Here is a 260534-nt window from a genome sequence, read left to right as displayed (position 1 = left end):
CCCGTCAGTCTCCTCTTCTCCAAACTATAGAGACCCAGCTCCCTCAGTCTTTCCTCATAAGGGAGATGCTCCACTCCCTTAATCATCTTCGTTGCCCTGCGCTGGACTCTCTCCAGCAGCTCCCTGTCCTTCTTGAACTGAGGGGCCCAGAACTGGACACAATATTTCAGATGCGGTGTCACCAGGGCAGAGTAGAGGGGAAGGAGGACCTCTCTCGACCTACTAACCACCGCCCTTCTAATACACCCCAGGATGCCATTGGCCTTCTTAGCCACAAGGGCACAGTGTTGGCTCATGGTCATCCTGTCGTCCACTAGGACCCCCAGGTCCCTCTCCCCTACACTGCTCTCTAACAGGTCGTTCCCCAACCTATACTGGAACCTGGGGTTGTTCCTGCCCAGATGCAGGACTCTACACTTTCCCTTGTTCTATTTCATCAAGTTACGCCCTGCCCAACTCTCCAGCCTGTCCAGGTCTCGCTGGATGGCAGCACAGCCTTCTGTGGCATGCAAGAGAATGTGAATATAAATGGTTATGAATACACTGGGTTTGGGAGAGACAGGTGGAAGCCTTTTATCAGACAAACAAGAACACTTCTCAAACATAGTTTTGACCACAAAGACTTAAATGGAGACAAAACAGTTTTAGGAAGAAGCTTAAAAACTTCAAGAAACCTTTATGACTTGGTAAGGGATGAGCCCTTCTTAAATGCCTGTATTCATGTATGTATGAGAGAAGACATCCAGCTTGAAAACCGTGTGCTTGGACACAAGGTGTATGCATTCTTGAATGTAATGGTTTAGGTGTGCATTTTCTCAAATATTCAAATGAGCCCCAGATCAACCAGGATTTCTATTGCATTTGGTATTCTGCTGACAGAGAACAAAAAGCAGGGCATCTGGATACACAGGCAAAGGGGAATGGGGAAAGAGAGGAGACACTTTGTGGTGCTTATATTGCTGTTTAGTGCTATATAGTATCACTGGCAGTTCTTCACCTCATATCCTGGCCATGGTGTGAAGGAATCAGCTGAGAGATCCCAGTGTCAAGGACCCAGAGCTGAATGCCAAATCCTTAGAAGTCAGTGTGTGAGTAAAAACAGCAAGACTGGATTTGAGACTACTAATCCCAAACTTTAACAATGAATCTGATAAAGGCAGTTATCTCACTACATATGAATCTCACTACAGTGAATTAAAAACAATCTTCAGTTTTATATCTACCTGGTACAAGTGCCAAACAAGTATTACTACTAATACACAGAAGCACAGCCTGACTTGCTATTAAGTGGGGTCTGGCTACTAGCCACAGTAGAATCATAGAATAGTTAGGGTTGGAAAGGACCTTAAGATCATCAAGTTCCAACCCCCCTGCCATGGGCAAGGACAGCTCACACTAAACCACGGCACCCAAGGCTTCGTCCAACCTGGCCTTGAACACTGCCAGGGATGGAGCATTCACAACCTCCCTGGGCAACCCCTTCCAGTTCCTCACCACCCTCACAAGAAAGAATTTCTTTGTTTTATCCAATCTAAACTTCCCCTGTTTAAGTTTGAACCTGTTACCCCTTGTCCTGTCACTACAGTCCCTAATGAAGAGTCCCTCCCCAGCATCCCTATAGAAGCTTTCATGTATACACTAGCTGAGGTCAGCTCCAGCAAAAATTTGCCAGAGAAAAGTCTGTGGCCTTAGCTGATCAGAAAAGTGTGTGTTTAGAAAAAGAAAAGAAATATGGCTCCCATAAGGGTTATATTCATGCAGACTGAGGGCAACTGTATAATATGCTGTAGATTGCAAACTGAAATTGCTTAAATCAATTAAGTAAAATGGGTAATTTCTCTAGCACTGTAAATTTTTGGTGTGTATAGAAGTGCAGAAGACAGGTTTTACCTTTCGTGTTACTTTGTCTTTCTCTAAATTCTAAATTAATCTTTGTGTACTCTCTGCTTAGTGAAAACACTTTCTGCCCAGTTCACCCTGTGCATTGTTAGTGAGTAGTGTCATTTGAATCCGTTACTATAAGTCATATTAAAAAAAACAACTAATTACAATTTTCTTGACCCAGTTTGAAAACTGTAGTAGCAAAATACACAGCCCAAGGCAGTAACTCTAAAAGGTGTGTGTTGGTTAGTTTTGTTTCAGTATGTCATGAACAACTACGTATAGTGACTCTAGTAGTTGTATTTCCAAGCCACTGCAGCATTCATCATTTCTGCCACAGTACTGGCCACTTTGCTGCAGAAAAAGTAACATCTGGAATGTCTGAATGTACCTAATCTTCCTCTGAGGATTAGTCCCATGAAGAATCATTACATAATATTGCTATCAGTCATCACACAGATGTTGTGACTTTTATAGATGTGAACTCCTAAGTTTGAATGTACAGAAGTTGTGGTTCACTGCAAAATTTCCATTTGACCAAAGGCACATTTCCACTATGGTACTTAACATGGGTTTTTTTTCCCCAAAGATCAAGCTCTGTAAATTGACAGAATCTTTTAAAGCAATTATTAAGAATCTGAGAAAGAATGAAAACAAATATAATACTTACAGCAGGAGGAATGAAAAGCATTCTAGAAAATTGACATCCAACTATTGACTGAATTTCAATACTGCATAACATCTATTACGACTCATATGGCACTTTGGTCTGTTTGTTGAGACAGCAAGAACCACCACCCTAAAGAGAAATGTAACCCCTCATGAATTGGTCAGGCCCTACTGAAAAAAAAAGTCCAAGAGAAAAGAACTTTAAGGCAAAAATGTGCTTGAACAGCGAAAGGGAGACAGCTTCATGAGAAGCAAACGTAGGTCTACTTGCCAAAGAAAAGCCAGTACAAGGAGAAAAAATAAAACACAAGGCAAAAGTAATAGATCCCATAGGGAATTAGACTCGAGGGCTGCTGAGAAAATGCTAAGGCAATCACAAAAATGAAAAGATTCAGCTGGTTGTGCTTACAACTTGAATGTTTCCTAAGAATTGAATTTCTTCTTTAAAGTGCTTGCATTATTTTCACACCCATGCAGACATGGGAGGGAAGGCTAGCCTCAAACCATCTCCCATTAAAATCCCACAGAGCTTTTTTGGCAATTGAGATTTAATATGTTTTAGGTAAGGCTCTAAATGCTGAATCATCATCATACAGGCTTGATTTAGGGCTTTATTTGGTTTGGGTTTTTAGTATTAATTCAGCATAAGCAGGTCTGGTGAAGGGCTGTTTTATGGATTAATTCACAGCCAAGAAAAGACTTAAACATCTTAGAGAAAAAGCAGATGTGTGAGTCTAGCTTTGCTTGTAGAGTACCAGGTGACAGGGTAGATATGAGGAGAGCTATTACTCCTTGCTTAAGTCATTCTTTTGCTGACAGTCAGAAGGTTAAAAAGTGAAATATGCTATTGTGCCTTCTCTACAGAATGTTTTGCAGAAGGAACATGAAAGATCTTCCCAGGTCTTTTAGACTGCTGGAACTATAATATTTTCAGGCTTATCACTCACAAATATGAGTAATTACAATTATGATGCACTTAAAAGCAATGTAGCTTTCAGAGTAACAGTTGCTGCAACTCAAAAAGTCACCAAGGCTAGCTGCTTTTTGCACATGTACAAACTATAGTCATCCTAATTTTTCCATCTGTTTCTTGTTTGTCGTAGAAAAGCAGATAACTCCAGGGTTTCTGACAGTATTCGGAAATGCTCTAAAAGCCACCAGCTACACCAGCTTAAATGTACTTTACGGAAAATGGGACTAGAATTTGACAAGGTCATTGATCATTTGAACCAACTTTCAGATCAATGTCAAATATCATTAAAGCATCAACTAGGACTGTAGAAACAGCAGTCCTGTCACCATGACCCCAGGCCAGTACCAGTCACCGAAGTAAGCCCATGTTCCACACCATGCAGCCAACTCAACTATTCTTCTGTTGTTGTTGTTTTCCCCATAAGTTTTTATATAGGTTTATGTGGTTTATGTAGTTCTATGTAGTTGTGTTTTTTTCTCAACATGTTGTCAAGGAAACCTTACTTTCTTGTAGCTTAGTATCCAGCTCTTGATTGCTACAGACACAAAACAATTTAGGATTTTGAACTGATTGATATACTTTCCCACCTCTTAGAATGCTCTTAATTCTATACGCTGGATAGAGTGGAAGGAAAACCTGGTTCTTGAAGATTCAGTCCTTCCAAAATGCCTGTGGGAAATCTGCCAATTAACACTTCTATGTATTAATTTTATTAAATTATTTTACATTTTTTATTTTATAATCTGTATAAATATTTTTACATTCTATCCACTGAAAAATAGCCGTATAATTTTACTGGTATCCTATTAACTTACCTCTATCACGATTCCTCTCATTTTATTGTCTTTGAACAATGTTGAGTTCCTCTTCTTTTGGATTATGTGAGAGTTGCCTGATAAATTTTAGTAATTAAGTTAAAGTTGCACATTCCGTGTATCCCTTTCTTTCTTGATCTTACCTAATATTTACACAGTTCTTCACTGGGAAAAAAAGTACTCTATGTATAATTTATACAGAATTTATGATGCACTCCAGGGAACAGCTGCTCTTCAGTGCCCAGGTGTGCGGTAGTAGTGCCCACTCTGCCCGTGGTTAGCTTCCTGTGGAGCACACTACTCACACCCCCATGGCAAAGCACTAGGTCGGTCTCAGGGTTGGCACCTATTGATTATGTCTCGTCCGTGCTGCCTGACAAGTTCTTTAAGTATGCTGTATAAAACACTCACCTGCTCCGTGCATGCCACACAGGTGTCCTGGTTCTTATCACAGGCTTGAGCATGCCATTCGAATTTTCACCCGCATGAAGATGATCAGTGAAACATACAGAATGGCTCACACTACTGAATAACTTCAATATAAAGGTGGGAACTGGTTGTGTGAAAAGAGTACTTGTGGCTTCCTGTCAGAGTGAAGTATATGATTGCACTGGACTTGTATTTCAGTTGTATATCATGGTAAAAGGTATTTCTGTCATTCTCTCCTTTGGGTTTCATGGAGCTATGCTTCTATCTGTTGTCAAGGAAACACCAATTTTTTTTCCCCCCCTTGCTCATTAATGTCTGCATTTTCGTTTCCATAGCTACAAAGCAACCTGTGTTTTAAAATAGCAGTAATTGGATTACCGTGGCTTTTTGTATTTTATTGACACCACTAATGGCTCCCATTTTCAAAAGCAGACACCAAAAGTGTATCAGCAGTTTTTCAGCTATTAACATTTGTTATCTCTTTGTCCTGAAATACTGGGTACATGCTAAGAAAAGTCTTCAGCATCCAAACACTCACTTCACCCAGCCTCAAGACTCTGTAAATGGGACTCAAAGTTATTTAGTTCTTGACAGGAATGGGCAAGCTGCTGTTGGATTTAAATGCAATTTTCTGCCCATGCTAATAAGTTATATGCAAAACTGTGGAGATTTCACCTGTTTGTTCTTCTGTTACAAGTTAGTAAAGATTCCTTAAATAACTGCAATCAAATGTGACAGTTAACTTTTAATTGTAGGTTTCCCAGACCATGCTTTGCTTCTGAAGTACCAGGTGATAGGGTGGTAATGAAGAAAGCTCCAATTACTCTGGGCTGAATGAGCATCTCATTGGCACAAGCTGTATTTCCAAGCACCTGTTCCACAATGCCTTCATCTTGGCACAAAATATGAGCTGAAATTACTGAAAATAGTCTGCTTTTCAGTTGTATTAGTTTTAATTTCTGATGGGCACCTGCAAATAAATGCAGAGGTTCTGTTGTGGATCTGGGGGGTGTTAACCCCAACATCCATTATGAATAATCTGGGAGAATTTTTACAGCCAGGTATCTAGCCAACTCAGGATACAGGAACATGGAAAAAGCACAAAGAATTGAGAGCACCAGTGGTGCTAAAAACTGGTATTACTTAGCAGGGGCATAACTCATGTTTTCTTAAGAGAAAAACTGAAACTCCTAGACAGGCTGTTCCACGTGTCTGTCTGTATGCAACACTCCTACCATGCTGAAATTGTTACTATGCTGTCTTTTAACACTTCTAATTTATTTGCTACAATGTACTTGCCTATTTGAAGTCTCTACAAAGCACCATAAATCCATATTCTGTACTTCTAGCCTTCCTTTTTGGTATCTCCCTTTCCTCCTGCCCCCAGCATGGCTTGTCCCACACTCCCTAATTAGGAGTCACCCCTGTTGTGGCTGTGCCTGGCCAAGCAGCAGGGTTTCTGCACTCTGTCTGCTGAGCCCCAGTCAGCAGACACATACTAGTCCCACAGTCTAACTTGATTAAAATTAACCCACAGTTTAAAATGTTGCAAGAGGACAGAAAGAATGACTGGATATCACCTGTTTTTTAGAAATACAAGCTAAAGAGAGTCACCAGCCTAAAAAGTCTAGATATAATAAAATAGTGACAAGGGTTAGACACAGATAAGTATAAACAAGGAAATCCCTTTAATTTAAATATTAGTTCCTACTTTTCCTAAGGACTTTCTGTGCATCCTTGAGGCTTAAACATTATATTACCATAGAAACAGTATCCTGTGTCATTGTGGACCTTACTGTAGCTTGTGCTGTTATGGAAACAGTCATCTGAACAGCTGTCCTCATGTTATATATTTCAGTTATTGTGTTTGTAAAGATCCATTTCTAGACTATCCTTTCAGGATTCATTTTAATAAAAACTAATTCTCTAAAGTATTTAACAATTTTATAAACACCTTAAGGCTGCTCTAAACTAAAAATACAACATTAGAACAGAATTTATATTAAGATTACAGTGTCCTTTCAGTAATTACCTTTCCAAATCTCTGGCATCTGCAGAGGTTTGGGGGCAAAGATGGTCTGTCCTCCCCAGCAATCATTAGTAAAACTATTTCAGGGAAACAAATTTTTTTAAGCCACGTGTTCTGGGCAAGGACTCCTTTGCATGCCTGAGTGGAAATACGAAGGCACTGTGAGGAACTGGGGCTTAGTTGGTTGAACTGGGAACTGGGAATTCTGAAACTGTAATTCAAGGTGAACCATTCTTCCATCTTGCAAAAACCATCTAATATCTTGAAAAAGATACATGTGAGTTGGAAGCTCTACTCCCACTATTTTGTTCCTGGGAATTGAGTCCTTCGCTGATCCTAGAGCTTTGTGAAAGTCTCCTCAACATTTTCACATTTGTAACATCTGAGATACTACAACTTACTTATTTCACAAGAGTTCTGTGGGCATAAGTGTTTCTTTATTTTCTTGAGTAAAGCCATTGCAGAATCTGTGACAGAATAACAAGGTTTTGAGTTAGTGGTCATTTATCACTTAACTTGTCAGATGTAAATAGCTTCCTGACTAATTATATTGACTATGCCACATAGTTGCTACCATTTAAGATTGTAAATGCACACTATCTTTTTTTATTTCCTAATAAAAACATTCTACACCAAGGAGGTTACATCCCACCTCTATATTCCTATACAGAATACTGGTTATTACGGCTTGCAATGGGAGCATTTCCTAACACTGAAAAGATAACTAGAGAGAGCATTTTAACATGTATAAAGAAAACATCCAAATATCACGAATTCACTGATAAAATTCAAATACCTCCACTGAGCTTCAGGGAAGCAGGAAAACAAAAACTACTCGGAAACATGTCAGTTTTGAAACACAGCTAATTTCCCCTCATAAGGCCAGTGATGCAGTGATACCTCAGCTCTTACCATCATTTAAATGGAGTAATGTTTTTATCATGTCCTCCTAATTTAGCCTTCAGTTTGACTCGTTAGGCACTTTCTCTTTCCTAAACCAAACTACTGTGTTCTTGAAGTTAGCTTAAAAAACATTAAAATTAGCCCATCGAATCTCCACCCCCAAAAAGGGGGGCCACAAACGTGACTGTGTGCAGTCTGAGAGCACAGCCACCGGAGCAAGGAGCTCTTGGGCCTCGTGCAGCTTGTAGGCCAGCTCTAAACCCGCATGCAAACTGTCCGTGCAAAACTTGTTGGCATTCCACTGCTGGGACATGTAACAGGACAATTAAGAAGTCAACACAGAATTTTTCTTTTTCCTTCACAATACTTACAGGGTGTGCATGTTATGTGTCATAATTTATTTTGTTGTTCTGTTCACTACTGCCATAGAGAAGAGTTTGTTATCTGGATGGTTACCTGTGAAAGACTCCATCTTCGCAGCCGTGGTATTCCCCCTTGGCTTAGTCAGTAATCTCCATGAACTGTCAGAGCTCTTGGTGCTTTCTCATATTATTTCTGAGAAGACAGAATAAAATGAGTTGCTCAATTTAACTACCCAAGCTGACAGGTATGATTCCATCTTGTTCATCTCCCTAAATTGTGATTGTTCCAGTGAGGCTAATACTGTTCTCCTTCTCTCCATTTATAGCCACGTTTTTCAGAAAACAGATTTTCTGATCTTTATTTTTCAGTATTTCAGGTTTTTGGAATGCACACCCGTTTCTTAGATTCCCTAACAGGCTACAGCAAAATACAGTAATTAAAAAGCAGGCGACATACCATACTGTCAATATAGGCCTTAAAAAATCCCAAGACTATAAGCAGATGAGGTAGGAATTACTTTTTGAAGGAAGTCTTTTCTAAGTGAGCACAGAAAGGATTCAACATCTGAGGTTTGCCTAAGTCTGCGTTCTGCAGACATTTTTTTTCATGTTTTTCATCCTCGCAGTTATTGAAATAATCAGATGAATATGGAACTAAAAAGAATATTCACCATCCCTTTTCTAAAGAAGGGTCTTTCTTACAGGTAGATGTTGTTAACTTTTGTTTAAATCCATGCAAATTCCTTGTATGAGTGTCCAGATGGTTTTGAAAGTACTCCTCTAATTTTATCAGCGAGAATTAAGATCTATATGACACACCGAAATACACATTTATAAAAGGAAGACTGATTTTGGAGTAACTAAATTAAATTCAATTAGTTTTAGTTGCTTGTGCTCCTGGGTTGTCTCCCAGTTCTGTGTTTAATGACGCTTAATGCAGGTTTTTATTAATATCATATTTTTACTTAGAACTTGCCTTGCCTGCTGCTTTCATTACTAATGTATCTGGCAGCGTCAGTCCCTGTTGGAGTCCATATGCTCAGGGGAGTAGTCAGCTGTTCAGACAATATTTGTTTTTTCTGTTCCTATGATACTGTACATTTGGGAGCCCTTTACTTGCAAGATACAAGGTATGAATATCTTGTTTAAAAAGAAAAGTTGCTGTAGCTGCTTATACTCTTTATCTTACTTTTTTATAGAGCTTGATTTCTAATAATTACTGGTTTACAGTATTTTATGCATTTCAGAGAGCTGCTGTAAGTTTGGAGGTTGTCACCTGTAGAAAGTGTATATAAAACCAATTCTTATGTCTGAGCTTGGAAGCCATACATTGACACAAGCCAAGAAGGTCAAACTCCAGTTTTGCCATCACTAACCTGCTGGAAAAACAATGCATATCCTATTGAATTAGTGCAGCAGAACTGATAGAAATATTATTTACTTGTGCAGCAACTTGAAGTAGTTCTTAAATTACTCAAGTTTAGAGAAAAAAATAGAGGCAGCTACTAAGAAAGTGCTTTAATGTACACTGTGCAAGGACTAGATATGAAAAATTACATTTTAGATGGTTGTTTTGTGAGAAGACAAGTAACTTTTAAAATTACTTTATGCAAATATTTATTCCTTTTCTAAATATTTCAAACTTCAGTTTGTGGCTGTCAACGTTTTAGACTCTATACACACAGAACAAAGAATATATCAGTGGATGCAGCAGTGTGTATATCCTGAAGAGATGGATGGCATTAATCCAATATGGCTTAATCATCCTATGGAAAGTGCTTTGAATTTAACATTTTGTTCATTTTTGCATATTGTTTATTCCTTTAATTATTGCTTTTGCTGAAACACTAAGCTGCAGACAGCTTAGTATATACAGCTTAGTTTCAGTACTGCAGTAAGTACAGGCATCATGATGATGAAAAAGCTTTTGTCTCCCAAAGTGCTAACTAATGATTACTAATTAATTAGCGATGCACAAATTAATAACAACGAGGATGGGGAAGGCCTAGAAGAGTCCAAGTTTCTGTGCCTAAGAATCGTCGTGTGCACTGAACACTTTCCATCCTTGATACAGAGTACCAGCAATAGCATGGAGAAAACCAAGTGTACGATTTTACAGGTATACTGTGTGCACAGGTAGGAGTTAGGGCTGTGCTGACATTAACTTGGTATTCCTGATGAAGTGCAACACTTCTGTGTGTACCAGACTTGTACAAGCATGTTGAATGTGTTTGACTTTGGATCAGGACAGTTCTAGAGAATGTAGTGGAGTTCTTTTCAAGACTCCCAAGACTGGAAATATCCCCACATATTCCTTTGGGTTTGTTTAAGTGCTATGTAATATTTCACACTTAAGTATTTTACAAGAATCCATAACCTGTAGTAACTGTCAGACAGCAATTACAGTACACAGCAGATTCACACATTTTATCTAGCTGGACTCTGCCCCTTGACTTTCATCACACCATCTCAATGTCTTTGATTTTATGGAATCTGTTTATTAGTTGAAAATGTTTATTACAGATTACCATGAAACAAAATACTTTTGTCCCAACTGTGCATGAAGAGTATTCCATTACTTTATTTATGTAGAAGATATTTGCATTATGCTTCCATCTTAAACTCTCCTATGAAATTAGTTATTTTTTGAATTTGTTTTTTATCGTTTATGCCTTAGGTTGGATGAAATACTCTTGAAAACCTTCAGAAGACTACTTGGAAAAGATACTGTTTTCAGTGAAGCTACAAGCAGGAAACTACCACTGGCCTGGTAAGATATCAAAACTTTTAAACCCTTGGAGTGCCTTGTACTTCATCCCTAGAAGGGAAAGGGCCACTCTCCGGTGTGATTTTTCACTTTTGAGCTAGCTGTTTCTCTCTGGATTGTCAGTTCTACCCAAACACCACAATATCTTCTCAGCTTGGAGCTTGGAATTCCTGCTGTCAAGGCCAGCTGAGAAGGTTAGGACTGAGCCTTAATTGCTGCTGCTATTAAAGATCCAAGGCCTGTAGTCCCAGAGATGAAAGGTCTTGTGCTCTTGATTGCTGAGACTGGGTCCTCCCCCTTCAAAAGAGGTGTTAAATACAATCCCAGTACTAAAGACAGCATAAGTAGACTTAAATCCAGGATCTAAGTTTTCTCAGGCCCACAAAATTTTGAACAAGACTGGTTTAATGGCTTGCTTTCATCATAGCTCTGTAGTCAGCCATTGACAGAGGTAAGCTAAAGGTGTCTCGAGAGTATTTGCTTATAATTGATCTGATAATTGTCTCTGTGATAGTTAAGGTGTCAGCACTGATGACTAAGTAGCCACTTTCATGCAGTAGTCTGTGCATGAAGAAGTCTCAACTTTTGTTTCCAGGTTGCAATTTCTCTAAAGCATGTCACAAGATAGCTGATGGAATCCAAGATTTCTGAAACAGGGAGTTTTATATAAATTTTGAATAAAAGAGCAGTATTTGAAGACCATGGGTTATGTTTGTGTCTTAACATGTAATATGTCACAACCATGACCTGTCATCACTGGTTCTTCAAGAACTGCATTATAAATTTGCATTCAATGAATGTTTGACAGCATTTGTGTTTTATAAGAAATGTTGTCATCTTTAGATTTAAACAAGAATCAGAGGTAGTGAAGAAGCATGATTATTTCCAAACAACACAAACACAATTTCAATGTACTTTAAAATATATGGTTTTGTCTTTAATTGTGCTGTTACTGTGCTTGCTCATGAGTTGTGGGTGATAACATGTGATTATCATCTGCCTACTTGATCACATGCACATTTGTGATGCTTGCGGGAGAAAACATTATCTGGCTGGTAACTGTCATATTATGCAGAGTTTAGGAGACTGTTTCCCAGACAACAGAATAGTCATATTGCATCCATGAACTGTACGCCATTGTGCATCTGCACTGAACTCAAACACCAAGTGGCAGCTGCTGCTCCCACTAATGACACAGACAAGATGGAACTGTTTGTATAGTCATAATCAAATCAAACTACCTGAGCTATGGAAGTCAAGGAAATTGCACAATTTCATAAAAAATCATTTAAAAAAATTAAAATTCATGGTTCTAATGAGTCATGCAGCACATATATTGTCACAAATTTTGAGTCAGGTTTTAAATTGAAACCAAATCACTCAGTCACCAAAAGCCATTTAAGGACTCTGTAGCTGCCTGCTTAAGAGTTCTGCTGCAAACCATAAATAAAGCGCACTCATGTAATGTGGTATGAATATGTTAAACAAACCACCACAGACAGCAGGAGGAAGACCTAACCTTAGAGTAGCCAGTATGCTAATGCTGAGGCAATGGGAGGGCCAGCTGGGTGTGACTGCGTGCATACTGAGTTTTTACATTTTGTATGTTGTCAGGTGGGAGAGAAAGCTGATAAGAAAAACAATTATTTGCATTCATCTTATATAAACAATATTAGAGACTGGTTGGTGTAGACGGTGTTAGACAGTATGTTTCACAACCGCAGTAGGTGTGTCACGTGCTTGATAAGGAAGGTACTTGGCCAGTTTTGCATTTGAGGCAACAGTACTCTGAAGGTGTGCAGCCTTAGGTCTCTTAGAACGTTTTCTGGCAGAATAAAATAAAAGGGATCTGAAAATCAAATGTTGGCTCCATGGCTACTTCCAGATCATTCTATTAAATGCATTTTTTTAATATGCCCTAACTTAAACTAAATCTTCTAAAGCAAAGATAATGTCTGGGTTTGAATTTTCTTTTTTGGGGAGAGGGGATGTTGGTGAGGTGGTTTGGTTTGGTTTGGTTTGGTTTGGTTTTCCAGGGTGTGGTGGGTATTTGGGGAAGGGAGAGACATTAACTGCTAGGGAACAAAAAACTCAATCTCTCTGATGGTCTCAGCTTCAACAAGCTCTAATTTTTACCCCTTCTAGGTTTCCGGATGCAAATTTACAGGTGTAGACAGCAAAGGCCTGTGATTTGTGTATGCAACTCTTTGTGTAGATAGTTAGCAAAGCAAATGTGCTAGTGTGTAAAAATTGACAAAGGAAGTGTGTGTGACTTACTTCTAAGCTTGGCCTTTTCTGTAGGGCAGGCACCTATCCAAAGTTCAGGCAGTTGTTGTAGGCAGAGAGGTCTGTTGTTGACAGAGAGATCTGCAGCCTTGAGAGAAAGGCATGCTGTTGTTCTGTCCATTTGCTGTCACTGCCATGGAGAGATCCTTTGACTCTCAGCAAAACATGACCAGACCACAGTTGCTAAAACTGTCCAGTGTTGAAGTAATTTATGCAACCTGGTAAGTCAAGTTGATGAGTTAGTAATTTGACTGCTTTATTGAGTAAGTGGAAGCACCAGTACGGAGAGACCTCCTTCCCACAAAAACATCTCAGGTGGCTTTCAAAAGATCATGTAATACTTCAAAACTCAGAAATTACTTGGGGAGCCAGACTGTTTTAAATGTGCCTGAGAAGGAAATGAGCAGCATTTTGAAACAAGAAATACATTTGTACTAGTATTGTTAAGAAATTACATCTTTTCTGTTTTTTTTTCAGCTCCCTGTATCACCATAATAGAGAGCATCAGCACTTTTTGACTATGGCCTTTGTACAACAGCTGTGCATGCATACAAATATATGAAACTTTTAAGTGGTAGAAAAATAATATATATTAAGAAATTGCAGGAAGAATCCTTTTATGCAATCAATATTGGAAAACAAATTCTGGATCTGCATATAAGTCTGTGGGAAAGGGTTAGTGCCTTACTGGTTTTAGTCTTAAGAAGGAACTATATGTCCCCTTTTTATGACACAAAAAATAGAATATGGCATCTGAGGATGAATAATTCTTACTATACACTCTGCCTTTTGTGTCATCTTTTTTCCCCCAAAAGACAAGAAAAGCTGCCTGAGACAAATTTGTATGTTGTGCTTTGCACTCACTGCATTTCATTGCTGCAGTAAGACATGTACGTGAGCAGTAGCACATACATCAGATTGTACATGTCTGGGTTCAGTATTGCCTCATGATCAATTGACTTCTCTGTCCTTTATTTCCATTCCATAGGTTTACATATTATTTAATTTTCTGCATAAAAAAAAACCTTCTGGCACGGCAAACATGTTTTGAATCAGTATCACAGGATTCCTGCTGCCTGTATTTCACTTGTCCTTGCGATGAAGACAAATGTGGAAGGTGATCATACAACAATGCTGCAAGATTGTTGTTTATATACAGGTTATCTGAAAACTCCTGGGTTTTTCCAGTCCTTTGGGAAGGCACTGGCAGAAGCAATACGTTTTTGGACGCATGTGTTTATTATTCATTGCAGGCTACCTATGTCAGAGATCACATTGCCAGTGACAGTTCTTTTTATCCTTTCGCTAGCAGGGCATCAAGTACATGCTGGATGGGAAGCCTGTGGTGTAAAATACTGTGGTGAGTATGTGCAGGGCTACTTAGGTGATACTTTTAGAAATGATTTAAACTAATCTAAGATGATACTGTTGTCAAACTGTATGTGGCCATAGGTTCCTGTCTCACTAGTTTGCTGCTGCTGCAGTCATGCAGCTGAGCAGCCAGTAACAGCAGTAAACTGGCCCAGGAGTAAGTCAGGTTTTTCGTAGGTTTATGTTTTTGCCAAACTAACCAGGCTTAACTAGAGGACACAGAAGGGACCTTTTTATTATTATTTGGGGATGTTTCATTGCTTTTATGTTGATTTTTCATTAATATTTTTGAAATATTGGAAAAATAAAAGTACTGATTGTATCTTTCAGATTTGTTCCCAGCAGGGAATTTCTGTCTGGAGCACATTTTAGATTGGAAGCAGTGGAATAATTTATTTCTGCAGAAAAATACACTCTGGATTTAGGGGTGGGCAGCCCCTTGAGAGTAGTTGCTGCTGGGACGCAGAATCAGAGTAGGGATCTTGGGCTTTCTCACATGGCAAAGCTCAGAGGTGTGGAAACCTCGTGGTGGGTTAGTTTATGAGACGGTAAATCCGAGCCCTTTCTCTCTGATGGAATAATTTTCTCGCCTTCGCGTGGAGAACCTCATGGAAATCTAGCCCCCTCTTGTGGTTTTTCCAAACAGAGGGTGTGAATCGATTCGAACTTGGTTCCAAGAACAGATATACCTGCATCTTTTCTCTGAAAGTTGATATGGTTATTGGTATTAGTCCCAGGATATAAAATTATAATCTTTAATTTTTTTATTTGCTTTTCACATGCAACTTCACAGCCATTTTCACCAGAACATAGGGGAAAGGCATTTGTTGGCTATTTCTGTAATCTCACTTTTCTTCAAATTGAGGGAGGAAGAGTCCTAAATACTGAAGGATAAAGACTCTCCTGATTGACTGAGAAAGTACAGAAACAAACACAGGCATTTGGTTGTCTTACACTGATCTGTGGTTTATTTTGGGTTGAACCAACATGGATGATACTAACAAATACCAAGTCAGTGTTTGTTAGTGGATGAAGAACAAATGCACTGACCTTCTAACACTGTTGAATGTGTGAACCCAAGCTGTGATTCCAGAAGGCATTCCAGGGAGTCCACAGCACTGGCTTACCCAGCCCTGACCCCTTGTTCTTCACCTCAGGCCTCATTTGCAATACCAGCATGGTCGTTGGATGATTCTTCAGTTCCATTTATGGTTCACTATGCAGAAAACAGAAATTCAGCTGCACTGTTCCCTTACAGCACTTCTCCTGGCCATGTGAACTGCTGTTCCAGAGCAACATGAGCAGCAGATCGAGAATAGGAGTCACTGACCTCAGAAGGCACCTGCTCCAGCCAGCTTAACCAGCTTTGGCAGAAGTTGAGAAATCAGCTGTATAGAGCCTAGTCTGACCCTGCAGATACCTTGACTGAGGCAGGTAGCTTTAAGACAGTACAGAGCTCACTGTCCCTTCCCTCTGCCCTGGGTCAAATGATGAGTCCAGACCTCAGGTGCAGCAAGGAATGTGAGACTGTATCAGTTATGAAGAAGGAAGGTTAAAGGCTGTGGAGTGGGAGACCATCTTGCTGAAGCAGTGAGAAGCATCTGTAAGGACTCAACATCAGCAGTGGAACTGCTAATGCCATGCACAGGAAAAAACTGGTAAAGAATGCTGGTTACTTAGATAAAACCACATCTTCCGTGCAAAAGAGGGAATATTTTTATTCCATCTGTGTTTTTCTGAAGAGAGAGTGCTCCATCCCTGGCAGTATACAAGGCCAGGTTGGACAAGAGCCTTGGGTGAGTGACATGGTCCCATGGGCAGGGAAGCCTCGCACTAGACCATGTTCCCCAAGGCTTTGTCCAACCTGGCCTTGCACACTGCCACTTCTTTGGGCAACCTGTTCCAGTGTCTCACCACCCTCACAGGAAAGAACTGCTTCCTTATATCTGACCTCCTCTGGACTTGCTTGAATAGGTCCATGTCCGTCTTGTGCTGAGGATACCAGAACTGCACACAGTGCTCCAAGTGGGGTCTCACAAGAGCAGAGGGGAAAAGATAATACAATCTTCTAGTATTTAATTCTTGGTCATAAAAATGAACACTGTATTCTCTAGATGCAACATGACCAACGTAAAGAATTCTAATATTTAAGATGTGCAACTTTTTCCTCTGCAGTTACAAATGAGAATTTTATTTCCCTAAAGTCTGGGTTTATTTTAAAAGTCAGGTTTATAAGTAGTTTGGCCCTTGGTATCACTCAAATACAGAAACTCACTTAAATACAACTTCTGTTAAAATAAACTGAATTTTATCTGAGCAAGAACTTTGGAGATCTAGCTCCTAATCTGCACCATATGTTGGCATGTTTCCTTCTTGGAGATGTCATTTTGCTTTGCTTCCAGCAGTTAACATTTCTTTTACAGATAAAAAAAAACCCTGATGAGAGACTACAGATAGCCTAAGGGATAGGGGATGGGTATCTGCTGAACTGCCAATGTCTATTTGAGGGTCACCATCTTCCACAACTATGTATTGCATTCTGAGACCTTGCAAAATGCTTAGCATTATTAACATCCTTTGCAAAATTCTCCAGTTGCAAAAATCACTCAGTGGGTATTAAGACTAAAATGTATTTAGAAGTGTCTTGCAGTCTTCCAGAAATGACTTTGTACAAGATGATGGATGACTAGTATGTTCACAATGCTTAGGGATAGTGCTGTGAGGTGGAAGAGTCTTTCCATAAAGTAAGATCAAGATAGGTTTCTCCAGCAAACACTCTCTTAGTCCTCGCTTAAGTATCTGCTGCTGACTGCATCTGGTAGTTTATCATTAAATAGTATCTTCTCTGTATAATGGCTTCTGTATTGGATGTTCAGTGCAAACAGGAATGCACAGGAATGAATATTCATTGAATCTGAGCTTTTCCACAGACTGGGCAGGATTTCTGGCATGGCAGAAAGATGACAGAAATCTCCCTGTGTGTAGTAACCTGTTTCTGGGAAATTTCTATTTGAACCTTTTCCAGTGACGCCGTTGTTGTGTAGTTACGAGTACCTACTAGTCACTCACTCTTTGAGAATGGTGAGCATGCAAGGCTGTCCTGCTGCCTCCCTGTTTGAACATGCAATTTCTACACTACTCAAGGCACTTTCAGTATTGTTATCTTGAGAATTTTAAACGAAAATGCTTGATGATGAGCCACAAACTGCATACGGGTTGGTCTGTAGTTGTGGCTGGTTTCCTACTGCTTTATTGATCTTGTAAATCGCTTCTCGTTTATTCCAAGAATGAGTAAAATGGCTCACAACAGTTGGTTGAAACCCTTCCATTCTGGAATAGCCTGCACGTTACAGACCATCCAAAAGAGCGAAGAGGCTGTTTTGTAAGTGTTGGTTATAAAACAACTTCCAGGCAGCGCGCTTACAAAACGAGTTGGCTAAGGACTCCAGTAAGCCGCCCCGGGCGGGGCACTGCTGACCGCTCTCGGTCCGCGCCTTTGCTCTCCGTCCAGCACAGCCCCGTTGTACCCCCGATGCTCGCCATGATCCCCGCGCCTCGGCGCGTAACGGCTCATCCCGAAAACAGCCCGCGGCTCCTGGCAGCCCGAGCGAGCATAAAACGTGCCTGAATTCCCGCTTCAACCGAGCACGCGCTGCAGGAGCTAGCGGGACACGTTCCTGGATCGTGCGCGCTCTGAAGCGCGGGCACCACCCCGCGCCCCAAACCCGGCTCCTACCCGCGAGCCTCGGCCCCGCCTCCGCACCCTGACACGCAGCCCCGCGCAGGCGCACTCGGTGCGGCCGGGCCTCCCGACCGAGAGCCCTCTGCCTGACTTTCACTCGCCACGTGACTCCTGACGCCAGGGCTGCGCCGCGCGACGATTGGATGCCAGCGTTCCGCGCCCAAAGGCGCTGCTGTGTCTCGTTGCCGACCGCGCAGGCGCAGCAGCCGCCGGTGGCAGTGCTGGGCCCTGTGGGTACCGGGCCGGCGGGGTGTGAGGGGAGCGCGGTAGCGGCGCCCCCAGGTCCTTGCCCCCGTCGCCGCCCGGTGCCCGCCGCCATGAAGATCTGGACCTCGGAGCATGTTTTCGAGTGAGTGCGGGGCGGGGGAAGGCACGAGGGGAGCAGTAGCGCTGGGCTCAGGGATGGCGGCCGCTCCTCGCGGGGGCCAGGGGCTGAGGGGGCTTCCCGGCCTGCAGGCCGTCTGGCCCGGCCCGGTGCAGCGGCCCTGCGCCCGCCGTCGTGATCGCTCGCCTCACTTGACCTTCCCCCTGCGCGTCCTTGCGCCGCGGGGTCACTCGCCGCGGGGAACCGCTCGCCGGTGTCGAGGCACAACTCCGAGGCATGTGGCCGCGGTGGGCAGAGCACCAAGCCTGCTGCCAGGCGGGGGGCGCGGCTGGGGCGCAGTTAAGCTACCAGAACGCGGGCACCGCTGCCGACTTGGCGGGGGCCTGCCGTTAGCCGGGGGCTTCTGGAGAGGCGTAGCCTGTGAGGCTGTGGAAACCGTTTCCCTCTGAACCGGGAGGCGTACCTACTGTGTCGGCCGTGGTGAAGGTCGGCTTTGTGCTGCCCTTGCGTCCGGGTGTAAGCCTGACCGAAGTGTTAGGAGTCCATTCGTGTTGTTGGGGCGCCAGTGCCCCAGAACACCTCTGCCGAAAAATAATCCGAAGAAATTACTTGTTGGAGGAAAGTAACATTAATAAATTGCTCCAGTGTTCCTGAAGCCTCATAAAAGTTGCATTCTTTCAGCATTATGTCACAGGGAAAACATTCATACTGAATTAGAAGCCACAAGGTAGTTGAGCTCAGGAGTCCTGATGAATCAGGTGTGTTGTATGTGACCTTCTATGTACCTCTACCCAACCTGCAAAATGGGTGTTTTCCTTTAGGGAAGGGTATTTGTGGGGTTGAGAACTGGAAATTGAACTGCTTTAAAAATACCGTTTGATTGATGTGCTCATTTTTACTACAAATCCCATTTAAAAAAAAGGTGTACAACTCTGTCTTGGTTCTGGTTTGGCAGCCACCCCTGGGAAACTGTGACAACGGCTGCCATGCAGAAGTACCCAAATCCCATGAACCCCAGCGTGGTCGGTGTCGACGTGCTGGACAGACATGTCGATCCTAGCGGGAAGCTGCACAGCTACCGGCTCCTCAGTACGGAATGGGGAATACCTTCCATTGTGAAATCGGTATGTGTCTTGTCACAGAGCTTGGGAAGTATGCCAGAGGGTGAGGGAAGCTTGTGAGTCAGGTGTTGTAATAGATGCGTATAATTTTATAACTGTAATGGTTTGAAAAGATAAGCGTCTTTTCTGAGGAAAGCTCAGCAGCAGTACACACAGGGACTTCCTCATAGCAAAAGATTGCCCAAGCCTTAGATTGCTTCCATCTTGAAAATTGTATCTACCTCAACTGAATAATTTTTTTAAGCGAAACTGTAATTCTGATGTCTCAGTGTTTGATACTTCTGTCTTTAAAGGCACTAAAAAATATCAGCTGGTTTGTGTGATAAATGCTGTATATGTTTGCCTGCCTTCTAGCTTATCGGCACATGCAGAACAAAGACCTATGTGCAGGAGCACTCTGTTGTTGACCCGGTGAAAAAAACAATGGAGCTTAAATCCAGCAATGTAAGTAGCTGTGTTTGTGCAACTGAAAGAGACTGCAGATTATAATACCTTGTAAATTGGAAAAGGAAATTAATCTTGAAAATGACCTGAAAATTGCACTAGAACAATACAAGTTAAAGGTTTATGTAACGTTTCATAGTGGACCAGTTCTGCTTTGCAGAAAGGTGCTAATGGCTTTTTGGAACTTGTCAGGAAGGAAGAATCTGAACATGCTGATGAGCAGGACAGGAGTAGTTTTGGGGGAAGAGAAGCGTCAAGAAAAGGAACTTCTAAAAGCCATTTGGTGTGCACTGTCACCGTTTCCTAATTTTTCTCTTTGTACTGCCCAGTCCCACTGTTGAAATGTTATAAATGGGGTAGTTATAATGGTAAATGTCACAGAAACTTAAGGAAACGGACCCAGATCAGCAACTGCTGAACTTGGATTTTTCAACCTAGAGAAATCTCAACCCAAATATTTGCAGGGAAAGTACAATGTTTAATCTGACATAGAAGCGTAGTTTTGACTCTGCAGGTTTATTTCCTACTTTTGTTTAATATTTTTATCAAGGGGTAATCTTGTTTTGTATTTTGCAGATTTCATTTACAAATCTAGTGTCAGTAGATGAAAGGCTTGTCTATAAACCACACCCTCATGACCCATACAAGTAAGTATGTCTGTGTTCTGACATTGCCCAGAAGTAGTACAGAGTCTGACTTTGAAAATTTCCATGGTTTCCCTTCAACAGGAGATGAGGTTTACACCTTGTCTCGAAAAGAATTAAGTGGACTGCCATTCTCTCTGGTGACACTGTTTCTGCAGAGCACTGGTGGGACACTCAGTGTCACACTATGATGGAGCCCAGTTCAGATCAGCTCTTCGGGTGTTGTCTTGTGTCCTGTCAGTAACTTGAGTTTGTATTCTGCTTCAGTTATGATGCCCTATTCCTGATCTCCTTATCTACCTGAGCACAAAACGTGCACTAGAAGGCACATCTATCTCCCTGTAGTGTATAGTTTTTGAGGTTTGGGTTTTGGTGTTTAGTTTGTTGGTTGGTTTGGGGTTGTTTTTTTGGGGCAAAATTAGAGCTTTCTGAGTCTGTATTGCTGGAATTACTGATAATTCTGAAGGATCTTTCCAGAGATTCTAACATAAGAGGGTTTTTTTCTTTCTTGGTCAGAAGTGTTAAATCCCTGTTGTTGAAGGGGATGTTTTAATGCTGTTTTCCCAATATACCTTCACTCCAAATCTGCTGTTTTCACTCTTCCAGCTGCTAAAGATGCATGAAGGGACACTTCCACTTTGTGGAGACTCATGGATTTTATTTTATGAATAGAAGCATAAATCATAGAATGGGTTGGAAGGGACCTTAAAGCTCATCCAGTTCCAACCCCCTGCCATTAGACCAGGGTGCTCCAAGCCCCATCCAGCCTGGCCTTGAACACTGCCAGAAATGGGACAGCCACGGCTTCTCTGAGCAACCTGTGCCAAGGTCTCACCACCATCACAGGGAAAATCTTCTTTCTAATATCTAATCTAAATCTACCCTCTAATAAAGCATTTGTACAATGTGGAAATGGGTTATGTTTCTGGGGAAGTTCTGTGTTACACAGCAAAGCTGATAAGGGAATGTTTGTTGGGAAGGAGTGAGTTTCTTTCAGCAATGCATTATTTTTTAAGCTACTCAGAATAATTCTTTTTCTTGCTGTGTTTCAGAACCATGTTGACACAAGAAGCAATAATATCAGTAAAAGGTGTAAGTCTTAGCAGTTACTTAGAAGGGCTAATGGCAAACACAATTTCTTCCAATGCTAATAAAGTAAGTATGATCCTTGTGTATAATGTGTGACCACTTGCTAAAGGACAAAGGGGAAAAAAAATTCTGTTTTACTTTTTGGCTTTGACAGCAGCCTTGGGAAGGGCCCGCACAGTTCTGCTGTCTTTACTGTAGAGACTGGATGCTCAGCTTGCTGAACTTCCTCATTTTTATTTTTTTTCCTCTTGTGAATGAAGATAATAAATTATTATTGGCAAAGCTCCCTGACTCTTCACTGGAAAAAAACATCTCCACTCAACAGGTCTGGCACTGTCACGCTTTTGCTGCCCTCCTGATGGCATCCATTAGTTTTTTGTTATTGAAAAAGACAGATCTGAAGTAGCTGTGCGGAGTAATGAAGTGGTGTTTTAGTTGAGGGTTCTGTAGGAATCCAGAGATGTCTTGAGTTCAGCCTCAAGAATGATAAAACAATCTGGATAAAAACTTTCGTGACTCATAATGTGAGCAGTGCTCACATAAGGAATTTTTTTCATGGAATGTAAGGCAGGATGTGTTTCTGCAGTACTCCAGTTATTTAAGTAAAAAGTACCACAGAGGCCTGTATTTCTGTACCTTTCCTTTGGTTTCCAACTATTGTGTCTAGTCGTTTTCAGCAAGACAGGGTGGAACCTGTTTATTTACTAAGATTTATACGCTGATAAATTTTTCTTTAATTGTAGGGCCGTGAAGCGTTGGAATGGGTAATTAATAGGCTGAACGCAGAGATTGAAGAGTTTGCAGCTTCAGCAAGAGGAACCATGAGGAATTCAATGGCAGCAGCAGCATTTGTAGAGAAATGACAGTAAATATACCTGTATTACTAAGGAGGTTTAACAATCTGAAGCTTCTCTCCAAGCCTAAATACATGTATCCTTTGTTATTTAAAGGCATACCTGTGTATTAGGCAGGTTTTAAATTTAATTTTGAGGAAAAACTGCATTCTTACTAAGGAGATTGATGGCAAAGCCCAGGTAATATATTGGTTCAGCTGAACCAGGTTTTGGTTAGAGATGACGAAATAATTTCAAGTGTAGTTCCTTACATGAACACTAACTTGTAATGTTCTCAGATATGAAATAGTCTCGTTTGGTGATGAGGCTGCGTATGGTGGAGAAGACTGCATGTTAGGTTAACTTCTGTGGAATTTTTATGTGTGTGTATAACTTATGGACTACCTCTTTTGGGACCAAGCCCAAAATTAAGCAGAATGGTTTGTTCCATCATTGTTCTCTTTGTTAATTCTCTATAGTTGTGTGATACAACTTGGTTTAATAGAAAGTTTATTACTTGATGCTTGAAATACGGAAGAATGTATAAAATATCTTTTGAGCTTTTTAACTTGACTGGTTGAGATAACATGGTACTCAAATTTGTTTTGCAGTCAATATGGGTAAAACACACAAAGTGTCTCTTATCTGTTAAGATCTAAATTCTATTCTGAAGTGCGACATTAGTGAGCTGGGTGTGCCATAACTGAAAATAAAATCCAATTTGAAACTCCTGTAGTAAATATCTCCATTTCTAAAAGCCTGCTAACTACAGAGGTACAATATGCATAAAATCTTGCAAGCTGCTAGGATGTCTAAGAATAGTAGGTGTTCATTTCAGAATTTCAAAGAAACACTTAAAGATCTGAAAAATCTTTGTAAATTTGGCTAAAAAGATACCTGAACATAAAAGTAAGTAATATTAATGAATTTTAACAGCATACTTGTTAATTTGGTCATGCTCCAAAAATAACCTTAAATCAACTAAATATTGTATTGTCCTTTAAAGTGGTTTTTAAGTTCCAGAAGTTCCTTCTGAACTAATTTGCTCATGATACAAGGCTCTTTAAATGAAAACTGTGAGAATATGGTGTTCTACAGTTTGTGTTTGTTTCTTGGTACTCATTGTAGATTCTTGGTACTGTCACCAGTCACGAGCTGTGGGAACGTAAAGGTCAGACCCTGACATCCTCACATAGTACACCAGCCTGCCTGGTAGTCCTGTTGACTCCATTAGGTGCCATCTGTCCCATGAGGATTCTTCAGTGTGAGGGGAAAACAGAAGGACACAGCCCTGAACAAGTTGATGCTTGTTAGTTTGGTGCCAGAGGCTCTTCCTAGAATTTTGATTCTAAGCTTACAAGTGATTTCAAGACTCTCTTAGTCTTTAAAAACTGTAATGTCATCTGTCCAGTATATTTTATGTTGCATACCATTTCTGTTATCAAAATTCTCTATTGAATAGTGTCTGCTATATAGAGAACCAGAGATTATTTTAAGTTGTAAACACACAAGAACATTCTTCTGTAAGATTTGTGTAGGGGGAAGAAAACAGGTCTGGGGGTGTATGCAGAAATATAACTTTTTAAAATATAACTATTCTAAATATTTTTCTAAAAAGAAATGGTTTGAGACTCTTACTAAATTGAAATCACTAAGCTTTGCCATGCTTTTATAGGAGATTATTGCAACTGAAACAGCATTTTAATTTAAAAGGTATACATAAAACTTCTGCAAAACTGTACCATCATTTCTGATAAAAATACAGTGCTTGAAACTCATCTGAAATGTTTGTTTAGCCATTAGCACTACTTAGTAGTTTTCTTTTCCTGATTTTTCCACACTAAGGACTGCATAGTATGAAGTCACAGTTTGCCTTTGCACTGAACAAAAAAACAACTTACTGTTTAATCATTGCAAGCATTCAACATCTTGAAAGATCATTGTTTTATTCTATTTTATTTATATGCCTGCATTCTCAGTCTGCCAGAGTATGTGGCGGTTTTTAAATAAAACTTTATCTGAATTCTGGCTAGCTCTGAAACTTTCTGTTTGTTTTTATAACTACGAGGTGAGTACTCTAAGATGGGGGGGGGGGGGGGGAGGGGAATAAATACTCTGGAGTTAGTAGCTGCTCTTTGAAATTCATATCCTAAAATGCACATTTATAGCTGCTGTGCTTTTTTTTTTACTTCTTAGTAACTGCAAATCTGACACATTAACCAGTGACCAGACTGCAGTTTGCTAGATCCTGTGGAATGACTGACAGTCTGCTTGGACTGAGATTGGTAATGCTCACTATTGTTAAGTGCAGAAGAGAACAAAATGTTTCGGTCTGTATTGTCATGTAATGGCTGGGTGTGTTCACCTCAAAGTCTCACAGTAAGAGATTTCAGGTGAAGTAGCTTTGCTTGATAGGGAGTGGACAACTGTGCACAGCAGTTACAATGTATATGGAAAGGGAAGTAAGATGCCTGCCCTGGCCTCAGCACTCATATCTATGTATGCATGTAGATATGCAGGTGGTTTCTTTGCTGGCCACTTCAAGTCGTATGTTACCTGTGGATCAATGTCACAGTGCTCTGCAGGGCTGTGTCATGGCTGACAATGCTCTGATGAACGCAGCATGTCACACATGAATGCACTGGCATTGCAAAAAGTGCAGCCTGAGGTAGTGTGGAGAAACTGGGGGTTCTGGTGGTTAGAAGGAATGGAGGAGGTGGGTAAGAGAAAGGAGTTATGGCTGGAGGGACAAAACTTAAAAGGACCACCAAGAAAGAAAACAGGAGAAGGAGGGGCAGAGGTGGAACAAATGTGAACAGATTGGTGGTAGTCTCTGGTGGATTTGCTACCTGCTGCAGCTTGACTAAATGGATTGTTTCAACTTACCTGCTTTTAAATCACTTAAAAGTTTGAACTTCTGCAAATCACTGAGAAATAGAACAGAAGTGAGAAAGTGAGAAGTCTTAAATATTCTCCAGGCCATTTAGCTTTTAGAGCCAAAGCTAAATGGCTTGGAGAATATTTAAGATGGCACCATTAAATCTTTTGTTCCCACTGCTCACCTTCTGAAGTTTGCAGTAATCGTTTGGGTAACTTTCTCATGATCCTGCCAGGAGGAGGAACATACTACAAGTTTCCAAAGAATTGGTCTAAAGCAAGTTGTATCTAGAAATGCTATTACAATTGATCTAAAATCACAAGTTTAGATTGCAGTACCTGGAAGTTTGAAGTATTGGCAAGCTTAATGCCCTCTTTTTTTTTGTGACTGAACACTGGCATCACCTGCTGGTTCTGCTGGAAACACTGTGCTCTCCAATTGTCAAATGTTTGTATGGACGTTGCCACATGCCTATAGAAAGGTTCTTAAGTCTTTATCTAAAAGTTGAAAAAAGAAATGCAAAAATGATTTTTCCTCAGGTTTGATATAACAATTGGCCATACCAGTGCTGGGATTTTGGTGTTAACTTAGTAAATTACACTTCTTGATTTAAACAGGTTCAAGATGGCTCAAGCAGCAGTATAATGTTTAACTTGTTTTATAGTAACTGCAAGGCATTCTAGGAACATGTCTATTGGGCTTAAAATTTTTTTGATCTCTGTGTGTGTCTAGTTTCCAAGGATCCATCTGCACTAAAACGTGTTGAAGACTTGTGTTTGTGCACCTAGCAAGGTTTGTTAGCTACTACTGTGTTCTGCAAGGTACTGCTTTTGATAGTCTAAAATGATGAAAGCTGCTACCGTGGAAGAAAAAAACCCCTGAATTTACTGTGAACTGAAACAACTTGTGTCTGTATGAACACTAAAATAATACCACTGTCTTCAGTCAGCAATAAAAACTAAGTACTTTTTAAAAGGCTTAATTTAACTGAGAAATCTTTCTTCTTGCTGACAGTGGCTGTCGGCACCTACCCAGTGACAGCAGTTAACTATAAATGTCAACCAGTTTTTTTGTTTGGAAAACACAGAAAATACTTTAACCACATTTCCTACAACTGCTGATCTTTCTGTTGCAGTCTATACTTGCAGTTAAACTGTACAGTCTAGTGTATTTCCAATAAATGTTATGTACAGTAAACCTCAGCACCCATTGTCAAAGCCCTGTGGCACAGTTCAGAGGAAAGATCAGCATCCTGCTGAGGTTCATGTTTATAGAAGACCTGAAGAGTTCTGATAAAGAGAGCTTGTGTGAAAGCACTGAGTGGTTTTAGCATCCTTCTATTTCTCAGTGAAACATGTTTTTTGACTTGCACTAAACATGGTAGTTTCTCAAGTAATTTGATAGCTTTGCTTTGTATGTTGCCATAGAATTGTGTTATTCTAAAAGTGAGGGTACATGTTACAGCTAAGCTTAACTAATTGCTTACCTTCAATTAAAGGAAACAGTCCTATGTGTGTCTGCCTGCCTCCTTCCTGGCTGTGCCGTTCTACTTCTTCCTCTGCACTGAAGGTAGTGGTCTTCACACCCTTTGTTGAGCCAGAAAATGAACAGGAGAAGAGGTATCATCTTTAGGCAGCCAGCAGCAAGGTGAGAGGCACTGTAAGAGCAGAAATGGAGGATCTCATCTGTAGGGAGCTATCAGGTGGGCTGAAATTATGTTTTCTCTGCAATATGTATTACAATAATTTCATATTGCATCTACTAGAAAGTGTTTACAGCATTGAATAATGTAATTAAACAGTAAAAATTACAGTTCTGTAAAACAGTAACATTGGTAAGTTAAAGTCTTTCTTCTCGGACAAGTTCAGCACAAGGTGGCTTTTTTACATTTTTTCGTTCTCTAGAAAAGTTTGGCAGTACTTTAATCAAAATGTTTAAAAACTGAAATAGTTTATATATTATCAAACTGAATATATTGACTAGAATATAATAAAATGAACAATATATGTAGCAAATATTTTCCTAAGTCATGTACCGAATCTTTTTTACATCAGATTAAATCAAACAATTGCCCCTGCTGTGAACTTTAATATTCCTAGAGCCTGTTCGACTTTGTGGGCACCCTGGTAAGGAATCTGTTTTATATTATGGCATGTAGCATCCTTTGGATGAGTTCTTCTTAATAGTTTTTTGGGGACTAAGTAGATATTATTTACCTATGAGATAACTGTGCTGGTTTATCTAGATTTAAACTTATTTACATACAGCAGCTGCAGCATAATTTAGTAGGCATGTTGTGAAGCTGGGACTAAGGAAGTGTGTACCAGAACCCGCACTTGAAATTTCTTTATATTTTACAGTTGTGTCATGCTCCAAATGATCTAACTGAAGTACTAGGAGCACATAGCCTGATGCTCTATACAGTTTTATTTTCTCTATAATTGCCAGGTTTGAGAGACATTTCAGCAAGCTATGCCATTTCCTTGCTTTTCCTGCTTAAGAATAGAAAGAACAAAGCAGGCTGCTACTGCACAGGTGATATTTTTCCCTGTCAGCAGAGTGAGATGCACTAATGGCCCTTATTTACCAAGGTTCCTAAGTCTCCTTTGTCTTTCAAAGAAGCATAAGCACCTGTGAGACTTACAAATTTCTGAAAACAGGCTCCAGCTGTTGGTGTCACCTTGGGGGGGTTAAAACCTTTACTCAATATTATCATCAGCTGTGGACAGTGTTTTACATTATTATGCTATTTTGTCAGAACAACATTCATAAAGCTAACAAAAGTTACTAAACACATTAAAATAGAGCATAATGCACAAGATTCTTGAAACATAGGCCTACCTGAGTTCTGCTCTGCAGATCTTGGGTCCCTCCAGGGACTATTTTATGCCTGATTTTGTAGAATGGACAGCTGGGAACTTGGATGACACTGCAAAATTATTTTTACTTTTAATGCAGGTGTCCGAAAGTTAGAAATTAATGTCTTCATCTGCTTCATCAATGAACCTTGAAAATGTTGTCCTGCAATAAGAAACATCACAGAACTGCAATTTAAGATGAGCGCTAATTTCGGCATGTTTTCTGCTGGTGCTCTGTGCAGTGTTGTACTTAGACGAGAGGAGATTTAACAGGAGATGACCCGTATTGTCATCAGCATGGCATGATTTCCAGTAGCTGTGAAACAGATTAGGGTCATCAGCAGAGAGAGCAGCAGAGCTTTACCAGCACAGCCCAATATGGCTTACACAGGCAGAGAAAGGAGATAAATCCACAGCTATCAAAGGTAGGAAGCATTACTACTGACCTCTACATTTTATACAATAGTGACTGTAATTCCATGTTTCTTGATAGCATTGTTTCACAGGAAAATGGGCAATAACTTTGCACATTTTAAATTAAGGCAGAAGAAATACAGGGAAGAGATGATGGAATTTCCACTCTGTTGGAAATCATGTTGATGCTGGCTTTTTCTTCTATTGCCATATGCCTTCTGTATAATCTGTTGTTCTCCTTACAATGCACTTGAGAAATTTAGGATTGAAGTCAGTCACAAAATCATAGTGTTATACAGCAAGGGATATTTTTTAAGGGGTTACTTATTTTCATTGTTTTAAGAATATAGGGCAGTAAGCAGACTTGTTTCATCACAAATTATACATGTTAAGAAAAATTAGCTTTTGCCTTTTGATCTATAAACATTGTACTCTTGATAGAATTACAGTCATGTTGCATGAGCTCTAAAGATACAGATGTGTTATGAATAAATAGTAACTGTATTCAGGAATTTGGGATTTCATCATTGGTACATAAACAGCTTTATTTTTTTTCAGCCTGGTAGATTTTGTGTTATGCTAAATCCCCATAGTTTTAGTATATGCATAGGAAGACGCTATTTCTGTCAGGCAGACACCTGCTTCAGTTAAGAGGTGATCTCAGTGGGAGTTCCACCCATGGTGATTATGTTAAATCCATTATATATGCATCTGGACATCAGTTGTGTAATAACATGGGCAAAGCCTGGGTGCATTCACCTAAGAAGCTGCAGCCTCCTGTATCTTTCAAGTGTATCTTTAACTTTCTTGGTCCATAAAATACTGTTGTAATGACTTTCTGAAAAATTTCTATGTGTATTGCTGTGCCTACGTCTGGAAAGGCAAGAGCAGGTTTCAACTACTGTGCTCCATAGCAGTCTTGAGACGAAAGAAGGCAGCTGTAGGATCAGCCTCTTGATCTACTCACACTATAATTAGATGCACCTTTATGAACTGAAATATAAGCTGTTCTGTTCCCTTTTTATTTAGATGTCTGCCTTCTATCAGAATCTCTTGAGGATATTTTCATTAAATCATTCAAACCACAAATAAAAAAAAAAAATCTGTTAGAAGTACAAAGTAGAAGTATTAAGATAAGACCTCTTTTTCTCTGAAAAACAAGTAGAATTACTGTTGCTGAAATGTGTATTTTGTAGTCACGGAATCAGTTTAGCATACTGCTGGCTTCACAAAAGACATCTTGCACATGCTGCAGAGAAAAATATGGGTTTATTTGCCATTTTTGTTAGAATCATCAGGAAGAGTCATTGTATGATTCTATGCTTCTGTACTGAAGTCTGTGAGCTCTTATTACTAGGGGGTTTCTGTATCAAAAGAGAAACTGCTAAGAGACATAAAGATGAAAGACTGTATGCTTAGTTATTTTCAAAAGTAGTATTATTTACGTTCATTATGTCTTTCTGGCTTGTTTTGGCATGTTATTAGAGAACTTTAGTTTAAAATACTTCTGATTTAACACCAGTCATTTTGTGGATTTATTTGGCTTTTCAGTGTCATCTCTTCAATCTACCTGGACCTACTTGGTCTCAATTTTTTGGCCTCCCTGGACCCCTCCAGTGTCAAGACTTCAGCCTCCTTGGAACTCTTTAAAATCCCCTTTTCAGATTCTTTGGATTTATCCAGTCTGAGCTCTTCATCCTCTGTGGACTTCTCCAGTCTCACTTCATCTTCTCTGGACCTTTCAAGTCTCACATCTTCAGCCTCTTCAGAGTTCTCTAGTACCTCCTCTTCAGTCTCCTTAGAGATCTCCAGTCTCACCTCTTCAGACTCCTGGGAGCACTCTAGTTTCACCTCTTCAATTTCATTGGACTTATCAAGTCTCACTTCATCAGGATCTCTGGATCACTCTGGTGACAGTTCTTTAGCCTCCTTAGACCTCTCAAGTCTCACCTCTTCACCCTCCCCAGATTTCTCTAGTCCTGCTTCTTCACGCTCTCTAGACCTCTCCAGTGTCAGTTCTTCATCCTCCCCAGATATTTCCAGTCACAACTCCTCGGCTTCCTTGGACTCCTATACAATCCCTCCACCCTCACTAGGTGTCTCAGAGCACAGCTCTTCAAGCTCTTCAGACTCACTAGATCTCACCAATTTTAACTATTTTATGTTTCAAGGCTCCTCTGAATTATCTTCATCAACCTCTGAGGATGTTTCTAATCTCATTCCTACACCCTTTCTGGATGTTTCCAATCTCACCTTTCAGGATGCTTCTTCCCTCACTTCGTCAGTTTCTTTGGACATTTCTAATCTCACATCTTTAGTTCCCCCAGACCTATCCACTCCCACATTTCTGGATGTTGCTAATCGTACCGCTTCGACTTCTCTTGATCTCTGCATCTAACCCTCTTGACATGTCCCTTCTCACTGCAACCTCCCTGTATCCGTTATGTGCTCTTTCCTAAATTCTGTCTCTCAAAAGTTCTTATCTGAGGAAAATTTAGGGTTTTACAAAGATATCCTCACATCTAAACAGAACTGGGCATGAAAACAGATCATACAGATCTACAATGGTGCCTTGTTCACAGCTGCATAAACATCAAAATGAATTCTGGAATTTTTGTAGAGCACGATTTCTGTCACTAATTTCATTTCTATTCTGTCTCACCATGGTACCTCTCCCAGAGGTTTAATGTTTTTAATTCATGCTGAATAGCAGCCTTCCAGTAACTGAAGGGGTGCTATAGGGATGCTGGGAATGGACTATTCATTAGGGACTGTAGTGACAGGACAAGGGGTAATGGGTTAAAACTTAGATAGGGGAAGTTTAGATTGGATGTAAGGAAGAAATTCTTTACTGTAAGGGTGGTGAGGCACTGGAATGGGTTGCCCAGGGAAGTTGTGAATGCTCCATCCCTGGTGGTTTTCAAGGACAGGTTGGACAGAGCCTTGGGTGGCATGGTTTAGTGTGAGGTGTCCTTGCCCATGGCAGGGGGGTTGGAACTGGATGATCTTAGGGTCCTTTCCAACCTTAACTATTCCACGATTCTATGAATTTTTATCTGTCAAGACCACGAAATAGCGAATAGAGCTACATGTGCAAACAGTTACATCCAACTTGTATGTCTCCCATTACGGATTTAAACCTGAGAACGTTGCACAGAATCGCAGGCAGAGGCATTTCACATGGAGGTACAGAGAGAGATGTGGTGGGAGAAGAAAACGGGGGGAAAAGAGCAGGTAAGAGAAGGAGTAGGGAGAGGAACCAAAGAAGTTGTGGGGCAGGAACAGAGGGACACATAGGTGGAAAAAGGTGTCCAACTCTGCTAGCGTAACTTTTCTGTCAAGGTATATTTGTGGCCTGGGCTGCCCATGAGGTTTAAAATAATCTTATTGATAACTATTTTATCTATCAAAACATTGGACATTAGCATTAAAATAGTGTATGTCTCTAACATGCACTTTATCAATAAATGAAAGTACTGCAGTTATTTGTGTTGTATGCAATGTGGAGCACTGTGATGAGTGGTGTTCCTCAGGAGTCGGTATTGCAACTGGTGCTCTGCCACTCACAAGGACCTTGACAGGCTTGTGAGGTGGGGACCTTATGAAGTTCAGCAAGGTCAAGTGCAAGGTCCTGCACCTGGGTTGGGGGCAATCCCCCAAGCACAAAGACAGGCTGGGTGGAGAACTGATTCAGAGCAGGAGGACTTGGGGGTACTGGTTGATGACAAGCTCCCCATGACCTGTCAGTGTGTGCTTGCAGCCCAGAATCCCTCCATGTGCTGGCTGCACCCCCAGAGGGTGAGCAGCCAGCCAACAGCTGCTGTGCTCTGGAGAGACGCTCCCTGCAGTCCTGATCCATCTCTGGGGCAGCAGCACAAGAGGGATGTGGAGCTGTTGGAGCGAGGCCAGAGGAGGCCACGGAGATGCTCCGAGGGCTGGAACATTTCAGGTGTGGGCACAAAAAATCCCATGCGAAGGCATCGTGTCTGACAGGACAAACCTCTGAACAGGTTGGCCACACACAGACCAGAGCTCCCAACTGAAGAGTCTGTTTATAACTCACTGTCTCCACATGCTTGCAAAACTTTTTCTTCTTTAGTCTTATTTAGAAAAAGCTAAGACCTTATGGCACAGAGGGGTAATAACTTTCTTAGCTGGAAAAAAATACACACTTTTAACCACTTGCTTGGATTCTTAGAACAGGACTACTCAGGAATGAGTTAATATGTAACATAAGTGCTATGTAACTACCCATTAGCCTCACTGAGGAGCCGGGTCCTAATTTCTGCTCTCCAGTGAACTAATGTGTGCTGTGTTCCTGGCGAATTACCTGCTCTGAATCACGAAGACCTCACACACCCGCACGGTTTTGGACGGCACGACCCAGCTGACCACGTTTGAAAGCCAAGCTGAGACCTTCCCCAGCCGGGAAGGGCCCAAACCTTTCCCAAACGGTTTGTACCGGAGAAAACCCGCCCGTGCCGCGCAGCACTGACCGCTCCTCATGCGCACGGACACCGTCCCCGGCGGGCGGCGGGGCGGGGCGGCGCGGCTCAGAAGGAAGAGCGGGGAGTCATGGTTCAGCCTTCTGATTGGTCGCTGCTGGAGGAGAGCGTTTCTGACTGGAGAAGCGACTGAGTAGATGCGGTTGGTCAGATTCCCTGAGGTAACTCGGATTCCGATTGGTGAAAGGTCACTCCTGGTTGTTGATTGGCTAGAGAGCAGCGCTGCGGCCTTTCCTCTTCCGGCGGGCGCTGACCTTGCCCGGGAGCGGAGCGGAGCGGGGCGGGCGGGTTGCGGTGTGTGTGAGCGGCCGCCGGCAGCGATGGTGGCGTACTGGCGGCAGGCCGGGCTCAGGTACCCGCGCCGCGGCAGCCGGGCTTCTCTCATGACTTCTTTCCTCCCGGGGGGGGGGGGGGGGGGGGGGGGTTTGGTTCTCACCGTCGTTTTCTGTCCCCTCTTCTCTCCTGTTTTAGTTACATCCGGTTTTCCCAGATCTGCGCCCAAGTTGTGAGAGCGGCGATGAAGCCTCAGTACAAAGCGGAGGCAGAGAGGGCGGCAGTGGCCACGGTGAAAACCGTGAAGCCCAAGAAGGAGTAAGCTGTAAGTCAGGTGAGCGGGCCGGGTGCTGCGCTGCAGCTCCTGTGCAGGTGTCCCAGCGTGGGCTGCGGTCATGGCGGTAACTGCGGTAACATGCTGTATGTGGAAGACCAGCGCTGATCTCCGTGCAGACTGCTGGCTGGCTTAGCACTAACGTGTGCGGGTGCATGCAGCCAGACTGTGTATTGGAGGGGAAACCGCTTCGTCTCATTAGTTCAATAAAGTGATGTTCTATTCACCAGCATCTGCTTTGAACGACTTTGGTTTGGTCAGAGTTGTTAGAGAATTAGCACAGAACTGCTGGGTTTCTATAATAACACTCAGAGGTTTCCTGTCTCTTCGCTAAGGCAACAGCCAGCCTCCCTGAACTGCTGCTTCTTCGAACCAGCAGATTTATCTGTATAAGGGTTATCTACTGCATGTGAAAGATAGATGCTTTACCTTTATTTGTGACACTGCATACATCATGAGCAGATGAAATCTCTTACAGCTTTTATTATTCTTGGTCTGAGATTAAACATTACTGCCTTTTGTTTGAATCATACCTTGTGCGTCTGCTTGAATGTAGTAACTTGTATTTTAAATCTCTTATAGGAACTGATGTGTGGTGAATACTCCAGCACCAAATGGCAAAGCTGTGGACAAGCTCAAGTCTCTGCAATATAATGTCATCACATTAATTGTAAAACAACTTGCCTCTATATACACATCATCATGCTAATAAATGTAATGTCTGTTAAACAAATGCACGTGTGGGAAGTGGTGCTCTTCTTAAAACTAAGTGGTCCGTTTTGCAGAGACATTCATCTTTCACTTGTATTAAAATAATGTTTGTATCACAGTCTGCTATTTCGTAGCAACATGTGTTTAAGGCGCATCTCTTGCTGGATTTCAGGGCAATATTTCAAGTACATAAATAAGAGATTTAATCCTTGTTTAAAACGTTTCTGCCTACTTCAATGATTATAACTTCAGAAAAAAGTGTTCTTTGCTAAAACCTATTTCAACAGGGAATATAGGCATATAATTGCAATAATTAGAAATACCTCTGCTGGTTCCTGCTGGAAGTGCTGTGTACTTGGCTTTAAAATTCTCTGTCATCGTGGTGTTCAAATTCCACTTGTGCTTAGAACAATACAAAATTGGTGAAAATCAGTTTGGTGCAGCTAAAGGTTATGGCTAAACCCTCAGCATAAGAAGGATGTGGAGCTGCTGGAGGAAGTCCAGCCATGGAGATGCTGCGAGGGCTGGGTCAGCCTGGAGAAGAGAAGGCTCCTTAAGGGGAGACCTCAGAGCAGCTCCAGTGCCTAAAGGGGCTCCAGGAAACCTGGAGAGGGGCTTTGGACAAGGGCCTGTAGGGACAGGACAAGGGGGAACGGCTTTAAACTGACAGAGGGAAGACTTGGATTACACATAAAGCAGAAGAAGCTCTTCCCTGTGAGGGTGCTGAAGTGCTGGCACAGGGTGCCCAGAAAAGCTGTGCCTGCCCCGTCCCTGGCAGTGTTCAAGGCCAGGTTGGATGGGGCTTAGACCAACCTGCTCTAGGGGAAGGTGCCCCTGCCCGTGGGACTGCTGTTGTCTCAAACAGGAGGAATGATGTTCTTAACAGTATAATAAACTCTAAGAGTACAAAAAACCACCCAATTCAATTTCCTCATGCTACAAGAATAAGCTGATTTTTGTCTATGAAATGTTTCAAGTATTAATGTATTTTATGGAATAATATATAATTTTTATTTTAAAGAATATTATAAATACATTGTAAAGTAAATGGCTGTGAATGGCAAGAAACTTTTTCTCTGAAGTTAAGATAGGCATTTGATTCAGTGATTGCTGTTGAACTTAGACCTAACTAGCTGCAAACCATTCTTTCCACTTTGTAGTACTGATGATAGGAAGAAAATTCACAGTAGTTTAGTTAATACATGAGAAAAAAACCAAACCAGACCAAGACATTTACACAGTGTCCTTAACACTGTATGCTAATAATTAATAAATCTATAGTTTGAAATAGAAACAAACCACACAAGGATAATGGATACAAGCTCTGCAATAATATAAGCAAGCCAGCAATGTGATAGAACTATTAAAGTACTTTTAAAAAAGTGAGACTGTGCATAATCAGTTTTTTGCCCTGTGTTGTTTCCTCTCTTCTCCTGCAACTTAAGGAACTGCACTTTTCTGCAGAGCTACATCAGTCTGTGGAGTGTGTAATAAAAGAGGCAGTGCTGCCTTTGCAGGCCAGACAGGTGTGTGCATGGTCCTGAAACAGTAACAAGGTCACAAACAAAACAGGGACTGTTTACCTAAGAATAAATACATTTGATGAGTTGGTAGCGTATTTTGCTGTTGCTTATGATCCTGGTATATATTTATACACAGGCACAGAGGCTGTATATTACATTCAGTATCAGCAATAATCTTCAAAAGGTGAATACATTCACTAGAAAGGCTGTTAGGAGACAACTTGTCTTAGCAGTGGATCTTTTTTGAGAGCAAGTCAGTGTCAACAGGACACTCTCACAGGAGATTGAAGCACAGCTGCCCTTAATTTCAACAGCACTGTATTGTAATAATGGATATATTTTGGCCAGATGCAGAGAATTCTTCAGAAAGGTGTTATTTTTGGTCTGCAGGTGATGGTTATTGCTTTTTTTTTTTTAGTGAGTGTCAACAGGCTTATTTGGAGACTGTTTTGATATTGCCATTGTTTTTACTGAGCTTCCTTTTCGGGGCTGGCTTCTGCTTCTACCTCTTCATATTCCTCAACATCTGCAGTGGCATCCTGGTACTGTTGGTACTCGGACACAAGGTCATTGGTATTACCTTCTGCTTCTGAAAACTCCATCTCATCCATGCCTTCACCTGTGTACCAATGGAGAAATGCTTTTCTTCTGAACATAGCCGAGAACTGTTCTGAAACCCTGATGAAGAGCTCCTGAATGGCTGTGTTATTGCCAATAAAGGTAGCCGCCATCTTCAGGCCTCGTGGTGGTATGTCACACACAGCCACTTTGACATTATTAGGGATCCACTCCACAAAGTAGGAACTATTCTTGGTCTGGACAGCCAACAACTGCTCATCCACTTCCTTGGTAGACATTCGGCCTCTGAAGATGCATGCCACCGTCAAGTAACGTCCACGACGAGGGTCGCAGGCTGCCATCATGTTACGTGCATCAAACATTTGTTGAGTAAGCTCTGGCACTGAGAGGGCTCGGTACTGTTGGCTGCCTCGAGCTGTCAGTGGAGCAAAGCCTGGCATAAAGAAATGCAGTCGAGGAAAGGGCACCATGTTAACAGCCAGCTTCCTCAGATCTGCATTCAGCTGACCAGGAAAACGGAGTGAAGTTGTGACACCACTCATTGTTAGGGACACTAAGTGGTTGAGGTCACCGTAGGTGGGATTGGTGAGCTTTAAAGTTCTAAAACATATATCATATAGAGCTTCATTGTCAATGCAAAAGGTTTCATCTGTATTCTCGATTAGTTGGTGGATGGAGAGGATGGCATTATATGGCTCTACGACTGTGTCAGATACTTTGGGTGAAGGAACAACACTGAAAGTGTTCATAATCCTGTCAGGATATTCTTCTCTGATTTTGTTGATGAGGAGCGTGCCCATACCTGAGCCTGTGCCACCACCAAGTGAATGGATGAGCTGGAATCCCTGAAGGCAATCACAGCTCTCACACTCATTCCTGACCACATCCATGACATTTTCAATCAGTTCAGCGCCTTCTGTGTAGTGGCCCTTAGCCCAGTTGTTCCCAGCACCTGAATTACCTGTGAACAGAAAGAACAGCCACAAAGTTGGGAGTTAAAAGGCCATTCTGGGACAGCTGACTCCAGTTACTTTGCTAACAGCAGGCTGTACATACCATGAATAAAATTGTCAGGTCGAAAGAGTGGGCCTATTTTGCTGGACCGTACACTGTCCATCGTACCAGGTTCCAGGTCCACCAAGATAGAACGGGGCACATATTTATGGGCTAGGACAGAAGTAAACGAATGTGAACAATTACTATTAAAAGCCAAAGAGACAAGCTTATGACCTGCTTTGAAAACTCCAATCCCCCTACAGTGATTTGGGGAATGTATCTTTTAATTACTTATTTTAACCTCCATGTTGGCTCTGCAAATTGCTCTGCCAGCACCCAGTGCCGAGCACTTACAGTAAGCCTCATTGAAGTAGACGTTAATTCGCTCAAGCTGCAGTGATGCACCCCCATAGTAGTTTCCAGCGATGTCAATCCCATGTTCATCACTTATCACCTCCCAGAACTGAAAAAGGAAACAGGTTCAACACATTTACAAAGATTTACTCTTTCTTCAGCACAACATGCTCAGCACCAGATCTACTGTGCTCATGCCCGACTGCACACACAGTGAGAATTTTGCCTGAAATGGGGCATGTTTTGCCATTTACTCATTAGATCAGAGTGGGGATCCTCATCTCCCCCCTCCACAAATAAATTCAAGGCAATAGTTTAGTATGCTGCTTAGCTGTTACCCATGTACTAATAGGTGGAGGCCCTCAGTTTTGTCCCTTTATAGTAAAGGAAAATTGGTATTAGTTTAAATAACACAGGTACTAGTCGGTATAAGCTTAACATAAAAGCTGCGACGGTGGACTGGGGAGATGCACAAGTGTCACGGCAAAGCTGGCTCAGCCAAATTTGTGTGCTAGCAATGCCTTCCACAAACAGATGTTGGTCCTGAGTGTCCTATCTTGACATTCACCTGGATGTCTTGTACTTGGGCTCTTATCTAGGCGGCAGCCACAGCAGTGTTACTGTGACACACCCACCCACTTATAATGACCAGGCTGGTTTAATGTTAAAGGTCTCCTGGGTTAGCATCCAGTCTTGGTTTGGGTGTACAAATACACTCCTGCCAGCACATGCATGCTGTAGTGGTGTGTGCATGTGTACTTTTCTTACAGGTGTTATTACACGTAAGTGATTCCCAGGTCAAAGCCAACACTACCACACTGGCTGCATTCTAACGGTCTCGGTCTAACATGACATTCCCTGGCCATCCACAGCTTCATGCTCCAATAAAAGGAATTAAGGTGAGATTTGTGGGAGAAAGAAATGGAGGAAGAGTACAACGGAACAATCTTTCAGCTAATGTGTGTCTTCAAAGACTTCCTGGCCCCAAATTAACCCAGATACCCTTTGGTTTTTGACAACTTATCAACTAAAAAGAGGGCTATCATGCAGCAAAAAGCAGCGAGGTTTGGTTGGGTTTTTTCTCCGAGCACACAAACTCCGCCATGAGTGACTTCTCCCAAGTAACAAGCATGACAGTGTTTGAACTACACAAAAGTACTCCAAACGACATCACAAAAAGAGCCTCGCACAGGTGGCCAGTTCGGCAGGAATCCTTCACTGCACTTTCTGCCACTCTCAGAAAAACCTAGTTGGTCACTGATAGCACAGGTCATTCTGCTGGTTACTACCGTCCCATATTAATGATCACAGTGTGGCAGAGTTACTGCTGTATGGATAAACTAAAGCGCTGTCATCACAACTTTGCAGGCCTGGAATCACTTGCTCTCCCATTTGTCCCAGTATTTCACAGACTAGATTAGTGCCCCTGGAAATACAAGTCTCAGCAGGAATTCACTTACAATCACCATGACATAGTTACTGCAGGTGTTTTACTCTTTGACAGTCTTAACCTTTGCATAAGGAACAAGCCCATCTTAAGACTTTCATATCAAAATATTCACATTCGCTGCTAATGTGCCATGCATCTTACCACTGAGGTAGCAAATTGTTCCCCCTGAAAGTCCCCATCTAGTAACAACATTTGACCTGCTACCACTGGGAGCCCTTACTACTAATGACCAATACTGAAAAGAGATCTTACCTTGGATCCAATTTGGTTTCCACACTGGCCAATCTGAAGATGCACAATTTCACGCATTTTGTGTGGCTTAGAACCTTGGTGGCTACAACCCAACAGGTTTTGTGGTTGCAGTCCCCAGCACAAGCCCTCTCTGCTGCTCTATCAGCTACACCCAGCACAGTCTGCCCCAAGGGGCCTTTTTATACTAGTGGGACTGTCACGCAGCCAGCAAGGGGAGTAGCCAGCACCTCAGGCTGCTACGAGTAGGCAAAGTGCCTATTTACTGCCTGTGTACAGGGTACAAGAGCACAGGTACATGACTGAGTGGCTTGGAAAATTGTCACACGCACCCCCCCTTACAGTTAATTCTAGTTCTCTGAGCAGCAGACAGTGTGGTTCATTATTCTATCCTGTATTTGTGGTTCATTATTCTATACGTAATCTATATACAAATACGTATGCATATATAGAGGTTGTAGCCAAAAATGAGTGACCTTAGTTTATTAAGTACATGCGCTTCTGCCACATAATTGACGTTTTAACATCAAATGAGTCATAGAGGACAAGATCCATAATAAAACCCATACCAACTTTTGAGCAGTAGCCCTCTATAATCACCACATTCAATACACTGCCAGGCAAGCTCACAGTTCATAAATAAAGCATTATTGCCAGTGCCTAGCTGCATAAAGGATGGGCTAAGGATCAGTAACAGAAAAAAAAACCTTGTAAAACTGCACTCTCAATGATGTACATTTATTAAAACATTTAATAAGAATCCAGCAACTTCAGACAATCAAAAATCTGACTCATCTTCTTATTAACTTGCCCAGATGGTCTCTCCCCCCACCCCCAGTTTTCCTCTCTTCCTTTCCTGCCATTAAGAAATACAGCATTTCTTATCTTTCTTATTTTCTTATATCTGAGGTGCAGTATTTCAGAACTTGCCAGGAAAATGCTAGAGGTGGAAATGCAGTTCTACTGAAGTTAACTGTTATGTTCACTGCATTAAAGGGAATTATGTGAGGCTGAGCAAAACATGACACAGTCATGTTGCCTGCTGATAACAGGACTAGTATCACTGAGCAACAGAAACCCAGAATGGACTGTCCTCTGGAAGCTTATAGGAGTTTTTTTATGTGTTAGACAGCTTTCCTTTTAAGGACAGGAAAAGGAACTATAATTAGGAAAGCACCTTAAGTTATTTTGCATTAAAAGATGACAGTGGAAGGACTTGACTCATTGACAGTATGGGTTGCTAGAGATAAGGAATCTCTGAGCTTCCATATTGTTTCAAAAGAAAAATCAGCCTATTCCAGACTTCCCCACCACAGCTGACTTCCACTTCCTTCACCAGGCAACAGAGGAACAGGCAACTGCTCCTAAGACAAAGTTTAGCACCAGAAGTGCACCACACAAAAGTAGTTAGCAAACATTCTGCCATCCTCTGCCGACAGCTTGGGAGCCGTCTTCAGGAGGGAACAAGAAAAGCAAGACCTTACACTCAGGTCAAATTAGTCTGTTTCCTTAAAACACAACAGTGTTCTCATTTGTAAAACCCAGAATTCTCTAAACAGTTTAGTTTACTCAGGAAAACAAGCAGTGATGTTCCATTGCCACCCTGTAGATATTTTCTACAATGGCAACGGGTATCTTCTAGAGTTTTGTAAGACAAAATTCTGGAAAGGTTATTTGGACGTTTACTTTGAAAGTAAATTTTATCTTACTCATGCACATTCATATTTGTTTTCACCACCTATGCTTAGCTAAAAGTGCAATTCTAAGTTGTACATTCAATCGCTGCATTCTGACACTAAATATATACCACATAAAATATGCAATGCATCAATTTACAGTAGCCACAACTTATGAAGAAGATGCTCATTCACTGTCCAAAAACAACTGGCAAACAATTTCATCAATAACTATTCTCACTGAGAGCATGTCACAAGCAAAACAAACAAAAAAGGGGAAGTAAAAGAAATGTACAATCACGTTACATTGGTTTTTCTCTTGCTGCAAATAGCTCCTTGGAATCATGTGCCTCCTCTGCAGCACTTCCTTACAGAGTCTTAAAAATGATGGCACGTGACAAAGCACCTGAGGGGCTTTGAAGCCGAAGTGGGTTTGTGCCTCTCCCCTCTCCTCCCCAGCCGTGTCTCTGTGAACCCCGTCGCTCTTTACACCAAACCTGGTACACGAGATGCCTGGTTCGCAGTAGATTTGGTTTCAGGCCTGTCCTCAGCTCTGAGAAACCTCAAGCCTGTTAACTGCCCAGTGTGGTCCCCAGGCACAGCCATGGGACATGTGCTGGTGCAGATTAGCCGTGTGAGCGTCACCAGAGAGAGGGGACGGTGTGGCAGGGCTGGCATCGGGGGACTTTTGGCATTGGGGTGATTAGGAGCAGCCTGGCACTGGGCACAGCTATTACCAGCCTGGCTGCAGGGTCTGTTATCAGCTGCCCACTGCTTCCATTGCCTTCAGAGAGAGCCCTAGATACTAAAGCCCTGACTATGGGGGTAAGCCAAGACCAGAAAAGGCCAGTTGCAGTTTTTTTGTTACTGGGTTTTTTTGTTTCTCTTGTTCTTGCTTGGTTGTTTTTTTTTTTTAATTAATGCCATCACAGTATCCACTAGCAACAAATACACACGTGCAGGGAGGAATATGTGATGTTTTGTTTTTAATATGGCTTCTTGGGAGGACATGGCTTTTCACAGTAGTGGAAAAGACTGTTGAAAGAAAGCCTATTCAATTTGAGATTAGCCTGGCTCCAGACCACCAGATAATTTGATCTATGGACGGCTACCAGATGAGCTGATGTTAGTCTCAACTGATCTGGACTAGCTATATGATCCTTAAAGATGTTACCAAAAAATGTTGCATTCAACAGGCAATAAAGACTGTCAACTTCATCTTTTCGTTTTGGTTAGTAAGAAAAACTATTTAAAGACTACCTCCTGGTGGCAGGTGATACAAGGGAAGTAAGGCAGGACTGCCCATGTAAGTTATCATCAGCGTAATGAGCCCGCACAGTTAAACAAATCAATCAGTTTTGGTACAGTTGGAGTAGACAACAAAGGAGTTCATTACCTTCCTCATACTGCAGATATATGACCCAGCAAGAACCTGGGGCTTGCAGCATGTGAATTCATCTGCCAGGTGATAAATACCCTTACTTGGGACCTACTGCCACAGCAGTTACCAGAGAGTTTGGATCATTTGATGCATTACCAAAGGGGTCAACTGCACAGCAGCAGGCTCAGCTCTTGCTCTGCTGTTCCTTTTGCTGCGTTGGTGCCCAGTTTCTCTATTCATAAGGCAGAGCTAATAAACCTCATGCCTTTTACAAAACGTGCTGAGAGTTAAGGCAGAAAAGCTGCAAGGGAAGAAGTGGTTGTGGTTCACTAAACCTGTTCTACCGAACACGAAACCTCTAGCCCATAGATGGGAAAGCAGAAACTGGTAGTCCACTCGCACTAATTAAACCTTCTGCAGGAAAATTAGAGAACTATTTCTACTCCTGACTAAACCTTGAGGTAGATAATAAGGAATCTTCAAATGTCCTGAAGTCTAAATAACAAAGAATTGGACACAATTTCTCTGTCAACTGCACCATAAAAGGGCTTGAGAAATTCAAACTTAGGGTTAGCAGAACAACCCCTATCCAAACAAGAAAGCAGCCCTCCTGCTCCCTGCACTCACAGTCACTGGGTGCAGCCTTACACAATGCTGATGTGTGAGGACAAAGGTAAAGAAAGAAACCCATAAGCAGTCACACTGGGTCTGCAGCTGTTCCCATAAACAGGGCTCCTTGTCACAACCCGTGCTCACAGCAGCGCAATGGTTTAATAGCTCCCCCCCGCCTTTCTCCTTGGGGGGGTGGGGTGGGGAGGAATGGGGTGTATGTGATCAAAATTGTTTTTCTGAGCGAACACAAGTGATCTCAGGTCTGCGTTCATTCCCTGTCGCTTAAGAAACTAATCAGATACCCTTAGGAAGGATTTGACAATCTTCAGCTTCCCCCACACATAAGCTGACACTGGAACAGGCTGCCCAGGGCAGGGCTGGAGTCACCGTCCCTGCAAGTGCTCACACACGGCGCAGACGAGGCCCTCAGTGCCATGGGTCAGTGGTGGCCTCGGCAGTGCTGGCAATGGTTGGACTGGATGGGCTTTAAGCTCTTTCCCAGCCCGGTTGAATCTACGGCAACCTCCAGGTACGGACCCGCGGGAGCCCCGCAGATGAACGCCGCCTGCCCAGCCCCGCCCACCGGGACCTCCCCGCGCCCTTAAATCCCGGCTCCGGGCCGCGCCGTCAGGGAAGGCGTTACCGGACCCAGCATGGTGGCGATGTGCCGGTACCCCGCGGCCCTCCTCCTCGTGCTGCTCTGGGGCTGCCTCTGCCCCCTTGCCCACGCCGGCCTCTACTTCAGGGAAGGGCAGCACTGCTACAAGCCGGCCCCGCGCAGGTCGCCTGGGCTGAGGTGAGGTTCGGCCCCGCCCCGCCGCCCCGTCCCGCAGGGGCTGCGGACACCCCCGGCTCCCCCCGAGCGGCGCCGCGGTTTGGAGCTGCGAAAGGCGCTAAGCGGCCGCAGCGCCCGCCTGCTCGGCGGCTCTGCGAGCCCGGCGCCGGCCGGGAGGGACTCGGGGTTGCGGGGGGGGGGGTGGGTGGTGGTGGGCTCCGTCCGGTCGCCATCGCCCGAGGGGGTTCGGGAGGGTTCCCCGGGCTGCCGTTGACCCGCGGGGCTCCGGGAGGGAGGTCCCAGGGGTACGGGGGCACGGCGGGGCGCAGAGGTGGTCACGGGACCGGTCACACTGTCCGCTGTCACGTGACGGCGCCGGCCACCGGCGGCCCTGTTACGAAACTCCCTCACGTGTGCCCATTGGAATCCCGGTCACGGGAACCCCGCGCTCCAGCTCCTCTCCCCCCCCAGGACCTACCCCCGGCCGTACGAGTACCTGGACATCTCCGCGCTCCCCAGGAGCTGGGACTGGAGGAACGTCAACGGCGTCAACTACGCCAGCACCACTCGGAACCAGCACATCCCGCAGTACTGCGGGTCCTGCTGGGCACACGGCAGCACCAGCGCTCTAGCAGGTAGGCAGCAAAGACCACGGCTGTGGATACACTGCAACAGCGGGAGTTCCCAAGCAGAAGGTCGGGAGGTTTGGCTTGGATAGAGAAAAAAAGGCTGAAACTCTGCACAAGGAATGCGCTTGTGGCTCCTGCTATGCTGCTGTTCAGGGCGAGGAGCAAAAAGTGGGTTTTCTGCCCGTCACCCAGTGATGGGTGCAGCAGACACAAAAGCATGTATCACATCTCCTTCCCTTTTTTGGTTCCTACGCCTAGAGCAGCAAGGGGCTACTCCAGCAATGCCTGGGTATGAGGAAACAAATGAAGCTGCCTCTCCTGGGAAGGGCCCACAGGGCATTTGCTTCATGAGCGCCATCATTCAGATGAACTGACTCCCACAGTGTGCAGGAACATCTGTTTCAGCAGATTCTATCAGCCTTTTCTTGGGGAAAGGGAAGTAGGGAGTTGTTTCAGTTAAATATTTTCTCTAGAGAGAACACATAATGATTTGCATGCACAGTTGTGCTGCAGAAATACTGTCTGCACAGGGCAGGTTGTAAAAGGATTAACTGTGAAGGAGAAACAGAAGGAACTGTGCAGAACTGGAAAGACAACATAGGTGTAAGCAAACAACAGGAATCATGAAGGATCTGTTCTTAAGCACTACAAGAATAGACACGTATGAAATCCTGAAAGTACTAGGACAGATAAAATACAGCACCTTAATTATATAACTTAATTGTATAGGTAGGCATGCCAGTATGCGCATTTTTCTAAGTATAAAAGGCTGATTGAAAAGAAAAAAAAACCAGGGTATTTTTTTCTTAACTGCTGTGAACAGTTAAAGCATTCGTTCCTGTTCTTGTTGCTGGAAGACTAGGCTGCCATTAACACCTCCCAGTCCTGTCAAATAGAGTTGAATGTTGTTAGTACTAATAGCTAAAAGTACTACAGTGCTATCAGTTAAGACTGCTAATGTGCTGCGAGAAGCGGTTTATAAATACTCATGGGGGAGCTTCTCTGGCAGGTAAGCTAGTTGTATCTGCTAGTAAGCTAGCTGTTTCTGACAAAGTAAGACAGCCAAGTGGCACTGCTTGTCTGGGATGGTAGGGTTGATGTAAGAGTGAAGATCTACTTATGAAAGTTGTCCTTGCCTTAAGTTTTTAAAGACCTGTCTCTCAGATCCTGGGCTGCATGGGCTCAGGTCTGCCTACATGAGTTCATGTACAAAAGGCTAGTGAGACGATGTGCTTGTCAAAGCCAGGAAATGGATCTGGAAGGTTTCAGAAGCTGTGACTTAAAGAGGTCTAGGGCACTTCAGGGCTTTAAACAAATCTAGCTCATCTGTGTATATTGAATTTTAATGGAAAATACTTCCCATGGAAACCCCCAGTAACAGCTCAGCCTGCTGGTGTGAGCTGGGTCATGCTGTGTGCCTCACTGTTGACAGTAGAGGCTTTTACAACACAAGTACTGCTGCCTGCAAACAGTTACAGTTCAGTGGATTTTTAACACTAGTTCCAATGTGTAGCCACTCATATATTTTGCTAACAAAATACAATTTCTTATCCTTACAGACCGAATCAACATTAAGAGAAAAGGAGCATGGCCTTCTGCCTATCTCTCTGTTCAGAATGTGATTGACTGTGCTGATGCAGGATCCTGTGAAGGTGGAGACCACACAGGTGTTTGGAAGTATGCCCATGACCATGGCATTCCAGATGAGACCTGCAACAACTACCAAGCTAAGGATCAAAGTATGATGCCTATTTGCTCTGCTGTAAGGCTTCATCCCAGGCTTAGCAGAGCTTAACATTAAAAAAAAAACCTATAGTTTCTTGGGTTTTCAGCATACTGGTTCCTGCCTTTTGGTGTACTACTTCCTGTTTGATTGACAGGTTTATCCTTACAGGCCTTTCTGTGTGTGTCTTTAGCCAGACAGCATAGCATTAAATCATGCTCTGACAAGTTAGCACAGCTAAATTGTTTTAACCTAATCTCTCAAATCAGTGATACACTATCTCAAATGTATTAAAATATTTACAAGTGTCACCTCAAGCTAAACAAAGGAAAAAATGTAACCTGTTTGGTCATGTGTGACTGGAATAGTTTCTCTATCTATAGAGATGCACATCTGAAACATTCCCTCCCCAGAGCGCTTAGGCCTAAGAAGTAAAGCAATTGTAACTAGTAATTGTAGAGACTTTAAATGTAGTTTCCATAAATTCTTTTCACTGGAGTACATATTAGTAATTACTCTAATATCTGCCTCAAATAAGTTCAGAAAGAAAAAGCTTAGTATCATATCATAATTAATTCACTTGAAGAAAAGCATTCTCTTGCAGTGATGATCTTGCTTTTGTTTTGTAGAGTGTAAGAAATTTAATCAGTGTGGCACTTGTGTCACTTTTGGAGAGTGCCATGTCATAAAGAACTATACTCTCTGGAAAGTTGCTGACTACGGGTCTGTCAATGGAAGAGAAAAGATGAAGGCAGAAATCTATACTAATGGACCAATCAGGTAAAATACATCTTGAATGGTAAAAATACTTATCCACTAGTGATACTGTGATTGAAATACTTGAAACTCAATCCAATGTCTGAAGTGTAGTTCTCCACTCTGGCTTATGTTAGCAGCTCTGCATTAACATGCAGGGCTTCAGCTTGTTTGTAGATAAATTGAGCCCTAAAGTGAAAATATAAGAAAATCAATTGGTTTTAGCCAGGCCCCTGCCTGATCACCTTTATATAAAAATTTGCTTCCTCTGTTTCATTACAGCTGTGGCATAATGGCTACGGAGAAGCTGGATGCTTACAGTGGAGGACTTTATACAGAGTACAACCCCTCAGCTGTGGTGAATCACATTGTATCTGTGGCTGGCTGGGGTGTAGAAAATGGAACAGAATACTGGATTGTTCGTAACTCCTGGGGTGAACCCTGGGTAAGGAAACATGGGAACAAACATGCTTACAAATTATTTTAGGGGAAAGGTGGGGTTGCAGACAGGAAGCTTCAAAGCTAGCCTGTGGGTAGGAAAAGTAGAAGTTTCTTTAATATGAAGCATAACTAATCTGAAGACAAGGCTATTCAGAAAAGCTACTCAAGTTATGTCGGCTCGATCCCAAATGCTACCTTCTTTCATGGGCATGCAGCTCCTGTTATGGGCAACTCTAAGTTACTGTTGTAGGCAAAAATTAAGTCCTGGAATAGATGGGGAGGAGGGGAGGGTATAAATTCACCTAAGCAGATTGCCCCTGTGAACCTAGTGTTATACTTCATCTTAATTCCTAGATTCACTAATCATTCATATCTGGAAGGCAGAACAGACACTGTCTAATTAACAATGTGAATTAATTCTTTACAGGGTGAAAGAGGGTGGCTGAGAATTGTGACAAGCGCATATAAAGATGGAAGAGGAGCAGAATACAATCTTGCTATTGAAGAGGACTGTGCATACGGAGATGCTGTACTTCCTTGATTCTATAGCGTACATCTTTCTGTTTAGAAACCACTTTAGAAGCTTCCCAGCACAACCTTTTTCTGTTTAAAGGACAGCAGTCTAAAATTCCTTCACAATTCAAGACCATCAGGCAGTTCTGCAAAATCAGCCCAGACAGCAACACAAAATGTCTTCAAAGTAAAATATACACAGAGCTGCCTTCAGGTATCTCCAACTTAAAAGCCTTTTACCCATGAGAAAAGTGTTCTGTGTTGATGCACAGTATTGAAATCATACTGACTTCAGTACAGAAACTAAATATCTGTTTAATTACAAATTATGTAGGCATACTGGGAAGGAAAAAGTATACTCAATATTTGGGTCTAGAGCTTATATTAAATTCTCTGACAGTATTGAGCAAATATCTCACAAATCATGGTGCTCACAAGGCTAAGTCTGGCCATGACATGTTAAAAACCTAAATCCCCTGTCGCTTCCTTGGCCTCATGGTGAAACAGTGGTGTTGGAAATCTCATGTAATGCAGTTACATTTATGCAACCAGAATGATTTATCAGGAATTACTTTGCTCAAAACCCAATTACTTACTTGTGTCCTTGCTCAAATTCTGTGCTTTAATATGTGATTGGCTGTGCCCTTTTTCTCCTAAAGGGGCAAAGCTTAAATTGCCACAGCCCATTACTCTCTTAATTTGAAGGTTTCCAATTCTCTTCCTTCACACTTAGCCAGTTACCAAGTGGCAAATGAGTGTAATATCAAATGTTACTAAGTGGCATTAATTGCGTTTAATAAATGGACTTTTTCTTACACAACTATAGCTGTATTGTAAGACCTTACTAATGCATAAATTTGGTTGTACTTAAGAAGTAAGCTCATGGGGTAGCTTACTGAGGATGGCACTGCTTTTACTGGACTTTTTCTTGTGAAATGGCTGGTTAACAGCACAGTATACAGCAACTAAAATGGTTCAAACAGTTCAGCTTAATCTTCAGTGTGCATAAATGTAGTGGAATGTAAGATACAAGTTTCAGGGAAGCATCCAATTTCAACAAGACAGAAAAGATAAATTCAGATGTAGAATACCACTTCTAAATGTCAATCTTCAAAGCCTAATATAAATGAAAACAACCTGTGAATTATGTCTCACTCAAACCTGTAAGTTACAGCTTTGTAATGGTGCAGAGGAGGGGGAAAAAATGTCTTCCCCAAAACTGTATCTATCTGCTGCCTCTCAGTTGGTAGTTTCTGCAACTAACCTTACCTTTCTTCCACAGCTAAACCAAAGAAGTCTGCTGCTAATGACAAAATAAGTTTGGTAGAGTCATGAAGATCAATAAAAGCATAAGATTGCTAGTATCTAGGATGGAATTGAGGAGATTGTGCTGTTCGGATCATTTAAGTTTCAAATAGCACAGCTTTTAGTATTGTGACAATGAGCATGTTTTAGACCAGATGCTTTAGGCCATATTCCAGTAGGCTGGTGTTTCTGGTTGGAAAACTGGAAGATGCACTCCTTTTTTGTAAGAAAGGAGAAGTAAGTTAATCTAAAACTGGCTGCTGTCTCAAGAAGTATCGTGGTAGCTTAAGTGTTCCCGTGCATGAATCACAACACAGAAGAACAAGGTGATTTCCTCCTTACATTTACGTGCAGCTGGACTTAAAGTTCCCATGTCTTTTTAGAAAGCAGGTTCTTCAGAGAACAGATGTGCTTGGAAAAAAGCACAGTGGGCTTGTCTACACCCCTCACTTTTAAGCAAACGAACAGTATTTACCTGTAGAAAGAAAATCCAGCCCAATAAAAAGTGGCCTTAATAAAACTTCGAGAGAAAGCTCTGGAAAAGAAAAACCCCTTTATTTAAAGGTAAATTATAATCTTGGGTGTATCCCTGCACTGTCTGGCATCTACCAGGACAGAGTAGAGATAAGTACAAAAAACAAGCCACAAGAAGCAATTATGACATTTCTGCACACATTCACGTTGCTGGACAGCAGCAGAATGGTAATGAAACTTACCAGTAACATTGAAGCATCTATTTAACAAAAAATAGATTCTGAAAGATAACGCACTCACATCTACGGTTCATCTGTTTGTTAATACAAAACTAACCTGGATTGTTACAAACCCATAGCAGGAAATACATAGGATTTTTTTAGAACGCTAAATAATGCAAAGGTGAGAAAGAGCTAATCACACTAATTCCTTCTATACAACTTACAACATAAAAGCCTAGAGCATTCAAGATCCAGTCTTCAGGGAACTATCTGCAAAGCATTTCCCCATTCTTCAGGTTTTGTATTTTACACAAAGAATCAGTGACAAATTCTCCAAGCAACCAAAATAACATTCTTTGAAATAAATGTTTTTCTCCTGCTATTCCCTTCAGAATATTCAGATTTCCACTGATGTGTGTAATAACAGAAAAACCTTCAGTATTATTCCATTTTCCAAAGTACGTTAACAGACCTCTGATATGAAGCTCAAGGTCACCATGCAAGTCAATCAATCAAATGCCCTTCAGCCCTTTCTCCCTTGGTTTGGGTTTGTGGGTTTTTTTTGTTTGCTTTGAGGGGTTTTTTTTTGCTGCTTTGCTGCCCAGTTACAGAGCCTTTCTGGTGCAGAGTATGGTAAAGCAGTGATAGTGTGCTCTGTGTTCTTCGTGTTTTCCACTGCTTAGTTTATCATAATAAAGTTAGATTTGCAATGAGCTTAAAAGAGAAAAAGAAAAGATAAAAACGATTCAGTACACTAGTTTGAGTTATTTGTTTGCATGCAGACTTCTCAATTATGTAAATAGGATTTTAGGGCCTGGACAGATGTTTTTCTTTTAGGATTGGAATGTATCATATGTCAGACTACTTGCCTTAGTACAGTTCTAGTTCTCAAAAAGCAGTATTTGTCTCAAAGTTCCTCACTACTACCGAGAGATTCTTGATTATAGGAAAATTGCTAAACACAGGCCCTTAAAAGGGAAATTATCTGTGAAAATATCTGGCAGGCATTCCTATTTTTAGCAATCCTCCCTCTAAACATTATTTGCAAGTTAGAACAAACAGAAAAGGAAGCAAGCATGCAAGGAATAAATATTACTTACCTATAAATTCAGTCACAGGGTCATGTTCACCTTCTGTTTTAATAGTGCCTGCAATACTTTCATTCTCCAAGATTGGAAGAAAAAGCTGTACAAAGTCCGAGGTATATGGAGGAGCAATCACATCAAGTACCTGAAGCAGCAGACAAAAATGGATTATTCTTACAGTTAGAGGGGTAGTAAGTGCAATATTTAATTCACAATACTAGCCTTGGAAGCATACAAGTAGCTGCACATAAAGCTTCTAATTACGTATTCTTCTGGTACTCTATCCGCTACCTTTCAGAAGTCAGCAGTCAGTAGGCCTCAGTCACATCCCAATGAATACTGATATTACATATATCACTCAGAATCTAATCTCGTATCTTGCTGATACTAAAGTTTATTTATATATGTTAGTAAATGCATTTTTGCTACTGACCTCTGTAACAAAGTATCTGATGAGAGAGATATCTGTATCTAGCTTCTCCAGGCATCTGCGGATATAGCTGACAACAGGTAGGACATATCCACGGCTGAGTAAGTGCACCATTCTATCCAAGAGAGTCTTCTTCAATTCCAGCTGATGGTATGGGGAGGTAAGAACCAACAGATTAGAACTTCTTCTCAAAAGCGTGCATTTTTTATTGCTCATTCTTACTGATTCTCTATCTGCTTTGTTAGATTTAAACCATGACTATATTCCTAAATTACACTCTTAAAACTGCTGTGACAGCAAAGCTATTATCTTGAATAAGCGTAACTAATATGATAATCACCTGCTCCATTACATCAAGCTGTGAATGCTCTGTTTCAAAGAGCTTGACAAGAAGTTGTAGAACTTGGGGATGAAGTAGCTGATGGCACGTACTGATCTGCAAACAAGACAGGAGAGTTAAATCCTCAGAACTTCAATTTTAAAACCAGTGCAGCAGTCTTTATTAGAAAGGTTTACACTGATGTTCATGCAGATGTAAACCCTTTCATTTCTTTCTTTGATGCCCAAGTTTTCCTGTCATAAATAATGCTCAGCTGACAAAACCAAGTAATTGACTCTGAACAGAGATTAATCTCTATGTTTAATGACTTACTGCAAATGTTATGCAGTGAACTGTCAAAACTGTTCTTACTCTCCAACAAGGCTTTATATACACTTTTACCTCATCCAATAACGCCAGATGAACTGGAGTGTGATCAGTCTGCAGCTGGAAGTATCGTGGTTCTGACACTGTCCAATCTACCCACTTTAATACACCCATTGCCACGACTGGGAACCTGCAAAGAAAAGAGATCGCTTTAGCACAGGAGCATAAAACAAAACAAATAACCCAACTACAGAAAGACCCCAAAACAAAACCCCCTGTAAATTAAAAATTATAGAATCCTCTTTCAGTATATTCTAATGGTTGCTAGAATTACAGTTTAAGTTACAGGAGAACTCACAAAACTCATAAAGTTGTGCTTGAGAAGTTGCCAGCACACCAAGTAGTTTTTCCACAAAAAAGGGGGGGAAGGGGAAATTATATAGCCTGGAGGAAAATTCTTGCTACAAAGACACTCCCTGCTAAGCACAAAATGCAAAACATAGGCAACAAAATTTATGTATACTCCTAGTTTGCTCCAGTTTATTCAGTAGCTATTTCATACTTTTAAGAGGAGAAAAAGAACACCGCAAAGACATCTATTGCTAGGAAAGTTTTACTGGGAAGACAAAGTAACCTGTCATCTTTTTCCAGTGGCAGAGAAAAGCGTGTTCTGTGACGCAAGGATGACAAGTTGTCGGTGAAAGCCAGAGCTTGTGTCCTCATGAGACTCATAACAGTCAGATGCACAATTCTGAAAGCTGCTTTCAGACCACATCTTCACATATTCTGCAATGAGGATGTTCTCAGAGTAGCCTACAAAAGCATTTCCCTTCAGCAGTACCCTAACCTCGCCTAAGAATACTTTCCTTCCAACAACTAAAGCTTGGGACCAGTATTTCTGCTCACCTGATGCACTGATAGAGAGTGCTCAGTTCTGCAACCAACTCTGACGCTCCTTTGTTCTCATTGCAACACAGATTGTGAACAGTTTCAATGGCTTTTGAAGTTGACTTCAGTTCATCCTTGTTTATACTGACTCTCTTATTCTGAAAAATTCCAAAGTTTGAATGCAAGAGTTGAGAATATCGAAGATAACTCTGGTTATTTGAGGAAAGGAACTGTGATTAGCCTGAGATGACATTATGTTTCTCAAAATTTAGATTCAAATCCAAGTTTCAGAAGAACTAATTATCAGTGAACTGAAGCACAAGGATGGTTGCTTTATTTAATTCCCTTTAGATTACCTTATCCACTTCATAGAATTGAATTCCACTTCCTCTGAAAAAGTACATACAGTCCAGTAATACAAAACTGCTACTGACTGGTAAACTCTGGGGGGAGGTGAGGGAAATGAACACAAATACTCAGTGCACTCAGACTTTTATAGTACTATTTGGTCATCAGTATCTACATTTTATAGTCATTTCAGTTGAAGCCAGAAACATTTCCTATTAAAATAAGTAAATCAAGCATAATACATTATCTTTAATTGAGCAACTTCACAACCATACATGTTCTTCAGCACAGTCAGGCCACTGCAAGTAGTACTATTCACAGAACTGAATATTACCTTCTTCCACATCTCTACTACGCTAGCTGCATATGCCAGTATGTGAATATATTTATGTTTGTGATCCTGGTTGATCTTGGCACCTGGCTTAAACAATGACTGCATGAAGAGATCCAGAAAGGCAGGTACTCGAATCTGTGAAGGAAATTAATGTTTTATTAGAGCCTGAGAATTATAAGAGGTGACTAAAAATACAGGTTTTGCATCTGATATACCTTGCACAGAAAGAGATATAATGCACTGCCCCTTGAGAGTGGGTCAGACAGTTTTATGAAGAGACCCAAACTTTTGACAGAAAGGAGGGGGGGGAAATGGGAAAAAAGTTAAAAAGCAGGGTAGGAATAGAAAGAAAAACCAGATTTACAAACTACATTGCTAAAGTTTGCTACCAGAGCCCACATCAGAGGGAGCCAGTGAGAAGAGTGAAATGTCCATTTAAGTCTTCTTATAATAAATTGCAAACTGGGTGGGTTTTTTCATTATTTTTTTATTAGTAGTAGCTAATTTATTCCTTGCCATCTTTATCTCCTAATTGAAAATCTCTTTAATTAATCTATGAAAAAAGACAAATTGGAATGATTAAAAAAAAAAAGCCAAAACCCAAGCTATCAAGAAGCTAATGCAAAATAGAGTACAAGCAGTAGTTTCACATTTAGACATCAAAGTTATAGAGGGATGAGCCTGAGTACTAACTTCTATTTTGTGTTGCTACAACACTTAGCACAAACAAGCCTCATCTTTCTGACTGCTACTGTAGTAGAAGAATAGTTCAGAGGTTGTAAGAAGATAGCTACTGACCAGTTCCACTGGAGGTGGGTCCATGCTTGTAAACATTTTGAACAGGACAGTGATGTCTGCTGGATTCAGAGCTCCTTTGGACAACATAGCACCAAGAGCCTGACATGCTCGAGGATAGGAGGCTGCAGTACCCAATGCTAAAGTGATCTGACTGGCATCATGGCCTCTAGAAGAGCAAACATACACAGCAACTTATTTTCATAATTCAGACATTTTCATTCTAGCCTCACTGAGTCAACAGGGCACATCTTATGGAATGTAATGACTTAAGGAAGAACCCCTTATCCTGGGTAATCACAGAAGAAAGATACATATTTTTTAATAGACAGAATCTTCAATTCTTTGCTCTTCTGATTTCAAGGCTCCTAGTACAGGACACTGAACTTTTCTGTTCTTTCGCAAATTAAAGCTTGGTACAGGAGCTGTTACGTTGCAGCTAAGAATTCTCCTTTTGCTGGTAAAAGGTGTCCTGAGTTCAGCTGTTCCGTAACAGTTTCATTTCTCCTTCTCAGTAGCTGGTGCAGTGCTGCATTTCAGCTATAGTCTCACAGCAATGCTGATAATACACCAATGTTTTGGCTGTTGCTAAGTAATGTTTACCCTGATCAAGGACTTTTCATTCTCTCATATGCTCTGCCAGGGGCACAAGAAGCCAGGACAGAGCAGAGGCAGCACATCTGACCCAAATTGCCAAAGGGGTATTACGTACCACAGCACATCATGCCCAGTATATAAACTGAGGGGAGTTACCTGGAAAGGCCAGATCACTGCTGGGGTCAGACTGGGTATCAGTCAGTGGGTGGTACACAATACAGAGCAACTGTATTGTGCATTATTTGTGTTTATTTTGTTTCGGGCTTTTTTCCCCTTCCCTTTTTAGTTTTGTATTCTCTCCCCTTGTTATTTCTCTTATCATTATTAGTGGTAGTAATAGTGCTTTTGTATTATACCTTAATTACTGGACTGTTCTTCTGTCAACCAGTGGGATTTACATTCTTTTGATTCTCCTCCCCATCCTTACAGGAGGGGGGGGAAGAAAGGTGGAGGGGTGAGCAAGCAGCTGCATGGCTCTGAGTTACCAGCTGGGCTTAAACCACAACAAAAGGTAATCAAAGATGAGCAAAACACAACAATTTACAAATCCTGGTGACTTATATTTCACTTATATATAACTCCTACTTACTTCTCATGAGCATACCGCTGAACCTCCTGAGCAATCCGCCTGACAGCTGACCCTCCTTGCTCTTCTTGAGCCAATATGGACATCATAGATTGAGCAAAAAGGTAAGTGTGTTCTCCATGGCATACCATCTTCTGTTAGAGCACACATCAAAAATTTTATCAAACAACAGGGAACATGCAAGTATGCTGCTGGACTTACACTGCCACAATAGCAAAGATTTCAATGAAAACTACTAATCTAAAGAAAAGAAAATTAAAAAAAAACAACAAACCCCACAACAAAAAAAAAAAAAAAACAAAAAACAAAGCAATCAAAACCCTACACAAAAAACTAACCACAATCCCCAAAACCCAACAGCCAAGAAAAATGTACAGAACAGCACAGTATCACTATACACTGATGCCATGGAAGAAGAAATGGCTAAATTAAGAACTTTGTTTCTTAAATACCATGATTGAGAGGAACTTCTCTCCTAGGTACACTCAGTACTTTCTCTGCAATATTTAAAAAGAGAACTACAAAGGCATCCAAAAGTCATTATGCAATTTCACTACAGAGAACGTAAGCTGAATTGATTCACATGGCAACTTTCAGAGTGATGTGGATCATAAAAAGAATTATTTTCATTTCCCAGAGGACTGACCAGACTGATCTTTAGATCTTGTGTTAAATGTGGAAGACAATAGTTCTATCTTCACCTTTTACAAACCATTTAATAAATATGAGAAATGTTGCATAAGCTACCCAAGTAATTCTTGGCCACAAAATGATCAAAAAGCATAGATTTCTTTGGGTTATTTTTAAACTCATATATAACTTCCCTTCACAAGATTTCTGAAGACTCGATGTTAAGATTCTCTACAATCCCACAATGATCTGTATATCCTAACCAGAAAATACCATCTTCTTCCTGCATAAAAGGGAAAAAAAAAAGAACAACCAATCCCCCTCAAGTCCCAAAACACTTACAGCAAATTCAGGGAGGTTTTTTTCTAGGTTTTCTTCTCCTCCATCTAAAATTGTTGCCAGAGATGTACGCAGGACTCTGGAAAATACTTCTAGTTGCTGACATGCTGTTGAAACACTGGTTATTTCCCCTTGATATCCAGCATCAGATATAAGCTATAAAACCAAAAACATCACAGAAAACTTGTATTATTTGCATTTATATTTCAGATATCCTAACAAGTCTAGAAGAACACGCAGAATTGTAAGATTTGCCTCTGCATACACTTGGTGGAATTCATGTTTGTCTTTCACTACAGAAAAGGAAATAAAGAAAGATGTAGCAAAAAATGTAAATCATAATGACACAAAAATATATTTCAGAACACAGCAAGATAGAACATTCTTTCCCTGTCACAGGAACATACCAAGCTGACTGAAATGTCATACTGCACCAGAAATCCAGAATTCTCAGATAACACATCACAGGGAAAAAATAAACTGGGAAACTACACTTACTACTTGCAACCTGTAACACAATTCCTCCTATCAATGTGTCCTTGCACTGTTCCGACATTTGAATAAGCAGTATTAGCAGGAATACATAAGACATACAGGTAGGATCAGAGACGATATTTGATGCCAGAACAATCAGCCATTTATGGATATTCTCATTTATCAGACTTGAGTATAGTACCTTCACAGTAAAATTAAGCATTAAACAGTCAGGGTGGGCTTCTGCCAACTTGTAGAAGAGATCTCTCCACGTAGTATGTGCTATCATTTGCTCAAGCCAGGCTGGAGTCTGAAAGATTAGAGCAATAAACAGAAATGTAAGAATTTCTAGTTGCCAAGGTCATTAAAAGCAAACCTTTTACCTTTCAGGGAGTCCTGCAAGTTGTTGTACAGAACTTTATTACAAAGGAGGATGCCTCTGAAGTTTCTACGTTCTCTAGGCCTCTAAAGACTTCAGTGAGACACAGCTGGTTTTCTGAAACCAGTTGTTTCTTTATCAAGGAGCTCTGAAGATATGACTTTCCTTCCCCCACCATCCACTACTCCATCAGACGAAGGCAAATGTGTAGGATTCACTCATGTAGAGACAGCAACACGGATACAATGCACACCTCTCCTTCCTCTGTAAAGATGGAATCTGCTTTCCGAGGGTCAAAATGCTTAATAAGTAAGCTCTTTAAATGGTTTTCTACAGTCTCCTGAACTTGCAGTGGCTCAACACCTGTACAGAAGGAAGAAAAACCCTTAGCAGATGCAATCCAATCAAACATGGCAGCAACACCTTAAGTATTTCAATGAGAACAGAAACTACTCAGAAATTTATCAACACAGAGAGGAGCGCCATCAGTTCTACTGTCAAGCCACACTGATACAGACAGATTCAGGTCCTTGATCTTTTTTCCTAAATGCAGACTGTTTAGGATCACAGGCAGGTCACACTAGTCCTTCTCTCTTGCTCTCTTCATCAGTCATGCAACCAGCTATGTCAGTCATTTCACAAGACTGTTACTGGGCATGTCACCAAAATGCACGTATCTTAAACACAAAAGCGATCAAAAGGATGGTGCACAACTCACCTTATACAGACTAAAGCCCACCCTTTCAGTATGTTTGCTACCAGTACCTTTGATAGTATACAATAAAAGAATACACAAAGTTGCAGTAAGCAGTTCTACAATTCCAAGATCGGGGCATAATAATTCTGCTAATTTGTAAATGAAAGTTTATACTAGGCTGCTGAAGAATTCAAAAGCAGACGGTAATACAGAATTCTTAAGAAAATACAGGCATCTGTATGATAGCTTTCCACCTAACCATTCATCTACTGAAAGCTATAGTAACTAGCAAGAGGGTAGTTGTTCAGTTATTTATATTGTACTCCTAGAAACAATGAAATATTGGTAAGACCATCTACACAACAGTACCTGTAACTGTAAAAACAAAATATAGTTTATGGAGCTGCTTGAACTGTATTACCCTTTATCATAGTTTGTGAGCATTTCAAAGTGTTTCTCAACAGATTATTTATTCTCTGTATAGAATAAGCGTATTATAAAGAATTTAGTCATACACACATACAGGATGTCAAGTTCACAATAATCCACTTCTTGAGTATGATCAAATTTGCCACCGATTCAAATATTTCTGACAGAATGAAGACCCAAATTATAGTGTATCAATCACTTATCAATCATACCTGTCTGAATGAGCCACTCTGCCAGCAAATTTACAGTCTGTGCCACTGCAGTGTAGTTTTCAGAGAGGAGCTGGATAACGTTCTCTGGAGAACCTCCTGCTTGGAAATACCTGATGAAAGGATTACAAAAGAACTAGTTGAGTGTCATATTAAAAATCAAACCCAACTGAACTCTAAATAAAGGAAAAACAATAGCATTATTTATGAGCTTTCACACAAACTTCCATACAAAGTGACCACACCACTGTAACACACACAACGTGCATTTTAACACATATAAGGTTACACTCACCTCTTTAACGTGTTAAATATAGACGGCTCCATTATATAGTCAGGGGTTGAAAATTTCTTCAGGCATTCTTGCTGGACTTCGGCATCATCTTCCCCCTCCCCATCCTCATCGTCTTGCTGTTTGCAAGCACAGGCAAGTCAGGCACCTCTCTTGTCCTGTTTCCCCCTATAATCCCATCTTTAGACTACTTTTGCCCACAGAAACTCACACACCTCAGCTCACCCTAGGAAGCGACCTCCTCCACACAAAACCAAGACTTTTCAACAGAGAAGGCACAAAACCAACCAGTTGTTTTCCTCCTTTATAACGCTCTCAAGCCCCAGGCCCCAACACAGGAGACTTCCCCACCAGCCTCTACACTCAGCGCTCATCACCTCAGGTCTGATCCCCACACGCGGCTTCCCCCACCCGCAGAGGGAGAATGCCCGGGAGCTCCTCCGGAACCCACTCGACGCCCCAAAAAGTCCCCGCTTTCCAGAGCGGCCCCGGAGGTGAGCGCTCCCCCTCACAGGCCGCTCCAGGCCCGACACCGAGCTGCCGACTCCCGCAGGGCGGGCAACCCAAGGCGCGCCGCCTCAAAGACGCCCGCAAACCCTCACCGTCCCTCCGTCTGCCTCGTTCCCCCACTCTGCCGCGCTCCCTTCGAAGTAATCAGCGTCCTCCATGGCTCCTCCCGCCCCGGGCCGAAAGAGCCGCAGCGACTGCCGGAACCAGGCCGCCACCGCCCCGCAGGGAGGAGCGTCGCGGAATGGCGGGCGCCGGGAGGGCGGAGCCGCCGCTACCGCAGGGCCGGGCGGGGCGGAACGGAGGAGGGGGAGAAGGGTGGGATGCGGCCAGCGGCAGCAGCCGGAGGGGCACCGCGGGGGTTGCTGTGCCGCGGAGCGTGTCTCGGCCCGGCGGGGCTGACAGGAGCCGGCGGCGCGGCCGTTACCGCAGAGCTCAGCGCTGCCGGAGGTGAGGCCCTTGGCTGATGAATGACGGCTGAAAGGCGTCGTGAAGGACTGCTGGTAAACGTGGAACACGGAGTGTGAAAGCGGTGGCGGTGGTTCTGGATGCAGCTGAGTCACGTTGTTTTCCTTGCGCTTCCTGGAGCATGAAGAGGATATTGAACAGCAGCAGCAAGTTGATAGTAGTGATCAAATGTTATGGTGGAATTAAAAAAAAACCCTATCAAATAGGAATAAAAGAACAGGAAAGGTAACTTTGGTAGAATGGAAGTGGGAAGATTATTTGGGTTTGATTTTAGTGGTAAAGTTTTGTGACCAAGCACTGGTGTAACTCTGTGTACCCAAAACTTGCTGGAGAATAGCATTAAATAACATTACTGCCTTTTCTCATTGCAAACAATTTGGGGGGGGTGGGGAGACGGGACATTACTTTTAGCTTAAGACAAAATCCTGAAGACTTTAATGTGAAAAAAACATCTTAATAAACCAACTGTACTCCCTATAAATAACACTAGTGGCGTTAGTTACCCATTTCATTTCTGGACAGAAGAGTGTGCTATGTGAGCCCATCTCTCTGTTCCTGAGGCTCTTAGGAAGTCTGTAACCATACAGGGCAGATTATTTCTGTTCCCCTATGCGTGCAGGTAGATCCCCAAAGCAGTAGTTGTGCTAACCTCAAGACCTTAGTACAGACCATCCTGGGGGTGCTGCAGAGTCCCAGAGGAGATGGGTTCAGCTCTGGTGCTGACTGAAGGCAACGGGCCAAGAGGGCACCCAGCAACACAAGGACCTAAGAAGTTACAGATGGATTAAGAAGGGATAAGTCTAAAGCGAAAACTGATCATACGATCTGACCCTGGGCAAGGAGACAGGCATTACCGAAATGGAGACCATGTGAGACAAACAGAGTCCCTTTGTCTCTCTTCAGATCCACTCCCGTTCCCCAATTGTATGAATGTAAGAAAGGGGAGGGTGAGGGATGTTCTGGGATTTGGAGGGCAGCTAACAGCATTGCTGATTAATTATTTAAGAAGTCCTTTATTCTCATTCAGTTTCTAACTGAAAAACAGTAAAAAGAAATTACATATTCTTCCATGCAGTCCATTAAATTGCATGGTAGGAAAAGCCAAAAAGCCCTGTTCAGAAATAAGCTGTCGTAGGTATGGTCACTGTCTTAGTTAAAGGGCTTACTGTATTCAAGATTTCAGCACAGAAAATACAGACAACCCCCTGAACTGCAGCAGAGCGCAAGTTGTGCTGTTGTGTGCTGCCCTGCAGTGGTGAAGCAACCCTTCCTGAAACATTTCTTCAGCATTTTTGTGAGCCCAGGGTAATGTTCTTTTTGCTCTGTCAACAGAAAGGAAAAGTTTCAGAACAGAAGGCAAGATTGAAACAGAGGCACAACAGACACATTCTCTACCTGTGCTAATGATTGCTCAATTGCCTGCAGTCCGGAAGGCAGTCAGGTAACATTTCAATGCTTATGGAAGCACTGGCCGTTTTTTAAGAGGAAAGAACTGGAGTGGAGTGACAGGCTGAGGCTGGAGGCCAATGGAAATATCCTTGACAAAAAGGTTTTGACAATTTCCATCGCCTAGATGTGAGAAAACAATAGTGTACTCGGAAGAGACACTGAGATTAACCAGTCAGATTATTTTCCTAAGAAATATTTTTAAACTTAAATCAGAACATATTTTTAAAATATTTTAAAATAGTAGAAGGTATTTTCCCAAGAAAATACTGGACCTAAATTCAATATAAAACTGTAAATTCTTTTGTCTTTACATATGTGTATCTCTTATTTTGATTGCAGTAACAGATTTTGGGTTTGGTTTTTTTTTTAATATATAAGGAAAGAACAACACTGAAAGCATTTACTTTCAACTTTCCTTGATGTCGTGGTTTAAACCCAGTCAGGTAACTTGTTCACTCACTCCCAGTGAGTGGTGCCGAGCTGACAACAATCAAGGTCCGTGTTCGTCTCCCCCCCCTCCCTGCACCGGGGCTCTCCCCTTCCCCGCTCCCGGAGGAACGGGGAGGAGGATCGAGAGAGTGCAACTCCCACGGGTTGAGACAAGAACAGTCCAGCAACAAATCACCACCGCTACTATCAGCTAAAACAATGATAAGGGAAAATAACAAGGGAAGAGAATACGATACCACCGGCCAAGAAAACGAGTTCCACCCGGAAGCCCCTGTCCTTCCGGGTAACTCCCAGTTACCCCCCACCCCGGGCATGACGTGCTGTGGTATGGAATACCTCCCCGGCTAGCCTGGGTCAGGCGCCCCGTCTCTGCCTCCTCACAGCTTCCCCTCCTCCCTGGCAGAGCATGAGCCTCACAGAGTCCTTGGTCAAGGTAAACATCACTTAGCAACAACCGAAAACATCGGCTTCACCAACGCTGCTCTCAAACTAGAAGTCAAAACACAGCACTGCACCAGTTAACACAAAGGAAAAACATGACTGCTACTGCTGAACCCAGGACATTATCCACCCCTTATTCCATACCATTCACGTCGTGCTCAGATCCCACATTTTCAATACACCATCGCTCTCCCACATATATACATCCATATACATACAGACCAAGAGGAAAAAAAATCATTTTCTTAGTGCATGGACCAATCCCTATAATGCTGCCGAGTCCATTCGGTCCATGATGTTCCAAGTTCATTCTCTGTTGGGATGATGGCTGGAAGGAAGTCAGGGCCAGTCGCTGGTGACCTGGAGACATCTAGTTGATGGGCTATAAAAGCATTACACAGCAGGCAACAGTATACAATTGAGTTCACTGGCTGTTTTCCCCTAAAATCAAATCCCCTTGAGGTATACATCGGACTTCCCCATCTTCCCGCATTACCCACCAAGTATATCCAGGTCCCTGAGCAAAAGCAATCCCACGAGTGGGTTTGCCTTTACCTGAAGCAGGAATAACCCAGACTGTCTTCCCCAGCAAATTCTTCATATGCACCACAGGAACTTTGTCCCCCTCTACAATATGTAAAAGTTCTGACTGGGCTGGGCCAGCCCTGTTGGCAGATCCTCTGGTGTTGACCAACCAGGTGGCCTTTGGTAAATGTGTATCCCAATGCTTGAAAGTTCCCCCACCCATCGCTCTCAGTGTAGTTTTTAACAGCCCATTGTACCGTTCGATTTTCCCAGAGGCTGGTGCATGGTAGGGGATGTGATATACCCACTCAATGCCATGCTCTTTGGCCCAAATATCTATAAGGTTATTCCGGAAATGAGTCCCATTGTCTGATTCAATTCTCTCTGGGGTGCCGTGTCGCCACAAAATCTGTTTCTCAAGTCCCAGGATAGTGTTCCGGGCAGTGGCATGGGGCACAGCGTATGTTTCCAGCCACCCGGTGGTTGCTTCCACCATGGTAAGCACATGGCGCTTGCCTTGGCGGGTTGGTGGCAGTGTGATATAGTCAATCTGCCAGGCCTCCCCATATTTATACTTCAACCATCGTCCTCCATACCAAAGAGGCTTTAACCGCTTGGCTTGTTTAATTGCAGCACATGTTTCACACTCATGAATAACCTGGGCAATAGTGTCCATTGTTAAGTCCACCCCTCGGTCACGGGCCCATCTGTATGTTGCATCTCTGCCCTGATGGCCTGAAGTGTCATGGGCCCACCGGGCCAGAAATAATTCACCTTTATGTTGCCAATCTAAGTCCATCTGAGCCACTTCAATCTTAGCCGCTTTATCCACTTGTTGGTTGTTCTGGTGTTCCTCAGTGGCCCGACTCTTGGGTACATGGGCATCTACATGACGTACCTTCACCACCAGGTTCTGCACCCGGGCAGCAATATCTTTCCACAGTGCAGCAGCCCAGATGGGTTTACCTCTGCGTTGCCAGTTGCTCTGCTTCCATTGCTTCAACCACCCCCACAGGGCATTTGCCACCATCCATGAGTCAGTATAGAGATAAAGTACTGGCCACTTTTCTCGTTCAGCAATGTCCAGGGCCAGCTGGATGGCTTTCACCTCGGCAAATTGACTCGATTCACCCTCTCCTTCAGCAGTTTCTGCAACTTGTCGTCCAGGACTCCATACAGCTGCCTTCCATCTCCGATGCTTTCCCACAATACGGCAAGAGCCATCAGTAAACAAGGCATACTGCTTTTCACTTTCTGACAGTTTATTATATGGTGGGGCCTCTTCAGCACGCACCACCTCCTCCTCTGGTGACATTCCGAAATCTTTGCCCTCTGGCCAGTCCATGATGACTTCTAGAATGCCTGGACGACTGGGATTTCCTATTCGAGTTCGTTGTGTAATTAGTGCAGCCCATTTACTCCATGTAGCATCAGTTGCATGATGTGTAGAGGAGACCCTGCCTTTGAACATCCAGCCCAGCACGGGCAGCCGGGGTGCCAGGAGGAGCTGTGCTTCAGTGCCAATCACTTCCGAAGCAGCTCGAACCCCTTCATAGGCTGCCAGTATCTCTTTCTCAGTTGGGGTATAGCTGGCCTCAGATCCTTTGTATCCCCGACTCCAAAAGCCGAGGGGTCGACCTCGAGTCTCCCCTGGAGCTTTCTGCCAGAGGCTCCAGGTAGGACCGTTCTCCCCAGCTGCAGTGTACAGCACATTTTTTACATCTGGCCCGGTCCGAACAGGTCCAAGGGCTACTGCATGAACTATCTCGCGTTTAATTTGCTCAAAGGCTTGTTGCTGCTCAGGGCCCCATTTAAAATCATTCTTCTTCCGGGTCACATGATAGAGAGGGCTTACAATCGAACTCTAATTTGGGATGTGCATTCTCAAATGTAAATGGTCTGGGGGGACGACTAGGAGGGTAAAAGGATGTCTCCTTCACAGGTTGAGCACCTGAGAAGGAGAAAAAAGATGTGTAATTGCTAAGCACCTCCATCATATACCTCCCAAAGTATAAAGGTGGTGACCACACTGGGAACATAAACCAGATCAGTTTCATGATCAACGATTCTATTGTATTACAAGTCATTACCATAAAGTACAATGGGATAAAAACCTTAGCCCAAGCCCCACACTTGAAAAACACTAATACAGCCAATACCGGATGGACGTAAGATATGGTATACTGAAACTGTGAGATCAAGAGGAAAAACCTTGAGAGCCAATAAATCAGCATTGTGACGAGTGACTATCAATCCAGTCAGATCTGTTCTTATCTCAACCCCTTCGAGCCCCACGTTGGGCGCCAAAAAAGAACTGTCGTGGTTTAAACCCAGTCAGGTAACTTGTTCACTCACTCCCAGTGAGTGGTGCCGAGCTGACAACAATCAAGGTCCGTGTTCGTCTCCCCCTTCTCCCTGCACCGGGGCTCTCCCCTTCCCCGCTCCCGGAGGAACGGGGAGGAGGATCGAGAGAGTGCAACTCCCACGGGTTGAGACAAGAACAGTCCAGCAACAAATCACCACCGCTACTATCAGCTAAAACAATGATAAGGGAAAATAACAAGGGAAGAGAATACGATACCACCGGCCAAGAAAACGAGTTCCACCCGGAAGCCCCTGTCCTTCCGGGTAACTCCCAGTTACCCCCCACCCCGGGCATGACGTGCTGTGGTATGGAATACCTCCCCGGCTAGCCCGGGTCAGGCGCCCCGTCTCTGCCTCCTCACAGCTTCCCCTCCTCCCTGGCAGAGCATGAGCCTCACAGAGTCCTTGGTCAAGGTAAACATCACTTAGCAACAACCGAAAACATCGGCTTCACCAACGCTGCTCTCAAACTAGAAGTCAAAACACAGCACTGCACCAGTTAACACAAAGGAAAAACATGACTGCTACTGCTGAACCCAGGACACTTGAGGAGAAAACTAGGAACCTGTAACAGAGCCAGACATTTGATGAATAACCCTTTGCAGAAGAATTGTAATATCCAAGCTCTCCCCACTTCAGGTCAATAAACAAAAGGCAATGTCAGATCAAACCCAACAGTTTCAAGGTATCATTTAAACTGTGATGAAAAACTAAATGTATCAGAAATTGATTTTGCAAACTAAACTTCTACAACTTTGAATGGATACAATGTTGGTGTCTTCTTGGGTTTATCTGTCTTCTCAAATATGGATTTTTTTTTACAAAGTTTCAGTAAAATCTTTGTAAATAAAAGCACTTAGATTTGCACGAATGTCCCTGAAATAGCTCATTATCCAGCAGATGACTGCAAGTTTTTCCCTACATGCGTATTTGACTACAGTTTGTGTGTAAAATATTCTTGATTCTTCAATTATCATTGAAGGAGATTTTTGATGAGCGTATTAAAGATAAAATTTTGAGGCCAATAAATATAACATGAAGGCCAGCCCAAGTCTCTGCTGCATGCTTTGGAGGACCAGTAAAGGCATCCTGGAAAGTAGATGCATGAAGAAGAGCCAGATCTACAGAAATGTGGAACAGAAATTAAGGTTGGTTTCATAAAGGAGTAAAGAATAAGTATCAAATGCTCAAGTTTCAATTCCACCCACCTACCAAAATTTGTTGCTTCATTTTTGAGAACATTTCTTAACAACTGCTTCAAGTTTTCCTACCTAAAGAAGGGCTCAATATAATACAGCTGTTGACCCAACTTCACGTGGTTCCTTCCAGGAATTAAAGAAAAATTCCAAACAGAAGAGCCGACTTCAACAAAACTGTTTTCCTTTTATTTCATGCCTTTTTTTAGTAATACCCACCTTGACATTCTCTGTATGCTAACTATCTCTGCTCCTCTCCCTCTACACATTCTTTTAGCATCAGTTTTGTATTTTGTAATCATTAGCCCTTTACCAATCAGCCAATACATTCAACTAGAGAGAAGGTTGCTAACTTTTGAGTAGGAAATTACAGCAGCATCAAGTTAGGCTAACGAGTTTTGGCTGAAGAATTCTTCCTTCTCAAGCAGAACCTCAAGAGTAAGCATTTTCGTTTGAGATTCGCAGCTACTGGTAACAGTTATTCCAGACATTAAACACCATGATACTTTCCCAGGTAATTGAGAAGCATTCTGAGACAAAACAAGGTGGGTTTTAGGCTGCCAACATAATGTCATTCTAGGCTCCTTCAAACACCAGCTTCAAAGTTGGAATTGTATTCACATACTGTGGATTGCTTGAAAGCACAGCCTCACAATGCCACAAGTACTTTTCAAGATGAACAAGTGGAAACTTTTCTTGCTTCAAAGCAAATTCCCATTGATTTGCATAATGATCACTGAACTTAGGCTTCACTGAAGTGCCTCCCAGTTTTATAATGTATGTAGTAAGTGCATTTTTTGTGGTTCCTTAGTTGGAGATATCCTGGACTTTTAGGTAATTTTTCTGTCCTTGAAAATTTATATAAGGATCCTGAACTGGGTCACTTACCTGGGAAATGAAGAATTTCCCCTGTAAATGTATTTCTCAGTGTCCAAGGTGATGGATTTAGGACTTTTGTTTACCTAGCTTTCCCTAATTCCTCTGAACTTTCAGCAAGGTGGTCTTCTTTCACAGCTGCTCTGTTCTCTCTGATCAACCATATACGTTTTCAGAGTATGTGGCCTGGGGGATGAGGACATGACAAACCTGAAGCCAAAGGTAGTAGGTTTTGGGCCATAATGTTGGAAAGAACAATTGCTTGTAAGCTCCCTGGTTTTAAAACACAAATAAGGTGAAACAAGTGCTGTTGCTCATGGCAGCACTGGACTTCAACTGCCTTATACAGATGGACCTTTGTAGCCCAGCAGAGTTTTGTCCTGTGGGAAACGGAACTCAACGTTAGCACGAAAAAGTTCATGAAATCTGTTACTTCATTTTGGGTGTTGTGCCTTCAAGCAAAAAGAGAGCAGAGATTAAAAATGCTGAGGTACATAAGAATCATCACACACACACTTCAGGAAGGACATGCTGTCTCTTATAGCTCTAGCTTAAAACAAGTTTAAAATACCTTTCATTAACGCTTTCAGGTCTTACTATTTGGTTCTACCGCCCAACCTCTTCATTTCCCTTTTTTATGGAAGCTCTTCTGATCCAAACTGATAATGAAGTGAAAAAGGACTAGAACAGGCTCCCTTTCCAAGCAGCTTTAGTCACAAGCTTGCCATGGCAATTCATAACCCTTACAGAGCAGCTCCTTTCCCTTCCCAATCTCTGCTGGATCACTAGCATGTTCATTGCAAGAATGACGCAATTCCAAAGTCTTATCAAATACCAGAAAACTACAAATAGAAACACTGTACTTCACTATTAATAATTCACATAAAATTCACAGCATAAAAACATTAGTCTGCGTAACAGAAGAGCAGAACTGAGAGATTTCCCAACATTACTACCACTGTCCTAAGCTTGTTCTTCCTCCAGACTTTAGTATATTAAAAAAACAAAAAGGAAAGCATTAGCCAACTCATTTAATAAAACAACTGGGTAAATTAAAGAGATACATTCACATTTTAATTTTGAAATTGCTTACATTTGTCTACTGGCACCCCAGCCTTAGAAAGCATGTTATGTTACATAAAAAACCCTAATGTCAGCATCTTCTCCCTCAAAAATGTACCATTCTCTGTATTTGGGACAATATCTAGAGGCTTTATTTTGTCCTGTCATTAAGATTTTTCAGGCAGACTTCCTAAATGAAAAGAATTAGGAAAACCTGTAAATTCTGGTTTGGTGGTGTGGGGTTGTTTTTGTTGTTTTTCTTAAAATTATCTAGCGCGTATTTGGTCAGTTACCCCTTGCTGCAGAGGTATCAGTGAGCACTTGCTGTCGTTAACCTAAAGAACTCCCTATTTTTTTTTCCACAGAACCAGGCTATACTTATAGGACCCAAAAGTTAGACAAAACCCCTACCTTATTATTTTTGTTTAATGCAGAAAGAATTTAGTTTCCCTTCCCACCTCCCAGGCTACTTTTCCAAGTAGACCTGTGCTTTAAACTGCACCCATTTTGCTCAACTCAGTCCATTAAAAGTAGACAGGGTAAAAAGACGTTTTAACTTTTAATAGAATTGGGGTTGAAAACAATTATGAAGCCAGTACTTGTGGCTGAAGTTTTGGCACTCTCTGCAATATAGTAGAAATACTCTAAAGCAGTTTACTACCTCGTAACTGAAACACACCCACTCACAGTATTTAAGCAAACTGGTTACAACCAGGATTAAAATAGGTTCGCTCTTGGAATTTCTGTCTCGGCAGTCATCAGAGAAGTTTTTCAGCGTAACAGCTTTCATCAGCAGAGGTTCAGAAATCCCTTTTGTAGCTTATTTTCGTTTGCAAAGACACTTCAAAGGTTGTCATAGAACAAAGACTTTTTCCCAATGGATGGATTTTCAGGAATACCAAGCTGAGGAAGAAGGGTACAGTTTTGGGACTGGACTGCAAACAGATGTTTGCTTGTAAATAATTTGATTTCTATACAAACTCAACATGTATTTTAAGGATGATGACCTGTTCTTGTGTGAGATTTCCTCTGATAGTAATCTATGGCCCATATCCTGTTTCTTACAGTCAGCAGGAATTTTATCATCTTCTTCCATGGAAGAGGTCTTTTGAGTGCCAGCATTGTTAGAAATACACATAGCATACTAGATACAGGTGGGTAAAGAAGAGAACTTACTCTCTTCCAGAATAAGTTACTAATTTTATAACTTAAAACAACTTCATCAATCCTAGACATTTGTATAGCACCAACCACCAACAGTATTATCACTAAGGCACTGGACTGGTACTCGGCTGTCACGTGTCTACCTCCAAATCTGTGGTCAGTTTCCCATGTAATCACATTTATATCTTTTGTTTTTCCTGGTACATGATTTTTGACATTGCAAACTAGGATATAAAGACAAAACATTCCACATCATTTACAGGAATATCGCGCCATGACTAATTACAAGGTGCTCAGATTCTAAAGTGATGAACATTAATATTTCTGTGCATAGATTTACTGCTGTAAGAAAATTATCCTGCAGGTATCAATTATGTGCAACACACTGGACCAGAATGAGCTTCAGTTCGTCTGGAGTTACTGACATACTCCAAGTTAAATCCTATCCTTGATGCCACAATTCAAAATAGTTTTTATAGATATATGAAGATAAGCCCTCAGGGCTCTTGTCTCTGACACCTGACCCAGCATGCTTTCATATGCTTTAGCATCAAAGTCTGCTCCAGCCAACTTAACAGAGCTCCAGCTTCAGCCTCTATGAGAGCAGGTTTTGATGCTTTCAGAGGCAGCTGAATCTTTTTTTTAGTCTGTAGTGGCTTTACTTCTCCACATGATTAAAAACCCACAACCCTTCAGGAGCTATCACTGTTCCGCTGCACCACACTGGCTGCCAAGTATGTTTACTAATGTAAAAACTGCTAGTTCTTGGGTTGAAATAAGTTACTGCAAATGCACAGTAGCTGATTTTTAAACCACAACATCTCTACAATTTATTATTATTTTTACAAAATACCCAAAGTGATCAGACCATATTGTAGGTTACTGGCTTGTCAAAGGTTATGTTTTAAAATCAAAACCATTTCTGACTTACAGAAGTGCCAAAAACAATCTTGAACCAGGTTTGTTTGTTGGTTTTGTTGTTAGTTTTTGTTTTGCTTTTTTAAACCAACCCCCATCCAACAAAACAGTTGTATAACTTAAAACAGAAACAAGAGTTTGTGTTGGAAACGGTTTAAAAACCAACCCACCAAATTCATGCTTGAGCAGAAGCCTTGTATGGCAAAGATTTAGCTTGGGGCAATTTAGTGCCAAGATATAGACCCTCTATGGGTTTACAATGGAAATACTGACACAACCTCAACTATAGTGATGCAAATGTGCCCTAAAACACTGTATTTGCTTTTATTAATAAAAGTGGTAGTGTTTACATTTGCAGGTATCTTACACTTCAGCATCACGATGAATACTGAGTAGAATGAGTTAAGTTTTGGCTGTAAGGTCAGAAGTTTCCAAACAGATGAATGAGACAGAAGTGAAAGTCCTCAATCATGAAAACAAGAAGTTCAAATAAATAAATAAAACAAAACTAGGAAATATGGGTAAGCATTAGGTTGGAATGGTTCAATTAACTGCAAATTATGGCCACTAAATTAGAGACAGAAGAAAACACAGTTACTTATTAAATAGCAAGCATTAAAGCTTTATGGTTTTGTATTAAAAAAAAAAAAAGCTGTTAAAAATAAGACTTGCATTTACCAGGCCACCAAACTGCATGGACTAATAAAGAGACTAACAAAGGCAATACTGAGACATTAAGACACACACACTCCGTACTTGTGCAACTCAACCATATTCAAAACAATTGCCTTTTCCCTCATTTAAGGAAAAAAAAAAAAAAAGCATCCCCTAAACATTTCTGTTCATATAAAGCTGTAGGTCTCTTTACACTGCTCCTGGCTCACACAGCTCACTGCAGTATGGATTCTTCTCGCTATCAGAGGAAGAAGCTTATGTTTTCATTCCTGTTTTTTTAAATGGAGGTGCTTTGTTTCTCTCAGCTGAGAGGACATTCCTCACAGCACTGCAGGCTTTCCCACTTACAAATGTGGTGTTTACACCAACTCCTCTGAGGCTTAAAAAGATAAGGGTTGGCACTAAATTAAAGATTTTGGCTCCCGTAACTAAAATTAAGGCTCACAATGAATTTCCTTTCCCCTACACGTGTCCCATTTTTACCCAGTGGAAACACCAGCCCTTACCCTACAGGCACTGGATACATTCTTAAATTGTAGGGGGCTATTTTCTGTCATGTTCTCCTACAGGTCTGCGAAGTTCATGTGGCAACTGCCTAAACCTGTGAACAGGAAAGATCCTTTTTGAAAGATGAGTAGCAACCGCAGCTAGATTTTTTTTAGATGATTTAGTATCATTACCACCAGTAATCTGAATTGAGAGAGGTGGGACAGGAACTCCATCATGTCCCTGCTCTTTTAGTGACAAGGGACCAGGTGATTCATTTTAATTCAAAGTTTAGCCACAAAAGCAACAAAACCTCACAATTAGAAACAGTTGCAGTTCTTAGTATTAAAAAGGCATCTGATACCTGAAACATATCTAGCTGCACAGATATCACTGACCACAACCTCACCTTAATTTAAACTGGACCTCTTCCCCAAAAAGGAAGTTCACACAGTCTCTTGGGGGGAGGGAAGCTAGTGTGAAAGGCAGAGAGGCAACTATTTTGGTGGTTTTGTTTTGCTTCTTTTGTTTTCCTTTTAAAGTCACTGCAGTTAAGATCCAGATCAGTTTAGGGGTGAAAATGAAGGAGGAACAGGGGTGTTTTGAGTAATATAAGCTAACACTGTTCTAGATGTGTTATTACAGCTGTAATTTCTGACTGTACAAATTGTACACGTAGGTTTAGACACATGAAAAAGTAACACACTCACAGAGACATAAAACACCTAGGTATAAAATATAAAGCAGTGTAGTAGTTACTAAAATTACATGCTCTCTTATTGCTACAGTGATTTTTGCTCTTTTTCTTTTTACTGTACCACATGTTGTTCTAAGCATATAATTTGCATAAATTATTCAAGTTTAAGAAAAATCCACACATCTTGACTTTAAGCTACTTATATAGTTAATATAAAACAAAAAGGTTCTAAAGTATCTCTTTATTAAAAGAGAAATAAAAATGTCACTTGAAACTGGAATTCAGTGGCCAAATCCAAGGGCAGTGCACACCTTGTCATGCCAGTAGCAGTCAGCTCACACAGTGTGAGCAGAGGTTGCTGGGGTACATGGCCCAGCCTAGAGATGGTCACCAGACCTGCATGATGCCCTATGTGTCTGTTATTGTTCTGGTTTTGTCTTTAGTAAAAAAAAAAAAAAAAAAAAAAAAGGACTATGAATGACCAAAGACTAACATTTATAATTTGTAGCAAATTTTGGTTTATGTAGAAACAAGCCATGGTTTGCATTTGGATAGAGATTTAAATGAATTAAAGCTAAAAATTAAAAAGCATGATGCTGCAACATCTGGTCACTTGTTGAAGACCTCACTTTTAAAGTGGTTAAGTTCGCACAATTTGTACTTTTTTCTTTTTTTTTTTCCTTTTTTTCTTTTTTTTTCCTTTTTTTTTTTTAACTAAACGGTATTTTTCCTTCTTTTATAAACCAGAAAAACTAAACTACAGATAAATTTTCCCTACCTTGAGCTAATGCTGCAGATAGGGTTGACAAAGCTGTACAGCGCAATCAAACATACTTACATCTTAGCTCATTGTACAGGTACAGCCATAATCAAGGCACAAAGATCTTCTACAAGTTATTTTCAATAAAGTTGTACAAAATAATACATTTTACAGTCTGTACAAGAATAATAATCCAGCAGTAAAATAAAAAATGAGGGGAGGGAAGAAGAAAAAGAAGGGAAAAACTGTGAGGACTACAGTCCAGATAATGATTTTTATAGCAGACGGGATCATCAGTGGACAAACTGAAAACAGTGGGTGGTTAACTCTTTCTGCAATCACAGGCCATACGCAGTTCAATTCATAAATGTCCATGGTTGTCTTTAGACCACCAAGACTGGTTTTAAAAATACCCTTGTGAAAGGTAGCAGTTGGTTTTTGCACTGTCTAGGTCTGTTGTAGAATTGTCAGTATTTCCGTTCAAAGCCACATTACAGTCAGAGAACCAAACTCAAGTGTCTGTCTTCAAACTTGGTCTGTGACTTGGCACCTTCTTTAGTCTGATGCAGTGAATGATACAAAGTGGAGATCAAGGGTTACATGATTATGCCCACAACAGTGCTAAATTACCTATTTTTCTCTCCCCAATTTTTGTTTTACATTTCAAATTTTTATCACCAATTCTCTCAGGTGCTCCACATTCAGGACTTTTCATTAATTAGTTTTTATTTCCTTTTTTTAATTATTTTTTTTCCTTTTTTGTTAATAACAGTGTTAGGGAATCCTCATGGAAATGGCCTTTTAAGTGTTAGGGGCCATCTCAAACTGTCCGAGGGGTACAGAAGCAAGCTTAGAAGTGCTGCTATTGTCCAGCAAGGAGAAAAAGTTGAGGGATGCAAATCAATGGGAGATTCAAACAGTTCTCTTCCACCCTATGTGGGCAAGGGTGGGTTTCTTCTTTCTTTTTTTTTTTTTTTTTAATAAGGAATAAGGAGTCCAAAACACAGAAAAAAGTGCTCTCCATCACAACAACTCGTATTGGCGAAGGTGCATGCGCTGAATAATGTCCCGACAGTCATTGAAAACCCTCCGGATGTTCTCTGTATCCACTGCACATGTGAAGTGAGGATAGCAATAGTGCCTTCCATCTCCACTTGCTGTGCTGATTCTCTGTTAAAAGAAGAGAGAGATATTGGGTTAAAATAAAACTGACTGGGGAAAACTCCCATCTTCTCAAAACTCAGGTGAATTCATTAAGGTGAATAGACTCAACATGTATGCGGATTGCATTTTCAAAGGGTGCAACTAAGGGCCAAAATGCCCACAATTTTTCATTCTCTCACCTAAAACATCAAATTTAAAATTATCAGAATTATACGTTGAGAAGGTCACTGCACACCAGAGAATTTCAGAACTGACCGAGAACTTGAATTGGCCGGATTAATAACAGCAGGACTTCACTCATCATTCTATTTAGGGCTTATTAATTCTCACAATTCTTTTGCTATTTAATTACTAATGTACAAAGAGCAGCTAACAAAGAGCAGTAAAACTCTTAAATGTGTTTTATGCAGTGTGGATGTTAAATCTAAACACCAAAAGTGGCAGCATTTTGCAATAGTAGAAGGTGTGTAAGACCTTATATTTGAGAAGAATCATGTAAGAAATACTGAAAGAAAGGAAATACTTACAAGAAACTCATCTCTAATAAAATACTTGGCCCTTGTAACTCTGGGATCCTCACCAGGCTCTGGTGTTGCTGATTAATAATAAAATAAGTATCTCATTAAAACAGATGTTTTTTGGTGATAGCACCTAAAAATCATAACTTGTTCTGTTTTCTGCTCACATACAATAGAAATATCATTTGCAAAACTGACCATGAGACAATCCATAAAATGTTATTCAAAACAGCAAGATTTCAGAACAAAGGCATATTATGGTGGCCATAGGACAAGGCATTCGGCAGGTGAGAGAAATGACCACAGGTATGAGCAGGGGGAGTCTAGAGGATGTATTAGTGACAAGCTGTACCGTGGTCTACGCCAGCCAAGTAACAGGATTTAGGCATGATGATTAATATATTAAATGTATAAAAGTCAAGATTCTCTCATTATTAATACCTAAAATTTAACATTAGTTTGGCTGAAAGACAATGACGATTATATCTATTTAGGAGTTTTCAAACTCTTAGCTGAAAAACATTACAAATGTGATGAACAAGGAAACTGCCAATAAAAATCTTACCATCATCTGGTGTAGTGTAGCGAGCAAATTCTGGAAAGTAGTCTTCAATTTTAGATTTCCCTGCCAAAACTTTCTCTGCTAGCAAATCCTGTTTATTCAGGAAAAGAATTACTGAAATGGTCCGTAGCCACCTGTAGAAAATGGAAACAAAACACTCTGAGAAGGCATAGGTAGGATCACATTGCAAAAAGAAACTTAATTCAGTTTTGGAGACAACGGTTGTATGACACACTATAATAGTTCTCAAAGGTTCCTTTTATATCTGAATCCCTGTGGTGTAATTCCAGGTGTACATACCCTCTAACGTGGGCAATGGAAGTTGCCCACTTCCTGCTGCTGATCCAAACACATTGAATTTTTAGTGTGCTACTCTATCAGTGCTTTAATTACAGCCTCAATATGGCAACTACCAATTTGTAACTCTCCAGAGTTTTCTTCAATCAGGTGAGTCTATCAGCCATTAATGTAACAGGGAGGCAGCTGTGACTGAACCTGAGCTCTGACTGCGCTGTGAAAAGCACATAACAGAGGCTGTGTTGTGGCTGTGGGCTAACTTTGGTGGGTAGCAAAGCACCACACAGCAGCTCACCTTCCCCCTCAGCAGGACAGAGGAAGAGGAGAGGAAGAATAAAGCAAGAATATTGGGGGTCAAGATAAAAAATATAATAATAATTGTTTAATAAGTGAAGGGTAAGTAGAAGAGAGAACAAAGGAAACCAAATCAAACCAAGGATACAAAGGCAATCGCTCACCACCTCCTGTGGGTCAACCAATGCCCAGCAAGGTGGGTAACCCTCCTGAACCCCCTTGTTACCCTTTGATTGCAAGCACGATGTCATATGGTACAGAATACCTCTTTGATTTGCTTGGGTCATCTGCCTGTTCCCAACCTACTGCACACCCCCGGTCTATCACTGAGCAGGGGCAGAGTGAGAAACTGAGAAGGCCTTGAAGCTCCGCAAACACTGTTGAGCGACAGCTACAACATTAGTGTGCTACCAGTACTGTTCCAGTCCAAATCTAAACCACAGCACCCTATGCACTGCCACAAAGAGTATTAACTCTATCCTAACCAGTACACAAGTCTTGATTATTGTATATGACAGGATTACTAATTTATTTGATACAAACAATGGAACTTCAATTCACAGACCTGTTGTTCCAGATACTCTTGAAGAGGTTTAGTGCTTCTTGAAGCCGATTGGTCTGATTGTCCTCTCGTATAACCATGTTGTAGCTACTGCTCGCCACCACAAATATGATAGCAGTCACATCTGAATCGAGAAATACCCATCAGTTATTTCTTCAGAAGAAATATCCAGGAATCCCAAAGTTCAGTAAAAAGCAGCCAGATTTTCAGCTTCATGAGAAGAACAGGCTGAAATGCTATTACTGACAGCACTGCAAGCACCAGAAATACAAAAAGAAACTGCAGAAACCATTAAAGACAGGAGAAGCAGGCCACAGAACAGGAGCTGACAGGATGGCAGGAAATGTAGAAAGGAAAGGAACAGAAGCAAGAGAGAGAAACTGAAGAAAGCTAAGAGAGAAATTTAAAGAAGGTTTAAAAGCTGTAAAATCTAGAAAGCAACTCTAAGCTATTGAGATTGGACAGGGAGGCCCTTGCGGGAAGACATCAGAACAAACAGCACGTTTGATCTGTGTGAATAGTAATAATAATAGATTACTGTGTATTCATGGTTTATCATTCTAGTTCTCCTACACTGTACTATTCTGGCTTAGAGACCCTATCTCTTTCCTGGGAGATATTCCCATATCACAGAATCCAGATCTCTGGTTCTGTATGGCTGTGCTGCTCCAGACCCCTTATGGTGACTTCCAAGCTCATCTCAGCATCAGCAGAAGAGATGAGTCGGATCATGGGGGAATGGGAAAAGGAAGGAGCAGAGGTAAATCCCAAACAAATCTGTTATTAACGGCACAGAAGAAAATACTGCACAGTAGTTTCACACATATGTAAAGTATTCAGGTGATACTGTGACAATGACCGTAGCAAAAGACGATGAATTCTAAGTTGCATTCTATTCTGTAAGATCTCATTTCTACAAAAAGACGAGACTTTTAGCATAGCTTCAGAGTTTGTCCAGACAACAAAGACAAAAATATTTTCACCAGCTTTCACTTTCACACAGTGAGAAAATGAAGATTGGGAATTCAAATTTTGCAGAGAATTATTTTATAAAACAAACACAAATTCTAATCATACCATTAAAACACTGGATCCATTTTCGGCGTTCATCTCGTTGCCCTCCGACATCGAACATACTAAGAAAGAAAAACAAACTCAGTCAGAACACATTGTGTGTTTGGATCTTCTTCCCCCTCAAATGCAAACAGGAAACCTAACAAATTTTAGGACTTCCATGTCACAGAAGCTAAAAGGAATCAAGGATTATGAGATCCTGAACAGGTTAACAGTCCCCCAGCTTGCTCACCCAGAGTGTTCCTCACAACACATACTTATGTTTACTTTCACCAACACATACACCTGAAGTAAGAAACTCTTGTCCATGTACACTGCAGATTTGTTTTCACCCTTAAAATCTAAGACATTAAATAAGGTCCTACAAAAAAAATCATTTGCTGGAACAAGTATTACAGATCTACAGTCAATGAAACCAGACTAAAACTCATCAGTTTTTATTCAGGTCAAGCAATCCTTCTAAGCTGGGACAGTAAAGAGAACATGCATTTTCTGTTACTTGGATATGTACAAAGATTTCGGTCAAATACGTTACTATACACACCAGCAATGAATCAAACACTCATGCATTAGTAAAAACAGATTTAAAACATTTTGTTCTTTGATATTTGAAATAAAAGCAGAAGATTGCACATCAATTTGCATTTCTTTTGAAAGCCAAACAACTAAATAAAAAAAAACATAAATTACTTGCTCTCTATTAAACATCCACTTGAGAAATACAGAAATCTCAATGACTATATGGGAGACTGTCCCCTGATTTACCCTGGCACTGTCTGCATTGTAGTAAAAGGAAAAAAAAAGAATACTTACTGAAAATTTACTTTATCCACCTGAAACTTCGTTTCAAAAATTCCTGACGTCAGAACTCTGCATCTGAGAAGATCCTAGGGAAAAAAGGGAAAGTCACTGATTCGACACAGACAAAACTGATGCTTGGTTTGAAGTTTTGTAACTGAAGATTAGTTGCTCCAAATTTCATTTATAATAAACTGTATTTCTGATATCTTTTTTTTTTGAAAATAGTGGAATTATCTCCACGACAAGAAAGCCTCATTTATGAGAACCCTCTGCTTTTTAAAGGGTGAATGATTAATTTATTCTTGAACAACTTTAAAGGATACAAACTGCTCTCTCCTCACCAATACTGTCTGTGAAAGTCCTGGGACATGAATGGTTTTTGGTTCTTTATCCTGTGAAAATACACTACATGCTTAACTGCATTATTTATGGGCAGAAAGTTAGGAATATACATGTGGGTTTGGATTAGGGATTTCATCCTAAAAAGATCCTCAGATTACCTGTAACCAAATGAAAACTACAACTTCTACTCTGATAAAAATTAAGTTTTTCTAACAAGGTTATTTATACAAAATCTGGTGTCAGTGGGAGCCAGTGGGGCTGAGAAGATCCCAACCAACTTTGCATCATACAAAGTTCATGATGGTTATTCAGCAAGGAACAAAACATTATAAATTACTCCTGCAAATGGATATTTGAGTTTCAGTCACAGAAGCATGATGGGAGTCTTGAATCTAGGCACATTTTCATTTAATAAACATGATCTCCATCCAAATGATACTGTAATTTTTACTGGAATACTAAATAGGCACAGTACATGGTAGTACCTGTATTAGTACCACAAATGGCAATTAGAAAATCTGTATGATCCTCAAAGACAGATAAGTTGTGTAACTTCTTAATGAAACTTTCCTTACCTGGTCAGACGGTGTATACTCATTTTGTTTGACTATGTCAATCTTGTCTAGGAAACTAGGGAAAGAAAGGGTCACTTTTAATTCTCAAAATAGACAACGTTTTAGTAGCTGACAGCTTCCCAGATAAAATTTGTTGTATTTTAATGCATCAGATTCACAAAATGCTAACATACTGAAACTGCTCAACAGTCAAGCACTGGTATTTAAACCATGCACTTCCCAGCACCACCCAGCAGAGGGCCAAGTCCACAGTTTTATTAACCAGGTCTGGAAATCTCGTTCCAGCCCCTCCTGCTCGGCTCCCTCCATTAACAAACATACAAGTAGTTTAATTTTTGTAATATATAAATTGTACAACACAATCTGCTCCTGCTAACAGTAAAGCAATGACTCACCTTGCCTACATGCTATTTTCCTGAAAGTTAGATGAGTATTTGTAAAGAATTATTGTCCATATAATTCTTTCAGTAAATGAAATTCCCAAACCAATTTCATAACAAGTTCAGTTAAGTGAGAGGGAATACTGATATTTTCTGTTCATAGTTGGTACCCGTTTTTACTAGCAGTAGTAGGCAAAATGGGTATAAAAAGATATATCTTATTCAAATTCATTAGGCATTAGCTAAAGAGAATACCCTGGAGTCTTTAAAAGATTCTTACCAATTAATTGTAACCTACTAATTATCCTTGACTTCAACTCCAAGAGTAAAAATCTCAAGAAAGCAATCTGTTACCTCTGTTCTATGGTGGTGTTTCTGTGACACTAAAGACAGAGCAAACCCAGCAGCTCCAGGATGCAGATTTAATGCTGTCCACCCCCCAACCATACTGCCCAACACTCAGTATACAGCAAGGGAGCCCCAGGCTCTGACACCTTCCACTGCACTACTATTAGGAGATCTAGCAGTGCTCCTACAGGTAACTTTATCCCTAACAGTAATGATTAATTACAGTCTTAAACCCAATATCCTTGCTTTTAAGCGTTTCCTTTTAAATTCTTCACATGAACTCTTTTTTTTTTTTTTTTTTTTTTTTTATGAAGCAGAAATCACAAAGCTGGGTTTTCCCTTCTGATCCCTACATACACGTAGATATGCTGGAAGAGCATTACCTACGCTTGCAGGCAACAATTTGAAGTGGGGGGGGAGGGATAGCTAGCCATGTCCAAGATTCACAAATCAGAAAGCAAACTCCCATTAAAATCGGGAAGGCTCTCAGCCCTCAGCTTCAGCCCATACTCTTCAACTGACTTCCTAAAATACCTAATGAAGAGCAGAGGAAGAAGGAAAAACAGTTGTATAGCTCAGTGTCCTTCTCACCAAGACCTAGAAGACCTTCTTGTTTCAGAGACAAAATGAAAAGTAATTGTTGTTTAAACCGAGCTACAGAATTTTCAACACACAAAAATGTATCATAGTAAACGTGCTGCTAAAAACGTGATACAAAGTGTAAAGACCAATTTCCATCATGACAAGTGACCAAGAGACAGAAAATGATAAATCTGGTGAAAAATTGTGGTTGCAATGTTTCCTCATCTCTCCCAGGCTGTGAAGAAATTTTATTTCTCTTTTGTTTTTTAATCCAAAGGTAAAGAAGTAAAGCTCTGTTCAGTACGCAGAGGATGTTAAACATGTAACAACCATGGATTCCAACCACTATGAGTGTTTCCGTATTATATTCTCCCCTAAGACTGTGGTTTCAGAATCATGTGGCAATTTCACGAGTTGGAGGATGCTTAAAAACTGTCCCGAACATAACATGTTCATAAAGGATACTATAATGAACCAGCATTTCCGTACTTACTGATCTAAGGAGAGTATTTTATGCAGAGGTTTCCACAAAAGGTGGCTTGTTTTAAAGTATTAGTTTTAAAATTTGGGTTTGTTTTTCAACACTCTGCTAATCAGCTTAATGGATTTTGGAAACAGACAATTAGAAACTAACAACAAGATATTGCTAAAACCTGGAACTGAAAGTACAAAACCTCTTACTGTTGTTTATGCAGACTATTTTTAGGCCTATGATTTCCTTGAAAAACATCAGCCACATAGGAGCAGCAGTACTGTACTTGAGATGAATTCCAATAGCAATGCTCATGCCAGGTAAAACAAGTTCGAATGGAATAAACATTTCTTCTTCCCCCCAAAACAAGTTCCAACATTCAGGAACATCTGATACTCGTAACAATACTCGTTCAAGAAGGAAGTCTTTCACTGTGTGATAGGTCCCAGAAAACCTGCCCTGCTTCCAGTGGCATTTTAGGGAAAATGGAGCAAAGCAATACGCTGAATGCAGAGCTCCTCTGCATGTGCCTTTGCATGAAGGTCTGCTCTAGCAGCTTTAGAGAGGGCTAACAACATTAAAAACCAGTTTGATTTTTTTGCTCATAGAAGAGGGATTATTTCAGTTGGTCAACTGAAAAATACATGTGCTGTAAGGAGAAAGGAGTGGCAGAAAGGAGTGGCAGAAATTTGATCTAGTCTGATACACCTAAAATAAGGAGCAACAGTGGGAGCCTGAGAGTTCAGCAAAGACCAATTCACTATGTTCAGAGACTTCCAAGTCAGTGTTAATCAAGATCAAATCATTTCTCCAGTAAATTAAAGTAACAGTCAAGTCAGATGAGAACAAAGCCTAATTCAAAATAAAACCAAATTTACCATCATTAATTTCTATTTTTAATTCTTGTTCTGCTCTACCCAAAACACAAGTGAGGCCACTTCAGAACTGCTTTGTGTGCTGAATTCTCTGCTGTTATACATTGTTCTAAGCCTCCTGGAGATATGCCCACCTACGATGGCAGCTCCCTTTCTTTTGCAGGGAGAAAGAAAAGTGACCTTGGTGAAATAACTGTCAAACCACGAAACTGAATTTTACTCTGTGAGCAAGTCCCCCACCAAGTCACAATGTCAGGGGTTTCTCCTGTAAATTTTTCCCAGAGACTAGATGGGAAAGCTGTTTTCCAGAAAGCAAATCATGCATTCAGCATCGCTGCCAATTCTCACTTCAGGCCAGATTCTGGACATGACTAAATAACGGACCAGTTATTGCTCTGCAGAATGCTGTCACTTAAAGGCACTTCTGCCTGTGTTATAATAAAACATTGATACTGCTGTGACACATTAAAAAAAAAACAACACAAAGACTTTACAGCTTTAAGTCATTTGCAGTCAGCAACACTGGGGAAGGAGTATCTCTAGGGCAGCAGCAGACACGGCACCAAGATACTAAATGAAAGGTATTAATAAAAATTAAAATAGGAATTAATAAAAGCAATATGAAATTAAAAAACGCACTTTATTTTGGGCTCCCTTCCTTCAGCTTGGGGAAGGAAAAAAACACGTGTGAAATATTTTAAACAGATTCTTGTAAACAGTGAAGTTTCTTTAAGGGGTGCACGTAGGAGGCTGACTTCATACAGAGAGATACACAGAAGCTTGCCTTAGCTCCTGCAGGTCAAAGTAATTAAGTCATACACGTATTCCCAATTCTTTCCAAATTTTTAATAAGCCTATTATGTCAAAACTATGCTCCAATTTTCAGATCAAGATATATGCCAGCTACTGATTCATTCTGAAGTTCCTTCATACAGGGAAAGCTGTTAATCCCTGTGGGGGGGGAACTTCCTGAATGAACAATGCTGCTGCCGGACTAAGAGCTGCAGCCTGCACTCATTTTTCCCCACTGGAAAGGTATAGAACACTTTAAATCTTCCACCTCAAGAAACAACACGACTTCACCGACTTGGAAAGAACAGGGAGGGGGAAATCACACTGCCTCTCCTTGACAGTCTTTTCAATAAACACTAGCTTGAAGGTTTACTCTCTGTGATCTGACAAAATGGTTGGCAGGCAAGAATTATTATTTCTTTTTTGCTTTGTGAAGAAGAGCTTTTGTTTTCAGACCAGAACAACCCTGGAAAGGTCTCTTCAAACTGACAACACCTATATTTGAAGAGCTTCATTTGCATCACAATTTTTTTTGTCAAGTCGTAACCTGTATTTGTATACAAAACGTTTCTCTTAGAAGACAAACTGAGATCCCGTTTTTCATGTCAGTAAAATCAAAAATTCAAAATTTCAATCCCAACCAAATACAAAGTTTGTTCATAACTTTATAACCCCCAGCAGTAGTACTGGAGCTCTGTAGTAGTGAAGTTTCTTGCCTTTGAGAGCCTCACGGTATTCTACAGACAGTAAATCACGCTCACAACTCCTGCTTGCCTTCGTTCATGCTGCATTTCCTGCCTCTGTCTTCCCGTCCTGAACTGCACACCTTACATTAACCCTGTTTTAAAGGTAGGCACACAGGGAGTAAGTTAATTGCCCAGAGTCCCCTGAGTCAGTGGAAATGGAATTTTCATTTCCTGAGTCATGTGTTTTTATCAAGATATTACTAAGAATCAACCGGAATATTACCAAGAATTATCAAGACTTTGCTAAGAATTAAAGCTGGATTTACCCCAATCACTGAGAAGACAGTCTTTACAGTTCAAGTTTCTATACCCAAAAAGAAATTAATATTTGTTTATTGATCTAAGGACTAAACTGTGCAAATGCCCAGCAGATTTTTATGAAGTTACCTATGCCCTATGAAGGCTAAAAACTAACTCAAAGCGCTGGAAAGTAGTTTTAAGCTGAAATTTAATTCAACATTAATGGTGTTTATAAACAAGAGTGTATTCTTTATTTCTCAGAACAGATCATGCTTTACTTCTACTTTACTCCCGCTGCCATAATCCGTCGTTATTCAGCAACAACTTTCTAAAAGCTAAATGGTTAACTACTTGATAAATTCTGTCTTTAGCTATGTTGCCTGTGCTGAAGCCGGAGTCACAGGGGTAGTACAAAGATATACTATTCCTTTTAAAAGGGAATATTAATACATCACGGTAAGAAATACATCACATATATACTGTAACTTCAACACAGTTTAAAAACATGTTAACACGTAAGAACTTTCAAGACCCTGAAAAGACAGGTTTGTTACAACGTCTAACCCACAGCTTCCCACGCAGCGTCCACACACAGACACTGACTCAGGGCACAGGGGTTATTTCCAGTTGGAAGCACATACGGATACACTGCCCATCCCTCGGGTCTACCTCCTTCTGCTCTTCTTGGGAGCAAGCGGGATATTCAGGGGGTGGGGGAAATCCTATTCCTTAAACTGGTGATAAAGATTTCTTTTACATTTCAGCCAGTTTATTTTGCAAGAGAAGCAGAAAAGCAGGCAAAGTTAGAGGAACGATGCAAATAAAATAAGCAAACATTCAATCTGTTAGTATTTATTGTACCTTGCAAACACAGACAGTATATGAAGCCAAAGCTGTCATGTTTTTCCTTAAAAATTAAAATTGAGACATTAATACTTTTTTTGTTTGTTTCTTTTTCAAGGTATACCGATATTTCCTATGACTTGCAAAGGTGGAGTTTTTAGTGTTAAGGTGCTCACAGGAGAAATGCTCCAAACAAGTTACCAGATGATGAAAAAGACTGAGAAAGACACAGGTCTTTTTTTCCCTCTAGACAAAACTCGATAAGGAGAGAGGGGAAAAAGGAAAAAAAAAAATATCCATCAAAACCTTTGCAATTAACTACTTCACAAGGAAAAATAAGGAAAAAAAATCCCAAGTGTTTAGGGACAGGCATGTAGGGACAGTACTGTAACAAACAGCATTGGTATAATTACGAGAGCACTATATTGCATGTAAAACAGCTTACATACGGTGTTCCTGTAATGAAGATTTGCATGTCAGTCCTCAGGCATAAGGACCCCACTCAAAACCAGATTTGTATTGGAAATGAAGTTCAAAATGTAGTATAAGACTTGAACAGGAGTAAACTAAACGACTTTAGAAAGCTTTCCCAAGAAGCTGCAGAGCATTTCTTTATTCCCAATCTCAAGGTTATTATGATTTCCTTATCAAAGCAGCAAGTCACACAAAGACTTAAACCCAGTCTAAAGCTCAGAATTTAATTATAGCTTGCATTAATGCATACATCTCCCAGAAAAGTGATTTTGAGAGCGGCCCCAGCTGTAATTACGGAAGAACCTCGCGGCATTCCAGCCACTTGGAGGCGGAGGGGCACCATGGGTCTAATTTTGAAGCAAATAATGAGAAAGCTGAAAAGTATGACTCCATATATTTGGAATCATCTTGTGGTAATCAAGGTTACAGTTCCTTATATGGTGTGGAGAGCATGAAGCACACATGAAAAATAGAGTATTAAAACTATGGGTTATGAAGAACTGCAACTATTGTGAAAACCCCCTAACCATACCCCAGCGAGCAGGCAGCAAAGACTCTGTGCTGCCTTGAAATACAAACCTTGCCCTAAAAACAGGGCTGGTTACACACCCGGCTTCCTACACTGACTAATTAAAAAAGTGCAATCCGCCAGGAGGCATGAATGAATTTGAGACAAACCCAGCAGAAGGCAAACCCTCCCTTCCGAAACTGCTACTGAGCGAGAGCAGAAATGGGGAAAAGGTAGGAGAAAAAGAAAAATCTATTTAAAGACGTTGTAGTTGTCTCTCTCTGTTTTTTTTTCCCCTCTGCCTGTCTAAAGTTAGTCTGGCTTAGAGGATGCACTAACTTTCCCAATCAGTTTTACATTACAGCACAAGTCCAGAAATAGCTCCCAGCCGCCTTGGCCTCTAGCACGGTTGCCATGACAATGGAACCACAGTGCTATAAATAGCTCATCGGCACCAAATCTTGTGAGACACATCTGGAATGGGGCCAGCCCAGCCCCGGCCTGACAAACAAAAATAGGCACAGGCCGTTTCAAAGGCTGGAAAGGTACAATGGGGCTCGGCCTGCGGGGAGCGGCGGGCGGGGGACAGCCTGTGCTGCTTGTTAGCACGAGATTTATTCGATAGGAGATCGGGAGAAGGAGAAAAGTTACTTTATTGCGCGCTCAACAGTCAGTCTTTCTTATAAAGCCCCTTTATTCTTTCTTTCTTCCCTGGTAGTCTGCAGCAAAACCATACCCCTTTTGAAACTGTAACAATGCAGCGTTTTGCCCAGGAGACCAGTAAAATAAGGAAAAACAGAAGAAGAGAGGTCTTCAGAACTTCCCCCTCTAACTATTTCTGTGTGTTTTTGGCTCAAGCGTGTTCACGCGCTCCAGCGAGTCTGACGGGCATCCTGGAGGGGATCCTGCATGGACTGGAGCGCTTTGCTCCGGTTAAAGTCATTCACAGGCTGCTCAGTGCCTGATACAGACATGGTCGCCCAAAGCCTCTGTCAGGCTGCAGCGAGCTGCTCTCCTCCTCAGCCTCACTACCGTCCCTTTGGACCCTCACCAGGGACAAAACCTCAGCCGTGCACTACGCTGAGGTTCCAAACAGCCTGTGTCTGCAGCTCAGGCCAGACCCGAGCCATGCTTTCAGAGGTGGAAGGCAGCATCAGTAGTCACGGCATAACCCAGCCCACTTTCCAACAGCTCTGCCTGACAAAACCGCCTTTTGAGCAAGTATTTTCTTGCACTTAGTGGGTGAGAAAACGTATTTTTAGCACAGACTCTTGATCAACCCATTCAATTACATCCAAATTATCTGTGTGGGAACAGAATGTTATGTCAAAAATGTTATTCAGTGTATTTGTCAATATTACCCAACAGAAGACATTTGTATAATCAGGAGTTTCAATATTTTCTACAGCGTATGAAAGCAACAGCTCAGGAATCAGACTGAAGTTGTAAGACTTTGCTATTTCAGAGACACTGGAAACAGCGTGATACAACACAGTGGACACCGCTCCCAAAACATAAAATCATAGTTGCTCTATCAGAAACCAATAGAGACTACAGATGGTAATCAAAGAACTGCAACAAGCATTAAGCCACAGTAAAATATATTCTGTATGCCATAAAAGCATCGAGCACATGCTCCACACAAACTGCACCATCAGCCCACAGGATTCCTTTAGGTCCCTACATGGATATTTTAATTTCTAAAAATTGTAGAGTAACTTCCACCCAGCCTTAACGCTGTGTGTAAGCTTCCCTCCCCTTCCCCCTTCCTTTCACCACATCCAGTCTGCTCAATTGCCATCCTGAACTGTGCACGTTTCAGGAAACAGCAGTCTTCACCCAAGTATTTTGGAAAATGTACTTTATAGCGTGTAATGCAGCCCAATTTAGGAGTTGTTGTTCTGTATAAAGACACTCCAAGTTAGTGTAAGAGCCTACAATCTACTGCAAGTTTTCATTTAAATTATATTTAAAAAAAATCCTATATATGTGATTTTTTTCTCCCTTAAGAAAGCAATGAATAAATTATTATGGGATAGCCCTTTCTGGCTCATATAATGCACAAATTTTACTGTTTTGTCTGGGAGAAAGATAAGGGGGAGAGGGCTTCAGAGCAGAAGACACTGCAGAGTCACCCAAAATCTGGCCAAATACTCCAGTCCTTCACTGGAAGAGCCCCCCCGAAGCCCCAGGGCTCCTGCCAGTTTCCCACTACCATTAGCTCTTCACTGTTACTAGATGCTCCTCCTCCAGTGATGGCTTTGGAGCGATGCCTCCCCCAGGCACATTTGTGCTCCTTTAGGCTTCCCGCTGACCGGGGGCACATGTTATCCCACAGCCACCGGCCTGTGACTGTATTCAATCACCCGTCTTCAAATGCAACCCACATACCACACAGCTCCCCCACGGATAACTGACCCAAACCCCCGAGGCTGCTCCAGATGCCTTCACTCCTCCTTTGTGAACTTGTACAAAGGTATTTTCACACTTGCAAGTACCAAAACAGACCGGTTAAAAACAACTCGCTACCGCATGCCTCCGAGGCTCGCCCCGCCACACAAACCTGCATGTGTCAAATAACTTCGGAACAGCCCCTCACCCCACCCCAGAAAATTACTTCCCCATGCCAGGAGGAAACATAAAGCTGATCCAAATCCAGGGTTGGGTACAGCAATGAAAGGTAACGGTATGGATGAGATCACTACGTCGTGATCCTATTCCCGGGCAAGCCCAGGGCGGGACGTGGTGTGAGTGAGTGGGGAGAATTTGGCACAATCCCTATTAACTTCTTTTGTCTTAAAAGTCGGCTGCAAAGGAAGCCAAAAACCAGGAAAAAAATGAAGCACTTAAATGCTAATGTAACAAAATTTCTCACCTTGTCTTGCTACTGCCCTACTTCTCCAGCTTTCTGTCCTATTAGTGGGCCAAACACACTGGAGTCTCAGATCCAACTAATGATCCTGTCTCTTGCAACACACTATCAACTATTTGCTACGGGATGTTTTCTCTTCTCTACATTTAAAAAAGATCTGTTTGCCTGCATTTTTCCTTATCCCTTTGAACAAATCAGTATTTAAAATAAAACAAGAAGTGAACTGATCAGAAATCCAAATGGTTTCAATCTCCTGTGACGCTCTAAGGCTGTCATCCTGAAGACTCAAACTTCCAGGTACTCCATAGAGTTTGACATCTTTTGCAGTTATCTCAGCAAGAGCTCTGCACACTAAAGACTACGATTTTTAATTTTACACAAGGAATGAAAAGTTCCATTCTAAAAACTTGATTGTAAGAAAAATAACAAGTTGTTTCCATGGTCTTTGCTACCTATAAAGCCATCAAGCTGGACTAGTGAGAATTCAAGTACGACTGATGATGAACTCTCCCAACCCTGCTCCCCCATATTCTTAATGTATTTTTTTCAGTTCCCGTTTTCTGGAAGGTAGAAAAAGGTCTGTATCTATGAACAAGGTCAGGGATTTTTATGTTGCAAGATGGTTTTTTTTTAATAGTAAGCTGAAGTCATAGACTTCAGACAGCAGAAGAAATCAACCACATCACTGACTGCATCACTCCCATGCTCTGTGAGGCCTGAACTTGGAGGGGAAGCTCTAGATTTAATAGTTTTTCAAAGTCTATGTAAATCAACAAGGTGCAAGTGGGATCTTCTCAGCCAGGTGCTAGATTAGCTGCTGCTAACTTGGTCTAAGGAGCCTGTTTAAGCAGTTATTTAGGCAAAAATCCATATAAGTAATTTTTAATGGAGTTTAAGACTGTCTCTATAGAATATAAATTTGTTTGAATCCCCCAACATCTCTGAATGCAAATAAGCAAATGAATGCTTGTCTTCAGTTTCAGGTATCACTAATATGGCAACACCCTATATGTGCTTTATAACTGTATGTCCCTGACCGTAGGCTGCTCTGAGCAATTAAAGCAGGTGAACCTAATGGGATATCCTTTCATTGTGTTTCAACAAAGTATTTATATGAACCTTGTCCTCATGGTCTTTAGCTCCCTCCAGTGCCATCAAATCAGTAGAATTGCTTTTGGTTGATAAAGACCATCATGCCCACATAATTTTCAAATAGCATCATTCTGAAAAAATTAGGGACATCACTAATAAATAAAATAAAAATTAGGTTAATCATTTGAAATGTCAATAAAAGCAATGTCATTCTGTTAATGCCTGGAACCAAGCACCACACCCAGGAAATATAAAAGTGAAAAAAAAAAAAAAACAACCCAAGAAAATAAAGGAGAGACAACCAAAGAGCTGCATCTGAAGTAGGAATAAAACTGTACTGGTTTGACAGTCACAAAATGCTTTGTAAGCATTTTTACTGGTATTTGCACTATGCCTTCCAGATGATAAAAAGAATTAATGAACTAATACTTCGTGCTTGTTTCCATGATTTGAAGAAACAGCCATCTGCAAAAACGGGCAAATAAAGGCTTGGAGAGTTCCCACATTTTGCAGCTCGTGTGTGTCTTATATAACCTAAACCCCAAACATGGAGAATGCAGAACCAGGCACTTCCCCAGCTGTGATCGGAAAAACAGGCAACATCATTTTTAAGAGGAATTTTAGGGATGGAGGTAGGTGGAGCTGACGTGACCTCACGTGACAGAAAAGGAATTCTGATCCCAGGACTGAGTTTCCGCAGGAACTAGGGAAGCTCAGCGAAGAAACCAGGCCCCAGATGAGCCCAAAACAATGGGAGGACAAACGGCTGCTAAGTTTTGAGCAGGGTGGTTGGGTGGACTTTGCTCTCGTATCTAAATACGCTTGTACAGACAAACAGCTCACATGTCTTCAGCACGTAAGAATGCAAATCGAATGCTGGAATTTCACCTCGTAAGGCACCATCCCAACTGAGATTTTTGTTCAGCATTTTAGGAAATTGGACTTTTTTTGCAAAAAGGCAGGAATTTTGACTGTTATCCTGCTCACAGGAAGCTCAAACATTCCATTTCTCCTACACCAGCATCACACATGGGGCTTGCTGCAGGCACTCAGGGCCAGAACAGCAGTCAGTGCCTTCCCAGGACGACCTGTCAATACCTGTCCGCAGCTTAAACAACTCTTAGCAGCAGCTCATGTTTCAGGCTTTGCTTTTCTCAGAGGCTGCTGCTTCTCCCCCCTCCACCTTTGTTTTTTGTAATGTTCTTTTTCCAACTTGGGAAAACAACTCCAGGCCTCTGTAAAAGGAGGCACAGAACCTGGCACCGGTATTACAACCATCTGTAGATGTAGCACACCTCTTGTTCTAGAGTGAGTTACAATATAAAGTTATTCTTCTTTTTCTTGAAAACATTTGCTTATCATTAGTACCAGACTTAAAAAGAATTATTTTAACACAAGCAAATGGTAGGGAGCTACAGTAGCAATTTTATACTATTAATTTTGACATTCATCTTTGGTTACTGTGAAAAGCATCATCTGCAAGTATCTGTTTCTGTGTTCTGCCACACAATTAAATGAAGAAGTCAAATTTAAGTGCTTGTCTCTCCCTGGTACACATTACATTCAGGCAAATAAAAGGAGAAAGAAATCAAGCTTGAAGCCAAATTCAAAGGCAAACAATAAAGGTCAACATACTACTTCTGTGGGAAAGCCGTTCACAGGGAGTGACCATGTTCCTGAAAAAGTGCAGCCCTCTCTTACTCTCATAGAAGTTTAACACATGGAACAAAAAGAACTGTCAGTCATTTGGCTTCATGACTTTGCCTTTGATTAGATTTTCACTACTCTCCTTTAAAGGAAAATCTAATGTAGACCCTCCACCTTCACTTACCCCCGTGCCGTTTGTGATAACATCAATACATACTCATTGACCACAGAATAGTTCCCAAGCCTGCATTTGGATATTTAGTGCTTTTAAGCACTAAATTAAATTGACACAATTCTAACAAACTCCTCACAGAATACAGTGGCTTTACAAAGGCTCACAAACAGCACTATCCGAACAAGGGACAAAATACGCCATTTTAGAATCTTTGACTAACTCGACTCAACTTACCCTACAGCAGAATTTTAATCATTATAAAAATATGAACTCCTTTAAATCTCATCTTTCAGAAGAGAAGACTAGCTGTAAAAGATCTTTAAAATACTATTTAAAGCTCTAATCATTCAGATGTCTGTAAACCAGGATCTACTTCATATTTCCAAAACATATTTTAGCATTTGCAAAAATGTATTTTTCAACATAGATTTTCCTAAGCTGCATCCTTTTAAGATTAAAGTAACAGAGAATTTAGAGCGAAGCATGTACAGGAAAAGTAAAATCCCTGACAAGGCACAACCTCAGCCTGTTTCCTCTCTGCGCCAAGAGTCACATCTGCTGGTTTCAGCTTGGAGAGGTTTTCCATGGCAGTTCCCTGACTCACAGACAAGCAGTCAGGTGCTGCAAAACATGGAACCTATGTAGAGCTGGAGTAAGTATGCATGCAGTAAGATGTGTGTGGGTGATGGACATGCAAGTGTGAGGAAGAGCTGCTGGGCAAGTACACAGGAAAAAGGAGGCAAGGTTAAATCTTGAAAGGACTTTTAAAATCCCTTATTCTCTAACTAGCTTAAGACAATGTTACAATGGGGAAGCAATGATGCAGCTTCTTCAGGTGAAATTAGTTCTTTTAAACTAGCTTTACAGCCACTGCTTATTACAGTCATATGAATTGTTGTAATTGCCTAAACAATTACAAATATATTATTCACAGAACATAATTATTTCAGCTTTGTAACTTTAAACCCCCTCAACAGTAGAATGGATAGCTTTAGCTTGAAATGGAAGCTTATACTCATGAGACTAGAAGGGTTCAGGAGGCAGGAAAGGCGACACGCGCACCGCCCTTGCAGTGTTAGCATCCTCACTGCTCTCCTTATTGGCAGCCTTTACACAAAGGCCAAGGACTGAGAAAGCCTGAGCAGGGAGTCTTCTCCCACAGCCCCATCCTTCTCTTCTGACGTGAGTCTCTGTGCTCCCAGGCTGTGCCAGAGTCTTGACCACAAACTACCCCTCCACGGAGGCTGAAGAGACCCTCTGCGCTAAGGTGTAACTGTGTGAAACTCTGCTGAAGTTAAATTACTGCCACGTTCTCTGGAAAACTTCACTTTAGACCTCCTTTCCTCAGGGATGCGGGGAAGGAGAAAGGAGAAACACCTATTCTAGCCATTATGGTTGTGAAGCAAGTACAAAATGGTGCGATAAGCTCTATCTACGCAGGTAGCACGAAACAAACACACTGAAAGGTGGAAAAGAATTTCCTCTCTGCAGGCATTAATTGTGAGCCCCCAGTGATGATGGCTTACACTTTTCTATTTTGTAACACTGAAAAGAAAATATCACAGAGCTATGAATAACAACGCATTTCTGCACCACGAGTGGGTGGACTCCCTGCCCCCACACACTCAATCACAGCTGGGCACCAGGAATCCGAGGGAAAGCAAAGCCAAGCTGAGAAGCCCAAGGTGTGCATTCAAGTTCCAGAAAATTCCCAGATTTCACTGGATGACTAAAAGCCCTCAGATTCCCGTAGAAGACACACACATCTTGCCCATCTCTTTGTCTGCAGGGGGCAGTGTCTCATGTTTGCATTTTAAATGGCTGAAACACTAAACCTGAATTATTTATTAACAGATTAAAAATCTCCTCTTCTACATGAGAGGAACATTTAAACAGTCTCAGGAAGAGAATTGAACTAAACCAGACACTAAAACTCATGAGTAGAACTGGTGCACTGGGAAAGATTAGAAGCAGTCTGAGAAGGTACTTATCTTCCCCAAATGTAGTGCATATTCCCACATCAACACATGCTAAGGGGGTTATGAACCCAGATGGTGCTTTGGCTGCCCTTAAAAGCTGCACTTAATATCTAAGTCTATTATTTTGCACAAAGACATAAACCTAGCAACCCTCTTACAAAGTCTGACTGCAAAGAAGCACCAAAGGATGTACAGCCCCCTTCAGTGTTGCAGTCTTGGTTTAAGTATGTGCCTGAAACTTTGTGGGCATCTGACACTCACAGCCACAGATCTGATAATAAATGTGCAATTCCAAGCTGTGCTAGGTAGCGGAGGTATGCAGCAGCCTCAGCAGAACAATCATGACCCAGCTGTAGCCTGAACTCGCTCACCTATTGCTCTGATACCTGTAACTAGCAACTATGCCATTTGAGAGTGCTGAAGACAATTCCAGGATTTCCATTTGTTCTGCATTACTATAATTAGAGCTTCCAGATCTTGGTTTACACTAAGAATAGCAGCGAAGACTGCAAGGTGGAAGAACCTCAGATCAGATGGATCAGACAGGGAGAAAGCCTGGAAAGCTCCACGGCTCTGGTGAATTGGAGGTGTGTTCTTACATTACTTACACCTATCAGGTGCTTATACATACACAGTCTATAAACATTATGACCAGATGTGAAACACAGCTTTTATCACACTGCAGTATTTTAACCTCACTTCCTCTTCTCAGCAGCAAATTATTAGATTCACCACAAAAAGAGCGCTTAAGCACAGTACTATGCAACTACTAAATATAGCCATCCTCTGTTTTCTTCCACATTTCCCAGCCCAAGACATTTCTGCAGCATTCTGAATGCACTCAGTGCCCTGTATTGATTGCGATGCTGAAAGCCAGTGACAGGTGCAGAGCTCTCAGTATGGCACTTTTCCCTCACCCCATCCCACCCATGTTTAGATCATATAGTTTCAGCTTGTAAAACTACCGTTATCATCTTTGTGTAAATGCACAGGCACAGGAAGTCCAAGGAACAGACTCCCAACAAGCAGATGAGAGAATGAAAAAGGATCCAAGTTGCTAATAAACTGTGCAAGAATTATACACGGCATCTAACTACTGGTTTTAAGGGAGCATCACTGGAGTACTTCTACAGGTAAGTGCAGCCTTAATTTTAATTAGAAAAGAAAAATGCCCTCCTTTGAATGAACCCACTACCATTTCAGAGACCTACGTTTTATTAACGTGTCTAATGTTTTTCTGTTTCCTTTCTTAAAAGGAATAGCATGGGGAAGAGGGGAAAAGAAAAAGGCTGATCCAGTTTGCATTCAGGCACTGACTTTCCTGACTGTGGCTCCAAACACCAAGCTTTTAAAAAATCACCAAACAAAACACCTGGCCATCCCAGGCTCACGTTGCTCTGCAGCAGGACCTCCTCCTTTTACTTACATTCATTTGTATCAGTGTCAGCAGCAGATATTTACTGGAGTTATGGTCAAAAGGTATCCAAATGGAGGAAAAAAAACCTTCAAATAATACCACAACTGAAAAATGCAACTTTTCTAACGTATTACTGATTTCTAAGTAAGCATGCAGGGGAAACTGCCATACACTGACGTAGCCATAGTTGTGTCTAACTCTGTAGAGTAAAAATCTGTCTCAGTTTTCTGCATATCTAGCATTAATCCGTTACAATGCTTTGTGGTATGGATGTTAAGAATAAATATGAAACACTTCAGAATTTAAAAGATACACTATTTAAATGTGGATACAACAACCCAATTCACCCTGTAACCCATGTATGTATAAAAGCAGCATACGCTTGTACGGATTCTGGTAATTACAGAGTTTTGTTTCAAAAAACCATCATGTTCATACAATATAAACATGGCAATTGTCACTATCTCACAATCTACACTGTGATTTCAATTATGCACAACAAAGGGACTGCTCATGAGAACTGAACGGAGAGGGTAAATTGCATCCCTCATAATAACAGTAACAAACCTGCGCTCATTAGCCTTTATTTGTTTTTTTTTAAAAGGTATTTGTTGAATTCTCACAAACACCTCTTAGAGACTGGCGAAAAAAGAAAACTGCACTGGGTGCGGCATTCATCTTTCACTTGTGAGGCTTGTCTTGAGGGAAATCAGTTTCATATTCTTGAGAGCCACGTGACTTTATCAGAAAACCACAGCGCACAATTCTGGCATAATTAGCAGGACCTTCTTAAACACAGCCCAGAAGAAAGCTCTGAGGGAAACAAACACATTTCACATCATTAGGGAAAGTCAGAACTGAAGTGGAGGTGCCAGCCTCTGTACAGAACAGCAGAAATCCTACCTATTTTTAGTTCACAATTCCAATAAGAAAACAGCTGGGAGTCTAATGAAATTATCTTGGTGACAAATTTAATGGACTGAACACTGAAGTTACTATTTTTAAATAAAGTTCCTAATTATCTTTCAAAACAAGAAGCAATTAAGCAGCAGTGGAGCTACGGCTTCCAAAGCGTCTGCTAAGGCTTGGCTCCAATCAGACTGAAACTGGGAAATGGCTCAACACCTTCCTGATCCTAAAAACTGGTTGAGGGCCAGGCTCAGGGTTTGGTTGGGTTTCTTTTTTTCCTTCTTAGTTTAAAGAAAGCAGCTCTGCTTTGACCTGTCCAGTCCTGCCTTGCCCTGTTTTTCCCTGCCTTTTCCCAATCACCCTCCTTATGAGCTGGGAATGCCTTCGCGCAGCTGAACAATTCACAACCCGCCTTGTGCGAGGAGAAGGTGGAGAGGAAAACAGAGCTCGGAATGTCTGAAGAGAGCTGGAGAAAACGATAAATGGTAATAAACTGCTTGGATCTTGGAGTAGTTCAGCTCTGCGGAGAAGAGGTGGACAGTGAAGTATGCCAGAGGTGACAGCGAAGGGTCAAGGATCTAACCTAGCAATGAGCACTGGAAGAGCACAGAGGAACTCACAACACAGAGCATATCAACATCTGCGAATTTTCTGAACAAATCACAATAAAGTGAGGTATAAACTGACATGTTCTTCTCCAAACAGCTCTTTAAAACTACACATTTTAATTACTGGTTCTCTTGATAACACACTGTGACAACAGCATATTATACTTGTAACCTCACCTAAAACTATTCTACACTTCATGTATACTATATGCCTTGGTTTTGAAACAAACTTTTAACAACAGAGGCACAGAATTAACATTGAAAACACACAGATAACGTACTAGTATCTACATTTTAATGTGACATATCAGGATACTAGAGTCTGGAATACCTATTTGGGCAATATTACATCTATGCTGGCAAGACAAGAGAAGATCTTAAACCCATCTTCTCACCCCTTCTACAAAAACACTTAATTGTGTCAAGATTCTTGATGACTTTGCAATACTTCTTTACCTTTTTACCATGACACATTGAACAACATCACCCTTCACTCATCTGATTTCATTTAAAACCTCACACTATCCAAAATAATCCAAGTGTTTTTGCAGATGTGAGCTTTTACACTCCTCTTGAAGAAGAGCCATAACACAACACCAATTTACGAATGGGAAAACTAAGTTTTCACTCAAATCTGGCCTTTGGTAACAATGTATTTGGATCCTAAAGCAGCTCAGTGCTGTGAAAGAGAGTTCTCTAGCAAAAGGGAGAAGAGAAGCCATTCAGGCTGAACCAAGAGAAGAACTGAGACTGTACACCTTAACTGTAAAATCTGTTCTTTGTGGCACACTGACAGGTAGAGCTAATGAAAAGACCAAAATAAAATAGCTATCAGTAGACTTGAGCACGACTGGGTCACTCTTGAAATTCAATCTGATGAAGGAACATCCAGAGAGCAGCCCCTCTCTCTATGAGGCTACGTAGGAAGACTGCTTTGCCAGATACAAAGCTCCAAGATGCCTAACCTTTTCACACTGTCCCTAATTTTATAACCTCATAAACAAGCAAGTAAAAATCCAACTGAGATGGATTATGTCCAAAGTGGTGGACAGTGTGTTCCAGACATGGTCTGCAGCAACTCTGCATTACCAACATTGGCAATATATGAACAAAATTGCCAAAATAACACAATTCACGAGGATTTTGTGTGTACACTGCTATTTTAATTTATTTCTAAAAATAACTTAGGCTTCGAAGGGTTTGTTTGGTTTTAATTGTAAAAACACCAATCTTTCAGCAAAGATCAGGCAGCACTACCCAGCTGCCTGAACCGGGCTGGATGTGGCTCCCACCAGCAACGGGCTCCATCGGCATTCCCTCCTCCAGGACCCAGCTCCTTCCCTCCCCCAGCTACAACAGCCTTCCTAAAAATAGCCCTCTGCTCTGTTCTACTCCGGCTGCAGTTTACATAAGCCCATTGGGGGAAGGGGAACCTTGCAGAGTACCCAAGGCACTTCACAGCCTTCACAAAACATTTACTGGGCAGCCAACACATTTTAAGTGTAAATTACCATCCAGACACTGAAAACCCTGACTTGCATAATGAACACACTATAGTTTAGCTTTATTGGTGGATAGCCTTCTCTAAGACTTCATTAGTGTACCACAATACAAATATAGTTAACACAGAATTATATTTAACTACAACAACTGATTTTAACACATTTCAGCTACAAAATCAGTATTCTACAGAGTAATCAGCTGAAAAACGGTATTTCAATCACAAAACCTATCAACGACATCCTGCCTGCAAAATTACTCTTAATCACATGTAAAATTAGCCAATAACTTCTTTCAGTTTATTTAGGACTTAGTCACATACTATAAAAAGTACTTGAAGAGCTTCAGTTTGATAAACTTGTTCACCTAATATAAGCTTAATCTATTTCTTCATTTTCAGCCTGCCTCTCCTGAAGTATGGATTTTATGACCATGTTCTCTGCATGCAAGCACATGGTCTCAATAAACTTTCAAGCCTGCTGGTAAATTTATACCAAATGTATAGCAGATATCTTTGTCACAGGGGTCTCTCAAAACGAGTAACTTCAGCAATACCTGTGAATGCAGGCAAGCACCCAGATAAAAGTAATTTAAATGTAAAGTCCCCCGTGAAGGAAAGGATTCCGTGTCTCATTAAACAGTGGAGTTCATACAGGAGGAAAAGGAAGGAGAAAATGTGCATCGAGTACTCCCTTTCCCTGAGACCGGCAGTGATGTATTTGCAGTGTTTTCAGCCCAGAGAATAATCGGGAATCGAACCTGGCGCTTTCACACTGTACCAGCAAATGTACTGGCCTCATTTCATCCTTGTAGCAGAAATTTTCTGTTGCCTCCTATCTTTTGCAACACTATTACTTTTAATTCCTTTTTTAAAGCAAGTCTTTAATGAGGTTTTACAGTATCTTTACACGTCTTAGTCTGATAAAGCATTCTCCTAATTGTCATCTTCTAATCTTGAAATGTTCCTTTTCTGCAGCAATACAGCATGAGTTATAAGAGCTCTCATAAAAAAACCACTAAACAACAAAAGAACAACCCATGTTCCAAACGCTGTTGTGCTTGCTGACAGTGAACATCAGCAACAGCAGATCCTAAGGTCAGGGCAACAACTTCCAGCAGCTGCTCACCCACCAAGGTGAGGAATCTGCAAAATCCTAAAAGAAATCCTAAAAATACCAGTCCCACCAGCTCCACATCTGCCTGGGCAGCCGTTCCAACAAGCCTTTTCCTGCTGGAGCAGCATCTACTGGGGCTTCCCGGCAGCAGCCAGACCCGAGGGGTCCCCTTTCACAAACACCCTGCAGCCAGCCCAGCATTGCCCCCACATTGGCTGCCTCCTACCCCCAGTTCCAGCCAGGGAACACCAGCCCAGCTGTTACACAGGTAATGCAATAGGGATTCAGATGGAGCTGTACTCTTTCTCCTTTCTTCAAGCACTTATTTATAGAGTGCCCTGTGTTTTGCACCTGCAGGTCTTCCTCCCGCAGGAGGGATTCCTAGTGGAGACTACTCCAACCTGTCTGCAGATCTTTTACTCCACGTGTTTCTGTATCATATTGAAATGTTGCTTTGAATCACAGCTCAGAACAAACCTCATTGAGGGCTTTTTCCGTTTGCATAAAGGGAGGCTGCAGAAGCATGGCAAGAAAGGGTGAGTGAAAAATCAATCCTCAGAACTAATACAAGTTTTAACAGTCGCTTTGACTGCTTCGGAACTCTTGGCATCTATGGATTTTACACCACTATACTAATCCAAGAGCAGTATTCCATTAACCCTGACACTAACAATACAAGATGTTGTTTGCTCTGTTTTTTTTTTAATAAAGTTACGGGAATTTTACAGTAAAACTGAGCACATTTTTAAAATGAAGGTCTAGTACAGCCTATGTACATGACAACCTCACAGTGTACATGAACATAACTCTTATTTTAACTTCTCATCCTAATTCACTGTAATACACAGACTGCTATCTGTCTTCACAAACCCCAGAGGATTTAAGGATTACTGTGTACACAATAATCTACTATTTCACTGGTCCAAATTTACTCAAAGTATATGTATTTTTTTTTCTTTGAGAACTGAGATTACAGAAGTTTCATCTGCAGCAGAGTTATTTTTAGAGTGAATTTGTTGCAGTTTCCCTACCACAAAAAAAGTATATTCTGTGTCTAGTGAAAGGGCAATACTACCTGCAAGATCCATATACATGAACATAAGCCAAAGTATCTTGAACTTGCAGGAATTACAGAGTTCTACCATTCTGACTTTCTGGACGTGTCAAACCTCGTCAAATGCTGGGCCTGTCTTGCAGTATGCACCAAGTGTGTGTTTACCAGCTTTGCACCAGTAGCCTGACAGGGTGTTTACTACAATAGTGAGGTTCCCTCACTCCAGGAATGTGTGGCATCACTTGAAGGATGAAGGCTGCTTGGCAGAACACCAAGGAAACTATGCAATCAGCGATATTTGTGAAACCTGTTGTTAATGAATTAACTCACAGTAGGAGAAACTCCATCTACTTTAAGAGAGGTCCTATAGGAATGAATCCAGGCTGATTTTTTCTTGATCTTTACGATCATGAAAGAAAAATACAGCAGTGTAGTAATGCTATGTTAGCAGCTGCATTTAATGATCTTGTGTAACAATGATATATACCGATTTCTTGAATAAATTATTTGGTGTCGGGTCTCTAACAGCACTGATTAGTCACTCCAAAATGGATTACGCATTGAGTCAGGGCTTTCAATGCGTACTTGAAATCTTGTACACTAATATATTAGTTGTTTGAAAAATATTGGTAATTTAATTATATGGAGAATTATTTATGACGTCTCAAAACTTCACAAATAATCAGCTAGAATAATCAACCAAAACCGTCAACCCTACACATCTCCTCGATTAAAAGCTGGAAACACTGTACTGCAAAGTGGCAACTCTCCAACTGTTTTGCACAGCTAACCCCAGGTAAATTTAGCTTTAGGTACACAAAATCAGAGTTACATGCAGAACAAGCACCCTGCCAGTGTAGTTCACTACTTCTTATCCTATTACAAACTTATATCTATCTACAGAGCAAGAGACCAATACGACATTCACAGCATCTGCTCCAAAAGTCTCAGTGGACAAAAGATACTTTTTCATGTATTTCTAGCACATTCTTTCACACTATTGGTTAATGCCACAACAAAACCTTTGAGAATGGGAAAAGGAAACAGTGGGAAGGAGTGGGAAATGTGCTGCCACTAAAATGCAGAAATCGGTAAAAGTTTAATTAACAGAAGATTTTGGCTTAACATTTCATCTCCTGCTGTACTGCATTTCAAATCTTCCCCTTCACCCACAAAGAAATTCCACTGCATTTGAATGTGAAGTTTGCAGAGAACAGTGCCACAAAAAAAAGAAGCAGAAGCATGGACAGGTATCAGAAATATGCTGACTGAGAAGTCCAGATACTACTGAACCAAGCAGACTTGAAAGCAATTACAAAAATACACATTTGGCATTTGCTTCAAAAAAAAGCTTATTTTACTTCTTCTTTTTGACACAGAAATCTGTGTGTTTGACATAGGGCTCCTGCACATCTTGTCATTAATCTGCATTATTCGTTCATTAAAATGTTCAAAATCCTTTGGTGATGCAAGCATAATGTTCTGTATCAAGCAGCACGGTTTGCCATTTTTACCTCTAGTAACAAGGAATCTGTTTTTCTCTTCAGTGAATTATTTTTAACTCTGTTTTAATTAAGGGTATGGGTATAGGCAAGCCATCGAGAAACTGGGCTACAAAACAACTCTGCAGAATTCTGAACTGTAGCCAAATACTTTTAGTACAGAGTTATCTTATGAAGCTGTCTCATTCTTTGGTTTATACAGCAGTAGTTACTCATACATTCACATTCTTCGATAACATCAACTTTGGTTTTAAAGCTGCCTATTAAAGTAAAATATTAGCTAAAAGCTACATCCTGAGCAAACTACCGAGTTCAACACAGTACTCTTCACCAGCTAATTAAAATGTCAATATGCGCGTTATTTATGCCGGCCTTCGTGACACTGTCATGATGTGCTTTTGCCAATTCAAAATGAAACTTCTCTGTCAGAGGAAAACAGCAATCTACTGAACAAATCATGTGGTTGTCTACTTAAGATCACAGAGGAAATTCACCATTTTATGGACAGATGTCATTTAAGTAAAATGTTAACACTCGTGCCAAAGTTTCAGAAATATTCCTGAGCAAGCCCCTGCCTAACCTGAGCAGATTTTGTGCTGTGAATGTTACTGAAGCAAAGAAATAGCTGTTGCATGAGCGAATGTAACAATGAGCATCCATTTCCACCAAATGAGGCACCAACGAACACTTGCACTAGGGTTAATCCTTAATTCTTGCAGGCATTAGCAAGTGACAGACAAACTAAAAGGCAAAGTGCGACTATCTGGATGCAGGACTGGGTCAAGAAACTGGGGAAGAAGTTCCAACCCAGCTTCTTCATGCTCTCCAGATCTGGTCAGCCCTGCCTCCAGCTGGAGGCAAATCCCTAATACTTATACCTAGACACAGTAAGGAAGTTGCATCTGCATTCAAAGGCCAGAAAGGAACTGACACATTAACAGATGTGTGGAACAAAGGAGAAATAAAAGCAGCAAATGAATGAAGGCAATGGGTGCAGGGAGGTTATAAGTGGCAGAGTGAGCAGAAGTGAAGGCAGAAATTGGATTCCTGGAGCAAACAGTTAAACCCTTTCACAGTAATTCAGACTGATGTTCTGGGCATTGCACAGACCTCAAAAGCCTGTGGTATGACTTCTTAAATTATTCACATTTTGGACTTGTAAAGGTCCTTCTGCCATTATGGCTCATCACCTTCAGTATTTTCACTTACAGGGGCTCCTAATTCATAAGACTCAAGCAAGCTATTCCAGGACACCTTTTCTTTTATCTTGCTTCATATTGGCATGTAATTTATTTTGAAGACAGAGAAGTTTATCTGGGGTTAAGTATAGCTTGAAATTAGGAATTTATGATTAGCTGTGACAACAGTGGGAACATGTGTTGGATTCATAATCCATTTATTGGCTAAATTTAGGTAATCTGGTTTTCACAGCACTTGCCAGCAGGCACATCCCTGCTATTCACAGTCAGCAAGAAAGGGCAGACACATGGAGTAGTTAGGTATAATTCAGCTACTTAGATATTTGGGCTCATTTTATTGGTAGTGACTTCCCTAAAGTCATGCAAAGACAGGAGTTAGTGTGTTTCCCATTATCTCCAGCAACCTACTCCTGCACCCATTACACCACTGGATTGCAGAGAAAATATAACATGGGCTGTATTTTTTATTTTTTTAATAGAAATTTAACCTTGTTTGTAGCATGATCTGTTTCCTCAGGCTGAAGAAGAGTAGGGAAAAGACCCTAATTCAGCTAAGTGCTCTGGAATAAAGTAAGGTGGGCTTTTTATAATCAAGATGAAAGATTAGAAGTCGGATGTTCTAAGCCTATTTCTTGGCTTGCAGCAAGGAATACAGCAGTATTCCTATTGCCACACAGCAGTAGGCAAGCTCAGCCGTTTTAGATCAGCAAAAGGGGGCATGAATATTATTCTTCCTCATGGGAATGTTTAACAATATAATTGTTAATGTCCGTAAGAAGCTCATGTATGCCAGGAACATAGGCCAGGGAAAATTCCTGTCCTGTTGAATGTGAGACATAGCTTGCAGAGCTGGAGGAGAGAAGAGTAACTGCTCTGCCAAAATTACATCGAGTGGAAAGTAAAAAGAAAAAAAAGTCATAAATAATATGAATAAGAAACGGGACTAACAGTAACACCCCTGATAAATCAGCCACTATTTAAAAAGGTGAGACTTTCAGCAAACACACACTTTACTGCATGTTCCATGAAGGGAACTTTGTCATGAACTGAAATCAACATAGAAGAAAATCATTAAGTGCTCAGATCAGGGCTCTTAATTGCTCTCTACAAGTCAGCCAACCCAGAAATAAAACACACCATAAACCTTAATAAAAATATAAAGAATTTACAAGCCATAACAAATTAGAAATTAAGAAAACAGTGCATCCACATCTGCTGATCCTTTAGCAGCCCTGCACAGCAACTGGCTAATAGCTGCACTCCCCCCTTTTCTTTGATAAGTGTTTTAAAAACAAACACCTTAAAAAGTACTTCTCATAAAACTCCTCTGGAGCAGCCTGGCACAGTTTTAAGCTATCAGAGTGGCTCTGCTAGGGCTGAAGGCTGAGAAACACGACTCTGCACCTACACCAGCGACCTCCCCATGCTTTCTCCTTCCCCGAAATGGCAGGCAGCAGAAGAGCCGTCGCGGCCAGCGGCAGGAAATAGCGTGAGAATGGGCTCCCTCGTGCTACTTCCAGCCCTTCCTGATATCCGAGGGTGTGAAATGGGTTGCAAAGACTGTCTCTCACACTATTTCCTTTTCCACCCCAGCTGAAACCAGGAAGCACCAGCTAGGAGATATACACAGCAAGCACAGCGTAACATAAAGCACAGAATCAGACTGATGGCCAGGGCTGTAACTAAAGCAAGAATTCAGGGATTGTGGGCACAGCCCAGCGTTAGCAAATCTAGAGAAAGCACTAGGATGCTCATGTAACCCAGGCTTTGCTTTTGATTTACTACATAGCTAATCCAAAGGCTATTAACATCAAAGCAATTTTCTTCAGGATGTTCACAGAATTTGGGTCAGACTTTACAGGATGGTGCAGGCATCCTCCATGCCCCTGTGCCACAAACAGCACATCTGCATGGGAGAGAGCCTGCTTACTCTTAACTACTCTGCTGTGTATTTGTGAGCCTTCAAGAAAAGAGCTGCCCAAATGCAAACTGAGGTAGAAGTATTAGCAACAACAGCACTTCAAAGAGATTATGTTTGTTTATATTTGACAGAAGGATATATGTGACAAACAGGTCTTGGCACATTACAGTGGAAATGGCTCCTATGTTTTAAGTAATATATTCTAAATAAAATACAACCCTGTGCCTTCAGGGAAGACATACAAAGGATGGCAAATCATTTATTTATCACCATTCAGGGTATTCTATATTCTAGACCTTTCTGCGTTGTTCTCTTTATTATTGGCCAAGAGCAGTATCACAAGGCAGCTTCAGTACATTCATTCTCTTGTGCATACATCCCCACAAGATACAAGGGCAATAATATTTGGTCTTCTCAAAGACGATGCTCCTTCCTTACAGCTAAAATACATTCTTCTCAGAAAGAACCTGGTAACAACCCTGCAGACCATATAGCTCTAAAAGAAGAATTGAAACTAACTACTTAGTAAGTCCAGAGAAGAAAAGGGAAACAGTCTCCCCTCCTTTCTCTGCCTCTCAAGACTCTAAAATACGCCTAGGCAGGAAGTACAGTAAAGCTCATGATGAGCAGAGGCAGCTACTCTTTCAAAATGAACAGGGTTCCTCCAAAGTGCCATTTTCATTTAGCCAGTGAGCATGAGGGGAAAGGGCAGGATACCAGAAGGGCTCTCCAGCAGCTGAGGTTACTGGGCGGGCCTCCCAGCTTCACACCTCCAAAGATCACCACTGCAATTCCATGGAAAGCCAGGAGCGTACCTGTCGCTTTGGTCTTTTCTGAGCCAATGCAACCAGGAACTTGACGGAGCAGCAGCAATAGCGCATATTAATGTCATTTTTTTTACAGGGAGGCACTGAAAAACTGTAGTGAGTCAGCAGGAAGTATTGCAGTATTTAAAGTTACTGCTCAGGAGCAGGTGAAAAATGCCATTTCCAGACATTAAACAGCTACGTTCGAGTTAGCTAGATACAAGATATTTGGTTGAGAATCAGACTGGTTCCCACTTTCCAGGGAAAGGACAAGCAGCAAGAAGCAGCCTTCTCCTTGCCCCAAGCTCATCTAGGAGAGCTCCTGATTCACCAATTAGCTCCCTTCTTTCCTCAACACAAATCTGCACGCATTTACGTCCCCGCCTGCCCAACATCTTCCTTCCCAAGGTGATCCACCATCCTGCAGCTATGCCATGCAGTCTGTAACCTGAAGAGACCTCCGGTCAGAGTACAGCTAAGCTGCCCTACACAGAGAATCAGGTTTTATCCATGAAAAGCAGAACTGTAAAAGCAGTGGTGTCCAACAGAAGGGAACCAGGTAAGTCCTCAAGGCCTCCTCTCACTGCCACCATCACGCCATTAACAAGAGATGGAAATAAGAGGAAGGAAGGGACTTGTGCCAGTTCCCAGAAGCCAGCAGGCGGGATGCCGGGGGCTGCTGCCGGGAACAGCTGCCACACAAGCAGACCATGAGCCCTGCAATGTGCCCGCTCCCTGAGGACAGGAGACCCAGGCCAGCCTCTGAACCCACAGAGATCCTTGAAGAAGCTCTGCACACATTTCATGTTGGTTTGGCAGGAACAGAAAGGAATTTTAGTTTGATATTAACTTTTCAGAAAGCCAAACAGAGCCCTGTGAGATACACACACTCCTCACTCTTCCCTGCTCAAAGACAGGCAAAACTCATTATTAAGCATTCAGCACAACTGCCTTGAAAAGCTTCCTACACAAAACCGTGCCACTTCCAATAGTGGGAAAACCTTCCTCTTTAAAAATGCAGGAAGAGCCTGCACCAAGACAAGCTTTAAGCAATTCACACTTTGAAAAATGACATTTAAGGAAAAAAAAAATCTGAAAATTTACAAATAACTACAGAAAGTTAATTTCTGTTAACAGGAAACATTATTTAGGGTTTTAAAGCAGTCCACCAAACAAAGTATCAATATGTAACAATTCATTCAACTTTAAAGGAGGGATTTTTGGAAGCTGGTTTCATCATGAAAGAGAAAAGCCACTTTCCCACCTTCATTTTAAGTCCCCCTTTCTTGTTTTAAAGAGGGACTTCAAAAGGGGAAGGTGTTTAGAACCCAAGACCATTCTCTGCAAAAACTGACAACTCCAACAGCTTGCACAGCTTTCTCTTTTAACTTCTATGAGCCTTATGTGACAGTAGCTTGCACATTCAAATTGAAAGCACCCACTTGATAAATCTCAGCTACATTTTATATTTGCTACATTCTTTTCTTTCGAGTGTGCTCACCAGTTTAATTTCAAGGTATCAATCCTGTCAGATTTCATGCAGTAATTTTCATCAGGTCCCGTGAAAATGGAACACCACAAAAACAAGTTCAGAATTTCAAAGTGATGTTAACCTCCAAGCAAGTATTTTGCCCTTAAAAACTTCTTACTTTGCAGATCGTGTTATTAAAAACAATGCCACTGCATGATCAAAGATGCCAGAAAGGACAAGAACTACCAAAGCTAACAACTAGAAAGCTTCTTTTGTAAGAAAATAATGTCATATACTTTACAATCAAATTGAATAAATATTAGAATGATGAAATATTTTTAGAAGGAGACAGCAATGGTTACCTTAGTTAAAATATCTAATTTGTCAGCAATATACAAGGTTTCATTTTGGCTCAGCAGCTCATGATGTAGAATTACGTGTTCCACTAGATGGAGCAGGACAGTAAACCCATCTTGAAGGCCACCCCTGGCTGCTGACCCATGAAAAAGTCAATGTCCAGCCATCAGGGATGGTAAGAATTTTAGCTTTCTTCTGTGCATTCAGGGCAGAACGAAATTTGCTTCTCTTCCAAAAAAGGGCAACACAAAACCCCCTTTGTGCTTAACAATTTACTTCTTCCCATCAGAGAAGCTGACTATTAACAAACACTAATCAGAAACAAACAGATAACCAAACCCTATGAGAAACAAAGCTAGGTTTTCCCCATTTCTACCAGCTTTACACTAGAAAGAAAAAATGTTCTGGATAGTTGAAGGGAATGAAAATCTTGCCGGGTTTTTTCTGTAGCAACCGAAGCTGCAAAACGATCCATGCCAAATGATCAAACATTAGTCACCTAATGCAAAAGACATCGCTACACATCAAACAAATTCACAGTAGAAACAATGGCTAAACTTCAAAGAGGCTCCTAAAGACCTGGAGCTGTGCAAGTCATAGTAAAATTATCTCCCTGGTCTCTTTTCAAACACAGCTAATTGTTGATTTAGCTTTCAGTCTACCTAAACAAACAACACAAAAAGAACCTTACAAATTTTATCAGATGTTCTTTAAGGCAGTAGTAAACAAACTGCCTTTGTCCATCAGCACGTGAAATAAGAAACCTGCGTTTCTTTGACCATTAAATCTTATTTCATCTTCTCCAAAAGAAGCAGAGAGAGTATAAACTAATACAGAACACTGAAGTCCTGCAATTCTTGTGTATATACAACAAAAAAAAAATACCAGGAATGGTCACAATTACCACAAACATATTCCCATTAAAAAAATATGAACCATAATATACAGCTGTATGTGGTAAATAACTGCAAACATGCAGAAGCCTCTTATGTTAATACAAATTATCACAGTGGTACAAAGAGTAGAAGAGAATCTTTCTCAGATACGTGCATCAAGGCACACAAGCAGAAGTCTTGGTGACTGATCACAGGCTGCTGCCTATGATTCTTACTGCCATCTCTTAGTTTTCAGATAAATAAACTGCACTAAAACAAAAGCTACAAACATGGGCATGAGGAGGAAACCTGGTCTTTGAGACAGTACTATTGCCTACTGCATTAAGGTGCCAGCCTTTATTAAGACCATTTGATAGCACCTGCAAAGTTTTCAATAGAGATGGCTATTGTGTAACTGAACACCAGTTTTTCTTACCTCTTTGAATAGCCGATTACCAAGAATTCACTATGTAGCATGCACTCCTTTTCCAAGGTAAGGAAGAGTAAGCAACGAAACCATCCAAATCACTGTCATTGAATGTTTTCAATAAAAGAATTTGGATATAGCAGTCAATATAGAGCAGAATAGAAACAATACTTACTACTGTGCACAATCAATCAGTTGATACTCATTAGATCTCTCATAGCAGGCTCTCACACCTTCGTCTTGCCAAAGGGTTTTTGTATGTTCGTAAAACTCCTGAAAGAGTAAGAAGAGCATTAGCAAAACGGATTATATATGAAGAGAACTGGCAAATGGTACCCTATCGTTTCCACTGCAGTGAGTGATAAATGGTAGCATTATTTAACAAAAAACATTTTTCAGAACCTGACTACAAGTTCAGTTGGCTTTCTCAGTTGTTTTGACTTGAATGTTTCGTAACACAAAAAACTGCTTCTCAATCATTCTGAGGAATTGAGAACATTCTGACTGAGACCAAATGGATATTGAGGGAAGGTTAATTTTTCATTAGTGACAATTCTGTTGGTATTTTTAATAACCAATACTATTTGGTAACTTTTGCCCTTTAACTCTTGATTCCACTGAATGTTATATTTATTTAGCCGCCAAGATTGTTTTTTTCCTTCAACAAAACACTACTTCTCAGTAATTCTTACATAATGGTAGTAAATGATGATTAGGTTTACTTGACTTAGCAAGTTAGTGAGGACCTTCAGGGACTGTACAGACATCTGCATCTTACTTAACTCTCTATGACTTAACTCTATTTGCAGAATTTATTATTCTATAGTGTAAAAGGATATTGAACTCCTGAAGAAATACAGTGACACAGAGCTACATCATGTATTAACTATATCAACGTTAAAAATTGCAAGCCAGTGTACAAAAGCAGATAACCAAAAATGCAATGCTTCCATTTTCTTGAACTGAAACACAAATATAAAACACAACCAGAAGCCTGTCCTCTTCCTGCACATAGAAAAAATTATGAAGTTCCAATTTGCTTGTAGCTCTGGTTCCAACAGGGGCAAGTGCCATCTGTAATTGTATTTTTGGATATTGGTCTAAGAACTTTGAACAGACTCAGAGAGAAAAGCAGCAGCCTAGTGACTTCAATACACCACTACTGTGGGGGTACTGCTTTTATCAATGACCATGGACTTTTTCTGGCTACCTCACAGAGCTTTTCAAGCTTTTTGGACTAAATACTTTCATTCTGAATTTAAGTGGCTCAGGTAGCTCACTCTGTATAAGCATTTTGCATTGAGGACAGCACAACACCTCTGAAATAGTTGCTGTACATATTCTGATTCCCCCCACCTTTTCTTTACAGTAGAAATATTTTAAAAGAAAAAAATAATGGATTATTTTAAATAGTTATTTTACTGCTTCAAGGTTCCTCCATTAACTTAGCTTTGGAATCTCTCCCTCTTTTGGGGTATTAGTCCCTTGCATTCTTTTATTATCAGCTTAGTCCAAAGAAAGGGCTCACATCCAATGTGACTCCCAACGTTTCACTTGAAAGTATATTTTTAAAAGATTCACCTTCCTAACAGAATGCTAATTAACACCTGAACAGTACCAGAACAGTAGATGCTTTAAACAGCATCTTAAAATTGCATTATGGCAGCTTAAAGTAAATTTAGTGACGCACATCTTCAAACCATCCTCTTTTTGGCAGGTATAAGATGCATATGGGATTGCATGACCATACAGTTGTGAATAGCCATGATGGAAAGAGCCTATCAAATGTAAATTTGATCTTGCTTTTATTGCTGTTGGATATCGACTAGCTGAACTTAACATAAAAACGATAGTAAAAGTACACTAGTACAATTTTGTTCTAATTTCTTTTAAAGAGATTATAAAGTTTATGTATAGTACTAGATGTATCTTTTCCATTTGTTCCCTGGTTTTATGAACTGTTCATGAACAAAAAGACAAGGTAAAATTCTTTCAGAAGTAGATACGAAGATTTTACTTGGTTTTTACTCCTTAGAGATTGTACAACCATTTCCTATTAAAGGAAATAAAAGGTGGCTCAAAACCTTAATTCCAGTCCTCAGTTTTCTTTCTCCCACTGCTGGAATTCTGTTCATTGGATCCTTTAATTTTGAACGTTTCCAATTTTTTGGCAGCTGGGGGACTGTCAATTACTGATAATCTTCAAGTACATGACAGCACAGTGAGGAAAGTATCTCACCAAAGCAAAAAGCAGGAGGAAGAGAAAGTAAAGGAGAGAAGGGGAATTATCTGGGTCTCCCTGTATTTGAGCCAAACTCATTTTGGGGTAGGTTTATGTATTTGGTTTTGAAAGTAACATTAGTCTGGTACAGAACATCTTATGACTCACTCAACTTATCACTACAAACTGGGAAATTGAAAACTTGAATCATCAACTGTAAGAGATTTTGCTGAAACAGCAGCTGATTCACATGGACACACACCATTTACATTTTCCATCTAATGAAGGAAGATAACTTACAGCAGACTTCAGATAGTTAATTGAACTATTTGACAGAGATATGGTTCTAAAATAGACATCTACTTCAAACTGGGGTCAGCATCTGCCAAGCCAATTATCTCCAAATTACCCCCAAATACCCGCTTCATCCTGCATTACAGTGGGGAAACAACTAAGCACAGGCAAGTCTGCAGAAGATGCAATAAACCAGACAGATTCTTCATCACCTATGAATGAACATCTGAATTAAAAAGAGGCAGTGTCTTACTGAAAAAAGGGGATAAAAATCACAGCATAGTAAAAGTGCCACATAAATGTGACACGAAAGTTCTTCCTTACTATTGTTTTGCACTACAGCTATGACATTCTAATAGAAAACTGATAGAAAACAATTATTTCAACCAATTTATGAACTCCATCATACGTTGTGAAGAAACATTTGCAATAGTTTTTGCAATCAAGACTCTTAAAATGGGATGAGAAGAAAATCCAGTTCCTGGCCCTACCATAAATACATTGGAAATAAAAAGCCTAGGATTTAGTTTAATAGAACAGTTACAAATTGTTCTGAAGAGTCCTCCCTGTGTTTTAAGGGCAGTTTTTAACTTCTAAGAAAATACATGGATTACAGTAATGGAATAACAATCAGTATTTGTGCCTTGTTAGGCCAAAACAGCAATAAAATACTTAATGCTGGCTTTATGTGTATGATGATAATCTGAACTCTAACCAGCAATACTTACGCAATCGTTTCAATAGGGTTATTAACCATCCATGTGGGCTGCAAAAAGAATTTAAGTCCACATTCTTTGAACTTTTTATTGTCATTTCAAAATCAGTATCTAACACAAGTAATGAGTAATTATTACATTAAGACACAGTGAAGTTTTTTCTGAAGGTATTTTTTGTGTTCATTTAGGGTTTTTTGTTGTTTGTTTCTGGTTTTCTTTTAAAACTGAACTACGTGACTTGTGAAAGACAAATACAAAGGCCTTTTATTAATAAATAACCTTTTGTCTTTAGGCCACATCAAATATATCATCATGCATTTTGGGATTAATGATGACCCAGCCTATACAACTGCAAACCACAACTAGAAACATTGGAACCAGGCTTACAGAGTTCTACTCCTGCTTCACGAGAAGCCTACTTGTACTAGTCACTGATTTTGGTATTAAGACTTAGAAGCTGGTTGCAAAAAAAAAACCAGATTCTCCCTCCTCCCCAGTACACCTACACTAACCACAATTCTGAAATAATATTTAGGAAAAAGAATAACACAAGAAATCCTCAGCATCCCATCTGAGTCATGGAATGTAGCCTGGGGCTACTGACAGGGAAAGCAAGTAAAACCACAAGATTTGTTATGCATTTAGGTAAAACAGAGGCTTCAGAGGCCACTAAATAAAATTAAGTTAGCAAGAGGGTGGCTTTCGGCTTGGTTCTTTTTTTAGTTAAACAGGTCTAATTTGTATGAGTTCTCTAAAAATAATGAGTTAGGAAACAAATCAACCAAAAGTAGCAGGCAAATTTCCTGAAAAGAAATAGCCAGAAAACTAGTCCTTACATGTCTGGTTCTTGTTTCCATAACACCAATTGATTTGCTGGCACATTCTAAAATAACAGACTCTGCAGCAGCATCAACACAGGTTTCTCCTGCCCTGTAAAATGGAACTCCTAACAAAGAGCTAAAATAAACAAGTAATACTAAATAACAATTTGGTTTGGGATGACATTCCACAATAAACAGGATTTCAACATTAGGCTCCAAACAATCCACAGCATTTGCAAACTATCCATTCTTGCCCTTATGCTTACTTAAAACAAAAAAAAATATTCAAGTTTGGTCATTTTCCATTATAAAAAATTCTGCCATTATATAATACACACCCAGCTGAAACTGGGTAAAGCAACAAAAGTCAATGTAAGTGATGACAACACGGCATCACCAAAGGTGTGAATTCTTCCTAAAAATTATTTCAAGACTGCAGCATTTATTTACCACCACACCAGACTTTACACTTTTCAAAGCGCTAACATAACCCCGAAGAGGAAGAAATCCTTGTGTAGGGGAAAACAATGCCAACAGACCACAATCTGAACAGAATAAACAGGACTTGACTCTGAATCTGTTGAGGCTGGGCAGGGGCATAGTTTGAATTCCGGGCAATCCCCAACTAACAGGCTATGCTTCTGTGAAACTATAATAACAACCCCGCTATCTGGGTAGACTTTCTCTGGCCTTACTTAGGTAACTGAAGTATCAAGGACCATGACTTGCTAATAGCAAGGAAGCCTAACCTCTCATCATATCATAACATCACGATACTTAAAATGTAAACTTTTGGCAAGAATGTTTTATTTACGAGACAATGCTTTCTCCACCTGCTGAAAGTTTTCCCAATACAATGAGTCAATAGCCAACATTTACAAATGGCTTGTATTCACTTACAGGAATCTATGCAGACCTCTAGAGAAAAAACCCTTCAGCGGAAATCATCATATAGAACAGATACTCAGGGAACAGTGCTTTGTTCCAGAAAGATCTTACTGACACAATTCTGGATTAGAACAGGGGCAATGCAGAGTCTAATCAAACTAAAACCCAACTTGTATTAGAAAATTTCAGCAAATGGAACAAATGGCAGCAGGTAAACCGTGGTCTATTGAAATTCAAACCAGAGAAAGTGTTAAAGAACCCTGAGGTTGAGCATTTTGGTTGTTAAAAAAATAAGTCTCAGGAGACAAACTCCAGCCTGGGAAAAAATAAAGGAACCAAATCAGCTTTTGAGAGTCATTCTAAAGGATGAAATATAAGCAGAAAATGAAAGAGAAAAACTGGACATACTGTCTACAAGGTTGTGTTCCCTCCAGATATATAAATACTCAAGAGACTTTTAAAAAATGTTTATGAAGCAATGTTTTACAGGCATTAGGATGTTGGCACAGGAAGATCATTGGCACAGTTCTTGCCACTATGACACCATACTCACGGGAACCTTAGTGTGGGTACGCAACATTCTCTTTTCTTTGTAACATATAATATAGGGTGGATCTGTCATTAGAAAAGCTTATTTACTAATTCCAGGAAAAGTCAATGCCATTGAAAAAAACCTTACCCACTAAAAGGTGTGTACAACCGTTACACAATGTTGTGGTTAAAACTGGGATTCAGTTCCTGGGCAAAGTTCACTGTCCCATAGTTGCACATTTCATAATAAGAGTTTTAAATATGTCATCAACTTACAAACCTAATGATTAAAGGTCAAACCAAACCTGCCTGTAACTGTAAAACTGTATCCCGGAGGATATTTGCTTCCGGACATGTTCAGCTTTTAAAAATAACACTGACCGCTGATGTCAAACCCCTCTACAACCCTACTTCGCAAAGTGGGGGCACATGAACTTTACATTCATGACAGGTGGGCAGTTCTGCTGCATTCCACTAAGGAACCACATCAGAAGAAGACAGGGTCACAGGACAAGGCAGCATGGTGCATTCCAAGACAAACTGCACAGGTTGATTTTCTCCTTCCAGGATAGGCAAACACACAACAAATTGATTTATTTCATTACTCATATCTGAAATCAAGTGATTACTATTGACTGTAAGGCCACTCAGAGAAAGAAACTGATGGCATAATTCTCCCCGTGTTTGGGCAGGGACACTAGAACATGCTAAATCTGTCAAATCAGACAGTTTAATAAGCCACTTAGTTGAATAGGGAAACATCTGCATTCCTAATGGTGTGAACAAGTGTTAATTATTGCTTGCTATTTCAGGGAAAATATGCTGATGATATCACAAAGGAAACGCATACCTACAAATAGTTGAAGATATTCTCCAGTTACTGGCATGTGTCCAGAGCTGAATACAAAACTCTTTGGGAGAGGCCACAGTCCTCAGCACTTCCCATAACTGGAAATACCTCAGCAAGGATTCAGTCTCATAATCAACAGTTTTTCATGCGTAGAAAAGAAGAATGATGATGAAATATTTTGTGTTTCTGCTACGGTATCTTCACGTTTCTAGTAGCCTAAATTAAACTGGATGTGGCTACAAGGAATGGGCAATAGCAAGGGAATTTTATTTAAGAAACTCCTGTGAAGGTTAAAACTCTTTTCCCCTTTGGTAAGGGTTTCAAAATAGCACAGTATTTGAGAAATTTGCCAACACACAATTCAATACCCATAATCTACAAAGTGCCTTTGGTTAAAACGCCTCACTAGCATAGTATCACACCATTTCTCTTTTATTTCTACTTTCACAGGAAGGTTCACTGCCACAGAAGCTTGATCTGTTGATACTAGAATACTGCTCAGATTTAATCCTTTCACACAACTTCTATTTAAAGCACATCATGCTCATTAGGGAGGAAGAACTCCCTTTTGGTGAGAGCACTGAGATGGAAGTCGGCAGACGCAGACCCTAGTCCCCATTTCATCAAGATTCCTCTGCAATTTTACACCGAGTAGTCAATGTTCCTCTGCTTCCTCACAGTATACTCATACATGGAAAGAAGGTAATCCATTAAAGGATTAATCGCACTGATAGCACGAAAGGCTCACAAAGAAGTCTTCTATACCATTCCAGCTCTCTCATGGGGCAGTAGAGAGCAGTAATAGAGGCATTTCAACCATCAGCTATTCTTGTAAACCTCTGGCTAAGAAGGAAGGTTTAATAAAACACTGAGAAATTTCCTTTGAGCCTTAAATTAGGGTTTGGAAAATGTCTTTCATACTACATCATTTAGTCGCTTTTTGTATAATGAATATATAATATATTTAAAACAAATATTCAAATCAAATGACCCTATTACCTCAAGCAGCACTAAACAAACTCCATTTCAGGTAATGGGTTGAACTGGGGACCATACAACAACTTTGTTGCCCCTTTCAGGCTGGAAACAAAAAGCTTATTTTTGCCAAAAACTTCCACCAACAGAAAAGGGTGAAAAATAAAATAGTTCCTCCTCATTCTAAATTCAGACAATCACAAAGACAGATCATGAATCACCTTACAATCTTCCCAAAGAAGCGGAATCTGAATTCATACAAGTATTCAGACTCAACACAGTCTACATGAAGATGTCAAGCTCACATACCCTTACAATAGATTAATTAAAAGTTCTGTTTATTTGCTGGGACTATTTTTTAAGAGTAAAAAGTTACCCGGTTCCCTGGGAGCTTAAGAGATCCTGAAATTGATTAGGACAGTGAAGAAATGTCATGTAGTGTCCAACAACAAGGGGAAAACCCTGAGAACCTGATGGCTCACTGAACAGCAGGTCTCCACCAGAAGAGATGCTTGCATTTACAAAACATGATGCCTTTAACAGCTCCAGTCAGCTATGGACACAACAGGTCTGCAGCAGGATCAAAACTCAGAGTAAGCAAATACACAAGCAAATACCTGTTCATCCACACACCTTCATTTCCACAAGCTCTCGCCAACTTCCATTCAAGTTTGACAAGGGAAAAGCCCTATGCTGCGGATGTCTCTCAAGATTTGGGACCTGACATGCTTTTTAAATTTCATCATAACTTCACAACCTAAAAGCACACTCCCTGTTGCTCTGTTCCATATACACTTCTCCCTGTTGGGAAGTCACAGAGGCTTCATGCATAAAGGTAACTCTGTACAACTCAGACGTATTATAATACATTGTATTTGGCACGGGAAAAATGAAAACCAACTTCCAATTTAGCACTGAGCAAAAGAGCAAAGAGTACTCCATGGAGATCACAAGTACAAGAGATCACAACACTTTTCCTTTTAGCTACTTCCATGCTCATCCAAGTTCATCCTTTACTCATCTGACATGATGTAAATTAAATTCAAATACCAAAGTAATGATTTTCATTTAGAAGCATATTTACCATCACATTTCCAAGTCTTTGTATGCTGCAGAATTTTCATGCCCAAAGGCACTTTCTGTGGTACACCCAAAAAGCACGTCCACAGGGCGATTAGCACACTGACAGGTTGCTTAGTCTTCATCAAGCCTCTCAAAGAAACTCTTCTCAAGCCATTGCGATACACGGCAAGCTCACAGGTATAATTTTATTTAATCTATGCATACACCAGTATTTTGCAGTAGTCTCTCACAGTGATTAAAACCAGAAAATGCTTAAGAATTTCTATATTAAATTTATGCCTATTTCCTGTTTAATTCAGCTGACAGCTCTTCTATTTCACATAAATTAAATTAATCTGTTCTTGTTCCTTAAGACTGCTCCGAGGAAAACAAAGAAGATGTATCAAGAGAAACTGAGTCGCCATTTCTTCAAATGAATTTTGAAATGCAAACTTAAGAATCTATAAATATGGTATGGTGAGAATTTGCTGGATAAAAATGCCAGTGCAGAATAAAGCATTAGCATTTGCTTCAAATGCTAATCAAATTGATAATAAAGGAAAATACAGGGTGGCTTTATTTACTATAAAAATGACTGCTCTGCAGAAAAGATGCGCAGATAACGTCTGCTGTCTTAAGTTCTGCACTGTAGATTCTCCAACTTAAGGAAATACTTTATAGGATTTCCACAGAACTATGTGAACACCTCGGTGAAAGCACTGCAGAATTAAAAGGCCACATTCCTTTAATTTCTTAGGAAAAAGTATCTTCATGCATGGAATGTTTTATTTTATTGCATTTAACAAACGGAGGCATAAGAAGCAGCAGCATCCCCATTTTCACTGCACTTAGAAATTGCTGTTACTGGCAGTAAAATCTGGATTACCAGAAGGTGGGAAAAGAGCCATTCCTGCACATGCTGCCACATTTAAGAACAGAATCAGGTGTAGCTAGAAATACTGCAGCAAACAAATCAAGAGACTAATCACTGTATAGAAGAGCAATGCTAATTAGCAAAGCTGCTTAGCTCTCGCATTTCATCTCGCTTCTGTTCACTGAAGACAGTAGGGAGACTGGCTTTTTTCTTTTTAAGTCCTCATGTACTCATTATTTAGGCTATATTTAAAGTCAAGGCACTGTAATATTACTGATCTGACGGACTAGCCTAAATATGCACGTAATTTGACTGAATACAGGCTTAAAAACTCAAGCTTTTTCTTATAAATTAAAACACAAGAAGAAACTCTAAACCAAGGTGAAAACTAGGGGGCTTAATCTGTATTTGACAACAAGAGGGACAAACAGACGAATAAACAAAAAAATGCAACCTTCATTACTGGGTATCAAGATTAACCAAATTTTATATTGAAGTAAAAATTAGAAACACTGCTTTAAATTACCAAAATCAAACCTCCTTTGCAAATCATTTAAGTTGCTATTCCTCACCCCTTCATGCTCATTAGCTGGTATCCATGATTTCCTGATACATACAGTCTATGAGTTACTTTTGCTAAGCACACGAATGTTGTATCAATAGACATAAGCAATTGTGTATTTTAATAGCTTTTAAAATTACTTTTACTTCCTTTACTTCATCACCCAGCCAAGCAGTGTCACTTTCTTATTTACAATGTTCTCTTTTTGCCATGACCTTTGTTTTAGGTGGAGACCAAAGTTCCATTTAAATGAAGGAAACCAGCATATTAACTTTATTTAATACGGAATTCTAGCTGGATGCATGAAGTACAGCAAAATTAAAGGCTTATCAAAATACATGACAATTTTTTAAAAAGAAGCTTTTTTAAAAGAAGCAACTGGTGAATTAAGTAATTGTTTCCAGTCACCACAGCACTCTGCTTTATGGAAGCAATGAGTTTGTACCTTTTAAGGGTATTTTTCTCTTTTTTCCAGTTTTAATAGGAAACTAACCTATTTTTAATGTCTAATGTCACATTACTGAACAGTACAGCAAGCTAAATGGACTACAGGGATTAATTTTCTGGTATAAATGGTTTCTTCACTTCAAAGAAGCCCAGGTTCCTAGTCAGTGCTTTCATTTCTGGAAAACTTTAGCAGTCAAAACATACAGCACAAATATTTTTACTTATTTAAACAGCTTTATTCTTAGGTGTAAAAAAGAAAGAACTTCCCACGTTAAATATTTTCACTATATATGTGCACACTGTTTCTAATTATGTACCTTACTAAAGAATTACTTTTTTAAAAAAATAATTAAGTTCTCTGTAAATAAAAAATGCTTTGCATAAATTCTGCATGATCCCACAGAAATCCCGGAGACTTTATTGCTTCCTGGACAAAAAGACCCAGGAACAGCAAAAGATCTGGTTTTTGAAGTCATTTACACTGACTTCACCTACCAGCAGCTGACAGACCTAGAAACCCCCATCACAGCACACACATCCTGCCATGCCAAAACCTCTCCATACACAAAGGCAGCTGCTCCCAGCACAGCTACAGCAACTATGTGGGACCACTGGTAATTCTTGCACATTCAAAAACTTGCCATTCCAGGTAACAACTCCTACTACAACTGCTGTCAAAGAAAGAAGGCCACCAGGAATTTGCTTGGGAACCTAACAACTGAGTTTTGTACTAGCGTTTGCTTAAAGTAATGTCTAGTTAGAAAAAAGTCAGGTACTACTTTATGCTTATACTCAATGTATTTTAATTATTAATGAAAAAGGTTTCATGTCAACATAGTATTTCTTAGTGCAATGCAATGGGCTAGTTCACAAGCTAAGTAAAGCCTGGGGTACTGCAGACTTAAAGCTGAAATTAAAAAAAAAAATCACCCAACAAATAGGTTAGCAATGTCCAGATTTGCTATTCACTTATAACAGGTTTATTTATAAGAAGTTACAAGATATCTGATATTGCTATTCACTTTCAGGAATAAAAAATTCCTATCAGGCATCTATCCAATGTGGACAAAAATCAAAGATTTAAAGAGATTCATTACTAGCTATACACACTTTTATTACAAGAAAGAGAAATGAAGTCCAGTGGCTGCCTACCCCAGAGTCCCTACACTAAAAGGTAGCTTCAAAAGAAATCTTTTAATTAATCTGTATTAAAGAACTGGTGTCTGCTATTACAGGATAGGAAAACCAGCTTCATTAAGGTCCTGTTAAACTCCAATCAGGTAAGCTCAATTGGATTAACTAAAAGTCCATCTAGAAGGACCTCCTCTGTGTAGATAAGATAATGGAGATGTAAAAACCAGTAAGTAAAGATTATTTGAGAGGATCTGGTACCACATCACTCTGCTGATACTGTCTGTAATATTCCCCATTCCTTTTTGTTAACAACATTAACATTCTTGAGTTAAAAATACTTGACATACTCACATGGTCTACCACTTCTGCACCTCAAGATGCAACTCCAGATCATCACTATTTTACAGGTAACGAGACTTAAAAAAGGCACTAGAACAAAAGTGTATAGGGCATTGAGGTGACCTGCTCAAAATTATAATGAGAGTCTGGATAAGAAAAAGCAAGAGCCCAAAATTTTCTTGCCGTAATAGCTATCCACGTAATATTATCCAGATACTCAAGAAACCAGGCTCTATCTCCCACCTTTCCCAGCATCTGATGGGTTTGCCCACCTGAGAAAATTTTTGGCCTATTCCACACCCCAAAAATCTGTAACATTTGAGGCACCCTCATGGGAAATGGGCCTCTTCAGAGTGGATATGTTTGTTATTACATCACAAAGCTAGCAATGCTGTCAAACCAGAAGAGCTCTCCTCTTCTTCCACGATGTATTTAGACAGGAGTAATAACATATCTATCATTATACACATCAGGGTGATTATCTACAGGGACAGATAATTTTGTTCTGTTGCCTACATAATTAAGGAACATTTCTGGCAGCAAGGAGATCCCAGTTCACATCTTTTCTTACTGAGACTGTATTCTCTTGTTACCTTCTTGAAGATTTTGGTGTCAAAACCACCTTAAGGACTCCCACCCCCACCCCTGACCTACTGTGGAGTAACATATTACACAGTTTGTACCACCTCGTTTGCACCACACTGCCCACGGGCCATGTCACAAACCAGCCCTCAGAACTGATCCCTGTTAAAAATAACCCCCCCCAAAATAGGAGGGAGAAGGAGTAAGGATTACCAGGGTTATTTTTAACCTGCATGGGTTCAATGGTCTGACGCTGGGGACTCAATGGAGGTTTTCTTGGCGCAAGTGAGAGTGGCACATTATGGTGTGGAGGAGAAGGAAAGGATGGCTGTGGGCAGAGGGGATGCTAAGCCAGCTTTGAGGCTGAAGTCAGCATGTGGTAAAGTTCAGGTTCAAGGACACCACTCAGAAACCATAATAAAACTATTCAGCAGCATTGGTAGTGGGAGATTCAAAATAACTACAACGGAGCAGTGTAATAAAAAATAAACTGGGACCAAAAGACCTGCAGACAATTCCACCAACACCCTAAAAATGATGCATCTCTTCTAAACATGTATTTTCCTAGCTGGAGAGCCTTAGGCTGGAGTGATTCTGCAGTTATTTTCATTTCAATAGTGAATATTTGGGTTCCACTACTTTTTTAATACCATCTTGCTGAAGTTATCGTAGTATTTTCAAGAGACCTCTTCCTTAGCTGAGTCCAGATCAATTAAAAATAGGCAGCTGTAAATACTGTTCTGCTATTTTGAATATTTCATTAAAACCAGAGGATTAAAAAGGGACTGAAACCCATAATAAATAAGTTTTATTTGGCAGCTTGCTTGAAACTGGTTGATCATGAAAAGAGAAATGTTCATAGAAGAACTGCATTTCCTTTCCTCTTCTAAAAGTAAAAGCAGAAAGAAAGGGATGAGAAAACAGACACTATCAGAGTTGGTAGTAGGGATGGAGAAAATATCCTAACCACAGTCTGGTATGCAGAACAGGAATAAAAATATCACCTTTACAACCCAGCTAACCCAACATCACACTATATTTGAAACAGATATACAGCTAGTCAGAAGTATTAAAAATACTTAAGAGACTGAATTTTGACACTGAAAACATACACATACAATTGTGTTGAGCCAAATGCATCCAAGAACAATCGCGACAGAAAAGCCATTTGGAAGTGCAGTTATAAGCATTGTTTGTTTTTATTTTCTATTTTAACTGATGGAATAGTTTTAGAAAAAGCCTGACATTTTACTTCATGAGATCTTTGTTCTTACACCCCACACTGATCCTGTACAGCATGCATTCATCTGGTCACATAGAAAATTAAAGAGCAGAATTTAGTCCTACAAAGTTCAGCTGCTGTGAGATCATTAAAAAAGCAGTTCTAGCACAAATTCGGGCAAGTTCTCAAATTTCCTGCTCAAGCAAACCAACTATGGTAGTTATTTCATTAGAGAGCCTCAATGATGAACACAGTTCATTTTATAATTTCTAAATCACTTATGAATTTCTCCCTATTTAAAAATACTATTTCTCATGGTATCATCTTAAAACAGAAGCCCAGCAGCAGTAATTACATGTATGCCTTCAGATCTGTACCTCTGTTCCAATATATCAACTCATAGATCATGACCTCATTTCTAAGGCTCTGAGTAATGCGCATTCACAATCAGCTCGATTATTAAAATTAAATGCTTCCACTATCTCAAATGAGTTCAGTTTGGTTAACTTCCGAGGTTTTCTTACTTTAACTTTCTTTTTCTTTGCTTAATGTCATCTATACTGGCCAGTGACAATTTAATCACATGATAAAAAACCCAACTCAAATAAAGGAAATGATAATGGTCCTCCTTAAATGATAATCTTTTGTAAAAAGTTGGTAGCGTAGTGTTTACAAGAAGTACTGAAGGCAGAACTCTATTTTTATCATGGAAAGCATGATCTCTATTATTCTCAGCGTTCATCCAAACTAGAAGGGCTAGTACTTTTCGTAAGACTTAGTCTAAACTCTCTATGTCTATGCATTGCCTTCTGGAGAGCTCGCTAAATTAATGTTTAAGAAAAGGTGAATGGGCACTTAAAGAGAAGAAAAATGGCCTTGTATTTTAAGAGTACAGCACTAAGTATTCACAGCCCTCAAAAAGTATCTCTTTGGTACATGCATGTTCTTTCTCCCTACTCTCATCAAGTATTATACTGAAGAAAGTATGTCTTCGTAACAGGTGAAATATGATTCCCCAAGAAGAAAACGGAAGAGACAAAAAGTTCTGCAACTCAAAACAGAGAGCACTGCATATGACTAACATCACTAAAAATTCCCCTCCCTTCTTTATCATTAATATGCAATATAGGAAAAAGCTTAGCTGCCAGTTGGTTAAATTCTCCCACCAGAGTACTGGAGAAGAAATTAGATAATCAAGTCTCTCCTAGACAGAAAGCAAAACTAGCCTAAGACTATCCTTTACACCTACAGAAAATTATTTCTTTTTCTTCAGAGTCAATTAATCTGTAACAAAGTCAGAATCTTTTTTATAGAGGTACCCAAGCCATCACATATTTCTAATATCATGCACTGAGAGCTGGCATCTAGGGACATTCTAGACCTTAACTTGATTTAAAATACACAATTAAAATGTAGGCTCGGCTTTTCAGGTACCAAAGGACTATAAACTACATTCAGACAAACTCAGAAATCAGACACATAATAGCCTCTATAATGACCAAGGGCAGAAGGAGCCACAAAATTTGTGGCTAATGTATATCCAGTTTAAAACCACAACCCTGCATTTACATATGAAGTAGTTAATCACACCAATGAAGCTAGCCACTAGTCACATTTATGCACACACCTAAAATTCTGTAGACTCAGGGCTTAAAAATTTAAGACAATACCTGTGCTCAGAGAAGAAAAACTAGTTTGACTGGAGAACTTATTCTTGAAGTCATGTGTCATTCAACACATCAAAGACTTTCACTGAACTTGACATTATTTATGGACCTCGTAAATATATTTCTATTGCTTTAGACATCAAGTGCTTGTTAACGTTTGTGCTACCAGAGATAATGCATACTGATATTAACTTTTATATAAAAACAGTTAATGTAACGCACACACACTGGACTGACTCACTCACCACTGTACAATCAGCCCTTGCTGCAAAGAAAAAAGTAATTATTTTTTTTTTTAAATCACTGCATTTCAATTGAATGGAAGAAAAATACCCAAAACTCTGAGGTAGAAGAAAGAGGGAAAATCAAGTGTTTCAGTACGAGTTAGGTCACAGGAACTTGTTACAGCATTGTTACAGATCACAACCTGAACTATCACAAAACAATGGGCGGTAGGACAGCTGCGGGCACACAGCCAGTTCAAGAGCACACTGCCTGGAGTCAGGAGCCTTTTCTCTCAAATATTCTCCTAACACTATCTTCAAAGCATGAACCTTTAGTCCCCCTAGTAGGGGAGATCACCCATTAAGTGACTATGAATAACACTGACAAGTGTCAAAACCAAAGAGGAGTCAAAGTTAAACATCACAAAATCTCTTTAATTTATTTAAGATCCTTTAAGATAAAATGACTGATGTTACATTTTCTGGGCTAGAAAAGAACCATACACCCTTCTCTCCATCCACCTGTCTATGCCTGCTGAACTTTAAAACGACTGATTTGAAGACTACAATGCCAGTATTGCCACTTACTTGCTGATAACACAGGACTGCTGCCTTGTACACAGCTTATGCGGGCTTGGTTGGCTGCTCTTCTCTTATATACAAAGGCTTATCAAAGTACAGAATTTCCCAGAAGTGGCAACAGTTGCAAAAGGTAACTATCATTGTTTTCACAGACCTCAATAATGTTTACAAATCAGAGTTACGAAAACCTTGCAAACTATCCTGCTTCTTACTACTATTTGTACTTGCACTTTCCAACATCTGGGACTGACTACTGCTCGATACAGAACTCTGGTATAAATGGATCACAACTTTAATACACCACCATAATCCTTACCTGCAGCCCTCTGGAACAACGCACAGAGAAAGAATACAAACTTTGAAATTCTCCTGTATGGCTTCAAGTATAAGATACTTCATGGTAATTAATAAAAATATCCTCTCACTGTTTAAGACCTCAGTGTTTGCAAGCTGTATTTTCACAGGGTTCTGCTACCAGCCTGGTTGAGGTACAGTAGAAATTAATCACAGAGAGTGGGCACAAAGTCATACCATCAACCAAGTAATTACACTTTCTGCATTTACTCTGGGACTGCTGGCATTTTGAATGATTAACTAGGACTGGGGGGGTTGGGGCAAGGACGTAACATGTGGAGCCTTTGCAGAAAGCCTGGCTGACAGAGCTCTCTGAGAACATGTCTGAATCAGCAAGAAACTCCAGTATTCTTCCAAAACAGAAATACAGTATCACTACATACCAGCTAATCATCAACAGACTGTTGCGTGTATCTTCACTCCTTTTGGGCCAAGCAATTCCTAATAATATCCAAATTTAACTGCCAGCACTGATGATTATTTCAGTAGACCACAAAAAGTAGACAAGCACCTCTGTGTTCATAAAGGACCAGCTTGAATACTCTATATGAATGTTGCTATACGCTTGATTTGATTAGCACTGACCAAAGACACCTACTGTGATAATTCCCAGAGACCTCACTGAGTTTTGTAAATATTTACTAGAGTGCAGTGAAATACAACCATCTGCAAAAAAGCATGACTGCAGCTGATGTGAATTACTTACTTACCGGTGGGAAATCAAAGTCTATCTGGTTAGCTAAATTTAAGATGTAGTCGATTCGAAACTGGTTCTCTGGATGGGCTAGTTCAACTGGAGGTGCCAAATTGCCCATTGCTGTCACTATTGTCTGCAGAGAAATAGAAATAAATAATAATAATGAAAAAAAATAAATATTGCAGAGTATCTAAGTAGCTCTGAATAACTGTAAACAATAGCTTGTAAGCTTACCTCTATAGCTTCTTTAATATTGTTTTTAATATCCTGAATTTTCATTTTCTTCTCCCTGTAATAAAAAACCACATTATTAAATTTATAAGCCATAAAAGCAGAGTACCTTTTAGAAACAGAACATGAACTTGAAAACTGTTCCATCAAAACTGTGTTGTTACTATTGACTAAAGTGCTTTCAGTCCATGAATACTTTTGTAGATGCACTTGATTATAACACCTCATAACTTTTCTACTTAAACAGTAAACATCTATTTGTATGAAAACCCCCAGTATCTAATTATGCTTAAATAAAAATTTATTGTAGTCTTAGACTGGGACTAAGACATCCTGCAAGATCAAACAGATTTTGATTCATCTGAATGCAAACTACTATACATAGATGGAAGTTACTTAGAAAAGCATAAACTGGAAACAAATGGGGAGCAGGTAAGTTACTAAAAGTAGAAACAAATGAAAGAAGACCAAAGAATCTCAAAGTACAGAAAAAATAACAGTACAAAAATGATGTCATAGAAGAAGAAGGTAGAGAAGAGAAACTCAACCTGACAGAGACATTCAAACTAGCACTTTAGACATAAAATCTAAATAATAAAGGGCTAATGCAAATAGCTAAAATTCCCTTCTAACAACAAGCAGAAGAGCAGGCTAGAAAACCACCTGGAATGCTCTATATGAGCACTGTCATTTGGGATTAACTGCAGACAAATTAAAAAGCATCACAAGCTCAAGCAAGCCAGAGTAAACCACTGCCTCTACTGTGTGGGCACTGGTTTATGTGTCAAATCTGACAACAGTTACCTTCAATGCTAAATAGTGCAATAAAATTAGATGCATGATCAAACATATGGTATTGACTGGGAACCAGCATCCTAAAAGTATTACACTAGTACTGAGACAGTAAGTTGTAACTTAAATGTGATGTACTATGACACAATTTTTACATTATTAATTTCTTACTATACACAACATAAAATGACTACTTTGAGATAAACCAAGTTAGGTATGTAATTACTAAAAAAAAAAAAATAAAAACAGCTAGATTGTCAAAGTGACCTTTTAATTTTATTAAACTGTTTCTACAGAATGCTTTATCTGAATATTTATACCAACTATTTTTATGGTTTTCATTCTGAAAACTAACATTTTCCAGCACAATATCCCAGAGACTTTAAACTTGCAACAGCATGTTTGCTTCTCTTACCCTTCCAAAGGCAGTGCTCACTCTTTCAGCTTAAAGACCACAGCTTGAAAACCTCATTTTCATTGATTTAATTAAGCACTTATATTGTAAATGCTTTTTATCACTTTTCCCTTTCTATAATTATTCACAACCAACAACCAAAATGAAACTGAAAGCATATTCACCAATCAAGAATACAGAACAGCAGGGAAAAAAAACAACCAAGAAACCAGTACTGCTTAAATAATTAGGCAGACACAGACATCCAAGAGTAGTGAGAATTTTGATTATCAAATCAAAGATTAATGCAACTTCTGTAAAAGACAGGGTTAAGGAGAGCACCACTGTGCCAGCCACGTGGTACACTGCATTTAGACACAGATACGGAGGACCTTACGATACATTCTACAGTCGTGACAGCATGACTGCAATGCAAGGGCTGCTCTTAGAGATGGAAAGCAAGTGGCAGCATCAAATCATCTCATTCAGTGACTTCGCTGTGTAGAGAGAACATGTCTGAATCAGCACCCAAACAGAAACATGATTATCCCCGGGCTCCTCCTCGCTGACCACTGCATGTATTTTCAAAACTGTGGGGCTGGGCGAGGAAGGTCTGTGAAGCTTGATGAGGAAAGAAAATTAAATGCTCAGTAACCTGATGGAAATTCTTTGTTTCTCTAGACTTCCTGATCTGCCTACAGACCACCTTATTCCTGAAGACTACCAGTTTTTTGCTTTAGGGATTTGGCACTGCTGATGGGAACAGGGCAGTGAGCCAACAAAGACCAACAGCACTGAACTAAGGAAAATAAGTAAGACAGGAAAAGATGAAAAAACAAGGCCTTTTTCACCCTCTTCCTTCCCATCTTCAATGCTTTCTATTGCCCAGTATCTTAAGAAACTGTCCATTCCACAAACTAAGACTTAGAGTAGGTGCACCAACGCTGTGTTTTTCAGTTAGCGCATGTACATCAGCCACCTTCTGGTTTTTAAAACTTACGTTTCTTTATTTAATAAAATGTAAATAATGGCATTTTACCCATGACAGTGTAAGTAATTTGTCTGGCTTGATTTTGCCTCTAATTTTCAGCGGGGTTTTGAACTTAATGAACATGTATCCAGATTCCACTCCACTGAGATCAAAAGGGCAACTGATACGCTGAACGTTTAAGCAAGATATCAGTATTTTTAAAGGATTAAATAAAGAAATTATGTTAAGTCATTTTGCATTGTTTTGGAACATCAATAGAAAGACAGAAGTTTAAAAAGCCTTCTGATTTTTTTTTCCTGCCCCATGTATTTCCTTTTTTAAAGCAAACTCTAGTTACATTCTCTTCCCTGGAACACTTGCAAGTAACTGCTTCGAAGCGTCACTCAAGTGCACGTTTACCTGACTCTTCCATACCATACAAAAAACCCACATTTTTATTACAGGTTTCGGTCCAACTTTCACCTTTACACCTCTCCACTGATCCTCATGCATACTAGCAGCGCTGCAGAACGCGGAGTGACATAAAACTCTGGCAATTAACAAACTGTTTGATAACCATCATCATCTTTACAACAAGAATACTCATAGTTCCTATTTCTGGTTTTGTTGCCATGGCCCTATAGCATGTCCGGTAAACAAGGAATCTTATTACACAGCAATGAATGTTTTGTAATGTTTGCTAAGCATAAATTTTCCATGACAATGAGATACTTCATTCTTCTGGAACTCAACAAGTTCATCAATCACCCATCCAACAGCTTACATACACTGTAGCTTCCCTTCAAAAAGAAAGGTGAAACTCATTTTACCCAGGGACTAAGAAGTGCAGCAAACAACAGCTAAACCCCACCTCTGCCAGCATTCTTTCTGAGAGATCCCAGCCAGGTCACACCTCGAATTTCCAAAAGTAATTGAACTTCATTTTCCCCAACCACAAAGACTAAATACTGAACTTAGAAACAAATCCTTGCTTTTCTCTTTCCTACTCCCAGGTGCTGGCACAATGACCAAAACTACAAAAGGAAAAAGCTGGGCTCCCAAAATGTTTTCCTCTGGAGCAGACAGAGTAGATTGGGAATGGCACCATGCTATCCTGGCTAATGAACAACTGTTGTCTCTGCAGGCCTGTTCTGTATCTTTAGATGCCATGGGTTAATAAGGTCATATTTTTAATCTTGTTTAAAACTTTTGCTTAAGCAGTGTAGAGTAGGCCAAACAACGCATTAAACTCTATTAGTTAAGGATTAGAAGAAAAATCTCAAATCCTGCTGTTTTCAATATTTAAATGGGCCAAAGCAAAGCTGCACATAGCTTTCAGGAAAACTAATAAAGTCTATTTTAGGCACTATAAAAAAAGATGACATTTTAACTCAAATAACATGAAATCAGAATGACAGAGGAGGTCAGGAAAATCAAATACTCCTTGAAAACAAACCTTATCATTATTTAGTAAAGAACTTCTCCACCTGTGGCTGAGCTTTGCTATTAAAATGGCAACATTTTTACTCAGACTTCATCAAATCCTATGCAACGAAAGCATTACCAAACGGATTACCAGAAAATGAAGTATTTTAATGTTAATTTCTGTTTTACCTTCCAGATAATATGAATAACCTTCACTTGGAACTTGGAACAAATATTTAAAGCTTAACAAGAACATTCCGGAGGACCAATGACTGAGCTTACCCAGCATAAACATCTTACAGGTAGAAAAGTAAAAAAAAAACCCTCAGTGCTGAAATAAATGGTCAAAACATGTAGAAGAACTAAAAGAATAACAAAAAAAAAAACCATAAAAACCAAAAACACACAAAGAAAAAAAAACCTGTGACCACTTTATGCCATTAATCTAAATGCCCAAAAGCAAAGTTTGGATTTCTTGGTTAAGGAGCCGTGCGCCTTGTTGCAAAGTTTTGTTCAACACACAGGGTTTGGACAAGATTGAAGAGAAAACTCCAAAGAACTACGTAGCTTTAAATCAGAACGTAGTATATTGCTACTTTTTTTTTTGCCATCAAAAAATAGGTAAGGTTTTATGAACAGAAATGAAGTGCCACATCTTCAAACACCACAAACTGAAAGAAAAAAATCCAAAACACTCAGAGTGCAAAGCAACAACAATAAAATTGATTTTTTTCCTTTGGAAGGAAAGATAGCCATGCTAATAAAGTGCTATCATTTTAACATATATCAATTATCTAAGTTAGTGGGGAAACTCATCCCCTATCTCCCCCCAAAATTTCTGCTTATACAGTAAAATGTATACTTTACATGTAGGAATATTTTAGGAACCAAACATCAGACATGTAATGAAGAACACTGTGAAGAGGTGAATTTAATGCTGTGGGATGCATCATTTGAGTGAAAGTGAAAAGACTGTGATCAGATAATATGCAACAGAAAAAGGCTTTTAATGAGGGTAAATGATGATTGCCAATTAATTCCACTATGAACATGGCCTAAAAAAGGAACATACTCTGGAATACGAATACTTACAATGTGAATACAAAATACTGGAACATTCTTTGTATATTGCAGATATAAATGCTAGCTTTCATTTATGAAAAATGTAATTTTCTCAGTTTGTCTTTTAACATGTGATTTCCTATGTGCAGCCTTAGCATAATAAATAATGCCACATAATGGTTTGTGATTTAATAGTATGCCTACATTATTTCACCACAAGTGAGCCTGTCTAGAATCCTGAGGGGTATGTAACCGCATGGGCAGAGTACACCTACTTAAATACAACTGGGTTTGTATTCTATAATAATCCCCCCAAAACCATGTTAAAATGTTATTTATTACGTTCCAAATTCTTTGTAGTTCTCAGGATGCTTTTTACAAATAATAAAAAAGGCAAAGTTTCTCTTTAAACTTGCACTGCAAAATGCACATGCCTGGAGAGCATATATAGGCCATTTTAATAGGGCATACTAAAGTGTAATCATATGATGTTAACACAGGGCATTAGCTTTTGTCTTCTTTACAAGGTTGTAAACAGCCTGGCTTTAACACCTTCAGTGACTGGTATAATGCATAAATTACATTTATTTCTGAAGCCTGTCAGACTTTGCTCACTCTTGAACTTGCTGACAGAGCAACTCTTAGCTCGTGAAAAGCTTCCCTTGCCTGTGCAAAGCACTGCCAGTGAAGTGAATCAATCTGCAAGTATAACAGCCAGAATAAAAATCTTACAAACCAATTTGTTTGCCTTTGGCTTTTCACAGCAAAAAGAAACCCATGTTGTTCTGTTTCGGCACAGGCACCCCTTGGTCTGCTTTACAGGTATCACTAACAAAGGTGCAGACAGCCATGGGCTGTCCCCCTTCTGCTCACCTTTGCCCATTACAATTACACACTGAAAGCAAATGAAAAGTTAATATATCAATTTAATTTTAAAACACAATCCATTTCTTTGATAGGCACGCATGCACTTCACAGGCACGTGGGCCTTAAATGTAACTATTCACCTAAAAACAGTGTCTTTGATGCAGTGGATCCACACTTGTGGATTTCATAAATATCCCATAAAATCTGCAGTAAAATTTGTTTACTGCACCTTATGGAAGTTAAGAGAAACGCAAACAGCACTACCTGCCAATCCACCTCGTAAAAACAGAGCAGTGCAGTCAAAATCTTCAGACACAAGACCACAAGCAAGGAAATTCAATTAAGGTTTTGCTACCAATCCACAATACAAAAATTCTGTGGTACTTTGGATTCAACAATAAGGTAAATTTGGTTTAGCAGCCTGGGTTATTTCTAACAGAACAACATGGCAATTATCTCAAAATATAACAGCTAGAATGGCAAACAGGGCAGAGGCCAAGTTAGAGGCACTTGAAAATGGGGGAAAATAGTTGCCTAGAGTATTCAGAGTGAAGCTGAAATAATTCACCTCAGACCTATAACAAAGTACCAATTTTGCAGACAAAACTGCTAAAGCGAAACAGCAAAAACCACTGAATCTCTTCTGCAAATTGAACTCTTCATTTATATGACAGCACAGAGAACGCAGCAATTCTGCCAACTTCAAAGAGATTTTCTATTCTGTACTGTTCGAGAACAAAAGGGCCGAGCACACGCAGTACCATGGGGTAGGAGCTACCATGCATCAGCTGCACAGCAGTCACTGTGCAGCTTTCAACAGGAAATATGATTTACTTGGGTCCTCAACTGCAGCAGAATTGAAAGAGATTTTCTGATCACATTAGTACTTTGTTCTTGACAACTCCGTCACTTTGTAAAACAAAATCAAGTTACCCAAAGGCATAGCTAGCTGACAAAATGTAATCTAAAGCACTCTTGCTTTAGTCAATGCCATGCTGGTAACACCCACCAGGTATAGTATCAAGCATGTCACTGAAAGCAGCAGACCCTTGCTGCTGCTGGATGCAGAAATAAAGTTTTCCCTCCCCAGTACTGCGCTCTTCCTCTTAATCCACCTTTCCCCCCATCACCTACTTAGAAGATTCTTCTTAGGTTTATTCCTCCAAGTTTCTGGGCAACAACAAACTTTACCATCCAACTACCAAAGATGATTTATTGGGAGAAAAAATACTAAGAACAGAAAAGAACAATTTTGTTGTTACATACTTTGATTTAGAAGACACAGCTAAAAAATACTTACTTTGCACAGATCTTATTGTGACCTAAATGATTTGGGAGAATTTAGTTCAGTTATCCTCTGAAACACAATCACTTTCACATACACACACAAATGTGTGAAAAGTTCCCTTTTAAATATTGGAAAAGGCACTGTAAACTGCTTTACCACTGCTTGTTTTAATGTTCTCCACGAGTCGCATACACATCTACTTATGTGGCCATAAGTAGACGAACATATGATAAGAAATGTAAGCACAAAGACATACCTTCCGTTTAGAGAATGATTCTGTCATTCCATAAGTTAAAAGGCAAGAAATACAAATTACTGACGCAGTAATAAAAAAAAGAGGCATCACAGCTTTGTGAAAGCAAGATGATGTTATTTTCAATCATTATTTAAACTGTAATGTTAGGTGTCAGGGGTGTGACTTCTTTCTTATTTTAGGGAACAGTATCATAATGATATTACTCTAAAACAGGCAACACAAAATATAAACTTAATTAACTCCATGTTTAGGTTTATTTTCCCTGTGCTTATCGTGATAACCCAAGTGTAAAGGTTAAAGGGTAGCTTTATTCTGCCTTCATGGCTATCAGATGCAAAGACTGGTCACTGGCAGGCTTGGCTCTCGTTGAAGTTCAAAGGAGCCAGGAGGGTAGCAGGACATACGCTAAAGGCTCTGTCCGAGGGGCTGCTGCAGCAGGCAGGAACAGCCCAGGCACATGGCACCCTGCTCATACCACCTGCCCAGCTGGATGGGGCAGAGATGCTATTCTGGCTCGAAGCCACCGTGGGGCTCTCCTTCGGCTTTGCAAATTCCTCCGTAAAACCAGTTTAACTGGTTTGCAGTCCCTTTATACCTGTAAGTGGTACAAAGACACCACCACAGACCCAGCATTAAGAAACATAATTCTGCTTATGCTGCTCCATTTACCTCAGCTAATTAACTAGGAAGAGTTCAGGTAAGGAATGAAAACAGAAGCATTCACAAAGAGCTCTGTGATATAGGAGGTTGACAAAGGCCCTTTAATTCATACTGTGCAATTAAACACCTCTGTAAATTGAAAACTTGGTCTCTAGTGTCTCCAGTTCTTCAAGCATGCATACAGAAGATAGGAAGGATAGCACACCAGTCCCATTTTCTCGCTCTAAGTACAGGTAATTATGCATAGTACAAAAAAAGATGTCCTCAAAAGTTTAGTATTCTCTCTAGATACTTGATACAGTAATTAACAAGGCTGGAGTCCTCAGAGTACACTTTGTGATTCTTTTCTGGTACAGAAGGACACCTCTCAGAGCCAGCAGGAACAGGAGGACTCAAGTCAAACCAGCTGAATCATCTTGCCTTGTACAATTCACTACCTTGAGATAACCATTTCAAACAGCTCTCAGGAAGCACAAAGATCTACTTTCTTGCTTATGGGGGACATAATCCTTGGTTGTTAAAAAAAAATTGTGCAATTGAGGTTTCTAACAGACCATCTGCAGAAATTATTGCAACAGCCAAATAAGCTTGCGCTTGTAAAGATTCAAATTTAGGTTCAACGTGGTCACAGAAACCCTTATACATCTGAACAGGACAAACACAAAGTGTCTCATCAGTAACAGTTAACAACAGGTACCTATGCAAAGAGATTTTTGCTACCAATTGACAAAAGAAAACATTTGTGAGTTAGGACAGAAAATTTAAAACAGACATTCCACCATGAAATAGTCCCTCAACTCTTAATTTCAAACTCGCTTCCAAATGTTAATCAAGAAATGAAACAAAGCTTCTCCCTTCCTATGAAATGACTTGCAACATGACTGCATTTTCCTGAAAGTTTTGCTTCACTCAAATAAAAAATAATAATCTAGATCTCTGCATTTTCTAAATGCTGCAGGATTCAGCACCGATAGCCCGTAATTCAGAATGATGGTTCGAAGAGAAAGGTAGTTAAAGCAGTGAATGTAGAGCAGCCTTCCAGTATCTGAAGGGGGGCTATAAGGATGCTGGGGATGGACTATTCGATAGGGACTGTAGTGATAGGACAAGGGGGAATGGGTTCAAACTTAAACAGGGGAAGTTTAGACTGGATATAAGGAAGAAGTTCTTTATTGTAAGGGTGGTGAGGCACTGGAATGGGTTGCCCAGGGAGGTTGTGAATGCTCCATCCCTGGCAGTGCTCAAGGCCAGGCTGGACAGAGCCTTGGGTGACATGGTTCAGTGTGAGGTGCTCCTGCCCATGGATGATCTTAAGGTCCTTTCCAACCCTAACTGTTCTATGATTCTGTGATTCTAATTTCAGCACCCAAATTACTGGGGGGGGGGGGCAATCGGCAATCTGGAAAGGAATACATGAACTGTTTGTTAAACTGCACAGCTGTTACTTAAAGCTGACCTTAGATTTCAGTGAGACATTAATGTAAAATCTTTTTTGTTCACCACATGTTTCTTACAGCAGTGTCACTGCTGTCACTGAATCAACTATCTTTACAGCTGTAGATTTGGAGTTTTTAACGTTGACAAAATTAGAATCAAGAAAGACTTCCACAGTTACCTCAAAAGACGAGTTGTCATCAAGTACATGCAACATTACTTACAGGCCTTAAGAACGCTTACAAAACTCAGCATTATCAGCAGAAACTAGATCAGTCCCTACTGATCTTAGCGTTGTGGAAGTTCAAGTTCACAGTTGTTCTTAGCAGTGTGCTGTCATACCTAAGTGGTAATTTCCATTATATACTTTATTAATATCTAGATTTCAATAGAAAGGTAGTTTTGTGAAGAATATTAAGGACGTCATGTTCCCACGTGAACAATCAGCACAACATTCCCACTGAAATCCTCCGGAAAAAAAAAAATCCCGTGAATTTTGTCAAGTATTGCTAGATTTCAAGAGTTGTAGTTGTGTATTTCTACTTTCAGTGTATGAATCGACTATGACTGTGCATGGACACTACATTTTCAGAACACAGAGTAACTATATATCAGAACCACCAAATCTGCAAATCTGTCCCTTAAAGATCCAGGCTATGGATCTTTACTGATCATACTGTGCTATGCTACACTGAGAGGCAGGTGTAGCATAGCACATAACAAAGCAAGGGGCTGACAAGTTTGGCTTTTATCCATCAAAGCACTTAAGCACATGTTTAATTTTAAGCATATGAGTAATTCTATCAACTTTAATAGAGCTACTCACAGTTTAAGTACTGTGATGGATGGGGGCCAGAATGCGCAGAACCTTTAAGAATGCTGCATGGCCTACGTTATATGAATAAAAAACTGCATTCTTCCACTGAACAATTAAGTTATAAAAGCCCTGGAAGCAAAATTTACCAGAAGTTGAACACAGCTCTGCTTACGTAAACCCAGAGATGCAAGTTATTCTACAGCCTTTGAAGATAAAACATGATGAAAGTTCTCATGTCCATGTACCTTCAGTTTGCCTTTTTATTCCCCGAGACCTCTGTGTTATGTCACCTACGCCCATCACACTTCGCTTTGAAACAGGAAGAATCACAATTAAGCAGTCTTATGCTTAAAAGACCCAAAACTTAACTACTAGTTACACTTCCTCAGTAAGACAGTACTAGATGCAGTTTAAAAACATTAGTACTAAGCCTTTCAAAGGTCCAGACACGAGCATAACACAGTTTCCACTGCAACTGGCTTAAAAGTTCAGTAACTTTTCTGTAACATCTATTATTTTGAATATTCAAAGCTGTACAAATGCCTCTTTCATACACATATACAACTCAGATGCTTTAAAGTAAAAATAGGATTTCTTTAAAATAGTTAATGCAGTCAATGGTAATGATGTTAATAAACAAAATCCACATCTGCTCTACAAACTTCTCGCTAGGACAGCCTCTGTATATCAGAGGTGACTTACTTGATCTCTAAAACACTCACTAAAAAATTCTGGATCTTGTTTTATCTGAATGTTGCTCCAAAAATTGTTCAGAAAACAGTTTTCTAAAAGACGAAGAGAATGGAGCAATCTGAAAAACCTCCCACAGACGTGTTCCAGATCAAATTAGACTCACTAAATAATAACAGATAAGAGCCATCTACTTCTATTCCTGAACTCATAACGTAAGTCAGAAAGGCTCCAGAAAAAATTCTGTTATATAGCCATACTGTCCAAATGAACAGTGTATTTTAACAGCTTCTAATACAGTATCAAGTAATATCTGCTCTGAAACAAACAATGGAGAAGGCAAAGTCAATTAAATGATCCCAGCAACCGGGGAGGGACCAACCTTCCCTCCACATGAAAGGTGTTACCGTTTCTGTCTGCCCACTACCAAATCCCCAGCCAGTAAGAAAGGCGGAGGGAAACATATGGCTAACAGGGAAACAAATCTCTCCTGCCAAACATTTCAAGAATTCCTTCCTCATTTTAGAGTGGAATAAAATTGAAGCTGATTATTACCCGTCTTTCCTTCCCCATCATATCACATAAGCATACCAGTGCAAAGACAGGGCAGTGAGGTGACCTGGTCTCTTTTCCCTGCAGTGTAAGCTAGGGGAAATAAGAGCTGCTCTTCAAGAGCAGGGAAAATGAAGGCCACACAAGACCACCACTTGTAAGTCTGTCTTGATTCTAATGTTGCCTCAGACCTTTCAACTAAAATTTATTCCCTCTGTGATTGCTACCACTGAAAATCTGGTCCTGTATAGTTTTTGCTCTGTTCCTAATAGAACCCAAAATTAACACATCCATTTCACTCCTAGATTTGTCAACAAGTACAACTGAGAACAAATGTGTGTTCAGGTTTGGGGTTTGCTATTTTTTTTACCTTTTATACTTGGTGGTGAACATGCAGCAAAGAGCACAAAAATAAACAGCTTTTGTGTGCTTTTGATTTCGTGTAAATAGCAAAAATAAACAGCTGAGGTATCTTCAGCATGGGAATTATATACCACTGCTTATTAAATGGAATTTATAGAAAATGAAGTACACTACTAGGGGACTTTAAGTCCCTTAAACACAATTGGAAAAGAGAATGCCTTGAATCTATGTCACTGCAGAGCCTCTAATTTTTGCTAGAATTCTCAGCTTGTTCCAAGTGTCTAGTGTGATGCAGACACATTCTGTAGTGCTACTACTGTTAACAGTTTCAATAATAATTCTGACAAATTCTAACTTAGAAAGCTTTTGAAGTTATCACAGTAAAGTTTTTTATGTTTATTTTTGTGTAACAGATGAGTTTGTCTTTCAGTATTTCTACTTTGCTTTTCTACATCTATCACAGCAGGACTCGGTCAAAGCACAACCTTATCCCTGTAGACAAGGGAATGAAGGCAAAGCGACTGTGTCTCCAAAAGGCAAATCAGAACAACTATGGCAGAAGTAAGCTTTTCTCCAAAAAAACATTCTGGAGGTCAAAGCACTGTATTAGGCTCCCATATACCAGAAACCAAAAAGCAAAGCAAACAAAAAAGCCAACACAAACCACACCTCCAAAAACCTACACAGCATTACTCCTTCCTGAGTGAATTCCTCAGCATCACACACAACTGTCAACCAAGTTAATCTTTATTTCAGGTTAATATGCCCAATGCTTATGTATTTTAAAGACAGGAAAATGCAGATGTTTCCAGCAACATATTGGTTAGTCAGTGCTCTGCTGCTCTAGATTTAAATACAGACTCTGCTTGATTCTGTTCCAAACAGGAATTTAAAGCAGTTTCTTTTTTATTCATCATGGTTTTAAAATATTTTTTCTGAAGTGCCAGTCATTGGTAAATGATCCTGCCTTACATCTAGCCCAAGTGTCAGTGAGCAGGTAATCCTCAACAGAGCAATTCTACCAGCATTCACCAGAAACAAACCCCCTAGCTCTGTTCCCCTTGAACACTGAAGTTCTTACAGCTCACATGAAGCTGCACAGATTAACCCCCAACCTTTATAAAAGATCAGTTTGTTAATGCCACAGTCACACAACTTTTATGTAGTCCACTTTTATGTAGTAAGAAGCAACCATATCATGACATGAGATGAGAATTAAAGCAAAATTCAGTACGAGTTACTTCTATTAAAAGAGCAAATGCAGAGTTCCAAGTAACCTGACTGCATTGCTATTTATATCACATCTCCATATCACTAATGTTACTACTGCATTTTCACTGAGATGAGGCTGTGCCAAAACTTGAGGCTGCAGGAGATGTGGCCTGTACTGCTGACCATGGCTGGGAAGTGCTGAGACCAGCCATGACACTGCAATCTGGCGACTGAAAAGGACTCACAGCAGGGAATCCAGGAGGAAAATCTTGCACGAGCCTTAGCATCCTTCTAAAAATAATTTCAGCAGCAAAAATCTTGTTGGTCTAAACTAACACCTGCTTTTCTTCTGAAAGGGCCTCCCACTTCACTGGGTGACATTCAGCCTCCTGCAGACAGTAAGTGCAACATCAAAGCTGTTCTAACACCTCCTGTAACCTCACTGGAGTGATGCTTTCATTCAGTAGAACAGAAGACTACCCTCTAGGCTAGCATGTTCCAATCCTAAAGCTCTAAGGTAAAATAACATTGACTAAGTTATAGCAAAGGGTCATTCATATCAAGGCAAGCCTTCCCTCAACATAAAAGGAAAAGGTAGAGCTTATATCTGTTAAATGAACTACTGAAGTATTTGCATTTCCTACACAGCTCACAGGGAAACTTTTGTGATTAGCCTTAAAGAAGTCAAGGCAGCACAAACTCTTATGCTAGAAAAGGATTATTTCTGGTTATTTTTAAATCTCCTATTGTTACAAACAACACTTATGTCTCCCAAAACTAAAACTGCAGGAGGAAAAGTTTCCATTTCACCTTACACATGCAATAGCCAGCATTCCTTGACAGTTCCACGTTCTGAACAGGGTTTTCCTGTTGTAGTCCCTCACAAAGTAACAAGAGTGAAAAATCACTGACAGAAATTCTAACTCTAAAAAAGCAGTCTAAGTGCAGCCAAATTAAACTTTAAACTCACCAAAACTAAATTAGAAGTATAGCTGTTAGCACACTTTCCTCATATGTTCAGTGAAATTTGAATACCTCGACACACACAAGCAACAGCACAAGAGCTAATACAGAAATTGTAATCAAGTTTCCATGCAAAAGCGATCAACCATGCTGAATTTCAAAGCCAGTACTGGGAAGACTAAGACAAAAGTGCAAAAAATCAAGTTTGTACATAAAGAAATTCTCCAAAAGCGACCTGACACCCAGCTGAACGGATCTCAAAGGCTACACCCCACTGGTAATAAGACCAGACTCTGAACTTTTAGTACTATTTAACTCTGATGGTCTGGATTTTTTATTTCTGTAGAGTTTATGTAAGTACCTTTATGAACCGTTTCCCATGTCTGTGCTTTAAGAAATAAAAGAATAAAAAATTGCAATACTCATTTGTGTATGTAATAGCAATCAAAATAGACAGGGACAGCAAACCCAAACAGAACCACCACTTAGCCATGTCAATTTGGCAGAAGAGGTATAGGAAAAATACAGCAGAACATGCTGCTGTGTACGTAAACAGTGTACTTAAACAGGGTAAATTCACACTTACATTCATTTTAATTGTTACTCCGCACTCCTTCCTACCTTGGAGGAGATAGGAGAGGAGCCACCAGGCGCTGCTGGCACAGAGAGACCCTCACACAGAGCTGTGAGACTGGACGAGAACTGCTTTGCTTATACGAGAACAACTCACCCATGAGACCCCCCCCCAACACATAATCCATTAAAAAAGCCAAACAAAAGCTAGTTTGTAAGATTATAACATGTACCAGGCAATAGCTGCCCTTAAAGTATCAGACCGATTTTATAACTCTATTTAATATGACATTCAATCTTTTAATTTCTTTTCCAGTTATCAAAAGTTTTGCACTACCAGAAATGAAGACAGAAGAAAAATATTTGGAAATAAATACTAAGTTTATTAAGGCAATAACAACAAAAATACCCTCACTTCCTTCAAAGCACAGTTATAGCCATCATCACATTAAACCCATTAGCAAAATTCAGCTAACCAGCATCAGGGAATATTGTTTCAGGCAGCAGGTTCCACCTACCAGTTCTTCTTGCTGGCCTGACTTTAGAAGACACTGTCAACTAGAAGACATCAAAAATGTGTATTTTATTTCTAGCCATCTAGGGCTCTATTTACAGAAAAGTTGAAGTCAATTTGTTGAAGGAAGTGCAGGTTTCTGTACTGCTACTTCTGAAATGGACTGCTGTGGGTAAAGTCAATCTATGTAAAACTGCACTATATGTTAACTGATGAAATATTTTAGTAAACAAATCCCATACATTTAACAAAATAGGTGAAAAAGTAATCTTCCTTCAGTACAAAGGAGCTACAGAAATGAATCTGAAAACAATACGCATTTCCCTTACCTAAATATTGTATTTCCCCCTATGCCCATTCATATAAACTGCATAGTAAGAGAACAATACTTTTACAGTTCCATTTTGCAGTTCCTTAACTGTGTCACAGCAAGCTATTTTTAGTTACAAAAGCTTAAATGAATATAGTATGCAACTATGGTTTTTAGGCATACAGTTAGGACCAACTCCTGAACTCCAATGTTAGCCCTGAACAGATGGGTAGATACAAAAAACCCTCTTCTCAGCTTCTTGTTTCATTGCCTTACAGAATCTGCTCTGTGCCAGGCAACTGAATCTTACAAGACAGTACCTTCTACGCAGTTTTTTTAAGCTGGCAGAGTAGTTTTTCCACGAGTTTCCTCTCATGCAGACTGCTTCCCAACAAACACCACAAGGCTGAGTCTTCCCTTCTCGTGGAGTTGTTTATATTCCAACTGAGCACAAAGCAGACAGAGACCTTCTACAACCTGATTCAATGCCTACTTAGTTCCCGTTTGTGTAAACCTAAGCCTGATCATACAAGGTATAAAAGAGAAGACTTGAACAGCTTCTCAGGTTAACAAAGAGCCTGGTAAAAACAAACACCATCAAAATGAGTATCTTTCCCATTTAAAAATATCAATATGAAACCCCAAAACATTTCAGGTGCAACACAGGGGGTTTATGTTTTAGATCTGCTTAGAAAATGCTCCTTCTGGTAGGGAAGAACTTTCCCCATAGTTCACAATCTACCATGATCCTGGTCTTCCAGGGAACCCCACCTTTAGTACCAAGGGGTCACCATGTAGGACCAGAGAGGCTCACTGATGTTTTGTACATATACTCTGGATCTAAATTAGCACCTTCTCAACACAGATTAGCTGGAAAAATTCCAAACAGCTGTTACTGAAGTCTGGAAGTCAAAATGGATGCAGTGAAGAAACTTTCACTTTACTCAGCATCTACATGTATTTGGACTCAACCAGTAAGAAGAGTGACCTTTTACTGAGCTTAAAATTGGAAATTAATTACACCTGAATAAGCACATTTATTATCATTTCCCCTGATAAAAGGGAAGTTATACTGCTGTAATTTAAGTCAAACTGTGACAATGGCACAATTATCATGTCCTGGCCCTGACCTGACATTTCTAAATGGTAACAGAAAAGTAAAGGATACAGTTCATACTGACAGTATATAATAAATGAGAATGCTAGGCCAAAAGTTATGTGATAAATAATTTGCTGATACCTAGCACGAGTCAGAATACACAGCACTCTGCTATAATTGTCCAGTTACTTTCACAACATACAGTTCTTTGAGTATTAATGACATTGCTTAAATGAGAAACACCCAGGTGAAGAAAATAATCTCAAGAGAGTGTGTATATTGCTGGAGCACTACAAATTATTTAAACAGGACTGCTTGGGCAAAATTATTGATCCAACCAGCTGCTACCTCAGCTGCAATAAAAGCATACTGAAAGCACTGAGAAGCTGGAGATACCTTGGCCCTATCTGAATCTGGCTGACCTCAGTGGTGTCCCAGCTAACAAAGGTATAAACCAGGCAGCACAACTAACCTGCAAATGCATTTTGTTCATGGACAATAAAATGGAAAAAGGAAAGCAAGAAACTTCAAAGGAAAAACATGACTTTTTTGATTACTTAAGTGCTAGTCTTTCTAAAGAAAAAGAAAAACATACTGAATGTGACTTAACTTCAAAACATGAATCTTGCTTCTCAGAGTTCCTAAAGCACCAGTGGCAGAACCCGACAAGAGACCTGAAAAGGAATCACTGTGAATCTTTCTCTTACCCTTTTTTCCTAATCCTCCACAAGTGCCATTTCTGACACATGATACTGGACTACAAAGACCATTGGTGTAACCTTGCATGGCATGGATTCTTAGAAATTCTCTTCCTAGAAATTTCCCCAGACCAAGATGCCACTATGTTGCGGAAGATGTGTGCTTGGTACCACATAAATTTGATTTAAATAAAAAGAAGTTGGTGAATTATCAGTAAAACTCTAAAATGTATTATTTATCAGATATAAAACAGACTACATGAAACATTTCATAATTTAAACAAGAGGCTTCTCAGACAACAGGTTTGGAAAGGGAAAGGAAGAGAGAGAACAAGACACAAAGCATGACTCTTCTCTCCTTCCCTCCTTAAAAACAGCAACAGTAATAAAAACTAAAAACCAGTAGAACAGCCTGCCTCAATAAAAAGCCAAAACATTTGTCTTTGGCTTGTACTTTTAGACACCTGACCATTCAGAGCCATCCAATAGCAATTTACCCAATGTGTCAACCCTAACAACACTGCTTCAGCAGCACAGCACAGCTCACCAGTACAGCTCCTTCACTCAGTCATCTGCAGCCATGCTTCTCAGCATTGCTAGCCAACTTTCTGAACCAGCAGTTCTCAAACATTTTTGTTCCTTCCTTGTTTCTGGGACAAGAATGGGCTAGACTGTACCGGGGGGAAGGTATGCTGTTAGAAAGCTGCTGAAATGCAGTGGGGAGACACAGCTAAGGAGAGCCAAGCTGTGCTGGGTAAGCTGTGGGTCAGACGGAAGGCTGAATGAGCAGGACCTGGCCCACCAGCAACCGTTCAGCCTGTCCCGAGTCTCACAGAGAGGCATGGGGACGTCTGCTGCGGCTCCTGCTACACCCCTGACCCTGGCAGACTGTGCTCCTTCAAGATACGTTCCCAACTACTGGTGGGAGAAAGGGAAGAATGTCGTACAGCAAGATGGACGAAGCCTTCCTCCGAAACGTTTAACATGCAGAATTACCAAACCTCTTTCTCCAAGAAAAGTATAACAGGAAGAGAAACCAAGTTTATTCCCACCCACTACAAGAGCATTTTCTCAACATATGCAAACAACATGAAGAAACGCTTTATGAATCTACTACCTGGAAATCAGATAACACAGATCTACCGACAGCATAATGATATTCACTGGCATCTCTTAGTGTACTTTCATGCAGGATTTAAGCAAGATTTTTCAGGAGCATAGACTTCCTACAGAACACAACACAACCAACTGCATATGCTGTGTGTACCAAATACATTTATGAAATTTTTAAGTCATGCATTTTAGCAGGTTCCTAATAGTTGGTGTTTGCAGAGAACACCTAAAAACGGGAATGATGTAAACCTAGTCATAAACATTTTAATAAGCATTTTTTACAAAGCACTGCACTGACATTAGCTAGTCAATGCTCAACCTATCCTAATGGATAGATTAAGTATTAAAGTACATGCAAGGTGTGGCATCGTATCAGTTTACTCTTAGTGGCAGTTACACAATTAGAGAAATTCTCTATCAGCTTCATTATTCAAGACCAGCAGCCTACGACAATGCTGAATTTCACCAAGTGATTCTGAGGGAAGAAGTCCCAGTGGACAACTGACAGTCCAGAGTTGTGTAACGACTTATCAAGTCACTACGGGGGGGGGGGGGGGGGGGGGGGGGATCAAAATAACCATTTCACACATGTTCATTATTCAGTCTCCAAGGTACGAAGGTAGTGACTGCTCTGTCTCGAGCACTGTGCCTCAGAGAATACTTCAAATATGTCTGACCCAACTGTGCATTTATCACTTCTGCATTAGTAACTGATAAAAGAGGGGAGAGAGTAAGTAACTGGGTAATAATTTCACCTTGGGCAACCAACATTCATATCCAGTATTAATATTCAGGAAATGCCCCAAGTCTCAATCACTAATGATTAAGTATCACCACACCCTGGAATATTTTACTACATATCTGTATTGACATCATGAGATCCAGACTTCAAACGTAATTGTCTGCCATTTTAAAGATCTTCCCAGAATTAAGGGACGCTGCCTACGAACTCCACCTCCGTGCCAAGGCAACAGACAACTGAATTACAAAAACCTACAGTCTCAACTTCCAACTCCTCAACAGTCTGAGGATGTATTCGGACATTTTTAAATACAGTCACCTTCTGGCAGACTGAATTTAGAAAATTTAAACCTCAGACTAAGAGAGATTCCTTGTATTTAATGAGAGCCAATCCTGTATCATCTCACCTCACTTAGTATCATGCATCCGCTACACAACTTTCCAAAATATTTACAGCTGCACTCCCAAGCTTACACAACCCAGCTTTTAGGCAACATTAAGCACGTGCAAATTGCTCTAAGAATCAAAAACACCCCTCAACACCCAGCATCGTGCAGGAGTCTCATGTTCCAATTCCATGACAGCTGCTTCAGGAGGCACCCACACACATAATGAATCCTCCATGGCAGGAGCTAAGGGAGGTCCAAAAGTCAGGCTGCTAGCAGGTACCCACACGCCCTCCATGGTTGCTACTGCACCAGGTCTGACGCTGCCTCTGAGGAGGAAAGGGGGGCCTGGACCCACAGTTCCAACTGTACTCACACCCAACCAACCTCTACAACACATAAATGGCTGCTGTATCTTGAAACACATAGTTTCTGCATAGGAATTGAATCCCTTCTTCCAGCAGTGGTGGAAGTACGTGATGGCAGAAAATGCGCTGCATCTGCCAAGCACCTTCACATACACACACTGCAAGGGGTCCTGCAAGTTGCCTTCTACTAAACCTTAATTCACTAGATTTCCTCAACAGAGTTAACAAAGAAAGAATTCAGAAGTCCAGCAACACACGGATACAATTCCGCTGTAATCACTTCTGTAACACCTTCAAATGAAGCTTCTTAAAAAATCTAATCCAAGAAGCAGGGATTTCATTGTTTAAATGTTTACCACCTTTTGCAGTATTATTATTTTTGAGACACTGAACAAAAATCTGAAGTCATGTGTTTACTTTCATTTTTCAAAACAGAACATTTATTCTTGTGTCACAGATGTTCTCCACAAAGTAACTCGGCATCCTTTCTTTGCTGAAAGCTGGACATAAAGAGAACACCAACAAGCAAACTGAATACTATCAAATCAGATTACACGCTTACCTGAAAACCTAAAGTTTAAGGCACTGCCGTCATCTTGAGTACCAATTCCATACACAACTACTATACAAAGGGTTAATGTACAATACGTAGCAGCTAATTGCCATAAATAACAATAGTTGGAATTCAATAAATTGGTAGGATTACAGTACAATTTTGCTACCTCCAACACTTTTACTCATGTACTTTTATTTATAGCATACTGCTCTTGAGCAACCAGTTTATAGTATTTACCCTTTTAAATCTAGTTATACAGAGAATACATACATATAAAAAAGGGCAGCTAAGTTTACATGGCAATCCTACTGCAGCAGCTAACACATCACATATATCTATACAGTAATTACACACATCTCGCACGGACAAACCTACTTAAAAGCCTAGAGGCAAAAGACAGCTGCCAAAATCCACACATTTTATGCATTACAAAAAAGCATGAACTAGGACTGGTCTTTTCTCTTAGGAGATGAGGATAAAAATACCATCACTACAGTTTTTGTATACACGTCACACAGACACATACACAGACTACTTTTCTATCTCTAAATTACCTCTATTAGCTGCAGTATGTCAAAAGAAAACATAGCCAAACACAAATATTTAACCTTAGATGATGAACGTGGTAAAAATACTACATAACACTGGGATGTTCTTTCATTACGTTTTAATCGTTTCAAAGTGTAGTTCTTTTGTATGCCTGCTTTAATTCAATTTATCCTTAAACCTAGAATTATCTAGTACTGTTTGTAGTCCTCATGTTAAAAGCAACAGGAAACCTACCACCAGCTGACTCAAAGTGACTGTATTGGTGAATAATGTACCACTCACACACACAGCAAAAAAACAACTCAACTTAGGCATGCACTCCTTTGGCTCTGTGATGCAGACCATGAACAGACTGCAATTTAAAATGTGTATGTTCTCTTATTAACAGCTTAAGGTATCACACTACCTTTAAAACACCTCACACTCCTGCAGAAGCAGGATAGCAGGAAGTCGCCTTGCAATGACAAGCTGGGAAGCTGCACACCGAGCGTTCATTTTTGTGTTTATCTGCATCACACAGAAAATGCCTATGTTACACTGTTTCTTCTTGTCATTTTACCCTGAACAACAGCAAGATGGAAGCTTCTTGACAAACACACCTATGTGGACATCCAGCGTGTAAACAATGGACTCGGCACAAAACACGCTGCATATAAAAGCTTCACTGTGCCTGAAGCATGTCAGACATGTATTTGTCCACAGATGCTGAATGCATTAATTCAGAACACATCCACGGTTGTGTATAAATTGAAGCTGGGACTTGACATATCCCCATTTCCGACACATTTGTAGTACATCCCTTTCTTACTACTCCGATACAGAAGTGGAATAAGCACATTTCTCAGACCACCACCCTGAGATAAAAACAAGGAGGAAGGAAAACATTAGATTATGAATGGGACAAACAGTCCTCCAAACCAAAACTTGTGGGATAGCTTAATTCACGGATACCTTAATGGCACACAACTCTATAATTCCAGATAGACTGTGACTGAGGGAAAGTGAGTGCTCACAGTGTCAGAACCTGCTTTAGAAGAAATGCATTAGAATTACTTACTGTTTTTTAAGAGTTTGTTACAGAATTTAAAATTAACTTTCCACACAGCAGCCACTGGCATTGTGTCCTAAACTAAAATGAACTCAAATTAAGGCAATCTTCATTTAGATACTTTGCAATTTATGTGTCTTCAGTGATGTTGCTTTAGTCAGTCTACGTGAAATAAATCATTTTCTTTCTGAACTGAAGCTATCCCTGAAGCTAAATGTCCTAAACAATCTAACACTAGAATCATTTTCTCCAATGAGATTTCATTTTCATTACAATATCCTTTGCAATGGCAGTTTCTTTGCTACTCAGATCACATCTCACACAGGAGACAGAACACAAAAATAAGCTCCATTTATTGCTTTATAAGCATTACAGCATTATCAAGTGGTAAAGAACCTACACACAATCTATTGTACTTCTAGTCTGGAATGCCTTCCAGGTGATAAATATTTTAATGTAACTCAACACACTGCAGGTGCATCAGCATGAAATGAATAGACAGTGATGGCTATGTATCAGCAACACACAAACAAAAATCTTCCAAAACCTTCCCCTTAATCTGCAGTCCAGCTAGAACCACAGGAACTCAATACAGGTCAGAGAAAGAAATACATACACTAAACTAACTCCTGCCCTCCTGGGACTAGATCCTGCCCTCTGCTCTATGAAGCATAAACATAACTGTGTTTCACTCACTGAAAGGAAAAAAAAATTACTCTTTATTTAATAATCTTAGGATTGCTTGATTAGTGCTTGGAAAATAAAGAGCACTGCTTAAGTGCTAAATATTGTCAGCTTTTTCAGAACATCAGCTCCAAACTCACCACTCCCCATTTCCTTCTCTCGTAGCTCTCTTCATTCATGTCATCAGAAGGCATTTCATTTTCAGCAACAACTACTTACTTTTCTATTTTTTTAAATGCTGCTGGATGTGCAGACCTACTGCTGAGGTTGCTTGGCAACTAGTGAGATGGATCAGAAAGAGAGATAAGGCCCAGAATGAATGGAATTGAAGAGAACTATATTTGGTTTCATTAAGAGATACTAATGCACTCAAACTATACCAATCTGAATTATCCACACTAAGGTGAAATTTTTCTATTTCTTTCAAAATACAGACATCCATAATCACAGAGTCCCACTAAATCCATTAAGACACCTCCTTAGGCACATACATGACTGCCTGCACAGAAGTGACTTCAGAATCAGGACTTTTACCTGGGGTAGCAGTTTGGTACAGCAAGGAACAAGCAGGTAACACACATTTAATAAGTATTCTGAAGAATTTTAGGCCAGAGAGGATAGTTGAATACTTCAGCCTGCCTTTCAGAGCACCATAAGCTGCTGTGCTGCTCCATATACTTTAGTATAAAGTTGCTATTTCAAATGAAACAATTCTTCCTGAAGGTCACAATTTGAAACAAAACAAGATTGAGCACCCAAGACTCCTACAACGGCAGAGAACTGATTGCAAGCCTGTCCTAATAATTCAAGGAGATCAAAAAACCCTTATGCAGCAGAAAACGGAAACATGCTTAACAGTTCCTAGTGAAAGAGTTTCCTTCTTATCTCAAGCTCTTCAGCTAATTTTATCTAGATCGTGTGAGTAAGAATCAAACAGCCTGGCACAAAAGAGGATCTTCTAACATCACCTCAGACCCTGCCCAACTTTTAATGCTTCAAAAGGAAGTGATAACAGTAACAGAAACACCAAAGTAGGTAAAGGGAAAAAAAGCAAACCCAAAAGTCAATCCCTATGCTTCCCCACATCTCTGATGCCAGCAGGTAAACACAGGACTCGCAAGGTTTCAGGGCTTCAAGCACCAACACAGAATCGTATATATCATAATGATGTTCAGGGTAATAAAAGCAAGAATAAAAGCCCATAGTGCAAAGAAAGTGGCTAATTTGTAGCACACTGAAGCAGGCTTCATGCTTCCCAATGCCAGGGTGGCCACCGCTAGCATGCACATTTGCATCTGGAAAGCTGTATCTCCAGAAGCTCGGTTGAGATACTGTTTAAAAATAAACCTGTCCTTCCCTGAGGCCACTCAAATGAGCCTTCCTCATCCCCAACAAATTATTTCCGTTAAAGTCTTCCTAGTGCTAAGGAAGTGAATCTCACACCTGCCTTCATTTTTAGGTATCTTTCTCACATACCTCTACACAGGAAGAAAACTGTGTTTGGACACCCTGCTTCTGACCTTTGTACAACTCCTGCGGCCTTTCTTTTAAATTCTTCCCAGAAATTCCACGTCCCTCACTAAGTGAAGACACCAGCATGAGATACACTATTTCAATAACACTCTTGGCAGTGCTGGAAGTCCACTTTATTACTTATGCTTCACTTTCCCTTTCTTTTTTTTCAGGAATCCAGGCCTGCATTTGTCTTTTTGCCATAACAAAAAAAGCATACAAAGGTAATGAACTGACTTTCAAGTCCTTTTCCAATTTTAAAGATACAATCTACATTCTGACTCCAGTGAGACTGTCTCACATTCAGCTGTATTACAACACATTTCTTATGTACAACTTTTAAACACATTATTCAGATCACATTAAAAGAGTAACCTGACCTTCCCAGTATTAACTCCATGACCAGTTTGCAGAGGGGGGTTTCAGATCAAATTGGGCCAGCAGTCCAAGAGATCATTTTATGTATGTAACCACTAGTTCCCTGGAGGCTTTCCAAGAAGAGGTCCCACTCATTGTCTCTATTAAGCACGGCACCAAGAGATCTATCAGTAAGCCAGCTTTTACATCCCTGTAACATATGCACTGTTAATTTCACACAAGGCAATTTTTAAAGTAAAAAAAAAAAAAGTTATATTACATCAAATATCAAAACAGTTGGTTTTACAATGAGATCTGTAATCTCTCCAAAAAGGCACCAGTTCATTCAAGAAGATCTCACTATATGTGAAACTAAGCTAAACATTAATGACGTTGTTCCTATGCACCACTGACACAAGAAACTATAGTAAGTAATAATAATAAATTAAAATGCCTGCATTTGATGCCAAGCATCTGGGCAATCTTTTTAAGCAACGGAATTGTTTCCCTTTTTCCAAGAATTGCAAAGAAATTAATCCTTTGGGACTCTGGCCATTATTTACTGAAAATATCCATATTCTAACAAATGATCCTGATATTTGTCCTTCTCACAGATGCTAAACTTCCTTTTCTATTTGCAGTATTGTACAGGATGAAGACATACTTTTTTTTTTGTAAGAAACAAAATATCTGCAGAATAGTTTTGTTTTCTGTACGTAACTATGTATCATTTTACCTCCTGCATCCAGTCCTAAATGTACACCCAAACAATGCTATTAGAAATAAAGTGGAAAAAAAAATCATTTTCATGTTGTCCAAAATGATCAAAATGCAATCTATTAATTTTAATTAACAATATAGGGGTCTTGACTGATTACAGTTAGCCTAAGAGAAGCAAAGTTTTAACATTTATTCTGGGACTGAATTAGGTTAACTTGCTATTTCTTTCTCAGGGCAATATATCTAACAGGCTTTTTGCTAAGTAATGTGTGCACATTAAATATTACTTATGGACATAATCTTAGACTATCACTTCTGCCTGTTTTCCCTTCTCCCTCTGTACCTCTCTCTCCCCCTTTTGGGACAACTCTTTTTATGTTTCCAAAGTATGAATAAAACAGTGAGGAAAAAAGCCAGGCAGTAGATTGCCTACATCATTCCAAAGTGTTTTTTCTGACTCCCTGCAATTGTGCAAAATAAGGAGAAATAGGTTACTCAGTCTTTTTTACTAACCCTATTTTCCAGTGGTGTCAAAAGGTACTGAGGCAACATAATGCTATTAAGTTCTTTGCTGATAAATATAAGGAAAGTAAACATACTTAAAACATCCTTATAACATGCAATTACATAAAATAAAGACTGTCCAATTAAGTGAAGACAAAACACAGAGGCAGTACAGAGCATCCCAAGTTTCCAATGGCTTGGTGAAATCAGAATCCAGGGACACAGTTCCCTCCTGTTTTCAACTCAAAGAACTAAAAGGCAGAACAGTTAAATTTGCAATTTTTAAGTGTTTTATGTGTAAGTTACAGAATGTATTTTTATCTACAGTGTTCAGCATGAGCAGAACGTGTTCCTATGAGTAACTATTTTGAAACAACGTTAATCATTTTTACATACCAAAAACTAAAAGGTTGCATCTAATTTACAGCCATCTATTTCAGTACGCTTCAAAACCCAGGACTGAAAATTCAGTAACTTCCTACACTGTAGAAATATAACAACAAAAACCCCCAAATAACCCCACAAGGCAAATCTTCCAGAAAGTTGCATAACACGTTTGCTGCAAAATACACCAAGACAAAGTAGCAGAAACCTTAAAGTTCTTACTGACACTGCCCTCTGCATCTGTTCTGTCACATATTCAGAAGTGCAGAGGATGCCAAGCCAGGAGAACTGGAGCTGCTCTTGCTGACCTGCATGTGGACTTGCGGTTTGTATAGTAGGTTGGGTCAGAGTATTATCAGCTTTTCTGAGAACCTCAAGTACGTAACTGAACCCTTCTCCTTTCAATTTTCTCACTCATTTAAAGGGGAAAAAATATAATAGAAAATAGTAAGAAAAAAAATCCTCAGCTTTGCACTGTGCTTACCAGGATTTTATTTTTTGGTGAACAATGCAGTGCTGTGATTATATTCTCATTTCAGATAACCAAAAAGTTTAAAGGTATTTAATAAAACCATTCCAGGAAATAGCTACGTCCTTATTATTACTATCCTTTGCCTACTTAAAAAAAAAAAGTGATTGCAAGTGCAAGTTTTTATCTTTATCTTAAATGGTCTTTACCTGTTAAAAGCATCACAACATAGATGAAGCTCTGCCAATCACTGTTATGCAATTCAATTAAAATTCATGAAACCAATTTGTTTAATTTTTCCACAGTGATGTCACATTAAGTCAAATTTAGCTAGCATATTTGTAAGTTATTTAAGTTCTCAGGGTTAAAACAGGTATCACAGTTTTCTGAACATAGTGTGCTAAATACGCAATTTTATCTATTAAAAAAAAAAGAGCAAGACTTCCTTTCACATTACAAACTTAAGGAAGAATCCTAGTTTACTGATACACATTTCCTTGCAACTTGTTCTATTTAATATAAACATTCATATTACATAGATAATTGTATTGGCAAAAGAGAATAAAAATATCTTGAAGGGAAGACAAGTGCATCTACGCATGTAGACCTACAGACAAGAGGAGAGTATTTAAATCACAATGATTAAGAAGGCAATATTAAATCCCACAGCTAGCTGTGAAGTTGCCATTCAAGGCTAAATGTAATGTCTACTGGGACTACCCTAAACCTCAGAAGGAAATCCTGCACACCTCTGCCTGCTCCATTAGTTCACCCACGACTCTTGGGAGGCTACAAGGGTGTGCTGGGAGAGATGATTATTTCCTGGTGCCTTAACTAAAGACAAGTGAACAAAATGATTTATTAAATAGCCCTTTGGAGAATACAGTCAGCAAGAGGTAGCTAATGGAGAAGGTCACAAGCTTTCTCATACTTTTGTAAAGCAAACACCTTAAAACAGAGCATCTCATCAAGACATTCCACTACCACACTCCTCAAAAAGCAGGTAATTTTGCCTCCTAGATGTCAAAACCATACCTCAATGTATTGCTGTTTCAAAGTAAGCAAGCTCAGGTGTAAACAAGTAGTTCTACTGCATGTTTACATCAGATACAGCTGTAGAAATAACAATTAAAAGCTGGTGTAGCTACACCTGCATGGCATCCTAAATACTCTTGTGTTTACTAGGAACTCAAAATTCAACTGTCAAAGTAAAATGGAGGGTGTATCATTTTCAACATCAGGATTCAAGTCTCATTTAAAATAAAAGCCACACATCAGTAAAAATTCTTTCATTTCAGCTTAAGAGCTTTGAATGACCCAGACTAAGTTGTACAACTTCTTTATCTCAGCTCTTCATCAGAGATAGGACTTGGGCAACCCTAATATACAAACACATGATATATCTAAAAATAAAGATAAATTTGCCTGCTGGATTATACTTCAAAGCATGCCTGCCTTGATCTAGGAGACACTGAAGACACTCCGGAAGGATGTTTACAAAACTGGAACAAGAATAGGGGCTTTCACTAAAAAAAACCAAGCCCTGAGAACCCCACAAACCTGCTCCCTCAGGCCAAGAGAAAACAAATGACACATCCTCACTCATACTGAACCTATCCCACAGAGACTGTAACAACACAGGAAGCCCAGCAACCTAAGAAACGGGAACAAGAAACAGCACTTAGATCTAGATTGCTAGAAGGAGCTGAGAGAGGCATAGCATTTATTAGTAATAAATTATATCTTATAGGACAAACACACTAGGTTTTAACATTAAGAAACTGAAGAAACTCCCCAGCTGGAATGACTGACAACAGGTAAAATGTAATTAAGTAAGCAGAATCTTCAGGGATTGTAATCATGGGAAGGTATAGTTTTAATACCAAACACGTAACCTTCCACGAGCATCCATCAGGATAAATTAATAAACACTTTTTTTACTGGGAAAAACAGAGTACTGCCCAGTCTGCCCATCCAAAATAAAAGAGACAAGGAGAAATCCAAGGAGATATTGTAGAAGCAAATTCTTCACATGGTACCGATTCTGTGACACTGGCTAGAGAAGATCACTCTGCAGGTCTCATTCTTGAGACGAGTGAGGGAAAGCCTTGTACACTCAGTTTTTTTCAGAAAGGAAAGAAGTGTGGACTACAGACATATATTTAATATTCTCCATACAGTTACATTTTTGAAGTTTCTAAAGCTTTTTGGGGGGTATTTAATATAGTTTATGATGTTAAACAGAATTATATATTTGCTTATACTAGTAGATGTTTGATTGAGATACGAAAATGGAGAAAAACATACCACTTCCACTTTTAACTCATGAACGTGCAGAGTAAAAATATTTCAAACAGTATCTGGAGTGAATTTAGGAAGAGTAGGGCTTTTTTTAGCTGTTTTCTCTCGGTCTCACTCTCAGAGCATCATCCAACCAAACCTGAAGGAGATTTTCTGTTGCAGAGATTAATTTCCAGAAATGAAAATCAGAGGCTGAGTAGAAGGCAGATCAAAATTAGTGCTCTAATGAGCAAAAGCAGGAACAGTTTCCGTAGATCCACAGCAGCCACAATGCATGCTAATGTTGTCCAGGTAACAGGATAAGCAGAAAATAAGAAGATACAGGACAGGAGTATCCAGGAGTATTTAGGGATCAGTGTTGCAGGAGACATGAGGGCCATGGACTAGAATGAGGACTGCACTGGATGGAGGAAACAGGAGATGCTTGGAAAGCTAAAGGTCTCAAGGGAGGAACTGCAGATGCTATATGGGACTGGGAAGGAATATTGTGGGAGAAATTTGGGAGATGTAGAACAAGTTACAGAAATCAGCCTTCATTAGCTCAGCTACCCACATAAGAGTTTGTTTTCTGTTTTGAGAAAGTAAAAGGAAACTTGCAAATTTTGTAAAACAGGGTTTATTTTCATTTGTTGAGTTTTTAACAAAACTAATGGGTAAAACCCCACATCTACCATCAAAAGTCAAAATCCTCCCAGAACCATTTGCAATGCTTTCCATAGTTAAGTCTTAAATTCTCTTCTGTCTTTTGCTTCTCAGGTTACATCACTCATGCTTATTCTACTATTCATAGTTATTGCCCTCCAAGCACTCTGCAACTCTACTAGGTGGATAGCTGCCTATGCATACTTAAAAAGCTTTTGTGAAATTTAAACCTCAAAACAAATACAACTCCTGCCATATTTTTCAGCAGTCCCTTTACATGCCAAATCATGTCTGCAACATATGCAAATTTATCTTAAGGGAGGAGTTTACTACTGGGGGTTTTGTTATTTTTTTTTTTAAATCAGAAAACTAAAATATTTAACTGACAGCAAAAATGTCAATTTGCAAGGACCAGTAATTCAGAGGACAGAAGCGCTCAACGTGCAACAACATCAAACTGGTAGTTTAAATACTGCCTTACTAGAAGATTCCAGCATTTCCCACCAACCAGTATAAGAAGACAAGATGCACACTCTGTGATGAGCAACACCTTGTTTCCCATGCAGTTATGAAAATAAAGGAATTTTCACATTCAATTCTCACTTTCCTTTTTTTATCTAAGCAAGAGTTCCCTGAAAAAGCAAGCACACAGAACAGGCAGCTGAAAATAAAGCATATGTCAAAATGCAAGTCTATGCTTTCTCTCAATACTGTGCTGTCATCTCTCCATTTATGGTTAGCCTGAGCCTACCAAGAGCATCCAAACACAGACAGAACTAACCAGCTTTTCAAACTTTTAGAGTCCTCCATGCATCACTTTTCTATAATGCTTTCAAGAACCTAAATAACATCATTTTGCACCCTGGAAAAAACAACTCACTTCCCTTGCACATGGAAACATTTTATTGGCCTGATTTCAGAATGCCTCTGAGCAAGGTAAAGGAGTTATTCCACCGACTATTAGAATATTCAGCATCATGGTATGTTAACACTCTTTGCCAAGTAAGGCCCAGTACAGGTGATACAAACTACCGGAATTTGCTGAAAATTCATCTTCTAGTATTTAAAACCACACCTGGGTAGTAGATTTAAGTGCAAATTATTTGCCCATGTTCCTAATGGATATTGTCTCACGTCTTCTGACAAGATACCACAAGAAACTTGAAAACCTCCAAAACTGGAAACTTTTTTTCCCTTTATAACACACTGAAACATTAATGCTGCTTCACTGAGTTCAAGTTTACTTTTTCACAGAATGAAATTTTCCCCTTTGAAGAAATAAAAAGTATTTCCAAAGAAAAAGATAATTCCGAGCACATAAATGCAACATTAAACATCCTAACAATTAAGGAGTTTCTTCTTTGCTTAATGTCAACAGATATTACCTCCCGTTTCTTTCAAGCTGACGGAAGTTATATTTAACTTGTATAAACATTTCTGCATAAGCTTTTACAAGCTATATGCAGTATCCAGTTCTTAATCATAGTATTTATTGGCTGCTGGCATATTCTTGTCTTTTGACAAAACTCAATTACACAACTGTGTCAGATCTTAGGACAAGACCTAAAATAGACTGAAGTACGTACCCTGCTCCACTCTCCACCCACACCTTTATGTTCTACGGCACCAATTTTGATCAAACCCTGTAATGAGTTGTTCAGCTGCAATGGAACTTTTCATAGTCTTGAACAGACACGTACACACAAACTTTCCAGCACAGTTAACACCTCGTCCATGTCCTGACAGAGGAGCTGAGGAAAAAATAGTGCTCTCTGTCTCCAATCTGCAGAAGTCTCTTGATACACCTTGCGATGCAAGGAACAAACAAATGGGGGCTTGGAGGAGGAAATCACATACCCCAGCTCCCTCCCCTGCAATTTTCAATGTTACTCAAACACCAGCAAAAAATTATTTTTGTTGCCAGTCGAGTAAAATTCAATAAAGTCAGTTTGCTTCTTGGCAAGGAACTGATGTGAGCATTCTGGAAACATGGTATTGGTACACAAATCTAAAGGAACTGTAAAAACAGAGTAATAACATTTCTGGGTCCACAGTAATATTAGCCATTAGGAGGGAATTAATTAAAAAATTTTGTGGTAACTATTGCAATTTTTTCTCATTTGTAACATTAACTTCCCTTCCATAAAAATCACATACATAAAAAGTGAGAAAACAAAACACAGTATCCAGGAGTAGAAGAGTAAAGCTACTGAGTCAGAATTCATTTCAGTGACAGAAGAGATTGACACTGACCAATGTGACCAGATACCATCATTTCCTGGTTTCTGTGAAATAATGGTGGTACTTCAGTTCAACTTTTGGTGGATGAGACATACAGAAGGATTAGAAAGCACCAGTGACTACTTTTACTTCCTCATTAAATTACTAAATATAGGTAAGAAAAGAGAGAAAGTTCCAAACCTTTAAGACGGCAACTTGGCTTTAACTTCACCACAAGGAGAAAATGTATTTTTTAAGTACAAGAGAAACGTGAATATATTTGTCATCTACATCTTGAAAACAAAGCTGTTTGGTTCTGCTTCTGTCATTATCATTAATAGATTTGATAAATATACAAACTCCTATCCAACAACATACTAGTTTGAGTCATTGTTATACAATGTCATTTGGGAAACTGAGGCTGAAAAGCATTAACTGCAATTCCCTATAAACTCAAGACTTCCTGAGTCATCTATACTATCCAACTTAGTAATCACAAAGGCACATTCCCCTTATTTGTTAATCTTATAAATGGATTTCGTAAGCCACATTTCAACAACTTATTTCTATCTAAATATTTCTGCTTGTCCCAGTTTTCCCCATGACACTTCCTGACTCTTGCCCTTGCCAATGTCTCACTTTCTAACTCGCACATGACAACGATGCTCTCCTTAGGGCCTCTAAGCCAAACCCACAGTGATCTCAGAGAGGAAAGATGACTTTAAAAAGTCACTTGAAAGGCCATCACCTTAAAAGCAAAGAATTCCAGCCTCAAGATTTAACACAGAAGAGGTTTTTCCTCCTCTTCAACTTGAACTGTACATTTACATTAATTCTTGCAATTATATTTCTTACTCCTCCTGTCCTCCCTTTCCCATTTTTAATCCTTTCATAAAGATTGGCATCTGACCTTCTCCAGTCAAAAAGAGAAGGTTTTAGCTCCACTTTTATCAGTGGATGCACACAAATGCAATAGGCAACAGCAGAGATCTACTCCTCTGGAACAGCCTCATGAAATGACAGTGTTAAGGAGGGAGAGAAAGAAAGGAAGGGAAGTAACAGGCTTCCTGCTATTACAAGCCATATTTAAACCCCTTCTACATCACAAGGGGCTCTGTTGATGGCAGTAACGCGGAGTAGAAAATGTGGTTGATATGGAGTCTTCATTATGCTTAAAAGGCAGCTTCTCCTTTTTAAGAGATGAGGAACACTGGAAGAGCACTGTGGGGAAGCCACATTCCCATTATTTATGAAATTGCTGTAGGAAGATGTCAGTTCATAGCACGGCAAACTGAAGCCATCCTGTGAAGTGGGCTATGCCTTTCCAAAAACTCCATCCATAAAAACGTGTGCTGTAGAACATGTCTTGCTTCTCCAGTATTCTAGTCTGCTCAACAATACCACAGTGCTGTTACTTCCCACACGCCACCTTCACAACAGGAACAAATAAAATCAACCATACATTTCTGTCTCTAACTCAACCACAGATTATAAAAGTAACACTGAAAAAATGTTTAAACAGTCTTTACTGTAGTTAACTTGCCAAGAACTTTAACCACATTCACATTCACCTTAGCATTGGTAACTATTAAGCACATTAATTATCTTGAACACTTGATTCCATACAGTTCTTCAAATAATTAATTAGCTAAAGTGATCAGGGATTGGAGTCCCAAAGGAAATTCCTCTAGTTTTGTAGAACTACATAATTTTACCTTGTTAAATGCTACAACAATTCACTTACATATGGCAACTCTCCCTTCATCTACTTAGGGGCAGAACCCTAAAACCAAAACAAATAAACCCCCCTCACACTGACTGAAGGAAGCCAGTACCCTTAACCCTGGATATCCTGTTTAGTCATTAGAAACTCAGAAGAGTATCTGAGTAGCACTAAAAAAATTTTGATTCCCTCGTTTGTAGCACATTAGACCTATTTTGTAACATGCATCCTCCTCCTGCTTCAAACTTCAATTATCACAGGGCAACCAAATCAAAGGTGAACAAGTTTTAGACAGGACTTTAAAGTGGATTTTTTTCAAGCCACATGAATAAGCTGCAGCAACAGACTAATTCAAAGCTACAGTCATGTACATGGACACTAATGTTAAACTGTCTTTTCATCTCCAGCATACTGCAGTTTTCAAAACCTCTCTGCTGTTATTCATCACATGAGCTGTGGTGTTGTACGCAAACACATTTATGTTATACAACAACTGATAAGAACATTAAGAAACGTAATGCTTTACTTTTCCTACCCTTGAAAAAAAATCCTTTCCAAGACCATTCCATGCTCTCTCTCATTAGCTGAATCCCATGTCATTTTTCCACAAGTAAGGCAAAAGGGAATGAGGTGGGCAGAAAGGATAGCGGGAAAAGCAGGACAGGGTGGGGAAGCAGTTAGTTACTCTGAAGAAAATACAAGTCACTCAAGTACTAACATGTAACTCTCAAGAATTTAAAAACACTGAAAATCAACCTTCTGTCCCTGTAAAGCATATGTTATGATCTAGTGTTTATTTCTGGCAACGAAACCCTAAAACTAGACGCATTATAACTTACTTCATGTACTTTTTATATATATCACTTTTTAATTTGATTTTTATGCACCTGAATTTTCCAACACATACTACCCACAAAAGGATAAGCACAGAAGACTGAACGTAAGACAAGATGCCATGGGGGAGACAGACGATGTTTCCTGAGCTACACACAGCTCCCCCACAACTCAGGCATGGCTCCCACACGAGGGTATGCTATGTGATTGGCAGCAGGGCTGCTAGGTAATCCAAACCCCTTGCTATGAGAAGGCAGAAGCCAGCAGAAGCTCCTGAGGCCACATTTGCCATGTGCCCTGGAATCCCACTGCACACTCAGCTCAGCCCAGCCCAGCCCCAGCCTACAACACAGAAGTGAGATACTCGAGGAACAGATCCCAAAGCGTGTCCCAGTCCATCCCCAGCTCCCCCGGCTTTGTATAATGGGTCTCTGGGGTCCCAGCTCTGCACAAATTTGGGTATGCAGCTTGAAGGGTTGAACAGCTTATCTTAACCATGAAATACACCACTCATTACACAGCAGCAGAGCAGCACCTATTTAAGGGCGTCAGTGTGCTTAGAAAAATTAGAACTGTGTTGGTTGAGAGGACTGATACTTTTAAAGGTGCCAGGGATACCTGACTTTCACTTTCATTGATGAACTTTTTACTTAGCACCTTATGTTGAGAAATGCTACACCAAAGTCAACTCACGTAAATCTTTTAAGTCATACAAGTCTTTTAAGAGATCTTGAGTAACTAGAGCAGCCACAATAATGGCGACAACTCAGCAGTAAGAGGACACAGGACTGGGCACTTACGAAAAAAAAAACTGCCTAGGACAAAGAACATATTCCTTATACAGAGGAGTTAAAACCATGTAGCACAGGACGTAATTTGGTAGGAATCAGTCTGAAGTTTCTTCCAAAAGACTCTGTACCTTATCCCAAACCAGCATCTGGGGATTAGGAAGAAGCATTGTCCAGGCTCCACGGCTAAACTTTTAGCTCAGACATTCTGACAAAAGACTTAACTGCTGAAAGCCTAACTGCAAAAGCTTCATCTTCCCAAAAAGGCAGGATTCACAAAATAGATGATACTACTAGAAAATAGAGGATGCCAATACAAAAATACTATGACTGAAAGCAAGACAAAACCAGTAATATATTTTTTTAAAAATAAACACAGAGAATAAACTCTGAAAGTCCAACACCTTAATTCAATTAGAATTAGTTTAGCAGGTTCTGGTATACACATACACACACACACAGACGCTTGCATGTGTAAACTTAACATGCAAAAGAACCTCTTCCTGCTCCCTAGTGAGGTTAGCTGAAAAGTTAGCAAACACAAATCTGTCTTAGACAAAAATAAAGAAAAAAAATCCATTTTCCCTATCTTAATGCCATTCCCCTCCTCACAACAACCAAATAACTAAACAGATTTTAAGTGTAACAAGAAACGCTTTTAGAAACATTATTTAATACCAACATCTGGATGAGCAAACAGAAAAAAAAAACCTGCCCTATTACCCCCCAAATTCATAGTGCAGTCTCATTTTGTGAGGAGGCAGAAATAAAAGCCTCACTTGCTCTAAATAAAGAAAAATGCGTTCATTTCATACAGTAACAGGAGGTATATACATAGCAGTATGAATCCATGTGCTATAGTAGAGGTAAATCAGTGTCAGCCATGTTGTGAAAGAAACTGCAGTTAAAAAAAAACAACAAACCCACAAAACTTAAGCCTTCGGTCAAATCGGCTATGCCTTGATATACATCATTTTATAGCATTAGCTCTCACTTATTATTGGTGCATGACTTCAAGTTAATGGCTACTAATCTCATTTAAAAATACACATCCAAATTCTAGAGACTGTGAAACAATAGCAAGAATACAGCAAGACACAAAACAGCAGCAGTGACTACTGTGCAGAGCACAGACATAACGTAAGTTCTAAGTAAAAAAGCAAATGCACTTACTCAGCATTAAATCCATTCACGTGCAAGATCCTCATCTGTTTGACTATTGTGCTTTTACCGGATTCACCAGCACCTAGAAAATGAAAGTAAATCAATTTCAGAAGGAAGCATGAGTGATTAAGGGACACGCTAGATTTTTTTCTTCAGGGTAAAAACGAGAAAGTTGACTTTTTCAGTGCAAGAGTGAAAAGTGAAAGAAAAAGAAATCATTGCCACTGGAAACTTCAGTCGTAGCTGACACATGCCCAGCTCAAGTCATGTGTCAAATCTGAAGCTTGGATCATTTCACTGTCCGTTTTTCCAGTGTCAATGTTAAATGCAGACTGTGGGGTTTGGAAGGAGAAAGGACAACTTCAACATTTTATAGAGAACATGATGGAATGTTAAAGTCTGTGTGTCATGTCACTAGTATCTGACAAAAAGACCAATTGAAGCCCATATTAAACTAAAGCCTTTTTGTTAGAGCCTTAAAATATTTTAAGTTTGGCTGCAGTTATCTTCACCCAATCAAAAGACTGCAATTTAAATCACAAGAAATAAAATGTGGATACTCACATCTGAAAAAGGAAGGCATCCCTTTAAGCCTCCACCCACAAAGCTACAGAAACCTCCTTCTCTAATTTGTGTCTTGTAAGCAACCTCCCACCCTCTGTACATGTTCCAAATCAATCACATACGCAAGGAGACGCAAAGACCACCTTTTGTGGCTGCATGCTCCAAACAGCCCCCCGCGGCTCTCTGATTCCGTTATATACCCTGCAGTACAAAAAACCCCACTCCACTTTACTCCAGTTTCCATAAGTAGATGTATGCTATTTCTGCTGTGCTGCACGGATGCCAGTGCACAGGGCAACCCATCTGCCTATAGTACCCGTTTTTTCCATGCACACTAAAAAGACTCAAACAGCAGCATTTAACTGAGCTACTCCACACTGCCAGATCGGTAGCTTTCTATATAAAGCAAACATATTTTTTGTGACAGAGGTATCATAACCTGGCAAAATTCAGAAAGATTCCCTTTCACATCTCCTGGCTACTCATTTATTGTGCTCATGAGTCTATGTCTCAACAGAAACGTATGGCTGTGCTGGAATAGGCACAGAGGTACAGTCTGTATTTATAGGATGTCAGGCCTCTGCTAGCACACACTGACAGCACAAACCTCCATTTTGAGCCTCGTGTGCAAAACTGTATTTTAGCAGTTATATTTCAAAGTTCATTTTCTGACAAATCCTTTCCCCTCTGCTTTCTCCCTTCCTTTCCTTCTACCTCATGAATTCTTGCTCTATAAAGCCTGCATGCGTGTTCTGCCACCTTAGCACCGGAGCTTTTACTCCTTTTCCCTCTCCTTGCTGATGTTTTGTAAGCATTGAGAGAGCAGTTTTTATCTACAACTCTTAATGCAAGCACCATTTATCCCCTAAACTACTACTTTATGACATACATGGTCTCTCTCTTTAGGCATACTGCACTATGCAATAAAAACAGGTGGCAAAACTAATCAAGAATGAGTATCTCAGGTTAAGGTAAAGACTGGGTCCTCTTCACAACTAAGAATTATTCAGGAATAGCAATAATGCTATAATCATATTTCCATTCAGACTAATTAATAAGAACATTTCAGCTGTAACACGGAATCACATCTTATAAGCACTGAGAGAGCCAAAATCTTCACTTAGGACAAGATTGGGGGTAGGTTCACACCAGTGACCCAAAATGAAGTACTACAACTGAATTTCTGAGTTAATCTATTTCTATTTTGAATTTCTGAGTTAATCTATGTTGGACTACTCGTTAAGGCCCAATTCTTGCCAACACTTGTGTGTACATTTAACTTCACCATAAATGAGAGTGCCATTAACTTCAGTGAGACGGCTCCTGGCAGAAGGGGAAAGCACATGTACAGTGGTGGGGCCAGCAAAGAGCATTATAAACCCGTAGAGTATTTAGCAGCTCTCCTTTGTTAGGATATTTTCAAGGCACTTTTTTTTTTATTTCACGTATCTTGTAAAGTAAACAAATAATAACAATAGGGCCAGGAGCATTTTTATTTTTTACCAGCGAGTTTGTGTTACAGACTGGCCCCAGCTCATGACAGTTACTGTTAGAAACTGCAACAGCTGAACTATCACTTTAAAACACAGGCATACAGATGACCTTACAGCCCTCACTAAACACCCGGTAATTTTTATTTACAAGTGCCTAAAACGGTTCTCAGACACCAAAACTAAAGAAAACTGAAAGAAAACCCAGGCAAACCCACCATGCTTCTGTTTTCTGAAATTCTGCCTCTCTCGGCAGTAACCTATCTGATGACAAATGGTTTCTACTGATCTATTAAAATATTCAGCCTGAAATCTGGAACTCAACACGTTCCCCGAGAGCTGAAGGTCCAAATTATCCTGCTAAAACGATAATCTGAACCCTGGCAGGCTCCTCAGTGCTGCAGGTGCTGCCGTAGTTCCCAATCACTCTCCATTTACATTAAGCCTTTTTCTTCAAATTAGTATTTGCAAGATTTTACCGCTAAGAGGACAAATCCAAATTCATAACGCTCAAAACCTCTCTTTTTTATTGTCCCCCCTTTTACGGTTGTTTCACACCAGAACTGGGCTGAGGCCTACTCTCTGCTCCACGCTAAAACCCCGCACACAACGTGCATAAGCGGTTCCTCGGCGTGACCAAAACAACCCGGATCTCGTAACTGCATCTTATTCTAAACCACGACTTCCAAATGAATCTGACAAGCATTTTGTTGTTCTCTCCAATAACACCTTTTGGACCTTCCCCCTCCTTGAAGCCGTAACCTGCATTTCTAAACCTATCTCCCAAAAACGTGACACATGCAGGTCACTTAAATTAACGCTGAAACACCTCAAAACAAGCTACAAACGACCCCCTCCCTCCAAACGTGCGACACCTTAATTAACGGTGCGACAAGCTAAGCCCAACGAGCCAGCCGGGGGACGCGCCCGCTCCCAACCCTGCTCCCCCCCGCCACAGGCGCGGAGCTCCCTCGTCCCCAGTGCCGCCGCGCTTCCCTTCGGGACCGACATCCTCCCTCCGTTTCCCCCAAAAGATTCCCCGACTTCCTCCCTTCCCCTTCCTCCTCTCCCCGGCCTGGCCACACGTTCCACGGCGAGGGGAGCGCCTCGGGCCGGCCGAGCCCCGGCTCCCGCCAGGCCGCGGTGACCGGCCTTCCCCGCGGCCGCGGCTGCCCGCTCCGCACGCCCAGGGCAGGCCCGCGGCCCCTGTCAGCGCCCTGCCTTGTTTAATCTCCCAGGTTCCCCCTCGGGCCTGGCGATCCCGCGCCCCTCGTAGGCGGCGGTCCGGCACCCGAGGCCCGTTCCCTGCCCCGGCCTGCCTCCCCGCGTTGTGCCCGTGCGTGCGGGGCGCTGCCCCCGCGGGCGGAGAGCGGCCCCGAGCCGCAGCTCCGTACCTGCGGGGCCTGCCCGCGGCACCCCGGGTGCTGTTCGAGAGGTCCCCGCCGCCGCCAGGCCGAGGAACCCGCGGGCTCCTCTGGACCGCACAGGTCTCCTCAGAACCGCCGGGCCCACCTCCCCGCGCGCTAGCGGATCCCCGCGACCCCGCCAGGAGCGGGCTCCCCGGCGGGTGGGCCCTGCGGCTCCGCTCCCCCCGGGCCCCACCTCTCCCTCGGGCCTCCCCGTGCCTGGACAGGGGGCTGGTGAGCGGCCCCGCCGCCCTCCCTCCGGCGATGAGGAGGCGGCCCCCGGCCCGCTCCCCCGGCGCCGCGCTGCCTGCGGCCCCCTTACCCAGCAGGAGGAGCCGGTGCGTGGCCCTATAGACCTGCTTGTCCTTCTGCAGCTGCTTCTCGATCTTCTTGTTGGCCTCCCGCTGCGCCTTCTCCTCGTTGCGCTGATCCTCCGTTTTGCTGTTCCCTAAACAACCCATCTTGGGAAGGGGAGTCAGGGGACGCGGGGCGAGGGGACGGGAGGCGGCCGGGGCTGCCGGGGGGAGGGAGGGAGGCACTCTCCCTGGCTCCCTTCTTCTTCTTCCTCCTCCTCCACCCCTACTCGCTGCTGTGGCGGCCGCTGCCCAGAGCCAGAGACATGGAGAGAGCCGAGCCCGGAGCCAGCCAAGGGGGGGCCGATAGCGATGACTTTGCTGCCGCTCTGCCGGGTCTTCTCCCCGGCAGCTGCAGCTGCTTCTCCTCCCCGCCCCCCCGCTCAGATCCCCTCAGCGCACCTTTCCCGGAGGGGGGTGGCGGCGGCAGGGCCCGATGCGGAGCGATCCGCGGGGATCTCCGCGCCCCCGGCCGGGCCGCCGGCTCCTCTAGAGGGAACAGAAATGCCCCCTCCCGCGCGGCACGCACAGGAACAAATCCAGCTTCAGAGCCACCCCCAAAAAAATAAAAAAAATAATCCTCTTAAATCCACAGGCACGAGCTCCAGGCGCTGAAACCTCCCCGGATCCTCGGCCCGGAGGATCGGGAAACGTCTCTTCCTCGCCTCTCCCCCCGCGCCGACGGACAGAAGCGCCGAGGGAATCGCGGCAGCCGCGGCTCTCGGGTCCCCGTCCCTCGCCGGGCGCCGCCGCTCCTCACCCTCCGGCCGCGGGTTCTTCCTCCCTCAGCGGGGCGGGGGCCCGGGCCGAGCCCCACTCCCCTTTTTTTCTGCTTTTTTCTTTTGGGGGGTTTGGTTTTTTTTTTTTTTGTTTTTTTGTTTGGTTGGTTGGTTTTCCCTCTCCTTGCTGCTGCTTTTTCACATCAGGTTTCCAGGCGGCTGAATCCTCTCGGCTTCTCCAGCGAGCGGGGAGGAGGGGGAGAAAATTAAAACCGAAAGCAGCCGGATCGGCGTCTCCCCCGCGCGGAGCCCGTCCCTCACGGGAGGATCTCCCCCCACCTCGCTCCTCCTGCTCGCTCCCGCATCCCGGTTATTATTGATCTCTCCCCGTTCTCCCCTCCCGTGTCGCGCTGCTCGGGCAGCGGGTGGGGCAACCAGGCCCGCGTGCACCCTGGGAGCGCGCCCGCTCACGTGACGCAGCGTCACCCCGCGACGCCGCCGGCGCCCGCTTCGAACCGGCCCCGGGAGCCCGGCGGGACTTGGGCAGCGGAACCGGCCCCGGAGCCGGCCCGGGGCACCGGTGGGGGCCCCTGGGGAGGGCTCTGCGGGAGGAGAGCGGCCGGGAAGGAGGCTGCAGGACCTGGGGTCTAAATTAACCCATTTCTGAATAAGCCTTAACAGAGCCGTGCCCCGGGCACTTCGTGCCGCACTTGGAAGTAATCACTGCAGAAGTTACTGTACTATATCCGTATGTACGCATATCATCAGTTTTCATGCGTTTCATCAGTTGGCGGGCCTTGCATACCCGCACAGTGACCTGCAGAAGGGTCCCGCAGCCGCTGATTGGCGTCACTTCACTTGGGACCAGTGTGGGAATTCTGGGTGAACGCGCATCCCCAGGGAAGGCAGCTCTATGACACGCGGGAGCTGGATGGGGCCCTGGGATCTGGGATAGAGCACTGGGATAGGTGCTGGGATTTGGGATGGAGTGCTGGGATAGGAGATGTGGTGCTCTGATGGCGCTAGCCTCTCTGGAGGGCTGCAGCCAGAGAGGTTGGGACAGAGGGAAACAACCTTAAACAAATTACTCTGGATGGACCAGGAGAGTACAACTTGATGCATGCAGTTGCTTCCACCTACGGTCATGCCAGCTATCTAGCTCCTTTCTGTTTTCTAAAATACCTTCATTTGGAAACCTCACTACATAAGTTACACAAGCTTATCAGCTACATCTGCAAAAAACAAAGATTGGCACTTTGCTCCTTATATATATCCTGGCTGCTTAAAGTACACAGGTAGGATTTCTCTACCCCCCTGAGATCAGTAAAATGTCCTTTACTATAGATAAATTATTTATCCTCATTTGCAAAATTCAATTACCTACAAGACTACTCACATGAACATAACTCCTCACATCATCCAGACACTATATTTAGAACCACCTACAATAAAATAATTATGTGAATAGAGCAAACGACTAGAAGGTCTTAGTGTCATCAGACACATCTGTTTAACTGGCCTTGCTGAAAGGGGGTGGACCTCCTGAGAAACATGGAATGCCACCTCCACACCTTGGTCTTTGAGGATGTATTGGCACTCTGAGTCTATCTTAAAATGCCACAACTTTGGGGTACAGAGAGCTTAAGAGGTTTGGAGTCAGAGGAGAAAATCTCACTGACTTCAGCTGTTATTTAAGCCAAGGCAGTTTTAAAAGGTCTTAGACTTGGCTCAGCAATGCCCAGACTCATCTGAAGAAAAGATTATAATAATTCCTTGTATTTTTTGTAGGTCTTTTTATTTATTTGTATTGTTTCCATGTAATATCCACTTTTCAAATAACTATGCCATTTGCAAGGCATAAAGGACTCAATAAAGCAGAATTCAGAGTGAAAATTGTAACACCTCATAGCTTTTTTATGGTTGCAGGTATGAAGAGAATGCAGAAATGCCAGTATCTGCCACCTCATGTAGCAGGGAAAACCTGCCCCAGCCTCCAGGCTTTGCTTCCCTCCGGGTCCCAGCTGGGGAGGGAGGGAGCCTATCTCAGCTCCAAACACAAAGGAATACACAAACAACATAAAAATTATTGCTGGAGGTATAGAAAATGCTAAAATCTTGGTGAGTGGCACGAGCATAGCGAAAGGGGAGTGGCAAACACACCAAAGCACCCACCTACAAGGGAGTCATTGCTGGGTAAACACCGCTGTCCAGCAGCATGCACCCAGCCCTGTCCCAAATGCAACTGGAATGGGCTCTGCGAGGTTAAACTCTCAGAGCCGCTGTGACATGGGAATTGCTGCCCTCCTGGTGTATGTATACCCTGTGCCTCTGTCTCTTCAGGTTGAACCAAGCATGACATAGTTGAAAACGGAAAACACACTCAGCTAGTTCACAAAACTCCCAGTTACTTACAACAGAATTAAGAATTAGCTCCTCATGTTACAAGTCTTATTAGGGTATGAAAGTCTCAAAAGCTACAGAAAACAAAAACAAAACTCCCAAATTGTTAAACCTATCAGCAGATACAGGCTTTTCTTGTCTTGTCGAATATGACACAACACAAGACATAAGGCACCAACCATACTGCATAAACCCACCAATTTGCCACGATTCTTGTCTAGTGCTGCCCTGATTAGGAAAATGTTATTTGAAGAATGAGCATACCAACACATTAGCTGTTCTCATTCTTTCTTATTTGTTTAAATAACATAATGCTGCTGATGTCTCTTTAGAGTAAATTGTGTTTTTTATTGGAACTAGTTGCATTAGCTTCCATCTTGTAAAAATCCATGAACTTAAGTTTCATGACACTCCTGGCACCAGAAGGGTAAGTACAGGCAAAATCTGACCCTAACTCACTGTAAAGCTGAAACTCACTTCTGAAGATCCTGCAGTCTTAGAACAAATAAATGCAAAGATGAAATAACTATATGTATGGACACAGTGCTTCAGTGATAAAAGTCTATTTGAGGCTTTAAAATACTCAAAAGAGGGTGTTAAAGGACACTGCTGCATGTTAAGCAGAAATATTTTCCAAAAGGTAACATGAATGTGGAAGTGGTTGTAGGAGACATAAGAAGACGTGTTTATTGATTCAATCTTACTTAAACTAGAATTGTAGAAGAGTTAGGGTTGGAAAGGACCTTAAGATCATCCAGTTCCAACCCCCCTACTATGGGCAGGGACACCTCACACTAAACCATGTCACCCAAGGCTCTGTTCAACCTGGCCTTGAGCACGGCCAGGGATGGAGCATTCACAACCTCCCTGGGCAACCCATTCCAGTGCCTCACCACCCTTACAGTAAAGAACTTCTTCCTTAAATCCAATCTAAACTTCCCCTGTTTAAGTTTGAACCCGTTACCACCTTGTCCTGTCACTACAGTCCCTAATGAAGAGTCAAGTCCCTCTCCAGCATCCCTATAGGCCCCCTTCAGACACTGGAAGGCTGCTATGAGGTCTCCACGCAGCCTTCCCTTCTCCAGGCTGAACAGCCCCAACTTTCTCAGCCTGTCTTCATACAGGAGGTGCTCCAGCCCCTGATCATCCTCATAGCCTCCTCTGGACTTGTTCCAACAGTTCCATGTCCTTTTTATGTTGAGGACACCAGAACTGCACACAATACTCCAGGTGAGGTCTCACAAGAGCAGAGTAGAGGGGCAGGATCACCTCCTTTGACCTGCTGGTCACACTCCTCTTGATGCAGCCCAGGATACGGTTAGCTTTCTGGACTGCAAGAGCACACTGCCAGCTCATGCTCAACAATAATGGAAGATAAAAGTCTCTCACAGAAGATTGTGAGCATTGCACACTTAGAGATGAAATTCAAATTCACTGATATTTTCACATCTGAATGTAACAGCCAACAGCCTCAGATTCTGTTGCTTTTGTTTTTTATTCTGAAGCAATGTAGATGCAAGAGTTGGTTTTGGAGTTACTGCTTTCTTAATGGAGTAGATTTTAAACCTGCTGAAAAATGCATCTGAAACACATACTTCTTGTCATTCCATTCTTTTCTCTTTCTAACTGAAGGGATAAAACTTTCTGCTTAGAATGCTGATGCTGCATCAGTTTTACTTCAGTCCATCAGACTTAGGCTCTGAATTCACTTGAGTAAATTCACCTTTGTTTTTACAGGTGATTACAAGACCCAGATCAGCATGTTCAACCACTACACATGCCTTCCAAAGCCTCGAGGCAACATACACTTATTGCAAACAATTCATATATGTTAGTAAGTTGAAGGCACTGAGCACTTGGGATGCCCCAGCCTCCAGAAGAAAGAAACAGTTACTGAGTTTTCAGACGGAACCATTGCACAGCTCCTGATGTGCTCATGCTGCCCACAGTGAACATGACCTCAGTAAACTTTTGGCTGTGAACCGTGGGGGTGGAGCTGCGACCAAACCAATGTGCTCTCTTGGAAAGGAGGATACAGACGACATCACACTTGAGCATCCCTTAGCAACCGGAGTGAAATGGCACTGCGGCTTTTGAGGGGGTTGTCAGCCCTTGCTACTGGAATAGCCTGCACTTCAGTTCCTACCACGGCTGAGGGGACACAGCCGAGGAGACAAAATGTGCAGCTCAAAAAGTAAAAGCGATAGGGGTGATCTAACTGTACAATTTCCTTTGTTTCTGTTTATAGGAAATAGCCTATTTTCAGCAAGTCTTTTTCATGGAAGGATACAGAGCTCAATTAATCTGGGGAACATATGAAACAAATGGTTCTTACAGCAACACCTTTATCTCAGATTTACTTTAGACTCTTTCCACTTGAAAACATAGACTGTAAACTTTGTAATGTTCCTCTCTGTGATTACCAGGATGAACCAAAAGAGAGCTAAGCTTGCATGTGTGGCAAAAAAGTCCACAACAAAAACCTCACAATAAAATACTCTCTGATTTAAACCTGTGAAGGAGTGGATCAGTGAACATCAAACTATGGCCACTTCACCACAGACCTGAAAAGGCAGTTACAGCCCCACATCTCAGTTATCTCCTTTCCCAGTCCTCACACCTATGAGACTGTTCCACTCCTAAGGGTTTGGAATGGAATTGCTGATTGTGTCAGAACAACTCTGAAGGGGAAGACAGTTTAATCTTTTATTCACTGCAAATCTACAACCCAATAATCCCCCTACAGATGAATATATGCTATTGAAGGATAATGTCTGCACCCTGCTTTAATAATTTTCTTTAATAATTTTTAAAAAATATCTATGCATTCCTCCCTACTTTGTGATTCACTTGAAATTATTTGTATTTGTATATGTTTGTGTATCTTTGTAAGGCATGAAGATGTTAGAGGTGCTTCCCCCCTCCCCCAAGGTTTTCAAGGGATTTAAAGTACCGGGAAAAAATAAACAGTGAGTGAATTTATATTAGAAAGGTACAGAAGAAGTTCCCCCTGTGCACAGGTAGCAGAAATAAGAAGTAGCTGTGATTATTTGCTAAGGAGCCTACATTATCCAGTGCTTTGTTTTGCTGTCCTCCAAATTCACAGTGCCAAGGCTGAGCAGTTAGAACAGACTTCCCTCTTAAAAGCAGGGATTACCTCTGGGACAAACTGACTCTTTCAGGTAAAGGATATTTTTTAACAGCACACACTATTTTTGTGCATTGATACCTCTCCGCTTTGAAGTCTGTTAAAACTTTTTAGCTTTAAGAATACAGAACTGGGGGCCTTCATCCTGAGCCATCAAAGTGACCAGTGGTTAGTATCAAATCTATCCATCTCAGTGTATTTAATCCTCAGTAAACGTCGCCTTTTAGTTAGTTATATATATAAGGATTAATTAAGGTTCTGATTTAGACTTAGCGGGGGGGGGGGGGGGGGGTGGTATTTGCTTTGACACTAAAAGGCTCCCACGGCATCTTGCAATGACTCAGGTCTGCTGCTTATGCTTTCCTTAGACGGAGGCATCTTCCACGGGCTGCAAAATCCTTTGGACTCTTGGAAGAACAAAACTTGATGATAAAGAGGGAAACGGTTTCAAAGTCTCCAAGTTACCCTTTGACCTGCTGAACAAGGAACCCTTGAGTAATCCCAAACCCGCTTAAAGGAGAAACAAACAAATTAAAGGCAAACAATAATCTAAAAAGGAAAACCAAAGCAAACAGATTGGAATTGGAGTAAGAATCCAACATGGGTTGGGTTTTTTTTCCCAGCTGACTCCTTTGTGGCAGCCAGAACAAAAAAAAAAGGCATTAAAAGGTAAACAAGGCAGGAAATGAAGCCATTATCAACCAAAACTTGGGAGGGCAAAGCAGGATCATCAAGTAAAAAAGGATGAGTTTGTCCGTCATGGGAAAGAGTGAGCCTACCCGAATGCAATGAAATGAGCATTGTCAGGAAGAAATTAATGCACCACTGATGTATTCAATAAAGAATAAACACAAAACACTTAAGTACAGATACTCCAAAACAAACAGAATGGAAAGGAGATACTTCCCTCTTTGGCAAATAAGAAGAATTTTTCCATACAGAAATTCTGAACTTGAGAGGGATTTTTGTTTTGTTTTTAAATAAAAACAAGCCCAAAGTCTACTAACAGAATTAACCAAGACCTTCCTTTAAACCAAAGGGGGAAAAAAAATCCCTTGCCTCTCTCCTTTCACTTCAAGGCTTTTCCTTAGAAACATTAAAAAAGACTTTTAAGGAACTCAAGGAATTATGGAAATAGCAGACTGAGGAACAGCTTTTCACCCAGTAGCCTTCCTTATTTCCTTGCAGGTTTTTACCCTGATATTCCCTCTCACTCCTCATGCATTCTGCACTGCACTTTATTAAAGAACAAAACCAAACCAAAACCAACCAACCCCCCAGTCCCCTCTTATGTAACAGAAATAGCACATCCCAGCTGTCCGCGTAACACATATGGAATGCCGACTACAAAAAAACCCCAACAAACGGAACAAGTCTTTTCTCAGATTTAGTTTCAATATTTGTCAGCATTCAGAGCAGACCTACCCCCGACTGCAAACTTCTCTATCGAGAATTCTTCTGCTTTAACCCTTGCTACGTTTGGGTCACGAAACCCACGGAGGCAGCAGCAGTAGAGGTTGTGTTTTCCAACACCAGGTTATTATAGTTGGCTCCTGCAAAGGAGCACGGGACTCCCAAGCCTTCCTCCCGCCGAGAGGAGGAGGAGAGGCTCCTGGCACCAGCTGCAGTCTGCACTGGAGCAGCGTGGCTGAGGCTCAGCCTGACCCAGCCTGCTCCCCAGCAGCACCCTGAGCTACTCCTCCACCTGAGGATCATTTATAACTGACACTGGGCTCACCTTTTTACAGCGCCTAACAGGAAGCGGGAATAAGAGGATTGTTAAATTGCCGCTAAATTGTCACACAGGCTTTAATGTGCTGGTAAACGTTCCTCTCCTTCTTTTACATTCTTTCTTTTAAATAGAATGATGTTCAGGCTTTCATGCTCAAAATAACTTTACATTTTAGTCCTAGCTGACCACAATACTCTCAATACCAGAAGCCAGTATTAGAGATGATCTGCAAGGAAAACAGAACTGGGATTTTGCTCTTCTGTCTCTGCACTACAAAAGGCTTGAAAGTGTCCTGTTTCAGAACGGGTATTTTCTCCTATCCTTTTATATACATCAAAAAACATTCTGCCTAGAACCTAAAATTACACACAATTACAGAATAGGGGTCTTCTCTACCCTATTTTTCCTGACAGAATTTGTCTGACTCAGCACAATTACTTCTTAAATGCCCTGATGTTAGAGTGCCCCACACACCCTAGGGCAGTTGCAGAATTTAGACCCTTTCCCAAGGTTCCAAATGAATCCTGCTGGTGGTTTGTGTTTTTTTTGTGTGCGTTCCTTATGTTTTAGAAATGTATATAAACCAACTGATTATCTCCAAGTCTTTAGGTGTGCAATGAAAGGTTTCCCTTATTGCTCTAGCTCAGACAAAGCCAGGAAAGACATCCGATGGCAGAGCTGCAGGAGCCAGGCAGGAGTTAGGGTCTGGACCCAGCTCCAGCCCAGGCTGAGTCAGAACTGGGATTTTGCCTCTGCCACATCAAAACCAGCTGAGGGGAAGGTTTATCCCCTCCTATCCTCCCAGCCCAGGAGGGTGCTTGGGCCTGCCTCACAAAATGTTAAAAGCAGAGATGAGCACAGGGAGCAAACAGGGGAACAGGACTGGGACCTGATCTGGCACAGATGGTTCGATCCAGCACAGCCACCAATCTGTGCGTGACCTTGGGACGAGCCACTTCCCCTTTCTGTGCCTCTTTTTCCAACTATCTTTCACCTGCCTCTCTCATAGGTTGTAAGCTTCTTACTTCCGACATGTCTGCACAGTATTGAGAACCAAGGGCCCCATATCTCATTGGTGACCTTTAAGACTTTCTGCTACACCTTTCATGATAAAATAATTATTTAAAATGAAGCAATTTCTTAATAGTCTGTCTTCTTTTCCTTAACACTTCTAACTCAGACATTCTCAGCAGTATTAGATGAAAAAATAGTCCCTGTTCAAAACCTTAACACTTTTTCTTCAATGAAAACATTGAGAAAGCTGCTAGTATTCTGTTCAGTCCTCCCACAGGCCCTCCAGCCTGCCCAAGCAGGGACAGCTAGAATCAGAATGCTTGCAACAGTCAAAGTACCAGACAAAGACACTTCTATTTCGGAAATAGAAAAAAAAAAAAAAAAGTAATAAAAAAAGCCTGCACACCTCTCAATCTCTCTTTTACACCATAAAGCACCAAACAGGGCAGAAACCCGGTGCTGTGCTCTTTTGCAGGTCACCTCCAGGTTTGCTTTATGCTCGCTGGTGTTACAATACCAAATTTGTTTTTCCATTGCCCTATGCATGCTAAGAGTGACCTATTTGCTTCTGAAGCAATTGGCTCTTTACAGCTTAGTCTACACTATGTAAACAGAGAGCAAGCGGTGTGGTTGAGACCCCGGTCCTTGGAGGCGAGGAGCATGCTGCTCCTGAGGAAGCCTTGGAGGCTGCCACCCACTCCCCGGTGTCAGCCCTGAGCAACTGTGCTCCCCACAACCCTGGTATGAACAAAGGCTGCAACCACTGCATGTGGAGAGCCGTGCTCCCCTCTGCTCACTGAGGTCACGACCATGCCAGCAGAAGGGCTTTAATAGAGACCCACAGATGCAGGGATGCTGCAATGGCTTTTACCCTGCGCCACCACCGCTGCCTTCTTCAAGCTGCAGCTCATCTGCCGGCCCATAAGCAAGAAGAGTGACGGGTTACCCTGCCCTCAGTCAGCAGCCCAGGGGTGATGGCACAGGGAAGCCTGCTCCCTCCTGCCTGCCCTGTGCTATGGGGCACTGGGATGATGCTGAGTCCCTCCTGGCACTGACAACCCCAGGCTGGAGGCAGGGCCCTCCTGCATGGCTGCATTTCACACCCTATATATAAAATACACAGTTGTACATTTATTCTGAAAAACTCTATGAATTGGTGTTACTGAGGGATATATATTATATATATATATATATATATATATATACACTAACTCCATGCATGTGAGAGTTAAGGAAGATTTGTCCAAGGAACTACTGCCAGAGGAAGTGCTGGGCCGCCACATTATTTGTTTTGTTTAAAATGTTTTCAGGCTCGATAATGCCTCTTTATCAATACTACACATGTGCTGAGCATGCAGAGTGCCGTGTGTTGTGAGGCATGAAGGAAGGGTGGATTTGACTTATTTCTTTATAATGAGTATCATGGTGCTGTAAGGAGAATCCTGGCTGAGAGCATGAAAGAAAGCCAAACTTTCAGAGGATTTTGGAGGGCCTGAAGTTCCTGGGCTGCCCTTTCAAATTCAGTCTTAAATCCTAGATTCCTAATCCTCTGCTATGTCTGGACCATCTCATGAATGGACATGTGTATTCTTACAGAGCTGAGCAAGTACCTTGTAACGTTTTCCATTAATATTCATTTGAAAGAATAATGGAGTTTAAGTTTCCTGGTTTTGCTTTCCTTGAGTGAGGAAACTAGTGAGGGAATTTATAAATTCACAGTTCTGGCAGGCAAAAGGGACAAATGCAATTGTGACACCAAAAACAGTTCTCCATAAAAATTATAACCCCATTTTATTTTGTGAGCATCATCTTGGCTATAAGGGTTGTTTGTGTTTGTTTTGTATCATACCCTCCTCCATGGTGAATTCATGCTGCAGGACAGACTCTGTACCTAGCTGAACAACAACGGCCACAAAGCAGAAACAGAGCAATCATGATCTACCAGCACAGACACAACTTCCACCCATAAGAATTCATTCTTTTCCACCCTAAAATCTGGCTTGGAGGGGAAAAAAAAGACAGAATGGACTTCAGACCCTCTATGAAAAGGACCACATCAGCCCACACTGGCCAAGCTAATCAGAGGGAAGTCATGAAGAGCTGATGGGCATACAGATAGTGATCCAATGTAAGATACGCAAGGTACAAGATCAAACTGTGCAGTAAAGACTTGCAAGAATGCTATTTTCCCATTACCTGTTTATGCTCGGTACTGTTTAAAGTTAACAAGGCTATGAAATTCCTTGCCCAAAGATGAATACAGGAATTCCCATTACCAGAGAGTTGAAACTAGGATTATGTTACGAAATTTAGAATGTGAAGTGCTGAAACTGTGTGTTCACTGGCTAAGAAAATGGATCTCACTGCCCTCAGGAGTGTCCTCCAGGAGATCTCTTTATAGAAGCATCAGTGTGAAACCTGTAAGTAGGAGCAAACAACACAGGTGAGGGGTGGTAGAAGCAGATGCGCTGTCTTTATCCAAACACTCCAAAGTGGTCTGCAGAGAAGATGATGACAGTAATAATCTACCATGATTTGAGACCGCCTGAGCTAGTTAACAATTATGTAATTGGTACAGACTCTTTAATACTTGAGTAAGAAACCTTTCTGTTGCATCAAGTTCTCATGTCTAGACAGATATACATCATGAATGAATCACTACTGGCTAGCTTTGAAGACCCAAGCTGAAGAGCACTCCATGGTGTAAGCCACAATCTGGACACATCAACACTTATGGAACAATTTTCTGGAGACAATTCTTTCAGTACATTACCATATGCTACACTGGCTGTGAGAAACTTTTTCCAGTAGTATCCTTAAAAGACTATGAAAGAAAGCAATATAGGCTTAGCAAAAGAACCTCTAATCACAGAGATCTGAGTCTTAAAAAAAGCCCAACACCAAAACACTCCCCCCATTCCCAAATAACAAAAGAGCTAACAGAAACACACAAACAAGGAACAAATACATAGAAAAAGCAAACAGGCTCACTTCACCTCTTGGCCTGATTATGCCATTTCTAGCAGCGACGAGTCCGCCTCTGCTCTCTAGAAAGTTTTGCTTCTCTGTGAAGAACATCTCTTCCCTAAATAATTTGAGCTGCTCTTCTGCTCCTTTGCTTTGGTTTCAAAGGCTCTTTGTTTTGTTCCTTTCCCAAATTGCCAATCAGTTTCTCTGCACAATGGTCACTGTCTTACAAAATCCTGTTCCTCAATTATTCTGAATGATTCCCAGCTTTTTCATTTGTCCTCTTGGAGGTGCTCCTCTCCTTGGCAAGGATGAAGGGAATCTCCAACATGGGCCTATGTTTTAATTCAGCACAGACCTTACACACAGGGTGAGGGATTTGGTGAAGGTTAAGGTGTTCTCAAAAACGGTGTTCTCAAAACCACAGTTTGACTCACATATGCCCCCAAACAATCATACATTAGCAATTATAATGATCTTTAATTAAAAAAAGAAGTATGTTGCTGTTCTTACAGATAAGAATCTATAGAAATACTTGTATAGGTGCCATGAATGTCTATTTTTCAAACTGCATTTCATTGAGGGACTGTTTAACTACCTTACCTACATTACTTGAATCCTACTCTAAAATGAATCTCTTTGAAGTTTTCTTATTAAAAAGCTTTAAAAATTAAGTAGTTTGTATTATTTTTCTATGAACCATATAATCTTCTTAAGTAGCAAAAAGTTAACTTCTGCTCGAGTCATTCCACTTGAAAAAAGGCAATGAAAAAGAGCTACAGATTCATGCATCTCACCCTACGTTTTCTCTAAATGTAACATCTAACCCCTGATTGTTGTAATTTTTCATGGTAAAGCTTTCTGAGTGTTCATAGCCAACAGACTCTATCTTTTATACTGGAAAGTCAGTTATAGAAATGTCACTCTCCTTTATATCCTCAGTTATAACAAAGTCATTTATGCAGCTAATTCTTAAGAAACCTTCTGTTTCAGCAGCTTGTCCTAGCTCCGGTACTGTGTAAGGTAAACAGGACAAACATGGAAAACTGTACCTTGGAGATGCTATGTTTTTGAAACCAGGGCTAGAAGCTAAACTCACGCACTACTCTTGATATGAACATCACCTGCCACAGTTCTACATTTTATTTCCAGACAGACCTACCTACATTTTCTAGCCACACACGAATTATTTTGTAGAGAGCACAGTTATCAAATGTTTGGTACAAATGGACTAAAGATATGACGCTGAGTTGCGGCTTGAATCCTAAGGTCCCACAGAATGAGAATTCGGGTATGGATGCCACAGCACTGAAATTACTCCTCGGAGATTCCATCGCTGTCAAAACCAGAACCACAAAAAACTCCCCTCCTGGTTTTTAATCCTACTCAAACCCAAATACTGGAAGCAAGTTAAGATCTATGAACTAACAGATCTGGCCTCTTGCCACATGCCATATTAAGGTGCCATATTTAGCTCCTCACTCCCTAATACTCAGGCATTTAACCTGTTCCCTCCAGCCCTTTCATCCACTTCCAGTACACTACTAAGCAACACGGCATTCACCCTATTTCATTCTTCCATTTCTACTAGTTGTTTCACATACAATTAGTGCTCCTATCCCATGGCACCGGGAAAAGTGATGGTTAACTTGTGCTCCCTCTACTGTCTGACGGGCTTTGCAGCAACATAGCAATATATAGCGAGGAAAATGCAATTTTTTGTTGGCAGAAAGGTCTATGAACTTCCTATAAGGTGAAAAGTTATTGTGTTACACTCATGAAAATGCATACTTAGAATACCAAGGTCCGAAACATATAGATCTTCAACTAGTATATCACTTACCAGTATATCACTCCCTCAATCACAGACATTTTGTCTTGCTCTCCTGGGACTGCCCAGTGTAAAATGGGGGAACCTCATGAAGAAACTATGGCAGCTAGGATAAAATACTTCAGAAGAGCCAAGCAGCCACAACTCCCACCAAATCAGTGTAAGCCACAAACACTTAGGTTCCTCCCTCCCTTAAAAGGCCAGGCCCTTTCAGTTTCAATTATTAGACCAGACAAGTCCTCGATAAGAGAACAGGAGGCTGAGCTCCCAAGTTCTGACCCAGGAAACTGTGCTGGGCTTAGACCCACAGCTTTTGCCTCACATGGCCCCTCACTTCTTACTTTTTGTGGAAAAAGCATCTTTGAGTTTTACACTGGCAGCAAGCACCCATAAAGTTTGGAGAGGAGGAGGAACAGGAAAAGACCTAGCAACCCTTCTGTGATTGCTCTTCATGAACATGAATGTTTCCCCCTGCATGAAAGCAATGAAGACAACTTTAAATTACAATCAGAAGCTCCTATTGAGGATTATGAAGCATGGAACAAAGAATGAGCCTTAGAGTCAGCACTGTCTACAGATAAAATAATGAAGCACCAGAGCTACTTACTGCTGGAGAGCTAGGCTGTTGGAGTACTTCATCTGTGTTTTGATGTGGCTCACACAGATGGAGACCAACAAGTAGTATCCTCTCAGTACAGCGAGGAGCATCAACTGAACAAACAAAACCATCAATTGTGAGGTTTTTTTTCAGATATGATCTGACCAAAGGGCTACTGTGGACCTGCAGAACAAACTACATGCACCAATACCATTGGTCTGCTTACCCAGTCTCCTAAATGAGAAAGCTATCTGTGCCAAATGGATGCATTATGTTGAACGTGTCCTGAAGCTACCTGATTCATCATGCATATGGTACATGATGACTGCCTTCATATTCACATGTGATGCCATAACAAGGTAACATCTGTGAAGAAAATTAAACAAACCCCCAAAACGCCAAGTAGTGAAACCTCTCCTCAATCTTCTTCAAGGACCTCTTGTGTGACCCGCATGTAAAGCAGAGAGGTAAGGGATTCATTCCAGAGCCTGTGAAGAGGTGCAAGGAAGACCAAGAGAGTAAAGAATGCAAATAGATGGGAGAGCTGAACAACACTATCCAGCTTTGATTTCTGGCCATCCCTCATGGAAAGTGGGCCAGCCAATTTCTAAAGATTAGTTACAATTTGTCTGTTACACGGTCCTTGACACTGCTACTGAGCCTGCTGACTTTGGGGAGAGGCGGGTAGCAGAACTCCCTGTACAAGAACATTAGTTTCCAGCTGATCACATACGTTTAGGGATACTTTTCTTCGCTTCTGTTGAGGATTGTATTTTCAGAGCTAAGAGTATGGAAAAGGGCTGTGCATAGGCAATTACCCAAACAATTCTCTTAAATCCTTAAGGGCATGGAGGACTTTGTCCCTCTACTTGCTGGAGTGCTCAGTGCCCCCAGTCCAGGTGCTATATTCACTGTTATTTAACAATACAGTGATCTATGGATTTGACTTATGATTCAACAGAGAATATCCTGGGTGCAGAACTTCTAAAGAAATGATCAACAGATTATGCCTTGCATTCCAAATAAAAAAAAAAAAAAGTATTTTATTTCTTTTAAGAGATGAGCATGCAAGAATACAAGGGATGAAGCAGAAGACACCTTCGTGCCGTCTTCAGAAGTGACAAATTTGGTTGATTACCTTCAGGAATAATTAATATTTAGGATATTATGGATGAAGTGAAAGGTTCACACTGGATTCCGTCTGAAATGTCTTAAAAATAAGCCTTTAAGTCTTTGCTTATGTTGGCAAGTAACCTGGCTGAGTGCAAAAGCCAAAGGTATGATTGACTACCTCACATATTTTACAACTGCTAAACTAAATAGGTATTTCAGAATTTACATCCTTACAGAAGAATCCTTAAATAGACTTTCTCATGGGATTTCAACCAAACATACTTTAGGACATACTTCCTGTTTTGTTACTGTATTTAACCATACTTTAAGAATTAAATTTAAATTCCTTAAACAAAGGTCCAAAAACTTAAGCGTATGGAGACCACAGAAATCTTTTTGGTTTTAATGCACTGAAATTGTTTAATGAACACCCACAAATCTTAGAAAATAATCAAAGCAGTGAACACATACTAATGCATCAGTATTAGGAGCATGCTTAGCCCTTAGACACAAAAGGCATGCCTGCATACTACTCAGAACAGAAAACTTCTGCAACTAAAACTCCGACAATTAAATGCCAGTTCACTGAGTAGTAATGTCTGTCACATTCTTCTTCTTTCAGCTACTGAAAAAGATGATACAAATGTTAACTTTCCTCTACCTCCTTTAGCATTGTGGGGGGCAAATTCACAGGGCAAATTCATGCAAAAGAATGCAAAATGATTATTTTATCATTAGTTTTTTACGATTTAATATTCATCACCAACTTTCAGTGTTGATCAGCAGCTTCCATACTACCCGTAGGTAGAATTGCATAAGAAATCTGGCACTGCAGAAACCTTGAAGTTAAGCTAAGCGAGATGTCTTTTAAAGAAACTTACAGGTTCCCTTACTCGGGTTTCTCAAGGCTCTAGGTGAGCAAACCAACTGTCCCTCCACTGCTCACCATTCCCATTTCTTTCCAGCATTGTTGCTAGCTGACTGCACATGCCAGTTACACACCTTCTTAATCCTTCACAGGGGCTTTGCAGCTGCTTTATAACTTCCTTATTGTTTCTTAGTAAGAACATTGACGTTTCTCCTGCCTCCCCCCCCCCCCAAATTGCTCAGCTGCGCTTTTCGTTTACAGATGGAAAACGGAGCCTGTTTCTACAATGAAGGAAAAAAGGAGGATACAGTCTTACAAGCCCTCAGCAGTGAAAGGAATCTCCCCCAGCACTTATTTTGGTGCAAAAAAACTGGCTAGAGCTAGAGAAGTCAGTGGCATCCTGCAGGAGTCCGTTTCTGCAACAAACTGAAGAATTGTATCTTAATCAGAAGTCAGTCACAGCTTCTACTTTAATTTGTTATGCTTGAAGGTTCTTAAAGCTCTGGGAACTCAATTCAGCTTGTTAAAAAAAAACCTTTTTCTGCACATTTTTTTTTCTGTAACGTGTGATACGACTTCTTCATACACAAGTACTGGGAGGGAACCAGATAAAGTTGATACTCTGAATAGTTAGGTTGGTGAAATCAGTTGGGGAATAGCTGTCAAAAGCAACTGAAGACCAGGTTTCAAAAGGTATTTCTGTATCTAAAGGTGCAGGCTGATGTTCAGCTGGTTCTATTTGCCATAACTAACAGAGTATTTGCAAAAATAATCCCATTCAGAACTTTGCTGTATTTTTAGGCAGCTAAATACCTCTCAGTACTCCAGGTTATGAACCTTGGAATCTACATGTTATTTTTAAATGATGGTGCACATGATTCATAAGGCTACAGGTGCACCAGTTGTTGCAGGAATACATGTTCCCACTCCCTCTGCTGCTGTGGCCATCAGCTGAGCAGGGCTGCCGATGTCCCTAAAATGCTTTCTGGAGTTTTACTTCAGGCTTTCAAGCTCTTTGCCTGGATTAAAAGAGGGGAGGCTGAAAGTTTATGACTGTTCCTCCTTCTGTTTGCATATTTCAAACAAGCACCCACAAATGGATATTTGGGAAGGTATTTAATTGGGAAGCTTACATGTTACACATGCATAATGCGCAGCAAATGGTAATGCTGTATATGTAATATATCTAAACAGAAAAGCACCTGCAGCAAGCACAGAAATCCCATTGTTATTTCAAAGTACTGTTTCTGAACATGCACTGATTGCAGTTTGTGTTCTGTGTTTATTCAGCTTTTCACTTCCTTTTCTTGTATCTGGAACTCACATTTTAGCTCATATCCCTCTGAACAGTAAGCTGTACTTTCCTATTCCCAAACGACCACTACAAATCTTCTAACTGATGTAGCGCAGAATACATCTTGTGATGCATGGATATTTTTGCATTTATCAGGGCATAACACAAATAAAAAGGACGTATTTATGAATGTACCTGAGCTTGAAATAAGGATTTACCTACAACTGCAAGCACACAAAGCCCATCTGGAGGGTTTTCAGTGTTTTCTCAACCATCCCGGGAGCATGCACCAACGTTCACACCCAGGCCAGACGTATGTACGTAATTCTACAGAATCTGCTTTATTCACAAGTATTCCTCTGTTGTAGTTATTATCTCATGTGAAAATGTTTTTTTTTTCTGTGGCCCTCATTTTCATAAGAAAGAATCCAAAAGCAGTTGCAAGATGTGAGTACTCACCGTAAATCAACAAACTGCATGTATAAATTTAGCTTCTATAGCGCCCAGCCAAAATCCCACAAACTGCTCTGAACCTTCTGCTTTCCCTTTTGCCAGCTATCTTTTGCAAAGCTGCCATCTTCTGCTTTCTTGCAAATTCATGGTTTTCAGGGGGTTCTTGTTTCTGCTGCCTTCTCAGATTACAATTTCTTTTGTGTTAATTAAGCTGAAAAATTGAAAGAATGTCGCTGACTCCACAAAGAACACAGAACAGGCTTGCTCGAAAAGCTAAAAATAGATTGTTCTGTTCGGAAGACAGACGACTCAGTCTTCAAACTATTTGTACAATGCGAATTAATTGCAGATGGCCAATTCATTTATTTAGACCTCTGTGACAGAAATGAAAGTGCTACTGCAACTGGTTTTGTGCATAAAGCTCCTTTCAGGTAGTTGGGGCTAATCAAAACGAGGAGATCATATATTGATATTGTCAGTTTGTCAGAAGGGTTTTTCATATGATTCTCTCCCCCCACTCTCCCGGTCCCCCTCCTGACAGCTTGGATTTAAGACGTAAGAGTTGTGCATAAACTAATGATGTGTATAAACCAAAAGTTACAATGGGCTGCTCACACTTACTTCTAGCATTCACAGTATATGTTTTAAATCAGCTGCATTCCTGCAATTAAAACTGCATTTTATAATGATGTAAATGTTGTGACGAAACCCACTCAGGTTATTTAACTGAGTTGAAATTACTGACATTTTATTGGTATTTATTTTAAATAGTATTTTAATTTCTCCTTTTCAGCCTTTCTCCTTACAAGCAAAAGAAAGTTTAATAATTTTAAAAAATAATGTTATTGATTTAATGGGAGAGAATTCAGGAAAATCTAAGTGGAAGCTGATACTCCATACTGGCTTTTATTGTTAGATAAACGGGAGGTTTCCAAAAATACCATCTATTAGACTAGGGTCTATAAAACTGTAGCTGTGAAATAAAAATACCACTGAACTAGATAAATTGTTTGGGATACAGAATGATCTGTACTAGAACTTTACAGCAGATCCTGAACAGCACGGGGCCTCCTTTGTGCTAGAAGACTAGAAACGTTGTCATTTGGGAGTCTAATAATGCCAAGAAAAAGAAACTAAATATCAGAGTCCCTTTTTTCCAACTCCACTCTCTCCGTTGCAACTTTACTACTTTACAGTCTCTAAATCCTTGTTTGCAGTCCTGCTGACTTGAAAAATGTGCAAAAGTGGATCCACACAGGGTCTGAGCTAACAGGGCTGTAAGAAAACCTCCCAAGAAGTTTCAGGTGCTATGATATCTGGCATGCTGATACCATCACAGGTAGTATGTTTTGCTGTTACTTTTTTTAGGTAACTTAATGTTGCTGTCTGCATTTCAAAGTATTTATATGACACCTTAGAGCCTTTAAATCGAGACTAGTATTTTTTTAAAGGCATTGAAGTCTTGTAAGCCAAAAATAAAGCTTGGTGCAGAAAGAAATTAAATTTTCTGCGTAGATGAATGATCATAATCTATTAGAATTAAAATACCAGTCCTCTTCACTGTTCAAGCTCCTTAGGAAATACTTCTCAAAAGGGAACTTTGATTTATTTGTTATCATAGATTTACAAACATCACCCTCTACTCTATATTTTAAGCCATATTCTTTTGCTGCAACTTCATCCGAACTCTCACCAAGGTCAAGGGGACAAAAATTGTTCTCAAGCACTACAAAGCAGGCTATGTAGCAAGGATACATCATCTTCCTGCTGCTTTTATGGACTACAAAAAATAATAAAAGCTTAAACAGAGCTACAAGCTTTCAAGGAAAGAAACTTTGTAAGATAGCTCTCAAAGGTGACTATCCTGCATGCTTCAAAATGTTTTCCTGTATTTCATGGAAATACAGGTGATAATCACGGTGGAGCAGAGGACAATAAAACTCCTAAATTACCATGGTCTCCTGCCTTCAACTATATCTATTAAGAAAGGTTGAGATAGCCCATTGGTTCAATCCGGGCAGAGAGTTACCGATGCTAAGGTGATGGGGAAGGGGACACTCACAACAGTGCTGTATATAACCCACTCCCGCTCACGTAATGAAGCCGTACATGCCCTGACTTCATTTGGGCAGAAAACTGAAATTCTTTGGCCACATGTGTAGAGGAGGAATCTGCCATTGTCCTTCAAGACACGTAGAAAGGAAAATGCTACTGGGGAAACACCATCAGGCAGCAGCCGGCATACACCAACTGCATCCTAATGACAAGATGCTTGAAAAGGAAAAGCAACAAATCTCCTGATTTAATTTTCCACTGTTTTTTGTTTGGTTTGTTGTTTTTTTTTTAATTTTCCCTGGTTGTAAGGTTTTTTTTTTGGGGGGGGGGGGGGAGGGAAAGGGATTATTATTATTTATACTCTGTGGCAAGGCAGACTCCATAGGGATCATGTCCTTACACAGGCACATCTACCTCTTCTCAAGAGAGAAACATTTTGCTTACTTAAACTATTTTTGTTAGACCTAGTTTTTGCTGGTTCTAAAGAGTTTTGCCTTGCTTGCAAAGTAAACACCAACGTCTTTGACAGAAGCACCACCTTTGGAGTGCACACAGAGTGTTTTCGTCGACTTTGTAAAGGTGACACACACATACATACACACCTATATATACACACATCTATACACACACACGTTCATTGCTTCCTGAGGTGAATCCTGTCAGCTAAGGTCTTTCCAATAAACAAAATACTTTCACGCCATTATCTATTAAAGATAGAGGAGAGCAGGAGGGGAAAATGTTTGCAAGAGAACCAGAGCAGGGTCCAGGCTACAATATAAACCAGTACATATATCAAACTTTGGGGCTATGAAAGAGGAGGGATGGACCCAAATATTGCTGGGTCTACTCTCGGTGCTTTCTAGCCCTGGTAGGATATGCAAAATCTCCAGCATAACAGACACAGTACCTCATGCAGAGCTGGAAGAGCATTCTTATGGACACTGATAGAGCCTGACATAACACAAATAACCACATCAGCGGCTCATAGGGTGATTTCACTTCAGGTGGTTTTTAAGGACCAGACTAAGAGGGCTGAAAATTCAAAACAACGCATAAAACACAGGAAAACACATGTGGAATACCCCCACCTACACATAAACTGTCTGCCCTGCATCTAAATACCCAAGAGATGAACCACTCTGTCCCTACTGTGGTAAGAGCAAAAAAGCAAGGAAAATAAATTAATTGCTGGAATAATATTCTATAGGCTAAGTTATGATGTGAACACATTTTTCTGATTGCAAAGGCTGTTACATATTTGTAATGAGGAAGGGTGGTTAAGTGTCTGTAATTTATTAACTTCTTGTAGGACACCACAAGAAGGTACAGCTTGCCTGTAAACTGACGGGTCAAAAGAAAGAACACCCACTCACTTGCAAGCAACTGCTGTAACTGTTAAAAAGCCAGAGAGGGATTTTTTTTGTTGAAGTAGCCTTTAATGGATAAAGATGAAAGTTCAGTGTCTGTGTTGTCATTCTGATGGGGAAGCAGGGAAAGGAGAGAGAGCAAGACAGCAAGACAGAGAGTACTTTAGCTTTTTTTTTCCCAAATGTGTAAGATTTGGGGCTTGTAGAAATCGTCGTAAACCTTCTCTCTAGCCCTTCGACTGTATGAGCTTAAATAACTTTTAAACCCAGAGGAGTGCTAGAACTTAGCATCTTCCCAGCTGACAGCACACACACAAGCGTCAGCCAAGTACTCCTCCTCTGCTCAGATTTCTCCCTTCTCCAGTGCCCCACATTGACTTTTTGGAGCCTCTTTACAACTCCTGAAGGAGAATGAAGTCAGAGAGTTTACACCAGTTCTTGCACATCTACAGCCCCTGTCCCAGCAGAAACTTGTCCCTCTGGATGTAATTAGGGCTCATGGAACAGCCTGGCTTTTAACAAAGATGACAGAAATTGGATTCAGCTATTAAAAAAAAAATAAAAATGAGAAAAACCTTTTTACAGACTGCAAGATTTCTCAAGTACTGCGGATCAGGACATCCCACTGTAATTCAGGATGTCTGAGGAGCTGCAGCATTCGTGTTCTCAAAGGTTGCTCTCGTTTTTATTTCCCCACCAGGTTGCATGAAAGGAGCACTTTCTTTCATTTTGTTGAAAATCCAAACCATTACAAAAATATCAACATGGTTAAACTAAAATAAATCCACCATCCTCTGGATTTTTAAATAATTCAATATACTGTTATGTTTTGAAATGGTATAAGACAAATTTCTCCCCCTCTATAATTCAAAACCAGCCTTAACCAATTACTTCAAACTTCTCCCCAGACGAAACACACCTCCTTTGGCTCGACATTTCACATGAGAATTTTGAAGCCAAAGACAGTTTCTTCCACAGATAAAATTGGAAATGAGAGATTAAAGTCACCCTAATGATGGGTACTGGGCTATGCCTTTCAGCTATGGACCCATGCCCGTATCTCTATAATTGCGACAATATTTTTCCAAGCAGAGTATCATGTTGTATGTAACACTGAAACTTCCTGGTCTCTACTCCTTCTCTGCTGCATGCTTACCATCTTATTTTTATAAGCATTCCATTCTGGGGCTGGCCCTTCAGCTTTGGCAGAGCCAGGCAGCTTCTGCTTTAAAGCGGCTATTTTGCAACTAGCTGCTGCTTGCTGCATCTTTCTTTTCCAGCCAGCAAGTACCTGTAATGTTTTCCTCTCCAGCTACTGAGAAAATGGCACATTCCCACAGGTGCTGTCCCTAAAACAGGGCACGTGGAGGGAATAACCAGCAGTGACCTGGGCCATGTAAGGAATTGCCAGGGTGGGTTTCATTTCTGGTTTCTTTTCGGAAGGGCTGCAAGAAGGCTGGTTTTGAACAAGCTCATTAAAAAAGAAAAAACAAATCTAGATTCACATCCTGTTCGTGCTGGCAGCTCTGCTGCTGGACTTGTCAGGCTTACATCAAAGAACATGCTTCACTGCCACCCCAAGTCAATGGACAAACATCAGGGGAGGCACCAGCAGCACCATCAGGCACTCCTGAGCACTTGTTGGCTCAAAAATAGTGGTCAGCAGGGCAATGGCAGCAAACTGTTCTTAATATTTCAAGCAAAGTAACTACTGTATAATTTAACGTCACTTGGGCTGTTCTGTAGCGAGAATCTAGCCCTTTACAAATAATAATTAATGTTCTATTTTTTTCCTTAAAAGCAAACAAACAAAAAACCCAAATGAGTAGATTTAGTGCACCCAAAATGCTAAGCAGTGCCTGGGGGGAGGTCTGCCTGTCCCAGGCTGCCAGAGCAGGAGCCTGGTTCATATTTGCCCACAGGACAAAGCAGCTACCTTGTCCTAGAGGCAGACATGGTTGTTTCCTTCCCATTTCCCTCAGCCTTTTAATTGCTGAGGAAACACACACACAGGTGAGCACCAACCAAGAGAAAAATTCCACCATGGTCACAGTCCCAGGGACACCTCAGCTTCCCGATACTCCCAGGAGCCCTCAGGACATTTCTAGATGACCCTTACTCCAGATCAGACATCTGCATCAAGGCAGTAAGCACATGATGGATTTTTAGCAGAAGTTACTCGCTGCTCTGGCAGGCAATAATTAGATTATGAGAATTACAGAGATGACAGGCTGGCTGTCTACGAGCTCTATGGGCAGCCTGCAAAGGCTTGGAGAAGAGTAAAGCATTCAGATTAGTATAGGGATGAGCTCCGTGTAAATCCAAATAATACCAAAATAATACGTATTACTAAATAATGCCTCTGAACCAGCACATTTACTGCCGCAATGCTCATCCTTATCCTTTAGTGCCTGTCTCACCAAACTAGCAATGCAGAACATCCTGTGTATGCGGCCCTCTGCTCATTTGCTTTCTAGAGCATCTCAGCATGAACCTTCCCCTGTGCCGTACCCCAGGTTCACTCCTGTATTAGAAAATCTTAAATAGGGGGGGAACAGCTGGGAACCTGCCTGCATAAAGGTTGCAAGTGTACACCTTGCAGTGGCAACCGCAGTGACAGCGTTCCAGATGCTGGTATACAAATGAACATAACAAGCGCTCAGCTTTGCTTAGAAAATTCCCATATTCAGCACTGCCACAGAGCTTTAAAAATTAGAGCAGGGCTTTCCCATATATGGGAAAGCTGACCTGCTGCTGCTGCACCAGCGGCCCGCTCCAGGCAGCATGCGCAAGAGGAGCCACAGCCTTGCAAACCCTGCCTTCATCTGTGCTCAGCACAAAGCTTGGGTACTCCCTTGGGTGGTGTGGGTTGACGCTGCTTTGCAAGAAGCCTGCAGCCACGTTAATTCTGTGCTGGGTTCACTCGCCAGCTTGACTAAACCCTTAACAATAAACCTAGCACGTTTTTCCAATCCTTCCAAGTTGCATCTGTACATCCATTACTTCTGTGCCTAAAGCAGGGCTCTAAGCATGTGTATCCTCCTCTAGGCATGGGCTTTAATGCTCTTTGGAGGCTCCCCAGAGCCTCTTTGGGCTCAGGACCTCCACTCGAAACCCCTGCGTTGGGTTGAGGGACCCCGTTGGGCCAAGTTTCAATGCTCATGTGTGATGCATGAAACCCTGAGAGTGGCTCTTTGCAGGATGAGCACCAACGGACGTCTCCCTTGGGCTGCGTGAAAGCATTTGAGCAAGCACATTGCTGCAGACCTCATGGCTGCAGAGCCCATGACGGACGGCAAAGGACCACACAGGGGCTCCCTATAACCACTGGCAGCAGCTGTCAGTGCTTTTTTGGAATCTTGCGTTGTTTTCAATGTATAGAAAGTGCAGAGAAACCAGCGTCAGTGAGCACGATGGAGCAGCCAGGGCCACTGCTGGCAGCTCGAGACCTCTCCCTGGGAACAGCTTCTTCCCCGGGTTTGGTAATGCACACTGCATGTAGTAGTTTTGACTCAAACAGCCGATGTGTTCACAAAATCCTAAGCCCAGGGAACTGCATGAGCAGCAGTGTGTATTTATAAACTCCTTACAAAAAAAAAGCAGGATGAGCAGGGCTGGGACTATCCAGCTGCAGCTCTGGTTATGCCAGACAGCTGCTCTGTCAAAACTGCTGGGAGAAGCCTTGGTTCCTTGCAGGGGATGCCCTTTGATACTCGGCAGGAGTCTGCTTTGGCAGCTATGTGCTGCCTAAGGGAGAGATCTCGGAGAGATGATTTTTTGTAAGATACCAGTGGTATGTGATGGATACCTGGCTACACACTCCTGACTGTGAGGGATTTGCAGGGGGGTGGAAACAAAATCTCCTGGGTAAGCACTTATAATCGCTACATAATTATGACTAGAGATTGATTATTTTTTTCTTACACAGTTGTTAAAATCAAGCAAATCAATCACATGCAACTTTTGAGCTTCCCAACACACATCTGATACTCTGCAGGTTTCAAACCGGCTGCAGGGAAGCTGGGGCTGCCCCATGGGAAGGAGACCTACATCAGCTATGCATCAGGAGTCAAGCAGCAGAGATAGCGAGCAAGAGTAGACTTCAACAATTAAAACTAGTATCTCAGTACAGGAACAGAACTGGCACAATCTGACAGAAGAAATTAAAACTGTAGGCTGGTAATCTCAGTTTTGTTATTAACATGGAAAGAAACTATTTAGGTAACAGAAAGCGTTGCATCACTTTAGAAAATTATAATTACATCAGTGGTTTTACTGTAATAAGTTTCTTTTTCCATTCCAGCTTTCTAAAGCCTTAGGAATATTTCAAAGGGAATCCTTCCCAAATATGCAAAGAGCAAGTCAATACTCCGAGGTTTTTGCCAAGCTTCCTTTTCCCTACATTTCTCACTCAAGAAAACAGGATTAAAACTACATTCAAATAAATAGAAAAGGACTAGAGGACTAGAGTTCAGCAGGTCTAGTATTGCCAAACTGTTACAGGCAATCAAACCATTGCTAAACTAGTCATGTATTTCCTCATGCAGTGTGGCCTCCTGACTTTAATGCGCTCCCTTGTAATAAGAAGTAATCTAAATGTCTGCCCGGGCTAGTGCACACAGGAAAGCGTCGTGCACAGGCTGGGAGAGCGCGAGCAGATCTCCAGCGAGCTCTGGCAGAAGCTGTTCAGCAAAGCTGCGGCTTTTCTGGTCTGAGACACTGCTTGGTGGGCTTTACTATTTGAACTGTGCCAAGCATAAGTTGTGCTCCTGTTCTCTCACCAAAGAACCTCAGCATTTTACTTGCTTTAATTAACTATCTTCCCCTGGAGGAGGTGGGGGGGGGGGAAGAAACAACCCTAGGGATCAATAACAAATGTCGTAATTAGTATCTCACTAGTTGCATTCCTTCTTTTATTTAGAAATGCCGTGCTACAGCTTCTCAGAATGTTAGTTTTCCCTGCACTCATTTTTTAGCATCTAGAAAAATGCTAAGAATCTATTTTCATCAAGATCTAGGAATTTTATTTTTAGAGTTAAACCCCAGGTTATTTGGTATTACTTTCTCCCATCATTTAAGATTTCTAAATTTCTAATCATGATTGCTGCTATCAAATTCCCTACTTTTCCTTGAAATACAGATGGTGCAATTGCATGTTTAATGCTTCAGTTACAGCTCACGTTCAGGACAAAGCTGACTTCTTAGCACTGAGCCAGTATAAATGTACAGAATAATCTTCAAAAACTCGTAAAGCAGCTTCATGCCCCCCTCCCATGCCTTTTAGCACTGAGCTTGTAGTAATCCTGACAAAATTAAATATACTAATCTGACAATCATATAAAACTATTTACATGAAAATTTAACTTTAAAAACTATATCAAAATATGAAACACATTAACTGTATCATCTTACTCATCTATGTATAGATTTGTAACCATAACATGAGGAAGAAATGTATTAGCCAGTAATAAATTTTATTTATGCCATCTTGAACTCAATGTATTCACTGGGGGGGGGGGGGCAGGTTCCAAGGAAAAATACAAGTATCAAAATGGTTGATTCAACACCCCTCTTTTATGTCCTTACCATGATAACAGACAATAGGAGTTTACCAGGAAAAATGGTTTTTATTTGTTTTTTTAGAGATTTTTGTCTTTGCAATTAATGTCTTATTTTTTTCTAACAAAATCTAATTTTTCTGTCAAGTTACTAGAGAACAGTACCGAATTCCCTCCCATGCATCCAAAAAATCTACTTCTGTAAAAATCATTCTGAACAAGGACTGCAAGTGCCCAGCTGTGACTTTCCAGAGATATTCTATCTCCATATTGTCAAAAAAACTACTTATTTTTTTATGTTTTCAAAACTCCCCAACATATTCCCTATATAAAACACTGTTTATCTGACTCTCCCTTTCAAACAAAATGGCAAGTTATTAATGCCTTCTAGATTTGATAATTATATATTTTTTATTATTTTAAAAGGTAGCTAAAATACCCATGAGTGTTTAAGTACTTGCTGTGTATGTTTGCACTCTATGATCAACATTCTCACCATCATACCACTGGCAGAAGGGAGGTTAAATTTTGTACAAGGAACAACCACAGGATTGATTTCTTTAAAGCTCAGGCAAATGCAAAAATACAATGGTGGAATTTTGTTATCTAAACCAACATAATCCTAGAAGTTAATCTTAGCTAGCTGTTATCAATTACCAACACGAAGAGACATGCCACCTGCATTCTCAAAGTCGGGAAAACGTAACAAAATGTTAAGCAGTTATGAACAGGAGCAAAGTAACTCAGAAGGCAATGCTAACAATTCAACAACAATTTAGCAGAGCCATATGCAGAAATACAGGAATTTCATGTGCTACAGGTAGAAATAATTATACTACTACAGTAGTAAAATTTTTTCACTTCTTTTTACTTTCATTCCTGTACCATCAATGCAATTTGGCATCAGGCATCTATGATTCAACAATCCATTAGCACGATGAAAACAAATGCCTAACCAATGCATCACTATTTCTGAGAATGAAAATATTATTTTACCTATGCTAGAGAGTAAAATAATAAACTTTAAAAATAACTCTACTTTTAATAACTTTTAATAACTATTTTAATAACTATTAATGTAGCTCTTGTATATACTAATCTTAAACTTTTTCACAAGATCTATCATCGCAGTTTAATTTCTTTGCAGACTCCCAGGGGATTAATTTCAACTAGATTTGAGCTGTTTGCTCCTGGTTCTGACTTAATAAATTATGGAAGGGAACAAATATTAAGTATGTAAAAAGGTAACTATTTAAAAATGGCAGTTCCTGAAAAAAACACTCTTTTAAGTGTTAAATTCCCTAAAGAATAGAAACGGGCAAGATGTAGTTCAGACATCTGACTATTAGTCAACTATTGTTAAAGTGATCCAATACTAAATAGTCAAGAATTATTTATTTTACTTATATAAACTATCCCTCTTTGCTGGCTCTGGAATAAATTAACACATCCACATGTTTCTTTGTTTATTATGCCAAGAAGAATGACTAATATTTTTCTATAATAATATTTTGATAAGAAAATGAATGCTCAGTTTAGATTCATAACAAGAGTTTCTGCATCAGTTTTATCTGCTGAATCAAATATGAAATGATCAAATTAGAAGGATTTGAACAACGTAATTTAAAAACCAAACAGCTTTGCTCAAATACAAGAAGTTTGTTTTTTTTTTTTAGCTACTCTATTAAATGAAAGCATATTTGTGCTTTCAAAAATATAGTGGTTAAGGGATTTTGACAGGCTCCATATGCAATGTATTTAAACATCAGAAGTAATTTTAAATGATCTAGAGAAACAAGCAGTGGAATGTCCAATCCTTAAAAAAAAAACCAGGAATTAAATGGTCAGGGCTGAGCTTGCTAAATACAGTTAGGGACGCTGGCTTCCTGCCTCACTTTGCCAGGTAAAATGCCCTCCCCAACACCTCCAGCCATGGCATCAGCATCTGGGAGGCCAACACCAGGCCTGAAAAACAGGGACACATCAACCTGCATTTAAACCCTATGAATTCACGACATCAGACATGGCGCGATACAGGAACTTCAGGGTTTGTGTTTATCATCAGCGGTACCCAGCAGGCTGGGCTGGGGATGCTGGGCATGGTGCAGGCCGCAGGAGCTGACAACAGCAGGCACCCCGCAATGCCCCTTGCCTTTACCTGGGCCATAGAGAACCACGGGGGACGCTCCAGCTGCTTAGTTAAAAATAACGTGATTAAAACCGTGCCTGGCACAGAACCGCTGGACCTCCTGCTTGTCTCTGTCCCGTGGCAGGGCTGCCTCAGGGTCTGTCACAGGGATTGTTTCTGCCTCAGTTACCCAGTCCAGTCAAAACAAGCGAGATTTACAGCCTGAGCTGCAACAAAACCTCTAAGGAGCTGCCTGCGAGCCCTCCTAGCATCGCCCTGCGCACGCCGGCAGCCCCCGACGGCACCTCCACGCCGCAGCCCCGCAGAGGGCAGGCACCGGCCAACCTGTGCTCCACCACGGCACGAGCTGCTCAAGGTCTCCCCGTCCTCACTGCTCCCTCCCTCTGCCACCCTCCTGGGGGGGAAAGGATGCACCCCTCACTCGCGGGGAGCCCCCCGGCCCCGGCATCCGGCTGCCCGGGGCCCTGCTGCTGCTGCCGCTGAGGACCCGGGCAGGACCAGCTGCTCCTGGAAGCCACATGAGGGTCTTAAAAAGCAAAGCAAAAACGCCAGCATCACAAAAATAACAATAGAAACAAAGAAACAAACATACCCCCCTCCAAAAAACAACCCCAAGGACCTGCTAACTGGTCTGCTCCAGGACTATGCACAGGCGCAGCATAAGGGGAATTTGTTGTCCCCCCCTCTGGCACAACGTTTCAGCAAATAATACATATATATATAAAAAATAATCCATAAAACCGTCAAAAAGTAACCCAAGTTCATCCTCTGCAGGGTTCAGGGTGCTGCTTTAACGTTTTCAATCTGCTGAGGGGTTTGCTTTGGGATTTCTCGCTGGAGAAGCAACGGGGCGCAGGGCAGAAGCGGATCAGAAGGGAAAAGTTCCCAAGAGGGTTTCAGGACTCGCTGCACGTTTATTTCACCAGATGCTATTTTTAACCCCGCTGTTCCTATTTTTACCCGTGTCAGTGTTTTCCATTCGCTGAACTCTGTCCCCACGCAGGCAGGGCTCCGCTCCTCCCCGCTCCCCCCGGCACCCCCCACCCCGTCCCCACCGATCCCCCCCTGGCCTCCTCCCCCTCTCCCCTTCTGCCTCCAGAGCTTGCATTTCATTCCAGGCTGCACTTTTGGCTCTCTTTAAACACTATCAGAAGAGCCCGTACTCCGCTCCTCCTGCCCCTCCTTTGCATGGACACACACACATATATATATATTAAGAAAAGCTGCATGCAGTGCAAAGTCCAAACGCAATCACCCAGCAAATCTCCTGCTCTAACTTCATTCCTCTCCCAACACATTCCTGCCAGCGGGGAGGGGAAGAAAAAAAAAGAAAAAAGAAAAAGCAAACAAACGCCACTGTTGCTAAGTTTTGCACTTTATACCCTTTTATATTTACAATCCTCTCTTGGCTAAAAATAGCAACACATGATCCATTTATAACTAGCCGGACATGCCCCGAAGCCGCTGGCGGGGCCCTGGCTGATGAAAGGAGCTCTTTGCGTTCCTTCTACCTGAGCTCATCTCCCGCTTAAAGGGCTCAGACAGTTCTGCTTCCACAAAGCACACATTGAAAGGACTGCTGCTTCGAGGGAGATCAGGGAAAGGGACGGGAAAAAAACAACAAAAAGGAAAAGAAAGACAGTAACCCATGTATGCCCCGTGCCCCGCTTGGCAGGCCTGGAAAATGTACAACCGGGCTGGTGGCACGGAAAGCAGAGGAGGTTGGGGACGGGGGGCAGCTCCAGCCCAGGGCAGGACCTTGCCTGGCACCCAGCAAAGGGGGGCTTCAGAGGCAGTTCCAGATGTGATCAACATGTTAGTTCACTCCAGAGGAGCGGTGGGAGCGACCAACTGCAGACCCGGACCCAGGGGCAGGTCTGAAGGTTGCTCTGGAAATGACTTTAGAATTGCACTAAGAGGTGGAGGCTGGAAACACCTCCAGGCATGGCTTGGGAGGTGCCTCTAGAAATTATGCAGGAAACAGCTTTGGACAACTCTGGATGCAGGTCTTGGGTTTGGGGGTCGAGAGGGGATGGAGCCATCTCGAGGCTGATAAAGAGTCAGCTGTAGAAGTTGGTCTAGACTGGCACAGACATAAACGCACAGTGCAATAATTATACAGGAGATTTTAACAATGTGGTATTTATTCCTTCACTATTACTAACGCCTTCTGAATTAGATGTTGAAAATTTCCATTAGCACCTGTGCAGGACTCACAAACTGCATGTGCAGCAGAGAGCTGTAGGACTAAACTGAAGTCCCAGGGGCATGGCCCAGAACCAGTTCAGTGGAAGCCACTCCTTCCCATGCAGAGGAACCAGGTGCCACAGTAATGCCACCTCCCATCTAATACTCACATGTTTGAAAATCTCCTCTCTCGTAAGCACAGGTTTTCTTATTTTCCTGTTATTACCAAAACAAAGAATCCTGGTTCAGACAGAGGATAACACACATCACCGAGCAGCAACAACAACAACCACCACCACCAGCAAACAACAGTATTTTAGTGCAATTTATTTGCACAAATGTGCAAATCCCAGCCACTTAAAACTAAGGGGTCAAACCTTCCCAAAGTTATGAGACTTAAAAAGAAAATATACCTTCCAGTTACGAGTCTTCTGGGGACACTTGAAACATTTCTCAGTACTCTGCTGTGCTAGAAAGTGTGGTTTGTTTGGACTGACAGTCAAAGTTCAGTGCCAGTACTTCATGGATTGTAGCTGAGGAAAAAAGTAATAACGGTGGTGGAACCCAGCAAGAAAATGATTGTAACAGTTGGCAAAATCATTACGTACACTTATTCCTCCTAATAGCCCTATTTCGGTTGCTTTTCTGATAATCCTGCTCAATTTTGGCTTCTCAGTGGGAAATCACATCACCTATGGTCTTGCCTACACTAGAGTTTTCGGGCTGTGTTTCCCTTCCATAGCTCCACCACGTATACACTCACATTGCCTTGTTTATACAGGAACAAAAAGTGTCTATGTGTTCCACTGCCTTTCCAAACTTTCACATATCACCAAAACAGACGTGCAGCAAGCTGGTCAGACTTGTCCTGGAGCTGCGCTCATTGTATGCATTATAAAACTGATTATAATACACAGAGTTCTGCCAATTCTGCTTGCTTTTAGATGCCTGCTACAGGCAGGGGTTCACACCAGCCACCTCCTGTGATGTGACGTTACCAATCAAGTGCCATTTTCAGGCTGCTTTCAGAAAGACTAGAAGCAAAAATCGCTAAAAACCATGATCCTGAAAGTCATTAATATGAGAATGCAGCAGTGGTTCTGCAAATGCCTTTCCGGGAGGAGATGCTTGAAGCAGGGAAATGGAAACTTCGCTACCACGTTGCTATCAGTGTTGTAACTCCCTGTGTTTGCAAAAACTCCAGATTATCCTTTCTTTCAATCTTGACCGAGTTGGTGCATAATGATAGTCAAGAACACATTCAGAACAGGTAACACTTACAGGAACAGGTAAGCATCCCCAGAGAAACCTGTCCTGAGCAAGAGAGAGTTCATCCAAAGGGCTGGGGTACTTTCTAATTAGGCAGAGAGTGAAATCTCAGTAAAAGGCCTGAATTTGCCATGGGAGTGCTACAGCCACAGGTTTCAAAAGCAGAAGCAAGACAGAGACAAAAAAAGTACAACTTCACCCAAGCTATAAAGACAAGCTTGTGCACTAACGTTACAGGAATTGGTATTAAAGCAAGGCATAGCTCGAGGAACTTACTTTTTCCCAACTGAGTTGCAAATAATAACCCATTCCAGATGTAAAAACTGTAGTAGAACAGTGGCAGCTGTACCCCGGAGCTGGGCACACTGACCAGCGCCCAGGCTTTCACACACCCCACTGTCCTGTGCGCCCAGAGACCCAGGTTTTTAACCAAAAGGACCCAGCTAGGTTGGGCAGCTACAAAACGTAACAAGCATTTCCAGTGCTGACATCGTGCTTCCGACTGCGACTAAAGGGTTACTTTGCTGAGCCAGTAGGTCCTTATCCCTCCTGGTGTAGGCACCTGGATCACAGCCTCCCTGGTTCTCCTGCCCCATGCACTTCATAAGGCCAGCTGCCTTCCTGGACCTCTCCAGCCAGGAGCTCCTCTCCCTCCCAGCCCGCTCCTGGGGCTGAGCCCTGAGTTAGTCTCCATTTTCAGCTGCTTCCCAGCCACAAAAGCATGCAAACTCCCTCAGCCCTTTCCTCTGCTCTTTCACTTCCCTGGCGTCTTCCTATTTTCACCCTCTTCCTTTCTTAACCTGAAACCCACCCTCAGTCCTTGCAGCTTTGGCCCCCTCTTCTGTTAGCAAAAACAAACGCCCCGGTCATGTTCCTCTCAGAGGTCTGCCAAGTATTCATACTTCTTCCCCCTTGCCTCCCTCCCCTTTGTTCCTCCTCCCCTTTCTTTACCCCCTCCTCTTTGAAGGGTGATGGCAGAGCAGGTGCAAAGAGAACAAAGAGACAGCACGAGTTGCCCTGTGATACTGTAATACAGTGCGTGATGTTTGTCAGTGTCCCCTGCAGATACCCAGCCCCAGCCCCACAGAAGCAAGGGGGAGGAGAACAGGGAGCATGTGTACCACTTGTGAAAATACACAGTTCTTAATAACATGCATCAGTCCTGGAAGATGTTCTTGGAGACCGTTTCTGCCCTGAAGCACTTCCACATTTCTGCCAAAGCTCCTGACTGGGGAGTGCTCCTTTAGATGTGCTGTTGCTGCTTCCAGATGTCACAGTGTTCCCCGCTAAGACATGCCTGGGCATTTCACCCTCAGAAAGACTAGATATCTAGTATTTCCAGCTGTGGTCATGTACGATTATAGGTCAGGATCAGGGATTCAACAGATGTGAAACTGTGAGTGCAGTGGTGCGTTTAACTGCATACCAGAATTCAAGTGGCTGGGGAACATCCAGGGAGAACAATCCCAGAGCTGTGCAGGGTGCAGAGGCAGGCTGGTCCCCATGAACCAAACAGGTTCTGATAGCACCAAAAATCCAGCTTTGTATGAGGCCATATTTATTCTGGGATAATTCCTTCTGGAACAGAGTCATCTTGCTCCTTAAGTAGATTACAATGTAATAAAACAGAAATAAAGTTGGGTATGTAGATAAAGTTCTCTATGCAAAAAAAAAAGTAAATTATCCACAGGAAAAAAGACAACTAAGAGACATCTTTTCTATGAATACAAAGCTCACCATCTTTTATGCCTGCCTACTGACACGTAACATGCAGTATTTCACACACTGCCCTTGTATTTTGGTCCAAAATACCTAAGGAGTCTGCTGGGTGTCCGTAATAACTAGCAGCATCTTCCTCCAGCCAATACCGGGGAGAACTAAGGCAGCTGTAATAGGGGCTGCATCAAATAATCATCTCTTCTGGCACTGCTCTAGCATGGTGAAACTTCCAGTGAAGTAAAAGCAGTAATTTTTTCTCATGCAAATCAAAACCAGCCCGAGGTCACCAAATGAAGGACTGTGTGAAACACCACATGTGTAGTGGAGAGCAGCACTTGGGTCAAAGGCTTTAAAACTTCCTTGTTTAGGTGGCCAAAAAAAAGCCCCAGTGATCGTGGGCTACTGGATCTCCAGATGGCCACTGACCTTTGTATTTGTTTGTTTTAAAGATGTGTCACTATTTTATTTTTCTCATAAGTCAAACAATTGAATGATTTCTAAATTCTCTTCTCTCTGACCTCTTACTTTCTTCCTGTTTTATTCTGGAAATACTCATTCAAGACTCAAATATTAAGAGTGGGTATGACCCAAATGTTGCAATTCTTCATTCCACAGATTGCTATCACTATTACAACTGCTATTCCCTCTGGATACAGAGAAACCCACACAAAAGGACACCATAAAATACACATTTGGATAGCATACGCAAGGAATATAAAATAGAGACTTTGAAGTATTGTTACAAAAATGCTCCGTAACTATTAGGAGGAAAGGGCATTATTTTTACATGGGGAGTGTTGCAAGTGACACCTTCTGCTCTCAGCAATGCCTCAAATGTTCATTCTGTGGATACAGGTAATTATTAGGTGCTATGACTGCCTTACCCTAAGGAATCATTCTCTTGGGCTAACTTCACTGCACCAGACACACCAGTATCACTTGGTGATTCTGCTTTTGAACTAAGATGGCTAGACCTGCTTTGATCAAATGTGCTGGGAGACTAGGAAGTGGAGAGCTTAACAGGAGAGAATTCTAGGGAATGGAGGAAATCGCAGAGCCAGCTTTGTCAGACAGCTAAAATAGATGCTGCAATTTTAGAAACGACTGTGGCTTTATTGCTCACAAGTTGAAGAGTGGGCTCCCTCCAGCAGCTGCCTCAAGAAGAGCTGGAATTCTGCTGGCTAAACCACAGTCCAGCAAGCCCAGGGTCTATGGGTTCCTTGCACAACCAAAATGATGTGGGTGTGTTTAGGATATGTAACACCCCTAGCAGACCACAGTTGTTTTATATTGCCCTAGTTATGTGCATACAGTTTATACCATTACAAATAATGTACTGGTTAAAAGCCCACAGCCTACCAGACATGGTTATCCCAGTACCAAATTAGAGTGGATACTATGCCTAAATCCACACAAATTCTTCATTAAGGTTCTGAGTCACACCACAGATTCTGCTCTATTATCACCACAGCTTAAACTAAGAAAGGGCCATGGGAGCTGAAGAACAGTTTACAAAGCTATGCACTGGGCTTTGTGCATCCCAAGCTTCAGATTAGCATCCTGTAGGACCTGGCCCATCACTGCCCCAGCTGAAGAAAAGCTTCTCTGAGGTCTCCTTCTACTGTCTCAGGACCAAACTGGTCCAGAGAATACCTTCCTTACCACAGAGCAATGAAAAAAGAAACTCCCAAACCAGCACACTTCCCTTCACGTTATAATTAATTTAAATAGTCTCATAGGTTTGTATGAGCACTCAAAATTACACCAAAATAATATATATGCTCTTACTGGGCTAAACACATTAAAGAATAATGTGTTTATTAGCACATACATACCAGCAAACATACCCCCACTGTCCTGTGAGAGACACCATCAGACCTTTAAAGTGTCACAGCACTTGAGGGCGCTGCTGTAATAAATTTAACTCGCCCTAAAACCCTCTATTTAAGTTTTATTTTGAATTCCAGTCTTCTGTTATAATATCAGTGCCCCACGTTGACGCTTACTTACGCTATTGCTGTTACACAGTGACCTTATTTTGGTAAGCAATGAGCAGAAGCTAGTCCTAACATCAAACATTCAAGGTTAGTGCCTAGTTATCCTTTCAAATATTTGCACAAAGTGATGAAGTCAAAGAGGACAAGAAAACAGATTAATTCAGAGATTTATTTTTTCAGTATAATTTATTTGCTGTGGGTGAAACTGGAAGGTGCAAGAAAGCTTATTTTTCATGGAAAAACAAAATAATAAAAAATGGGGATGAAGATGCAAACACCAATTTCTCTTAACAGAGATACACAAACTGCTGTAGTTCTTTATGACCAGGCTTAATTACAGTTTTGCTCCATTTCCCCTGGCCTTTAACAGCATCCTTTCTGCACAGGCTTCTTGCTCCCCACAGATAAACCCACCTTCCGCCTTCTGCATTCTCCGCTGCATCCTTCCCACCTTCCTTGCAGGAGCCAGGTCCTGCAGGATGCAGGAGCCAGGTCTTGCAGTGTGGGATGCTCAGTGCCAGATCCAAGACCCATCCGCGTCAATGACAGTTTTCTTCATATTCTACCTCAAGCACACATCTGCCTCCAGTGCTGGGCCATGGACACCTGCATTCTCCATGGGTTATGGTAATGTTTCAGCTTTATCTGAAGTTATGTAATGAGCCCCTAATTTTTTCCTGCTCTAACATGGAACAGGCTAGAGGAAAAGAGTCTTTTGTCAGAAGTTACAACTTGCCAGCCTGAAAAAGCCCTGCATTCAGAAGTTCTGCCAATGCAACACTACATTTGAAAACATCCCTTTCTTATCACAAGACTAATGTATTTTGGTTACCTTTCTCAATTCTGAGCAGTATGCTCAATATTTGTCATTGCAGCAGTTTATTAATTACATGATTGTCTTATAAAATATATATATTGGGGTGGAGAAAACTGAAGATTTTACTTTTGAACTTCCAATCAATACTGACTGCTTAACAGAGAAAAAGTCAACTGAAACAGTGAAGACTGAAAAGAACTTTCACAACTTCATGTTCCTGCAGCACTGTATCTCCCCATCATTTTTTTCAAGTTGTTTGTGTCCTTAAGACACAAAACAACTATTTAAAAATGTCCTTGTCAGTGTTTCAGAAAATACCTGACCTTAACTTTGAGAAAGCAGAAATATTATAAAGCAAGTGTGTTTGGCAATACATCCTGAAGTATACAGACTGTTTTGCCAAAGGTTAGAGACAACTATAGCATCAGTCCTATAAAATAACATTAATGGAAGGACTACTGCTTATATGCCAATAATCATCAGCAAGTATAAAGATGCAAGGACAGAGTAATAAATGGAAAGCAATCAAAGATGCTTCAAACTCCACATTTGTCCAAAGAAGAAAAGAAAAGAAAGAACAGAGCACAAAGTAACTCAGTACTTCATGTACAAAAGAATGAATCCTTTCTTCTATAGTGTCCTGTGATTAGCTGAGTAAGAGTTAAGCTTTAAAAATAATTAATAACAAACTGTGCATTTCCAGTTTTAACAGTTCCTCTAGTTCTGATATGATACTGATCTCTGTTTATAGATGAAAGCCAGACCATCACATTTTACCCTTCAGTTTTGGCTTGCTGAAGCCCTCGAGAAACCTCAATGGGACTCGAGACTGCGGGCAGAGCGACAGCCGAGCAGCTCCTGGGATCGGTTACCTACCAGAGATCTCCATTCGGTGGGGTTGGAAATCTTTCAATCTTGTATCTTTTCCTGCTGAACCAGCATAGCTGGAATCTTCTGTTGACAGCCAACATATTAATTTGCTGAGCTTCAGACACAGTATTTTACCAAGTCATATGAAAAACTCATCTGCTAAACTCAGACCTTCTAGGAACAATCCCAGTGAGAGATGCTTTCTGTTTCCCACTCCACATATAGTTCCCTGGAAAAACTCCCCTGGTAGGTTTAGTTGGTTATTTTCCATTGAAAAGTTATTTTAAAATATGTCCAGAACTGACTATTAAAATATTTATTAATTAGGAACCTTCTGTTTCATCCTATCCATCTGCTTTTCGGAGGAAAACTATTAAAAGAAAAACCTGAGGAAGATCTGCATAGCGCTGTCATTGATCAGTCTGTCTGGTCCACAGATACTCACAGGGGACAGCTGGGGAAATACAAAAATCCACTCAATTTTTGCACTGAGAACTCTTCCTACTTAGAATACCATTAAAAACTCTGTCAGACCACATCTCAGAAGCGGAGACAAAGCCAGATACCATCAACAGTGAGAAGTTCTGTCCTGGCTGACACAGGGGTTGCAGTCATTAGAGCCACAACCCACTGAAGTCAACAGACAATTTCCTAATCAAATGACAGAAGGAGAAAATGCATTGGAGATTTTAAAGGCCCGAGAACATTGCTCCCACTTGAGAAATGGAAAAATCCAACTTAGAAATAGGGCCAGCGAGCATTTGGCTCTCCCTTACTAATTAAAACATAAGTTTTGGCTGTTCTTTGAGTTAACCCAAAGAAAAGCCCTCTTCCCCCAACACTATCCATACCTCTGTGATCACCTCCTGTGGGTGAGGGTCCCTCCCAGACCTCACAGTGCTGAGACACATTGTTTTGTTTTTTCATCAGCATCTGGGTCAGATCATAGAATAGTTAGGGTTGGAAAGGACCTTAAGATCATCCAGTTCCAACCCCCCTGCCATGGGCAGGGACACCTCACACTAAACCACGGCACCCAAGGCTTCATCCAACCTGGTCTTGAACACTGCCAGGGATGGAGCATTCACAACTTCCCTGGGCAACCCATTCCAGTGCCTCACCACCCTTACAGTAAAGAATTTCCTCCTTATATCTAATCTAAACTTCCCCTGTTTAAGTTTGAACCTGTTACCCCTTGTCCTATCACTACAGTCCCTAATGAAGAGTCCCTCCCCAGCATCCTTACAGGCCCCTTTCAGATATTATGAGGTCTCCATGCAGCCTTCTCTTCTTCAGGCTGAAGAGTCCCAGCTTTCTCATCCTATCTTCATACGGGAGGTGCTCCAGTCCCCTGGATTATGTGACATCATCTCTTTCTGAAGGGAATTTTGTCAAGTGCTAGAAAACTCCTGCTTCCCAAGCAACATGCACAGTGAGATGCAGGTGGAGGATAAAGCTAAAAAGTAAACAGAAATCTCATCTAATAATGCAACATGGACATGCACTCTCCTTGTGACCTCTTCACAGGAGAGCTCAACTCAACCACACTGCCCCACAGGTGTAAGGGATTCGTGCTCTCACAGCTCTGTTCTCATACGGAACTGGCAGGGAGCCCTTCCACCCCACAGACACAGCTTTAGCACTTCAGCTACACAAAACTCCCACTTTCTCTCCTGAAACACAACAGCTCCAACAGCATCTCAGAGACATCCAGCATGAAAAGATGAGCCATTTCCACGCTCCAATACAAAATGTGCTCGACTTTGAGTGCGCAAACACAAAGAGCTATTCTTGCTCAGAACCAGGTCTTGCCCAGTGTCTTTTGCTGTCATTTCTCTCAAGCTGGAGCATGCTACCCAGTACCAGGCTATTCACAGAAATGTAGCAGGTGAATCAGAAACTGGGCGATAGCTGCCCATGCCTGAAAGCACAGATGTTGCGATGCTGCAGGGCAAGGGTTGAAGTTGGTTCAGAGCCTTTCACTTGATGAAACTGTAAGAGATTTGGATGGTCCTTCTAGTTTTGGCATTCAAAAAATCCTGCCTAGCAGAGGGGAATACCTGAGTGTACTGATGGCTCAGGACATCTGTGTCAGGATGGACAGAGAGCTACAAGAACAAGGAACTGAACCAAACGCTCCATCTCAAAAGCGGCAGACATACCCCACAATCTTAAAAGACTTAGAAACAACACAGATTTAACAGTTAGCTGTCGACCATGCCAATGATATTAGGTGACTAGCCATTAAAAAAAAATAAATCTTAGAATGTGTTATAAATTAAATCCAAGTATTTAGAAACTAGTATTTTGAAAATTAAGTAAGAGCTTTCTAGCTGCCAAAATAAAGTTTCACCATCATGTGGATTACCAAATAGCAATTCAATGTCACAAAAATAACTCATTTGTATAAAGTTGTTATAATTAATAGACCTTGTTTATTATTTCTCATAAAGATTTTTTAATCCCCAGGCTTCAAATAAAAAATCCAACAAAACAAGCCAACAAAACCAAACCACAAAGTAGCTACATCTAGGTACTGTACTGACTGCCAGTGGCACAAGACCAATTCTCACTTCTCCTGCCATCACCAACATTCGTGGCTTTTCCAGTATACCAGTCTGATATTATTATTCTTACCAGTCAGGCAAAACCGTCCTTACTGGGAACTGTATCCTTACCCTGTGTGGGGTTCCCATACCTTCCACGTTCTTTAATGGGCAGCTTTCCTTGGTGTTAAGCATGGTGAAAAAAGCCCACCGGCCGTGTGCCTGTCAGGTTACTGAACGCCTACCATTCTGAACAAACCTGGATGGGTGTCCTCCAACATTTTCCAGGGTCCTAATTCCCCAGACAGTTACCAAGTTAGGGCTGTTGCAACTCATGAAAAAAGTTAGGGTTTAGGATTATATGGAACTATACAACTTGTCTTTGTCAAAGGTGTTTAGGTGTTATTGTTTTAGAAACAAAACCAAACAAAACCTCACAGTGTTTCTTGTTATCCACTTTTGTGTTTGGCTCCGTCTCATATTCCATCTACCAACTTCCCTGTTTTTGCAGGGGGTCGAAGCCTGGTGCCTTGATCACTTCCTCAACTGTTCTCAGAAACTGCGTTCTTGAAGCATCTTGATTTTGGGTTGGTTTTTTTTTTTTTTTGTCCATAAGGCTTTAAATTTGTAAGGAGGTACCTGTGGATCCTAAGGGTACTATATATCCCTGGCGGCTTTTTTCATGGTTTACTGCATTTTCCACATTTGTCTGTGACAAAGGAATACTGAAGCAAATGCCCCTGAGAGTCCACTCATGTCTTGCTGAAGCAGCCACCACAAAGGAGTTCACTTGCCCATTCACAGCATGGTATGTATAAAAGAGCATGGTTTGTATAAAACCATCCACAGCATGGTTTGTATAGAAGAGTCCTCTTCACTCCCCCAAGTGAATAAATGACTCTGCTGGACTTCGAAGCCAACTGCCCAAATTAAAACTGCATTCTCAAATTATTGTTTTAAAACTATAAAAAACTAAACCTGAGTCTGTGGTGAAGCCTTAGGAGTGTAGCATCACTGTGGCAGAGAACTGGGCTTTCCACCCTTGATGCAAAGAAACACTTCAGTTGTTTCAAGACGCATTTGCCATAGTTTAACCCTCACATTAATAAGTAAGCTCTGTTCAGTGAGAAAAATATACCAGAGAATATTCATATTTTCCATGGGATCCTGAAGAAATGCAAGCACAGCGCGCTGGCAAACTTGTTTTGGCTGTGCAAGTAAGTTTTTCTGGAAGCCCAGCAGAAACTGGGCTTGAAATCTCTCAGTGGAATTACATTTTTGTTCAAGCAATACCACACAGTTTGGAAGCCACAGAAAATATCTATTAAGACAGTTGCTAATTTAGAGAAAAAATGACCCCATCTGGAACAGTGTCTGCAGCGCTGTTCATTGCACCACAAGAAAAATATTATTGTACTGCAGCGTGTGAAGCTTTGTAACAAAGATGACGCCAGGTCAAAAGAATCTAACTTACAAAGAAAGGCTGAGGTTAAGGTCTTGCTTTTACTCGAAAAGATTAAGTCCAAAAGGAAGTTTAACGTGAAGAAAGGGGTAGAGCTGAACTGACAGCTAACAAACTTCTTTCCCTATCAACAACAAAGGCTTTCAGCACCAGGAGAATGTCTTCCAATAACTGAGGTAAGTAACTTAAGATACCTTAGGAAGCATTATTTTGAACATAAAGAAATATAAGCATAGCAAGAGCGTTATCAGAGCAGATTGCTGAAGTAAAGCTTAAATAAATGGAGAAACCCTAAAGAGAACCCAGGGGAAAATACACCCGAGTTAGAAACTTCAGTGCCTTAAACAACAGAGAGGATAAGTCAGGTATTTATGAACAACAGCTCAAAGTCAAGGTGAGTAAGGGCATACCAAAACTACCTGATGGGAAACATAACAAAGGGGTTTGCATTAAGCATTTGCCCGTGCAGCAGTGTCAAATCTTGGTCAGCCTTGGGCACATGTAGCAGAAAACACAGTTACCAAGAAAATGTCACGGACGCAAGAGAGGTACCAATGAATTTGGCAATGTCCGTGATTAGGGAACAACTGAGTGAGATGCAGAGGAACTGAATTGTAGTTTAAGGCATCAGAAAGGAAATTGGGCACTTCTCCCCTTTAGCCGAGTTGGGTAAGACAACAATAGAAAGGACAACAAAATACCCAGCAGTTCAAGAAATTCACTACGTGCCAGTTTTGCACTGATGACAGCAGGAGGGAAGGGAGCAGTCTCTGAACAAAGCCACTGCGAAATGAAGCAGGAGTCCAGAGAAGAAGCAGTCATAGAAAAAGTGGTTCTGATGGGGCATTTGTTGAAATAAAAGTGAGACGAGTTTTCAGAAAGCATCTTGTCAGCGGTAAGGGTTCAGAAATGCTAAGGTATTCTCCTGAAAGCTAGATCTGACATACTGCAGCTGTGGAAAGTGCGCTAGGCAATGGAGCAGTGGGCGAGCCAAGGGGACAAGAAGTAGACAATACAGAGACCAACTAATCATGGACAACATCTACTGAGGTCAGCAGTGGTTCAGGGAGATCACCCTTCTTACAGGGCTACAAGCTGCAGACCCCAGATAACTCAAACCCCATGTTTCTAATGGCACACTGAGCACACAACAGAGCAGCAAGCTGGTGATCACCCCAGCTGACACTGGAAGAACCCAAGGGAAGTGGGAGCTGTCAGGGGTGGTGGGACCAGACACAGCTTCCCTCTTCTCCCCTCTTCAGTACAATACTCTGCCCACTTCAGTAACCCAGCCCATAACCTGTGAATGAGGACATGGAGTTCAGCATCTGTGGTTTATGGGTGGAGATGCTCAATCTGATGATTTTAAAGATTCTAATAAGGACCAACTAAATAGCTTGCAACGAAGACTTGGTGAAAACTGACAGAAACTCTTCTGGAATGGAATGGTGTCAAATTTTCTAACGTTGCACACAGAAAAATCTCAATCATAGTTTTGTATTAAAGTAGGCATAAGGCTGAAGTCCTCCATTCAGCTATAGCTAGCTTAAATCTCCTGCATTCCCCCACAGCCAAAACAGTATGCTGTCACATATGCACATGTATTGGCCAGGCATCAGCTAAGAAACAATTGTGCATCACTAATGATACCCCTCTGCCTCCAAAAACCAGGCCATTCACACCCAAACCCATGAGCAAATTTCTCCTCAACTGCAGCATCATTAGCCATAATCTATCAACAAGTCATCTTCTGCAAATGAATACTGCCCATCCTCAAGCAATAGTAGCAAAGTAGTGTAGTGCCATGGTGTAACAGAGACGTAATAGGGTGCCCAAAGAGATGACCACAGCCCCTCATGCCGTCTCTCTGGCTCTCAGCTACTGCGTCTGCTGTCACTGCATTGATTGTTATTTCCCAAATTCTTAATTCCAATTTCACACAAAATTACTCCATCAGTATTCCTAAGAAAGAGGTGATCTGTACTGGGTGAGATCAGCGGGAACTGAAGATACTAAACACTTGAATACCATGCCAAGCCTGTTGTTGAGTTATCCAGATTTCAGCCAAATTAAACAGTACGCAGTTTTACAGGACTGCAAACATCTGTTTTCACAAGGTGTCCAGATCATTAGCAGCTAATTCTACATCTCTGCTACATTCCCTGCCATATGCTGGGGGATAATCCCAGCAAGTAACAGGGATTTTCATCTCAAATCCTAACAAATCTGCTCTGCAAGGCTTCATGGTTTTTCTGTAACACTTACTAGATAGTGCCTCTCAGCTGCTCCTCTCTGCTATCTCCATGCCTTGCATGTATTCTCTCACAGCACCCCAGTGCTCCTGCAACCTGCCTGGAACAACTAACAATTTCTTCACGCCATCCTAGAAACAAATTCCCTGCCTTGCCAAGGGTAAATATAAAATACACCTCATGGATAAACTCATGCTCAGACTGTCCCCTACCCAGCTAGCGCTGGCACCTGCAAGAGGTCTAAGGCAGGAGAGCCACATGCACTGCACAGAACTCCAGAAGCTTTTGTTCATTAGTTAGAGCAGTCTTCTGACCTCAGCCAAGCTCCTAGCTAGGGCTACGTGTCTATGCCTGTAGCAAGCAGCATATATAGAGCAAAGGGAAACTATCTGGCTTTATAAGCAACTTCATTAACTGAACATCAGAGATGTTTGGGGCACTTTGCTTGGCAAAACCAGGGTGCCTACATCGAAAGCTGCGATGACACTTGCGTGGCCATAACAAACGTGTATATATACAAACAGAATTTGATCTTTGGCATTAAGCAACAATAACAACAAAAGTGGAGGTGACTGCAGTACTGATAGAAGACAAGAGATGGACTGCTCTGGAGCCTGGACTGACTCCCTTCTCCAGGACATAAGCAGAGGCATTGTGAATCTGTCACATTTCCCAACCTGGTGGCACCCCTTCTGTGCACAAGAGGGTACAAAAATCTCAGTTAAGCTTTGGTCTCTTTCTCCTTTAGCAAAGTGTTACCTGTGCTGGGCTTTCTGACAGACCTACCACTTGCTTCAGCACCAGAAGCATCTTCTGAATGCCAGCTGGGAAGAGGAGCAGCTATCAGCAAGAGCTGCTGGTGTTTCCACCCCACAACAGCAGTAAACTTGAAACAATCTTGAAGGAAGCATGGCAGACCAACCTCGGGGGGGGGGAGAACAGTGAGGATCTAGTGGTTCAGCCTCCTGCCAGCCCTCGAAGAAGCAAGCAGCATGATGAGAAGTTCAACAATCCCATAGCTTCCATGTAAGCCATGAATGGTGCTGCTGCTGGCGAGGATGGACATTTGGATGGGATATTTTTATCACCTCTTCATTCCCACCTCTGTCAATCCAAAACAAACTTCAACTAGTTAGGGGTGGGAAAGATGGTTCACAATGAGAAAAGGATTCCCTGGCTCGTATCACCACAAGCTCGTACCACCATATGTGGATACATGCCACTGTGGTGGCACAGCTGCATCAATCCTGGCTTCCCAGCTTCCAGTAACCTTTCCAGACTAAAATAGCAGACCTACTGCTTGATTTTTAGCAGCTGAAGAGCAGCAGTAAACCACATAAGTATTATGTAAGATGATCCTTTTCTAAGTATATGTTTATTGTGCACAGAGGAAGTAGATTTAATTACAAACAACTGGAAGTTTTTAAGAGTCTGGATTGCCCCCCTACTCCCTTTCTAAAAACTTCGGCTTGGCAGCAGCTTTTGGGTTTCATTGCAAGTCTTCTAAGTATTTCCTTGGAAAGACATTACACTTGGTCCCAGGCAAGAAGTCAAAATCAACATTTAAAAAACATGCCCTGCATAATTTCCAGGATTCAGCAGCATTAAGGTATACTTATGGAGGCCAGGAGGAGAACTGCTTTTTGTGCTTTTGGACTTTGTGCATAAAGCTGGTCTTCAGACAAGGAAGTTTATATTCCAAATAATATTTTTAACTGCATGCGGTCAAGTACATAACTTATCAGGCCCTTCCTCATTCCCCTCCCAAAATAAGCCTGAATGATAAAAAATATCTTTGTAGTATTCAGTCTTTGCTTAGACCTCTACTAGAAGCAACAGATTATCAAGCCGCCTAATACCGAATAATTTGATGGCAGAGGAAGTTTGAAATAACACTTTCTTAAACTCCTTTGTACTAAACATGGGAGTAAAGCTCCAGTATGGGCCTGATACTCGGGCTCAGTTGGGTGGTTCTGCACTGAAGTGGATTATGCCAGATATTTCATGCTGTGTCCCAGTTCCTTGGTAGGGGATGGAGTGCTGTCCCCTGGCCGATGGGATGGCAGCACACAGGTGACTCACTGTTCCCATGGCTGACACTGCCCTTGCTCGTGTGAATAATCCCATTGAAACTGCAGGGACTGCTGCGGAGCCTGCAAGACTGAAACTGCTGGTTGATCCAAAGGCCAGGAATTAAATTTCACCCATTTCATCTATTTGCTAATCAAACAGGCCTCTGCAAATTGCTTCTGACTTTCCAACAGCAGCACACATGGCACTTTTAGATACAAGGATATAAGCGTGTTTAAGGACTATCCACTCAGACTTCATGCTGATTTTTGTTTTGGGCAAAAACACCCCAGAAGGAGTGTTTTTCTTGTGAATATTTCAAGTGCTTTTTTAAAAAAAATACACATTTTTCTGAAATACCTGCAAATCCAGCCCTGCATAACTCACCGCCTAAAACCACAAAATGCTACAGACAAGATTAAACTTCACAGAAGAGAAATGAAAGCACAGGCAGTGTTAAGGCATAAGGCTTAGCAGAGAAAATATCTTTCAGCTTTTACAGTCTAAAAGCTATTTATTTGTGTTTTTAATAAGAGAAAAATCAGGTCTACCAAATTGTGGCGATAAGGCAGGGAAACCATCAATAGAGTACTTCACACAGTATTTTTCTTCCAAACAGACAGTTTTAACTGGTATTTACAAAAATCAAAGTCTGAATGCAGACTTCCAGCTCACAATAGCATGCCCTTCTCCTCAGTGTCTCAGTTCCCTCTCCTTGTGAGGTCCCAGTCCCACAAAACCTCCAGGCAAAGGAATTGCACAGTTTTTGGTGTCCCAGTCAAACCAATATAAGCAAAACCAAAGCCAGAAAGGACTAAAGTGGTCACCTTGCTTTGATGCCTTAAACTGCTCTCATACAGTGCAAGACAATATGAGAAGCTCACAGAGTAACACTAAGCGTCTCTTCCTCGGAGACTGCAGCTGCGCTCCTGAATGGTACTGAACTGAGCAGATGTAGCACAAGCATCAGTTAGGGCACTCACTCGTACACTGAAATTAACACTACAGCTACTCTACATTCAACCAACAGGTATAAGCCTAGCTGTTGCACTGCGTCACGATTCACTTCATCATGTGAAATAAGAAGGAGGTGAAGATGGAGCCCCTTCAGACTCAACATGAAGAGGACAACCTAACCCCTGGGATACTCTGCTATTTTTGCCTTGACAAAAAGAGAAAGGACACTTAAAGTAACAGTAATAGTTCTGAGATTGCAAATATGAGAAAATAGAGCTGGGCTCTCCATAAGCATACGCCAACCAGTCCTAAATGAAAAGCTTTACAACGTTCTTACAAACCATAAAGCTGGAGCCTGAAAAATCCCTTCCACCAGCCTTTGGTTCCTGTGAGTGCACAACACACCTTCATCAGCAGCAAGACCATGGTCCGAATTGTTCTGGTGTATCAGGGAAATCTACAATCTCTGCAACATGACAGGAAGAATTTATAGTTCATGTTTCTGGATACCCCAACTACCCCCTAACCTGTGCTGACTGGCCCAAGGGAGTAGTACACGCCTCACAAGCTCCTCTGCAACACAACCTGCTCTTCAGCAGTCAGTAACAGCAGTCAGTTTCAGGATGAGATTATCACCAAATTCCAAAATCAAATGAATGCTGCCATGTTTGAAATTGTGCTTTAAAATGAAAGGCTCTTCCATGAAAATCCACATAAAAACACTTTTCCATTCCCACTCACAGAGAAGTCAACCTTACACATAAATCACTGTCACTTTCAGGAGCAGCTTCCACAGCTCCTTCCCATCAGCAATGTGATAAATCCCATGCCATCCCTGTGCAGGGCATGCATGAGATGGGTGAGTGGTTGGCCCCTCCCTTCATTTGTTTTTCCACTGAACCTGATATACTTCCTTGAGGACAAAGTCGTGAAATTGCAGAAGCTTTGCTATGCACAAACCAACCTGTGTGAAGCTGCGCTGGGGTAAAACCACGTGGATTTGGTTTCTGAAAATAGTGCTGAATACATCAACAGCCTAATGCCAAGCTCAGCCTTGTGGGACATGCCAGGGGATGGGAGGCTCCAGGGTTTTAGTTGGTGTGTTGTCTATTTCTATATGTAAATCCCTGCCTATAAGAAGATTTAACTGCGCTTAGGATGGGGAAAAAGAAAAGGAATAGTCCTTCAGCAAGAGGGCCCTTCCCCCCCAACTCTTCCTCCAATTTGGAATCAGAATTTAACTAGGTTTTCCCAGGAACTTCAGCATTTCCCTCCTCTTTCAACACACTGCAGCAGAGACAGGAGAAGTGACTAAACAGAGCAATACTATAGACTGTAAAACTGCATCTTATTCCTTTTTATGAAATCACCCGTCCTCCTCAGCATCCACTACCTTTGCTTGGCAAAATAAACAGCAACTTTCTGACATCTGTTTAACACCCTCTGCCTCCCCACATTCCTCAATGCAGAGAAGATTCATCAGCTTTCTTTTCTTTCTAGTGACACATAAATCTTATAAAATGCTGCTCAGACACAGATACTGTGGATTCCTTTGCAGGGGAAACACGTTAGAGGAAGTAAAGAAAACTTCATCTGAACTATTTATAAAGCATAGACTGCTTGTTCCTCACATGCTTTTTTGACCAGGGAACAATAAGAATAAGTCATGGAGTTCAACTTCTTGTCTTGAGACACATGCTTCAGTCCAAATATCTAAACTATTAGAGATTTATATGCCTGGTAACTGTGATTTATGACAAGTATGTGAGTTGTCCTCACTTCAGGGAATTGCCAGGCTTTTTTGTTGCCGTTTTTAAATTAGAGCAATTAGAAGGAAATTCAACGAAATCATGCATATTTGTGAGTAAGTACACTCCCAAATTCAAGGGAGCCAGGGAAGAACTGCATGTAATTAGAACTAACTGCACTCTTCAGTGTTTTTCCTCAATGAACATGAACACACCTTATGGACATGTGTGAATATCCATAGCACACAGAAGGGTCATAAATAAACTATCAACATGTCTGTTGGGATGACTATTCATCCCTTTTTTTCTGATATTACAGGCTTTAATCAAGCTAGGATTGCTGGCTAACACGCTTTCCAGTATCTTGCTGTACGCCTGTGCCTAAGTAGAGCTCTAGAAGCCAAGGTATTGTCTGCCTGAGGCTGTTCAAGGGCAGGCAGCACTGGAAAGACACCAAAATTTTGTGCAAAGGTAGCCCACAAGGCAATGGGGCATTTGCTCATGCAAATACCATGAAGCCCACCCTTTAGATTCAAATGCTGTAGCCGGGATATCTCTCCTTCTGCCAGGTCCTACCCTGATGAACAGTATGTTGAAGAAATTAGTAGTTTTTTTACAAGGAACACTCAAAGGCCCCAAGCCCTTTCCTTGCAAAAGAAAAAAATATTCAGTGCTTTCTAGAAAAGTCTCTTGAGGTTACAGGAGATGCCAAAGAAGAACATGAACAAATCATCAGCTAGTACAAATGCTTGTAGCAGTTACACTTGACATCCGCTTCAGCAGTGTCACTAGCAGACTAACAGGCTAAGGTGCACATAAGCCCCTCTAGTTTTGCATGGAAATTTTTTGCAGGATAATGGCACACCTGACCATGACAGCACAGTGTATATGTGGGGTCAAGGCAGGATGACATTCTGCAAACTCAGGAGAGAAATTTCTCATCCCTCCTTCCCAAGGAAGCCATACGAAGAGCACAGGTTAATGGGGAGGGGTGCTGGGAAACAGCAAAATAACAACACCCAACAAACACCAAACAAACAAACAAAAACCAGGGAATGCCAAGTAGCTTGCCTGTCTTCTTCCTATAAAATTGTAAAATGGAAGCAGGAGAAAAACCACTTTTCTAAGTGACCTAAAGCATAGATGTGCCAATGCTGAAGACACTACATTGCTCTGTTTCAGTAAATGTTGACCAAATCCCACCAGAGGTCCTGAGCCAGCATTGCTAGCATATTGGGTAAAGCTTTGTTATAGTTTGCAAAGCTTTGCAGGTATTTTTGTTCAGGGTGAACACACTCCAGACCCAGAAGATCTCTGTTTACCAGCACTCTATGCTGTAAAGTGCATTTTGTATACAGTAGTGGGAACTGAGTAGGACTCATCTTTCAGAAGCTCTTTATTGTAAACGAAGACCCAAATTAGCTACCACCTCCTAGCGTCTACAGCAGGATCATCAAGTCTGCACTGGAAAGTACTGGGCAGGTAGAAAACACAGTGATTCCCATGCCCAAGTGTTCTTGTAGTTGCCTGGTATTACTGGGAACCCTATTGGAAAATACTGTAATTCCTTCACCACTAATGACAGCCCCTTTGGAGAACAATGGTGTACTGCTGCCCTGCGAGCTGCTATCACAGTGTACAGGGGGCAGGCTGTAACAGGGCTGCTTCACTGAACAAGATACTCGCATCACAAGCACCCCCTAGGACAGAATCAGAAGGTTTTGGTTTTACTATTCCTGCTCTTCTTAAAAGGGAAATTAAATACCAACTTGGTATGAGATGTTTAGTGTTAAATATCTTGTTCTCAAGAGTCAGGAAGCACCAGGGTAAAGGTTCCCTCTGCATTTTTACTCTGTTCATCTTTTACACAATCTTCTAATAAGGATCATATACTTTTTTGCAGGGTGTATGTCCCCTCTTCTAGCTCACAATACATGGGGCACAAGAAACAAGTCAGTTTTAAGTGAATGAAACTATTGTCAACAGGAAGTTTCACCAAGTGCTTGAATACGTGTGTATCATCATAACTGGGTTTCTTCCCCTCCTCACCTGCCTGATCCCCAAGAGTGTCAGGATAACACCACACTGTAAGCACGCAAGACAGGGAATCACAACAAGACAAAGGGTATCTTGTGGGATTTGCCATTAAATGCTGCTATGAAGAATCAGACCAGTTTCATCTTGCTACAGAGCTGCCATCGCCAACTGGACAGCAGCAGTAACCATAGTGGGCACCCGTATGTGCTTCTCACTCCCTTGGATGCACTTCTGAGCATCTAAAACTTACACTGCAAAAGCGCTGAGTGTTCACAAGTATGAGGTCCATGCTCTGAACACATGAAGTGTTACTATAAAAAAATTGAAAAGGTTGAGCACTACAGAAAAAATTTAGCATTAGGCAAAAACGGGGCATTTAAAATCAGTGGTAGCTTCCAACAGTTTTAGCTTTAGTCTTTGGTGGCATTTCTCTTTCTGGCATCCACTAAAGGAGAATGATACCACCTCATTTCACTGCAGTGCTGTGCACTGACATTTATGAACCATTCAGTCCCTGCAGTGATCAGTACTACAGAAAAGCCCATGAGGAGTTCAACAGTTCTCTATTCAGTACAGGGTATGGATGGTGTGTCGTAAATAGGGCACAGGGTGACACATTGTATGAGGAGGATAAGAATATTGAATAGCTGCTCATTCACTGCACAACATTCATCTTGTGCCTTGAATGAAGTTCCAGCCCTGTGGAAAAAAATACAATGTAAACCATACAAGACAGTCTTTAATTATATGGTATGGAAGGGCTTACCATGCAGCATACACACAGAGAGGGTGACTGTGGTTAGCCATCATGCTGATATTTCCTAGTGTTTTAAAGTATGTTTTTCTTCCTGTATAATATATTCCTTCTATGAAAACTTCAAATTTGCATGCCATATATTCATATTTCTACCAATATAAATATTTCTGTTAGAAACATTTTTCTTTAAGCACTGATGTAGGTAAGATTCAGAACGGTCATCATTTAATTCTAGTTTAATAAAAATACCTAAGATAAGTGCACGTATCTGTACCGATATATCAACAGACATTTCCTTTTCAATAAAGTACAAGTACTTGTTACATGGGTGAGCCTGAGAGAATGAAAAAACCTAAGTACACAAAGATTGGCAAAGCATTGCAAGGAGACCAGCCTGAGTTCACTCTCTTACAGCAAACCAAATCACAGAAGAGGAGGAAACAACACACATTCACCAGGAGAGATGAGCAACAGTTTTGGACAGAGTGGGGTTTTGTTGGAAAATACTAACTTATGAAAAGCATTAAAACCCTCAGGTGGGGCTACAGTTCTTGTTTTCAGATGTTTGTTGTAAGATAAAAAATACATTTATGCTGAATTATACTTTAAAGTTTAAAAAAAAAAAAAGACAGAGAAAGACCCACATTACTATCACCATGAGGATGCACATGCATGGAATTTTTTATGCCAAACTTTAAAATGATTTCTCCCATAAGCTTTCCATTTTAGAGCTAGGATTGTCCTGAAACAAAAACCAATCCCCATGCACAGAAAAATCACCCTCCAATACCCAAGTAACCCTGAACTTGCACCACACTGCCAACATTAACGACTGTAATCTTGAAGTTATGACTTGTACAGTACACAAAACAAAATCCAATGAGATTACACCCGATGGTGCATTTGCCTTGAACAAAAACAAAGCAAAAAAATACTGTATGTACCAAGTCAGATAATTGCTTCAAAACCAGAGATGTAACGTCTTTGTGCTACTTAAGTCAAGAGAAGTTTCAGGAATCGGGAATTTACCTTATATATCTGTGGTGACGAAAAATACCTAAATTCATGTTACAGGACGTACACATATCCACTGAGTAACTACACCCGTGCACTGCACGTCCCTGAGTGCTCCCATAAAGTTCTTTCAATCAAAGGAACTGCAACACAGGAACGCAAGTATCTGTTGTGCTAAAGAGCACTAATCCGAGTAATACTCAGAGTAACAGGCTAGAGCACACAGCTGTGTGTTACACACACACTACAACATCAAAACAGAAAACTGTGACTGTGCGTTCCCTGTATTCTGTACAGCTGAGCATGCAACAGGGAGAAACACACCAGGGTTGTAGCCCGTGGAAGTACATTAGCTATTGCAGCCATATGTTAAAAACAGTTTAGTGCTGGGGACAGATCAGACCTGAAACATCAGTACATTTTCAATTTAAATTCTGTTACACTCAAAGAAAGAGCAGCCACCTGTGGTCTCCTTTGCTGTCTACAACAGCAGTATGCTCCTGCAGGAGCATATCAGCCTAAAAAGTTGGGAGCACAAGTGAGAAACCACAAGTAGCTATTGCAGTTTTGCCATTGAGCCTTCAACCCCAAGTGAGGAGACATCTCTGGCTCTGCATCTATTCAGTCTTTTCTTCCTCACTCTAACTCCATTCCTTGGAAGAAGACTCAGTTGCAGCTTTCAATCCCAGCTGGATGCTCCTGCCCTCCTCATGCAATATAACTCTCACGCACTATCTGTGTGTGCAGTCCCTGAGCATCCCAGCAAAGGCTCAGCACAGAGACACTCAGCTGTGGCAGCAATACCTGCAGATTTACATAAAGTATAATCAAATATACCCCAAACTTTTTATTTCAGTTTAGAAACTGAAAATTCACCAAGTAACAGTGAGAGTGGGATGCAGGGGAGAAGCAGTGAGGGAAGGAAGCTAACTGGAAAACTGACAGTCCCTGTGCAAGGAGCAGGGAAATAGGTCTCTTTAGGCATCCCAAGATTTACAAGAGGGCCAAAAAGTGACTTCCTGCTATTCAAGTCGAGGCTGAAATATAATAAACCACTGCCAGCGTAACACTGACTCACATCCATCAGATTTATAAATCAGTACTTTGACAAAGAATGCTCTGTTGGCTTCACCATACAGAATTTTAAACTGGTAAGATAAGTTGTCTAACCCACTCGATGTTTAATGGCATTTCTGCAATAAACAGTCCTGTGGCAATACTATAAAACAGGCAACTGAAACATCACAAATACAGCCACCTATCAGATATCCTTTGGGACTTAAAGGCTTGAAGATTAACATCAAAATTGGCCCTACTTTTTTCTCTTAACCTACAAATAAAAATCAATTCTTGCATCTCCTTCTTCAAGCACTTGTTCACTACAGAACAAACTTGAAGTACATTTAAAAAAAGACAAAATCTCAAAATACTTTAAAAAAAAACCAACAAAACAAACAACAATCCCAACAAAAATTTACCCAAATGGTAAAGTACCCGCAGCATAACCACGTTAGAGGTGTGATTTCTTACCCACACAGTCCCAGCACAGAAGCTTTAGTCTTTACACAAGTGATGCTCAACCCTCTCCTCAGAAGTACACCTTTGTGAGCAGACTTACATCCATACAGCTACAACCACATCAAAAGAAGCTATGCTTCTAGAATAAAAACTTTTACCACCAACTCTCCAAAACCTATGTCCGGTGGTGTTTTCTAAAGCTCCTCAAAGTTCTGCTCCTCTATTACAGGCTACAAACACATCCAGGGGCTAAATCTCACCATTTATCACAGGCGGTACCACGCACATCTCAGGGGTAGGACGCTGAGACCAACGCTGAATCAATGCTCTGAAGTTATCCGAAAACATTCTGTATTATTCCAATAAGCACACAGTTCAGCAATCCACTTGTGCAGGGCAATCTGTGCTCCTGCAGTGTACCAGGGGGAGCAGAAATGTTTCCAAAGCGCTCGGACTTACCTGAAGGCCAAGGCATGACTTTCTATGACCGTTTGCGTGGGGGGTCACACACCACACGAGCTCAGACATCGCACAAGTGGATAAAGAGGCCTTTCTGGAGGCACCTTCCATGCAGGAGCATCTCCCACCCGGGAGTGCTCACAGCCCAGGGCAGACGCAAGCCAGAAGTATATAAGAGTGCAGGGCAGCGATGGATTAAACAAGCCTCAGCCTTAAGAGGCCGAAACTTCCCCAGTGGGTATCTGGGGAGGCGGGGAAGGGAACTACAAATTAACGCTCACAGGAAAACCTGGGCTTTCTCTTTACACAGCAACTGCAGCAGCTCAGTGAGCTCTCCTCCTGCGGTGCTAGTGAGTGGCTTTATGCCAAGCAGCAGCTGAGGTAAAGCGGACACGGCACCTCTGTGGGGGCAAGCATCTTCAGCGGGGTGGGGAGCGCTGCTGCGGGCACTCCTCCCGCAGGCCGGCTGCAGCCCTGCCGCTGCCACACGCACGGCCGAGCCCCGGGATCCCGCGGCACCACCTCCCCTGCCCGAGGACCCCCCGCCGCAGCCCGGGCGCGCTGAGGCGCTGCCGCCCACGTGAGCGCGGCCCCGGCCCCGCCCCGGCCTCACCGCGGCCACCGCCCACCCCGCGAGCGCGGGGCCGCCGGGCATCGGTGCTGACAGCGGCTTCCGGGCGGCCCCGCACCTGCCGGGCCGGGCCGAGCCGAGCCGAGCCGAGCCCAGCCGGACCCGACCGAACTGAACCGAACCCGGCCGAACCGGGCAGCCCCACTCCCGCCCTCGCTCACCCAGCAGCAGCAGCCGGTGTGTCTGCTTGTACTCCCGCTTCTCCGCCTTCAGCGTCTTGTCGATGCTCTTGCTCCGCTTCTTGTCCGCCCTCTCCTTGGCCAGCAGGTCCTGCCGCAGCCGGTGCCGCACCTGCGGGTCTCCGTGATCCGCCGCGGAAGGGGGGATGTCCGCCTCGCCGCGGCTGCCGTAGGGCGCGGAGGGGTGCGCGGCGGCGAGGCGGGAGCGCAGGCTGTAGCACAGCCCCATGGTGCCGGAGCTGCCCGCCTTACCGCGCCGCGGGCATGCTCTCTGCCGGCCCGGGCAGGGCGAGGCGGCGGCGCCCGGCGGCCTCTTCAAGTGGCCCCGCTCTGCCGGGCTGCGGTGTCCCGTCCCGCCCCTCCCCTCCCCTCCCCTCGGCCGGTCCCCGCGCCGCGGCCGGCGGCCACACGTGACGCGGGCATGTTTACCGTATTCTCTGGAAAGCGGCCCCCGCCGCAGCCTGCCGGCGGAGGGAGGGGACATGGCGGCCGCAGCCCCGTGTCCCCGCGGGGTGACGGTGTCGCTGCCCCGCGGAGCCCAGGGAGATGTTGGTCAGCGCTACCCGTTTCCAGCGCCCCAAAGCTCGTCCCTATCGCCGTGTTGGTATGTCACCCCGTTCCCGGTGAGGCTCTCACCCCATGTCAGGAGTTGGGGTGACATCCAGCCCCAGGGATGTCGTGGGGATGCTGTGGTGGGCAGGAAGAGCCCTGGTCCACGGAGGAAGCTCATGACCAGTTTGAACACAGCTGAGCTCCTCCACCACAACATCTCAGCCCGCTGAAAATAAGGATGTGACACCAAGACATGCGCCATTTTCACACCCCAGTTTTTCTTCACTTCCTGCCACACATGTATTTGTCAGTGATTTCTTATTATTTTCTACAGACACTCTCATCCAGTGGAGAAGTTAATGGTGGTGCTTGCTCTCCTGCTCTTCTCCTCTCTTCCGGAGGCACGACATCTGCTTTCTTGCAATAAAGTTCAAATTCACCTCCTCAGCTGCTGTCAATGTACCTGGCCTGGGGCTGTGGTCATATCCCCCCCTCTGGCAGCACAGTCCATGCACAGTACTGCCAACTTTGTCATACTGTAGTTTATACTTATCTCCAGCCAGCTCTGAACATTCACTCAGAATATGACTAATGCTCTCTGGGGCATGGCCACACATCCTGCACTCTGGAGTTCGAGCTTTCCAACCAGCTATCTGCGCTGTAGCCTGTCTTCTGCAAATAGCCTCTGTGGTTCTCAGTGAAATCTCATTTTCTCCTTTCGGTGCTTTCTCACAAGTTAGATGTCTTCTTCATAGGAATTTCCCTTTCAAAATCTCTCTCAAGTCTGTGTCAGCAGGATAGGTCTGTTAAGAGGGCTGCAGTGACCCTCTCTTCCCTTTTCATTCCACCCAAGGGCTGAGCAGGTCACATACCCTACATGAAACCTTCAAATGTTTTTGTTGCTGACTTGGCAGGACAGCTTTCATGGGGTAGGAGCTGCCCTGCAGGAATGACAGAGCTGCGCACAGAGGTAACTATTAACCAGGGGAGCTAACCAGCTCTCTTTTTTGTACCTTTTGTTACTCCTAGTCTGGGGATCCAGCCTTGTATCAACCCCTTTGACTTTGTACTGAAGCAGAGGAGGAGCAGCACCCCTGGTCTGGCCTTCACTGGAAAGCAGCAACAGAGTGTGGTCCTGGCAGGCAGTAGCTGCATTTTGGTGAGGGTCACCCCATGCCCCATCCTGCAGAAGGGAGCTTGGGCACCCCTGCAAACTGTTCCCAGAGTGGTTCCAGGAACAATCAGTAACAGAAGTGGTGATGCCAGAACAAAGTTCAGGAAACATGTTTAAAAGGTCTGTGAATTTGGGCTCAGGGAGACACAAGCAAATGCTTCACAGTGGGGATATGCCTGGAAAGACTTACATCTATTCTTTAAGGAGACACTATGTGTGTGTGTGTCCTTCGTAGGAAGCATGTTAGTTATCTCAACAAGTTTGTTTCTATTTCACTTGCCTTCAGTCAGGTCTGGTAAGTGATGGCCAGGTACTTGCCTCTTCCCTCCTGCAAGTTATCCTGTGGAAAATCAGTGTGTCTCTTCCTGGAGAAAGACATCACCTGAGCAAAGGGAGAGGACATCTTCTTCACGTTTATTGTGTTGCCTATGTACCACTCCAGGCATCTAATTGATACCCTGCTGTCTGGCTGTTACAGCAATTAGTACGTGTACAGATTAAATCATCACACAGCAGACAAGTTCACTTTACACATCACTGTGAGCCCAAGCTTCAGCAGCAGTTGCTGCCTGTTGCAGGAATTAATCCATCTCACATCAGGCTCAAGATGCCCACATGACTCACTCTGTCTCCACTGCTGTAATGCCTTTTCCTCTGGGACTGAGAGTTCGTTCTGCTGATGAATACACCCCTGAGAATGTAATACACCAAGAAATGTAAAGGTCAGCCTAGAGGATTATTAATAGCAGTTTTCTTTTTCTTCCTGTGCTTTTTGGAGAGGCACTGGAACAAGAGGAAGGTTATACTTACAGACAGGACAGTTCTCTGAAGCTTGCTATGTTGTAGGTATCTGTCCATGTGCCATCTGCAGAAGGCAAGGGAACTGTTGAGGACTGGGAAGAAAACAAACCTAAAAGGAAGAATGATAAACTAGAAAGCAGCATTCATGCAATGAATTTGCTCCCCTGGCTCTGCGGGTAGGCAAGCAGTTTTCCTGCTGGTGCAATTTACAGCAAGGCAAGTTTAAGATTGGCCCATCTTGGTTTGGTTTGAAAACCTTTCCAGTGCAGGTGACAAGTTCTGCAAAGCACACCAAGCCTATCTCTCTTCACTGTGATGGGCATCCTCTCCCAGGTATGATCAGAAGAAGAAATCTGAAAATGAAGTAGGATTTCAAAGTGGAAGACAGGCTTCCTCTTGTGATATTATTGTAAACCTCTAGAATAACTCATGAAACTTAGGAATTACTTATTTCAGGAAACAGAAAGTTCACATCCTGATATAGTCCTGCCTATAGATACAGTATAGATACAGTAACTTGAATTCCAGTTGTTAACAATGTCAAAGGCACAGTTCATCAGCTTCCTAGCTTACACCAGTTTTAGTTGGTGGCAAGAAGTGGCAGCAAGGATAAGGTCATGTATTTCACCTGGGTAAAGAGTGCATGACACAGACTGACAGCTTTTTGAAATCACACACAGCTTCAAAGGTAGCAGAGGAAGTTACCTCAAAGAACAAACCATCTTCTGCCCTATAAGAATATTGTTCATCCACATTGCACTTGGAGCATTTATGCTGCAGGACAGATTCAGGCTTCAAAAGTACAGATTAAGTAGGTTTCACATAATGCAGTTAAAGAATATGTTCCTAAAGGGCAAGGGTCATGCCCACAGACACAGGCTATACTCTGCATGTGCACGTCAAACTGCACAGCTTGTGGCAACGTGTTCGGCTTCATTGAAGCTCCTTAAGCAACAACCATCACAAGAAGCAAATGTCCATGTGTATTGAACTGAGAGCTTTTTACAGCCCAGCTCCCACTGGGTCAAGGCACGGCTGTACCAGCCCAGGAGGAATTCTTCACATCAGGAACATAAGAGGTCTTCCTGAGGCACTGCGTCTGCAGCAGTGTCATGGCTGTACAGTTTGTAGCTCCTCCATACATCTCCTCTACTTCTCCCGCCTCTCTGGCGACTAAGCTGAGCGGAATGACTTAAGACTCTGCCTTTTCCTGACTTCCCCAAGGACTGAGCTGAAGGTCCTTCTATATCTTTATTTTGTAGTTTCTACCATCTGCAACAGTGGGGGGAGAAGTGGAGAGGTTAAAAAGCAGAGTATGCCATCTAGGAATGCAAAAAAATAACCAGAAAGAAAGAAAAAGAGGCAATAACTGAGACTGCAGTGTTAAGAGAAGATACATGGACACATAAGCAAAAAAAACTTGGATAAACGCCAGGGAAGATATCAGCAAGAGCAATGTAAATGAGTAAAATTTGCATGTATTTGTACCTAGGGAGGGAAAATAATTGATTGAACTCCAACTCCCACCCCTGTTACTGTAAGTGATCTATACATGTGATGTCCAGTTCTTGTAGCAGACCGCTGGTGTGTCAGGCCCCCTCAGGAGCTGCTGGTACTGCCCACCCACAGGCAGCCCATCCTCCCTCTGGTATGTGGGTTCACACTCAGCTTTTCTGATGTAGGTGGCTGCAGCCTGGCACCTCTGTCAAAAGCATCTCAATTAAAGGAGTTAGTTAGGTTTTCAAGTGGGCCTGTGTTTGCTGTTCACAGTCTGGCTGGAGCAACAAAGGGTGCTGAGCACCCCTGAAAAATAAATCATGCACCCAGTTGCCAAACTGGGACCAAACCTGTTGCCAAACTTGTTGCCAAACTTATATCCTCTTAGGACACAAGGAGAGGAATCTACATTTGTGGAGTTTGCTCAGTGTCTATATGATTGAACACCCACTACAGACTGGAAGTGCTTTTCACTAATTTCACTTGAAGCAGGTTCTATCTGGTCTCTGCTTTTGGTCCTTTGCTTCAGGTCAATGCTTACTTTGTTGTCATTCCTCTCTTTCCCACACTGAAGTCTAGATTTGAAAGGGTGATTAAGTGCCTAATTGCAATCTTGGATTGAATGGAGTAAATCTTGGATCTAAATCCTTGTTTATTTATTGATCTAAACTGCTAAATTTTTGTTTTCTTTCAGAAAGTGTGAAAGCCAAGAGTTTCTGGTACCTATAACCACAAAGCCACCATCACTCGCCTTGTCATATCTCTTAACTTAAAAGCCAGTTCATCTGTAAAATAAACATCCTGACACACAGATAAGGCATGAAGGGTAGAATTAGCTACATTTGAAATGCATCTCAGCTATAAAATCACAAAAGGTATTAGTGCTCCTAGTCATGCAAAAGTCTTCTGAAGACACAGTCAACAAAGGCAGTATTACTGTTATTGCATGGCACTGGGCTTGTGAGAACGTAGTGTGAGCAAAGCCACCTTCATCTAGAGAGATATTCAAGTCCATTCCTTGTATGAAGAGGGCAAAGTCTTTATGTGGGAAGACCAGAGTGTGTAGGTATGGCTGTGGGAGGGGACCACATCCTGGTCTAAATGTAGGTTCTGACTGACACCCTTCCAGTCCACCTTTGGTTCCCATTAAGCTGCAGGGTGAAGTCCTGCAATCCAGGAGCAAAGATTCACTGTGTGTAGCTGAATAATAGATAAGCATACAACTTACTAACATCCTGTTAGTTTTATGCAGATATTAGTTACCCAAAAGCAATTCCCATGAGATCTTTTATCACCTCATCCAGCATTTATCTTCCCTCTGATCCTGGCAATGCAGTGAGGGATAAAAGATTGGCTGTGGCAAGAAGGGGATTCAGATATGGAAAGTGGGACTTGGATATCCATATGTGAGTGCTGTATTATGGGCTCAGACTGATATTGTGAGTATAAAGTGTGACTATTTGCTCCTGGGTCTGTTCCTCCTGCCAGACTTCTGAAGGCACTCATATGTAGGTGTCCTTTAGGAGTAACAATAGCCTGTGCTCTGGGAAGACTAATTGCTCTCTGACAGGTAGGCTTCACTGGGCACAGAACTAACCAGTGTCACCATCCAAACTCCAAAGTACAAACTTTTCACTCTACTGAACACAATAAAACTTGCTACCTTTCCCCTTGACTATCTTTATGGTTGATTTCCCCTTGACTGTCTTGGTTTTCAGCATCATGCCCCAGTTTTCCTTCACAGTTTCCCCTTGTGTGAGGTTCCCTACAGTGGCTTTTTGGGGTCCTAGAGCTGTCACCTGAAAAGAAACAGTGAAAAAAGGTGACAAAGAGAAAAGCATATTGTCAAATTCCTTCCTTTCAGAAATCACGTAACCAGATGACCTGCCCATTTCTACTGATTTTACTGGACTTTATACACATACCTAGCATTAACATGCTGCATAGGAGGTGCCATGAGTAGATCTTGAAAAGCCACTGGGATTGCACTTGTGAAAACAGTAAATCAGTATTTTGATAAAGCAGCTTATTTCCACTTCTTAACTGCTTTTCCTACAGCCTGCATATACTTCCTTCTTCCGCTGCCCCTCTCCAGCCCATAAAGTGACACATTTGTTGTTGAGATCATTGTGGCACCTTCAGCAAGTCGGGGTTGTCGTGGGACTCTCCCTGCATAAACAGAGCAGGTTTTCAAGGATAATACACAGCATAACTGAGCGCTCGTGTTCTGTCAACAACAGTCTGGGTGTTTATGAGGACCCTCAAATGTTTTTTTAAAAACACTTGGGTGGATATTTTTAGCTGCGAGAGCCTCTCCAGCCTCCCCTAAGGCACCGATCCCGTTCCCGGCGCCATTCTCCCCCTCTCCCAGACACGGGGCAGTCTGATGGTGAAACTCCCACCAAGGGATGTTTCTGCAGAAGCAGGGCGCTGAGCAGCACCCCGGCCTCTTGTTATTCAGGCTACACTGACATCTGTTGGCTCTTATCAACCGAGGCAGGAACAAACAAACCCTGTTGGTTTCACGGGCTGAGATACAGCTCGAGGGCAGAAGTAAATAAGCAGGCAAGCAATCCTGCAATAACACTGGCTTGCATCCAGCACTGATAAGTAATTCATAGATGCCACTGTCCAGTGGGCAGGGTCAAGTAAGTTTAGAAGCTCAGGGCCTCCTATACAGCTGGCTACGTACTGTGTTCCGTATGACACATGCAATTCCCAGCTACTGTCCCTCCAATTCTGTGGCTCTCAGAAAAACATGAGCTGCCTTTCTGAAGGAGAAAGCTCAAGCTGATTTCGAGAAGTTGTGTGCTGTGCTGCAAGTGTGTTGTTCAGCCCATGTGACTAAAGCAGTAGGACACGAACACTCATTTCTGAATCAGTGTCTGAAAAGATCACACAACCTTTTGGATAAAAACCCAAGTAAATGAGCAAAGAGTTTTACTTCAACAGCAAAGCCTTACTCAAATGTACCATTTTGATAATAGAACTGTCTGTTCAGTGTAAAAAGCGAAGAACAACTGGATGTCCTGGAGTATAGCCAACCTCCTGCTTTGGTTAAAAGCTGTGTCCTGCAAATACTGTACTCATATGTCAGTGCTCTTATTCAGACAATTAACACAGACTTAACTGAAGTGGGTAACAGTGCTGTAACACTTGTCTGTCAGGTTTAGTGATGAAACCATTATGGGGCTCTTGTTTTTTAAGTGACTAATGCCAAAAGCATAGCAAGTCCCAAGTCTGACTGTGCAGTCCAAAGGGTTTCCTGAGGAACACTCTGCAAACACAGTGCCCAGCTGATTTGGGCACAGATATGTGAGTGAGAGACAGAGCAAACAGAACAAATGTGAGCATGAGAGGAAGTTACACAGAAGAGGACTTTCAGGACAGTGGAGTGGAGGGGCAGACTTGAGAGAGATGGGGACTACCACCAGTTTCCTTTTTCAGTGGAAATAGTTCCAGAAATCCTTTTCCCTGCTAGTTAAAGATGTCCCTGCTCATTGCAGGGGGTTGGACTAGGTGACCTTTGAAGGTCTCTTCCAACCCAAACTATTCTATGATTCTATGCTATTCCTCGCAAATCTTTGTTAAATGCTTGGGTCAACAACATTTCATTTTGACCTTACAAAATATAATCTAATTCTTAAAACTCAAATCTGACCTTTAATTTTAAAGATGGTTTGTGCTGTTCATGTTTTGAAATAATTTAAAACAGAATTAACTTATTTTACAGCTTTATAAATCTCTCCTGTTTGGCTTCAGCGTAAGTAGGTTGTTAAATTCTACCAGCAAAGATTTCATCATTTCTCTGAGTGATGCAGTTTAATATTTCCCTTAGAAGCACTGGGCCAGGCTGACTCTGCCTGCTAGACTTTGTTGTTCTCATGCAGCTTTAAAGGAGAACATGGCAGAGAAACGGGGGATCTACTTTCTTGATAAAAAAAGCACCAAACATGAAAGCATTGCTGGCTGCACAGGACAGGGGAGGTGGAGAAGGCTGGTGTCTCCACTGCCAGCAAGCCCCAGAGCAGCCTGGCAGCTCTGCTGCTGAGCACTTCTGTGCCAAGACTCTCAAGAGCCAAGGTAAAGAGTTGGAGCTGCCAGGACCAAGGAGGCTGAGTGAACCCAGGGCTCTCAGGGAGGTACTGCAGCAACATGCCTCAAAGAGATGGGAAGCAGCAGCCTTGCAGAGGAGTTTAAGCTCCCATTACACCTCTTCACGTAGTCTCATTGCCTCTCATCAGGACTGCAGAACACAGAGGCATCAGTTCACCATAGCTCCAGCTGTAGCCATAATTCTGATTATCTGTGCAGTGCTTCCAGGGCAAGATACCATTGGTGACTGGGAGGGGAGCAATGGAAATACTCCCCAGAGCACAACAGCTGCATCTGCCCTGCATCACACACTGTCACTACACCCGGCTCTGGGAGCAGTGTCAGGGAGTTTCTCCAGACACAGATCTTCTGGTAAGTCAGTCAGTCACAGCAGTGAAGTAACAATTTTGCTCTTCTATTCTTCACTTGCAGCAATATATTTACATCATTAGTTAATGAAATCGGAAACTATAGTGGGGGCTGCACAGTGAGGAAAGCACAGTGTTTGCTCGGGAGAGAGTTACATGTGCACACGGAGTGTTTTTGAATGTTTTCCGCTGCTACATCACTGTGCAATTGGTTGAGCGGGCAGCAGGAAGCCCGTCCAGTGCAGAGCGGTGGCCGCCGCAGAGAGCTGCAGTCCTCTAGATGTCACCACTGCAGCAGACTTGCAGGTACCTGGTCCTGCAGTAACACATCCCTGAACGTGCCCACCAAGAGCAAAGGCAGAGTCACTGCCTTTGAGATGGCTTTAAAGCCGTTTCTAAGTTGCTAATGAGGCCCCAGTATTAAGAACCGGTGTATTAACACTGGCCTCGTTAAAAGTAAAAGAAAGAAGACAAAACAAAAACACTTTGTTTTCACCTTTTGGCTGTTATTTCTCCATTTGCTTTCTCACATCTGGTGTCTAATCAATCCATGTGTCTGCAGGTGCTTCTGTCCTAACTAGGGCTACTGTGCACAGGCTGTGGCACTAAGGGGGAGCGATCAGTAATTCACAACCTTTCCTCTTCTGGTGCAATAAAAAATACCAACAGCCTTGGAAAAATACAATCTTCCTTCTCATTGTCCTTACAAGATGTGTTTTGCTGTTGTATTGCTAATTGCTACATTTTCCAAGTTCTCAATGTTTTCCCTAGAGCAAGAACTGATTAACTCTTTGCCTGGGTAGATCTGAACCACATCTGGTTGGAATGCCCAAGCAAGACTTGTTTGTTGGGACAGAAAGCTGCCCCTCACTCTGGAGGGTCCTTCTATGCCAAGCTGAAGGGCTGTGATATCCACTCGACCAAATAGGAAGGCCCCAGGTGGGAGACCAGAGGTGTCAAGGATAAAGACTTCAAGCTTCTCATTTATAAAACCCTTCTGGAAGTACAAAGCATTCATGATTCCCCTTGTTGTTATTGCTACTGAAAAAAATACAAAAGAACAGAGCAGTGAAGACAAGGTAGTCTTTTTATGTTAAGAAATTCTTTCATCTGGCAAAAAGAACACCAATGGCTGTATCATCAATGGGTACAAAGGCTGCAAGAGGAAAAAGACAAAAAACTGTAATCTTTTGGATGTGAAAGCAAGCGCTGCCAAAGGATTCTTGCTTTCAGAGCCACAAGCCAGACTTCTAGTATTCCACACCAAGGAGATTTTTTTGCCAAACCTATATCTGCATTATGAATTCAGCCATACAACTGGTTAGAAAACATGAAAACAAGACTTTTAAAACATTTCATTTTCTCCAGAGTTAGCCTGTGCCAGACAAAAAAAAAAAAAGAATAAATTTAAGATCAGATTTTCATCTATTTCTTGCAAAGTTTGTTTTACTGCCACATCTCATTGATGGTAGAACATATGCAGGATGCACAAAGATGACACCTTGCTGAGAACTTCTGCAACCTCCAAGTTCCCAGGGCTTGTGTCTTCCTTACAGTCCCTATTTCCCACTTCTCTATAGACATAAAAATCAATCTGTAAATCCTTGCAGCATTTTCCTTTAAACCACTTGAGAATCTTTAATCTGTTTCCACAGATTGAACAAAGTAATTTGTGCTATTACAGTGGGAGAGTCCAGCACGCCTGGCTGGAGGCGACACAAGGGCAGCTTTGCTTCATGTTATACCAAGGTGGAAGTGCCAGGGCCTTGTCCCTGTCATACAGTGTGCTTTTATGCAGCCACAGGTTTTATACTTGCCAAATAGGGGATGGTGAATGAAGAGCTCTGTGCTCTAAAATGAAAAGCTGCTCACTAACGTGCCATGCACAAAGCTGCACACGGGGTTTTCTGAGGAGAGCAGTGCTCTCTGTGCTGCTGGGGTGTGATGAGTTGGGCTTTTATAATAGCGCTCAGGTCCCAGTGGTGTATCACAGATTGTTTCATACTAATGATGAGTTGTTTTTAAAAAGCCCTTGTGCATTAGCTTGCTTTGGCTTTTGGATAGAATGAGATTTGTGATGATATTTACAAGTTCACATCACAATGCGTTGACTAGAGACTGAGTCTGAAACCTGCCCCTGCCATGCCATGGCCAAGTTTCATACCCAGAGTCAACCACAGCTGCATCAGCCCTGCTGGAGGGCAAGTCAGGCAGCGCAGGGAAAAAGCAAGGCAGGACAGTACATTAGCTTCTACTAGTTTCTTGAAACTGCTCTATAGGAAAGGGCAAACTTCTGTATTTTGGCCTTATCACTTTAATTACTCCATTGTTTGTATGATACAAGAGACTTCGGGTTCTTTTCCATGAAAAAACCACATGCTTTTCCATGTAATGATGTCAGTCATATTTTAAGTGGTATTTGTCACTGGACAGCAAAATGAGCTTTGTTAATTTTGCTGATGACATTTACTTGTGCTCCCAAGATGAAATAATTCTTCCTACATCCAGCACCAGGGTAGGTATCTGTGGTCTTTCCAACAAGATTTTAGGTGCAGATTACAATGTTAGCTATCATTCAGCCTTCACATGGCCCAGAGAGGTTTACAGGACTGAACTAAATTCCACTGAGAGTAGAAATAATTTGGAGATGAAATACATAAATAGATGAGTGCAATGTTGCAGAGTATCATTCCTGAATAGACTCGCTTACACTGAGGACTTGATCCTCTGCAGGACTAATGCTTCACAGACACAAATGCCCTTCGGACAGACTATGTAATTAAGGCACAGTCCCTGAACTAATTCCTGTTCCAGTGTGGGAGCAGCATGCAGCTGCCCAGGGCTGAAGGAAGCCCTGGGAATCAGTGTGACTCAGGGTACAGTCCGGCCACCTGCATTATTTCAACTGAACATATGCATCCATTTGCTGACTAGTACAAACACGTTACAGCATTCTGGCTAGTCTTTGGGATGAGAGCTCTGGTTTACCCTGTGATTAATTTCCTTTAAAGCTAACAATAACGTAAAAGGAGACTGCACACAAGTACCAGCCTCAAAACAGTTTGTAATTGCTTTTTGGCAAATCACTGTGAAGAACTTTGTGTTTTCAGAGCTGCAAAGCTCATTCACAGATAAATTTGGCAACAAAAATCATAGACCCGCCATATATTCCATGTTGGATTATCTACTACAAAATCCTTAGCCAAAGATGAAAATGAAAACTAACAGATACATTTCAGCTTTCACAGTTTTAGTAGTAACGGCTTCAGTAAATAATTAATATAACAGGAAGAGGTTTTCCTGAGGTAACAGTACCAGTATTACTATATGAACTCAACTGTGTTCTGCCTTGCTAGTTAATCCTGCCCTGAGTATTACTAAGGATATAAACTATTCTCAATCTCCAGGCTAGTTTGCTCAAAGCTAGGTTGGTGTCTTCACTCACAGACACAGGTCTGTGTGAGCTCAGAGTTCTCACTTGGAATTACAGCTGATACAAACAGCTTCTGCTCCACTAAAGTAGGCATGATAATATGGGGTGAAATGGTGAAAATCTGGATCATTTAATACTGTAGCTATTCATCAAAAGCACTTGAGATAATTTTGGGACATAATCATGCGCATAGACAGCTGATTTCTGTTTCACTTCAAACACTTGTGTCCATGTATCAACACCTTTCTTTGGAATAAGCTTTCTGGTGGATCATCCAAGCAGCTGTATGTAGCCTTTGTGATGCTTGGGTTTATGCTTTGAATTTTCTTTAAAGGCTCTTCACTTGGCTTGTTAAGCACTTAAGGATGTGTTGTATACAGACTGTCTGCATTCGTCTTAAACTCAAGAATGAGACTTTTGAACGTTAATGAAACAGAGAAGAATCATTTGGGGCTTTTTGTTTCCAGTTTGAAGAACACTTCTGTTCTGACTAGTGTCTGGAAGGAAACCAAGCAAAGAAACTCTAATTTAGAAAGAATCATCTGACAGCCACATTTCAGAATACTTGCTCAGCAATAAAGAGTCTCGATTAAAGTGAAGCATAGGAGATCAATAGTTCCCATTTCAGAGAAAATGAGGATTATTGGACAGAAAACAAATCCCAGCATTTGGTTTGATGATTAGCAAGCAATGTATACATTAAAATTACCCGCAAAGCGATCGATTAACACAGTTTGTGCTTTCCATTTGAGAGAACTAAAGGGGAAGAAAACAAAACCAGCTCACTGTAAGGGTACTCCTCTGTTTTTAAGCAATGGGAACATTTGCTGCTAGCCCACATTTTGTGGAAGCCTCAGTTTGCCACGCTAACCATGGAAGTGACATGACAAGCATGGAGAATGATTTAGCTTCTGGGTTGATTTTTCAGAATAGTTTTGCCATTTACCTGTGAGTGAGACAATTTATTCACTGCTAGAATATGGAGGAAGGTGATGGGAAGAGGTAGCAGAGCCTATTCCTAATCACACGAAGTTCAACAGAGATGAAGCAGGATTGAAACTGAACCACGTTAAAAAGGATGAAAAGAAAAAAATCAGAAATATGAATTTTAGGAGGTGCATTGGCTTAAGGAAAACCCCAGCAGTGTTGCACCATGTGGAAAGCTAAGGCATGTTCTGGACAAAGAACTGCACAGGTCTGGAAGCAGAGAGAACCAGATGCAGGCTGGGAAGAAAAGTTGGGTTTATTTTCAGAAGAATTTTCTTGCAGATAAGTTCGAAGAAGAGGGGGCAGGGAGACAATGGTGCTCGGAAAGGAAGAGGTGCTATAAAAATGTCGTGCTCTTGACACAGGGCCCCTGAGTGCAGCTCACCTTCACCAGCAGTTGTGTTTCCTTTTGCATGAAGGATTTCTTCCTAAAACAGCCTTACTCATAAAATGTAAAACTTTGGTACATCATTTCTTGTGTTGAAGCTGTAGCATTTATACAGTTCTTGTACATGAGGGTAACTTAGCATGGAACGCTCTCCTGGAAAAGAAGGATAACTTTTTCTGTTGTTCTATTACAATAAATTTCTCAACTTTACTTTAAATTCTCATAGTTTAGTTTTTAATTATCTGATATGGACTTGTTTTCCTGGGCTTATGATTTTTGGAAACTTGTTTTGAGGAACCGTCTGTGCAATATACCCTTGGTTATCCTTTGTACTTAAAATACCAGCTCAGTAAGCTTTGCTGGTGTACTACACAATAGTACGACTTTGTAGATGAAACAGTTGGACAATGTGAAATATATGACCTAATTTATGAGTGTTACTTTTTTTTGGCAAAACTTGCCCATCATTGTAAGTAGCATTCTGTAACTGCATTTTTAGCTTGGCAATACCAACTACACTGAAGAGGTAGCTAAAATATATGCTTCTGTGTTTCATTAATAATACAAACTCTTTACAGACCCACACCTTGAAAGAAATACTAGCAATAAAAAAGTGCTGTGTTACAAAATGTGCCAGTTCTTGGCTTATTGTAAGCTGGCATTTTTTTAGTCTTAGAAACTAAATTAGTATTTCAGGGTTCTTCATATGCTATTAATTAATTTAAACCCAGGTTTTCTTAATTAAAGGTTATTAGCTCAGTTCTACTTTCATTGGTTAAGCAAGAAGCAGTCTGATTTCAATAAAAGAAGGTTTACATTTGAGGCAGAAGAAAACCCAGGAACTGTATTCCAGTTTGAATGTGATCCAAGGTTCAGGCAGTCTAAATCATGAAACACATTTCAATCCTTCTAAAGCCTCAGATTCACTACGTTGATTACTTAGCTTTTAGTCTTACTGACACACTGGTGGATTAGAAGATGCTGTCACCCCACTTGTGAAGAGCAGGGGTGACTTACTCTCGACCAAACAAGTCTGTGGCACTGTAAGAAGCTGGTGCATCTCAGGCTGGAACCATCACGACTGGGTCACTTTACTCTTTCCTATCCTTGGTGCTGGCTTCAAACGGGAAGCCCTCCAGGGAAAGGGTCTAAGGACATTCTGATTATGAAAACAGGGAAAAAATGAAATATAGTTTTCATAATAAGATAAATATTAAAGTTACAATCAAAACCAAGTAGTAGAGAAGGTCATGCTCCAGACTGTCTTACAAAGGCATGGTATGGCTTTTGGAAAGATCGAAAACAGAAATGGCTTTGAAATGAAATACCTCTTTCCCAATATCAACAGTATTGCTGAATAGATGTAGGATTTCTTTTCATTCCATTATCCCTCTCAATTAAAGCCACATCAAAGCTATACCATACTATACAAAGAACTTTGTTGCTATCTTTGTTGCCTATCTCATCCTGCTGATTTTCACATGATTTCCAAGACCTACAGCTGATACAGCAAAAGGTAGAAGACCTCTGTCAGATTCATGATGAGCAATACTGCATAATTACACACTAGTTACTCACTAGTTAAGCATTGTGTACTAGACCTATATAAATACATCATCACATGTGCTGTTACAGACCTCCTTGATACGGTGTCTAAGGAGCCCAGCTCTGAGTATAACACCATTATTTTGTCAGCCTGTGCACTTTTCTCTCCCACTGCCTCTGCAGTGAGGACAAACAGGAGTTTTCCTCTCCACATGATATGCCAGGATCTTCTGATGTGGTTTTAGCTGAACTGTGATTGAGAAAGGGACATGTTGATGGTTGCCCTGGTGAAGCATATCTAGGTGACACAGCCTATTACATCCTCGGAGCAAAGTGCTTGCTTCATCATATGTTTTGCATTATATAACACACATTTTTCTGTCAGCACAACAAAACCAGTATCTACTGTTTCAGGAGGCACCCGCACCTTACTCAGAGCAATTGGTAAATCTCCCAGAAGAGGTTCTCCCACACCAGCTGTGAACGTTCAACACAGCATTTGGAGACTTGGACATACCTTGACCTTTCTGGAGACTCTTGTGTGCTGTTTTACATGTCACCGCATCCAGACTGCATCACAATTGCCCTAAAGAGAAAGCGCATCAAAGATGTTTGGAGCTTTGCTTAGCAATAGCTTAGTTTTCACATTGCTCTTCACACTGATGTTTGACTTCTGCTTTTTATGGGACTGCTAATAGAACACCTTTTTAGGGGTTGATGAAGCTGTACTGCTACTTTCAGATGGCAACATTGGTACTGGATAGTGTGTAGGTATGTTGCAGCAATCTGATATCCTGCTGGGATATTTAATGCAGGAGTGCAGACAAGAAATCCTGATGTAACCAGCTGAGAGCAGAAGTCTTGAGTAGGATAATGTGCTACAGGCTGACCCAGAATGAAGAGAATAAGGTGGACTGGCATTACCTCTTGTCAACACAAACGTGTCAGAGAAATTGAGAGCTACTCTTTACCTTTCCTGCTTTTCCCCTCTGTCCATTTGTGTCTCTTAACAAACAAATCCAATATTCAGGAAACTAACACCTTGTCAGCCATGCCAACATGCAGGAACAGTGAATCATTATAAAGCAGTTCCAGCTTCCTGTACCAGTGCACCAGAAACCTCTGTGGGAAGATGAGGTTGCACCTACACCATCCTTGTGTTTCATTTTCAGGCAGCTCATTTTGCAAGTGGAAGCTGGCAGGATGCTCCCTTTTTACCATGTGTACGCAGTATTTCCTGCACAGCTCCTGCCAACGTAGGGAAGTACACAGCCCTTTATCAGCTACAGTGCTCTAAGAGTGATAATTACATGACTAACCATGACACAGACCAAAGAACAGTTGCCACCTAATCCCTCTTAAAAATGGACCTGGTTGTGTTGTAAATTCACAGCACAGAATCATGAAGGCAGCTTGCCTGCCGCTTACGGGTCAGTACTGGTCAGCCATGCACATGCTCTAAGAGGGATTTATTTCCCTTAGTGTTACCTACACAAGCAAACATAAATGATTCTTTCTCAAGGCTGGGTTTGGTTTTGTTTCAGGGACAGAGCCAAGGAGGGAGTGAAACACACCTGGTTTCACAGCAGGGGCTATATCCACCGACTTTTTGACCATCGCTGGGCAATATATGGCTGATAGAGGAAGTTCAAGTGGCAGATGAGCTCTAAAAATAGACCTCCACTTGTAGACTTCTCTTGCAAGAACTTTGTGATGATGAAGAGCATACAAATAAAACATACTCGTGGTCAGTTAAGTCTAGCTAACCTGACTATGCAACACACTAACCCATTATAGTTTGTATAAAGTTTGCAAGTAATTTTAGGGTACTTTTCACTGTCATATTTGCTTCCTACTGAAATGGGACAATAATAGCATTTGGAAGAGAACATGAACGGCACAGGGACTGCATACACAAACTCTTAAAAGTCGCAGAGACCATGACCAGAAGGGCCAAGAAGCATATTTCAAAAGAGCTGCTCCCTAGCTCCCTAAAGCAGTATTGGTCCTACCTCATCCTCACAGACATGACAAATAAAACTTCGGATACCCATTTGCTTGGTGCAGACACGCAGTGTTTTTACTTTGGAGCTGATTAATCCTTAATTTGGCTTTGCACAAAGGAATAACATAACACACAGCTTTTCTGACATATCTGACTTTGATGCCCAGTGAAATTTAAATGGCAGCACTTCTTCCATTGTGCTTCTGTTGCCTTGTAGGTGTGGAGCATCACACATTAGAGCTGTTTGGCTTTTGTTCTGCCGATTTGGTCCTGCATCATTTGGATGGCTCGTGACCAGAGGCATAATGCTTTGCGTAGTTCCCCTATTCCTTCCTGCTTATGGGAACATCCTGCTTGTCCTAAGTTTCTTTTCAAGGCTAAATATCTCCCCAGAGTAATTCTTCCCACAATCAGATCTCATCAAGTTTGTCTTAAAACCATACTGACTGCCAAGCATGCCTCTTGGCATGGAGGTAGGAATTCCATAGTTTTTCATTACCTAGTTAGGTGAACCAGCCTTTGAGAGAAAACTAAAACTGTATTTTTATTCTTGTGCTGTATTGAGCTCTCCCTCAACCTGCAACACCCAGCACCATGCTTGGAATGATATGAGGGGGAAACCAAAATTACTTGGCAAAGGCATCAATGAAATACACACCAAACCATGCACGTATGTTTTAAACCTCTGAAGGCAGGCCACATTCAAAGTCCAATTCTTGTTGTTGTTAAAGCCTGGGAGCTTGTTCCAGACCTACCGCTTTATCATAGCACAGGAATTTGGCTTGTAAGAGAGCCCGGGGTGGTGGCCAGTCCGAGAGCCGGCAAGGGAGAATGCCGTGGTGTTGGAAACACTTGTCCTTTGATTTGTCAAAGACACTTCAGTGCAGGCCATGGAGCTCAGAGGGGATTGTGCTCTACAGCCAAGTTAAACTTTCTTCTTCCTAAGCTAACGTAATTAACTGTCAGGGAAAACAGTCATTTGTTGTTACTGAAAAGTACAGCAATTAGACTTTGCCCCCTGTTTTGTGATAATGCTCAGACCTTACACAGTTCTGTGCAATACTGACACAGAGAAACTCTTGCCTCCAAAGTCTTTGCAACCTGAACTCACCAATTTACATGTATATAAGATACAGCCACTGGGACATACATCCCCTCTAAAGTATGCTACTTTCTTGACTTGGTTAGATAGTTTGTGAGGATCTAGATCTCTATCAATTACCAAACAAGGGAAGGTGTTTCTTGTGTACCTCTACGAGTTCTGTGGAAACTAAAGTGCAGGTGTGGTTTAATTTCAGATCCTCTATGCATTCACAGTCTGGCTGTTGCTAAGGCAACATGAGATTAAGAGACATATGAAAGATAGTTAAGAATCTCTCCAAGAAGCAATATTGATCGAGTACAGTAAGGAAGCAACACACTTTCATCCTAGTGTGGTTCTCTGACCTTCTCTTTAGCAATACAGTTAAGCATTTAGTCTTGCTAAACTAAAGCTGGAGCCTGTTACCAAAATGCTGTAAGGATAGCTTTACCAAGTATAAACTGTGCAAACACGAGCACTTGATTTGCTTGTCTGCAGTTGTACATGTGCAAACAGCTCAGCCATGTGTTTGTTTCACTGTTGGAATGAGAACAGACTTCTTGAATACCACAAGCAGGACAGAGATGGGTAATGCATTCATGCTCACAGTAGAGACATTCCAGCCATTCTGGGAGCAACACAGAATATTGTAAGGACCATGTGTGGCTCCTGAAGCAGCAGTTTCTGCTGCCAAGAACATACCTTTGTTTCTACCAGTTGTTCAATTGTCTCTGGCTGCTGTTTCAAGGAAGCAAATTTTGGACAGACAAGTGGAAGCCAGCCAGGTACAGTAGAAGAGGGCATGTTACCTGTACTCAGGAGCAATCACTTTATGGGACTGCGTTTTCAGTCTCTTGCTACGTGACAACATTTAAGGCAAGATAAGTCACCTACCAAGAGAGGTGCTTGCAGCAATAGGCAGGGATAACTCAAAAAGGTGTCAAGACGGTATGGTGATAGCATCATTTCAACACATTTGTTTTCTTCTTGTTACAGAAGGGGTCAAACCACCTAATGTTCTTCTAGAAATCCTTGGCTCTCTGCTTAAGGGAATGCTAATTAAACACTGGAGCTCTTTCTGCGCTGCCATGTTTTTAATTCTCAGCTTCAAGGGCAGCATGGTGGCATAGGTAATAGTTACATGGTGCTCTTGCACTTCTGTGTGCCTCAGTGTCAGGTAAGCAGAAAAACCAAACCAGCAGCATCCTTTAGCCCAGCTTTTCAGAGGGAGTAAACTGTCACATCTCTCAAATGTTGTTGGAGGGGGGAAAGAAAAAGCTTCTTCAACTTCAGTTTAATTGATACCACTGTGGGGCTCTGGGGGTGTTATGATTGTTCTACTCTGCCTCAAGGTAGGAGACTTGTTTTAATAACTGAAAGATTGCTTGAACACTGTCATATGAGGTCCAAGCAGTACCAAGGTCTTCTGCATATCAGGCTGTGGTGTTTGCCAACAGAAGGGAGTCCCTTCAGTATGAGAAGGATTTGTACCAATTGTTTTTTTATTGAAAACAGAGCTGCACTAATTTCCATTCTTCTGATTTGCTTGGTTTTCTCTTTTAAAGACAACTGGAATGTATTTGCCAATTGGCTAGAATCATGTAAGTGACTTCTGGTTCATTCAATGGGCTAAATAATTTGGTATTTGCATGGAATAAACAGGGTGCAAAAGAGTCTTCAAAAATCCTCTTTAGAAACTTGTGACAGCAAATGGAAGAGAGGAGATTTATAAACCAATATTATTCTCAGCTATCTTAGTGCTTAGTTCTCCATTCACTTTGCTTTAGGCCCCCTCCCCCTAGGGCCCTTATTACACAACTCCAGAAATATTATTCCTTGAAATTACCAGTGGCCCAAATTCCTTTAGTTACTGTTGTTACTGCAGTACTACGAGAAGGATCTTCCCACACCACGATATTGGACACGTTCTGGGCTGGGAATGGGCTATGGGCCATCCAGTTCTTACTGGGCTCTGGTTCCTAAAAATTGCCCAGAGAGCAATAAACACAGTTTTGCTTCCTAGCAGAGGGAAGCACAGCATTTTAGACTGAGAGTTTTGACTGTCCTCATCGTTCTCAGTTCTTCTTGCTTACTGTCACATTTATGATTTCTTTATGCCTGAGACCATTTCGCACTGATGTTGAAGAACCACATAGCTGTTTTGGGGCTAATAACATTGGAGATGACAGTGTATTGCCATCAGCTTTTCTACTGGGTTCAAAACCAGCTGCCCCCATTCCTGACAGTGATTGTATTTGAGAGCGTTGCTCGGGAGCACCGGGATGATGAATTACTCAGTTGTGTCAAACATTTTCTCAGCTAAAGCTTTTACAAATTAGGATTGGAGGTGAGGAAATCCAAGGCGAGAAGCACCCTTGGGAAGTGGGCATCAGGCCTCAGTTTGCGGAAGCATTAAACTCAGCTAAACAGAGGCCAAATCCTCTGATGCCATAAGCATACACAATGGCATTGACATTTACATGTCATCTCTTCCCTTGCTCTCTCCTCCAGTGATATCAGACACTTCAGGTGCACGCGCCCATGCTCTGAGGGTTGCACAGCAGCAGGAGGGTTACAGCGTCCGGGGCTCTCATCAGTTCTCAGGGCTATCACCCTCTTGTACAGAGAAACAGAATATTGCTTTTAGTGTTTCACTCTGTGAAGAACAGCCTCACTTTCTGACTTCTGTAAGCACAGAAAGCTCTCACTCAGAGGGCAGATTTTGTCTGTATAGTTATGCTGCTGTATTTACACAGGTGAACTCCAAGTACAGACACTCTTATTCCAGGAGTATTTTCCTTTTTAATCCTTCAGTGTTTCTTAAAACTGTTCTCAAGCTGCACAAGCCAAGTCAGGATAATTTTCTAGATGTGGGTTGCAGTACACTGTAACCCACAAAGCGTGCTTTCTTGTTTGCTTGGCTCGCTGCGCTCTTGCAGATGCGCCTCAGTGCTGCCATCAGTGTTTCACAGCGCCGTATGGATTCCTATGTGCTGCTCCGCGTCTGTGGGACAATCTGTCTGCTCTGGCGCCAGAGGAGAAAAGCAGTGGCTGAAGTCTGGCCAAGATATTGCTGTTTTCTGGCCCCTATTGTGGCTTTCCAGTATTTGCTGCATCCTGGCCCCTCTCCTGCTCTCTGCAAAGGTTTGTGCAGTGCAATTTTTAGGTTTGGAAAACTGAGAATACAGAAAAGACCCAGAAAAGAACTGGGCAAAGCGCAGCAAAGGAGGATTGGAGGGTTACTGCCCTTCAAGCTCTGCAAAGGGAGAGCACATACATAGCAAAGCAAGAGCAGGAGGTGGAGTGCAGTCAGTAGTGCCCCTCGCTGTTCTTTAAGCTCCCATGGGATAATCATTCGAGGGCAGTGGTAGGCTGGTGAGAGGACCCCACCAACAAGCAGATGCAAATACCCCTTCAAGCCTCAGGTCACCGAGGCTGTTTCCTTAGGTTTGGCTTTTATCTGCCCCAAAATCAGAAAAGCAGCAGTGGACTGTGATTGGCACGATAATCACCAAAATCTGGTCATGCTCTGGAAGACATGCTTTGCCTCCGTTCCCTTTCAAACAGCCTCCCCTCCCTTTCTCCCCTGCATCTTAAGCACCCGTGTCTACAGAGAGATTAATTACTTGTGCTAGAAAGTCACCATCCAAATCAAAAGTTTTTGAAGCCACAGCTGTTTGGCTGAAACCCACATATAAAAAAGAATCAATGGCACAGCTTCATGCTCCTGACCACTTTATGGCCACAATTAAAAGTCTGGAAGCAGACATGTGCATGTGTGAAGGACACACTGTGCATTTTATGAACCTGTAACCCAAGTGTATAAAATAATCACCGGTGTAAACCGCTCTCCCATCAGCAGCCTTTATTTCTCTCTGCAAAGCAAAATGAAGAGCACTGCACTGAGTTCCTCCTCCAGCTCAGCGGACGCCCCAGCCCTCTCCCTGTGCACGAGCAGTCCGGACACCAGCATTCAATCACCAGAGAGTGGCAGGAGGTGGCAGCCACTGCAGTGAAATACTTAAACCAAGGAAGAATAAGGGGGAAGGGGCATCCCAGAGCTAAGTTAGCAACTGGCAGAGTTCAGCTAAAGCTAACTAATGGCAAGAAAAGACCATAAAGGATCTTGGAGTAGATCCCGATAAGTTTCTCCTATTATATTCCTAAATCACCAGCTGCTAAACACCGTACTGTATGCAGAGGATGCAGATGTAAACATCCATCTTCTATTACAAAGGCTCTTGATTTTTCCCAGGGCTGAAGTCAACTCACTTAGCATCTCCCATCACTTCTCACCAGCACTAGAGCACTGTGATGGTGGGTACATGTTTATGGACAGCCACATTAGCTCTGCACATCTCACTAGATGCACTTTTTCCTTTAGAGGAATGTCTGTGTTTCCATAACACAAGTACAGAAACTGGCTTGAGGCATTGTGTGTGATGAATATAATCCCTCTGCTAATAGCTTAGCCATGGAGGGCCTCTCCCCTGCCCCTCCTTTCCAACCGGGTTGAATGGTTTCACCTGTCTGGTTTTGCAGAGACCTGAAGCTGCCCGTTGCAATCCTACAACTAAAGCTAAACCCTGACACACTTCTCTGGCTCTTCTGTCTTTCCAGATGACTTCCAACTTCTGCTTTCTGTCTCCCTCCAGTGGCAACTACTAAAGGACAAGAGAGTACTGAAGTACTGAAGGACAAGCTTGGGTGAGAACACCAGCAGGAGGGATGGTGGAGATCAGTCATGATTTAGACCCGGCTGCCCCAGCCACTACAATCCTATGCTAAACGTGGTGCACAGCAGGTGTGAGCAAGGGAGCCGTTACAGTGGAAAGGCAGGATCTTTTGATACTGATTGAGGAGATTACAGAAGAGGAAAGCAAATGCTCCCAGCTTAGCTTTTCATTTACCCTGGGTATCCCACTGCAGCATTTTCTAAACGAATCAAGAACTGACTGCAGTCAGTTTGCTTGAGTCATTACCTCACGTTTGACTGTTCGACCAAGCTGTATCTTCAACAAACAGTTTAAGTCTGAAGAAAGCAGGAGGCACTCCCATTTCTCCTGACAGTTTGCTCTACCATCTAATGATTTTCTCCCTTTAATTAATGAAACAACCCAGTGCTGTCAAATTCTTCTCCCAGACAGCAATCCCAGTATTACCAGTCCAGTAGAGTGGCTTGTCTTAGTTTGGAAATACCTGTAACATCATATAGTTACATGAAGCCATAGTATCAGAAAACAGGCTTGCTATCCCCCATGATGCTCGAAACAACATATTATATAAAAATTTTCATCGTTTCTAGGTATAGTCCATGCTGCATGGAAAATTTCCAAGCAGCATTTTTCTCTTTACGATGAATATGATGCAATGAATAGTTAAAAATATTGCTGAACTTGCAGCCGTGCTCAAAAGCAGCATTCAGTCTCTGAACCCCTTGTGCTTGATGGCAGTGCTGTCTTGGGATCACATTTCTGAAATGTGGAAGGCTTTGACAAGCACATTGTCACAATTCAGAGCATACATTCGGGAAACCCGACCTATGAGGACTGTTGGGAAGATGTGCCTGAAAACAGGCAGCATTCCCTCCCGTTTGTCCCTGTGACCTACCCCTGAGCCACAGGCTGTTAGCCTGGCGTGGTGGCTGCAATCTCGGAGGAAATGTCTGTTCACAAAAAGGGTGTTTTCCTGCTAGAAGACACCTGCCTGTTCTGTCTGAAAGGACCCTGTTTTGCAGCCAAGGGTGAATGGCTCAGTGCTCAGTTCAAGGCCATCTGCATGTTAAGGCTTTAGTTGATACCCTACTTGCACTGGTGGAAACAACTAGCATAAACAGACTGCATTAGTGTAAACTGGGATTGTCACAGGCTCTCCAAGAAGCCCTGGCACTATGACAGGATGTTCTGAAGATGTGCCACTGTGAAAGCCTTAAAATAAACAGAGCATAAACAGAGCTCATCAGAGTCCTTCACTGGAGATGCCTCGTTGCAGATAAGAGGAAGCAAAGTAGTAGAACTTCTCTTCAAGACTAAGGGGAAGCGTGTTAGATCTTGATCTGCATGATGACCCTGCTCTGTGGCCCAGCAGGGATGTAACAGGGTTGTCCTGGCCCGTGTTTATCTGCGTGGGCATTACACCACCATTTCTTAGTGGAGCATTGCTAGAGACAGCACATAGGCTCTCCATGTTGGAATAACAGCACACATTGATTTTACAGTTAGGACTGAGTGAAGCAGCCTGAATGCCTTTCTAGGTGAACAAAGATTGATCAAACGTTTCGCGTTATCTGCAGCAGAATCTCACAGATGTTTCCTTGCAAAAACCTTAAGCAGAATACCAAATGTTTCAAAATCACATACAAAGCTGGTGCAGAGCCAAACCTTTACGATGCTGTTTTGTGTTTGCCTATAGTATTGCCTGTGCCTGTCAAATCCGCTTCCTGTTTTGGATATTAGATCTTGCGATGGAGAGCTTCCAAATACTAGCCAGGTCCAAAGTAAGCTGTGCTCTGCAAAAATAATACTGATAATATCAGAAGAAGTATAAATGCTCAGATGAATAATTGTCTCTTTATTATTTCCTGGCTTGCAAGCTTACATGTGTTCATAGGAGGGGGCAGTTTTAAAAAACACGTGCTGAATTCCTGCTGGCCAAAGATACCAAAGCCTCTGTTACTCTCACAGTCTTTATATCTCTGTTGGATATCAAAGTGATATCCAACAAAATGTGCATTTAAGACCCGTCCCCATCTCTTTTGGTATTCTTACAATGGGCTTTGGAGCAGGTGTCTGTGTTACGAAACTGCTTGTGAAGTATGATTCAGAAAGAAGCACGCTGGTGGAGTACCAAGTCTTATAAGAAAGACTGTGATAGTCAGATGGGAAAGAAAGTCATGTGTGTGAATGTGAATGCCCATAACAAACAAATGGCTGGCAATTTAAACACCAGACCCACAGCCAGTGCCTTTCTGGCTTTAGTCTTAACCTTTGGGAAAAATACTTCCAGATTTGCAATCTGGATTTATGTTAGGGCTGGGTTGACAGGAAATAAAAAGGGTTGTAAGATACAATAGAATAAAAGTATTTGAATAGTTAGAAAAAACAAACAAACAAAAAAACTGGACCAAAATTGAGTATTTCTGATCTCTTCAGTGATTTCTAAATCAAATCGAGTTCTCTGGCCATTTCTTTAACACTGCAGTTGCAGCCTCTATGCCACAGAGTGGTGACGAGGACAGTGTTTGTAAGACATTGAATCCAGATCAAGTGCACACCTAATTTACAGCAGTTATTGCCTTAATTTGGTTTTCAATCAGTAGGATGATACTAATCAAAATAGGACAGAAGAAATACGAGAGTTTGAAGCAAGCCTCTAGCCCTTCCACCAGAGGAAGAGCAGCATCTCCAAGATGCAGGTAAAAGAGCAGCATCACATTGTGTCTCTGTCCCTTGCTCTCTCCTTGGGTTCTACAGAAAAACAGTGGCAAAAAGAAATGGTGGCAACCCTGGCAGAACCACACCTCGGGTACGTTAAAAGCCAGTGAGCCATTACCAGTAGAAAAGATGATGTAGAAGTGGAAACAACACACCCTCATGGAGACGTGTCTCTGCACACAGCCACAACCCACAGGAACAAAAACCCCGCTGCTCTCCAGTAGCTGCACCAACAGCCACCCTCGTTTAAGGGGGGTGTATGTATTTTAGCAGAATGTGTACAATTTTCCACTCTGTCCCTCCCAAACATTACCGCTGCCCAACATACTTCAATGTACGTGGAAAATTATTTTCTTCCCAGATGTTCCTATGTAGAGCTCAATAACAGCCTTAAACTGTATTAATATTACATTCAGATACTAATAAGGAGAATAAAAACATTAACTGTATGTTCCATTACGTATAGTTAACTTGAACTAAAATGTTAAGCGTATGCACTAAGATGTCCAACAGCACACACACCATTCACACGCAGTTTTTTGAGTATTGTCTTTCTAACTCCTCTGCACAGCTCTGAACTCCACTGGGTATTTTTAGGTTGTTTCAGCGATTTGAACTGGTGGTTACCACCTCTTTGAGGCTGACAACCCAGGGCACACAGGAAAGCACAAGTGGGATATTTACCACTTGGCAAGAACGTTCCCTTATCTCTATCTGAAATGATCATCGTTCGTTAATTTTTTTCCTGATAGGTTCAGGGATGCTCAAAACAGCACATTTGAGCCGGCATGGTGGAAATGTAAGTGGAGATGGAGCAGCAGCAAAGATGGAAGCCTTCGCCTGCTGCCTCCACTCAGTTTCCCAGCCTGAAGAGCCATTCATTTGCTGCAGCAGATCGCATCCCGATCAATTCGGAGGCTGGCCAGTAAATGAAGCTCCTGTTATGATCACTGCCAGGGACTGAACAGGCAAGAAAAAGATAAGAAGTAAATTAAATCCAACTGTTACAAAAGGGTTTTTAACTTGCTCCGAGAAGGATCTGAGTCACAGCTGAACTGAAAAGATGGTGTAAATCAGTTGTCCTAAATCAGCATTGCTTCCTTGACGGAGTTTGATGGTACCTGTTGTGTGTGTCTTGGGATGACAGCCTTTGCCAGGGCTGTCGGTAGCGTCGTGTGCAGGAACTGATGTTCATCTTCACACTGCACGTGGTTTCTGTGGCCTTTTAAAGAAAGGCTTTTGCCAAAGTAATCTGGGGACTGTTTAGTGCCCTGTTTGACACGTTAGTGTGAACACACCCCCGTCAGTCAGGGGGTTGCGGAGCAGGTGTAAATCAGATGATTTAACTCATACCCTTTTACTACCTATAAATCAGCTCTTGTATCCTAGAACGTGATTATCAGTGACTGAGTCAGCAAAATCTTTTATGAAAGCCTTGGTTAACATGCAGTTACTCCCTTGCACCTGCAGTTCTTTAGAGGTTCCATCATGCGATCCCCTGCTCTGATTGATTTAACCGCTGCTCAGCAGTCCCTATTTCCTAGAAAATACAAATGCTTCAACTCGCTTTTTTTATTTCACTGCCCTCGTGGTTCAGGATATTTTATGACAATGAACTGGAGGAGCTGGAAAGGTTTTGCCAGTCTGCCTTGTGCTTTGCTTTGTACAGTGCTGTGGTGTCCACGTCAGAAAGGCTTTGCCAGTTTGTGATCATCCTGAATCACAGGATTTCTGCTTCGACTCTCACTTGGTTGTGCCAGCTTTTATTTCTTTTTCAGGGTCATCTTATCCGTTCCAAGGCCAACAAAATCCTTCTGGATGACAGCTATTATTTATACACAGGTACGTTTTTCTTACTACTGCTAAAGTGTTTCTTGGTATTGAAGCGAGTAACTTTGCAAACAAGACATTTCAACATCCTTTGGGATCACTGTTGTAGTGGATTAGCAAGAACGTAAGACTTAAAATGTTTTGTTCACGAACCGTTGACAATTCAGTAACTTGAAAATGAGAACTAAATGGAGTAAAAAGGGAAAATATTTATCCCCCTTAAAGTTTCACTGGCTTTCAGAGCAGGACTTGCTCTCCAGAGTTTCAAACCAGTAAGAATGTCTGTTGGAGCCATCCCCTATACTTAAAAGATCTGCAGATACCTCTGAGAATAATTATAGCCCCAAATTCCAGCTGATTTGGTTTCCCCCCTCCCCCTCAGATAACAGTAGTTGTCAAATATTTTCCCAGCTTGGGCTGTTTCCCTGCACCACTGAATTGCACTGTGCCATCAATGCAGAAGAACCATTTGTTCTGCCAAATACTGTTGGGATTGAGGAGGCTGCTGGCTGCGTGCACTCTGGTCTCCTCCAGCTGCCTGCTTTGGTAGTTCACAGGTCAATCCTGAAGGTAAATTGTTATACATTTGGGGAGGAATTGTTTTCCCCTGACTCTGCTGCACGTTTGCAGTTAAATCAAGGGCTGCTGAATGCCCTCTGTCTTAATTTCTGTTATAAACCCCAAATTCACTTTCTCGTTTCAAGGAATACAGCCTCAGCATCCCAACTTGGACTTGGAGGTATTTCTCAGCTTTATAAAAGTCTAAATCACACACCTAAGAACTGTTGTCCCGGCTTCTCCTGTGTCATCACATAGAGCCCTGAATAAGAGATATACTTCATTCCCTTTAGCTGGCTGCTTTGCTCTACTACTAAGGATATGAAGGGAATTTCCTCTGATCTACAGCCACTCTTTGTCTGCTTCCTTTTCATTCGGTCTTAACAAAGAGGTAAAATCTGTTCCTTTCAAGTAGTCCCATCCCTGGCAGTGCACAGGGGCTTGGAGCAAGCTGCTCTAGCGTGAGGTGTCCTTGCCCCTGGCAGGGGATTGGAACTGGACGAGCTTTAAGGTCCCTTCCAACCCAGCCCAGTCTGGGATTACCCCTTCCTTCGTGGAGGCCTGTTCCAGTTCTAAATAACTCCTCCCTGAGTATTTCAGACACATGGTCTCATTGCTGGCAGCCTCCCCTACGCTAAATTCTCTCTGGTGCCTGGAACAGCTGCTTGTTCCTCCAGCTTGGGCCTTTGAGATGTAAATAGTGTAATCCGACTTCAAGAGGCAAGGAAATATTAGCAGAATTTAATGTAAATATTGTATAAATCATCCCAAAATAGCATGGCCATGGGATGAGCCAAAGACAGTAACTGAAAGTTAAACAGGGTAAGTAAATATAGACTAAATATATTCCCCTCCTGTAATTGCCACTGGAATGGATCCAGACAGGAAATAGGTTAAAATGCAGTCTTGTGGCAGTGATATTAAAAAGCTGTTGGCCCATTTGGTGACATTTAAAATGAATTTTATGTACTCTATACATTTTTAATACCTGCTGAGTTAAATATTATCAAATCTATAAAAAGGTTATGGAAAAAATGCCTGGTTTCACATGGGTGGACGCTGCCTGGAACTCTCTCTGTGGGTTTTGTGTAAGAGAAGGGTTTGAAAGGAAACATGAAAGGGAAAAACAAAAATCCCCACACTGCAGTTCTGGAGAACTTGCCCAGAAGGCATCATCCTCCAAGGCAACAGAACTTGCAGGACACAAACCTCAATGGGGGCCAAGGAATGAGATGTATTAACTCCATCCCTCACACATGCAAACGGAGAAAAATCAACTTGATTGCCCAGCATAACTCAGTGCAGCTTCTGGTTCAGTGTAGTGCAAGTATAAAAGGACCCTTTTCTTATAGGGATGCATTGTTTAGCAAGTCCCTAGCCCTGCTGTAGCAAGCATGATTAACAGGAGTTTTGTACATAGGTACCAGAAGATGTAAGCAGCCCTGGCTCACCTAGCCCGGTCCTGGCATATGGGTGCTTGTCCTGATGTCCCTAAGACTACTTTTTAATTACTTCATTTCAAAATTTTTTAAAATATTAATTTTAAAAGAACTTGAGCCCAATCAGAAACAGGATGGGATCCCCAGGCCTCCCCCCCACCATCCTGTACCAAAGCAAGAAGTAGGTGTCTGTGGTCCCTCTACCCCAGACACAGCTCAGCTACCCAGCAGAATTCAATCCAGAAGCTACAGATAAAATCCAACACACCCAAAGGGAACCAGAATGGGTCTGGACTAGCACAAGCCTCAGCTTCTCCAGCTGGGTCTGTGTTTGTATGATTTATGTGCTCACATTTTCATCATGAAGGGATGGGGAAAGCCCAAGAAGGTGAGCGACTCCTGTTGTGCAATCCCTTTTCACAAGAACTTCTGAACCAGCTGTGGCAGATTAACCGAAACCTTTCTCTGCAGAAATATCCTCAGCCTATGGGGCAGGAGAGGAAAATGATTGTGAAATGCAGGAAGTGGGATTACTCTGATCTGTACTGTGTGGCCTCCTTTGCTGCTTCTGCCACTTCTTCAGTCCATGGCAGGGGTGGCCAGTCAGCCCCCGGACATCTCTGGACTCCTGACAGGAGTGGTTACAAGATAGGGGGCTCCTCCGACCGAAACACGACACAACCACAAGTTCAAAACTCAACAGCTAAGAGACTTTAACACCTCAGTGTTAACTGAAGGCTGTTGAGACCCACATATAAAGCAGCAGGAAGGAAAATCGCAGGAGAAATGTGGGTGCAGCAAGTCTCACTTGAGTTTCATTCTGCCTTCTGACATCACAGATTTCGTTGGCTTTAGTAAATGCTGTCCCAGATGCAGGAGCAGGTATTTGCAAACATCCACCAACACAGGCTCCCCATCACCAGTGGGAAGCTTGTATCCCCCAGAATAACTTTTCTCTCTATAGCTGTGGTAAGGGACTAGGCTAATTCACCCCCTCAGGCTACATGTAGCCCTGGTGCTGTAAGGGCCACACTTAGAGCATCCTGTCAGACTCCTCTCCAGGTAACCAGTCTCCATGAGTTCTCAGCAGAAGACTTTGGTGCCTTTTACTGAAGCAGCGTACATCAGCCTGACAAAGCACTATGCCCTTCACACAGAAAGCACCGCCCAAGAACCCGATACACGAGTGCAGGACTCCTGTACGGTTTAAAGATGCGCACACAGTGAATTGTGGTACTTGTGCATGGCACTGTACTAGCTCCTCTACTCGACCTGGACAACAAATTGCATCCAGCACCGTATCAGACACCATGAAGTTCTGTATCAGCACACCAGAGGTGCGTGCCTGTCACTACCACACCATGTAAACACCTTCACAGAGCCAGTACTGCCCAGCAAGTTAATCCATAAGCAGTGTTTTGCATCTTCCCTGTACGGACTGAGCCCTCGGCAAAGCCCTGGTGATGCGCCTGTCGCCAGTCCCAGCTCAGACAGCCCCTGGCAGCACCGAAACACACCAAAAGATGCCACTGGTTTCATTTGCTCCCGGTAAAAAGGCAGCAGTCAGAAAAGGCCTTTCCTGCAGTGAGGATCACCAGCTGGAAACATCACAGCCAGGTTTTTCCCTGACTGAACATGTTGGCCTTGGACAATCCATAAACCACCAACTCCAAGCAACCCAGCAGATCACCCTTGTCCTCCCCTCCCAAGTCTGCCACACAGCTCATAGCAACCTATTGTCCAGAGGGCATCGCTTGTCACCAAGTCTGTGCTCATCTGCTGCGGATTTCACCCCCTGAGCTGGGTGGCCATGGCAAAGGAGCTTGCTAACTCACCTGCTGCTTATGTCAGCTTCCACTGGACCATTCTCAGGTAGTAGCAGCCCAGCTCCAAGGAGGAAATGAGAAGGAAATCGCCTGAGGGCGTGTATTAACTCATGCTTAATTGTCAACCTCCTGTTCAAAGTACTGGGCCCACAGCTGTAGCAATGTAAGCTCTAATTCCTGCAGAACAACCTAGAGAGGCACCTGCCTGGCTTTATGCTGCTTCTGGAGACCGGTATCAGGTCCTCTGTGACACTGCTCCACCTCCTGCAGGTGCTCAGAAGGCAGCTGGGGAGTGTGAGATGTGGGAACCTGAAGCTTGGGAGCCCCCGAGTTTCAGTTCTCTGGTTGTACACTGAGGTAACCCTCAGCAACCCACCCAGCCCTGTGCTGCTTTTGAGGGGTTGGTCAGGGTACCTGCAGTGTGGAGGACCCAGCTTTACAGCACTCTGCAAGCACACCCTGCCCAGGGCAGGGGTGTTTCTATCTGAAGTTGCTTAAATGATGCCAGAGTATATTTCAAGTGTAGTCACCTAAAGCCACTGAGGTCAACCTCTGGTGTCTGGAACTGTTTCCTGAAATACCTGCTGCTTTGTCACAGAGAGGGGATTGTAAAGCTCAATGCATGAGTCATTGTGGAGTGCTGGATGAGGCAGTAAGAACATCAAACTGCACTCTGCTTGCTTCAGGCCACATAGCAGTCAGCACAAGTGGGTGGCAGCTGCAGAGACCAAATTCCAGCCTTGCTGCTCAGCACAGGGTTATCTGTGTTTAGTAACGGTCCCATATACTGATTTCTGACACCATCTGCTACCTCTAAGGAAGTTTGGGGATCTCCCCTTTCATTGATTGCTTCCATATCTCACACCAAGACACTTCAGGGCAAATGCTGCAGCAGGTTAGAAGTGCCCAGCACCTGACAGTAGGTAAGTCAATCCAGATGGTGGCAGTGGGTCTTGAAGGAACTAAGATTCTACTCATTAGGGGGCTAAGAAACATTGTGAGCTTAACAGGAACGATCCCAGTGTAAGCTCTGTGAAACACAGAAGAGGGAGAATAATTTCTGTGGCAAATACAGCTCACAATCCATTGCCTTGTGTAGGTCCTGAGCTTCTACTCTAGAGAATACAGCTCTTAGCTAAAGGGAAGGAAATAATAATGTACATTGGGAACAGCAAGAGATTTTGTTATGGAACTGAAAGCAAAAAACCAGAAAAGCCTTGTTTTTATTTTGTATGTCTCAAACAGAGGCAGCATCAGTGCTTTTTACCATCAGGTGTTGGATTGATTGTATTTTATTCTGTGTAACGAAAACTAAGCTGGTTTTCAGGTTTTGATTTTTAATACTTATCCCCTTTGCTTTTCATATTAGATCTCCTTAATATGAGGTATTTCTTTTGAAACATAGCTTCTATGAAGTGCCTTCCAAATGAGATCCAGCAGAAGGGTATGCTCTGAGACAGCAAAATCGAAGAATATGGGAATCAGCCATCAAAACTGAATTTTTCCTTTATCTGGGCTTGCTGCATTCAGTGAACAACAGAATTCAGCCCTAGGGCACAAACCCACAGGCTACAGTTTCACGTAAAAAACCCAACTCGTTTTAGCAAAACCCTAAATTTCAGAATGAGAACTGATTAATTTGAAGTGTTTCTACAAGACGGAGCCTGAAGACTTGATTTCAGAGCTCTGAAAGCAGAACCTTTTACCATTAGCTTCAGTGGTCAGACTGAGCCTGTACTGAAAATAACTCTTCACCCACACACCTCACTTAACAGCTTTTGGTACCAGACAGTGCTTTACACTGAGCATCTCGAATGACCAAAGGCAGAACTCATTTATATATAAATCTCTTAAAACTATGATCAGTGGACCAGGGAACCAGACCAGCAAAGGAGAAGCCAATATAGAAAATAATGAAGTTCTGGTTTTCTTTTTCTCTTAAAACCCACCACATTCTAAGAATCAAGTATCACCACAAAACCAGAATGAAAAATGTTTCTTCTCCCTCCTGCATTAAGCTTTCCATGAAGTCTTTAGCCAAAAAGACTCATGCCTAACCCTCATTGCTGGAACTCCATCTAAAACCTAGCACCAGTTCTCTCCAGAGATCACCTCTGAAACAGGAAAAGGTGTAATCCATCACAGCTCAGCTTGACTTTATCTGCAGAGCAGCCAAGAGTGTGTGCTGGGTGGGATTTTTCACCATCAACACTCTGGTTGAGCCAAGAAATGCTTCCAAAGGCTGACGCTTGGACCGCTGGGCAGGGACCAGCACTAATTAAAGCCTGGTCACTCTGTTCCCAACTCTGCCACTGACATTACATAAACTGGGGCAAGTCATTTCCCATAGGCATCCAAGCCAAACTAGCGCCTGTAAGCTCTCTAAGGGAATGAATACTATGCACCCCTGATTACAGCTGAATCAAACAAATGAAGTTCTGCAGGACCTCCTGAACCATTGGGTATAGGCTGTTACTCTATTAGGTCTGTTTTCACATGTATGAGTGCTGAGAAAAGGAACTGGAACAGAGTAATGATGTCGCACACAAACTTCTGGAGCACTCAGTGTTCTTAGAAGTGTAAATAACATCATGAAACACCACATGGGATATGTCAACTGCTTTAATAATAATAATAAATTTATTAAGTGGCAAGAAACCACTCTGCTTTGTAAACCGATTTTACTCAATCACAGTCCCTCTATTGTTTTCCTCATTTAACATGAATACATCCTGCAACTTGTATGTGAAAGATATGCGTAGAGATATGTTCTGGACTGCTCTCGCTGATTTTACTGGTCAGAAAAACATTAAACATGCGGAAACAGCACCGTATTTTCCATAGGTCTTTCTCATTACATCTCTTTTGCTGCTAAGCTAAATTGTCACTGACTAAGCCAAGTCTACAGAAGTTTTTCTCGTCCTGTTGTTCTGCGATGCAGTGAGGACTGCGGAAACATCTGATAAAACCTCACATTTAATAAGTAATTCAGAAGGCTTCTTAAGCAAGAGCTGCAGTTGCTTCTTCAGACTAGCGAGAGCTTCTCATGCATTAATGCACTTAGTTAGGTTTTGTGATGAGCTCAGAGGAGAATGTATCCTTTTCCTGATACAGTTAGTTGAGAATGGACTCTGCGCCACTGATACTGTTCAGCAACTGTGTGCACCAATAATTTAAAAAACCACAAGTAATCAGGCTGTTTTTATCAGAAACAAGTAATAAATCTTACAATAGTAAAAAAAAAAAAAGACATGGCAATTTCTGATGTGTGACATTTTCATTGCTTGAGAATGAATCAGTGCAAAGTGAGGCAACCCACGCACCCCGTCACTTAGGGCTGCGGCGCATTAAACCAGGCGCCGCCGTTTGGAATCCCTCTCCATATCTTCAGTGTGAGATTCTCCATTGCACCCAAGAGGGGACACCATGTTAAGCAAAGGGTCTTCAGATGCCCCTCCAAACAGGGACAGCAATAAAGCCACGCCATAGCCAGTAGCTCGTTCACCCTAGGAATAAAAAATAAACCCAAACAATTCACACTTCAGATTGTAGAATCTGAACCTAGTTTTAGTTTACGTCTCGCTCAACAAGAGCGGTGATGGTGCAGGGCCACAGACACTACTCAGGGTCCCTGGCAGGCTTGCTCAGATTCTGCTTCTGCATCCTTACTGCTACTGGAGTCTGTCCCGTTCAGATTCAATCAGCATCTTGGTTGACTCACGTGAGAACAGAGCTCCCACTGACTCAAGGGCCGATTTATGCTAGCACTGCTCAGGGCTGGGAATGCTCCCTCCAGCAGAAGCATGGATTTGCAGTACGAGCTAAGTAAGTCTGTTTTTAAAAAAGGGGGGGGGAGTAAATTGGTTGGCTTTTAGGAAAAAAGAATATACACAAGTTCCATCAAAGGGAGGAGGGGAAATCCCCAGGAGGAAACAAATGTTTTCTCTGCTGCAGGTCAGCAGGCAGGATGATCAACTCTGGTCAATCATCTTAACAAAACAATGTGGGTGTAAATGGAAGGCTAGGATTATTGCCACAGGCAGAAAGCAGGCATGCTGTTGAAGTTTACAATGATAACGATGTTGCTGATCAAAGCGACCATTAGAATACTTTAAAATCAAATGAAAAATAGGAACAGATCAAGGAACCAAAACAAAGAAATTCCCAACCCAGATGAAAGGTCAACGCTTTTCAAAAGAACTCTTCACCCAATTCTCTTTGAATTTGATGGCACAGAATTCAGAGTATCAGCAGGCCTATGCAGTTTCCTTTACCTAGTTTGCCTGCTCAGGAAAGGACCAGAAGTCACAGGAACATACTCACTGCATGAACAGGGGCAGCAATGTCTATATGGACCCAGACTCCAGGCCAGTCAAAGCCAATGTGAGAAGCAATGAAGAGCCCAGCACAGGAGCTTGGAGTATTGTCTCGGTCCTGCAGAAATAATAAGAATATGGATGGTCTTGCAAGAAAAGGAAATGTCAAGGTCTTTTATTCTTGCCTATTCCATCTTATAGAAAAGACAGTTGTGCAGATCTAGTTCAAACCTTAATGAACGGCCCTAAAACACAGTCTTGCAAAACAACTACGATGTACATCATTAGACTTAATCCCTGGTAGCAGCCTGGCCCTGTTCAATAATAGTTATTTTGCAAAGCTCCTTTCTGCAGTGTTTTTGAAACTTAACTCACAAACGCAGCAAAAGCAGCTGCAGCAATCCCCAAGGCCCCTGTCCTCAATTTCCTGGTTTCTGCATTCCCAGGTACAGCCCCTGCTGGTTATACATGATCTGAGGAATACCAGTCTTTACTTCTTAAACCATCTCCATTCAGGAATTTAGCATTCATAGAATAGTTAGGGTTGGAAAGGACCTTAAGATCATCCATTTCCAACCCCCCTGCCATGGGCAGGAACACCTCACACTAAACCATGTCACGCAAGGCTTCATCCAACCTGGTCTTGAACACTGCCAGGGATGGAACATTCACAACCTCCCTGGCAACCCATTCCAGTGCCTCACCACCCTTACAGTAAAGAATTTCCTCCTTATATCCAATCTAAACTTCCCCTGTTTCTGTTTTAATCCATCACCCCTTGTCCTATCACTACAGTCCCTAATGAAGAGTCCCTCCCCAGCATCCCTATAGGCCCCCTTCAGATACTGGAAGGCTGCTACGAGGTCTCCATGCAGCCTTCTCTTCTCCAGGCTGAACAGCCCCAACTTCCTCAGCCTGTCTCCATACAGGAGGTGCTCCAGCCCCTGATCATCCTCGTGCCCTCCTCTGGACTTGTTCCAACAGTTCCATGTCCTTTTTATGTTGAGGATACCAGAACTGCACACAATGCTCCAGGTGAGGTCTCAAGAGCAGAGCAGAGGGGCAGGATCACCTCCTTTGACCTGCTGGTCACGCTCCTTTTGATGCAGCCCAGGATACGGTTGCTTTCTGGGCTGCAAGCACACACTGCTGGCTCATGTTCGTCTTCTTATAGACCAACACCCCCAAGTCCTTCTCCACAGGACTGCTCTGAATCTCTTCTCTGCCCAACCTGTAGCTGTGCCTGGGATTGCTCCGACCCAGGTGTAGGACCTTGCACTTGGCATGGTTAAACTTCATGAGGCTGGCATTAGCCCACCTCACAAGTGTGTTGAGGTCCCTCTGGATGGCATTAAATTCATCTTAGGGCCATGCCTGAACGCAAGCAGCCTGAAGATTAAGCAAGCCACCTTGTTTAAAATTGACACTAAGTTATCAGTGTAGTAACATACAGCCTGCAAAATCCCCAGGTAAAAGACCCTGAAGACCTAATTACATGGCTCATTTCTGTGAATACATTCCACATGAAAAGCTTTCAGCCAGTTACCGACAGGTCAGCACATTATCTAGAAACACACATTTTTATGTAACAAATGAAATTTAAAAGAAAACAAATCTTACTGCCACAGAGTTTTTCATATCAGCTACAGCAGAGGTAAATTCACTGAAGTGGAGCTCAGGGCAATACACAAGAGGATGGACCAAGTCCCCACAGTTCCTGCCAGCTTTAACGCAAGCTTTCTCCCACTCTTCATTATTGGTAAGGACAGCAGCATGATACTTTCCTGTAGCAATTCCCTAGTAAAATAAGAAAATAATCAGGAAGGATTCACCTTAAGTGTGCTGGGTACAATAACTCTGTACTGCTCCCTCTCAGCACTAACAGCTGCTTTCCATCTAACAAAACCACCAAGAAAAAAAGTTTCAAAACTATTCCACAAGAAGTTAACGTTACAAATGTGGACAAAGACATTGCAGCTACTCTGACTCTTTTAACATCTCTGTAAATCTATTCTGCAGGGAAACAGTCTGCATTTGTCTGGCCTATTCAAACCACTGCTCCACAAAAATGTTTCTTTACAGTTACTGAGCAAGCAAACTCTTATCACTTTACAGAGGATACCCCAGCAATGTGTGTCAATTACACAAACAGTTTGAATTTAACATCCTCACTCCTTGGAAAAATTGCTTCCTTCCAAATATACAAAACACAGAAGCCACCATCACACCACTGTTCCAGCAGGATAATGATGAGAGATTTTCAAAGGACTGATATTTACACCAATGAAGGCAACAGCCATGCTTCTAAAATTTGCCACCATTTCTCCTCCTGATATGAAGATCAATTTATTTTCTAGAAAGTTAAGCTACAAGAATCACTGCTCATCAACACAACCTATAAAACAGGAACAGATTTTAAATAACAATAGCATTAATTTTGTACACTTGCATCATTCTGTGTATGACTTACATAAGCCATTTTATGGACAAGAAAATTCCTGACGACTATCATCAAATCAGTTCTGCTGATTATTAAGCTACTGACTTGCAAACACTGAGTAGTGGATAGCTTACATCAGCTGCCAGTGTCATCAGGAAAATACAACTTTGAGTATGCAAAAGCAAAAAAACTGCATAAAGAACAAAAAACCTCCTGCTTGAGTAATGCAGCTATAAATGTCACACACTCATGGCCTATGTCACGTGCACAGAGGATTAGTTTTCTAGGGTTGCTGTTGGCAACTTTCTCTTGCACAAGTTTAGGAACCCACCATCAAGCACAACAGTTCACAACATCTACTTTCCCCCAAAGACTAGCAGGATAGAGGCAAAGCAGCGTATAATGTACAGACAGCAGAAGGATGCACCCTGTCTGTTAGAAGTTCTGTATCAGTACCTGAGCTCCAGTAAGAGTGGCCATATCAAGAATTATATCAGCTCCAAGATCTTTGCATGCGTAAGCCACTCCATCAGCCAGTATCAGTCTACCTTCTGCATCAGTGTTATTGATTTCCACAGTTCTAGGAAGAAGAGAGGACATTTAATACAACAGTGCTTCAGGCTGGAAGTTAACTCATCTGTCTGGACTAGAATACTGGATGAAAAAGCAGACTCAAACTTAATGTGCTTTCCTATTTGGCTCCGCAATTCTGGATGGCTCCTTATTCCCCAGCTACAAGCATCCAGACAGAGCACACATGGAAAATGGTTTTAATAGCACTGTCCTCATGGTTGGGTCTTATTTGTTAGGCCTGTATAATGCCTACCATGTTAAGCTGGGATTTTATTAATTATTGCCATACAAAGAGGTATCATACTCTGCTTAAAACAAGAAGAGAGACAGTGGCAGTCTGCCTCTGTGACCATATAGAATACAGATGGGGACAGAGAAAACACCTAAACCTGAGTGCTTTAAGAAAACTTCAGCTCATAATACGCGTTTTGATGTGTATTTACATACCCAACAGAAAATTCTAAGC

General features: G+C 41.6%; 7 protein-coding genes and 4 long non-coding RNA genes across 19 annotated transcripts in view; 5 read left to right on the top strand and 6 right to left on the bottom strand.

The window, feature by feature from the left end:
* Window positions 1-7185: 7185 nt before the first annotated feature.
* Window positions 7186-28608, bottom strand: LOC133262610 (uncharacterized). The gene is made up of 5 exons (XR_009741365.1): window positions 28403-28608; window positions 27048-27218; window positions 19020-19133; window positions 8156-8254; window positions 7186-7263 (listed from the first exon to the last, which is right to left on the bottom strand). It is a non-coding gene; the product is annotated as an uncharacterized LOC133262610 (long non-coding RNA).
* LOC133262609 (uncharacterized) lies at window positions 10478-14855 on the top strand. Of its 2 annotated transcripts, none has more exons than XR_009741364.1 (3): window positions 10478-10831; window positions 13130-13335; window positions 14816-14855. It is a non-coding gene; the product is annotated as an uncharacterized LOC133262609 (long non-coding RNA). The 2 variants fall into 2 exon arrangements; XR_009741363.1 differs by lacking the exon at window positions 14816-14855 and adding an exon at window positions 13592-13982 and having other exon boundaries at window positions 10479-10831.
* On the top strand, window positions 18443-24715 carry PRELID3B (PRELI domain containing 3B). Of its 2 annotated transcripts, none has more exons than XM_061441937.1 (6): window positions 18443-18576; window positions 19508-19676; window positions 20028-20117; window positions 20694-20764; window positions 21814-21916; window positions 22594-24715. In XM_061441937.1, exons 1-6 carry the CDS (start codon window positions 18545-18547, stop codon window positions 22711-22713), a joined length of 585 nt encoding a protein of 194 aa, XP_061297921.1. In that variant the 5' UTR covers window positions 18443-18544; the 3' UTR covers window positions 22714-24715. The 2 variants fall into 2 exon arrangements, with proteins under 2 accessions (XP_061297921.1, XP_061297922.1); XM_061441938.1 differs by lacking the exon at window positions 22594-24715 and adding an exon at window positions 21656-21694 and having other exon boundaries at window positions 21786-21917.
* A 4929-nt stretch (window positions 28609-33537) lies between the features above and the next one.
* ATP5F1E (ATP synthase F1 subunit epsilon) lies at window positions 33538-35000 on the top strand. 2 transcript variants are annotated; one of them, XM_061441642.1, is made up of 3 exons: window positions 33538-33690; window positions 33810-33936; window positions 34528-35000. In XM_061441642.1, exons 1-2 carry the CDS (start codon window positions 33659-33661, stop codon window positions 33931-33933), a joined length of 156 nt encoding a protein of 51 aa, XP_061297626.1. In that variant the 5' UTR covers window positions 33538-33658; the 3' UTR covers window positions 33934-33936; window positions 34528-35000. The 2 variants fall into 2 exon arrangements, with proteins under 2 accessions (XP_061297626.1, XP_061297625.1); XM_061441641.1 differs by having other exon boundaries at window positions 33810-33945.
* Window positions 35001-35643: 643 nt separating this feature from the next.
* TUBB1 (tubulin beta 1 class VI) lies at window positions 35644-42149 on the bottom strand. 2 transcript variants are annotated; one of them, XM_061441835.1, is made up of 4 exons: window positions 41981-42149; window positions 38109-38217; window positions 37815-37925; window positions 35644-37719 (listed from the first exon to the last, which is right to left on the bottom strand). In XM_061441835.1, exons 3-4 carry the CDS (start codon window positions 37873-37875, stop codon window positions 36647-36649), a joined length of 1134 nt encoding a protein of 377 aa, XP_061297819.1. In that variant the 5' UTR covers window positions 37876-37925; window positions 38109-38217; window positions 41981-42149; the 3' UTR covers window positions 35644-36646. The 2 variants fall into 2 exon arrangements, with proteins under 2 accessions (XP_061297819.1, XP_061297818.1); XM_061441834.1 differs by lacking the exon at window positions 41981-42149 and adding an exon at window positions 39811-40119.
* Window positions 42150-44089: 1940 nt separating this feature from the next.
* CTSZ (cathepsin Z) lies at window positions 44090-49130 on the top strand. The gene is made up of 6 exons (XM_061441762.1): window positions 44090-44272; window positions 44723-44886; window positions 46440-46619; window positions 47233-47383; window positions 47642-47804; window positions 48228-49130. Exons 1-6 carry the CDS (start codon window positions 44130-44132, stop codon window positions 48339-48341), a joined length of 915 nt encoding a protein of 304 aa, XP_061297746.1. The 5' UTR covers window positions 44090-44129; the 3' UTR covers window positions 48342-49130.
* Window positions 49131-50890: 1760 nt separating this feature from the next.
* Window positions 50891-60223, bottom strand: NELFCD (negative elongation factor complex member C/D). Of its 2 annotated transcripts, XM_061441756.1 has the most exons (15): window positions 60074-60194; window positions 59475-59590; window positions 59183-59292; window positions 58098-58207; window positions 57668-57775; window positions 56995-57147; window positions 56026-56156; window positions 54843-55008; window positions 54045-54179; window positions 53381-53520; window positions 52550-52664; window positions 52169-52264; window positions 51832-51972; window positions 51414-51543; window positions 50891-51027 (listed from the first exon to the last, which is right to left on the bottom strand). In XM_061441756.1, exons 1-15 carry the CDS (start codon window positions 60137-60139, stop codon window positions 50993-50995), a joined length of 1752 nt encoding a protein of 583 aa, XP_061297740.1. In that variant the 5' UTR covers window positions 60140-60194; the 3' UTR covers window positions 50891-50992. The 2 variants fall into 2 exon arrangements, with proteins under 2 accessions (XP_061297740.1, XP_061297741.1); XM_061441757.1 differs by lacking the exon at window positions 52169-52264 and having other exon boundaries at window positions 60074-60223.
* Window positions 60224-62187: 1964 nt separating this feature from the next.
* Window positions 62188-66543, top strand: LOC133262515 (uncharacterized). The gene is made up of 2 exons (XR_009741329.1): window positions 62188-62316; window positions 66226-66543. It is a non-coding gene; the product is annotated as an uncharacterized LOC133262515 (long non-coding RNA).
* Window positions 66544-70774: 4231 nt separating this feature from the next.
* Window positions 70775-222095, bottom strand: GNAS (GNAS complex locus). 3 transcript variants are annotated; one of them, XM_061441758.1, is made up of 12 exons: window positions 221710-222095; window positions 162169-162241; window positions 126161-126215; window positions 125940-126059; window positions 109060-109157; window positions 79699-79753; window positions 78794-78867; window positions 77984-78042; window positions 76910-77030; window positions 75757-75887; window positions 75201-75268; window positions 70775-74679 (listed from the first exon to the last, which is right to left on the bottom strand). In XM_061441758.1, exons 1-12 carry the CDS (start codon window positions 221954-221956, stop codon window positions 74533-74535), a joined length of 1248 nt encoding a protein of 415 aa, XP_061297742.1. In that variant the 5' UTR covers window positions 221957-222095; the 3' UTR covers window positions 70775-74532. The 3 variants fall into 3 exon arrangements, with proteins under 3 accessions (XP_061297742.1, XP_061297743.1, XP_061297744.1); XM_061441759.1 differs by lacking the exon at window positions 221710-222095 and adding an exon at window positions 165942-166804; XM_061441760.1 differs by lacking the exon at window positions 221710-222095 and adding an exon at window positions 165608-165777.
* On the bottom strand, window positions 217716-219056 carry LOC133262516 (uncharacterized). The gene is made up of 2 exons (XR_009741330.1): window positions 218956-219056; window positions 217716-217868 (listed from the first exon to the last, which is right to left on the bottom strand). It is a non-coding gene; the product is annotated as an uncharacterized LOC133262516 (long non-coding RNA).
* Window positions 222096-255938: 33843 nt separating the features above from the next.
* The window catches only part of NPEPL1 (aminopeptidase like 1), a 15301-nt gene continuing 10705 nt past the window's right edge, over window positions 255939-260534 (bottom strand). The window contains exons 9-12 of one of the 2 annotated variants that reach the window (XM_061442073.1): window positions 259952-260075; window positions 258676-258852; window positions 257063-257173; window positions 255939-256245 (exon numbers count right to left, since the gene is read on the bottom strand). In XM_061442073.1, the coding sequence (XP_061298057.1) occupies window positions 256087-256245; window positions 257063-257173; window positions 258676-258852; window positions 259952-260075 (571 nt within the window). In that variant the 3' untranslated portion in view covers window positions 255939-256086. The remainder of the gene's footprint in view (window positions 256246-257062; window positions 257174-258675; window positions 258853-259951; window positions 260076-260534) is intronic. The other variant, XM_061442074.1, reaches the window with a different exon arrangement.

This window comes from Pezoporus flaviventris, unplaced genomic scaffold (assembly GCF_033815535.1).
Source record: "Pezoporus flaviventris isolate CSIRO_AGI_PZ_B2104156 unplaced genomic scaffold, CSIRO_AGI_Pfla_v1 ptg000213l, whole genome shotgun sequence".
In the NCBI taxonomy this organism is placed as follows: Eukaryota; Metazoa; Chordata; class Aves; order Psittaciformes; family Psittacidae; genus Pezoporus; species Pezoporus flaviventris.
The sequence above is the reverse complement of the archived record's forward strand: the minus strand, read 5'-3'. Positions and strand labels throughout refer to the sequence as shown.

What these genes read in the sequence shown, in the direction of transcription:
- PRELID3B (XM_061441937.1), top strand. Translation starts at nt 18,545, where the DNA reads ATGAAGATCTGGACCTCGGAGCATGTTTTCGA. An exon ending in ACCTCGGAGCATGTTTTCGA is followed by an intron (nt 18,577 to 19,507) that starts GTGAGTGCGGGG and finishes CTGGTTTGGCAG; the next exon opens with CCACCCCTGGGAAACTGTGA. An exon ending in TGGAGCTTAAATCCAGCAAT is followed by an intron (nt 20,118 to 20,693) that starts GTAAGTAGCTGT and finishes TGTATTTTGCAG; the next exon opens with ATTTCATTTACAAATCTAGT.
- ATP5F1E (XM_061441642.1), top strand. Translation starts at nt 33,659, where the DNA reads ATGGTGGCGTACTGGCGGCAGGCCGGGCTCAG. An exon ending in TGGCGGCAGGCCGGGCTCAG is followed by an intron (nt 33,691 to 33,809) that starts GTACCCGCGCCG and finishes CTCCTGTTTTAG; the next exon opens with TTACATCCGGTTTTCCCAGA.
- TUBB1 (XM_061441834.1), bottom strand. Translation starts at nt 39,867, where the DNA reads ATGCGTGAAATTGTGCATCTTCAGATTGGCCAGTGTGGAAACCAAATT. An exon ending in GAAACCAAATTGGATCCAAG is followed by an intron (nt 38,218 to 39,810) that starts GTAAGATCTCTT and finishes TTCCTTTTTCAG; the next exon opens with TTCTGGGAGGTGATAAGTGA. An exon ending in ACCTGACAATTTTATTCATG is followed by an intron (nt 37,720 to 37,814) that starts GTATGTACAGCC and finishes TTCTGTTCACAG; the next exon opens with GTAATTCAGGTGCTGGGAAC.
- CTSZ (XM_061441762.1), top strand. Translation starts at nt 44,130, where the DNA reads ATGGTGGCGATGTGCCGGTACCCCGCGGCCCTCCTCCTCGTGCTGCTC. An exon ending in CTACCAAGCTAAGGATCAAA is followed by an intron (nt 46,620 to 47,232) that starts GTATGATGCCTA and finishes TTTGTTTTGTAG; the next exon opens with AGTGTAAGAAATTTAATCAG. An exon ending in ACTCCTGGGGTGAACCCTGG is followed by an intron (nt 47,805 to 48,227) that starts GTAAGGAAACAT and finishes AATTCTTTACAG; the next exon opens with GGTGAAAGAGGGTGGCTGAG.
- NELFCD (XM_061441756.1), bottom strand. Translation starts at nt 60,139, where the DNA reads ATGGAGGACGCTGATTACTTCGAAGGGAGCGCGGCAGAGTGGGGGAAC. An exon ending in ATATTTAACACGTTAAAGAG is followed by an intron (nt 59,293 to 59,474) that starts GTGAGTGTAACC and finishes TCCTTTCATCAG; the next exon opens with GTATTTCCAAGCAGGAGGTT. An exon ending in ATCTGGCGTTATTGGATGAG is followed by an intron (nt 52,265 to 52,549) that starts GTAAAAGTGTAT and finishes TCTTGTTTGCAG; the next exon opens with ATCAGTACGTGCCATCAGCT.
- GNAS (XM_061441758.1), bottom strand. Translation starts at nt 221,956, where the DNA reads ATGGGGCTGTGCTACAGCCTGCGCTCCCGCCTCGCCGCCGCGCACCCC. An exon ending in ACACCGGCTGCTGCTGCTGG is followed by an intron (nt 162,242 to 221,709) that starts GTGAGCGAGGGC and finishes TTCATTTTCTAG; the next exon opens with GTGCTGGTGAATCCGGTAAA. An exon ending in ATATTAAAGAAGCTATAGAG is followed by an intron (nt 126,060 to 126,160) that starts GTAAGCTTACAA and finishes ATTTCTCTGCAG; the next exon opens with ACAATAGTGACAGCAATGGG.